Here is a 253814-nt window from a genome sequence, read left to right on the forward strand (position 1 = left end):
TTTTTTAGTTCTTTTGTTAATCAGCTTGGAAATGTCTGACCACTATAGTGCCATTCCAACCTCAGCGGGTGAATGTGAAGATTGTAAAGCCATATTTACACTGTGATATATCTAATACATTGTAAAAGATAAACTAAAAAACAAAAAAACAAAGTGCCTGATCATTTATCATACTTGTGTACAGTACTGTGCAAAAGTAAATGTGAAACAAGTGGCTTAATATAATTGAATGATCTGACAGTAATGGGACAAAGATGTTAAGAGTAATAATTTAAATTGGATCACATTTCTAAGTGAGAGCATTTACCCATGAACTGTTATATCTTTACGTTAGGAGAATTCATTTATCATTGAGAGACGAATCAGTGCCTTGGCAATATGTATTTGTAAATGTATTTTTCTACACCTTTTGTACGTTCTTTGCTCATAACATTCTCCCCTGCCTTTTGCACAGTACTGTTGCTTTCAGCCTTTCCTTTCGTTTTAAACTGAAGCGCACATGAAAGCTGTGCGTATCTCAGGACTGAACCCAGAACTTGGATGCTATGCTTTACTAAAACACACCAATTCAGTAATTACTTGCAGACACTTTTACGGGGCGCTTTGTCCTGTGTCAAACCTGTGTATTGTACATTTTACATGTGTTATTGTGGACATGTGAGGAGGTATTAAAGATTGTTCTTTTTGTATTTCTATTATGCTTTTCTCATGACTTCTCCCAAAGAGGTGTTGCTTGACCATTTCTGGTGTTGTTGTTTTTGTGAGAAGAGGCAGAGTTTTAAATGATAAAACCACAGTGGAGATGTCACAATGGCCTTTATGCTCAGTTTCACCACAGCAATCTTTACATACAAACTGTGCTTTTATTTTGAATTTACTGCACTGTAAAATAGTGTGCGTAAAATTAATCAAATTAAGTTCTTTAAACTTTTTTTTTTTTTTTTTCATTTGTAGCTTTGGCATCAATTATTTTTGATCGGGTGATGTTAATGGACCAAACATAAGGAAACATAATTTTACTAACTAAACGGATTCTGTCATTTATTTATAAAAGGGTTTAAGAATAGTTTAAACGTTTGGTGTGAGACAATCCGACCTCCTCTTTTTCACATGGTTGTTAGTCATGGGAATTCATTCACTCGCTCATCCACACATCGCAGGAAAGCGCTTGATAAAGACCAAACATTTTATTTCAATTCGAAAAACACAAAAGTAAACGATAATAGAGAGATAGAAAGAGACAGTATACAGAGAGATCCGCTTGTCTGTCTGTCTCTAGGTGCTGTTAATGCATGTTCTGGGAATAAGGCGACTGTTGAAGGAGAGGAGCAGGAAGTGCCCTCTTGACCAGTGTGTGTCCGTGGGCGGATGCGCAGTGTGTTTGTGCTCACAGTCAGATACCAGAGCAGGAGCAGAGTGGAGGCCCAGCGGGGTGGACCTCAGCTATTGTCTCACCATAAAAAAAAAGAAAAGAAAAACCTGTTGAAAAAAAGTGTCCATTCACAAAACAACCCATATCTCGTCTTTTTTCCTTCCCTTCTGTCCACTGTGGGATTACACCTCTGTTCAGGATCACAGTCCTCTGACACGGCGAGGAAACTATTGAGACATTCTGTGACACACTGAGGATGTTCGGGATTTCGCTACTCTTTGTTTGAACAGTATCTACAAGCTTTTTGTAATGACTATGCATAATTGTCCGGTGATTGCAGGCCACAGTGAAGCCATTTGGGAGTATTTTTTACTTTTAGCTCCCATGTCACGAAATATAATAGAGCAAGCCCCAAAACTACCTTGTGTAAAACCATTATTCTACTACATAAAAATCAGTGTATTGAATTTTAATACTAGTCCTCTTGAAGTATCCCAGTGTTCCTCTCCTCTCAGTTCAGTAGTTCAGCGTTGCCTCACGCAGCTCTCCTCACCTCAGCCTGTCCCTCTCCATTTCACTGCCTCCCTCTGTCAGGATCCACTTACACTCGGCTGCTTTTCAGGCTGAAAAAGGCAAGTTGTCTCGAGTGTTTGTGAGGAGACCATTGCTTTCCTTTAACGTCTGAACACAAGAGCCAATAATCAACCAAAAGACAACGTTGACGACATATACGTTTGGTGCTAATCGGAAAAAGCAAAAACGTGTAGTAGCAAAACTGAGCCAAACCTTGCATGCATCGTTCTCATCTTACTTTTGCCATCTTTGGATTATTGAGGAGAAATTATATATTTTAAACTTCACTGTAAAAAAAAAGAATAAGAAGAAAAATCCAATGAATAGACAACAACACAGACATGGTTAAAATTAGCATAGCTCTCACACACACACACACACACACACACACACACACACACACACACACACACATCCATGGGATTGTTACTGGGAAGTCTTAATCAGAATGTGAGTTGAAAGCTTGCAGAGCACAGTAAGATGTCGACGCAGCAGCTCGAGGCCCCGGCGCGAGGCAGACGAGCAAAACTTACAAGCTTCTACTTTTGGGTTTTCGAATCAGATCCTGTGGTAGAATTGATTGTGATGCTCATGATGTAAGGATTACTGTGACGAGGGATGGAGAGCGTTGCCGTCTCTTTGTGGTTCGAGAGTTCAGAAAGTTTACAGAAGGACAGACAGACGGACAGACAGACAGTGGCAGAGGATGAAGAGAAGAAAAAAAAAAATAAAGGATTTGAAATGGAAAGTAAATGCCTTTTTGACCAAACTCCTAAATAAATGTGGTGATTCTGTGGTTTACAAGGCCTTGCTTCAGAGTGCCATAAACAAATAATAAAGCAATACAATGAAGCCAAACAGTACTTTTTACACTTTTCTATCCATTTTTGCTTTGGTGAAATGAATGTATTTATTGCATGTCAAAATTGTTTCATAGTTCATTTGTACATTTCTTGTAATTGTGACTTTTTTTTTTTTTTTTTTTTTAAATATCAACTTCACTTAATGACAATGCCTTAATAGAATCATGTTGATAAGGCTTTTATGTTTTAAAAGCTAATGTGAAATGTTTTTGTTTGTTTCTATATTCAAAATCAACTTGGCAATAAAAGTAAATTTCATACCATACTGAGTGAGTATGTTGACTAACCAAAAGTTACTCTGCACGTCGCAGAAGTAGTGAAACTTCCCACGTGACTGTGATTAGCGCTGGGGCTATGACTGTTAAAACACTTGACGCTTTTATTGTGCATGATATGAGGTTCACATTAAAACAAAATGCTGAAACAAAACACCAGGAGGAAAGCCGTTTCACTGCAACGCCAACCGCAAATTTCACTTTCCGATAATACGTCCAAGCTCCCATAGGCCGGACATGAGAGTGGCTCATTGACGAGGGAGAATTTCAAATGAATCTCATACATCACATACAGTCCACATGCAACAGGGAGCGAATCCATTACTCTTGTCAGCAGCAGCCAACGCAGCCAGGCCGAATTCACGCACTGCCCCTGAACGCACCTTATTCACAGCAACAAAAAAATCACCCTGATGTCCAGATGTTTCATACACAAACCAGGAGACAAATTCTGCATTGGACATATTAGCATTTCTCCTACAGATGTCTATGCTCATATGCATTCATTATGTGCTGCAATGTGCTACATTTTCGACAATACTTGGCACGATCCGCTTCAGGTTGATGAAGACCTTAAAGGGATATTTCAGGATTTTTGACATAGGGCCTCATTTCCTAGTTATCCAGAGTGTTGTTGATTTCTGTACTACTTTTTTTTTTTTTTTTATTCATGCAGTCCTTATATTAGAAGAGTTTAGTGGTGCTAGGCTAGTGCTAGGCTAGTGCATGTCTATGGTAACTAGTAGCCTGCGTTAAAAACAGTCTGACCCGAGCACAGTGCACCTGAGGCAAATCACTTACAACACCAGACTACCGCTATGTCTGAGTTGACTGAATAATGTTTGAAATATAACCATTTTGCATTTAAAATAACTTATATTTGAGCAGCATCAGTTTCCTGGTGGTAAGCTACACAGTGGCGGAGTGATCTGCTAGGTTACCGGATCTACAGTAGTTTGTTTACCTTACAGCCGGCATTACGACACGTGGAATTCATAAAGGAGCTTTCTAAAAATCAGATATGGCAACATTTGGAGGACTACCCGATGATTTTGAAAAGGTTTTTAATGCAGGCTACTAGTTACCATTGACATGCGCTAGCCTAGCACTAGCCTAGCACCACTAAACTCTTCAAATATAAGGACTGCATGAATAAAAAATCTCAAACAACAACACTCCGGGTAACTAGGAAATGAGGCCCTATGTCAAAAATCCTGAAATATCACTTAAAAAAAGCGCTGTTTAAAATGGAAATGAAAACCACAGTCGGCTCTGACATGTTGCATAGATTTGAATGGCACAAATTCTTATTGACAACATTAAAATAAACAATTTTCAAGAACATCATTAAATCTTTTGACGTGTTGGTGCCATTCAGTTCAACAGAAACGCCGCTTACGTTTAACCTAAGTAAGTATTTCACTAAAAGTTTCAGCTGTCATACTTTCTGTCCCCATTGATTCGGTTGCCATGGAGATCAGCAGGCCGCTGTAGGAGTGAGTCATTCCCGGATGCTACCTGCAGGTACAATGAGGACAACAGTGACGGCAGAGACATCACTTCTCGAACTGCAGCAAAGTGAAAGAAACGTGAGGCTGTACATGGCCTCACGAGGAGTTGACTGCTGTTTTTATTGCTTTAGCTGGCTTACCGTAGCATTAGTTATGTTTAGATAATACACAATTAAGATGGCTGGACAAAAAAAAGCAATAGATTGTGGAAATTAAGTAACATTTACAAAGGAAACAATGCTGGATTCTCAAAATATGTCAACCAGTCTGGAAAAAAGGCATAAATTGGCATTATTAAATTTCATGCTTTTCTCAAGGGAAGGCTTCAGTCCTGCATTTCAGCCTGATAACATCATTAACCAAAACAGAAAATGCAGTCTGTTTATTTCATGCTTTAGCATCTGTTATTGAATCTCCTTCAGAGGCAGCGGTGGGACATTTGTCCTGGCAGGCCCTGGTGCCCCTCTGCCCTCACAGATCACATGGCAAAGGCCTTCGGTGTTTGGTGTCCGGAGTTGACTGACATCATGCCAATATTAAAGAAAACGCTCTATTACCTGCCAGGAATTCATTTTAAAGCGACAACCCATTTCATCCACGTGTTCAAAGGCCTTCCAGAAGAAAGCAGTAATTAACACAAGAGCGCTATTTGCATTGTTTGTGTCATGAAGAGAACAAACTATTCATTCATCAACTGCGGAGAAACTGAAAGGTCACCAGCTTGGACTTTTAGGGAAGTCTGTCGTACGTGATTCATCCATTTCCAGACGAGTGTGTTGCGTACGAGGTGTTTAATTTCCTGTTTCGGCCTTGGCTTTATAACACCGGTCAGCTGTTCGAAGATGCAGAAAGGTGCAGTTATCTGTCAGTCACACTTCCACTGGTCAACAAGAACACGAGACAATTTCGAAAGTTAGGGCGCAAACAGCGAAGGAATCTCTGGAGTCGTGGAGTCATTCTGAAATACATTTGTGGAGTTCAAAGAGGAGGGAAAGGCATGTTTGATGTGGTCTGTCTTAACTAGAGATGTGCTCATCATTCTGTGCCATTTCTGCAAGCGGGGGTGGGTCAAGTGCCTTGCCCAGGGACAAAAACAACAGTGTGCAATGCTTTTGAGCTCATTAAGCTTCATCTTATTAGCAACTGGGAGCGTGTTTGTTATCATTTCGGACCAAAGGCAGGAAACAAACTGCTTCTCTTGACAGTAAAGATGGAGGTCCAGCTTGGGAGTGTCTACAAGGGCCATTGATGATCACTGCCTTATTAGCGTTAAGAGTGAGCAAAGGGATGAACTTGCCTTTAATTTCACCTCTCTGTGTCATGTTCTTATCCTCCTTTCCTCTCCCCTTGGCCGATCCCACCCCTGCTACATTTCATGGCTCGGACTCCCACCGAATGGAAAACAGCTGGACCAGGGCCTGCCCAAAGCACATTATGCCCAAGTTTTCAATGAATTCCCATCTCCCCTCACCCCACCACCACCACCACCACCACCCTCCTCTCCCCCTTCGCTCCTCTGTCCAGTGCTCCGCTCCCCTGCTCCCTGTCCTCGTTTAAGGTGGGGCCGTGCAGCTGAAACAAAAGAAAAACATCTTGTATGAGAACATGCTCCTCACCCACATATGGTACTCTCCTTTCTTTTCTGTGAATTTCTTTCCCAACCCAACTCCCTGGTGATCGGCCGCTGTTATGGCTGGTTCTGCACTTGACAGCTCTGAAAAACGCAGAGATATAAAGCAGCTGACTTATGCACACAGGTATTCGTACAGTTAAGTAATGTGTCGGGCTTATTTCGTCGCGATACTCAAGTGTAGGCAGACAGCGGGGTCAGCAGAGGTCAGCCGCGCAAGAAGACAAAAACATTTTGAAAGGCACAAGTTGGACTTGTGAGAGCCAAGGCAGTGAGAGGAGAGGTGCTTTCTCATAAAAGGCTCTCGAGCTGCAGTAATGACAGCTCACAGTGATAAGAAACATAGATATGAGCCTGAAGTGCGGGTCCAAAGAGGTAAAGAGAACAGTTCTGGGCAAGCTCTTATGAAAAACATATATATCTGTCTGTGTAAATTATTACATAGTTTGTGTTTTTTGGGGGATTTTCTTTGTGCCATTAAACCAAACTAAAGCAGTGGGTGTCTTTGCGTCCTTGAGCAAGACACTTCACCTCAACTATACTATGCAAATGCAAGAATGGGGTGTGAATGAACGATTGGTGAACACTGGATGTTGGTGCAGATTGATGGAAACTTACCAACAAGTGTGAAAAGTGAATAAATAATACCATAAACAGTTGTGCTCAAAGGTTTACACACCCTGGCAGAATTTCATCATCGGCCGTCCCGTTGGCCTTGTTGACAACAAAAATGTGCACCATACCTACTGTGGGGAGAGCTCAAATGTGCTGGTCATGCAAGACATCCCAGAAACTTATGGGAACTGGAGGCTTTTTGCCAAGAAGAATGGGCCGTTTTACCATTAGAAATAATAAAGAACCTCATCCACAAGTACCGCAAAAGACTCCAAGCTGTCATTGACGTTCAAGGAGGCAATACACAATATTAAGAACTGGGGTAAGTATTTTGATCAGGAACATTTTGGTACTTTCTTTTTTTCATAGGATTTAAAAAGAATAAACTTGTTTCACCATAAACGGCTTCACACAACCACTAACTATGAGTGAAAAAAAAACTTTCTGTCATCTTTCATATTCTTCATCAGAAATTGTGACAGGATATGTAAACCTTTGAGCACAACTGTATATGAAGAATATCCAGACAGTGTTACATAAACCCAATGCATTATTATTTTTGTAAGAAGAAGCAGAGCCAAGGCAGTGACCCTATCTCACAATAATAATCATTTTGTGCAAGGAAACTAGGCAATAGTCATCATCCTTCAGCGCGAGTGAAATCACATTTTGGAACAGTCTTCTGCATTTTATAGTTGGTTTGGTGCAGAGGAAGTGTTGCTCTGAAGCGATGGTGTGATAACCTGGTGTGCTCTGTGGGTATCACATACGTGTGGTTGTGTGTGTGTGTACGTGCAAGTGCGTGTGTGCCAGTGCAATTTCCTGCAGCCAATTGACTAACATGTGGGCACCTGCCCTGACTAATCCGCCCATCCTGTTCCTCTGGGCTTACATAATGCACAGTTTAGACTCTTCTACTGCATTTATAATATTAGGCGGACTCCGAAATGTTAATTTGTCTATTGATATTCATAATTGAAAAGCGTTAGTTTATAATGCGTTGATATTGTGCCCGCCAAGTCTGTTTGACCGCAGTTCAAAAATGTATACTTTGAGGGACATTCAAACAAAAAAAACATACAGAAACACACATACAGCTTCATTGTATGCTTTGTCTAGGTTTTTTTTTTTGCCCTTTTGTGAGAAGTTAGCATTGTAGTAGGGTTAGTAATTACCAGGAGCAGCTATTTCTGTACATAAAATAATAGAGATATTAAAAGCAGCGGGTTTAGCTAGTTCATGAATTAGTCATTCACTGATGCTGGAAGCACCACACAATAAAATGAGAAGGGACTTTACATCATAAATTTCAGCTCAGACGAGGAGTGCAGAGGCCATGCAAGCCTGGACAGAGCCGCTTGGCCACACATTCACACCACAACCCCAAGACTACAGGTAATAATGAGATCTTTATCTGTGAGGGGAAACTGGAAGGCAGACTTTATAGCGCTCAAGGCCTGCAGGGAGAAGTCTGACAAACTAATGAGCTGGCATCCAAACAACTGCAGTTCAGAAGGTGATCTACTAAAGTGTGAGCGAGGAGATGACTTTGGAGTTAACGAGAATGACTTAATCTCAGGTGCTGGGACTGGGTTATTTGCTATGAAAGGCAAAATGTGAGAAGGCGCCAAAACTACTGATGCTACTGTGTTTGGTAAAGCCCCCCCTCGCGCCCCCCCTCCCTTCTCTCTTCTTCTAGGTGAATATGTTGACAAAAGGAAGTCAGTGAACTATTGAGTACAGGGTGTCCGTTGTCTTTAGAGTGTGGAGTTACCCACTTAAAAGCAAGCCATTAGTAAGTTTGACAGGGGTAATACATTTCAGTGTACTTCATCACTTTCACTTTGGGTGTGTGTGCGGTTGGAAAAAATTCTGAAAATTAGTCATCAGTCAGTGGAGAGGAGGGTCATTCGATGTGTGAAAGGTAGCGGTTGCTGAACAGATAAGGAACCCTAATAATCTGATCACAGTTCATCCAGTAAACTGTCCCTGATTAGAGATAATGAAAGATCAAAGCCTATATAGGTTTTTTTTTTTTTTCATTTCAAGATTATATAGCAAATATTTGCCCTTCAGTTTACCGATGTAAACACTGCTGATGTAATTATTTCTCCTGCTTGCTCTTGGTCTGTGTTTTCTACTGTGACATTAGAGGATGTTATATTACTAAAAAGAATGAAACACTCTTCCTGTCCTTTAGACGTTATACACACAACTTTGCTTTATAAAGTCACTGATATTTGCTGCCCCTCATGTTGTTAAACTGATCAATGTTTCTCTTATGTCTGGGTCTGTTCCAAACTTTTTTAAACAGGCAGCGATAAGTCCCATCCTAAATAAACCCAACTTGCGCCCAGCTGAGCTTGGCAATTATAGGCCCATATTGAAATTGCCTTTTCACTCCAAAGTTGTGGAAAAGGTGGTAGTAGAACAGCTGACTGCTTTTCTACATATTGATAATGTTTGACAAATTTCAATCGGGTTATTGTAAGATGCACTCTACTGCGACTGCCCTACTAAATGTTTCTAGTGACATCCGGATGACTCTGGTCAGTATTCATTATTGATTCGGCTTGATCTGTCTGCAGCTCTTGATACTGTAGATCATAAACTGTTGCTACAGAGACTCAATACTGACTCGGACTGTCCTGAAGTGGTTGTCGCCCTATTAGACCAATAGAACTTTCCCTGTGTGTATAAATAACATTATGCCTGAAGCTACTCCTTTGCTGCATGGTGTTCCTCAGGGATCCGCCTTGGGGCCAATTTTGCTTTGTTGCACATCAGCCTTCTTGGAAAAATCATTAGCCGCTTAAAAAATGTGTCTTATCATCTCTATGCTGATGATATTCAACTGTACTTTTTGTTTAAGGAGTCAGAGATGCACAGGGATGGATAATAATGGATTGTCTTTCAAGTGTAAAGCTCTGTGAAAACTGCCATCAGCTGAATTCTAAAAAGACTGAGACTTTGATCATTGCTCCAGAGCAGAGTTTGGTTTGACCAGTTTCTATCTCTTGACAGTCATTCAAGGCATTTTTTCCATTTGAGAAACATTGCCAAATTTAGGCCAATTTTATCCAACTCTGATCTTGAATTGGTGATTCATGCTTTTATCTCATCTCGTTTAGATTATTGTAACTCCCATTTTACTTATTTTAACAAAAAATGTAATCATCTTCAAATGGTTCAAAATGCTGCCGCGCGGCTTTTAACAGGATCTAGCAGACGGTCCAACATTACTCCCATTTTATATTCTCTGCACTGGCTCCCCATCAAATTTCAAATTTAATTTCAAATTTTAGTTTTGACTTTTAGGGCGTTTCACGGTCAGTCAGGCTCCCAAATATGTCTGAGCTGCTTTGCTCTTACTCGTTTGTTCGCACCACTAGGTCCTCGGGCCAGAACCTCCTCACTGTCCCAAGGACCCACTTTAAAACTAGAGGAGACTTGTCCTTTGAAGCCGTTGCTCCTAAATTGTGGAATGACCTTCCTCTGTTGCTACCTATAGCCGACTCTGTTGATTTTTTCAAAAAGCAGCAGAAGACGCTGCTCTTCAGACAAGCTGTGATTGTTTCTATGTACATTTTTCTGTAATGTAATGTTTTTGTGATCCTTTGTGAAGTACTTTGTGATCTTATCTGTGAGAGGTGCTATATAAACAAAGTTTCTTCTTCTTCTTCTTCTTCTTCTTCTAGCGCTCAGAAAATGTCACACTCTTTTTTTACCTCCAGTCTTCAATAAATAATCTGGTTTGTGGTGCTAACCAAACATGCAATAAACATGTTGTATTTTTCTACAAAGAGACTACTGAACACGAACAAAGCTGATCACTATGTGGTCCTGATATGGTAGAGCGGGTCGTCCTCCCAGCTGTCACAGGCGCAGACAGTTGTTGTGTATTCTTCACACACTGCCTTTGTGAATGTAGTGAGCGAGAGGTTGTTGGTGGTTGGAGTGGCTTAGATCAGGCTTCTGTCAGTCTCCCCAGGTCAGCTATGGCAGCTTACCACCACTTCTGTATTTGGGTCAAAACGTTCACTGTCTGAATAAGATAATATATAAAGCATTTAAAAGAGGAAGAGGTAGCAGACATAGGATGTTAAATATGGTTGTTAACCCTATATTTGCTATTGCATGAAAGCAGAAGTGCCTTGGCGGAGGCCTTTCTTATGTCTACAGTTTCACTGCTCTTCTGCACATGTGGCCCTGGGAGGTTATTGTCTGTTTGGGGATTTTAGAAGACAACATGTGTGTCATCCATCTGTAGATTAGGAGCCCATTAGTCCCAGTGGTTGGCCGGCTGTTTACAGTAAGAATAAACAGAGTGAGAGAAAGATGAGCTGACGTCTTCGGACTTCATCTTGAGTCTCCTGATAAAGCACTTCATGTCTGGACAGTGCCACATGTGTATATGAGTTTAAGTGCGTGTCTATGTAGACTTTTGTCAGTGTCTCTGGTGCGGGGCGGTGTGTGTTGCTCTCATGCGCTCCACTGGCATCACTCTGGCTTCGTGTGCCAGCTGCAGCGTGTCCAGTCCCGGCTCTGCTCCTCCTTCTCCGCTGGGCTTGTCTTTCATTCCCACGATCACATTCTCAGTCATAAGCACAGTGTCACCATAAGCTGTAAATATAGCTAATGGCTCCAACATTAAGAGTAGCTGTAATGTATGTGGCCACGGCATAAAACTGAATCATGTTTTTGTGTTAAGAACGGACAAGCAAAGTCAAATAGGAGACTTTGTGTCTTATTGGAGATATGCATTCCACCTGGAGAGAAATGATGGGATTTTTTAAATATCTTTATGCAAGCGCTTGCCTAAACATTCATGTTATGTTAGTGTCTGAATGTTTATGGTACAAACTTTCTGCTGTTCAGTGTTTGTATAGTTGTAGATGTAATAGTGTTCATGGGATTATATTGGTGTACCTTTATTGCGTTTTGTTGCCACATCTCAGAACAAATAATGGACTCTAACAGTAAAATTAATAAATATGACTCATGTTACTCACAAGATGGCAAAATATACTGGTTGTTTCGTTCTGTAGGCCTTAAAAAAATGTCAGTTTGATGCTGCTTGAAGAAAGATGAGGTGAATGACCCGATGGTTCAATACTAGCCCCAGCTGTGCTATATTGACACCACTGGGACTGAGTGTGCATCTTCAGCCAAATTCTGCCCCAGTTTATTGGCAGCAGCCCGACTGTCTGTGCTCAAAGTCACGTCGCGAGGAGAGAGACAGCCAGAGGAGAGGGCCTTCCGAGGGAGGCGGAGGCTTCAGGGGGCACAGGGAGCAGGACACAGGAAGTAGAGAAAGATGAAGAACCGGGCGGAAAGACAATGTGATGCACAGAGGGGAGGCGGTGGGGGAGAGGGAAGGCTGAGGAGGAATGCTGGAGGTTCAGGGGAAAGGCAGCGGGGAGAAGGCAGGGTGTGTGCATCTGGCATTAGGGTCCAGGGAAAGATAGCGTGGGTGAAGGCTGGCCGGACATGTGTGTTTGTGTTTGATTGAAGAGGGATGTGAGACCAAGACCACTCACTGGCCCGAGCCCCGCTGGAACACTGCCACGGAGAGATGGACACTGACTCACACACATGCCGCTCGTTCAGTTAAACTAAACATTAGTAACAAGATTAGCTTTTATTTGTTCAGACATGGTTTGCCACCAGAGCAAAATGATTGTTTAGAACCATACAAACATTTTCTCATAGAAATAACATTGCTTTGCTGCGTGTACAGGGCAATGTGCTTGCATCAGTGTTGTGAGTTTGAGTCACTGTCAATTTACTAAATAAATACCACTTAATTTCCTTCGCAACGCAAAACGTTTTCCTTTAGAAATGTATTTCCAAATATCTTCTAGATGTCCAGCTATTCTTGAATTTGAAACAGTACCTTTTACATGCCAATAGGTTAAGTCAAGTGAGATTTTCAGCTTCAACAATCAAAAAGTGCAAATATGCTGTTTCTTTGAAAAGTGATACAGGAACAGAGCATTGTGCGTTTTGACGAGCACTATCAGAGGTCTGTTTTTATCCAGACACTTGAGGAAAAATGACATGCTTCAAGGTCGCAGCCACACATGAAAACAGGATGGACCTCGTTCACCTCCATGACTTGTGTTTGTGTCCCCGATGTAGACAAGTTTGCCCTGAGAGCGTGGCAGCAGGATGGGTCCCTGATAGACACATGCAGTGACGCAGGCTGTCTGTGAATGTCAGAAAACCACTTACATAACTCCATGAATAAATAGGTCAGTCAGAGTTGGTGCGACTGCTGTAAACGTGTCTGCTGACAGGGGCTGACTTCCTGTTCGCTGATGTCAAAGTCATAATGGCATTACTTCAGTGGCAAGCATCGAGTCTAAGAGCCACTTCCTGTCTGCCACAGCGCAGTGTCGGTATCACCGAGACGCCATGTTGGAAAAGCGCTCGATATTCTTAGTGTTCAGCTCTTCCTTATGGGACTCCAGAGGCCAGACGTGCACACACCTATGGGGAGAGGCATTGGCACAGGGAGGAACGAGGAGGGGGATTGAAGGGGGGTGTCCATTGTTTCAACCTGGAAGCCACAAGTGTTGGGAAGGGAGTGGAAATGTCAAACGGAGGCTAAATTTAGAGCACTACTGCACAAATATTCTAAATATTCGTACGTGGTTCAGATCTGCTCACGTATACACTTTGTGACTTCATTCACTTTAAAAGGATTGCATCATTCAGCAACAAGGCTCGAAAAGGATTTACTATAAAATGCACTTGACCCGATCACCATGAAAATCACAATAGGTAGGCCCAGAAACCAGACCTGACTGAATAAAATGATAGTAATGTCGATATTTAAACGCTACTGTACAGACACATTCTTGTTTAGCAGTGAACAAACGGTTAAATCTTTATGTACTCATTTTTTAGATCATTTCCTGCCAATTGTACAGTCCTGACCTACTGCAGGGGACCCACAAACACACCGGTCACACCATACTTCCTCTCAGACTGTGGCACCCCATCTAGAGTGCACGGGTCTTGTTGTTCCCTAAAGGTGAACCCCTCAGTCCCTGCCTTGGTAAGTGTGACTTTTCACCCACCTGTGGTTTCAATTTCGAAGCATATAATGTTGCTATGTTTCTTGGTATCATCTTCATCACAGGAAGGGCATCAAAAATACAAATCATCATGATAACTGGTTTGCTACAGCAATCTCATAAAGGAAGGAAGCCAACATTTTAAGGCCGCACATGCTGTGTAGAAGCATATCGGTGTGTGTGTTTTTTATCGGGTTGACAAAAGTTCCTTTGACTGGAATGAGATGTTTTGTAGTGCAACGTTAGGTCAGAGTAAAGTATGTTGTTAAAATGTATTCACAAATGACTTACAGCATAACAGGCGTAGGTCAAAAAAGGATCAGTGCTACCTTCAGCGTAGTTCTTGTATCCAATGTTTTTTTTGGTTGGTAAAAGTGTGTGGGTAGTTTTCCCTTTGCCCAATCAAAATCTGTGAACACTGTCTGTGTGTGGACACAAGCAGCATCTGGATTACTCTTTAGTGAGCTGATGATGAGACTCGCGCTGTAAGGCGTATCTCTGAGAAAGTACGTGTTTCCGCTCATGACACTATATTGTGATATCAGTAGGAGGTGTGAGGGTGTGGTGGGACCAAAGGGGTCTGGGGTCTGTCTCACACACTGGCAGAGAGGTCATGACTGCGATTGGGAAACATCTGCTGGACACTCAGAAAAACAATCTTGTGATTGTAGAGGAATGTTTTTTTATTTGTGGATTATTATTATTTCGGGGCAGTGCATGTTAAAGCAGAACTAGGTTACTCATGCCCCTAGAGGCCATAAGCGCAACTGCAGGTGTTGTAGCATGTTGCGGTTTTTTTTACTCATTAATTGTCCATGAGAGAAAATACTACGCTGACAGAAAAGACAAAGGGAAAGAGGGATATTGTGCCACAACTCATTGACACAATGGAGATAATTCACTCAAACTTGGCTGTAAATACTGTTTAAGTGGCGCTAGCCCGCAGTTAGCTTTGCCCGTTAGCCTGTTAGCTTCTTCTTCGTGATTCTATTAGTGTGTATTGCACCTCCAACTCAGAGGTAGGGAAGTTGCAACTGTGGTTTTCTGGACAGAGACACCAGGGGGAGATGAAGGACTCCCCATCATCCCATTAACACTTGTATTACCCCCAGAGGAAATACGAAAATGATTTATTAAGGTAAACAAGTTACTTAATTCTTCTTTAGAGCAGTTGGAATCAATTATTTTTTTTGTAGTAGAGTAGAATGATATATCTTTTGCCACCAATATTGTAAATGGGGCATTTATGAAAGAGAAAACCTGACTGTGTGCTCTGTTGTGTGGCTAGATATTCAGTATTTTTTACCAATCGCAAATGCGGAAGTAAGAGTCTAAATTAGTGCACTGTTTTTTTTGGCTGCCCGCTTACTTTTCAACACTCTCTCAGTCTGAGCTGGCACGCGCATCTAATAGCGAGAAATGCCTTTGGGCAGCAGAGATTTTACTCGACTACCTTGAACTTTCAATTGAGATGATGAGATGAGATTGAGTGCGTCTTTATAGGACACACGTGAAGCACACCACGCCAGCTAATTTCCATCAGTCCCCAAACTCTTAGTGGTATAGTAAAACCGAAACCTACACATGCAAATGCCACCATCTCTGACTCAAAGGTTGTGTTTGTTTTGAGTCAGAAAGTGTGTTGACCATTTATTTAACTTAAGACAAATCAATCATTGTATTTCATCATGGGAAAGATAGTGGAGTTCCTTTTTCCAGAGACTAAAATACATCAACATTTTACAAATCATAATAATACAGCTCGCATGAATAATATGACGCATTTATTTAAGACCATATAATTGGTTGGCAAAGACTAACATCGAAGGAAAAGAATTATTGAGACCCACTTCTCATTACAAAAACGTATATATAGGTTTGGCACGTTACACATTACAGTGAAAACAAACTATAAGAGCATGGATAGTGAATTTAAAACCACAGAGGGCCGTAATGTGCTTATGTGAATGTGCATATATTAGTGTGTGTGTGTGTGTTTTGAGGCGGGGTGACAGAGGCGTGTAATCAGAACCAAATGCAGGGGAGTGTGAGCGCATGGTTTGTCTCCCCCATCTCTAATCACAGCCCCCCGGAGTACAGTGCGAGACTCTGGGCTTAGAGCGCTGAGCTGCCCCATAAATCTGCTCTGCCCACTGAGTAACCTGGACACATGCACTCTCCGCTAACCCACCGCGAACCTGCTGAATGTTTCAGAGTCATGGTGTTTTATACAGGAGTTTTATGGACATGTGGTTGTTTATAAAGGCTGAAATATGCAGGTACGGTATCGAGTGTGTAATCATCTGGCCACGAGCGATCACAAGCCAATGTGCTCTTTGTGTCAGTTCCAAGCCTGGATAAAGGAAATGAGCTGAATGCGGAGGGGAATCAACAATTAACATTATGAAAAACTTATATTGTTACGTGCTGTGAGGACGTATTTTTTTTACATGAAACAACTGGTTTGATTTGACTGAAGAAAGAGATACAATCATACACTTGTGTTTTCCAGTGTCCATGTCCTGATTCAACAACAAAAAATGGGGATCTTATCATATGATATCTTATCATATGTGACTAAATGGATGTTTTGTAAGGCTCAACAGGTTTAGGCTTATACCGTAATGCAGTAGTCAGTAGTGCATAACTGGGCTACGTTTTCCCGCATCATTGTGAGGTAGAGGTTGAGGAAAACTTTGATCTGTTTTGAATAAAGCCTATAAGCATATTAAATGGAGGTTGTTCTACTAGTTTACCACTAACTTGTTCTATTTTTGTGTGTGATTCATGATACGGGAGCATACAAAATACTAAAAGTGTATTGCCAATATGACAAATGGAAAGCAGCCCTAGGCATCAGCTGATGTGTGATATGGATAATGCCGTATATCTGATCTGAGTAGGTGGTCCATGATGATGAAGCCAGACTCGATCTACAGAAATAATGGACGCAACACAATCCTCTCGCAGATTTACCACTCGAATTATACATTCCATTCCTATCTCATGTCCTCTCTTTCCATGGCTTCATTCTCACAGTTTCAATAGTTATTCCCTGCAGGAGGTGCTGGCCTCTCCCTGTCCTCCTTCACTCCTGCCTCCTCTCTCTGCATCCCACATCTGGCCCGGCAGCTGCGGCTGGCCCGGGTTCATGGAAGAAGAAGGTGTATAAAGAGGTGGGGGCCATCAAGTACTGCTTTCGGGGCAGGCTATCAATTGCAAAGCCCAGGGCACTGTAAAAGAAAAAAAAAAAAAAAAAAGAGTATAGAATCTCTTTTCGATTTCTTCTCAGTCAATCTATCACAGTGTGTCCCAGTGCAGTATTAAACTCTATTAAAGCAGCAGCGGTGGGACAGGGGAGTAATGGAGAAAGGGTTCTGGGGCCGAACCAGAGGAAGAGGAGCAGAGGTGCAAGGCGAGGGCAAAAATTTCAATATCTGATTTCCACATCTAAATGCATTCATTTATCTCACCCCGGGGGCTCCTTTTGAGTCGGGAGAGAAGAAGCAGAGGAGGATGGAGAGGACGAGGGCACACACTGCATGACATTTTCATTGTGGAATCTGACTTTGTATTGTTTCTGTGGTCAAGCGCACTGCCCAGAGATTCCACATGCCATCGTGGCCACACAGGCGCGGCGCTGCTAAACGCTCACAGATGGCATTACGCACTTGTGCACTTGGTTCTCGTCAAGCTTTGATGACTTTTTTCTGCTATATGCCAGCCCCCAGATGATTTACCATTCAACTGCCTCATTTTTTCTTTTTCTTTTTTGCAAGAACATTCCTCAAGGTCGCACTACCTACAGCTTTTTTGAACGCGCTATGCCAGTTTCTCTTTCCCTAAAGTTCATGACCTTCCCCCCCGGCAGAGTTCAAGTTGGGACGAGAGTAGGCTTTCTGGAAAAGGGGTGAGAGTCAACCATTTACCGCGGGCTCACGTGATCTGCAGCATATGGTAAGTCGCGCTGAGAGTTGAAACGTGGGGGAGAGAAGAAGAAGAAGAAGAAGAAGAAGAGAAAAAAAAGGGGAAACTTCATTTTGAGCTCTTTCCAGTTCATTTTATGGCCCGTTTGAGAAGAGCCAAACAAACAGAGGAGGATATGGATACATGGTTGGAGAGGTACAGAGGCCTAGGGGACAAGAATATTCACAGATAGGAAGTTGAGCAATGGGAGGGAATATAAAGCGCAGTGATTTCTTTTTTTTTTGTATGTGCGCATGGGGTACTCGGGAAGGTGAAGCCGCTGTGCGCAGGAAGCCCCTGATTAGCGCTAACGAGAAGTGCAGATCGTATTAATGCAGCCACACACCTCCCGCCTCTACCCCCCCTCCTCTCTCTCTCTCTCTCTCTCTCTCTCTCTCTCTCTCTCTCTGGCCCGGGTTCGATCCCTGCCTTCCCCTGCTCTTGCCATCTGCGCTTTCTACAGCCTCTGCCAGACGCCGTAAAGACGCAGCGCTGAGACAGACCAGAGCACCGAGGGGGGCAGACAGGGGCGAAGTCACCGACACACCGTACGGCCTGCAAAGGGGTGCATGTATAAGAGCAAACATTTACACACCTAAACAAACATGGTAAAACAAAACAGACTCAGGAAAATGCCCTAATTTGAATCTCAACGACTAACTCCAGGGTTTAGTCCAGGAACTCTGATGAAAACTGACCTAATTGAGATGGAGCATAGTTGGACATGTGGAAGAGGGTGAAAGTAGTGTTAAAGAACCTTTTTGGAAGTGCTATCGTCTTTAATAAGTCATAATTTAAACCAGATGACAGGATAATGAGTGGGCTAATAAGACTCTTTAGAAAAGGTACAACAAATTGAACCTTAGTGATTGGTGGTCTGTGGTCGCCTGCTGTGACATCCTCTTTATTAAATGTTCTCACAGATGGACACTCTGGTTTGGGCGAGGCTGTGATATTGAGACACGGATACCCTCTGCTGTATTCTCCTGACTCCCACCCACACGTAGCATGTGTTTCACATTCAGAGCGGAGATGTGCAAACCAACCACTCAGAGTGACTGGCAGCCTGCTAAATCTCCCCCTCTCTCTTCTTCTCCGCAAAGACGTGAGTTTTGAGGAGAGAGACTTTACATCAACATGACCTCTTGACCGGACGAGTTTGCAGCGATTTATACGAAAACTCAAGAAACACAAGAGTACACAATAGCCCTATAACCTATAAGTTGAAAAGAATATGTTCAAGCACTCTTCCTTAGGCCATCCATCTATTCGCAAATCCATAGTTTACACCACTGCACATCCACATCAACGTTGCCGACCCTAATCCGGTTCATTTGGGTCACCTGCATCCTTAGAAAGAACTACTTTATAAATGTCCATTGCCATGTGTGTACATGTAAACCAGCAGGGGTCCATCCGAGTCTGGAGCCCAGTGAATGGAGGTCAGGGCGAGCGGATGGGCAGCAGACACACACACAAACAAAGCCACATAAAAGAAGCATTTAAGATAAAACAAAAGGAAGCACATGGCATTATGGAGTCCGCTACAAGAAAGTGTCGAAGAATGGACCAACGACTGCGATGAATCCTCCGGGCAGGATGGGTGTGTTTATGTGGGCGGTGTTCGGACAGTATGGGACGGAGGGCGTGGGTGTGTGTGTGTGTGTGTGTGTGTGGTGGGGGTCTGTCTCTGTCTAGTTTACCCAGCTGGAGCACCCTTAGCCCCCAGACAGAGCGCTGATGTCACCTGACGTACCCTCCCCAACTCCCCTATTTCCTGTCCCCGTTGGCGTGATGTCACTGGCCGTCCCGGGATGTCACGTCCACCCCGCTAAACCCTCACCCCCCCATCGGATCGTCCGCGTTCCTCTTCTTGCACTGTCTGTCCCCTGTCTCAACTCGGTTTCAATCGCTCGGGGGTCCCTTTGTGATTTCGGAAACAGTCAATGGAGCACGTAGCAAAACAAGAGACCACCCAACACATGCGCATTCGCACACAAACCAGTGCGTGTTACTTTGGTCATGCAATATTGTTCCAGATGAGCTAAATGTATCGGATTAGCAATTAGGGAGACTTAAAGATTTAAAAAGCTGTAACCTGAACCAGAATCATCAGAGTAGATCCGGTGACCTCAGCCCCTCTGTCTCTGTACAGCTAAGAACACAAATCGTCTGCATATGGGTCCAGAATAGCAGGTGTACAGGAACTTTGCTGGAATATTCCTAAAAAAAGAGAGAAAACTCCCTTGTAAATCAGGCATGTTCATATGAGTTCAGTATCAATAGCGGGAGGAACTAAGTGACAGATTTACAGCCCAAAGTAACCATTAAGAGACTGGTGAGTGTGTTTAACGACCAAATAATGCTGTGTAATGAGACTCTTGCATATAAAGGAGGATATCGTCTGTCACATACTGTAGGTAAGCATTTTTATACCGACATGTTACTGTGTGTTCCAAAACTTGACTGATTAGAGCCGACATTTCATTAGACACAGAGAAAAGACAGGACAAATCAAAATGTAGGATAAACAAAATAAAAAAGAAATCACTCTCGGATAAATTCAAATAATACATCTATTCAGTGAGGTAGGATGATTAAAAGTGCAGTTATCTCCAAGCACAGAGTTCAGTAGTTTAATGGCGACAGGCAGGAATAATTTCCTGCATATGTCTCTCAGAGGAGCTGCGTGGCAATAGCTCCTGTACCACACATGCCTCATCAACATGGACTCCCTGGCTTCATGCACAAATGTTTGAGAACAACAACTTGTGATTAAAACTGAAGACAGAACAGAACCAAATCAACACCTGAAATATTAATATCTAGTTTACACGTTCTCTGTTTGGAAAAGTTGATTGAGGATTTTTCCCAGCTTTAATCGCAGACAGGCTTATAACCCTGAGAGAAAAGTGAAGTGCTTTTTATTGCCATACAGATGCCATCACATTCATTTTACAGTAAAGACAATGAAGCCCACTCTGCGTCTTCCTGTAGCACCCATTCTTGCCTGGCCTGAACCCACCCCTGTTCTCCAGTGGCCAGTGTCCTCAAACAAATAAACTCGCTCATGTACACAGAGCAGTCCCCTCTCTCACACTGTCCCATCAGCCCACGCGCAGTACAAACAACGTGTGAAGTCCAGTACAGGATTGGATATCAGGGGCGCACACAGACACACACGAGCGGGACTTGCTGGTCCTTGTAAAAACACACACATCCTTTCACTTTCTTTGAACCAGGAGGAAATGCTCACACAAACATATAAACAGCAACGCCAGAACAGTTAACGCTCTTCCTAGGGCCGTGGTGGACCAGTTCAGAACGTGATGTATCTCCTGATTTTGAACATAATGAAGTGGTAGGCACGTTTGCTGGGTAGCAGGCCCATTTTTTCCGAAACGTCAAACAATGGAGGGCCGAGCCTCCCCACAGTGACCACATTTTCAAACACTATTGTACACTATATGGACCTGAAGGGAGGGTCTGGGCTGTTCTGTAAATACATTTATAAAGGAATTGACAACATTTCAGTATTTGCGGAGTACTTTGAAGCTGCTTTAAGCTATCATTTAATGTCAGTAGGTGTGGTGAGTCACATGGCTTCCTCCCTCACCCACGAACCTCACTCCCCTTTCACGCTGCCCTGAAGGTGCATTCAAAGAGAGGGGAAATCTTATTCATCTTGTGTGCAACACACATTTATCAGCAGAATAAATGCAACTTTCAGGCAAGTACATTTAAGGAGGATTTTACCTGCATTAGAAGGCCAGTCAGATGGTTTATCCGTTCACTGTCTTTTTTTTTCTTTCATAATGCTAAACTATGACTGTGTTAGCGCATTAACTGTTGCTGCGTCAAACATTTCCTCTCATTTTGCGATCCCTGTGTTTACATGGTGCAGGGTTGTGTAGGGGGAGATGCGGAGCTTGTCTCTGTTTCTGCAGGACAAAGTTAACGCGCTGTTTCGAAGGTGGCGCACTTAGTAGCGATGAAATGTGGAAAAACAACAATTCCCGCCCGGCAAATGGATTAGCTTAGGGCAGCTTTAAAAAGTTATTCAATCACCATTTGGTGTAATTATATTTCTCAACATCATCTTGGGGTTTTGCTCAAAGGACATATTTGGCCTCCTGGCCTGACTGTGGCTCATTGTCAGACCACAATGATCTACTTGAATTTTACACACAACCACCACCAGGGTTTGCAGAGGCTGTTTTGAGAGGATAGAAAGTGTGTAGGGCTGCACAATACTATATTGTCAAATTATCGGAATATTCGGTGTTGCAATATCCATTTAACAAAATCACAGAGGTCTTCCATCTGACTGAGAATTATACATTTTTTGCTAACACAGCCTAAAACAAAAGTATGTTAACTAAAAAATTGTGCAAGTGAGTGTTAGTCATGATTTTGATCTATTTAGCCTTGTTTTGTTCAGTGTGGTTTCTATGTTCCACACTGTGAGCTAAAGACATTTGTGACCTACAAATTTCTTCTTCTGAAACACTGAAAAGGCACCAAGAGCCCGCACACCTGTAGCACAGTGGAGGCGTCACTACAGGGAACAAAAAAAAAGGACAAACGAGGAGGTATCCAGGCAAGACCAATGGCCACTGGTAGCATAGCAAGAAACCAGGGCGGGTTTAAGTAAGGAACATTTTCGAATTCTCGTATAGCCTACTAATCACGGGGCCTGACTTTGATTGACAGGCTGTTCGCATCAGAGCTAACGGCACGGGCGCTTTTTTACAGTCTATGGGCAACTCACAGCTAAGCCACACTTGCCGTCTATCCCTACTAGTGCTCAGGCTAATGTTCGTTCACTGGAGAATAAAACAGATTTACTGCTAAGCTCTTCCCAGAAGATGGTAAAGACTGTTGTGGGGAGGAGGGAGCTGCGCAGGAGGAAGAGGAAAGAGGAGGTGGCTCTGAAACTGGACAAACCAAGGAGGCGCTGCACCGTTTCACTGGAGCACTGAAGGCAGCCTGCCAGGTTTCCTCACCGTGACAAACACGCTGGTCAGGTTGACCAAAAGTGGCGGCGCGGCTCAGTCGCAGCAGCTCAGGACTAACACTTGAACACTATTTCATTGCATGCTTGTGCAATGACAAATAAAGCACTACTTACTTAGTTACTTTGGTCCCATTATAGTTTTTTTCTCGGTATCTTTAGTATCTTTTTATTTTTGATTTATGGTTTAGTAAAATATTGCTATTCAGTATTCTTTTGCAGCATATTCAATACCGTCATCAAACACCTTTTTTTTCCTCATATTGTGCTGCCCAAACAGCTAGGCTACTCCAATAATCCTTCATACTGTACATAATAAAGTGGCCATTAAATGTACCAAAGCATACCTGTATCATTACATTGCGGTATGTCATACGTATGATCCAGCTCAGCTCTACCTAATTGTCTGCTTGTTTTCTCTGGCGGCCCGCTGCTTCCGTTCCCAGGCTGGGAGGTGGGTTTCGGGCCTGAGCGGAGCATACTTTCCAGCTCCGAGGGCGGACCAGAGCCAGCCGCAGTTCCTCATGTAAGCGCCCCGGCAGGAAGCACTCCGAGCTCCACTGCTGCCCAGCACCAGTGACACTCTCCTGGCCCCACCGTCAGCCACGAGCAGGGATGAGTGGAGCAAAAGTGGAAAAGGGAGAGGATTTATGCACAAATCCACAGCTATCCAAATCTTTACTTTGGCACCGGGGTGACATTAAGGCAAAGCTTTCGCACCTCAGAAGTTGATGATAGGTCTAAAACACAGGCATCAGAGTTCATGTGAGTTCTATATATTTAACAGGAGAAACCAACCACAAACATTCACTTTTGTATATGGTTTATATATAGCTTTAGAACAGAAAGACAGATACAGTAGATACACCTGAGCATTCACCTTTTATATGCTGTAAGAACTTCCATCCCGTTTCTTTTATTGAGTGAACATGGCGGTGTGATTAGTACAAATGGCTCTCATTATGTGGTAATACTGTAATTACATGAGCTGTCACAGAGGCACCACACACCCACCAGCCTCGCAGCCACAACCTCTTAACTGGTACTACATTTGTTTTGCTTCAGCTTAGTGGGAAAAAACTTTCATTCGGTTATTCATGTTGACCTGTACTTTCAGGCAAATTAACATAATGAGAGGATACAGTCAAACTACTATGTTACATGTCAAACTATAGAAGAGCTATGAGTAAATCACAACTCATTATGAAAGTGCAACTGAATATTTAAGCTTCATCTCGCTGCAATGAAATGATTGTATTGCTGTAACACCAGCCCGGTTGTTGACTGGTGAAAGTGAGGCCATTGTACAAAAGCAGGTTGCGCTGATTGAAGGTTTGTCTGGTATCCTCCTCTGAGCTAATGTTAGCGAGCGTGAGTGGCCTGGTCCTGATTGAATTACTTTGCAAACTCATGCACCGGGTATGCGGACAGTGGACAGTCTTTTCTGTGTGCCCTCCACTCAGAGCAGGAAGCTGCCAGGCTTTTTCAGATTAGGCCTTTTCCTCTTTTTCAGCATGCACTCTCCACGACCTCGTGTCCCATAACCTTCCTCCCACAAGGTATGGCATAGACACCATGGACTGAAGAGTGTGCCAGCTGGCCTGGGACGCACAAACACACCACTAAATCATCATCTCTCTCTAAGTGACACTTCAATTCAAAAACAATATGGCCTTTCTTGGCACTGAGGAGGAATGCTGAACCGTTCAGCAGACACAACACAGTCACAAATTCATATGTCAATACTTTGTCCATATACTGCTTTGCTCCAGTACCCCGCACCTTTCCCTCCTTCAGACAAATTGAAGCAGTAATTTTTTGCTTCTCACTGACTTTTACGATGTGTAATGTGAAGCACCTGTAGCCACACTGAGGCCAGACCACTGCTGTCTGTGTAGAGCCACACCATGAACACACACAGACAGGTACATGCAGTTCAACAGAGGAGTAAGTGCATGTTTGGCTGAAACTGGTGCAAGTGACTCTACATTGACAAATACAGAGCTGAAGAGCACACTTAAAAACGTCCAAACAACCAACCTGGCCTTTCTGTCTCCATGTGCAATACAGACTTGGTGCTGTGTTCTTCCACGTTGTTATATACATGCACATGGTTGACAGTGACGTGAAGGCAAATATATAATGACTGTCTTTTACACATTTGCCTCTGGGACCAAATAATTTCTATTGAGCCCATGTGAATTTTCAATTGAATCAGGACTAATAGATTTGTACAAATGAGCAATGTTATTTTATTTTGTGTGTGCATTCAAAGTATATGCAAAGAGCGCACATAGCGTGATACAATGTGACACAATGCGACAAAGTATAGCTGGAGAATATATGAGCCAAGTATTGTACTGATTCATATCTGAGACCTCTTAACCCCTACTTCAACTGAGCTTTACCCAAATCTAAAAGCTTCTTGACTGGACCTTACAACTTATAAGTCAGTGTAAGACCTTAAGACCTTCAAAACTTAGTGAAGATTTTGCTTTTTCATTTTTTTTTTCATTTTTTTTTTTGGTAACTTTTTGTTGTTGTTGTTGTTGTTTTTTCATCATTTTTCGTCTCGTTTAGCAGCTATGTTGATTCTTTTTTTCAAGAAGCTTCCAGATTTGGGTAAAGCCGAATTGGAGAAAATGTGCTCGGTTAAAGGCGGGGTTAAAAGGTTAAACACTTTGAAATTTGTGATTGTGATGAGATATTAGAGCATATGATAGTATGTTTCTGCACCATACAGTGCACTCTACCAGATAGTCTTCCCCACCTGATGAGGTCTTTTACACCAGTGATTTCCAACCTGGGGGATGGGAACTCCGACTCTCAGACTGGTCAGAGAGTCAAGTCATAATTGATATTGTTTGAGCAAATAATGTCGTGGTTAAAAATCATCAAAAACGCTCCAATCAGTTTGGGCATTATTTTGTTTATTTTGATGCATTATGCAAGAGGGGGGGATTTAAGGAAAAAAAGGTTGGGGGCACTTTTCTACAGAGTGTGCATTGTCTGTACTATACAAACAAACAAACAAACAAACAAACAAACAAACAAACAAACAAATAAACAAAGCACTACGTTGTGTACATTAATTGTATACGGACAAATCAGCTAAAATGCACTGTAAGGGCATCATCACCAAACTCAAATTAAAGTCAGTCTGACTTCATGCTAAAATCCTTGGTACTTGCTGATAAATTAGGGCTGAGAGATTGCCCTTATCTATAAGTGTGCTAATGTCTTCCATTGGGGCCACATGTTACATGTAGCAACCAGCCTCTCAGCTGCAGCATAAAAACAAGAGGTCATTACTCAGAGCACACGCCTGTGCCCTGCACACTCAGGTCAGCTGCTTTTGATTACCTCCAGCAGTGGACTAACACTGCACACTCTGGCCATGCTGTGTGGATACAAACTGATGCTATAGATGACCTTTTGCACCGAGGCACTCAAGGGCTTGTGAGTCTTAACACACTTAACAAGCTCAAGTTATGACACGGTCACAGCCTTGTCGTCTCCTGCTCCAATATTGTATATAATCTGTTGCTATAAAAGAATGGAACAATAGTAATTCTTTAATTCAACCAAGCTGAGGGATTATGGCTATGGTTTCTTTGCCAATGTGTAGGAGCCATAACAAGTACAAAATGTGGCCTAATTGTGTTCTTTCTATGATACAACAGAATAAGAAACCTGGGCCAGTCAGTGTTTTGTCTGGATCAACAAAATAATACTATATCGCAATGGAAAAGAACACCTTAAAATCTGGTTCCAGGTGGCAATGAGCACCTACAAGGAACTTCAGCACTATCCTAAGCCCAACTCACATAAATCTGCCATGGAGAGCTAAATATATATATAAAATATTCTGTGTTATTTAAATCTAAAAAAATCCCCCCCTCAAAAAAAAAAAACCTTTAACATTTGGTGCTTATTTTGTTCTGTACTGTTTGTAAATGATATTTCAGTGAAATGTTTTCTTTCAGGAATATTAAGTCATTATTAAGATCGATGAGCAGATCATTTTGCCTCACACCTGGTCCGGGACTTCGCTGTGTGGTTTCTCTGGGCTTCTGTAGTCATAGTCTTAGGTTTTAATGGTGTTAATCAAAGCCTTATTTTGATCCAGGTCCAGCACTCTGCGAAAGCGACGTGTTCAGTCAGCAAACCCACAGCTGGAAGGCAAAGATGTGCATTGAAATGGAAATGAAGGATGCATCTCACAGCAGTTCACACAATGGTAATTCCCCAAATCATTTATTCATGTCAATGGAGTCCAAAGGCGGAGGATGCCATGTCTGCTAGAAGTGTGAACGCATTCCTCAGAAGTTTAAAGTTGTAAATATTCCCATCAAGGTGGTGGGATGTTAAAAAATACCGTGGGGGGGAATATTTTAGAATCATTGACTTTTTGGCCTTTTTATTCAGATTGCTTGAAATGTTAGCGAAGGCTTTTTTGTGCTAGGATTTGGCTGCACTTTATTTTTTACAGAGCAACAATAACTAAATAAATAGGATGCAAATATCACGGCAAGTTCCCCCAAGGATGTGATAGATAAGGATCACATTTGTTGTTTCTCTGCCAAGAGAATACTAACCACGTTATTGACAATCTTCAGGTTAAAGTTAGGATAAAAGTTAGGATTAGTCCTAGAGTAATGAAATAAATAAGTACATTTGGTGTTTATTTGCCAGAAACCATGCACATTCTACACTTATTATATGCTACTGCCATGCTATAACTGCAGTACAGTAAAAGTGCTGTCATAGATTATTTAAAGGAACAGGCTACCGTTTTTCCATACTGAGATATGTCCTTACCTGAGCTTAGACAAAGATGTTGTTAACATTTGGCCTCTCCCAATGTGTTCCTATAGCTCCAAACGGGGGTGAAGTTGGAAGCTGCCACGCTCTTCCACGGGCACGCACAAAGACCAGACAGATACGTATCATCTCTTCTGAGCTCAGGTAAGAACATATCTCAGTATGGAAAAACGGTGGCCTGTTCCTTTAACATTATTATCTTTTGGTACTGTTGATCAATAAGAAAAGTTTGTGTAAGCTCTCAGTTGTACAGGAGTTTTTCATTGTGGACAAAAGTTCTTGGCACAGGTCACAGGTGAGTGAAATAAACTTAAACAACTGTGCACAGATACGGCTTAAGAACTGTCTACAATGAGAAAGAGCATAAACAGTCTCATTAGCAAAGTCCGATCCATACAGGTTACAGTTCAAAAGTTATTAGAGTTAAAGTTACCCCAGCGCTGCCTTTCCCTCCCTCATGCACATGCACAACATTTCTGATCAGCCCCACCGCCAGCCTGACAGCAATGCCCACCCATGTCGAGTTCTCAGTGCACATTCATGTGTGGGTGTGCCAGCCAGCAGGCCGGGACGGGGATCAAAATATGTTGGCTGAGGGAGAGAGTTTCCTTAGGCTTCGGAGAGAGATTGCCTTTATGACTGAAGAGTGTGAGCGTAAGTTTCAGCTCAGGCAGACAAGCTGAATGACTGAACGCACGTCTAATCATCCATGGAAAGGTACAGTTAAGTGAGAGGTTTACATCAACGGTTGAGACAAAACATCCAGGGCACGCGTCAATCCTTCATCGAACCCAAAGGGCCATTCACTTTATCTGAAAGACATCTCTGAACAGAAAGTTAACCATGTACCAATGTCCTCATGCATTCAAGCAACATTACCATTTTTAGAGGCTAGAGTAAAAAACATCTATAATTTCATCTTCATTTTGTGCTGCCAAAAGGACATTGAACTTTGTGCCAGTTCTTGTTACATGTTTATGGGCCCAATTACAGTGACATTAAACCAGGTTCAAACATCTGCAATGGGATATTTTAAAGGCAAGTTGTACCGTGTTATTTTTATCCCCCCCCCTCCACCCCTTTATCACCACCTCAAGAGCTCTGTAGTATTTGGTAATGGCTTCAAGGTATAACAATAAAATAAGATGAGTGAGATTTAGTGGACATGCTTCGATTGTTTTGATCATAAACACTTGGATAGAGCCTTCAGCTTATGCAAATTGCGGTGGTATTGTTGGTATATTGTTGGTATTTTCAATAAGAACCATAGTTTCAAGATCCCAGTCAGGGATCCTGGTCCTTGTTCTTCTTCAAACGGACTTTTCTTTGATTTTTATCACTCATTTGCTATCACCGCGGCCCATTTCAGTCCAACTCATGCATTTAGAGACTTATCACAAAGGACTGGCATTAATCAAGGGTAGTTTACTAGAAGGCCATGTCGCTTCCAAAGACGCCATCTTGCCCATGTAGGAGCAGATCGTGAGTGGACAGGTGATGCCAAGATAAAGCGTATAAAAAGGAATACCATGCTAAAATGGAAAATTGACACTGCGAGCTGAGGCTTTTATACTTGTGCCCTCCAGCAAGAGCAAAGGAAGGGAGTTTTGGCGTTTTAACACAAAAAGTTTGGGATTTTGCTGATTTATAGGGAAAGGAAGAGAGAAAGAGAGAGAGAGAGAAAAAAAGAGTGCGGGGCAGGGAGGCGGGGTGGTGGCAGGGGGGCTTAAACATGATGCAAACCATTTGGAGAGGGGAGAGGAGGTTGCCAGCACAGCCTGCTCTGTTTAAAAGTGCAGAGGAAGTGACCGTGTATACAGCATGCCAGCAACCTCCCGTTCCCCACTGTCTTTGTCTATCTGCTCCTTCCTTTCACACACAGCAGAGGATGAGATATAGTACTGCGCCAATGGTTAACTGAAATATGTGGATAACAGCAACAATTTCACTAAAGACGATTTTTGTTTGTGCTCCTGTTATTGGTACCACCCATTGATGTCTATTGAAATCTACTAATACAGCTTATTAAGAGTCATCTTTGACATAAGTTGAGATTTAGGCATCTGCTACAGTCAACACATAATCTTCAGCCTGCTGCTAAAAGAATAGTAGTCACTGATGAAGCTTCATGAGATGAGAGGCGAAACATCAGCAACAGTAAAAGGACCCGGAACAGATGACAGCGTTAGTTTTTGTGATATGCCTGCCCATGACTAGAAGATCTATATGGGGCCAAACTGAGCCTATAACTTCCACAACCTTTCATATAATGGTGAATATTGCCTGTCAAACAAAGGTCAAACTTTGGGCATGAGTGGGTTTGTTTTTTCTTTAGATTGTATTTCTCGGCATCACCAAGAGCCCATCACTGTTATTATCATTACTGCTATTATTACAATCTGTAGGCTGCAGGAGAATGTACCAAAGTTGAGAGAAGAAAAGGGTTCAAGAAAAATGGAGTGAAAAGTGAAAGACAGCAGGAAAAGTAGAAGAAGAAGAAGGAGAAGAGGTCAGGATTTTCCCTCAACATCAACCCATGACTTAATCTGATTGTGTTCTACAGAGACCTGAACAGGAATGGAGATTTGTTGGGACAGAGGCATCAATGTCTGTGGAGGAGGCTGGTGAAAAGGTGAAGGAGAGGAAGGAGGAAGTCATGCCTTGACACAAAAACAATATGAGAAATGTATATAGTATTCAAGTACTGCAATGGCCTTGAATGGGTTGTCAAAATGTACAGAAATGGAACAGTGCTCACACACAGTGGATTTGAATTATGGAGATCTTGTTTGAGAGCAACACTGATCCAAAAGAGGGCAAGATCTTAACCCACCTCAGGCGCCGTTTACAATAGTCTCCAGCAAATCTCAGCAGTCAAAGACACACTGACTGTAATATTAATTCAAACCTTTATTTAACCAGGAAAAGTCTCATTGAGATCAAAAACCTCTTACAAGAGTGCCCTGGGATATGCGCCACAAGTACAGTACACAGAGGAAGACAGTTTTTCTCTTCTCTTTCTCTTTCTTTCTGGTGCTTTCTTAAGTAAGTCATTACAAATCATTTACAGACTGTTATTTGACTAAATATACAGGTACATGTGAGGGGCTGTAATGAGATTGTGAGTTTAGCCAATAAGTGTTCAGACAGGGCTGTGGCGAGACCGTTCTGTGTTCGCTCTCGTTCTCTCCTGTTCACATGAGGCAGAGCGGCTGAGAACGGTCTCCCGCTGAGACATGGAACGACTCCAGAGTCTTCAGTGAAGCCGGGTGTCAGACGATGCAATGTGTGTTGTAGTGTAACAGATACGAGCCTCCGATAACATACCGCCGTTTCGTGGCCATGTAAACTGCGCCTCATTAGCATACTGCATGTGTTCAGAGTATGGTGTGTGTGAAAGAGGAGTGACTAGTGCCTGGGAAAAGATTTACATCATGGGCCTCATGAAGATCCAAAACAGCAACAATTTTCTTTACACGCCAGACCAAAAGATTTGTCGCCACAAAAAAGTCACACGCTCTAATATTTTGTCGGGCCACCTTTAGCTTTGATTACAGACGTGACATTTTAAAAAGCTTCTGCAATTTCAAAACATTTATTTCTTCTATATTCTATCTTGTATTATCTTATATCTTGTATTGATGATAGTAGAGTGTGAGCACTGTGCAAAACCTTCTCCAGGACATCCCAAAGATTCTCAATGTGGTTAAGATCTGGACATGGTGGTCAATCCACCACATGTCTGTCTCATGCTCCCTGAACCACTCTTTCACTATGTGAGCCCGATAAATCCTGACATTGTCATCTAGGAATATGCCTGTGCCAGGTGGCCGTCTAGGGCGCCATCTGCTGGAGGGGGTACCAAATTGCGCTTTATTTTTTGACCCTCATGAGGTCCATGCTCCTGCCATCTACAACATCGCGGATTTTCCGCCATGACTTTGGAACAGAAAGGAATAGAGACTTTGTAAATTTACTTCAGAAGTAGCGGTTCTTCCTACAATACACCTGTTGTTCAATCTTGCCAAGGGTGCCAAATTGTCTAGGGACGGCCCTGTGCCCATGCTATTAGGGAAGAAGAAATCCGTAATGGATGTCTAAGCAAGTCTAAGACAGCTGATCTCATTCTTTGAGCACATAGTGTTGCTGAAACCAGACCTGACCAACTGCATCAACAACAGATCATAACATTTAGTTAAATCCACGTGGCAACTATTTTCTTTTTTTTTTGGTCAGCCAGTGTATAACAATACTTTGGGAGTGACAAATACATTTCACAGCCATGTTTTCATTTTATCCTTACAAAGTTATTGACAAAGTTTCCTGGTAATTTGCAGACTTCATACTGTCTACATTACCGTTAGAGTTCAGGTTATGATTATAATACAGTACACGGATCACAGCAGTTTGCATCATTGCAGAAAATTGATGAAAGCAATTTGAAACTAAACTAAATGTTAAGCACAGACCCATTCAACTTCCATATGCCATTTTCATAACACCGTCTTGCTTCAAAACCTCCAGTATTGAGGTCATCTTCAACAACGGCCGTGTTACCTAGATACCATTATGTTGACAGCTGAGTGAAAGTCAGTGACCCGGCTGCACACATGGTTTTATATTGACACGTGGAAATATAACATCAAATGATTGCGTGATTAATGTGAAAAATGGCTTTCTGCTACCACTACTTTCATGTTGAGATCAAGTCATGGCAGGAGTACAACCTCGGCCTGAATGAATCAAGTAAAAATGAAAAGAAAATTTCCCTTTGGACATCTGTTCGGTGCAAAAGGCATTACATTTAAGTTGTAATAAACATAAATTATCCTTAAACTGAAAGTGGCTGCTTCCCTTTGTCCACATTTGCCATAGTTACAATAATGGTTTCCAATCCAAACGAGACCAGCGCTAATAGCCTTTGCACTCGTGTTTCTCGTTGTACAAAGCCAGCGCAGGCCACCTATTTCGTGGTGCGTGTGTGTGATTGAGAAGTCTAGACCTCACATAACTGGAGCTCTATGGGTGGTGATGTCATGCTACAAAAACACTGCAGACTTAATTGGTTTATGGTCACCTCCAAATTGGCTCCCAGCAGACTTGACAGAGAGGCTAACGTGAGTGGAAAGGTTATTTGGTAGTTCAGTGGCTGGAAAAGGAAACATGAATTGCAGTTATAAAAGTATTACAGTATGACCAATAAAAGTAAATAGAGAGATTATTGAGGAATGAGCACTTACTACAAAGCGGAGGGGAAACTCGAGGCCTGCTTTCCGTATGATTTTTAGACTGACCACAAATATTTTGGTCATTTACAGTAGCCTAGCCATCTACAGTGTGCAAGACTGGAGCATAAAGTGCCGGACCTAAAGACACAATAGCAGGCTATGTAAAGTTGGCAGTGGAGGACAATCTGTTATTATGCTCTCCTATTTTGCTGGTATTCATTGTATAGCATCAGGTTGTCTGTGGAGTCCATACAGTCCCAGTGCCTGGATCAGTCCGCCTTGATAAAAGGTAAGGGCGGGATTAAGAAGACCGATGATACAGCATTATTATCTTGGATTGAATGTCGATAAAAACTATATATTTTGAGGAATGGTAAATTGTTAATTTTACATAGGCTAGCACTTTCTCACCTACTTGAAGTTCTCAAAGCGCTTTTCAAGAAACCATTCACACTCTCTTTCATACGCCAGTGTGCACAGTCCTTCCAGTCAAGTGCTGCTGTTCCCCGCATACTCACTGACGGCTCAAATCTGCATCCAATGCCTAACCCTAATCTTAAAGCAGTACTAAGTGACTTGTTTACCGTAATAAATTATTTTCGTAGTCCCTCTGGGGGGAATACAAGTGTTGATGGTGTCTCTGGCCAGAAAGTCACAATTGCAGCTTTCCTTACAATATCCTTCTCTCCCTTTGTCTTTTCTGTCAGCGTAGTATTTCCTCTCACGGACAATAAATTAGTAAAAAAAAAAAACGCAACATGCTATGACACCTGCAGTGGCGCTTATGGCCTCTAGGGGAGTTATTTAGTACTACATAGGCACCTCAGCCATTTGGAGGCACTGCTGTTCACCGATGCTCCTGCAGTACCAGGCAACATGGGTAGTGGGAGCATCCGGCTGACCCCGTCCCAAGTACACCACGTAAATAAGTAACTCATAAAACAGAGAAAATAAGAGAATACTTGCCAGTGCAGAATTAGATACGATACAAAACAATGAATACTGTACATGCGCTGAAACAGATTCCACCCAAATCTCCTCAATGGGGAGCTTATTGAAAACTGCATATGTGCGAGTGTGGTGTGACTTTGCAAACTCTCACATGTGGTTGGTGTGAAGTGTGTTGCTGGTGGCTCTGCTTCAGGATTGTGTCGAGACTGTCTATAATAAATGTGCCCGGGAAAGAGGGCCCGGAGAGATATATCACAAACAGGAGGGAGGCAGAGTGCACTGGGAGAGGAAAAGGATGGAGAGAGGGGGCGAGTGGAGCGGGAGTGCACTGGGAACAGAGAGAAGATGCAGAGGCAGAGAGAAGGATCGATTGGTGAGGGGAGATGAGGGCTGCTTTCTCCTGGGTCCTGCTATGTTTCCCATTATGTAAGCCCTGGTCACCGGCAGCATGCCAACAGGCAAAATAAAAGAGTCTCTCTGGCTTGGCACGGCCCGTATTTTCCTATCCTCGGTGCGGGGTCAGGGAGGGGTCAGGCAGCTGGATGGGGCGCAGGGGGGATTGTGGGGTCTGGGCTGGCCTCCAAAACCCAAAAGGCCCAGGGTTCAAGTACCAGCTGAAAGCAATCAGTGAAATCTGGGAGTGCCACAGCTGCTGCAGTGCTGTGCTGTTCTGTGGCTCCGCTCTCTCCTTCTCCTGTGAGCCACTCTGTCCCACTTTACCTTCTCCATAGCCTCATCTTTAACTCAGTGCCTAAACATGAAGCCATCCTCTGTGCATGTGGGCGCACGGCTCACAAGCCAAATTGGTATTTGCCTTTGTGCAAAAATGTATCAGTACATTTTAGTGGAGTCCAGAAAAGTCAAAACAGATAAAACAACAGCAACTCTTCAGTTTGCCCAGACCACAGTCAATGGTACACTGCTGTGTCAGGCTGGGTCTGAGTGAGACCGCAGAGCCAAACGTCCTGGTAAAAATGCATGCCTGGTGTTGCTGTATTTTGCATGAATGTGACTGTGTGCATTTTGAAATCCCATTACTTCAATCAACACTGAATATTTTTGTGCTGTCAGTCTGCCATGACATGCCAGCGTTAGTCATTATTTCAGATAGTGCCATAGAGGAAAACAGGCTAAGATCCGAGGTCTATTGAATGCAGATGCTCTGTGTTTTCCTGCTCTGGTTTCAAGTCTAATCCTTCTCTCAGAGGGCATGATAATGCCAACAAATACAATACCACTCTCGCTGATTACTTCCATCCTCTGGAAAGTTTCTCACTGAGTTGAAAGTTTTCATCCAAAATGTATTCACAAGACACGAAAGGTCACAGAACAACTGTATCAGGCAAAAAAATAAAAGGTGCAGCTCTTAGAACAGGTCTAACATTAAGAAGAAGTTATATATTGTGACAGCAATATATACCCCTGAAGAAGAACGTGTTTCTTTATCTCATCAGTGGAAATGAAATGTGGCGTCTTCAACTGCCTTCACTGGCACACCATTGATCTGAAGCAATGAATGAGCTTCGAAAATGAACCCCCAACATAATTAATAACTAGGAAATAGCACAACATTTAGACTTTCCAGGACAAATAATATTAAAATTATCTTTTAAAAACATGTTTTACAAATGTTTGCTGTTTTTTTCCTCACAAATACTTGTTTTGTTTTCCCTCACAAGTGTTGTAATTGCCATCTAATGGGTTTGAATATTTGTGTCTTCACTCACAAAGCATTAAAACTAGTCCAGGGCCATTAGCCTCACAGTGTTCCAGAGATAGTGCAGAGCCTCCAGCAGCCCCATTAAGCTTTACATAATGTTTACGATGCTCCATGGATCTTTGTTATGTCTTACTTAATGTGCACAGTAAATTGTCTGTTGGCCTGCATTGTGTCTCAGAGCTGGCACTACCACTCGACCCACAGAGAAGATGTGCAGAAGAGCCAGACTTGAAGCCATTGTTAATAAGCATAATAGGACAAGCTCTGGGGTTGATCCATTTGTGCTGCCCATCCAGACACCTGGGAAGGAAGAGCAGGGGGGGGAGCAGACTGTGAATATGATTGAGAGTGGTGAAAACAGAGGAAGTTGTACAGACAGTGGGCAGCGAGCAGACACTAAAACTCTGACACTGCCCATTGATCATACTCCACAAAATATGCTCAGATCTGGTCCGAAATTGGGCCAAGACCGATAAGGGCTGTGGGCTTGAGCCGCAGGAGACACCCACTCTTCAGAGTTTTTTGTGCCTGGAGTGACTACTCGCTGAGCGGGGCTGGCTGTCGTCAGGCTGGCCCAGAGCAGGAAGTGTGCTGGGGATAAGGCGGCCATGTGGCAGGATGTTATGGATTTCTAATTAGAGCAATTCATCTGTCAGCAAGGGCACGCTTTCACTGAGGCTTTCTCCGGGCTTGCGCTCCTCGGGACCCCTATACTTCACACTCCCAGCTTCACCCCTTATACACACACACATTCTTCACCCAGGGCAACGACGAACAAGCAGCGAGTCCCCCGAGACCTCGCAACATAACTGCGCCAACAACTGAATGCACCAGAACAAATCATTCAATCAGCACGGCTCACGTCAAGCTAACGGCCCAACACGGCCCCTGGAGAGTGTCCATTCTTCAGCTGCGTGAAACCATGTCGCAGATAAGGACTCGCCCGAGCACAAGAGCTGGACTAAAACCAATTGGCGCTACGAGCCCTGAGGCAGTTACAGGCTGCATAGCTGACAGTCCCTTGACATTAGAGGGGTAATACTAATGTGGATGTTGCGGTGATGAGACAGTAGACACTGGTCCCAGGGGAGCCCACTATTGTGTTACACCAGATATCCTGCTGCTGCTGCTCTTTCGGTCAGGAGCTCGTAATTACACAAATAAGCAAACACAGAAGAGGTGTGTGATACGCCTGACATCTGCCTATGGGTCTGTGTCCAATGGATTGCTTAAACCAACAAAACAAGGCCTGCTCGCACCTGCACGCACTGTTGATTTGCACATAATTTCATCACCCCTACATAAGTCTACCGGACACCGGAGACCTTGTGGTATTTGGTATTTCGCTCTAGATTATCATGGTTTATACATTATCTTAAATCACAGTAAAGTTGAGCTTCAGTTCCAGTTCTTTTAAACCTGAGTTTTAAAGATTGCTTTACTTTTTATTCTGACTTATTGGCACAGAAAAGTCTACCCTATTATCAGAGGGTCGATGGGTTTATTCTTGCACACAGTTATTGTAAGTTTATAGGCAAGACACTATACCCAACTTAAAGCAGTACTAAGTAACTCATGCCCCTAGAGGCCATAAGCGCCACTGCATGTTGCGTTTTACTCATTAATTGTCCATGAGAGTAAATACTACGCTGACAGAAAAGACAAAGGGAGAGAGGGATATTGTACATCCAATTACACAATGGAGATCATTTTTTTGCACTCAAGCTTGGCTGTAAATATTGTTTAAGTGGTGCTAGCCCACTGTTAGCTTTGCCCGATAGCCTGTTAGCTTCTTCTTCGTGTTTCCATTAGTGTGTATTGGTGACTCCGACCCGTAGGCAGCGAAGTTGCAATTGTGGTTTTCTGGCAAGAAACACCGGGGGGAGATGAAAGACCCCCCAATCATCCCATTAACACTTGGGACTACAAAAAGGATTTATTAAGGTAAACAAGTTCCTTATTACTTATTTTACTTATTACTCATCGGTAATTTGCTAACCAACCTCTTAACCCCCACATGAACCAAGCACATTTTCTCCAGTTTGGCCTTACCCAAATCTAAAAGCTTCTTTGAAGGAGTGGGTGAAGCTGAACTGGAGAAAATGCACTCGGTTAAGGCAGGGCCGCGGGGGTTCAGAGGTTAAATGTATACCTTTTACGTTCTTGAGTGAGATTAGTCAAATATTATCACATATCTCCAAAATGGTGAATAGAGAAAACAGTCAAAAATAGGAAACGGGGCAGAGCGTTAGATGTAGATAGGGTAATAAGAAGCATCATAAAGTAGAAGTGCAGAAGGAAAGTGGGTGTGAGAGAGAGTGCACTTCTGTGGGGATGAGCAGGGCAGTGGAGGCGGGGGCCAAGGGGCTCAGGGCTCTACAAGGCCAGGAACAGAGCGCCGCGGCCGGGGGGATGTTTAGATAGGTGCAGGCTGCCACTAGGAAGTCCACGCTCCAGTATAAACAGGGCCGCCACACAGCCTCACTCCCAACTGTGGGAGAAATGTGCCCCGAGACGCAGGCAGTGCCGCTGGTCAGGGCAGTAGAGGAGAGAGAGAGAGAAGCGGCTGGGGGAGAGGGAGGGTGGGCACATGGTCACTTTGACATGCCCTCTGCTTAATATATACACAGCTGAGTCTGGAGCTATTTCCTCCGACTTTCTTCATCGACGTCCGTGCACCACTCCCCAGGCTGTTTGAGCCTTATCAGTTTATCTGTCGACCCCATGTACTCCCCACACACATGTAAGACCTATTCTGTACGCATGACATCATGGAAAAGGTCTTCACTACAGGTCTTACATAACTGTGGTAACTATTAGTAACAATAATGATTGGGAAAACGCATCCTTGGTCATTTGTAAGTTTGCTTACAGTAAGTGCAGTATTAGATATCACCACATGACTCACTATAACGGTATAACTTTGGGAGTCACCTTTAAAGTATCTTGACAAGCTACAACCACCAAATATTTTAACTTATAAGTAAAATATTTGGCAGTTTGACCTGGGATGTAATACAGTATAAAAGTAAAGTTGACTAGAACATTGATCAGAATGGACTATTCAAAACAGTAAAACTAATTTATCAGCAGTATGTTCTGAAATGTGCCCACTTTTGAGTCCTGAACCTCCAGCTGGGAACCACTGGTGTACGTTCTACAGTAAATGAAGGCGTCATGGCGATTTTTACATTCCGTTCATTCAATTTCTTTCACCAAAGTATAATTTTCATCATCACAGACAACTGTAAAATAAGACCCAATTCCTTCTTTTTACATGAGGCCAATCTAAATCAACTACTCCTGGGCTTCTGAACTTACACCTACAGAAACATTTTAGCAGCAGTTTCCTCACTTACTAATAGTAAGTGAAGACGTGTGGTGGAGCTCAGCATGTCTCACACGCAGAAACTGCACACAGTCTGTCAGACACTGGGGTTGAGAAACTATGAGCTGGGTTTTCAGGGGAAATTCCTTTTCACTAAAGCCCATAAAAAACGGAAGTAAGTGCCGAAAACCACATTTTGCGGATGTTTTCTATTTATTAACAAAATTAATCAATTATGAAGAAAAACAAACTTATTTTGGGCTTTTGTCACAATCTGCCTTCTAGAGAGCGCTGATTGTGAGTGGGATGTAATTTTACTGCATGCAAATGAAGGACGCCCCTCCAGACTTAAGTCTATACACTATAATTACATCTTATTGGTACATTCACTACAATTTTGTGATAGTGCTTTTAGTTACATCTTAACTAACTGGATCGATTTATACAAATATCATTTGGAGTGTTTGTAGTAATTTCTTCACAAACTCTATCAAAGTGGCAAATATGGAACATGCTTTAACCTCTTACCCCTCACCTTAACCAAGTGCATTTTCTCCAGTTTGGTTTTATCCAAATCTTTTTTTTGTGTTGCTATTTTGTTGTGGTTTCGCCACCCTTTTATTACATTTTTGGCACTTTTTTGTTGTATTATTGTTACTCTTTCATGGCTTCTTGGTCGCTTTTTTGCCACTTTTTTGTGGCTTTTTAGTTGCATTTTCATTACATTTTTGTTGTGTTTTCATTTCAATTTAACTTTTTTTTTCAGTAAACGTATAGATTGGGGTACACCAAACTGGAGAAAATGAGCTCCTTTAAAGAGGTCAACACAGTTAAAATAACCCAATAAGACGAAGTATGAATTCAAAAGGAGGTACAGTGATAATATAAACTCCAGTCTGGTTCATAAGTGCACAGTGGAGCGTGCGTGCACCTGGACACCTCGGAGCAGGGAGCAGAGAAACGCCAGTGTCCCATGTTTAGTCTGTGACGGTGGCCTTTCACAGTGTGAGAAGACCCACAAGAGCTCAAGTGACAGATTCACTGCACTCAGACATGATCCAATACAATGTTTACTTCGCTGTGTCAGGGACGAGGAGATTACTGTCACAATGTGCAACCCGTCCAGGGAGAGGCACTGGGCTTAACGCTGGGCCGACTGCAGTACGAGAGTGACATGTACCAGCCATTTTTACCATTACATTATATTGCAATATTCAAAAATGATATTAAAGTCTGTAAAAGCTGTTTTGAGGATGGTGGACTTGGCAAACTTGCATGTCCAAATCATCAGATCTGTTTTACGAGAAGTATTTCTTAATCATTGTACAGTATTTTTGTTCTTCTCTGTCATTTTATTCAAAACTGTCTATGCATCATTACTGGAGTGTGTGAGGGAGGCGACAAGGACAGAGTTCTGTGATGCCACACCCAGACATGACACTGCTGCGGGTAAACTCATGACCAGTCCCATCCAGCAGTGGTTCCTGGAAGAGTATCTTGAGATGGCTAGATTGGTAATAAAGCTAACCCTCCCACACATACACCCAACTGCTATCAAATGTTTTTAAAAACAGTCATACACGGGGACGATTTATTTGGGTATAACATAACAGTCCTAACATTTATTTCAGTCTATTGATGAAATATATTTTGGCATATAGGCCCTACATGTTAGAGGCTAATAACAAGACATTTAATGAAGGGGGTTGTAGGTTAGAGGAGAGAATCTTGATGGTGGTGGGAAGGAGGGGATGGAGAACTTGAGGTGATTGACGATTTTTGTGCTGCAGTGGGGATGGAGTAGTGGAGTGACAGCAAAAAAACAGTGCAGTGAAGGAAGAACATTTATCATTTATGACATGAATGGTGATTGGTAGCAACCTGCAGCAGCCAGCAGAGAAGTGACAAGTGAATCTACTGTGTGCCGACCAAATCGACAATAACAACAGGGAAGGAATATATAAATAGTTAAACTACCAGATCAGATTACAGTGATTATTGAAACAGATATTTTGTTACTTTTGTTTTTCTTGCCAATCTTGAACACGAGAAGTCTCTACACAGCCTACTCTCATGCTGCCCCTCGTCGACATTCCTTTACAGTCCTAAGCTTGCAGGAGCCAAAGTTAGCACCGATATCAATCTGGGATTGCACTGGTTTGAACAGACTATAAACCGTTGGACAGGATTTGCTCCTGATTGGATCAAATGCACCTCGTTTTACCCATCACAACCAAGTCTCAAAACAACAAACCACTTCAAAAGCAAATCCATTAAATATTTAGTTTTGAAAAATGTTATGTGATTGCAACTATGTAGCCGCACCATGTGATTATTAAGTTAATTAGTAACAATAAAAGTGCTTATTTTGTCAGTAAATGATGATTTGAATGATGATGAATTCAGCTGTCAGGCAAGGCTAGATAACTCCATCTATGCCCAGTGTCATTTCATCTGTGGAAATATAGACTTGAATCATCAATATTCCCACCATGTGTTTAGAGTTCATATTTAGGTCATGCAAGACCACACATTCCCATGACACCTTTTTGTTTGATTCTTATTATTTCATATTTAACACATTCACTCTATTTTGTGTACTTTAACTTTTATACATCGCATCACTTTGTTTTTAGACTTCTTCCCTTGTACTTATCCCACATCACAATAGTCTCAAATACATTACATAGACCAATAGTATGCACAATATCTGAACTTCCGTAACATCACCCCATATATTCTCAGCTGCTATTGGTTAGCTCTAACCACAGGCCATGCTGCCCACGCAGCAGGTGACAGCTCCAGCCAACACTTCTGTGTCGACGTTTGCTGTCTGCTGTCACTATTTTAGGCTGTACCTCAGTGTTCATGCAACCCGTGATGATGTTTGATGCTTGTCTTCCAAATCAATCACTCCTCTTGACATTTCTTCAATCCATCCATCAATCTTGCCCCAGTTTGTGTACTACATTGTTTATCTCGGGTATTTTCTATTTGAGTGCCGGCACCAGACCGACGCAGTGTGTGAACAAACAGAGCAGCCTTTTTTATGGCCTCATCAAAGCCCTCCCTCACATTTATCCATCCCCAACCCAAAAACTTGTAAACTTTGACAAAGCTTTACAGTACATTGAGGGCAGCTGAAATAACTAATTAGGCAACAATTTAGCTGCCCCAAACTCGAGTGTTTCTGTGGTCACATCCTGCTGTTTTTCATCCAACAGTCCAAAATTGCCTAATGTTCTGGTATTTGTTTGAGAAACTGAATGCATCACTGACAAACATTGACTCATTAAAACACAAGCAGCTTTGAAAATATTTTGTGCATTTTGCAAAGACCAAATGACTGATTTTCATTGTATTTTTGCGACTTTGTTTCACTTTAGCCTCGAGATATGCTAATGACACGTAGTTGTCTCTCTTGCACTTTCGTTGACAGTTTCTCAGGCCTCAGTCAGTGTGCGGCTTGCGTCACCACTTCTGGTCTGGTGTCTTTTGTGGTCGCACTGTGCTGGTTCACTGAGAGTGCACCAAACAGCTCCATGCTCACGTCAAGCCCCTATAGCACGTCAGGAAATCTACTTTGACAAAAGCTGCGTTCACTTATGAAGACGTATCTAGAAATACAATTAGAAAGTTCTATTTCTGTCAGGTGAAGCACGGTGGCCATGTCTAGTGAGTATTTTTAGTAGGGTAACAACTTGCAACTTTGTAGTAAACGTTTTGTGTTGTGGTTGTTTCAATGACCTTTTATAGATTAGACTTCCAGGAACAGGTTATGAGAGTATTGCATAAACTTATCAGTGGTCATGGGTTTAAATGATGTGAAATCAGAACCTTTTTTCTTGTTTTGAGTAGTTCTGATTACTTAAGATTAATTTACTAAAATTACTTTATGTGTGTTTCGCTACATCTACAGGTTCTAAGGTAATCCAGCAAGAAACCAAGGGGACAAGTGTATTGCCAAATAGGTTCAAACAAAACCACTTCAATTGTGAAGTGATTTCTAGGTCAATATAACTGTTGACCCAGAATTTTTTTACTTTAAGGTTTCTAGATAGATCTTAGACAAAAAATGAAATCAGCAGACATGAAGAGAATTCTGCACCAAAAACAAACATTACATTTTTGTGGAATTTACAATCATCATTGCGGCATAGGTGACATCTCTTTAATAATAATAATAATAATACATCAGACTTGTATAGCGCTTTTTTGGACACTCAAAGACGCTTTACATGGGGGATAAAACAAAACAAAAAGGGGGGGTTTAGGGAAAAGCTAGTTTGAACAGGTGGGTTTTGAGTACTGATTTGAAGGTTGGTAGTGAGTCAGAGTTTCTAATGGGCTGTGGGAGTGAGTTCCAGAGAATGGGGGCGGCGATGGCGAAGGCCCGGTCCCCCAAGGTCCGGCGGTTAGTGCGGGTGATGGGAGTGAGGCGGTTGGAGTCAGCTGAGCGGAGGCGGCGGGTGGGTTGGTGTTGTTGCAGGAGCTCGGTGAGGTAGGGCGGGGCCAGGTTATGGAGGGATTTGTAGGTGAGGAGGAGGAGCTTGTACTGAATACGATATTGAACCGGGAGCCAGTGGAGCTGTTGGAGGACGGGGGTGATGTGTTCTCTGGACCGGGTGTGGGTCAGGAGGCGGGCAGCAGAGTTTTGGATGTATTGCAGTTTTTGGAGATGAGTGGTGGGAAGTCTGTAGAGAAGGCTATTGCAGAAGTCGAGTCTGGAAGTGATGAAAGCGTGGATGAGGATTTCAGCTGTAGACTGGGTAAGGGAGGGGCGGAGGCGGGCAATGTTGCGGAGGTGGAAGAAGGATGTTTTAGTGATGTTATTGATGTGTGTTTTGTATGAGAGGGTGGAGTCCATTATGATGCCGAGGTTGGGTACAGAGGGGGAGGGGGTGACATTGTGACCGTCAATGAGGAGGGTAAAGTTCTGGACAGAGGGGAGGAGAGATTTGGGGCCGGTGATGAGGAGTTCTGTTTTATTGCTGTTGAGTTTGAGAAAGTTATTGTCCATCCAGGTTTTGATATCGGAGTTGCAGTCAGTGATGGTGGAGAGGATAACCGGGGTGATGGATTTGGTGGAGATGTAGAGCTGGGTATCGTCGGCGTAGCAGTGAAAGTGGAGTCCATGGTGGCGGATGATCTGACCGAGGGGAAGCATGTAGATGGTGAAGAGAAGGGGGCTGAGCATGGGGCCTTGGGGGACACCGTGGGTGACGGGGGAAGTGTGGGGGAGTAACAGTTGTTGACAGAGACGAAGTTTCAAACGGTGGAGGAGGATGGTATGGTCTATGGTGTCGAATGCAGCGGAGAGGTCGAGGAGCATAACTGAAGCATAACTAAGTAACTCATGCCCCTAGAGGCCATTAGCGCCACTGCAGGTGTTGTAGCATGTTGCGTTTTTTACTCATTAATTGTCCGTGAGAGTAAATACTACCCTGACAGAAAAGACAAAGGGAGAGAGGGATATTGTACATCCAATTACACAATGGAGATATTTTTTTTCACTCAAACTTGGCTGTAAATACTGTTTATGTGGCGCTAGCCTGCAGTTAGCTTAGTCCGTTAGCCTGTTAGCTTCTTTTTCGTGATTCTATTAGTGTGTTTTGTGCCTCCGACACGGCACAGGAAAGTTGCAATTGTGGTTTTCTGGCCAGAGATACCAAGGGGAGATGAAAGACCCCCCAATCATCCCATTAACACTTGTATTACCCCCAGAGGGACTACGGAAAGGAGGCAAACAAGTTACTTAGTTCTTCTTTAAATACATAATTCTGTTTCTACATGAACTACAACTTCAGTAGATTTACATGATATAGTGCTAAACCTACAGTGCATTTATTTCTCACACTCGTATGACTGTAACCCCCAGTAGGATCATTTAAAAACGCATTAAGACCAACGTTTTACATATGACAATACCAACTCACATCCTCCGATTTCCACACCTTTTCTAACGAGAAATGTGGAGAAAGAATCTATTTGTGATGTTACTTTTCCATGACCTTCAATTATGATCACTTAGCACCGTTTGTGTAGGTGCTCAGGTTTAACTGTTAAAACAAGTGCCACTACTGCAGACCCGCTCGCACCTGGGCCATGTCAAGCACCATCTCCACTGACAGTAACAGGGCCATCCACTCATGTAAACTGTCCCGCTGATGGGCTTCTGCACTACCTGAGTGTGTATGCGTCCACACTTAAGATGAAACGAGAGCACACTCAATAAAGGCACACCTCTGTCGCAGTGTAAACAGCTCAGTTCGCTGGGCGCCCGTTCAGAGGAGACACTTGTATGAGCTATAACTCTCACAGCAGCGTGCCTCGGGAGCTCTTGTGTCTGTTCCGAGCAGTAAAGAGCACAGTGACAATACCCAGGGACAAATGGTTTATAATCAGTCACACACAAGGCCCAGCAACACTGCGCCCAACACACGTAACAGGGCGAGGGAGATTTTATCATTTGATCCAGTATGTTGTTGTCATGTCTTAACATTTTATAAGCTACAGAGTTTACAAACATCCAGCACATCATATAGTGTTATGTGAAAAATACAGAATGATTGACTTGAAATAGCCTGGGTGGGCACTTAAATTGGCCAGAAGTAACAAACCAAGTGGGAAGAACTGTTGCGTCAATGAAATATCTGTCCTTACAAGTACTGTCTGCTAGATCAAGATCAAACCCATACTACACCGGGTTGAAAGTCTAAATTGGAGATGACCCTGAGGTGCTACTTGAAGAAGCACAAGTGGTGCACGTACCACAGTTTGAGAAGCACTAATGTACATCAACTCACTATAGTGTCGGACGAGCATTGTACAAACACTAACACTTGAAGTTTGCATCTCAACATCTCGCCTGATTCCCTTTTATACTAACTGTGATATGGTATCAAACTTTCAAGATCCATTATGGAGGGCAAGATGGAGCAATAGTATAGGAATTGTCATGATGAAGTGATAGATTCATTCATTACAGTAACCTGCAAGGAGCAGTCTCCAGATGTGGAGCCAGGCTGATGGTCAGTATCACCTGGCTAGAGGATTCACCAGGGGTCAGCCCTATGTTCCCCTGTCAATAGAAGAGGGGGAACTTAGATGTATTAAGATTAGGCACCAGCCCACTATCCTTAAGGTTAGTTTCAAGGGCATGGTTAAGCTGATATATGTATGACGTTTCACTTGTGATTGGTTGATGTACCAGCTCACCTGAGAAAAAAAAATCGCACCTGGGGAACATAGGTACGCACACCCAATTCACCTATAGTACATGTCTTTAATGGTAGGGGAAACCAGAGCAACCAGAGTAGGAGGAAACCTATGCAGACACAGAGAGAACATGCAAACTCCACACAGAAAGGCCCCATCCAGAGACCGAACCCGGGACCCTCCAGCTGTGAAGGAAAAGAGGCTAGTTGTTATTGTTAGCAACATAACAATTCCTCTCTGAAAGTTGCTTGTAAACGTGTCCCTGTCATGAATTGAAGAAAGCTAGCAATGAGTTTGGACCCCAGCAAACAATTCAAATTGTTCGCACTCCCTCTTTCATTGTTTGTAAACATAAAAAAGAGCCTAAAATCCACAGCCTTCCCATCTCCTCCTCAAATCACCGGACCCCAACGGAGATACATTTTCACAAATAAATAATGTACCGGCTTCAGCGTGGAGTTTTGGATTTCAGAACGAGTTTCCACCATAAAGCATTGCAGGTCTCCATTTTCAGATTCTTGAATGTAAAAAAACAACACTCTTTCCGATGCTGTAGCTGCCGACACCAGTACATGAGGCAGAGGTGCAGGTCCTATTACAAGCAACAGGGTGGAATTTAAACATTTGAAATCCCGGACAGTCATTTTGTTATTGGATGAAAGTCAGATTTGGCATGATTTTGTGATGATCATTAGACAGTCCTGACGTCCAAGTCTTTTACAAACCTATTCCTCCACTGGATGTAAAACTATCAATGGCCTTCTGTTTTAACAATGCCAATTCTGTGCGGGAGACACCTGCAGGCATGGATATTAACTGGATCAGGTTTCAGGCTGTAAGAGGCCTTCTCGACGCTCTCTGACAGCTTTGGCCTAAATTAAAAATCCAGCCTTGATACAAGTGGGCATAAAAGAATGGTTAGACAAATAAGGGCTAATAGGAACTAATGGCAACGAGACAAGATGCCTGAGACAGTAATGTATGACGGAAAAACCCGGGCCACGCATTGCTTTCTGATGTTACAGCCAAAAGTAATTACTGCACTTGTTATGAGTCAAATATTTAAACACAATGTAACTTTTATCTCACTTTGACTGACAAGACTCCACAGCGAACTTGATTTATCAGCAATATCAACATGTCAGAGTCATTCCAATATAGTTTAGCCTTAGCATGTTCAGCTCACACAACTTATTGAGCATGTTTACAAACAATGATTCATCTATTCCAGTTCAGTCTTTGTCTGAGGTAACGCTATCAATAAAAGTCAGGTTCTTATGTTGTGCTGCTTTGGAGGAACCTTTGAAAAGACTTTACACGTGTGCAGAAATACATCTCGGAAGGGGCTGGGGGAGGAGGGGGTGGGGGGGGGGGACGTGAAAGTATACCGTATGTTTTGCAATACTTTCGCCTTTTGTGTCTGGCTGATTGAGAGGGTTGCATTTCATGTGCGTTTATGTGTGTAAACGTTTGATTAAGGGGGGAGCTTTTGCAGGTGGCTGGCTCCGTTGTTCTGCCAAGAAAGAATACCCCGGGGTGGGACAGGGAGAGGTGAACCAGCGGAGAGGCAGAGGAAGAAGGGGAGCGGAGATTTAAGATGGCGGTTATCATAATCGATTAAAAAAAAAGAAAAAAAAAAAAGCTCTCTCTTGCCTTAGCGCCCGGTGTCTTTCTCCCCGGCTGATGGGGCTCGGGTGGGGCTTCCAGAGAAAAGGGCCAGATGACTTCACTGCCATATGGTATCTAACCTCTCAGTCACACTCATTTACAACAATACAGAGCACACTCCTTCTCCAAACACTCCCTTTGTTATGGAGCACTTTTGATAAAGCAATGCCCAGCGCTGTGACCGCTCTGTGGAGGAATCTGACCACAGCACCCGCCCTGATCTAGGCACATGACGAGACTGTGATGAATCCGCCTCATATGATGTTTGATGGGCCTGTGTGCTTTTGCAATACGGTGTGTGAAGTCAGGGCCATTAGATTCACTTAAAATGTCCTGTTTAATTATACTGGGGCCGGAGCACTGTTCTGACCTTCTGACCCCTCACAGGGCTATCGCGGTGCATGGACAAAGTTTTAATTGACATTTGTTGAGAATAGAATAGAATAGAATAGAATAGAATAGAATAGAATAGAATAGAAAAACTTTGTTGTCTACCATGCAGGGATGGCAGAATTTGCCTTTGGCTTGCTCACACATTCAGATACATTTGCAAATATAATAACATACACTAAAGTACATTATAAAATCATGTCATTTTCTTGACAAAGGATTGTGAGAGGTGTCCACTGTTGAACCAAAAAAAGCAAAAGGAATGTTCAGCGTCGGTAGCCAGGGCCAACCAGACCAATCAGAGAAATGCATGGTCTGTCTGAATCAAAACAAACGTTGTTGCTAATACAAGCAAAAAAGCAACCCAAAAAAGGCAGAGAAACTGTGTAAATAACTGATATTTAAGAGATCTCTCCTTCTGTAGCACAATCAAAAACACCCAAATCCCTTTCTAAGCAGTGTGCTGGATCAAACAAAAAGGCAATTACAAAAAACTCCCAAATTTTTAATGCGTACTCACACCAAAAGTCCAAAACGTCATGTCTTGAGATCTCTTCTTCTGCAACAAATAAAGGATTGTGATTGGATTGTCCTAAAATCCGACTGTGGAAATGATTTGCTGTGAGGAGAGTTCTGGCTACAGGTTTGACAGTGTGAAAACTCTCATCATCAATGTACGAATACTCTCAAATTCAATTGTAATTTCCTAAATAAAAAGATCACAACTGTGCCATCAGTCAATGCATTTCGTAAAGTTTTGGTCTTTTGTTAACTTTTTGATAAATAGTTGAAGATACTCTATGGGCGTTGAACTTGTTACTGTACCTTTCAATAGAAAAATGGCATAAACAGAACGCTATTGCTTGCGATTACTGTGAGGAAATGAGTGTGGGCTACTCAAAGCCTTTAATGGCTGATTGATTGTTGCAGAGAAGTCTTCACATTTCCCTGACTGTACCATGCAACTATCTGTTTACACCAAAACAAATCAGACCACATAATTGTGCCGCAGAAAGTATACCTGAATATCACTCTGGCGCATTTCTTATCCAAATCCATGCAATGATCTTCACTTGAGCCAAACCAAAATCTCGCAGTGCGCAGTTAAGGCATCACATACCAATGTAATCACTGGGTAGTTTTTTTTTATTTTTTATATGCTGTCTGTATGCAAGTCAGAGGTTTCTTTATGCACACTGAGAAGAGGTTTTTGCTACAGTGGGAGCCAGAGAGCTGCTTCTGGTGACGGCGGAAAAATATGGAATACATTACGGAAGTGACAGAGGCGAGGATAAAGACGCAAACAAACACATAAATCGGCTGAGGACAGACAGACAATGCACAGACAGACAGGCACCTTCTGGCAGAGCTATCCCGAACGCTTCTGCGATCCGTCGACCTCACAATCACAAGAATATTACCTGTCCTCCCCAAAATTTCTATCTCTATGATATCAAACAAAACGAAAACCCTCTTGTGGCCAAAGTTTCAAAATGAATTCCAAAAGAGAAAGAAATAACAGAACACAGAAGATATTCTAACTTGATTCTGCGATACTTCAAATCTTGTCTCATGCTTTATGACCATTTCATAAAAGCTTCTCCTGTCCCGTGCTATTGACCTAACGGTAAAAGGCTTCTCTATCTGTGGCACATGCTTCAATATTTTACATTTTGACAGTGCTTTGTTGTAGATTGCAGAACAAATACATTCAAATGATAAACTCTTGTCACCACAGCTTATTCTCTTTCCTTTAGATTAGTTTGGGTTTTGTGATGTGAGCAAACCCTTTTCTCAAATGCGTTACTCTCTCCTATCTTGCTGCATCTTGCTCGTCTGGTATTTTGTCTACCCCTAATAAAAACTACAGAGTGCACGGTTGTGGGCGTGGGTCTCTCCGGGTGAGTTATGGGCACCGCAGTCAGGGGACCCCAAAGAGAAGCGAGAGCGCTGCTGGGACGGGGATGAAAGGGGACAGTGCCTGAGGGAGGGGAGCACTGGGAGGCCAGTCTGGAGATCACAGTGCCAAGTGCTGATGCGTTTGTTTTTAAGACTGCTGTTCCGGCAGTGACAGAAAGAGAAAACAAACACGCAGATTGATATATGACGCACATCTGCATTTCTGAAGGACACATTAATTATTAAATATAATCAACCAATTTTATGTTGTCTGTGTGCCAGCCTATTGGTCCCTTCTCTATGAACATCACAGACAAGAATGTTCCTGATCTTTTTGAATTCAAATGCTATCATTAATCTTAACATGTGGTTGAATAGGGGTAAAACCCGCATCTCAATCTGGTCTACCTCACTAAATAATACCTTTTTTATTATTTATGTTGAGCTGAGGTGCAAAGTCAAAACACTGTCAAAATATTCTCGTCACAGTTGGAAACATTTTGCGTGAGCATGGCGTGTCTCCGACTAGACTCCTCTTCACATAAACTCTAAGTGCAGCCGGTGTCGTGAACTCTATGGGATGGCGGGGTTGGTTCCATCTGCTGTGACAAAGCACTAGATGGCCTCCGTTCAAACACTTTTACTGTCACTTCTGGGGTGTGTTTCTAGTCCGTTCTGGAGCCACATACCTGTCTTTATAAGGTAGTTCGTAGCAGCCGTGGCGTGAGACAGCTCCAGGCGTATGAAGACGTCTGGACAGGGCTGTAAGGTAATGTGTAATGTATGGGTGAAGGAGAGAGGAGTGAGGACAGACAGTGACTGGATGCATTTTGGGCCTGACACACACGCACAGAGATCCTGAGACATAAGGCTGCAGCGGGAACAGGTCAACGTGGAGATGGAGGGGAGTGGGAACAAATGTTGATCTCACCTATTCAACAGGGCTTGTGATGTTGAATTGGTCAAACATTTAGGCATACAGTCAGAAAAAAGTGAGGTATACTAAATGTATCTGATATTCATGCTTTCTGAAGTTGTTATTTGAAACTTTTTATGCAAATTTATAACATACATTCCCTTCAAGATTAAATTCATATTGCTAGGGAGCATGCAAGCTTTCGGATATTTGGGAATTGTTGCATTATTATTAAAGGTGCATTATGCAACTTTTAATGAGAAAAAAAAGTTGAAATTTGTGCATCCAGCGGCCGTGTGAGTGGTCAACATGGCGCCTTTGCTTTCCATCACCCCAAGGCGGCACGGTAGTACAGCGGTTAGTGCTTGTGCTTCACAGCTAGAAGGTCCTGGTTCGATTCCCACCAAGGACGGGGCCTTTCTGTGTGGAGTTTGCATGTTCTCCCCGTGTCTGCGTAGGTTTCCTCCGGGTACTCCGGTTTCCCCTACCACTAAAAAACATGTACAATAGGCCAGGATGTATGAGAGTGTGTTTGAGAGTGCGCATGGGGGACGACGGATGAAAATTAGCCTAAGGCTACAATCCGGTGTGGCTTGTTCATTAACTTGCACTGTCCCTACCAAATAAACCATAAATAAATAAATAAAGGTCAATTGTTTGGAAGGTTTTCACTGCTGATGGACCCTCTCACCAGAAAACATACAAAACAGTTGATCCTGAAGTGTTGTAGAGACTACCGTGATGGAAAAATAATGGCGCCATGCTGACCACTCATACAGCCGCTAGGTCACTACAAGGTCAAATATGCATGCATTTTTTCACATAAAAGTTGCATACTGCACCTTTAAAGTGCATATAGACAGGTTTTAATGCTTTTGAGAATATGACTTTTTTAGAAGGATAACATCAGTTGCATAATTATCATTTTATTTCAGTGACGCAGCAATTTTAATGAAGAAATGTTGGGCAATAAAAGTTATTTTATTTGAATTTTTAAGCGGCTGACAGGAAGTGACATAGAAGAAGGTAGAGCTCCATAGCAGACTCATTAAATCATAACGGACTCATTTCCCATTGACCAACATGGTTGCAGGGCAACAGTTTAAAATTGTTTGCCTTCATCTCTGTCACTTCCTGTCGGTGTCCAAAAAGGAAGTGAAACTATAAACATCAGAAAAAATGTAAACCTAAAGAAAACTGGGTACAATCTTCAATGTATCATATGCACTTGAAGTATTCAGTATATTGTGCATAAAGTAAAAAGTGAGTGCAATCAGAGCACAGTAAAGAGAGGAAAAGGAAAACCTCCAGCCAACGTGTGCACTGTACTGTCTTACCTGAGTGTTTCTCATGAATGGACAGAAACTGTCTGCTGATGAAAAAGCCCATTTAAGATGCATGAGTAATAATAAAACCAGGCCAGATTACGAGTACGACAACAGGAGTGGACCTTCAGAAGCCTGGGGACAACAAGCTGAGGAACAAAGACAACAGGGCGGGGGGCAGAAAAGTGTTTTATTTGTCTTTAAAGCACAATTTCTGACACATTTCCTGATGATATATTTGAGATCACATGTAAAATAGTTTAAGACTGATGTCAACTCCAGCAGCATATGAAATCTATTAGTGCGAGCAACAGCAGACGCAGGGTGAGTGGGACCCAGCGAGCATTAGGGAAAGTGCACTAGAGAAAGTCATGCAGCCCAAAAAAATCTCACAGCCCGTCCAAATTCTTCGAGAGGTAAAAAAGTCAGCCAAGACGCAGAAAGTTGAAAAAAAAAAATACATGTGCACATACACACGCACGCTACTGATCTCCACATCCTGCTATGGGTTCAGGGCCAGCTCTGAAATGTGTGCCCAGAGAGCGCTGCCAGCCCCAGGGAGGGAGGGATCCACGCACGGGCATAAAAACAGAGGGAAAGAAAGAAAAGCAGAAATGGTTGGCAGCTGAAGTAGCCTGCCAAGAGAGCTTCCATGTGTAAAATAGCATGACTTCAGGGCATTGTGATCAACAGCTGGAAATGTGGTCCATACCAATCGGGTTAACCTCTTCACCTAGGACTGTTTACCTAAAAACCCACACTTTTCTCTGCGGGTAACTGATGCCTCTTTCCGTTTTTACTTTATGGGTTTGCAGTGGAAGAGATTAATGTCTAAAGCATATGTAATTATATACGTGCCATGTGTGAGGAAGCCCATCACTTAAAGACATAGATCTCGGAAAGCCACAAGGCAATCACTAATTCATGCCCTGGTTAGCTCATATGCATGCAGCGGCGGTTCCGTATTTTGGAAAGAGGAACTTGCGCTGGCCCGATGGTGGTGCCAGTATGTCTGTGGCAGTGTGGCAGCCCCGGTGTTCCGCCACCCTCACCCTCGTTCTTCACCGAGACCCAAACCACAGGCCAGTACCCACAAGAGGCCTGGACGCACATACCCACCACACACACACACATGCACACACACACACACTCTAAGGCATAAGTTCAGAGGTACAGTTCTGGAAAATGAGAATGAGTGAGGTTTCTCTGTTTCACTGTGTTCTCTTCCCCTCTTTTTAATCACGCGGGCCTGAAAGGGCACTCAAAGTTCAGCAGGGACACGGCAGATTGTGGGCGGGGAGAGGCCACAGATGAGCAACACGCTACACGTTACAAATGACACTATTGGATTTGTAAAAACAAAGGCGCGCTCTGAACTGTCACACAAATGTCGTTATGTGTCCATGTTACAAAACAATGTTCAGTTGGTGCATGTACAGTGAGATCTCACAAATTTGGAGTCAATATTATTAAAAATGATTATTGTTTTGGTGTATCTGGTAACAGACGCAATAATACTTCTCAGAGAATGTATGAGGTTTCTGACACCCTCTACTGGCAACAGGATGGATTGTAGAGTATTAAAGCGCAGCTATTAGCAACATAATGCTACTATATAGATGGCTCCAGCTCTGATCCGATCCGAGCAAATCCAGAGAAAGTGCAGAATTTCAAAACAAAGTCAGACTCAGCATAGAGAACTGATTAAATATCAACTTGTTGCATTTTTGGAATACTGCTTTACTTATGTTTTAAGTCAGTATTAGTTTGAACACCAGTCACAATCACACATAAACAGGTGGAACATTTAGCTTAATATTGTAAATATACATATCACTGCTGGATAGAAATTGGGCGGCCCGGTAGCACAGCTCTTACCTCACAACTAGAAGGTCCCGGGTTGGATCCTTGGCTGGTCGGGGCCTTTCTTTGTGGAGTTTGCATTTTCTCCCCATGTTTGCGTAGGTTTCCTCCGGGTGCTCTGGTACCCCTACCACAAAAAACATGCTGGTCAGGTCAGCCCACAGTGGCAGAGTCGGATTGATGCACTTTTATTGTACAGTTGTATAATGACAAATAAAGCACTTCTCTCTGATTAATGTTGCCTTCATCTCTTTCATCTTCTTTACTTTTGCTATTTATCGAAAAACGTATCTAAATTGTTTTTTCACCCGTTATGGTTAACAATTGTTTAAATTTCAAATTGAAACCAACTCTAATTGTCCAGACTTTGACCATACGCAAAATGTCTCCTGGCTCATGTGATGACATCTCGCTGCTGTAGAAAAACAAGAAATCATTAGCAAATATCCTATTATTGCAGCTGTACCGTGTGTTTGCATGCTTTTGTAATGTGCAGAACTGAGCTTACTGTGACAAAGCATCCTATCACTGCAGGGTACGAACTGTTCACTATCCAAAGAGTTCTTGCCAGAGTCGGAGCCACTCGGCCCATGTGCATGCTGCGTGTGTGTATATGAAGTGTTGAAGGTGAAGGTTCCTGTACGTGTTGCCCGGGTTGTGCAACGGCCCAGCGGACTCCCAAAGTGATGAGAAGCCGGTGTTTGAGCCCAAAGCAAGCCCTTATATGGAATGCTGGAACTGTTTTCTCTCCTCTGCGCTGTCTTGCTTCTCTCCAAAAGTGCTACAAGGTCGGAAGAGAAAGAGCACATCCTTCCAAGTCAACATATTTACATATTTTGCTCTTGCGACGTGGGGATTCTCGGTCCAAGTGCTGGCAGGCGAGCCAGTGGTCAAGCGGGACAGCTGAAACTGGACATCTGGGTTTTGGACCTTTCCTACAAACTGAACCCATGCCCTTATCACCCCCATCTTAATGAGACCAAACATTAGAGGCTTGACAGATGAGTACAGCTTGGTGGACTTCAAGAAATCTTATCTCTTCGATCGTTTTATGTGAAATCTGACATAATGTATAGTCCTCATCCATAATGCCCTGATGACTCCATATGGCATATTTTACGGCTCTGTTTAGATTTTATCACATGATCGACTCCGCGGGTCACGTAATGCCTGGTCACATCTTATACATCTTTTGGCAGCCGCCCAAAGAAGCACCCCAGGGACCTCCTTGTCTTCTCCATCACCCCTCAGCCCTCCCCAACACACCTTCGTCTTGTGCTGGTTCTCTCGCCCTCTTCACTTCTCTCTTACCCCCATAGCTCTTGCAAGGAACACAGCTCGATGTTTCTCTTGGCAGAACTCTGAAGGCTGTCCCTGCGTGCCTCAAAAAGCCGGCGTTTTCGCCCCCCTCCCTCCTCTCGCCTCGAAACATTTCTCACATTTTCTGCCTGCACTATGTGAACTGATTTCTAGGGCCTCTTCAACATCACCCAGAGCAGAGGACAAGGGTGGGACAGATGAGTCCTCTTGCTTACATTACATCCTCCCAGTCTCTTCCCCTGTCTCGTGTCCCGCTATAACTCATAGCGGCCAAAAGCCCTTTCCCCGGTGGTTAATCAGGTTCAAGCTCCATGTAAATGGGCCAGCAACGCACACAGGTGTGGATTTCTATATCCTGAGTGGTCGCACATCAGCCATCATTTCCATCTCAAGCCTTTAGTTTCGATGCCTGGACGTCCCTCTCCGCAGATATGTTCAGGAAGAATCCCAAAAGTAAACACTGACCAGCCAATAACCTGCACAAACCATACCTTCATAAGTTAAGGCAAGTCAAGCACCTCAACCGTCTTTTCTCGAACTGAAGTTTCAGGGTGAAGGATTCAAACTCCCTCTACTCATGGGACCCACCTTCAATTTAGCACATTAATCTGTCTCTTTAATCTTTACTTCAACCCTTAAGAGAGGGTGTCATCAATTCTCTATTATAGTTGACCAGGTGGGAAGAGTTTATGGTCGCTAGGTAACGGCACAGCAGATAAATAGTTGGGCAGTTGCAAATGCCTGCGTCTGTGACCGAGGTGGTTTAAAATGATATATTTGACTGCTAATTAATATTTTTAGTATAGCTTCAGTCGATATTGAGTCAGTTTAGTTTCGTTTCTGGCACTGGAACTTGGGAGTTTCTCATAGTAATCCCTTATCCCATGTTACTTTTCAGATCACCAGACTTTGTAACTTCATTAAAACTTCAAAACTGCCCTTCATGTGTCCGACTTTGCTACTTTATAAGTCTGTTGGGTGGATGAAGAATCCAGAAAATCAGTTTATAGCCTACAGTCCTGCAATACTGAATATTGGTCCTTCGAGCCGGATCTTTCACTCCCGAATAGAGTGGGTATTATGCGTTTTACAGGTATTTGGTAATAACGTCAAATACATCTTTATCACCGTCTTACATTTTATTGGTAAGAAAATGCCATATCGTTGTATAACAGCGAAAACAAAACAAAATATCCCTTTTCACTTCCTGATCCTCCACACAAGCTACAATAAGCCCCACCCCTTCCTCTTGCACCCCTTCACTGTGTAGCTGTTTCAATAAAGTGAAGTGAAAAGTGAAGCAATGGCAATGGTTTTTACTTCGCAAGGAAAGAGCAAGAAGCAAGAAATCGGGGTCCATTTCCTGGTTCTTTAAATACAACACTTAACAACAATACTCGTACTGATGCTAAGAATATCCACCGGTGTAGATCCAACGATGACTCAGCTCCAGGTATGTTTTTGATGAGGAAACAACATTACAACATGTAAAAAAAAAAAAAAAAAAGCTCTTTCATTTAATAGTCAATCTTTTATTTTTTAGCACCAGCTGCAGAATAGCTCCACAGACAAAAGCCCATGAACTATATAACACTCAATGAGGAAGTCTACTGTTACAAGATGTGAATGAAATGCAGAACGAGGCGGGGTGAACGCGTGGTCGACTAAACATATGAACACATCCACTCTGGGCTGAACTGGGCCGAAGTCAAACAGCTGCAACTAGATCCACATCTACAGAGGATGAGCCTTTAACCTCTATCCCACACACCGGGCCACTTGGCAGCGCTTTACAAGTTGTATTTATTATTTCATTTATTTCTTCTAAACTTCAATTTAAACTTTATTTCCTCTGTAGGTCCCGACCGGGTTCTGGGCACTTCTACATAAATGAGCATTCTCACAAAACAGGCGCAGGGCGGGCGGGGGGTAGGGGGGTGGTGGGGGGGGGGAGTGAGAGAGAAAGGAGTGCAGGCTGTCTCTTGGGTGCCCTTTTTGCCATCCCATTTCCTTTGCATCTGGTCTGTGTTTGTGCTGCGAGGGGAGCGGGGGAGCATGAGCGGGACGGGCCGTCTGGGGCCGATTAATAACCAGTGATTTATACGAACTTTTATAGAATAATACAATAAAAATGTGTGCGTACGTGTGTGTCAGGGAGAGTGCATGTGTGTGCGCGCGTGTGTGTATGTGTGTATGTATGCAAGCCGTTCTGCACGTGTGTCTTGGTGTATACGTAGTGCACAACGCTTTTCTAATTCGGGGGAATCAAAAACAAATTATCGGGGGAAAAAACACAGACTGCGCACTGGATAAATTGGGCACAGATGGAGGCAGGAAATAAAGCAGGGAGAAGAAGACACTTGGAGGAACACTAAGGAGGACAGCGAGGCAGTGAGAGTGACAGAGAGAGAAAGGGCAGGACGAGGTAAAAGCTTCATGGACCGAGGTGAAGATAGGAGGGATATACTGTATGTCCAGGATGAGCAGGGGAGAGGGTTCACAGGATTCCCCTGCCCGGGTGCAGAGGAAGTGGGTTTAAGAGACTGTTTTGTATGTGTGTGTGGGTGGGTGCTTGTGAGTGCGTTAGGGGGCAATGAGATGAGCAGACTCCTCTTTGGCACAGTGCTGCATTTCCTTGCCAAAGTCAGATCTGCCCTCAAGGATACATCCTCATGCATTCACTATACACACACATGACCTGACTGCTGCGTAAAGAATGTGAAACTTGACATAAAAGTACGGCGTCCTGATGATTTACTTCTGGGCCTTCATGGCATTAATCTGAGGTGTTGATAGTTGGGAAAATGTAAATAAGTGCAATGGATCAGGACATCAGGCTCACCTAACCTGACCCCAGAAACGGCAGAAACCAAATGTTTAAGCTCCACGTGAAAAGTGAAAACATTTAACATCTGCAAGGCTAATGTCACAGTGCTAAATGTGGGTACAAGATACTCTGAAGTACCGTAATTGAAGCAGATGCAAGGTTGCTTAGTCATTTAAAAAAAAAAAAATCAAAGGATTCAAGGCAGAAAATAGTCTGTATATAAGCTACAGTAGAGGCAGTGTTCAGTTCATCTGAAAATTCTATTAAGATCAAACTGATAAATGAAATGAAATTTAGTGGAGTTACTACGACTGAACTATTTGTGTCAATGCAAGTTTGTGTAAACAAGGGTTCAGGTCAAGTAACTCAAATGAACAGAAAAAAAAAAGTATATTATACAATTAGTGGGACAAAATGTGGGGCGCCAGATCGGTTCAGAACGAATGTGATAAAAGGTGTTATGTACACGATAACATAATTATAAAGAGAAAAGGGCACTATCTGACTATAAGAATAGAATGAACTTCTACCCCATAACCCCAGACAAAAGGAAATAAAAAATGGGCTCTCTCACTGTTAGTCTGTGTATCTTCTTTGCTGGGTTATTAAAGACAAGTATTTAAATTAAATCCAATAATTCAATAGAGTCTTATCAAATGATGCATGAGTAAAGTCAACTTAAACTGCATTTGACTTTTGGGTGATGCCATGGGTCATTTTTTTGTCACGGGACGCTCCAGAGTTGGCTAATCTTAAACAGTGAGCGTGTGGGAGTCGGAGGCACTTCCCTGTATGAATGACTTCCTGTGCTGAGGCCTGGACTGTGGCATTTGTCAGCACCCCCCCCCCCCCCTCCTCTCTGCCCCGGGACCATCTCCTCCTCTACTGTCCCAACACTCAGAGAACGTAGTGCCCTGTTGCCCAGAAATGAATCACACTTAGCTCTTCTGGTAAATTCTGTCTTTATTCTAAGCCTCCCACACCCCCATCTGCCAATTCATTAATAAGGCTCTTTTCTTTTTTTAAGTATTGTTAAGTATTCTCGATTGATACGTGCAGTAGGAGCTTACCCCATGTGTACTACTGCTCCTTTAAGATGATGTTTCTGAGTAAAAGAATTCAACCAACCAACTTAAAACCACCACCGTTGCTATGAGACCATTACTGCAACTACAACAATCACATTTACACTGTTCCAACAACGATCACTGCAATATTAAGTATATATGGAAAGGTTTCTGGTCATATGATGCAATGTCAAAAGAGCAATTATAAACTGTAGAAGAGGTCTGGGCTTAGTATGTTGCCTCATATGAGCATGTTTGGGTTTCTGGATCTGGATTCTTGCCCCAAACATATGGTAAAGCCAGTCTCACCAATCAAAAATGGTCATTAACATGTTGAGTAGTCACTAGATGCATGTCCAACGCCACAAGATCAGAAAACTAACCAATGAGAGGATTAAGCTTAACAAGATACAAGACAAATCTGCTTAGAATAGCCACCAGTGAAGGTCCAAAGATCACTCAAAGCGCTCAGAACAACATTGTAACTATGATTAAATATTGCTGTACTGTATCTTTTAATGCTTTCCAAATAAAGTAACTGTTCTTTTCGCTCATACAGGACTATGCACTACTTGGATTTCTACTTCTCCTTACACCATGACCTGGCACACAGCACTTCCCGTCCTCAAGGCCTGCCCACTGCCCCCTTGGGTCCGCTTCTCATTGCCCGTGGGTAAAAAGGCTAAATCCAGGAAAGAGGGGCTGGTGGTTGTTGGCATGTGGGAGGAAAGCTGAGAGGAGCTTCTCTGGAAAGCCCATCAGTGTCTGAATCACTCTCAGCTGTGCGTTACCGAGAACCAAAGCTGGATCTGCACTTACAGCCTTTGCTTATTCGTCTTCCTGTCCAGTTTTGATATCTTCATATTGTCCTGCCAACAACTAAATTTGCCTCTTGGGAAATCATTTATTCAGCCTTGAGTCCGAAAACATATTGATTGTACATATGGACTGCATAAAGTTGGATGCTATAAATCTGGTTACAAACATGTTTTAGGGTCAAAACAGGCTTAAGAGCGTGCTCTAAATGATTTCTGCGAGTTGCCAATGCGAGAAGCTACTTTCTGATGGCTGCAGTTTGATTTATCTGTCTCCGTGCCTACAGTGGTTCACATTGTTTTTTTCACCAGATGCCTTACCAAATGAAACCTACTGCATTTTCCAAGGTTTATGATGGCTGCAGAAACACAAGTCTTGTAGCCCCCCTTGAAATTGATTATATGGTGCTGATGAACTCAAGATATATTTAATGTTAAGCCTAATTGAAAACAGCATAGATTTGCGAATTGAAGTCAACCTTTTTTTCTTGATATTGTCTATATTATAATACTTGTTTTGTTTTTTGTTTTTTACAGCAGGTCCCGGATTGTGTGCATTGTACGTTTACATCGTATACACAGACGCTGGTGGCTAAGTGCCTTGCTCAAGGACACAATGGCATCTCTGTCAGGGTCAGGGAAGGTGCTCAGCCCCTTGGATTAGTAGACAAATGCAATATGAGTTTATATCAAAACAGCACAAACTTCAACTAATGTTCTTCAAACAAGCATCAAAAAGATATTAGCTTGTGATATAGAATCATTTAAAATGTGATAATTGATATTTTGTCACAGTCCTGTGTACTGTACAATACATGCTCTTCCTGCTGCAGAATGTCTTATTCACATGACTGAGGGCAAGTATACCTGTCCAACATACACATACAGTATATGCAGCAGCGGACATATGGCGTACGTGCCGACCAGGCATTGTGTCTATGTGAACAAGAACTTGCGATGACTCTTGGCCTCATCAGTCTGTGAAAGTGAGCGTATACGTGACCGCGCTGAGGCAAGCATGCCCACCGCAACGGCACAAAACGAGACAGAATTGAAGAACAAGAAGAGAGGCGAGCGTCAGAGGTGCAGCAGTGTGCCGTCTGTAGAGTTGTGCGTATGAAAAGACAGTCTTATTTGGAAACACACACTGAGCCGCACACCCACAAGTTTCACTTCTGCCTGGTGTGGCAGCACTGTGAAACACCACTGCACCAGGTCAGGGTTCACACGCAGGTCATGGGCACTTTCATACAGCAGGCGCTTCATGATATTTTTACTCTCCCTTCACTAAAATAGTCCTGAGTATAACAGCTGTGTAAAAGTACAATAGCGTTTTAAGCTTCTGAGACCAAACCACTTATTACATAAGGTTTCATTTCATTTTATGAAAAAAAAGAAGGAATTTGTTATTTAGGATTGAGTGAGACGCACAATTTGAGTTGTACCTAAAACATTTGCACACAGATGCAATAGCACATATGACAACTTTAACCTATTTTATATAGTGCCAACTGCATGTATCTGCACGAAAGGTCACATTAACATTTTGGCATCAACTTTTTTGTCATATTTAATTAAGAAAATATATAAAGGCTGCCAGGGCTAACCATTAACTGTAACCATTAACTGTAACCACTTAATGTTTTCTTTCTAGCCACAATCCCACAAGAGTTTTTAACCCCTTTGCTCCTATGTTTAATAAACCTATTGCCCTTTGGTGATTATACATAGATGAATATGAGTTGAATCATACTTGATTTTATTATTGTGTACAAAATCAGTAGTAGGAAGTCCTATCAAACTCCTTCTGGACACAATGCTAATCTTATTCCAACGTTAGGCTCGTGTTTCCATTTACACATTTCAGTTTCACCTAAAATGTTGCCCTCCCACTGATCCCATCACTGGCTGTTTTCAAAACACACTCCACTAATTTATTGACCTTATTTAAATCATTGAGCAAAACTTTTTTTTTTTTTATCAACCATCAGTGCACATAAACATTCATGCCGCTGCCCCGTGTAAACTCTGCGAATCCCACAGAGCAATTAATCAAAGTTTGACTGCGGTGAGTAAAATAGGGTGAGAAGGCCTTCAGGGCACCCAGGCAGGCACACTCAAAGTCTCTAAATTGCCCGACAGACACTAGTACCAACAGGTGCCAGTGTGTGCTTGTGGCTCATTTTTCAGCATTGTGCAAATCTGCCTGAATCAAAGTGTACTCACAAACGTGCTGACGAGGGTGCTACGACTTGCCTGCTTTGCTTTAAGGGAAATGAGCACATGAGAAACGTTTGTGACGACTCTAAGAATACTGACAGGAACTTGACCCTGGGAACAGAGCTGCACTGTGCCGTATTTGCATACTGTGTAATTAATGCGACGTGCTGCAACGCTAATTACGACTTAGACTTTATGTGGAGCAAAGTATTTTTATGGAGTGCAGCCGATACATGATCATGTTGATTTAATGTTTGTTATATTTTTTTTGGGTTAGGCCATTATCGGGGAGGGTATTTTTTACCCGAGAACAAAGACACTACCTAACTGCGCTTAACCTCCTCACCCCCGCCTAAACCGAGCAGATTTTCTCCCATTTGGATTTAGGCCTACCCAAAGCGACAAAATAGCGACAAAAACTAGACAAAAAAGACACACAAAAATGACACCAAAACAAGACGAAACTGAAGATGAAAACGTGATTAAAAACATGACAAAAAAAACCCCACACAAAAAAGTGTCCACTTTAAAGCAGTTTTGCAGTTCTTAGCTTTCAAATGAGGCACTGGCGGGGGTTAAGAGGCTAACCATCTTAGTAAAGGTTTGCAATGCCAACTCAAACAGCATAGCACAGTTAGCGTACTTTGAAAATGATTGCAAATTACGCCATATTTACGCGATTGCAACATGCGATTAGGGCCTTGGCGGAGGTCTATTCCGTTCGAGTGCCCATACTTTAGATTATTTATTTTGTGTATCCTATGTTGTATTGTGTAAATGATTGTGTTGGAGATTTACACCAGGCGAAGACAGCACACAGCTGCTTGTGCCGTGTGCGCGGGAGCGTCGGCATGGCGAAAGCAGCGCTGCTAAAAGGGGAGAGGTTAGGCTGTTGCTTAAGGGGTGGGCAAGTCTTTTCTCATGGCCCCCGAGCCCTCTCTGGACCGTCTTCAGCTCTTGCGATTGGTCCACCACGAGACACTGTCACTGAGATCAGACACAGAGGAACAAAAAAAAAAAAAAGAAAAAATCACACACTGCACACTTCAACCCAGAATTGAAAAAGGCAGGCCAAAGAATGCAGCGATACGGACTGAGAAAAAGACAGCGGGTGAATTAACTGTGACGCTACCTGTGGTCGATCCTATAGGTGGTGTCAGTCAATGTCACAGATAATGCAACAGTGCGGGTTACGTTGCAGGAAAGCTGTGGGGTTTGGCATGGTGAGAGCCTGCCCTCTACTGGCGACTTTGGGGAATGCAAGTATGAAGGTGAAAGAGCTGGGTGAGGATGATTGGTTTGTGAAGATGTTGTTATCGTTGTTAACCTCTTAAACCCCCCACGGGAACCGAGCGCATTTTCTCCAGTTTGGCATTACCCAAATCTAAAAAAAAAACCGTTCAAAATAGCGGTGAAAACGAGGATGAAAAAGCAACAAAAAAGGTCAGAAAAAAGGGAACAGACATGATAAAAACATGACCAAAAAAAGCGACAAAAACGTGACGAAAACATGCACAGAAAAAAAGAAAAAGGAAAAAAAGCAAGAAAAGTTAAAAACATGAAGAAAAGACAATTAAAAAAGCAACAAAAAAGTGACAAAATGTGGGGGGAAAACGCGGCGACAATGTGACAAAACGGTTAAGATCGCTTTTTGTAGGTCTTAGCTTTCAAATGAGAAAATGTGCTTGGTTAAGGCGGGGGTTAAGGGTTACTACTCAACAATGCAATGACTTACTAAAATTACATTTGTAAATTTGAATTAGTGGGTTGAAACAAATAAAGGTTTGTTTCTTCGCCTTATTAAATTCAGGAGAAATGATATGGATGATTTTAAAATAGAAAGACATTTTTTTTTTTTCATTGAGATGGGTGAAGCGCTATAAATCGACCTATACTGATGCGAGTCCTAGATATTACTTGAGTTTGGGTATTATAGGGGCCAGCAAAGCCTACAAAGGTATTACAATAAAAAAAAAAAACTTATTATGAACACATTTAAAGCCACACCGCATAGAATTTTACTCAATAAATAAAATCCAATCAGCATCTATTTTATGACAGATATTTTCATCATTAGAAAATACCTCATAAATAGACAAACAAACACCTCTCCTAAGACAGGACTGTAACTTTACCGGGAGTGGGTACGTCTCCAGCTCGTCTCCATGGAGATGTCGACAGCAGAATTTGAGATTTAAACAGGTTAGATCCTCATCCAAATCCATTCTTTGATTACCCACTGCAGTACTAGCATTTTTTGTGTCGAGCTGGTCAGTAGGAACATGTTTTGTACTATATTGATGGCAACAGAATAGTCCAAAATGTTACGCAGTGCGTCTTTAAAATATTTTTTTGTTGTTGTAATAAATGTTAAATTGAGAGGTGTTATTTTAAGTGGCACCTCATGCACTGTTTTTTCACTAGCGATGGTTACGCGTTGAGAACAGACTTTAGGGATTACTTTTGTTTAAACTCCGGCGCATTTTAAATGTGAACTGGTGCTGTAGTAGCAGACAGACTGACAAATGACACAAAGCACCCCTGACTTTCTCTGTAGACAGAGACAGCCACCATTACTTTAGTTATATAGACAGACATTAACCTGTAAGTAGCAGTGAACCTGAGTGGCTTCGATTAAAACAATAGTTTACACAGTAGTCTGCATGGAGCTGTGCATGAATCATCTCCAGTATCAACAGTGTTGGAGTGCTTCTGTCGATTATACACAGACAGGAGTGGGTGTGCAGACAGCGGAGCAGGGCCAATACTTAAAACATGAGGGTGTTTATGCCATTGTCAGCTGGTACTATAATCCCTTTGTTAGGTCTGCACTGCCCTGAGAGGTGCACACTTTTAATGCATATGTATTACAAGTGGTTTCAAATGAAAACGTGATTTAATGCTTTACTGCTGACACACAAAATCAAATAACAGCGCAAAACTAGTCTGTGATGTTAGAATAATAGACTAGATTAAATTAGATTTTTTTTTAGATGCTGCAGTTATACTTTAGTTACAACAAAATATATGGTGACAGAAGGTGACAGAAGAAGGTGAAAAATATCAATAGAATTAATATTGTACCAATGTGCAGGCCTGTCACTTTTTTGTTGTTGATAAAATTGTCCTTTTCCAAGTAAATCTCTACAATAACAACAATAATAACAATCATAATAATAATAATAGTTAAAAAAAAATAAAAAAATAATAATAATAATAATAATAATAATAATAATAATAATAATAATAATAATAATAATAATAATAACAACAATAATAATTTCCCAACCCTTCAATTGACATCTGTTGCCTATAAATTGATTCAGACAGCGAAACAAATCATACATTAAGTTTCCATCCCAGTCACTTAAAGAGTCTGTCCTTGCAGCACTTTTTTGCTGCTGACGAGAGGCAGTAACCGTGGCAACAGCTGCTGAGGTGCTGCTTTCTCTGCCCACCGCTACTGCTCTCTCTACCGCCCTCTCTCTCCGGTCGTGAGTCATGAGCCGCTTCCTGTGAAGAACCTGCTGATCCCCAATCACAACCTTACATTCATGAAGCCAGTACAAAAGCGTTCAATACATTTATATCAATGAAATACCAATGGAAACTTGTTTTATCTTGGGTTCAAGCTTTCATACTTTGCACTTCCTTTACAAACTTTTGAGCACCCTAAGTTACTGATTTGCTCTGAATAAGTCACCGTAGATTATCACAAAATGGCACTCCATTTTTAATTTTGCCAAAGATCTCTGCTTCAGCAAGTGCTTCTCAGGTTTAGACATGTCTGAAACCAACACCGAGAGATCTTTTTAGAGATGGTACTTGAGGTCAAAAGCTTTGGGAATCCCTGACCTTTTTAGGCAGGAGCTCTGTATTGTGTCGCCGTCATTTTCTGTGACTAAGTTGCAACAGGGTTCCATAAAACAGGTCAATAAATGAGAAAAAATGTTATGATTAGGATGACCCTTTAAGTCACATCGGGTTTCAATGTTTTCGCGCTTCCACGCGTGCCAAAGCCCATCCTCACACCACACAACGTTGTTGCGTTGAATACTTCCTCTCTCTGGGGCTTTTCCCCAATGTATCCAGATGTGTCCATACGCACAGGTGGAAGGTTTTAGAAATGAGCTAGTGCTGTGATCCAAAGGTTTCCAGCAGATTTTCAATACCACGATAAGGTCTTCTGTTATAAAAGGATAGCCACTCGGGTGAGCCAGGAGTCAATTCATGGCCAATAGCAGCTGGCTTGGCCTGGGCCTACCTTCATCTGTGTGATTTGGCCTCATACACTGACAGAAGATCATAATCACATCCATTCACGATTCAATCAGTGTCCTGGAACACAGAAGGGTGAATGAGAAGTATGCACGTTGGCTTACGCACACGTGAATGAGTCTAACAAACCTTTTTTTTTTTAATGGATGATGGAAAAAGAAGTTGCAAAGGGGAATGGGCCTGCACATGCAATCTGCTTTATAGTCTTTAGTCCAAGGCTACCATATAACCTTCAATAAGAAGCAGAAGGACAGGTCACAACATGCTACTACAGATAAGCAAACATCAGCAGCGCACCGCTACGCCTCCGCCAGCTCAATGACACTTGTGATAAGGGCACAGGAAGTGATGCATTACAAATACGTTTAGTAAGGATTTATACCCCTATTAATTGCTGTGTTGAATAATATCGGGGGAAAAAATCACTTTTAAATTTTCACAGTTTCAGTTTTGGATTATTGTGTTGTAATCAATGCAGATTTGTTTTTGTTGCCAATTGAAATGGAAATTTATATGATTTCCGTATAGGACTCTTACAGCATGAATTAAAACTATTTAAACTATTTAATGAGGTCCGACTTTTATTTGAACCCAGTATATATGCAAGTGTCCTACAGGTGCATCAAAGGACCTTTTCAAACTGATTTTTTGTTCATGGGAGGAGATTTTATTTTTGTTCTGTAAAGATTTTCTGAGAGAAGATTAGTAACGCACACCAAAAGCGGTAACCGCGGTGCAGATGTTGAGGAAAATCATCAAAAACAGCACAAAAAAAAACAGCATCACACACTCATAGCCGATGTCAAAAAGTGGATTTATTCAAGATTACGTTTCGGCATAGCCTTCAGATCATTTCTTTTTTTCTTTTTGGAACCACAGCGCATAGAAACATTTTCTACCATTTATTAACACATGTCTCTCTTAGCACTAACAAACATATTTTAATGTAGTTTTAGTCTTAGTCTTTTGTCAAAGATGTCCTTTGATTTTATAAAGTTAATTCGAGATTTAGTCAAGTGATTTTCTTACATTTTAGTCTAGTTTTAGGCAACTAAAATTGCATGTAAATTTAGTAAATTTATAATATTTATTATAATCATATATAATCAAGGTTCATGGAGCTTCTCCACATGAACAAAGCTCAGAGCTGTTCATTTGGCAGAGAATTTAAATGATTTGAGGCTTTTTCAAACTGTCATTTGAAGTTTGGATGATTCTTTTCATTATATTTAGTCCTATTTTAGGTGACAAAAATATCTGGACATTTAGTCATAATTTTAGTCTTAAACAGCTTTGAATCTAGTTTTAGTCCAATTTTAGTCTGCAAAATATCACTTTGACTGAAATTATGACTATAGGTTATCACTGTTTGCAGTGTGGCTTGATTTACCGTCAGTGTCCTTGACTTCCTGTGGAAAAGTTCACCAGAGTGAGATTGAAGCTGAAGATGGCTCGTGCTAATTTTGTTCTGTTCTCACTTTCAGGTCCACTTATCACACCCCCAATCATTTGTTTTAAAATGATTATTTAATCAGTATTTTTTGTGTGAGTCATGTCGACATCAACACAAATGTAGACAGCAACAGTTAGCTCTTGAGTTTCTGCTGGCGTAGTCACAATACCTGGTACATTATTGTAGCTCTTCATTGACCACTTAAACATAAAGACGAGTTCCACACAAACATTCACATACTTAGTAATCTGTGGTGATATACGGCTGGGTACAGTGTCACGTCTCGATTTAGCTTCTCGCCTTCATACAAAATGAGAGCTGTCAGCCGTGAGTTACACTTGTGGTGCTGTGCTTCATGGGCCATAATGATGCAGAAAACATCCAACAACCACCGATTTGCTTTTGCTTTTAATCTTCGTTTGGCTGTGGCAGAGCTGTGTGACAGTGCACGTCGGAGCGAGGCGTCACAGTGCACTCAAAGGACAGAAACACTTCCACCTCGGACAGTGACACACAGCTAACCACACAGTCACTTCTGCTATACCTCCTGTGCAACTAAAGGTTAATTCTCATGAAGGAACTTCCCCTTTGTCACTGCAACTGTCTGAAGCAACTTCCCAACGTGTTTCACATGGCAACATTCACAATATTACACTATTTAGAAGCTATTAATCTCAAGAAAAATTATATGTTTGAGTATATCCTACTTTATATGCTTGTTGGTTAGAGATTGCCACAATTCCGTAGATTGAAGAAAAGAGGCTCTCACTCACACAATCCTCGAAGTCACTCCACAAAGTAACACAGTTTCCCACAAAAGTCTGATTAATATTTTCCATTTTCATTCAGATGCATCACTTCTGACCAGAGGCAGGGAGTACATGTCTCCCAGTCTCCCTGGCTGAATCACTTCATTTGCACTTGGATTGAAATAGAGAAAAGAAAGGGGCAACAGTGTTTGTAATTAGCACAATATTGTGTTAGCGTTTGGCACAGAATAGTGATTTGGAAGATTTTCATATTGCCCTCTCAGCCACGGACATCTGGTCACTTTCCTGTGCAGGTAATGAGAGTGAGGTGGTCTTGCTGGGGCAACAAGGTGCTTGGATATGCTTGAGCCAAACACCGTCTGCACTAAAGGCTCACGACACAGTCCCAGTAACAGTATAAAACTGTCATCAATAACAAATGCACCATTACTGCTAACTGTGTGATAAGCTGAGCTCCACGGGTGAAGTGAAACCGGCCACTCCAACTTGACCCTGCATCACACCATGAGACAGAGGTCGTGACCCAGGTCAGCTGAGTGTTTGCGGGACTCGAAGGGCAGAAGTAGAGACACTCTTGACAATAGCTGCATGTGTGGCTTCCCCATCGCTCGCCGCTTCCCCCGTCTGCTGGGGAACAGCACAGTGCCCTGCTGCAGTGTTTTATGAGCAGGGCCTGACCAAACTCACCACATTCCCACAAGCATTGCAATGAAGGACGTGACTCTGGCCACGCAGATGCAGCAGCCAGACCACAGGAAGCATGCACCACTTATAAATCCTCATAGACACACACCCTCGGGTATAAAACTTTATATTATGTTGCTTGAATGTATTGTAATTTAGAGCATCGATCTATGAAAGTGAGCCACATTTTAACTTTCACTTTCAGAGACACTGAGATGTTACTTGAGTGAGTGCTGCCCAGTCAAAGATGGAGGAAAGGATGAACCTGGCCCTCAGTTACATCATGAACTTCATCATCCAAATCTTACGGGAGAGAAGCTGGATTCTAGAAGCCTTTTCTAGAGTGTATTTAACTTTGATAATAAACTAAATGCTGCCCTGTTTTAGTATAGCTCAAGGACACAATGCCAAGTACTAAATCTTTCAAATGATGAGAGTTGAAATCACCACAACTGCCCTAAATGTCACAGGCGAACGTCGCAAAGGCCAAGTTCGAGGCAGAAGGCATTCCGTGGGCTGCAAGCTTGTTGGCATATCTAGTGTGAGGTTGACCAAAGATAGATTACAGGCGCCCAGAGTGTGTGGTGACCTGTGATCCAGCCAACAGCAGCGGTTCAGACCGTAAATGTAAATCATTTCATATCTCTGTCATATCTGCTCTTCCCAGGGCAGTTAAGAGCCGCAGTCCTGACCAGCTCGCGAACTACAGGAATGCTTTGGGATTTTCAAACTGAACCTCTTCAAACCTGATGACAGCAAATCAAATATGACGTAAATCTATACAGCCCATCGTGACCAGGGTGCCTATACAAGTGATTATTGATGCTATAAACTATTTGGGCGCCAGAAAGTGTGGATAAATGTCTGTTGCAAGTTCTCAAGTCATGGGTCTGTGATTTATGTTCTGAAATAGATTCATTTCACAGTGGACACGGAGAACGAGTCCAGGTGCATTCACATTTGAGAGAATGGTAATGTTGAAATGTGAGCTGCTGTTGTGCGCAATCATATTTCTCTAAATCATCTTACAGGCCAGAGTCAATGTTCCGACCTTGCCTAAAAGGTAAACGGTAAAGGCAGATTTTGCACATTTTTACACACACAGCACTCCAAGGAGATAGGACATTCAATCAGCTGTACTTTCGAAATAGTTAAGTGTTAAATGTGACCAATCAACTTGACTTTTATAAATTGCGAAGGCCAATTTAGCGTGATTGGTGGATTGTGGGCCCAGATATTCTTTCTTGGCATAAAAGTGATTTACTTTTTTTTGTCATAATAATATCAATATGCGTCAATTGACACAAAGACAATATGTGTCACTGCAGTCCGGCATGTGGAAATTACTGATCTAAACAATGACATGCCACCAGAAATGCTCACCCTCTTTTGAGAGAAAGTTGCAAATTTACATAAAATAAAGAATATTGAAAGTAAATTCTTCCTTGCGGCTGTATATGTTACTCATAAAAAGTACAACCACTACTTTTGAAGTGACTGTCCATTTCCTTTCTTGTACATCCTTCTGCTGAATAATAAAAGAACTATGAGGAGGTTTGGTATTTGGGACAGATAAGAGTCAATAAGGTTTTTTCCACTCAGGATTGATCTTCCAGACAGTGAACAACAAGTTTGTAAAATATCACTATAGCACTTCACAGATACAGCTCACAGAGTGAATACATTTTACCAGCTTATCTAAAAAACAGTGCCTTGTGGGACAGATGTAGATCATTCTAGAGTCAAAGAGAGTATTTGGGAGCTTCAGGAGACTCTGGCCTGAAGGCTGAAGGGTACGCCCTGAGGACAGGGGGCACAGCACGTCAGCATCAAACTGGGGGTTTCACCGTGCCATCAAAGTAGGCACTGCTTTATATATACCGTAGCTTTCCGTATACGCTTGTATAGCAGCATTTTTTTAAGGCATAAACTAAGATTTTTATTGACGTTCCAACCCCCCAAAAAACAAGCATCCAGAGCCGTCTTCAGGGTAAACCTATACTGACATCTGCTGGTGGGCTGCACTCTGGACAACTTTGAAAAGAGGTCACAGGAGAGATCACATACATAAAACTGAAATGAGCTCCTCAAACACAAAAACACAGTCTCTGACACTAAGCAGATCATCTGTTGGACATCACTGACATTTGGGATACTAGAAAACTTCTTTCAACTATCCATACAATGTCATGGTTCATCATATACAGGGCATATATTTTACAAAATCCTTCCTGTACTCAACTCCTTATTTTTCTTTTAATAACTGGCAACACTTCATTGGACAAACAGTTAAGGATAGTAATTTTAGGTGAACGGAGGGCCAGTAATCTTGCTTACGCAAAACTACAAACTCATGTTGTATCAAAAATAGCCACACGGCATCAGTCCCAAAGTATTTGAATGTAAAAGGGTTATTTTTAAGACAAATATCTGCAGATATGGCTGTGAATATTCTTGGACTGGCTCATGGGCCACTTATGTAAAAAGCTGGAGGTGGTATGAGGCAGATTGTGGCTAATTCTTACAATACCCGCATCTTTCTGTGTTTCTCCGTCAAGGTTAGCCAGGGCAGATAGATAATACTGAGATGTGTGAGCCAGCGAGCGCCTGTGTGTGGGAGTGGGAGGGGGGCCGGGTGAGTCATCTGGATGAGTCATGTGCAGCGTGTGTGGACAGAAAAGGACGAAGAAGATACAGCACAATATGGAAGATGTGCAGTTGACTCAGAAAAGAAAGGCTTTATGGCATTCCCGAATCCATCATAAAAACATGATCACTGGCAAATGGAGGCGTGTGGACTGGTGCCGATTCGGGTGGCTCTGTTGGTGGAGTGGCCATCTTATGACCAGAGGGCTGATCCCAGTTCAGGCCATTGTGTTCTGGAGTTGTGTCTTTGGATAAGGCAATGGATTGGTGGAGATTGGAGTTGCCGCTGGCACAGTTTGACAGCCACGCCTCTGTCAGTCAAGTAGCTTGAATTGAAATAGTAGCTTATCACCACTGCGGGTGTGAGTAAATGAACAATGCAGTGTAAAGCATCCGGCCTGCATACATGTCAAAAGCATTGTAATTTTCATTTTATCTAGCAGAGCTTTAGCTTTGGGCAGTTCTCATCATGTAGGCAGAGTAAGATTGTAGCGACTGGATGTTCTGGGACACTCTATAGTAGTGATCACTGATTGTGTGATCCAACACATGAGCAGAGAGTGAGATGGTTCCAAAAAACAGATTCTGTTAAACCAGGGGTCACCAACCCCATGCCCAGGGGCCTCTGGGTGCACTTTGAGGCACCCTAAGTGGCTATGACACTGGCAGTGTCTCTAGTCTACCAGAAATGTACAAAAAGAAGAAGTGAATTGTGAACGAAAACAGTTCAATTTCAGGCATCTGATTTCTTGAAAATACAGTCATTTCTATAACTTGCTATTTGATAAACAGAATGAATACAATACATACGATACAATTAAAGAGTGTCTAAGTCTTTTGGACAAAATTATTTCTGAGCTGGTGCCACCTTAATGCTCTTGAAGTAGTCCAAACAATATCAAGCAGGTAATCAAAATCTACAATAGCTTTTCAGGAATAAATACAGGTGGCTATTTTCAGTGTGGAACATTGTTACAAAAAAACAATGAGATTTCAAAATACATGTGCCATAAAGTTTGATTATTTTTCGTGTCATTTGTGGGTTGACTTAAAATGAACGCTACAAATCATTATAGGCTTGTGTTTGCATGTTTTGTTATTGGCCAAAATGAAGTAAGTTTTTACCCGGACTAGGGACAAGCACAAAGTGTAGGTTCCTTATGACTTCATTCTAGAAGTTACAGGAAGAGAAAAAAATGGCTGTGCGGGCATCACATAAAGTTAGCGTTCTACTGTCCAACTGCGAATACGCTTCCAACAGGAACTCGCTACAAAACAATTTTACTGCAAAATGACTCATGTATCTCAGACAAACAGAAAAAAGTCGCTCAACAACTCACCACTCGATTGTTTTATACATTTTGTAATAACAGGGCAAAAAAATTGATGGAGTCACAGTCAGAGACACTTCCATCAATAAAGCTTATTTGCGATTGATTTTCCCTCCATAAGAGCAACTAAAAACTTAAGGTCTACAAACTACTGTGAGTCAGACAGAAAATGAATCCATTACTCTTTACTCACATACAGTACACGTACAAAAAGGCCTATGACGAACATACTGTTTTGATGAGTGAGAACATTTAGACAAAAATGTTTTTTCTTAATTTTGTATTTTTCACTTAAGTGCCATTATGACTATCTCTTTGTTCACGGCACACTGTGCTCATGGCCTCTTCCCATTCCCACAGTTAACACCATCATACAGCAGTGTCACACACTACAGCTTGGAAAATGTCAGGCCCAAGACATGGCAGAATGAACTGGAGGTGACATGGATGGCACTGGGTAATGGTCAGCCTAATCTACTGCTGGCCCATCCTATTAGCATCAACATGCTCTTGGAATGAAGATTTAGGTTTACAATAGATAGCTTTCTTAATACAACCCTTTACACACCTGCAGCACAGTGGAGGTGTCACAAGTGGCGCTACAGGACACAAAAAGGGACAAACAAGGAGGTATCCCGAAAAGACTTGCAGCAAAGCCACACATGTCTTCTATCCCTATTGTTCTGAATAAGAGGGATTGTATTTTCCGTCTGCTATGCTCCTCCCAGAAGATGGTGAAAGACTGTTGTGGAGCGGAGGGAGCTGCGCAGGAGGAAGAGGAAGGAGAAGGTGGAGGAGCTGACCAGTGCAGGATGCCACGCTCTGAAACAGGGACAAACCAAGGAGGCACCGTTTCAGAGGAGCACTCACTCACTCACTCACTCACTCACTCACTCACTCACTCACTCACTCACTCACTTGATTGGCGAAGGTTTACTTTATTGTCTGTGTACAGAAATTTGTCCTCTGAATTTGGGCCATCCTTCAATACTGCTGTGGCTACCTACCAGTACCCCCAGCTGACCTCAGTATAGTGCCCTGGGTGCCATCTCCAGAAACTTATGCAAGGTTTATGATCAAGAGCTGGAGGATTGTCCTATGGCACACATTTTAGGTCGATGGCGGAAACCAGAGTACCCGGAGGAAACCTACCCAGACCCCACATGTAAACTCCACACAGAGGACCCACATGGTCCTGGAACTCAACCAGAGACCTACACCGAATGTATGTCTGTGAGATCACAGCACTGCAGATTATACAATCTAAGGGCATTGCAACAGCACTAAATACACCGTTACTACTGAACACAACAACTTGCGAGTTTCATGACATTGCGGCTGTATGACTTCATAATACTCTCACCCAGAAGCTGAAGCTGAGGCAGAATTCCAGATGTTCACAAATGAATGTACATAATGCAGTGAATAAGTTACACAATCCAAGTCACACAATACAAAATGCAGGGATACATTTTGCTTTATATGTAAGTTTCCCAGCATGTGCCTGGTGTTGTGTCTTCAAGCCCTCAGCCCTAACCAGTTCCACATTTCAAACCAGACTGGTCAATATTGGCTTTGGTGCAAGCAAAACTGCAGCTGTGTGAGGAGCTGAACAAGGGAATGGCAGCGTGAAAGTGGAACCGGTAATAGAAAAAAGGAGAAAGAACTAGCTAGTGGTAAAGCTGAATACTGATGAGGCAGTGAGAGAAAGATGGGATCAATGTGAGGAAACAGTGCGCAGGTGCATGTACCTACTACTTCATATGCTACAAAATAAAGAAAATAAATCAACGCCTTTTTTGTTTTTGTTTTGTTGCATTTCAAACTTTTGGATAAAACAAAGACATTATGCTGTAAATACTGCTTACATTTCATTTTTTAACACTGAAATTCTAATAATACGGCTAAGGCCTCTGCTACTACACTACTATCATTCTGGTGCACGATACAGAAGATCTGTTATAGAAGTGAGTAGAGGAATGTGGATGAGAGGGCATCAGAGATGAAGAGAAAGAGGGCCTGAGGGAAGAGAGTGCGCAGGGGGCTCAAGAACACAAGGTGCACTGGGAGCTGTAGTCCCAGTGACGTACAACTGTCTTCATTCTTAATTCATGAAAGCCTATGAAAACACTACGGCTGGATCGTCCGTTTGCGTGAGTAAGAATATTGACCAGCCGCCTTTGATTCTATATGACTTATTTATGCTTGGCTCATTAGTTTGCATAGCATATCACATCTTCAGGTTTGTCTTCTGCGCATAGACTTCACAAGGCTAAAACATGTATGGCACACATGTTAGCAAAATGAGGAGCAATGTAATACTACACGCTACATTAAATGAACAAGATGATACATGATGTGGCGTTTCCCTGTGAATATGAGGATTTCTTATGTCAAGTGAAATTCTTGTATCATTATAGAATTCTTGTGAAGGCTCTCAGTCACCCAGGAACCAGAGATTTAAATGTAGAATTGTTACGGCAATATAGAAAAAAGAACGCTCTTTAAAATGGTAAAAGTAATTCATAAAGAGGGGAAAATAAAATATAATTTGTCTAATCACAGGCGTAGTAGTAAGAGTGTTGTATGTTTCACCTCTCATCCAAGAAGCTTTGTCAGCAACACTAAAGATCTCTGGCTAAAGGCTAGCTTGTCATGGCCACTCTTTATTCTAAAACCTTTGATGTTTAATGAGTTTCAGTGACTCAAGAACCTTTATTATACCCAATATTATTATTACTATTTGTTTATTTGTTTATTTATTTTATTATATTTTTTTTGTCACATATATGCAGATTTTGGGGATGACACTTGACTGTGAATGGGTGACTGTTCATTGCTGTAAAGCGCTTTGAGTGCCTAATGTAGGTGGGAAAGCGCCACGTAAGTTCAGACCATTTACCAGTAAGGCAAGTTTAAGTTTATTCTAACAAAATTACAAAATAAATATAGTAAGTACAGCAAGTAGTAGCCCACAGGAAGAAGACCAATTGTCTGTCCAGCTTTTTCCTGCGTCCCATTGGTCCAAACCACTCCCCCCCAAAAAGTTGCCCTTGTGTTTGCTGCCCGTCCAGACAAATGGGCAATAACGACGTGGCCAATACAAAGCCTTCAATTGTCCCCACGCTCCCTACACACTTCCCCAAACAAGCCCCCTGCGTGCTTCCTCTCCCCTCAAGAAACCCTCCTGTTGACTACGTTTGCTCAATGACGTCAGAGTCCACGTACATTCGCCATGTAGGTGATGCTTCTGAATGAATGAGTATCCCCTCCCAACTCCGTTACTAGTACTACGGGATGTCTATAAGAGCAGATCTCCGGGACAGCCCGCCGAATTACAGCAAATAGCGAGTTGATGGTAGGCTTCATTTCGATACTTTGAGAGCATAACAAAGAAACGACATGAAAAAACGGGGGGGAAACAGCTTTAGTTCTGAGCTTAATGGGATATACTGTATTGCTGTAGTTGAATTAGGCTTTTCGATGGCTTTTCCTTTGAAGTTCCAACTGTAAGAAGCGTATTTCATCTGGAATTACTAAACAAGGTAAGCGTGTATATTTACTTCATTTTTTTATTACCCATTTCTGATAACAAAGGCTCCATTATGTGGCCACACAGCAGGCTAATTCATATTTGTCTAAGTTCAACAATGTGTGGTTATTCTTTTTTCTGGTAAAGTAATTTTGCCTTGTGCGTGACATTTCGTGGATGTACGGGAGCATTAGGGGGCTGGAAGTTGCTGCAGTGTGAGTCACTTTGGCGCACATGGGCAGTGACAACTGTGAAAAAAGCGGAGATTGTCTTGTGTGGCTTTGACTACGCTGACTGCATGTTAACCAGCCCGCATCAGCACATAGGGGGCAACATGGTGACAAGGACAACATCCCCTTTACATCATGTGAGCCACATTTAGCCGGGGGTGGCTACAGCTGTCTGCTAACAGTCCTTTCTATTATTAAACCAGGTGATGCGCTTAGTCTCGCACTCTCTTCCAAACCTGAATTACTGACGTGAGCCATCCTCCCTCGCGTTTGGCAGTCTCAAAGGCTCGACGTAGTTTTTCTGCTCCTTTCATGTTGAAATGACTTCGTGACGTATTCTTGAGATGAAGTCAATTTTGCGTCATTCCTGCGCACATGCAGACGCCTCCCAATCAGCCAGCAGATCGCTTTTAAAGTCACAGCACTTACAGCAGTACGTATGCAGCAGCTGCATTGCCATGTGTCTACACGGTGGTGGGGAAGGTGATAGGCGAAGGGGGTGGGAAGGCCCGAGCACCAGCGAAAACTCCCCGAGGTAACTCCTTCTGGGACGCGAGAGTGGAATGACAATGAGCACAGGGCCCGTTTCTATTTATTCAGCTGAGCAGATGACTTCTTAGATCAAGTCAGAGAAAGATAAACCACATGTCGTTCTCTCAAAGACGCCAGGACCGTGGAAGGGACCGATGGATGATGTTTGGCGCTCTCCATGGTGCTGAACACACAAGGGTGAACTGTATAGTGAATCTTGTATCGTGACATATACTTAGAAAATCAACCAACCCATAAAAGTTTCAAGCATAGTCTACAGATAGGAGTTATGAATTTGGCCAAAATGCTTGTATTATAAAGCCACACACTGTTTGACCATTTGACTATGACTAACCATTGAATGTGGCCTATTCACACAAGTAGCACCATGGACAGCACCACCAAAAAGAAAAACCTACTTGGATGATAATTGTGTGACAACCTTAAACTTACCGGATATCCCTTTTACAGGCTTCCTACAATGGCAGAGGTCACACAATGCTTCTTAGGCACAAAGAGCCCAGCGTATAAACACCTTGCCTTGGCCAGTGGTTAAGTGGACTCGGATATCCTGAATGCTGACGTCAGTGCCAGTAGAGCTTGCATAAGCCACCATTCCAGTCCCTTTTACCACTATCTGTCCATTTCCTGTGTCTGAGTCACAGATAATCGGCATGGCAATCAACACAACACAAGCGTGCTCTTACCACACAACCTGAGAGCCGCAAACAGGAGGCCCGAGATGTGTCCGACTACATCTACAGTAGGTGCAAAGTAGAAGAGCTTTATTTATAACATTTTACAGACATAGTCACAAAGCGCTTTACATGAGACAACTCGGTGGTGTTCAGTTTCGCCCAGGGGAGACTGACAGAAACGCTGTCACGACTGCACACATCTGACCAATACCATGCATTCACACACATCATTCATCCTGGCCTATTGTACAGGATGAACTGAGTATTAATAGGATTGATCTAATTTCTTATCCGCACTTTCTTGGCTCACATATTACCCCAATTTCTCTCGCTCCTTCATGTTAGTCAGTGCATCAATACCTTGGCTCTAGACTGCTTACTGCTAAAACTCCTCTAAAGTACAGTAACAGTCTACAGTCATGGCTACTGACGTCTGGCAATCCCTCCCATGTTTGAAAATATCAAAAAGACAATAGCTATTTTTGAACTGTAAGCTTTGATGAGTGGGAAGTTGGTAGTGTAGTGGATGCTCAAGTTTCCTTCCGGAGCCCAGCTCTTTTGCATCATCAACCATCAAACCAGCAACAACGTCAGTGCCCACAGGAGCCAATCATATTTATCCGTTTGTCTCCATGGTGACCGTGGCATTAGATTGTTACTGTAGCAACAGCACCACTGGTAACAGTCTACAGCCATGGTCGCTAGGGGGCAAAGCCTGCATCGAAAGGAGTGGTGAGGAAGCCTCTGATTTGGAAGGAATTTGGAAGGAATTACATTTCCAGCAAAGGACCCTGGGAACTGTAGTGCACTGAATGTACATGTATACAAAGCCTTTAAATACTGAAAAAAATATTCACTCTAACATAGTGTAGCAAATGGATAATCGGTCAGTTTTTAGTCAAATAGTTGATAATGAGGGATATTTAAATCATTTAAGTCATTAATGTCAAACGAAAATGGCAGCATTTACCCCTGGACGTACCCAAGCTCTTAGCGGTGAATGTAAATAAAGATTCTAAAATGACTTTCACAGTAAATTTTAATAATGTTTAGCAGCAAGTTCAAGGTATGGGGTACTTGGAGGATAAATGAAAGAAGTAAGAAGTAATCAATCGATACAATTTTATTTGCATAGCCGTTACAACTGCTAGAAGGTGCAAGGTGAAGGCGCTTTCCAGTAATAGCATCATCAATAGACAACAGTAAATAAAAACACAGACGTACATAAAGTCAGTGGCTACGTATCTTCAACTGTGATTTGAAGACACGTAAGACAAGTAAAAAAAAGAAAAACATAAAAGGTTGGAAGGTTTAGTGCAGTCGATGTGTACAATAGAATAGAACTAAACACTATAGTCATTATTGGGTAGTGTTAGAAACAAAAAATATGGGCCAGGAAATTGTGCAAGTATTCAATTTATCCCAATCAGGTGCATGTTCAGGTCCTGGGTGCAATACTTGAAAACAAGTTGTGTCGCACAGAAAAAAAGGAAATCTAAGGACAAATACAGTTCAAAGACTACAACATGGTGTGTGTGCATAAATTCTTTTATAAATCAGGCTGTTAGAGTTTCTCCTAAAGAACAACCGGTGATCGCAACAAGAACACATTTTGTGCATTGTGGAAAAACCCTTAAAACAATATTTACAAAGGTTTAGATCATTCATTGTTGTGGGTTTTGCTGCTGTGTGTATGACAGTTTTTTTTAACTGTTACTTTGCATTAATAAACCTTTATGAATTCAACAATTTCCTGCGTCTTTTGACACTATACATTTTTTCTCCACGCTTCCTTTATTCACTCCATTAAGCCTCAGTAACATTACTCAGTAAAAGGACTGTGGCCAGATGACAGGCTGATTTCCCACTCAGTATTACTCATATCTTTACACCTCCTTTTCCATTGAATGATGTCGCACTCACACAAATGTTCTTCACAACGCTGCTAAGTGCCCAGTCGCTTACAGGATACATTTAGTGTTAGAATACAAAAACATAAATAATACAGGAGAAAACTATCACAAATAAATAGAGGTCTGTAAATCCCCCTTTTAATGTAACTAAATCAGTAACAATAGTGTTAAAATGTATCTGTAGAGCTCTTGCCCCAGATGATGTCGTATTCTTTTGACCCACTAGATGGAGCCCTGATCCATCCTTTGCTCCCAAGCCATATTTTGCATTTTGCTACAGGCCAGGATGCCATAAGAAAGTTATGAAATTACCAACAACTGTTTTTTAACAATGCTGAGAATAAGATACCAACTAATCTTAATTTTTATTCCTTGCATATGGAACTAGTACTGAACGAGAAACAAACCTTTATCAGATGCCATACTCAAGTCTAACTCTCATATTAACCATTAAACTATCAGCTTAACCTTACTGTGCCTGCAAATATCTAAGAGCAATGTTTGCGGTAGCTTTAGCGAAGCCAGGACTAGGAACCAAAGGCACCAGCTGGCCGAATCACTTCTCTGAACCCCTTTTTCTTTACAATAATATTGTCATTAAAATACAAAATCTACATTTATGCTTCTTGTAATAACTATTTCTCACATTATAGCTGTCAACTCCATGCATTGACCATTTTGTGTGTATAGTAAGTCTACAGTCATGTTCTCCAAAATCTTGTCTTTGCTTCCAATCGAACATTCTCACACAACAAATTGAGTAAGCATATAACAATCATGGGTTTTTCCTTTCTGTATCTGTGAACGTTAGATTCGCACTCTTGAGGCCAGAAATCCACTTAACGTCTCTTCCTTAATGTAGAAAAAAAAAAGCAATTCTTCTTTCTGCTTCTGGAAAAAGAACATAAAGAAAAAGAGGTTTTATGAAGCCTCTCTTTTTACCCGTGCAGCAGATGAATCAAACATCAGCTGGGTGTGTGCCTTGATATATTCCTGACCAGTGGGATCGCTGCCCGCTGTACTGTAGCAAGGGCGGAGCTCTTTAACTCAGCAGCCGCTAGGGGGGACACGTGAGGCACACAAGACAGACACCTGATGAGAGAAATTGCATTATCCAGTCCATGTTGCTAAGGAGATACTGTACAGTCAGGAGGAGGAACAGGGAGAATTTGAATTAGACAGGAACCTGTCAATGTGCTATGTTCACATTACAACCTGATCTAAACTTTACATAGTACTATATTTTTGTCTTGCCAGCACACCAGTAACTTCTAAAAATCAAACACCAACATTTCAGATTGAGAAAAGGAGCAGTATTCTCTTTACTAGTGAAAAATGTATCTTGCCACTTGAACGTTCTATGAAAGTGAATGCCTCTCACTTTTAGACTATCTGCTTGTAAAATGAGAATTTTGGCACAGTCATGTGATGAGGGACAATTCCAGGTGCCGTCTGCATTAATGTGATCACTCTCAGTCGGCTGTAAATGTTTACTGCAGAGGCCAATGAGCATAAGAACGCTTATTTATTTATTTACTTATTGACAGGCTCGGGCATCAATAAATAATGAGGATAGAGAGTAGTCGTGACTAGCACTGCATGCATCAAGAAAACTCACAGCCTTAAGTCTTATAAACAAGCCCTTCACTTCAGCATTGCAGCATCTTTTCCTGAAGATGGAAAAGCGCTTAAGAAGAAGCCAGACGGTAATTTATAATGTAACCATTTTATAATTCAACAAACAATACATTTTAAACATAAATATTTTACATTGGCAATTTAAGCATGTGGTAATGCTTTACCTCCTGAAAGTGAATGCCATGTGTCTTAATATGGCATAAGTTATGAGTGATTATGTGTGTTAGTTCAACAGCTCGTTCAAGGTCATCTTTAGTCTCTGTCAATTACTGAGATCCATGATGTATAAAAGGACGACACATGAGAACAGAAAGTCCTCCTTGTCTGAACACTACAGTGAGCCGTTACTGCATCATGTTAATTCCACATGAACAAGAAAGTATCGCAGTGCAGGCTTTTCAATTGTTTATGTAAAGAACATGTGCATATAAAGTGTACAAAAGGCATTGAAATATTGTGTATAGGAGGAGTTAATTATTATTTGTGGCTGGTAATCCATTTGGATAGAAGAGACGTCCACTCCTCACTGACCTCCTCTGGGAGCTAACTCTAGCAGAGGTAATGTCATCAAAATGTCCAAGGCAGAGCTGGGCTGATGGGTCATTTTCCCTGGCAGCCACAGGGGGCGCACTGAGTCCGGTCACAGGGCTTGCTGGAGGCTGGCTGTGAGCTCTGCAGAAAGAAGGAGGGCATTAACACAGCACAGACAAACTTGCCGAAGACAGATTAGTGAAAATATGGCCACATCAGGGAGTAGCAAATAACAGCATATGCAGCAAAGACTGCGGATAAATTAACTCACTGAACCTCATGATTTTTGTGGGGCGGTCAAGGTCAAAGAAAAACTAATCAGGACTGCCCTGTGGAAGCTGTGCCACTGGGTGTCAGTGCAGCAACAGCTAAGCGAGCTCAAATAGCATGCATTAAACCTGAGAAGCACAAGGTCCTCCTAACAGCCTCCCTTTAGCCTCCGCTGCCATTGTCAGTCATCCTATTATCTCGGGCTGCTCACCGGGGCCTGTTTACGCGTGGGCAGTGCTGGCCTGTTGTCAGAGTGGTTGGGCGTCCATGGCCCCGAGCTCTGATTGGAGTAGAAGTCCATGGGGTAAACTTCCTTCCAGCTCACCTCCTGCAAAGCCACAGCTGCCTGAGCCAGACAGAGAAATACACATAAAACAAAAGAAGAAGCTTGTGCTAATGTGCAGATGGAGGCTTGGGGCTATGTAATGATATGTTGTTTATTTTCTCAGTTACCTCATGCAAAAATAAACTCCATATTGAGCTCTAAGCAGGGACAAAAGCAGACGATATGTTATCCCTATGCAGAGGCACTGCATGACGCAGCAGCTGTTAAAAAGAGCTTGAGCAATGATATGACAGTGCTGTACTGTTAGTGCAGACCGCTCCATATGGGAGAAACAAGTCAGTGAGTATTGATCGCATGAGAGGGGAAATGTGTTTAACAGATTCAACAGATGAGCATAGCATACAGCACTGAAAATATCAATAAATGAAAAAGAAACACAAATGTATAAACAGGAAGTAAAAGCAGGTGATAAATATATACAGAGCAGTGAAGCAACTAATCTCATCTTTATTTCTTCTTTATTTTATGTACATTTCAAAGGGTGGCTGCCCCTGTCATTCCTCTACTGGCTCCTCTCTCACATCTCTCTCATGTTGTGTGGATGCTAGCTCCTCTTGCTAATCCCTGCTCTGACAGGAGAGCCAAGTGTGTCTTATTGACTATAAATATAACATGAGACGCACTGAAAATAAATTCTGCCCCCCCCCCCACACCCACCCTCGACTGGCTTGCTCACTCCAGCCTCCTCTCTCTCCCTCTCCTTGATTCATCTTTTCACTAAATGCCACAGTAAAAAGCACCCGCAAGAGGATGTAAAGAGGTATGTGTTGAATGGACACTTATCACACACGCACAACAAGCGCACATATTTGGAACTGCAAATTATTTAAATGCATCATTTCCACACAGCTGCCAGGGAGTTCCAGCAGACAGCTCAAAAAAACAGTTTTGCACACAATATTAGGGTACATTTTACATGCACCAACAAGTCAAAAATCTAAATTGGGCCACTAGTTGAAAGCCGAGATGTGGTCATGTAGTAAAGCAGGAAAAGCAATTGCACGCATAATCATACAGTGGCAAGGCAAATCGGGTAAACATCGCATCACATTTTGTTTTTGAATTAATAGTTAATGTCAGCTCTGACCAAACAATGTCACACGATGTGGTAAACTGCCAGCCATCATCACAAAGCCTGCATGTAATTCAGAACCAGAAACAAACATTTTGTTATGGAAAGGATCGTTATGACTTGGTGTCCAATCCGTCTCCCTCCCTTTAGTGAAACGAAGATAGAGGAAGAATGAGGAAAAAGCATGGTGCGGTGGCCATTAGATGGTGCTAGTCAGCTTCATGGATGCAAAACGCTATATTTACTTGTTTTCGTAGAAAAGCCAAGTATCCTTATAACAAGAATGGGATGCCTTAAAACTTGAAAATGTGAACTTTGAAGGAGTAACAATGTTTCACCTCGTATGGAGATAACAGGGGTTTCTTGAAGGCCGCTCCCCAGTCAATAGACAGCCTTGGACAAGCAATCTGGACCCACCTGAAGAACAACAAAAAATAAATGAGTTTGAGATTTTATTCATACAAAATTATACTAACATTCAAGGGCGTGTCCAAATGATATTATGATAATATACCAAATTATCTTCAGTGGGGTTGGAGAGAAAAAAAACAAAAAAAACAAACAGACAGACAAAAAAAGGATTCTGTGATAAAACAGTACAAACCTATTGTTATCTCTGGAATCTGTAATTGCTCTGATATTGCTATTAGACCCAAAGCCGGAAAAGTGCATTATGTCGGGCAGGTAACCTCCCTTTCCTATCTGTTCTTGCATCAGTGACTGGACAGGATAAAAAGCCAGGCTCAAAATAGCGGTTGCCCTGGTGAAAATTGTGCATTAGGGGGGGGTTAAAGAAGGTAAACAAGGACGTAAACACTTGTAAAAAGCAAGAAGAAGCATGGGAGGGGAAAGACACGGAGAGGTGTAGCGCGTGTGAATAACGCAGCGCCAGGACAGTCTCCACGGAGGTAGCCTACATAGCAGACGGGGCTGGGCAGGCGGACGGAAGGAGGGAGGGAGGGAGGCAGGGCGGGCGGGCGAGGGGCTTGACGGAAAGAGCCCTATAGAGAGGACACAGATCTACAGATAGAGAAGGTGCAATGGAGAGAAAACAAAGACGGGGGGGGGGGGGGCGAGCAGGGGCAAGATTGACAGAGAAAATAGTGTTTACTCTGGAAAATGCATGAGGGAAGAATGAAGAGAGCCTGGATGTGAACAGCTCGAGGGGAACAAAATGAAGAATTGGAAAATGGAGACAGAGGAGTGACCGGGCCGGTTTCCAGACTCCAGGCGATCAGGGTGAGCCTTCAGAGATCATCCACAGCAGAAAAAACGTACATCCTGGTCTGTCCCTAATCCTAATGATCGAGCCCCATCAGGGATATTGTCAAACATGAAGTGAGCCTGACATGCATTAGAGAGCTGAGAGATAACCCCTAGGCCTGTGTCAACATCAATATTGTGATGTGTGTTGTGAATCTGCAAACGTCACACACTGATAGATTTATTAGAATTACATCAAAAGAAATGCAACCATATTTTAATAAGCTTACATAGGAGTGAAAGCAACATCATCCAATAGCACAGATTTTATATACAGCTCTGAATTATGCCCTCATTGTACCCAGCTCACACAGGTGCAGCATGGGGACCTGGTAAATGTTTGGCTAAATGTCCTCAGATTAAATTGGCCACTTCACTTGTATAATTGAGCCAGCGTTGTGGTACATGGTGTGGATCAGGACCATGGGGGAGGCTGAGGGGATTATGGGATGGGTAAAAGATGAGCAGTGATTAAGGCTCCACAATCCCTCTCTCTCTCTTCAGGGCTACAGCAGAGAGTGGGCTCTGGTGTGGGGGGAGACACGAGGCGTAGCAGGGAGAGTAGAGACGATGCCTCCTGAGAAGCGCAGAGCTGATTGGCACACAGCGCCAGAAGGGACTCTTCTATTGTTAGCACACACAGACTGGCTTGGAGATTGAGAAAAATGTTTCTGTTCTGTGCAATGTGTGGGTGCTCTTACTATATGTCCCAAACTGTCTTTCTAGAAAACATGCACTGAAGCACTGTCGGAAACTACAACCATTGAGATAAGACGATAAAAACACGGTTTGCACTAAAATCTATTTAAGCCACAATAAAGACCACAGCTTAAAAATGAAGGCTGAATTTTCTTAAATCAGTCACACAGAACAACTATGAACAGTATTCAGATCAAACCACTCCATTGCCAAGGCCTCGCAGCAGTCCACTGCAGTGTGTAAGTATAGTATGAAATGCTTGACATTTAGCACAGCTGTGCAATGAAACTGTAGGTCTGGCCTCTGGCCTCACCTACTGTGGTCCATTACACTCTAATGCCCTCGAACAAACCTCTACCTGCAGAGCTTCTCCTCAATTAGTCAATTACGATAACTCACAAAAACAAGAGCAATTAACCTTTAAATATAAAACATAAACAACCAATTTCTCACTTAACACTGGGGGAAAAATGGTAACATAAAACAGCAGGGTGGTGGATGGTATAGACTAGAGGCTACTTGAGATACAAGTGTGTGTGGTGTGCAGATATCAGTACAATAGTTTAAAGCTCGCTTAGGGACAGCCTAATTACACACTTAAGAGAATATGCTAATAGTGTCTCTCTTTATGAGTGAGAGAGACTGAGTGTAATGACAGGAAAAGCCTGCGGTGGGCTCAGTACACTGTCTGCTGCAGCTGAGTGCTAATGTATCTAGTGCTCCACTGTCTGCCTCTCAGTAAGTCTGCTCTTCTTATATCTTTTCTCCATCACAGACCGAGCACAGCTTGAACCATTTACAACCTTGGACGACTTTAGCTCATACTACACAAAGTGTTACAGTTTCTATACAATGCTCTCTGAACCAGGGTTCAAAAACTAAATTCTCCAAATTCAGTATTCATTATTTATGTGTATATTTATCAGGACTGTTTTCAGCCCAAAAATGTATTTGTCAAATTTATCCAATAATGCATTAAATTATTTAATAAAAGAGCAATTTCAGCGCAACATATAAAGAGACATTTATGACAAAGAAACGTTTGAAGTGCAAGTAATCCCAGGCCAACTGATCAAAACATGTGTATCTTCTTGTATGAAAGTGTATATTCTTAGCCAACCAAATCAGCAGTTAGAAATGAGAAATTCACCTGTACTGCTAACTTGCTTTGGTGGATTTAGCTGTGATAACTAAAGTAACACTATGCATCACGACACGCAAAGAGATAAAATAAATGTTACCAAAACGGCGCGCATTGCCAACAACACCTCCTCATCTACCTCTGCAAAACTCCTTTTGCAGTCTCTCAGCCTGTGCGCCACTAATACATCACGCCCAGAGTGAGAGGACAATCTGAGGCTGTGAAGAGCGAGTGTCCCGGCCTGTGCCATCGTGATTGGAGTAGCAGCACATCAGGTGAACCCTAAGCCCCTCTCCATCTTCTCCTTTGTATTTCTAGTTCAAACTCAGATTAAGTACTCAGCTCCCCCACCACAGAGGAACAAAAGACTAGCATAAATAATGAGACTCAATGTTTTGAAATCGAAAGGAGACACAAGCCACAGGTGTGAACAAAACAATATGCATTTGTTTTGTCTATTTGTAAACACTATACACTATTTAAGACATTAGAACAGAAAGAAAGAACAGATTTTAAAGTTCAGATCCATGTTGTGTGCCGTGTCAGATTCAAAATATTAATTTTACTCCGAGCAACAGTGAAATCTTCCCGAGACGTGAGCAGCACACAAAGACGTGACGCTTTACAGAGCTTCTTCTAAACTACTTAGTTCTGTGTCTGGTTTTAGAAAACTGCGGCGAATGTGCTGATGACCCAATTATGCGTGCTCTGCCGCATACAAAATACATCTGAAATCCTTTTGATTTGATTGAACTTCAGCATCGGCCCTGATCATAATAGCTTGACAGGATTCGAGATGAGCTATTGTTTCTGACGGTGACAATAGTCTAATCAGTGAAAAGTTTCAAAAGAAGACAAAGTTGCAGGTTACAATGATAGAATACTTGAATGCGTTTTTTTTTTAAAAGGTATGGCAGAAGGTCATAATTTGCATTAAGTGGTAGGTATAAGAAGGAAGTGACTGTGCTATGGAAATACTAATGTGATTAATGTGAGTCAAACATGAACTTGTGTGCTTCTTTTACAAAGTGGAACAAGTGGTATTTCTGGCAGATTGCTCTGACTCACAGTCTCTGAAATACATTTTGTCTATTATGCATGCACTAAAAGAAGAAAAATGTTCAGCGCGGTGATGTAATTCAGGTTGCCAATAAGTCTCAATCATTTACAAATTTCAACCACTTTATATTTCTTATATTCAAATGGTTTTCGTTGGTACCTGTGCCATAATGGTAAAAGGGGCTGGATGAAAGTTTCATGATATTGAAGCAGTACTAAGTAACATCATGCCCCTATGAGGCCATAAGCACCACTGCAGGGGTCTTAGATACAGATATTTATATTGTTAGTCTGGTGTTATAAGTGATTTGCCTCAGGTGCACTGTGGAGTGCGTCAGACTGTTTTTAATGCAGGCTCACGGATATCGTAGAAATGCGCTAGCCTTGCATTAGCCTAGCGCCACGAAACTCTTCAAACATAACAACTGCATGAATTACAAAAAAAATATCTCCAGGTATCAGCAACACTCTGGATAACTAGGAAATGAGGCCCTATGTCAAAAATCCTGAAATATCCCTTTAACCCCAGAGGGACTACGCAAAGGATTTATTTAGGTAAACAAGTTACTTAGTACTGCTTTAAAAAACTGCCTATCCACCTACTTACGCATCAATATCCGTCATCAGCTCCAACTTGCTGGGAAATATCTCAGACAGGAGCACTCGAGTGAAAGTCTTGTCCAATGACTCAAGTTTGGATTCTAGGTGCTGAGAACAAAAAAAGAACACTTAATTTTGACTAAAAAAACAAACAAAAAAATCATTGTCATAAGATATACTACATAAATCTATTAAGAACAGCTTTTAGTTTGAAAGAACAGAGATTTGTTTTATGAGCAGATCTTAATAGAACAATTAGAAAAGGCTCTTAAATGAGACCCACGAGATAAAGTGGGAATGAAAGATGATTCCACTGATTGCATTGTCTCAAACGTGAAGTAGCAGGCTTCTGTTTTGATGGCCACTATCTTATACTTCATGGCCATGACCAAAGCACTTGTCTGTCTCGTCTTCCCACGAAGAGAAGTGTTACAAACCATTGCACAAACGGCCTCAGGGCATGTCTAAAAGTGTTGAAATGAGGACATGGAAACTCACCTCCAGGACTTTAGGACTGCCCTGTCGACCCAATGAGCCCAAGATCAGGCCCCATCTCTGGGCTGAGCGAGCTTTGTCAATAGCCTGAAGCCTTAACTCGCGCATAGCATTATGGTCATAATACTCCCTAGAGAACACCTTGCTGTAGGGATCGTACCTATAAAAGAAGTAGAGACACACATATTTCAAATTATATAAAAAAAAGTTGCACATTTCATAGCTCGTAGAAAGTTGGTAAAAAATAAAACAAAATGTAATCAGAAAAAACACACTTCCAAGTGTGAAGCTGGAGCACTTTGAAAAAAGGCCTCATCTCATTTTATTTTCAGTGCAAAAAAACGCTTCGCTTGAGATTAAAATGTTGTGTATGAGAGATACCTGTGATTGATTTGCACTCTTATTTCTGTTCTGCAAGATTGCATTGTGTAAAGGACAAAGGAATGCCACTGCAAACAGGAAGTATATACTTGTACATTACATTCTAGTGTAGTGTGTTTTAATAAAGAATCTACCCATTCAATTTTTTAAATTTTACAATTACGATAAAAGCATTTTACAACCATTCTAATAAACAAATGAGGCAAAATTTCAGGACAGCCATGTAGGTATGGAACAAAAGTGTTTGATATTTATAATTTTTTAATTACAGATTGATACAATGGCTCAAATCGTTAAGGTTGACTGTGTGCTCCCAACTCCGGCAAACAATCATTCATTGAGTCCTAGGAGAAACAGGTGAGGTGAGGTGACATGCAAAATCTTTGTATATGTCCATCAAAATGCACTGTCCTGACCAGAAAAAAACAAAATAATGCATCTTGGATTGTCGAGGATATATTTACTATTGTGCATCATTAGCATATCAAACAAACAACTAAACAGTACCTGTAAGCTGGAATGTCGGGATTTGCGATCATAATTGACTCCAGGTGAAATCTTCCATCTCCCAGATACCTGCAGGAAAATGCATAACAAATCTAGGTCACAGTACATAATAGCATTCTGACAGGACATGCACAGTAGGCGATGTTAGATAAACCAATTTCCTCAATCCCACCACCGCCTCAGCCTTTTTTTTTTTTTTTTACCAAAGCCCTAAAATGAGGCAGAAGGGCCTGAGGCTGCAGTGGCGGCTACATGACCCTAATGATTGAAGCCTGCTGTTTACAGACAATGCTGGCCCTTCCAATTAACCCTGGTCTGGGGGATTCTCCAGTGCCAGGTGCAGGCAGAGTTCACACACCACTAGCACGCACGGGGGGCATGTAGGTGTGAGGAAATACATGGTCAGGTAGAACAGCCTCCCACCGCTCCTCCTGTGGGTCACACAGGCAAGATCCCCGCTGTTAGGCTAAGGTCTGTACTCATGGCCCCCTCCTCATTACTGCAGCCTCAGAGGGAATATAAAGACAGGCTGCGCAATTAAGCCTCTAATTGGCCAGCGTTTAGGACACCCAAGGAATATGCTGGGGGGGTGGGATAATATATAGAACTTTGGGACATGTTTAGCACATATTCAGATATTTATATAACCATCAGATATTTATATAACCATATCTTTCAATGACAGAAGCACAACCTTGAGCACGGCTACTGTTCCACAGTTGCTCTTTGCTTAGCAACATCCATGGCCTTCATAAAAAACATGCACTAAACAATGGGCCTTGCTGCACTGCTCTCATGCCTCTAAAATAGACTCCAGGATTTCTACGCAATTATAATGATACAGTCCGCCAAGTAGGCATACATTTGTGATTATGTGAAAGGATGTGTACAATAAAAGCAACTGGTTTGGATATGACAAACCTCCTGTGCTGACATGAATATGAAAACGTGGCTGGAGCATGCTGTTGAGATATATTTGGAGAGTGTGTATTTCCAAGGTTTCACTATTACACACAGGGTGGAGGTGTTGCCAGCCTTCAGTGTACTTGTTCTTGGCTTCTTTTATCGGTGTGATAAACCGCTCACCAACTGACCTACTGTGCATTCTCCTGTCACATACAGTATTCTGTGTTTTGGAGCAGCAAATATATCTTAATTTATATAATCAAATTCAATAGGCAAAACTAAACTCATACAATGCATAGCTGTAATAAATCTTTCGTACGGTTGACTCATAGTTGTCTTCCAGTTTTATATATTTCATAGTGTTGCAAGCTGCAATGAAACTTTTTGCTATACCACATTCAGGACCTTTGGCTGTTTCCGAGTGGGTGTATTGGGGCCTTTTTAGAGACGCAACATGATTAGTTGTCACACTGCGCTCGGTCTGGTGACTGGGATGATATCATCCTGCACTGGGCTCATGCCACATGTGTGACAATGGCTGGGCTAATTATGAGACCAGGTGGGAAGTGACAAGATGAGTCAAGATCTGGTATTTTTGGTTTCAGGTTTTCCTCCCTGATAAATAACAGAGAGAAATGGGGAGCAGTCCTTACATTATGGCGTTGACTTTGTGGTCCAAGCGTGGAGACGTGCAGCCAAGAATTTCTCCTGGTGACAAAGGTCGACACTGGGGAACTAGCACATCATAGTCAGGCTTGAGAGCTGCACTCACCGCCTGCAGCACAAAAAAGCGGAGGACAACAATAAGACATTCCTTCTGCTTCACACCGGCGTGGAGCCCCCACATGTGCCTGTTCAACCAAAATGCAAAAGTAAGGAAGAGCTGCTGCATAAAGATAACTAGGAATTCTGATGATAACAGACTTATCATCAGGACATTAGTGGCACAGTAGATTACACAATACACTTGAAAGAAGTCCAAACTAAAAATATACAAAACAAAATGCAAATTACCAGCTTGTATATATATAAACAAAACAAATATGTTTTAAGAATTAGAATATTACAATATCAATATTAAATAATTCGCTTTCATTAGATGCAGGATGAAATGAACAATATGGAGCTCATTTTAAGTCATTGAGTGGGCAATTATAGTTATCGATCAGCCCCTTCCTCCCACAGTTTGACCTTATGAAGCCTACACAATAAAAATATGATAGAAATATGGAGGCAGGGATGAACTACAAAGCCCAGCTATATGCACTGATATACACACAGATGTACTTCTACACGCCTGCATAAGATATGACCCACTCGGTTCAGTAGTTCAGTTAAAAATAACATGACAGTTTGAGTGGGCCCAGTGTTCGTTCAACACAGTAAATGCTGCAAAACATATACGGAGACGCTGCACAGAGCTGCTGCTTCGGATAGTGCAACACCTGCTCGTGTAGTGAACAAGGGAAGGCATCACACTGCACTGGGACTGTTTGACTGTTTGAGTTCTTTACTAAAAGCATCAAAATAACTCAAGCCCACACTTGAGATAAATGCAGGAGTTCTATATAAAAGAGGACTATGATGAGACTCAAGGCCATATCATAGTGTTACTGTAGGTATGAGAAGTGTAGAGTAGTTTGTATAGTTCTTGTCTTTATGTTTTGTGTCAGGCGACTGAAAACCGCAGACTCTCCATCCATTCCACATCCGACTGACTGAAAGACAGCTTTATCCTTCTTTTTTTTTTTTATTATTTGCTTCATTACCTGCAGCGCGGCCACAAACTGGATGGTGCTGACAAGTGCCAGGGACTGTCCGGGGGTGAAGTTGAATTTGACCGTGTCCAGGAAGTGTGCATTGTCCATCTGGATGTCCACAAACACGTAGAGCATCTTAATTCCTTTTGTCGAGTCTATAGGAACTACAGAGAGACAGAGACAAAAGAAGAGAAGTGAATTATTAATTGTGTTACAGTGTGTCAGGTATGTCCGCAGTGAAGGCATGCACTATTGATGGCAGTATCCTACATTAACACAAAGCACGTGTTTCCAGATACGACTGTAGAGGCACATATAACTTTCATATTTATTTTTCACAGTAGTAAGCCACATTTCTTTATAACTCAAACTCATTCTGTGGAGGTCGTTTCACACGTGGGAAGCGGTGCAGAGACCTCAATTATTTAGGGAAGGAGAAGGACACATGCGATTACTATTAATGCTATTAATTTCACAGACCATTTACTACGCACCGGGCCCTAGGAGAGGTAGCTACCAAGAAATGTGTTGAGTTAGATTTGCAGGGAAAGTAAGCAAGAGTCCATTTGGAGCTGGCTAAGGCACGGATAAGGAAGACAAATTGTCATTTAGCATCATTATTATAATTATCTGTATTTTTGTTGTATTTACTTAGCCAGCAAGAAAAGGCAAGCTTTTTTATTATGATTAGGCAAATGGACCATTACCAAGTGAATATTTTATAAGCACGCGCAGCTGCCTAATGGCCTGGATTAAAACAATGGGGACTAAAAAGACTGGGACAAAAGCTTGAAAAGGAAACGGGTGGAGGTAAAGGAAAAAGTCAGACAAGATAATGTATATTTTAATTTCAGCCGTACTACACGTGTTTAAATGTGCTGACTCATATATTAATTAGAGGTTGACCGGCATATTGGGCCGATATGGGCTATATGCACGCGAGCGTCACGTGACTTCTGAGTGGATCATCAGGAGGCAGCGTCTTGTCTACAGAAATAAGTAGCTCAATATTACATGGCAGGCAGTGAGTTACTGGTCACTCACAGTCACTAGCACCATGTTAAAATGAAGCAAAGAATTCACTAGAGGAAACTCCTGCTGTAAACCGGCAGCAATCTCCCTCTCTCTTGCCTTTTTCTGCAAACTGCATTTGTGGTTACTGTGCTCCACATTGTTTTACTGGATACTTTTGTATCGTCTTTGCCATGGTTTTGTGGGGTTCGGTGGATTGTTTTTACTGCAGAGAGTCCATAAAGGTCCTGAAGAAAGCAGCTTTTTAAAAGTAAACAGCAAGCTTATCAGCTAAACCCATTTGAGACGTACACATTTCTTCTTCTGAAGAGTCACCATGAGCCCCCCACACCTGCACCACAGTGGAGGCGTCACAAGAGGAGCTACAGGAAACAAAAAAGGGCCAAATGAGGAGGTATCCTGGCGAGACTCATAGCCAAGCCACACATGCCTTCTATGGTTCTGGCTAATGGACGTTCACTGCAGAATAAAACAGATTAAGTGCTGAGCTCTTCCCAGAAGATGGTGAAAAACTGTTGGGGATCGGAGGGAGCTTCGAAGAAGGAAGAGGAAGGAGGAGGTGTAGGAGCTGACCAGTGCAGGACACCATGCTCTGAAAAGGTGCAAACCTCCTGGGTTTGACGAGGGAAGTGCTTTTGTCTTGAAGCTAATGGCTAGCAACAAGATTTTGAATGAGCCGCTCGAAAAAAATAATAGGCCTGTCTCTAGTATAAATACTTTTATTTGTTTCATTTTTGTGGTGTTGTTTTTTGATACTAGCTGTTAGCTCTGGGAATAAAAAGTCCTCCTCAATAAACACATGACGTTTCCTGCAGTCAAGAATTTACATCCAACGCAATGTTTTTAACACATAGCCAGTGACTTCCCATCAGTGTCTCACTGTCGGTGATGTTTTCTTGAAGTATTATGTCCGAGATCGCACTCTGAAGTCACGTGTCATTTGCGTACAGATATTTGGGTATTATTCAATATCGGCTGATTTAATGCTGATAAAAGCCGAAATCTCCAGAACCAAAAGTGAGGCTTCAGGGGAAATGAGAAACATTGTGATGAAAATTGGTTATGAGTTTAAGCTTTTATATTTTATGTTGCAGACTTTTGTTTAGTATTCTGGAACCTTAAGAGATAGATACTTTAAAAGGAGCTCCCTCTGAAGCACCAACTGAACAGGAATGTTTTTAATAAATCAGCCCCATGCAACTAATAATGCGGCCCCTACTGTCACAGTTCAACACTGACAAATTTTACAGTTTAGAAGCATCACATACAGGATTATAGACAAGACATTTGGAGAAATCGGTCAAAAATATCGACCTCTATTAATCCTGACCTTCAACTCTAATACCTTATAATACATATTTGAACCTTTTTACTCTTTATATGTAAAATAGTCAAGACTCATCACAATGGCGGAATTACAATTTAATTTGAAGTCAGTGAGGGCAACTGAACTACACACTGCAAGAATTACAAGACACTGGGAAGGCAGGAATGGAGTGGAAAAAGTAATAGGATACCGTGAGTTGGGGAGAAAGAGCATATATGTGAGCTGTCAATTATTGGGCACCATAAGTGAAGAGTAGGTTCATGTCCTCCCTTTAATGCAGTGGAAAGAGGAGGGGTGGGGGGGGGAGATGGGCCTTACCGGACGGACCTAAGAGCTAAACGCATAACATCAGTAGAAAGGAGCGGAGAAGATGAGTTAATCCTGGCTTACACTTGTTTACGGGCTCTTCAAAAAAGCCAAGAAGAGTGGCATTGATCGGCATTAGCAACCAAAGAGCACTTGGATGGTGCAATTAGAGACACAGTCAATGAGATGGGCAGAACTCACTTTCCTTCAAGATAAATGGTTTTATTATCTGTACATTGTCTGACTGTACATGTCACACGGTAGCTGCTCACTGAGGCTATTGTGAATTCATACAAAGGAGATTAAGGCTGAAAAGTTATAAGCATAGAAGTATAGTATTCACGATCAGAATATTTTCTTCATAAAATCTTAGTGTAACTTCTAATATCAGTGACTATGAAAAAATATTGCCATTGATGATTTTCTTCACACAAGAAAGAGCGGCATTAACATGTGTTGATGGAGCATTATAATATTTCTTTTCTTATTATAATGTGTTGACTGGAGCACCCAGTTTGACATTAAAACACCGTTAATATAATTCTGAGCACGGTAGTCTGCAGACAGTGCAATATGATGACAAAAGATGAGAAACAAGCACTATTCCAAAGCAGATGCGAGTCGGAGGAAATGAAAAGAGAAAAATAGAGCAGCAGTCCCTGAATGATCGAGTCAGAGCAGGATCTCTGCCACAGGTGTCTGGTCCATACAAAAGCCAGGGTGCAAACATAGAGCCTCTCTTTTAGCAATGGCATCAATGTGTAATTTAATCAAATGTCTTCCCCCCAAAAAAGTCAAACGTTAAAAACAATTGTTTTGATATACAGTCCCAATCAAAAGTTTAAGACCAGTTGAAAAATAGCAAGAAATCACGTTGGTTGGATCTTAACAAGGTTCCAAATAGAACTTCAATATGCAACAAGAAGGAATGGGAGTGAGACAATAGTCCGTCTTTGCAGCTGATCAAAAGTCCTGCGGCTGGGGATCGTTTTTTGGGGTGTTCCACTTGACTTTTCATTCCATAACCCTCAGGATCTTTTAAGAAATTAAAAATAACTTACTGCATCCCACCTCCCACCTTATGCAGCTCAACATGCCAATGCAGCTTTTGTCTTTGCCATCACGATGCCATGGCAGTGTGAATAAATGACAGAAAATGACACTAAATCCACATTTTTGCACAGATTTGGCCAGGGCTGATTAATTTCCAGTCCTTTCAGGGACTTTTGGGTCAAGAACGGCCCAAATTCAATGTAATAGTTGAGACCCCAATAAGCCCTTGAGCTAAAACAGTAAGCTACAAAACTGAGGACAATAGCCGCATGTTGTGTCTGCTGAATTCAAGCTAACACACTCCCAACTTTAATCCTATCGTTTACAACTTGCTGGAACATTTGTAAAATCACTAAACAATCTTAAAATGTGCGTTCCATTATGGAGGTTCCTTTCATGATTGTGACACAAATAAACTTCACCAAACCAACCAAATGATCACACTGTAGATGTAGGTAATGAAATTGTAACCTCGCCACAGAGTGGCACACATCTTTGCATACATTTGTCTAAAATGTATAAAATCAGAGGCTTGAGGTACTGTGGAGGGTGTTACAATAAACTCTTGTCCTTAAATCGGCAAATATGATGTGAGGAGCATGAGTAATTTTATATCCGAGAGGCCCATTGCTCATTAGGACCATACAAGATTATCTGGGAACCATAACTCAAGAAAGCATGCGCACAGAGCAGTAAAAAAGGCGTCAGACAGATCACATCATGTACATCCCAAAAGTACGGTCTGGTCTGACCGTACTGTAATTGATTAATTCTATGTTGATTGATTGTATTTGTTTTCTTATATTTATCCCCTTAACGCCTATTGGCGTAAATCGGCAACATACCTCTTCTTGCCAGACTGTGGCTAAAATAACGCACGTTTTCCCTTGATACCTGTTTGCGCACATCCATGCCGTACCTAGGAACGTTTTGCAAGCACTAGTTTCTCGTAGGACCGGTCAGAGAAGGAACCACAAGCGGGTCATGGTAGCTATTTAGCGGAAATAGCATTTCTGCAAATCGAGGCAGCAACTTTGATGAAATCTTCAAATGTAAATTGAGTTGTGCTAAAATAAAATTATGCAGCAGCTCCTTGTTTCCATCTTTAGATTATTGATTGGAATGAACTTCGTGTGATGGATTTTTTTTTTGTTATTTGAAGATTTAGGTACGTTGCCAATCGGCAACATCAGGCCATAAAGGAAAACTGCAGTAGCTCCATCTGGTGGCCACAGTGACCGCATTTTAGTAGTATTTAGATGTATTACAGTGCTAAAACGTTTTTTAGAACATGCCATTTTAGTGAAATTCTATAATCATTGTAACAATAACATACAAAGATATAAAAAAAAAAGTTAGCCCTTTTTTTACACAGAACAAAATGAAACCGTTGGTGTTGTTTGCAAAGCGACCACAAGGTGGACCTACTGGACCACAAACAAGAGTTCCACGTCCGAAAATAATGTGCAATTATAATATAATTTGCAAATAAGTAATGGTACATAGAGGTATCTGATGTACAATGTATTATAAAACCTCAGGAAAGGGAGCAAAATCTGATAATTAGTCATAAAAATTGTAGATATTTTGTAGATAAATTGTCTGCACCTTTATAAATTGTTTTTTTTTCACCTCCCTACATCAGGTGATGAAGCAGCAGCAGCAGGGAAGGCACTGATGACAGGAACAGCAGTAATGAAGATGTTACTGAACATCCTGATGCCCTTCCTGTTACCAGTGCTGCTGCTGCAGGACGGCATCAGCTGCTCAAAATCAACACTTTGCAAGAATTTAGTGAAAAGCGTTAGCTCTGTTTACTGTTCTAATATCCTAACCTGAATACACAAGTGTTCAGTGTATCTTACAGTGCATTTACATTTGTAATAATTGTGAATAAATACATTTTGTCATTTTCATACATTTACAACTTTTGCCTGTTGTTGCCGAATTACAACATACCCAAAATTGCACTTATGCCTGTTGTTGCCGATTGGCAACATACCTAAAACTATATCTATACTATGTGCGACATAAAAATTTACAATCTCCACTTAATTTAGCATCAGCTTGAAAGTAAAAACACTGATAATAATTTTTTTTATATAATGGGAAATTAGTTCAGGCGTTAAGGGGTTATGCAACTGTGAAGCACTTTGAATTGCCTTGCGTATGAATTGTGCTCTACAAATAAACTTGCCTTGCCTTACTTTTGGGTCTGGTCTGACCCAAAAGTACAGTCTGGCCATGCTCCAGATGGCCAGTCCAGCCCTGGATATGGCCTTTTAAAGGCATGTTGTCTTAAACTTTTAATCAGCTGCAAAACCCACTATTTCAGCTTATTTGTTGTTTTCAATAAAAGATTTACTCTTTTTTTTTCTCACTCCCATTTCTTCTAGTTGCATGTTTAAGTTCTACTTTGAATCTTCAAACCATGCATAATGGGAATGTTTGCCATTTCTCAACCGGTCTTAAACATTCGATTGGGAGTGTATGTCCACAGTAGTGTTTTGGTATAAGATTCATTTGCATTAAAGCTGCTCTGGACATAATAGTAAGCGTAAAACAGTGAGAAAATAGGCCACAGCACTGATAAGAGCGGATTTAGAACTGCTGTCAGTTTACAGACTAGAGATGAGTAAGTCCTTCAGCAAAATTTCAACAAAAGAGCATGTTAATCACTAGCTTCTTTATATGTTTATTCATCTGTTTCCAGTCACGCTAGACAGTGCAGTTTAGGACAGAGACAGCCCAGCGATAACATAACATGGTACAAATAATACAGGTGTTTTACTGACAGGTCTTTGAGGCCAAACCTGGACATGTGGAAGTGCTTTGGGGACAGCATCAGGCTGTAGTGTAGATGTATGTGTGGGCCTAAGGCTGCATGGCAGAAGTCGCTTTAAGATTCAGTTCTCATTAATCACTGACACTCTAGTACAAGGAAACTGTGTTGTTGTTATTAATGTTTGCTAAGCCTGGTTTTGATTGGTTTTAGTTGTGCCTAACTTTTCTTTACACGAAGAGGCTGCTGTGCAGTTTGTTTTATCAAGACAGTGAGTGTTGGATGGTGTCCGATATAAGCTTTGATACCCATTATAATACAGTATTATATCATGTTCTATGGACTGTCAGCGACTATCTGCCAAAGTAGTGTTTGTCTGTGACCATTAATTGATGGATACTTGGTTAACCTTGGCCAAAATCAAAGTGGATTCACTTTTGTAACCAACGCGAGTCCCATAACACCCGATGGAGGTCAGAGTGGTGAGTAAATCAAAACTTGTGTTAGCCATTTATGAAGCTGTGTTGCACAAGTCAACTCCTTATAACTGCATTGCGAAGTAACTTCACTTACTGTTGTGATATTTATATTTCTACAACTGCTAATGTTGCATGAGCGGAGTTAACTGAATCCAACCGTCTTGTCTTCTGGGTTGGAAAAATACCTCCAGAAAATACTTTTGTCTTACAAAAATGAGTACTCCATAGAGGTAGAGGTACAATATATCATATAAATGCCTATAATTTACTTCGGAATGGCTAAAATAGCATTATACAGATCCTTTAAATCATGGTCTAATATAGCATCGAAAAATGTCTTATAAATTGTTACTTCACTAATTATTAAAACTAAAAAATAAGTAGTACATAACTATGAGTCACACTTAATTAATGAAGAGTTCATAATTAATTAAGTGACAGTTCATGATGTATTATGGCTGAATAATGTGTAGTTATTATAAAGTGTTACCACATTAAGATTCAGCTGGTTATTTCTGGTATTTTGAAAGAGGAAGACTGTTGTGGCAGGGAGGTATCAAAAGTATTGATTTAGCCTTTCCTCCATGTTCAGACAGAGGTGAAGGTCCTAAAGAACGGATTGAGGTTTTCAAAGGACGACTGTAATGCATGTTCTCTATTGATCCACAGGAGAAGTGTTGCAGTCCAGGCTCCAAAGGTCTGCTACGCATTTCCACAGCAGTGGAAGGCAGATGGTCACTGCAAACTAGTGCTATTTTTCCGTTGATCAATAAGTGAATCCTTTGGTCTACTCAGACTTCAACTTTGCAACCTGCTCACCTTATGTACAAACTTGGTGGCACTTTCAAGCATTGAAAGGTGACCTGGACAGATACTCACTGAGGCAGCTGTGGCCGTAATGCACCATAAAGTCAGCTCCCAACGCTCGAGCGGTGAAGTCGTCCACACAGCAGGCGCCGTACGTCACATCCCCCATCACAATAGTGTCCGCCTCTGTGAACCTAAAGAAAAACATAATGGCACTAATCAGCAAGGCCATAGCTCTCTCTTGTTAAAGGTTACCCTAGAGATGTACAGGTGACATCAGGCACTATGTGAGAATGAGGCACTTAAATGAGATCAATCATGAGCCAATGGCTACATACAATAGATTAGGGGCGTAACGGTTCAGCCACTGTATCACGCCGAGCGTTATGGTTCGGTTCACAAGGACCCATTGTTTCAGTGTATCACGGTACAAATCTAAAAAATATATATAAATTTCCAAGAATAATACATTGTTTTTTAAATAAAATAAACAAAATATTTATTATTAGGAAGTATTCATAATCTCAGAATAAAATGGTCAATGCTTTCTGATTTTTCAATGCTGCGTCAAAATACAAAACGAAATAGCAAACAAATTGCTCTAAACAGTAAAACAAAAAAGCAGCACGTGCTCGTTAAATGGTTAAGTTTGGTTTCGCTTTAGACGGCAGTTAAAATTCGCACAGAGCAGCGCATTTGATTTGAGGCTCGTGCTTGGGCTGTTCATTATGCTTGTACTTTTTCGGAAACAAAGCTTTTGAGGCGGATTATGACCAAGATTGGATCATACGTATTTGTCTGCGCCTATGAAAACGCACAGTGCACTGGATCTATCATTCACCACAGCCCGGTCGGGAAAAACCATAACAAAGACACACAGACTTCATGTGTTTTTGGAGGATGTAACTTGGCAGGTCCGAAGTGTCTGCAGCCTTCAGTTAAGCGGTAAGTGTTGATACACGTGCACTCTGTTTTGGATAACACACAAACACATGACACCTGCCACAGAACTTAAATATTAATAAGTACAGACTAAAACTTGCACCGTCACTTTAGCACAATGCATATCGTTGCTTTGTTTACACCCCTGGAATAGATAATAGAAAAATGCCTCAGAATCTTGTTTTTTTTGTTGCTAAAACCAAGCCCAGTTGATTAAAAATCCTTGTTATTAACCACGCCATGTTCCAACAACCTTATTACATGATGGATTTACTAACAGCTTGAGAGCTACGAGAAGACACCATTTTATTGTAGAATAATGACAAATAAAGCTCTTCTTATATGTGGATATAGTATTGTAAAACAGCAAAGTACATAAATTTTTTTAATGTCATCTTCTTGGCATCTTGGTTCCCTTCTCCCATAGGTTTCACAGTAAGCATAAGTAGCTCTTTTCCATTTTTATTTCATAAAAGAGCTTTATGGAAAAACACAGGCTGGATGAAACCCATCTCATAGAAAATTAGCCATCCCAATATGCTTACATAGGTTTACTTAGTAGATCACAGTTTGATTCACCAGCCAAACCTTCTTTATGCTGCTTCCAACTCAACACATGGCATTATGAACCATTCAACAATCACAATCCACTTGCTTCAGGCAGTGCAGTGTATGGGATCTGTCAAGCTATAATAAAATTGCACTGCCATTCTAAAGCTCCTTGACCAGTCAATGCCTGTATTGCAAGAGATGTCTGTCTTTAGCCGCAGATGAGGATTGGTAGATCATCAGTTAATCTCGCTACAGAAGGGACACAAGAAAAGAATTGGAAGAGTTGACGCCAAGTCTGGCAAAGGCACAGCAGTGTAAGCCGATTAGAGCTGGTGTGGTCTTGGCCTGGTCCATGAATGGCCTGGATTTATAAAAACATCTGGAAACAAAACAAAACAAGCACAACGGTCTGTGGCTTTAAGTGATTCAGAATCAGAAATACTTTGACACTCAACTATATGCTTTTTTATATTAATGTATATGTAGGGAAAACATGTAAGTAATAAGTAATTCAGAGTCTATTTTGGCATTGATGCCTGATGAGTCCAAAACAGCACTAAAGAAGGTCGCTTGGTTGTTGCAGCTCAAAAAATAAATAAAAGAAAATCTAAAAAAACATAAAAGGAAAAAGTATTTTATGGAATATTATCTTTTTGTTTTGTACAGGTTCCAAAAACATATTGTTCAGGTATTATAAACCAAGCAAAATTGACATACTGGTATCAGAAATAATTTAAAGATATCTAGGCCCAGTAATTCAGGCTAATTTCTGAACACATCCTGAGTGATGCAGAAATTGAAACTACTCAAAATTACCCCAAAAGACAAAGAGGATGGCATTAGCATGTCGAAATAATGTAAGGGAGGTAAGCTCAAGAGACAAGAGTTTTACAGAAAGCTAAAAACTACAGCTACCAGCAATTTGCAAGAAATGCTTTGTAGAGGAGGCAATTTACACAGTGAAATTATCACAGTGCGTCTGGCAAGTAGAGGTCACATACTGCAGTATGTGTGCATGCGTAGCCTTAAACATGAACAAAAAGTCAATTAAGTTTAATATGATCTCCTCAAGTGGAAACAAATAGATTTTCAGATAAATATCTCGTGAGGCTTTCAACCACTTGCTTATAAACAGGATTCAGATTACATCCCTTATTGTTTGATCGGCTGTATACATTTTTTTTAGTTTTGTAAGGAGACATGAGGTAGAGCTTATGTTTTTTTCTGTCCTTTCTCCTCCGACGGCAGCTCAGGTGAAGTGCAACAGCTGAGCCCAATACATAAAACAGCACAGCTCTGAAATATCCTGCAATGCTGTTTATGTTGGGTTTGGCCTCCACGCTGTGCGCATACAAGAGGGATTAAAAATGTTACTGTTGTGCAAAAGTCAAGTTCAGTCACGTTCGTCAGCACATCAGTTCGCACATCGATTTGGCATCAGTGTCAAATGTCAGAGTCCTTCATTGGCCCAAACCTCTCTCATGGATGTGGGCTTCAAAGCAGCATAAATGAATCATTGAGTATTCCTATTCTGAACAGTCATAAAAATACAAAAGATTTCAAATATTCCTTGACCAGCGCTGTTTGTTTAAAAGTCAGACAAAAGTATGAGCCATAGCACGTGAAATGGCGAAGGGAAAATAATCCCAGCGAAATCCCACCAAAGTTTGCTTTGCTTCGTGAGATCACTTCGGATGGACAAGAGGGAGGGCATCCTTAATAATCTTTTTTTTTCCCGATTTTTTTCCTTAAGTTAAAAACATGGTCATCATCAAGCAAATATTTACTAAAGCTACTACTATTGTTTTCTTATTGTTCTTATTTTTTATTTTTGGAATGCATTGTGCTGAAGTGCTGTGTTGTCTGGTCAAGACTGTTGTCTACTGTATGTTGTGTTGTTTTGTAATTCTGCCTTGGTGTTAGTTGTTAGTCAAATGTATTGTAACTGTTGAAATTGTTATGCATTGTTTGTTTGTCTTTGTTTGGGTTTTGGAATAATAAAATAATAATAAAAATTCCCCCCAAAAATGTCATTCTTTAGTGTAATTATCTAAATCGTAATCGAATTTCAATTAATTTACACACTCCTAATTTCGATGTTGTTAAGTTATATGAATGTGTCTAGGCACAGTTGCCCTGAGGTGAACTGGCAGAAGTGAGGAATCTGCACCCTTGGCCCCACGCACCATTTTCAGCAAAGCTACCAGGAAATCCCACATGGTTCCCCGTCCTGGATACTTCCCAGGTTAGCTTTCGAGATCAAATGAGATCGGGCATTCTCAGGGCAGTACTCAGTTAATGAGGTGTATTTTTCCACAACTGAACATACACTGTCCATATATTGTGATTGTGTCCTAGGGCAAGACACTTAAAAAGAACTTGGCTCCAGTGTCTGTATATTGTCCGGGGGATGGTTCCTACATAAGTGCTTTGAGTACTAAGGTAGCGAAGCGTTATATTGCTGTGACTATTTTACTAATTCATATGAGGATGTATCAGAAGGCTGCATTTGTGAACACGGAAATGTACATGACAAAAAATATATATATATTTCAGAAAGTCACTGAGTCCAATCAAGCATCTACACAACAAGGCAATAAACCACTGGAAGAGTCTAGTTTTCCTCTGCATTATTTCATGCTGATGAATGTGAAGAATGTTATCAGGGAGGCCTATGCGAGACATGAGATGCATCATGCGAACAGGCCATGGGTAATTACTGTGCAATGTAAAGGAACCCACTGGGAGAAGAGCCATCCAAGGGCATGGAGATACAATGTTCCAATGAGTGTGCGTGAAAGCATTTGATTCATCCTGCATCTGAATTTCTGCAGCTGTGCTGCCCCCCGTGTCTCCAGTGCCCCTCCATCATTATTGGTTTGACTCATATCACCCTACACACCACAGCTATTGCAACTGAAACGTCATTAAGATCTAATTAAGATGTTAAACAAGTCTGTGAACTCCAGAACAGCATTTGGTAATTAGGTCTTTAGCACACAACTCAATATGAGTGAGAAATTGCCAAACGATTTACAACTGTGATATAAAACTAATGGGCTTGGTGCTGGCTGCAAATTCAAGACGGCCCTCCTTTAATTTATTGGCATTGATTGCGTATGCGTTTGGTGATATGACCACCTGCGCCATTCACTGCACCATATTGTTTTTCCTATAAGTGTGCCAGGTAACCTAACCATAGGAACAGTCTTTCTCCAACTGTTTGAGAAAAACATGTCTGAAAAGTCTATTCATAGTATTCTTGAGAAATTCTAGGACAAAGGCCACTTATTATTATTTTTTTCCTTACAAAATCTGATCATACTGAACACCAATTTGTTATAGTCTGAGAATAGACCTTTACCAACATCATTTTTGATTTTTATTCAATATCATTTTTGATTTTCAGCAGGAACTTTCTTGATCTGAGACCTGTATCATGTCTTCAAATGCTTTTCAACAGAAAAAGTAATGTGACTGAAATTAAAGGTGAAAACAGAAACCAAATTTCCTAAAAGGGATATCAATCTCAATACTTCCAAAGCATTTCAAAAGACAAAAATGGAGTATACATGCAGACACACAGCTCGAATGTGACGACGATGAAAGCTTTTCATTAATAAAAACTTCAGTCCCCCACAATGGTTGGCCCAATGACAGCTGAGTGAAAATGAAAGAAACTGAAGAAGCAATCAAAAAGTCCCATCACCTGCACCACGGCTTTACTGGAAAATGCTTAGAAAACCTGACACAAAACGACAAACTGGCACCCGCTAAACTCCTCAGTCATCAGGTGTGCTAATCTAATTTGCACATTTGCATGCTCTCTTCTTTTGCTCAATGATGTTTTAATTTCGGCAGGGGCTGTTCTCATAAAAGGAAACGGAATTAAACACAGCCAGATAAATTTGAAAGTGGGAATGTGTTTTTTTTTTTTTTTTTCTCACTACACTTCAATCTATTTGAAGTCTTGTCTTTGGAAAGTTCTCAGGTCAATTTTGTCAAAGCTTCAAATCTCCTGCAAAGGTTACACAGTTAAAACCTAGAATCCAAACCCAATCCAGGGTTAGGCCAAGATTGATAAGGAGAATTGGAATTGGCAGAAGGTGACGGCCGGGGATGGTGCATTACACATTACATATACGCAATAGATAGGATAGAGGTTGAGAGAATGACCCAAGAGAGAGAGATAAATGGAGAAACCTAGTAAAGAGGTTGTTGACATGAACATACAATAAAGATAATAATGTGAATATCCGGTCGTACCTTCAATTCCAATGCGGTACCAATAATAAAAGTCCAAAATAGTTGCTTGAATTAAAAAATAAATAAATAAATACCTGTATGCAACTTAATTTGTGATCCAATAATTATATTAAAATTAAATTAAATAATAAGAAAACTAATACTAAATAAATCGCCACTTGCATTGGCTTGTTCATTTTAGAACTTATTTCAAGATTTCATTATTCGTTTTTTAAAGCCCGTCGGCCCCGCCCTCCTCCCAGCTACAACTCATGGTGCCTGAGATCAGGAGATGGGACTCAGTTTTGGGGAGAGAAGCCTCTGCAACAAATATGACACGTTGTTCCGTTACCAAGGAGATTGTGTGGTCCTCTATTGTTATCATAAACTTGAATTAACAATACATTTCCAAAAGGTCATGGTTGTGTACAAATGCAGGAGTGGACTATTGATTTTTGCAGTAGGCAAATCTGTTATCTACAATGCGCCTTCAGCCTGACAAAGTACTCCCTTCCAAAAATACATTTGGCAGTGGGCAGCAGAGAGATTAAATGATTATGATCATGGATTGTTGTCATAGCGTGTATCTTTTTTTTTTTTTTTCTCAAAGTCACACAATATGTGCACTGCCTTGCCTTTATAAAAGATGATTTAAAACAGTTCACTATCAAACAACATTATCCACTTAGCTACATAAGATGGTAGGCTATAGCAGGTTTAGAAAGAATTGACTGTTGGAATCTACAGGCAGTGCAGCTAATCTTTCATTGGATCTTGAAAAATAATAAAGGAACGTTAATCTGGTTTGACACAGCTCTTATCAGATCTGAGGTGCTAAAGACCAGCATCAGGATAAGAGACCAAAGAGTGTGGAGATAGTGAGTGAGCAGGGCTGCTACACACGACGAAAGTCATGTTATAGCACTGCAGTAAATCTGCTCCACATTGTGAACTCAATATTTCACAAATACTGCAATTATTGGCAACACACCAATTTTTCAACACATATTTTTTAGCAACTAAGAATTTGAGTAAGTAATAATCATAATAATAATAATGCATTGGTTTTATATAGCGCTTATATGGACACAAAGACGCTTTACATTGCATTATTCATTCACTCCATACTTGGTGGTGGTAAGCTTCTATTGTAGCCACAGCTGCCCTGGGGTAGACTGACGGAAGCGAGGCAACCACCAACCACTTACTCACTCACTCCATTCGCCAGGCTTCCTGGTGTTCTCAAACGGTCTCCCATCCAAGTACCGACCAGGCCCTTCCCTGCTTAGCTTGCAAGTTCTGACGGGATCAGGCAGAGCAAAGGTGGTATGGCAACCATTATTAATGACTGATGATTAATAATGGTGATAGCTGAGTAATAAGTTATATAAAATTGGGTAGCATTTTCCAGCACAGTAATAGCATGGTTATATAGTATGTCGTACTCCTTTTTATCCGCTAAGAAAATCGACATGTTTAATTTTGGGTAACGAGACTTGTGTAAATGCTCACTTGACCGTATTTAAACAGGGAAACGTGGAAGAGCTTGGTCGCTTCTAACTTCACTCCTGTTTGGGTCCATAGAGAAGCGGAGGAGCGGCTAAATGCTCACAACATGTTTGATGTGTGTTTGCGTGACTGAGCGCACACGTAAAGACCAGTCAGTTACGCATCAACTCGTCTAAGCTAAGGAAAGAACATATAGCAGTATGCGAAAACGGTGGCCTATTTCTTTAATAGAAAGACTTTAAATTACCAACAAACATGCAAAATAGATTATCCCTTGTTATCTGTAAAAATCTTGCAAGCAAGTTGTAACTGTGCTGTGAAGTAAAGTGCAAATTAAAATTGGTGAAGGGTCAATTTTTGAATCACTTTAGCTTAAAAGGTTACGGTTAGATATACAGTGCATCAAAACAGGCTTTATCTGTCATGTCGGTTCTTGTTCATGGCAAGACACAGCTTTTACTGCTTCTCTGGAGGGATTCAATTGTTCTTTCATGACAGCTGAACCAATTTCCAAGGTGCTCTCTGTCAAAAAGACATTATTTTTACACCATGTCAGCACCTATTAGGACTTCTATTGTGTGTGGACATGATGTACTCCTCCATGTGATGGGATTTAGAATGAGCCGCACGGACTGGGTGTGGTCCAAGTTACTATTGGAATGATATGAAACCTGGACCAATTGCAGGTTTAGGTCTAGTTTTATTTTGAAGTGTTCTTGCAACTTAGCAACACTGACCATGATGGTAGTGAGCGTTCATTAAGCCCCATGACATGGCTGCACAGTATATTGCATAATTATCATTGTCACAACAGGAGGTGGTGCGAAATACAATATTTTCCTACTTTTCTGTAATGGCAGTTGCAACAATGCAAAGTTATCGTTGCCCATCTTATTAAATTGCCAAATCTTTTTTTTTTTTCTGATACACTGTCTAAATGTGTATGCATACCATTCAATATTTTGACATTTTAGTGCAAACTTGTTCAAAATCCCACTTTTATGCCTAAAACTGAAAGGGAAACACCGTCTTTACATGTCCCCCATGCATGGTACACTGAAATGTACAAAAGTTCAGTTTCCGTCATGATATAATTATTTTCTTTCTTCCTATAGTGCTGCCCTACACTCATGAAAACTCAGACCAACTATCCCCATGCAGCCTGTTTAAGATGCATACATATGGTGCATTCATATATTTCACAGAATGGTGCTACAGCTCATCTGTGCTGTGGGAGCTGTGAAGACGGAGCCTGTGAGGGCAGGAGGCGTTGAGGCTCTTTCCTAGTGGCACAGCTGACATTTTCCCAGCGACACTGTAGGTTGCTTTTACATAAATGATTCAATCTGCTGTGTACAAAATCGAGGCACGTGTGGTGATAGATGTGAGAGTGTGAGTGCACACGATACATTTTTTAATTTACAAATAGACAGCATCTGACTGCCAGGCTGCACCACCAGGGAAGTGTGCTGACAGATACATCCAACTCTACATGCAGAAAAGAAACAGGACAGGTACAGCACTGATGGGCTCCATCACATGCTGTGTTGAATCATAATCACAAACTCCTCCGTGATCTTCTGAGATCCAACTGCCTCCACACCAGCTTTCTCACTCACTCATCAGACCTGGCTCTATGCTGTCTTTTGTTCTGCCGGCCATGTTGGCACCTCTCACACACTTGTAAGACTTGTTACTTTGGTAAAACTTTCAGAGAAGTCCTAAATATCAATAAAAAATATAATTCTGGAAATTATATTATTCACACACAAAACTCATAGATACAATAGAGACAATTATCTGCAATCAAATCTAAATTGCTTATTTATAAAATTTTAATCGTTGCAATTAGCAAATTGCCAAGACTGTTGTCAGTAATCTATTGCAGAAACAACAAACTAGTCTGTCTTTATTGTGATTTACATATATGCAACTTAAAAATCCACTACAAACAAGATTCTTGTTTTTGTTTAGCAGTTCACGCAAATGTTAAAGCAAACCCGATTAAAATGAATGTGAATTCATATCTGAATCTGGCTTTAAAACAAAACTTGTGTAACCACAAATGTATTACTTATCAGAAAAATCTATTTTTTATATTTTCCAAATAAACATCCCTATTAAACTGAATTGCTTACATCTTGGTTACTTACGTAAAAAACAAATTATGAAATACTTTGAAATAGAAAACTTGCTCGATACAGACAGTCCTGTACTGCTCAGTCTATACCCACAGCATTGTCTTACACAGAGTGGCAACATAAATACTGGAGTTTATATAGTATCCCTGCAAGCAGGAATGAGACAGCTGGGTTACTGTCAAAGGCAATCAAACATATGGTAAGGTGACAGCATATGCATCACTGCCTGCCCGCCCAAGCCCAAACCCACTCCTTTTTTTTTTTTAAGTCCTGGCAAGCCTCTTTCTGTTCCACTGTCACACAGCAAGTCTCTAAAATCAGATGTGATGACAAGAAGAACAGCAGTAGGTAAAAACAAAACAATAAAAGGAACATAGATGGAAATAGAATACATTGTGAGCTGGTGGTTGCAATGTCATGTATTTTTAAGAGCAGACTTGCGAAAGGGAAGGGTCTCAACCATAAAGTTATAGTAAAACTCTCAATTCCATGTTGCATTTGCTTGTTTAGCCAAATACAAGTGAATTTTCTTTAGAGGTAAGGTTATTTAAACAAATGAAAGTACGAAAGACAATCTTAACAACACTGATGTATAGTATACAGGTGCTCGACATATAATTAGAATATCATGAAAAAGTGCATTTACGTCTGTTGTTTAACTTAAACTGTAGAACTAATATATGATAGACTCATTACATGCAAAGTGAGATATGTAGCCTTTATTTGTTATCATTTTGATTATTATGGCTGAGCTTGAATGTTTTAAAAATGGACTGTAAGTCATAATCATCAAAATTATAACAAACAAAGGATTGACATATGTCACTGTGCATGTAGTGGCCCTCGTTTATCAAACTTGCGTACGGTGAAATCAGAGCGTATGTGGGGTGTACGAAAAATTACCGCCTGTTTTGGCATTTATCAATCTGAGCCGTACACCTGGCGTACAGTACGCTCAAATCCTACACCAAGTCAGGAGGTGGTGCACATGATACACCAATTTTAACTAAACACTAAACAGTGCAGGGAAACAGTTTTTCGCAGCATAATTGCATTGCCGCACCGCATATCATCCACATCGATGATTTAAACATGAAACAAGGCTACAGCGTTATGTTTATGGGCAGACTTGATTCAATGTTGCGCTGCATCGACATGCTCCTCCACGCCACGGGTCGAGCTCAGGCTCAGCCCGACCAGAGACACTAGAACCTGGACTGCGGGCCATAGAGACACTCATGGTGTTTTTTTTACTTATTTTCTTTTTTAACAAAAAAGACCACTGCTGCTGCGCAAACTTTGTGTGGATGGCTGCCCCGCCACACATGCCGCTGCCGTCGGGACACCGGGACTCACCTGGGTCTTCGTGAGGCCCTGCTCCGTGTTCTGGCTGGTTTGAGCGTCAAGTCTGTGGACCATAATTCCGTGGCGCGAGCAACCCGGGTGTCAAATAAATCCTTCGATAGCACCACAGCTTTCTTCGGTCCGGACGGGTTCGTAAGGTCCGGGAGTGGCGCGCGCAGGGTCTGCTGACCGCGCGCTCTCCTCTCCTCAGGGGGAGGCTCGTCCCGTTGTCGGGCTGTCTTCGGTCTGGACGGGTTCATTAGGTTCCGGTTGGCTGTGAGCTCTCCGCGCACCTGTTCTCTCCTTCAGGCCAAAAGACGCGTAGTTCTGCCCCTGGCTCCAGCGCTGAGTCCGCGGAGCTGACAGCTGCTTTTCGCTGGTTCAGTTCATGGTCCAGAGTCTGCTCGGACTGCAGCGTTACATCCACGCTTTCTTCTTTTCACTACACATTTTTTTTTTTTATGTGGTTTAATTTTATACCCTTTTTTATATAGGCTAATTAGGCCTACAGCGTATTTAATAAAGTTTTTTTTTTTATCTACCCATTTCTTTTCAGTGAATGTGATTTCTAATAGATTCTTTAATTTTTCTCACGCACAAAAATATCATATTTGTCCTGGTTGGAGAAATGTTCCTTTTTTGCCGTGTTTCGTATGTGCGTGCCATAAAACCCGTGGGTGAGGCCTCCTGATTATGAATATTTTTGGGCGTGTCATTCAAATGACGCTGGGATTTCTCCGTGGCATTTACCATCAGCTTCTTTTGCGTACGGAGAGATCTGAGCGTAAAGCACAGGTTTATAAATGCCACGCGCACTTTGGCGTATATCGCAAATACACCCACACGTACACCGTTTTTGTACGCAATGTTGATAAATGAGGGCCAATGAGTCTATATCATATATTAGTTTCACATTTTAAGATGAAAAACAGAAGTAAATGCACTTTTTCATGATATTCTAATTATATGACGAGCACCTGCAGTTGTGTGTTTTCATGCCAACACACTGCATGGATGCATCTATAGATAAATAGCATTATTTTACAACAATTTGTACTAAACAGGTCTCCCAGCTGCACCTCACAAACCTCAGTGCGGGGGTCTGTTTGCTGCTGAGAACTTGATTAACATTGAGCAATCACAAAATGTATCAGAAATAGAGCAATTTAAATAGTAGAGCCTAATGTTCACACACAGTCCATCTAGTGCTTTAAATTTCATAGAAAGAGTATGGAAAGATAAAAGGCATTTCTCTGAGTATGAGACAAGAGGCTGAAACAGAGCTCATGAACAAAGAGAGAAAGGGGTATTAAATGCGCCAGAGAAAAGGCAATTAGTGTAATTGTTTCCATCAGAAAAGACAGGCCTGACTTCACTGCCAGTGAGGATTGCTACTTCGTCAGTACAGAGGGAAAAATGATAAAACCTCTTTCTATTTTTGATCATTTAGGTGATAAATGAATGTGTCATCTTCTGGTGTCAAGCACAGCATAAAAGCAAGAGGCGTCTGATGATGTGAATTTCCTGTGTGAAATCAAATATAAAACCATTCACAAAAGTTTACTGCCGCTTTTGCCACTCTATTCTTTGACGTGTCCATCTCAAAATTAGGTTAGCATCGACCAAATACCTAAGAACCAAATCCATCCTAGCGTTTAATGATGAGAGCCATTTGGGTAGAAACACTTACGAGTTGCTGGTCAAATAAGCCCAAGCTTCAAACTGGAAGAAAATTATTTGTTGTGATTTATGACCACAGTTACATAATAACACCTATCTCTGAAATTTATGTTGGTGGATCCGAGCAGTAGCATCAGGAAGTGATAAAGTGCCAGAGTGCAGCAGGGCATAAGAACACAATACAAAAGGCAATTAACAAGAATAATATCTCCCCGCTCTCTCCAAATGTGGACCAGAGCGAACGTGGTTTGACCTTAAAACATCAGAATATCTCCAAATAGTACTTCATACTACAATATAAAATTTGAAACATTTAAAATGATCAAACGTGCATGGTTTATTTAGAGATCTGTAAAGTACAGTAATATTCGAAGCAGCTTTAGGATTTCTATATAATTCCCTGTTTTGTTTACCTTTGTTCACCCAGGAAAATCGAATTGAGATTAAAATCCTCTTTTTCAAGGGAGTCCTGGCCAAGAGGCAGCACAGATACAGTTACAGAATTACAAACAATTTAAATGGTTATTATAAAAAACATTTACAATTTAAAGAGGTCGAGTACTCTCAATCTGGACCAGTGTTGTTTTTGGCAGCCCTTTTAGTTTTAGTCTTAGTCTTTTGGACGAAAACGCTTTTAGGCTTAGTCACATTTTAGTCATTTCAAAATGTGATAGTTTTAGTCACGTTTTAGTCAGACGAAAATTAAAAAGGTTTTTGTCACGTTTTCGTCTGTTTCATTATAAGAAATTATAATTAATTTCAATTGGAAATTGGGATAAATAATAGCTATCTATTGGTTTTCTATAGGTTTTGACAAACAGATTACACCACGATCGGCACTGGCAGAAGTGGTAGGCCTACTGTGAACAGTACTTTTCCCAAAAGCGCCCGCTCTCCTCGTCCTCTGATCATCGCTTCGAGATTTTTTTTATTTATTTTTTACCAACAGTGCTGTCTGCACATACGTAGCCTACATCAACGTGCTTTCTGTGTTCATACGGCACGGTATTGAAAACTGTCCTGAGAAATAATAGTCCCTGTGACATGGATGTCAGACGCTCCGAGGAGGATGTACGCTGGCAGTGACCGCATGCTACGGGGAAAGAGAGAGAGAAAGAGGCGCCGCTGCCGGGCGCATCATGAGCAGCACGGCGCCGCTCCGTGTCACGTTTACCGTGTGTTCTCTCACTCCGCGCACAAACTCTGTTTGTGAACGATCTGACGAAAAACTTTCTCCCATTTTTGTCTCGTCTCGTCTTATTGACGTAAACTCGTAAACGTCTTGTCATGTTCTAGTCCCCAAAGAGCTAATTTTAGCTCGTCATCGTTACGTTAACGTCATTAAAAAAAAGGGGCGGTCAACGAAAAGATATTGTTATCGTCTTCGTTGACGAAAACAACACTGGTCTGGACTTAAAAGCGTTAAATGGAATAAATTCAGTTATTTTCCAGTCTTTTCACAACATGTTTCAGGGAATAAAATGTAGGTTGATTTTGAGCCGGGAAATTTGAACAAAAAAAATTCACTCAGTGTCTATTTTATATTACGGATGGATTGATAAATGTATACATGTTCCTACCTCTCAATAATGTCCGCGATGACACACGCAAACATTTGGAGGCCTTCTGGAAGCTGCAGAGCCACTGGGAAATAGAAAAAGTGAAATGTAAAGCTTATATGGCTGTGGCAGAGTGGCAGCGACAACTTATTTAATAAAAGCTCAACACAAGTATATACATAGCCTTTGCCTCCAGTTCAGAGCACTGCACTGACGGCTAATACTGACATTTCAGGACAATTTCCCTTCAGACTGTTGGTTTATTTTAGAGGGACTCAGATGTAGTCCATTCCAATCATCTAGAGTCTAGCTCCACAGCTCACAACCATTAAACTTAATATTGTCTCTGCCCCATGTCTAAGACTACCACGCTCATAGTCTATGGATGATTATGAGTCATAGGCCACCTTCTCACTGCAGAACAGCACAATAGAGCTCCTGACAATGTCAGATAGTGATGAGATGGAGTATTTAAAAAGGATACGATTACGTATTACCGTCAATATAATGTGACAGTGAAATGAAAATGAAGTCTTGTGTGAGTCTTGTGACTCAAACAGACCTATATCACATGACTCGTATAATACAGAGATGGGTAATAATTATAGAGGAACCTCGAACACTAATTTCATTTAATGGATGCATTGTTGAGAATAACTGGATTGTGGAAATGCAGATTGTTCTTAAAGATGGACAGAACAGTGATAATACAATTTGACAACTCAATTCAAAACTCATTTTGTTAACTTTTTTACAGTAATTGCGATTATGACAAGATTCATTTTAAAGTGCACATAGAAGACATCCAGAAGCAATTCATGTTTTAGAGATGACTGAAATACTGTATAACAACTGTAATACTGTTGCTGTTAAAAAAACACCAGAGGGTTGCCAGGTTTCATGCAGAAAAATACCTAATTTTGTTATTTGCGAAGTATATCTTGCATTATAAATGCAGCAATAGTGATTTCCCAATTGCCACCAGTCAAACAGCAATCTCAATTCCATTATAATTAACCTCGCAGAGATAATCTAACAGACTGTACAACTCAGGCAACTTCAAAGCGATCGCTCTATTGTTTTGACTCTTCCCGTCAAACTGATGAACAAATTGGTATACAAAGAGCAATTCCTGGTTGCATGAAGATAATCAAACACCTATGAAACTCTGAATTACTAATCCCTGTCAGAGAGGAGTGGATATCTAACTTTATTTACTCCTTTATCAAGTATTCTGGTCACAAATCTACATGAATACGCTGAAGATAATATGGAGATTTCAAGACGAGCGGAATGCAGAATAGAAAACCAGGGGTAGTGTTCATAGAAGGCAGGTAAATGGTGTTCTGTGATAGAGCGATAGATGGAGAGTCAGTGGAAGAGCAGCAGTACGGCTTACAGATGAAAGGTTAAGGGATCACTAGCACACTCCATGCAGGCGGTGAGAGACAAGTCATTACTGAGAAAAGGCCAAGTTTATTAGCAGACAAAGGTTTCAGTACACACCTCTGCCACAGCTGACAAAGGCAAAGAGCTTTCTCTATCGGCAGACTACTGAACAAAAGGTGAATCACAAACAGGAGACCGTACTGAAAATATGAGCTAAATGTTGGAGGCCAAGCGAAAAGCAACTTCCGTTCACTGAAAAGAAGCTAATATAAAAGACTTCATATCTTCAACACTCTAACTAGCTAATCAAAAATAAAATATCCTCACAACTTATTACAAGCGTAGCGTATAGTACAAAGATGTTCCTCTGAGAAGCTCCGTAATTCTTGTACTGACTAGAACTCATCACAATAACTTTATAAGAGAAGTTTATATAGGATCTGGATAGGACCTGAGAGCAGAATGGGCTCCACGTCTCTGGGTTGCCAGATACAATGGCTAAAACTTGTTTGCAATAAACATAAAAGAAACTCTATGGCTGTGTCCGAAAGTCCACTTTAGCCGTAACTCCCCATTCACTACATGGTGCCACAGTATATAGTGAGCAGATTATTGACTGTCGCTGTTAGACTCATTGAACTCATTCAGACATAACTCACGACTTTCTCCTTGTTGCAAATCACGTGATCCTCGCGCTCAGGTAAAAACACACTCCGGAAAAAAAGCATTTCTGCATTGAAGACCAACCAAATAGTGGCAATTCAAAAAGGGGACAGGATTATTACAACTCATGGAAATCTAGATTGGAAATAGCAATCGTTACCAGGGCAAATGTGGCGGCCACCTTGCGATTGTCTGATTAGCCAAATTCTAAAAGGTAATGTAAAAAGAGGGATTATTTTCATCAGATACATCAGATACCCAGAGACCCAGAGAAAAGGTGTCATGAGACAGCCGACGTTTATTTTGAATGACGTTTTAGCAGTTTAGGCTAGATCAAAGAAGAGTCAATTTTTATAATCGTCTATAATCGACAGACTTGCACATTTTTGTGGACAGAAACAACTCCACTCGTTTATTCGTTCTTTTAATTTGTGAGATTTAGTCCTAGTAGTTTTTTTGTTTTTTTTGACTGGGCACCCTCTGGAAAAACATAAATCAGTGCCTTTCGACACCATAGATCTAATCATTAGAGATTAGTAGGTCCCATTCAGCTCCATTCATTGTAATGGTCCCGAGACGTCTGTGAAATTTACAGGGCGCTCAATCTCCTCCTGAGCCTTAAAACTGCAAAAAGGTGAGGAGCCCTGGACTTGCAGTAACCTGGCTAACGCCAGACTAAAATCACATGTGATATTTAGTCTGGGGACCACCAATTCATTTTCTCGTAGGAGAAGTGTGGTTTACGATCGCCCATAGCCGTTTATTGGGCGCTAAGAATGTCTATCATGCGTCTGCACGTAGCCATAGCCAATCGTATCATCGCATCAGATGACGTATGATGTCCCGCTATAAACTTTCGAGCTAAAGCTTGATCAAAAAATAGTGTTGCGTCTGCTGCTGTCATTTTGGATCTGTAAAAAAAACTTTTTTTTTTTCATAATTAAACTACAAGCTTCTGTATATCGAAGAGCGCGTCATCGTCTTGCCGTCCTCCTCGTTCTGTGATTGGTTCCCAAATCAATGCGAAAATTTTGGCCATGGTCCCCAGGTTGCTGTGCAGTTCGAAATAATTCGAGCGCACACAGCAGTCTGCCGTTAGCCAGGCAAGACTCGCGGGGCGGGCTGAGCCTCCACAGAGCTCTAGAGCTTGATTGATAGGCTCTGGAGCCAGTCAATGCACTGAAAAGGCTTCCACTTTTTAGTGCTAATGCACAAAAACTAGTGTGGTTTAAAATATGTCACCTAGCCCTGCATTATCACATGGGTCATAGAAATGTTTTAGAAATAATTTACCTCTTTGGAGCCAGGCTTTTAAGTAGTGCTAGGGAAGGTCAAAGTGCTCATTGAAACGCTGTCTACCAAGTGTCTTTTGGAGTCGCCTCTGGCCACCGGGGGGTGGTACTACAGCAATGTCAGCTCACAGCCATGAGAAGCGTGACACACACAGGCCTTTGCTCAGCCCTATCAGATCCCATCAGACCTCGGAAGAGCCTGGTTGGTACTTGGATGGGAGACCGTTTGGGAAATCCAGGAAGCCTGGGGGAACGTAGTGTGTGAGTGAGTGGTTGGTGGTGGTCAGAGGGGCTGATGCCGCAGATTGGCAGCCTCACTTCTGTCAATCTACCCAGGGGCAGCTGTGACTACAGTAGTAGCTTACCACCACCAAGTTCCAATCTGAATAAGCTGAATTGGTTAAAAAATGTGCGAGTCACATTTTTCCCATGTTCCCCATAGGTCCCATTGTGGATGCTCACAATGAGACCTATGGGACGCAACGGACACAACCACGCCACACTGTATCAATCATGACTTACATCTGAAATGGTTGGAATGACCGACTGCACTGACACCACATACATGAGAAGCGTCACAACAAATTATCGATTACTATCTTATGGACCAAGGTCTCCCTGAACTCAGGGAGGGGCTTAAATCAGGCTTATACTCTCTAGTTTGTCCCCAGCTTCAGAAACACGAGAATATGCAGATTATAAACGTTTTTTTTTTCATACTGGCATTTTCAGTTCTTAAGATATAGCCCTCAGACAGCGGTGAAATTGCTAAATTAGTTTTAACAATGAATGAATGAATTAAACTAAACTAAAGAGAATACTTATTCATTATGGCAAGGTTTTGAAAAAAAAAAAATCTCAGTATTTAGATTGCTATTGCTGGAAAATGAGTCGTGTTGACCAAACCCACCTCTTTTAGCATTTGCTTGTCTTACTCTCCACACTGTCTTGTGGATTTCGAAGTTGTAATTTGGAGGCAGGGCCTTGATGGCATCTTGAAGCTCTGGGTCGTGCAGGATTTCTTCAGGGATCTGATTGGCTACTCTCCGTGGTCCCCTCACTGTTTACAAAACGACACAAGTTATACATGACTGTAGAAAATGGCATCATCTATAATAGCTCTAAAAATGTAAAGAAAGCAGTATTACATTTTCAATTGTACAGATATTTCGATTAATGCAAAGAATGCGTAAAATAGCTGCGCAAGCAGAGTCCTTCGTGGAACCATTTTGGCAGGAAAATAACCACATCCAAAAGCGGAAAGTTATTTATATTTAGTTTTAAATGGCGCAATCGAAATAAAACAAATAGGCTACTGGGAACCCAACCGGATACATTAGGTCATGCCTACGCACGTTTGCGCTTTGACGACGTGTAGCCCCCACAAAAGGCTGTTCCGTCTACGACAGTACAAGTATCTAGGTCTATGACGAGTTTTTAGAGTCCGTTATACTTGCCCGGTGCCTTTTTCACAGGAACAATCTGCGTTTCACTCGTGAGGGCTGCCATCTTTCCCGATCCAAACACACATGTGAGAAACTGAAAGGCAAAACTAATCGAGAGTCGAGGCGTTCAGGGGCGAGAGGAGAGCGCCGAAAGAGCATAAGTACGGACAGTACGGACAGTACGGACAGCACATAACAAATAATAAAGCAGGCCGCAAAACAATATTTATTAATATAATAGCCTATAGCATCTGAAATGAAGGAAAGACAGTGCAGACAAAACTATTTGTTTTTATAATTTATGATTATTTCTTTATTTTCAGAATTTATTATATTATTATATATGTTCATATAAAACTAAAAACTATACCTTTTTTCACTCTTTGTCTTAGCCATTCTTTTTTTTCATTGTTTTTTTTTCCCCAGAAGGATTTTTCAATGCCTAATTCCTATTCGGATTATTGCTTTGAACCCCACAAAACCGGGTCAAATTTGGCGAATCACAAGCCTATAAAAAAGAGACAAGAAAGACAAAATCTTAAATCTAATAGCCTAATGTAGACTAAGTAATCTAATAAACTATGTCAACAAAACAAATGCTCGAGTTAATGCATGAAACGTAAAAATCCCTTATTTTGAAACTAGTGGAAACTTGCAATAATGTCCCCTCATAATTGTGTCAGTTACTACAGGAAAAGTTGATCTGTTCTCCTTAAATAGGCGACCCGTCGACTATAAGCCTATAATATGAAGACGACAATCATTCCTAATTGGCCTTTTTATCCAGAAATCTTCTGTGGATGATTTTGCACAGACTTAGGCGTGTTTTGTTTATGCTGTGCGCTATCGTGTTTCCTGCGGTGTGGGCCAGCGTCTGCACGGTGCAGGGAGGCAGCCAGTCAGAGGCTTTGAGCAGGATGCTGCCCGCTGGAGCCACGCAACCAGTACAACACACTTTTCTCCTTCCTTGCGCGCGTCAAGCAGCCACGATCTGATCCATTGGCGTAAAGCCGAGAGGTCTTCTTAGACAACATCAGAGAGAAATGTAACAACTGAGGGCGAAGAGGCGAGCGAGAAAAGGGGGATTTTAAAGAAGACATCAAAGTCTGCATTATTAAGGAGGATTTGAGGAGACTGCGTTCGTAATCCGACATCAGAGGCGGAAGCCAAATAACTTATGTTAATTGGATATTTTAAAGAATACGATACTATTTCAATAGCTCTGGAACCGCTTTGGAGAAGATTGAGGTTGGTCATTTGATGCGAGTGTTTGCGCGTTTTGGAGACACTGATCGTCCGATTCCCCCCAAAAAATTGATTCGGAGCGTTTGGCTGTCAGCCTCCAAATAGGAGTTGGCTGTGCGGGACCAGGGCGCGCTTCACGCTGAGGAGACCCACGCTCACGTTTTTTTTTTTACGATGTTTTAGAAGCTCTGCGACGATTGTTCTACAAACTTTGTTCTCGTATGAGCGTGTGTTTAACGCCTGCCGTCCACAGTGGGGACCAGTGGATGAATAAGTGACAAGCGACAGTGAAAAGGCGTGATCCGCATCTTACACAAACTACACCGAGTTCAAGTCTGGAATGTAGGAGCAGATGAATCTCAGTGGATAGAGGAGGACCAACACTTAACGACTGCAAAATGTTCACACGGGGTAAGTTTTTTCTTTTCTGCCTCTTTTTTAACATAAGTTTCCCCTCATGACTTTCTTTTTTTAATTTGTTTTATCTCGTCAATCATTCCTGAAGCAAATCCACACTCGCTGCGCCCTTCTGGCTGGCTTTGGCACAATCCAGTTTTGCTGTCAATCCCCCTCTTTGATAGTTGGACTGTGGATTAAATCAAACCCATCACGGTGCGTAGTGGGTGGTTTTTAATGAGGCAAGATTCACATTTGTGCGCACATGTTTATAAAGGCTATCCCGTCTGAAGATTTGAGGGGATACATGCCTTCATCTGTGTAGAAGACAACGTGGACATGGCAATATGATATTAATACAGCTGATGCCGCAGTGCAGTTTATGAGTTGTACCCGGGTCACAAGGCTATCTCTTCGCTCGCGCTCCGGCATTATTATTTGCTGCGTGTCACTACATCTCGGAGTGATGGATCAAACTGCAGTCCACAAGGTTATTGTCCGTTGGCTACAAACTATATTAACACCCCAGACCTTTACCCCCCTCGTATCAAACTCGACTTTTAATATCCTAAGTTCCCTAACCCAGCTGGAACAATAGTCACTGAGTTGGAATCAGGCACATTAGGCGTGCCCTTAATTACTTGAACTCGCTAATTGGCTGCAGTGCCATTGACCGTCAATGTAACTGGGTGGCTGATAATCGGGTTGGGGTAAAACGGGGAACTCTCTAATGTCCATTGGCAAGGGTCTCCAAAATCCCAGGGGCCCATCCTTGAACCACTTGGCCTAAATACAGTAGGATTCATATTTCAGAGACTAACGTAAAGAGTCTAACTTAAAGAGGGGGTATTGTGCTTTTTTCAATCACATAGCACCAGTCTATATCACACTACAATGATGATGAAACCTTCTGTTGGTCTGTAAATGTAGTAAATTAGAATAACTGCCTTGTATAAAATTGCTCTCTCAAAATGGCTGTAGCGAATGTCTTGAAATAGGCCTCTGTCTCTTTAAGAACCTCTGACCCTTTCCGACACGCCCCCTCCACACGCTGTCTGTGGCATCAGTGGGGAGGGGGTTCTGCTGAGGAGCAGTGGTTGGTTACTCGGCTGGTGACGAAAGCTCGGAGGCGTCTCCAGGAGGTGGGGGCGTTCCTAGGAGGACTCAGGCAAACCTGTCCCTAAAATGGCTGCCATCAGAGTTTTTACAGATTACTCAAAAATACGTGAATGTGCCAAGGCAACACTTCAGGCATGTTTTTAATGAGGGAATGACATAATGACATGATGTAAAGCTTGAAAAAGTCGATTTTGCATAATACCCCCTCTTTAAAGGAACAGGCCACCGTTTTTGCATTCTGAGATATGTTCTTAATTTAGCATAGACGAATTGATGCGTATACCTGTCTGGTCTTTACAGTCACGCGCAAACACCGAACACGTTGTTAGCATTTGGCCTCTTCTCATGGACTCAAACAGGGGTGAAGCTCTTCCACGTTTTCCCTATTTAAATACCGTTGTGTGAGCAGTTACACAATCCAAGGATAGTTACACAAAATTAAACATGTCGATTTTCTAAGCAGATAAAAAGGGGTACTATATTGTAAGGCATAATAACACCTTTGGAGCACTTCGACGTCCGCGCAGTAAAGTTGAAGTGCACGCGTAAAGACCAGACAGGTACGCATCATCTCGTCTAAGGTAAGAAGAACATATCTCAGTATGCAAAAACGGTGGCCTATTCCTATTCCTATTCCTATTCCACACTGCTTAATGTCTTATCTAGTAAAGAAAATAACATACAAGCATTTAATTAATTACATATGAAAGTTATAGAAATGAACAAAAAAGGTGTCTTTGCCTTAACAGTTCACCTCTCCTAGACCTGCCTGTAACTTAACAGGACATCTCCACCTCGTCTCCATGGAGATGTTGAGTAAAAGCAACCAAATATAGTAGAAATGTCATCTGCACTAAATGTGTTGCTCCAGATAGCCTTGAGACCAGTGGAAAGCAGCAGGTTTTCAGGTTGCCATCAGATTGCTTATTTTTGTCTGGACAGTGGTGCTGAGAAATCCCAAGTTTGGGGAAAGGCCTGTTGTGGAAGGGAGAAGGGTTTCATGGAGCTCATCAACATGCGGGAGACAAGGAAAGGCTGAGGAAATGTTTTGCGATGGTGTCTGTGTTTTTGAGGCCAATATGTGACATATTGAAAAGTGTCAACACAATGTAATACTATTTTCTACTGAGCTCTTAAATTATTCACCGAGCAAAATTGTATATATCTTTTGGATTAGAATGAGGGTTTTGAAGATGTTCAAAGAATGATTGGCCCTATCGCACAATCATAAAGCTAATGTCACGCTGAGGCTTGTTCGCTGTTAGCTCGTTCAATGGTAAATATGCTGTCGGTCTAGTCCTTCACAATATGAAGAATCTTGCAATTACTTCAAGATCATTTTGTACTATTTAGTTAATCCAAAATGTACATAACCCTTTATGATTTAACCTTATGGGTCCCTGGGTCACCCACTGCTCATAGGTCGCCTGATCCTTGACCAAATTGTTTTATTATATATATATATATATTTTTTTTTTTACAATGTACAATGTTATATTTGCCCATTTCGAATTCACAACATGGACGAGATATGCAGAAATGAATGCAGTGATAGCACGTCAATGTTAGTAAGGGTTTGCTTGCTGGCAAATTCTGGATTCAATTTGGCACCTCACATAACACATTGTAGGGAGCCTGGCAGATACATTGGACGCTATATTTGCAAAAAGATCCTCCATTCATAATCAAAACACAATTGTGGAAGCATCTCTTGGCTTGTGTAGATAACTGGCTATAGATGTTCTCTTGCTTTCTCAAATTGGCTTGTCACTTTGGATTCATCAGTTTGTACATATAACTTGTGAGAAATTACGTATCTTAGGGTTTCAATTGTTGTTTTACATGTACTGTATATAAAAAGCATGCAGTTGTGAATATAATGCATTCTTGTTGCTGTTTTCGCATCTTAAAAGTCTTATACTCACCATTCCTCTTCCCTCTAAAGCAGTCAGCCATAGAGCGGGCATGGGCGAAGATCTGTCAGAACAGTCCTGAGATGGAAAGAAAAATTGTATGCTGTTTTATGATGTGCCATAATTGCTGTTATATGCGTTAAAATCCACAACCTTTTTTGTCTTCATTGATATTTTAAAGAGTAAACAAGCATACACAATCTATACAACAGAACCCATCAACAGAGTGCATCAATGCACTCCCCAAACTGAAAATTCTGAATAATACATATAATGAGGCATCAAAGAAAAAAAATGCTTTTAGCTGAGCTTTCCGAAAGGGTAACAAATAATAGCTTTAAAATAACGGTATTCTAGCATAAAAAGATGCGATAAGAATGACCTGCATCAATGGTGGACAATCACTCCTCCTTTGGGAAAATCACATAAAGAGACTGATCAATATCAGAAATGTCAATACTTATTTGCAACACATGCAACATTGTTACAAACTAACAATGTCGGTATTGTGAGCCAGAGATTTTCCGTAAAGAAAATGAAAAATGCAGTGTGATCATAGTTAATGCCGTTTGATGGATGATGTGTTTAAAGTATGTGGATGTTTTCATTTGCCTGAAGCTGAAGCCCCTTGAAGCTGGGATTTCATTCACAAGCTGTGTCATGCTCTGAAAACCAACCATGCGTCGGCTATAATTGAACACTCACCCAATTTGTGCCCAACAGCAAAAACAAGCAAACCCTGTGATAAGCACATGGTACCAAATCACTTAACCTAAGAATGAACTACAGGCTAATGCATCATTCCTCAGTGACATGTATCATACTCAAAAGTATAACAGACAATACTGTGCAAAAGGGAAAAAAAGAACAAAAGGACAATAGAAAGTATCAATTCAAATAGCATAATAATTACAGTTCTTCTAATTCAGGGTAAATACTGTCTCTATCTCTGCCCTATCTGGATCTACACTTTTAAATGTGTTTGACCGATGATCTTCTTACAATGTGCCATGCAGTAGAGCCGATTCAGTTATGTTTTTCTTTTCTTTTTTTATAATAAATCAACAATCTTTTATGACTGAAATCAGACATATGTTCCGATATTTTCAGCCCTCGCTACAGCAGCAGATAGAGAAGAGCCCAGTGTAATCCCTATGCAAGTAAAGCGGAAGATGACAAAAATGCACAACCAGAAACTCCCTGTCCATCTCTAAGACCCTGAGAAAGTTCTCTTTGAAGCAGAATAGATTTCCTTCTTAAATTATCATCTTCTTAATCCTCTTGCGGTGTCAGCCCTCAGCTATCGCTCCCTCTCTACAGCGCATTGTTAGACTTTGCCGCCAAGCATGAGACAGAGGTAGTGCGGACTGACAAGGGGAGATTTGCAAAAGAGGAACTTTGGAAAGGACTGGAAGAAACATAAACCTCAAATCCGTCGGTCTGACTAAGCCTTCTGTAAATAGCGGGAATCTTAAAATGGCTAAAATCTGTTAAAAGTTGCTAAAACATAGAACACCATTTCAGGTCAAGTTTACTTTTGCAAAGTTATTTATTATAGTGCTGTTGTGTTTCCCTGTGGTGGCCATGTGCAGTTCAATTTGAGAAATGGAATAGTCTTCTCTCTGTCACAGCTTCCACTCTACTTTGTCAAGGTTAGGAGAAGCTTTTACCCATTTTGAGATGAGTGCACAAACATATAAAAAAGCCACGTATTTAGTGGTCGATACTCAAAACAAGTGATTTCAGGAAGCCTCTGGCGCTGCATTATATGACACCAAACACAAGATGATAAATAATTAATCAGAGTGGTGCAGTAAAAGCAGGATGAACCAATGCATGTCACGTTTAACTAATCAAGTCTTGATACTTCCCCAGAAGCCATTTTCACACTGTCCCGTCAACCATTTCACAGGGAATGAGGCCACAGGGGCTTGGGGTTCGGCAGTAGAGGCTCTCTCTTATTAATGTGGTCTGAAGGGACTGTGAATGATTGAAATCCTCAGCATGGTCATACACGCACATTCACGATTCAGGGAAATAACACGGACAGGAGGAGAAAAAATAAGATGTCCATCGGCATTTAGAAATCTTCCGACGCGTGCACAAATGCCACCTCCAAGCTTTGTGGTGGAAATGAGATGCAGGGCCACTCATTAGCAGATGATAATGAGGTGAAAGAGACAAACAACCTAAGCCCTGTTGGTTTTTCTAATATTAATAATTAATTTATGATTAAGTGGCTAATTGGAATGTAAAGGTCAATGTCAATGAGAATGCCATTGATCTTGGGTGGTGGAGCCAAATGGGAGGAGACCAGGCAAGGTGAGCAGGGTGGCCACGCTCTCCTGTCTCTGTCCTCTCCTGCCCGTCCTCTCCAGGCAACAGGGTTTTGTCTGCTGAGGACAGCAATTCAACTGCAGCCACACCGGGGCATGTGCCCTTTTGGCTTTGAGACTTAGCAGGTCCTTAAGATGGAGTGGCATATCCGCTCACCGAGTAAAGGTGTTGGAAAAAGAAGCAAAAGCAGCATGTCAGACACCTTTGTAGTCCTAATAAAGTAAGGATTTGACATTTTGCCTTCATCTCAAGGACACACTGGGAACCAAAATAACAAAAATGAAGAATATGCTCCAAGTGGGTTATCCTCGTTCTAGACATCATCTTTCCTTGTGATATGTGCCTTTTGGGGTGCCATAAGTGATTTACGTTTTTGTTTTGGTGTCAGTGATATGCAAGATACTTTTCCTGGTAATTAGGAATAACATTGCTAAATCTTTTCCGTTTTCCTCTTTTGTTTATGTTTCTTGTGCAATTAGATAGTGTCAGAATGAAAACAACCTTAACGTCACATGGATTCTGGCCATAAAATTGTGCTGTAATGATACATTTAAATATGATTTATTACTTATCCTCAAACCTAAAATCATCCTTGTCACAGCTGTGAAACATGACTGTTAAAGTTAGATTCAGATTGAAGTTGTGCTTTTAGAAATGAAGACAGTATGGCCCAGGATGTGCAGAGAGAACAACAGGAATAGGATTTGATGTTGAGGCGTCTGTGTGGTGTCACTTCTCTCAGGTACTGCCTCAGCCCCGCTTTAATGAGGGTCCTCTGTCAGAGGCCCATCTGAGCACACACAGTGTAATATCTCTGTGCGCTGTGTTCTGGCTCGTGTTATCAGAGCCCTGCTGTCTGTCACTGCACTACAACATGCCCTGGGTATCCACAATGTAAGGTAATTATGCAGAGGTGGACTGGTCTCCTGATGCTATCAAATGACTCAAGTACAGTCACCAGCAATATGAATAAAATTCAGTGTACTTACTACAGTTTAAAACACCGGAGTATACCATGATAAATCAGCTACGGCTCTTACTGCACTCTCTATTGCAGGATTCAGCAAAAGAATAATTTTGCTCCATTTATAATCTGAGTTAATTGGTTTAGCTGCTGCTTACTCGTGTATTTCAGGATTTGATAAGCCACATCCAAGTTCACACATTACTTCTGTATTCTTTAAAAGCAGAAATTACTTCATTGTCATAAATATCTTAAGAGGGGAACAGACAGATAGAGGATGGCACCAGCTGCTGTTGCATATAATCGCTTGAGGAAAGACTCAGAAACACTGCGACCAGATAAATGTAGTGGATGTGTCTCATAAGGGGGCATCAGATTACAGAATTAGGCCATGGACTTTTTGCAATCAGACTTTTGTGCACATCTTTCACAATTGTCTTTTCTTTTACATTGATGTTTTGACCACATGATGTCTAATACATAAAAATATTGAATACTGCTTCCACTTTCCACCCTATACTTTCCCATATTCAAGCTACAAAAGCCTACAGATTTCCTTCCTGCCTCATCAAATTGAATTCACTTCCAGAACAGACCTTTTCACACCCTTTTGCTTATGTGTGTGTGGATGAGGCTGGAGTCCTTGACATTTATAGAGATTTTTTTCCCCTCCCTTCACTAACAAGGATTGCTCCTCTGCCTTGGCGCTCACTCAGAGAAACCGTTCACGCCACGAAGACTTTGCATCAGAAAATACTGGGCACCCAACTCCACAATAGAGGTGCAAGGTGGCGTTTTGTGTTCCAAAGATAAGCATGTTAATGAATCTACTTGGTCAAAAGTACAGAGAACGTGCTGAAGTGAAATGGTACGCTTGGCTGGCTAGGATTAGGAGACCTGGGACATGATGCAAGAATCTGGTTGTGCCGTGTGGTGTTTTTGTTTTCTGGGGTGTCCTCGGTTGTTTTGGCTTGTGTTGAATTGAATTGTTTTTTCTGGTATAAAACTATAGTGCATAAGTGTGACATTGAATACTGAAGCTCATTTTCAGCAATACAGTCACTATTCAATGTATTACAGTATATACTGCCATTAAGGCTTTTGTCCCCCGAATCTTTAGTCAACTAATTGATCAATTAATCAATAAATCAATCAATGCAGTCAAATTTCCAGCCATTTACTATCATCAAATTATTAATGTAGAATCTGAATAAAGCCGTAGTATAGAAATAATCTGATGACCTAGTATGTGTAATATCAACTGTATCTTTTTAACACATTAACATTGTTAGTGGAACAGTGGCTCAGGTAGAGCAGGTCATCTTATAACCTGGGTTAATGATTCAAATCCGGTTGCTGCTGGTGCATGTCCATGAGCAAAGCACTTCACCCGTCCTGCCTGTGTGAATGAAGTCCATGGGCCCGATCTTGTGTCTCAAAACGCAGACGATAGCGTGACATGTGATCTTACCACTCCAGACGTTGCGCATTTAAGTGGGTGGAGACACACATTTTCCTCCAACCAATTCGACTCCGCGGCCGGTAGAGAGCTTGGGTGGGAGTGGGGGGTGAACATGTGCATTTGTCTGGCTCTGGCTTAAGAAAGAACAAAAGGCAGCGCAATGTAAATGTAAAAGTGAATGTCAGCGGTGCCATCAGTGCAGTCACCTCCTCTTGTGACGCCACCTCACAAGTGGCGGAGGCGAATGGCGCATGTAGCTCTGACACTCGTAAAAGCACCTCCAGGCACCCCCACAAGATCTGGCCCATTGAGTGAGTGAGTGGTGGTGATAGGCACAAATTGGCAGCCTAGCTTCTGTTAGTCTTTCCCAAGGCAGTTGTGGCTACAATAGTTGCTTACCACCGCCAAGTGTGAGTGAATGAATCATGACTACTGTGTAGTGCTTTTGGAAAGCTTGATTAGCTAAAAAGTGGAATTGGTTTCCATGGTTACTATGAGTAAAATATTCTCCAACCATAACCACCTGTTGCTATTGCTCCCACTACTGCCCTGGCGGCCAGGGGCGACTTCAAAAGACACTTGGTACACAGGATTCTAATGTAGCTTTTGGACCTCATTCAAACTGCTTAAAGCCTGGCTCCAGAGAGTTTTTCTTTTTCTAAAATTTACTATGACCCATTTGACAATGCTGGGGTAGGTTTCATATTTTAACCAGTATAAAATGTGGAAGCCTAAATCTATGATTGACAGGCTCTGGAGCACTGTGGAGGCTTGGAGCCGGTCCGCCCACCCCACGAGGGCGTGGCTTCTCACCTTTTTGCTCTTTTAAGGAACAGGCTTCGTTGGAGGAGACTTGCCTGGCCTGCCAGACTACATGTTTTTTCAAAGATGCTTTTTCAAAGATGCTTTTTCAAAGATATGTAAGGGATTTCCCGGTGGGTGTGATTGACAGACGGGATTAACCAATTAGAGTAATCCTTGATATGACGCAGAAACAAGCAGCAGAAAGCTTTTTAAAAAACCTTCTTTTTCATGAGGAATGCTTTTAATGCTTTTCTTGCTCCAATTTTAAGGATTTTATATTTTCCAAATTATTTAAAACAGACGAAAGAGCAGAAGAAAACAGTTGCCATCTTTAATATTTTGGAAGAGAGCGGTGACCGCTCCCGCCTCTCGGTCTGTGAGTGATCTGATAGTGGTAAAATCTGGAACTTATTGGCTGCGAACAGCTGCATAGACGGTTCTTCTTTTGAACAGAAAGGAGGAGTGTCTGGCTGGCCAGACAAAGAAGAGATTGAGCAGCCATGTTAAATTCACAGACCACTCGGGATCATTACTATGAATGGGGCTGAATGGGACCCGCCGATCTCTATTATTTAGACCTATGATCTAAATAATGACCTTCTCCACCTCTACATACATGCAAAGAATAATGTTCACTCTTACTGCCAAGCACCAGTATATATAACTTTCCTCTGATCCATCTTCATCTCTCTCTGTTAATGAACTTCTGAGGAGCTCACTGAGCAAGCAGCAGGGTTTTTCTTACCTTCCCTTCAGTGGCTCATTGTTTCCCCTTGGAGTCCATGCTTTTACTGGCTGTGGGCTCTCACAGTGGTGTAAATTAGCACCAAGTCACATAGGAGATGAAAGACCTGTTTTCCATATGGCCTGAGCACTTGAGCACACGTGGGGATTGAGATGTGTAAATTAGCTGAATGCCATTTCTTTCCCTCTTCTGTTGTTCTGCTCCTTTTAAATAATTGACAGGCTTGTAAAGACAGGGACAAATCTGCTGAGTTAATGTCCTGGCTAGAGGAGTTTTTTAGCAGCAAACGCTATCAATCCCTTCCCGCATAGAATTGATACCGCTGTGCAAGCTCATAAATCTCATGTAACCCCAGCTCAGCAATATAACAAGTCAGTTTTTCCCACCAGCGTGTTGTAATGCTTATTGTTTTGGATGGAAAAAAAACTATATTACAACAACTATAGGTATTTGCCCTGTAGTATACCTCTAAGCTTCCTGAGAATACTCACCCATTCCTCCAGTGCGTGATACACAGCTTTTTATCATAAATCAATTTGCTTCCTTAACCTCTTAAACTTCCTTGATGAGAGGCAAAACGAGATGACGCCTTTGAAATCTTTGTCACTCCGTCTTGTCTTGCTCTAAGTTTTAATCCTCAACACTAAAACACGCTGGTAGAGTGCTTGAGAAGTTTGAAATGCTCAACATTGTGGCTTTTGTGCAGAAGCAAATGTATAACTCGAAACAATATATCCCTAAGTCATTGGGAGGTTCAGCTCTGCTCAGCAAAATAGAGTCAGTTTTCCCCACCAGCGTGTTGTACTGTTTATTGTTTCAGTGTTTCAGCTGAAAAAGCTATGTGACAGCTGCTATACTAACCCTGTAGATTTTGTTCAATTTCCCCAATACAACACTCTAAGTCAGGTCTCGGCGCTGGAGCTCAGGGACACATTAGACGTTATGAGGGCGAACAATCGAGCTGTCGCAGGGCATCTTGGGATTGTAGTTTTTTGTGCTGAGCTGTCAGGGTGGCACCCATGGCAGTGATCTTATATTGCAAGTTCCAGGCCTAAGCTGTGCCACTGTTCACTGTCAGACTTTGGCATTGTTGTGTGCTCTCTTGCCTCTCGTGGGGATTGAGCTGTGCGAGATTGAGGCCTTGACTGGAAGCACAAAAAGCACGTGGTAGAGACTATATATTAGCTGCACTTTCTGCTTTCATGTATGGCTTCTCCTTTTGTAACTGCAAGGCTGAATGCATTTTGCTCTTGAAAACATCACGGTTGTGAAGAAATTTCCATTTGGTATAAGAACATTCCGGACCTGTGCTATTACTTTGCCTTTAGACTGCGCCGTCACATCTGTCCCTATGTTAGTTTGAAATAATGGTCAAGAAAGGCTTCATTCTAATGCACGAGCGCAAGCCCACAGGATGAAGGCGATTGGAATATAAAACCAGCTGCTAGCACCACTCCTCAGCACTACATTTCTACTCCTCATGACTTGATGGGGCTCCCCAGCCAGCCACACCCTGAACACAAGGCTAGTCATGCAAGTTTATCCTTCAAATGTTGTGAAAAATTGTGACACTTCAAGGAGATCATTCATTTAAACAAAATGCATCAGTTATATACAGTGCTTTTCAGGATACTCAGAGAGGGTTTACAGATAAATTGCATTATTCATTCATTCATTCCTCACTCGGTGATGGCAAGTTGAGTCGGCTTTTGTTCTGACCCGCACCAACCCGACCCGCTGTAATTTAAACCTCTAATCAAACAGGAGCGCGTCACGTGACCCCGAGTTTACAGGAGAATTAGCACTTGATGCTTTGTTTTGCTACTGAGCTGCTGAGGAACCTTTGAAATCACTTATGGACTTATCTAGAGACGGGGAGCAGAAACTATCACGAGGCTTTTCTTCTATCACGTCATGGACAACTCTTTCTGTCAAACTAAATGGAGTTTGGACTAAAGTGGATCAGCCTTTACCTGACACTAAGAAGTTTACCTCAGGTGAGTGTCTTTTATTTTAGTTTTACCTTTGCTTCTTGTTGATGCATTACTTTCATCACATGTGTGTGTCCTTATGTGCTTGGGCACTGCTATTGTGCCACATTTGTAGCAGTGATTAAAGTCATACAGAAGCGATAGGCCAGGTGACATCTAAACAAAACATGCTAATGATACGTTTACCCCATAAAACTAAACATTCAAGTAAACACAGCCGACTTTGTGTGGCATTTATGGATAAGAATGCACTGTATGTTGTAAGCCAACAATGTAAGGACAAAAAAACGACCCACCCGCACCCGAAATTTGCCGCAATCTTGAGGTACCCGACCCACGCATCACTACAAGCTACTATTGTAGCTACAGCTGCCCTCTGGTAGACTGACATAACACCCTCCAACCACCTCACATTCACACATTAGCAATTGTCTCGACCAAAGACATTCACACCTGCGGATGGTTACATGACAACCTTCCAGTTATATGACAACCTATTCTACCACCTGAACTACTGTCTGCCCTTTGTTAAATTCTAAATGTCTAAGTATAGACAGTATGTTGTAGTGTGAACAAAAAGTCTCTTGAAACAGTGGGATCCAGCAATGTTAAGTTAAGATTCGCAAGCCATTACTGCTGTAGAAACATGTCTGAAAGAGCAGATGTGTTACAGAAATAATTGCTCTCGACACACTGTAAACCCGAACAGTCATACGAACTCATAATTTTTTTAGGCACCTGACTCATAAGCAGACAATTCGTTGATTGAATATTAATATTTTGAGTACAAAATGTGATTGATTGAGATTTACGTTGAATACAGATAATGTTAGAAACTTCATTTCAAAACTTTTGCGTTTTGTCCTCCTTCAACGTCATGACGTCACCAAACCATCGTCTGCTTTTGACGCACTGATTTTGAAAAAGAAAGATGGCGGCCCGATGCGGAGATGACTCGCTCTCATCCAGAAAAATTTAAAACATTTACACGTTTCTTTTGCTTATAATTGGCCACGCGATGTTTTTCTTCAGACTATAATACCAGTAAGTTTAAACTAGAGTCAAACGAAGCCGTGTCTGGAGGCTCCGTGCTTTTGAACTAGCATAGCAAGTTTAAGGCTAACATCTCCACGGACGTTACAAGGAGACACCGTCCTCGTCACTGGTCGAGAGGCTGCAGCCCTTCTCATCTCTCCTGGTCTAATTGGGTAAGTAAATTCATTTCACATTATGAAACGTTAAATCTGTGTTGTGAGGTTGTTTAAACCATCGGTAATGAGTCGCTGTTTGTGACGTCCCTTGCCCGGGCGAGCAGCGAAGGCAACGGAACGGCTAGCCACATTCGTGCCCCGCGTTTCTCTTCGTTGTAAAGAACCGCGGAGCACGAATACACTTGCTGAGCTTCGTACACCGCGCCCAGCGGCAGGTTTAACGGAGACGCCGACCCGGTGTAAAGGTTTGAGCCGTGGCCGCTGCGCGTGACAGAGTGTTGAAACATGCGCCGAAACGGGAGTCGGTCTGTCAGAACTGGGTCGCTGCGATATCTCTTCTTCTCATGACTAAGTGTAATGTAATAATAGTTGTATGAAAGTGCATAAATGGTGCAGTGAATGACTGAGAGTAGGAAGCAGGAGATGAGAGAAGCTGTGAAGGGAACAGCTTTGAGGACGAGCTCATTGGTACTTTTCTCCTGGACAGGTGAAAAGCAACAGGGAGGACAATCGATTATTCTGGAGGCAGCCAATTCTTCTAAAAATCCTAAATTCTGCAGTGAGCCAAAACCAATTCTTCTGTTTAGTCCTGGTTTAGTCCTGGTTCAGTCCAGGTTTAGACCAGATTTAGTCCAGGTTTAGACCTCTTTGTTTAGTAGTAAAATTTACAGTAAAAAAAAAGCACTTTCAGGACATAGAAACTACGCTGTAAATTAACAATTACATCAACAATTATTTCTATCATATTGGAATATTATGCTGTCCAATTGCCTTTGTGTGATTTTATGTGAGAACATCAAATGACATGAAATGAGTCAGTGCTGGTCTTTTAAAATGCATGCTAATTTCCCCCATGTCTTGCAGATCGAGGAAGTGCTTGGTTTATCTATATCTGGCTGTGCTGTGGTGGCTGTCAACATTGGCATGAAAAGAGTAAAACCTGGCCAGTGAATCCACATTCATATGAACGCAAGACTGCAAGAGAATGTAGAACATCTGATAGAGGATCTCCTAATGCAATGGCCCTGCAGATCGATCACAGGTAACACATGTTCTTGTTCTTTCTGTTTGGTTATGTATCATACTTGTAATACATGTTCATGTATTTGTAGATGCAGTCGGCTTCTCTCTGCTGCCCAGGAAAAAGTGACCCTGGACCTGCTTTGGCTACAATGGGATGGGGAAATCCTGAGCCTGAGAGAGGAGATGACCTGAAGTAAAGAGGTACTGTGTTGAAAAAGTAACTACTGCTTTGGCGCTTAAAACTATCAAAATACATCACTCGTTATTTAAAGGAATTGGCCACTGTTTTTACATACTGAGATATCTAGCTTTGACAAGTTGATGTGGACCTGTTTGGTCTTTGTGTATGCGCTCAGTCACGCAAATGTCCTTCGACAATATCATTGTGCAGACGTCGTACTCCAGGTGTTATTACGTCTCACAATATAGTGCCCCTTTTTATCCTCTTAGAAAATCGACATGTTTAATTGTGCGTAAACAGACTTGGATCGTGTAAAGGCTCATGTAACTGTATTTAAATTGGGAACAGCTTGGTAGCTTCTGATTTTACCCCAGTTTGGAGCTATACCTTTGCTGGGTTAGGCTAAATGCTAACATTTTCGTGACTGAGTACACGCTCAAAGACCAAACAATTACGCATCATCTCGTCAAGCTAAGGTAAGAACATCTTGCAGTATGTAAAACGGTGGCCTATTCCTTTAACAAAGTAATCGGAGTTCTCTAATGGTACTGTATTATCCCTGTACTAGCCTTTGCTCTTTATGGGGCTGTGTGCACCTGCTCTTTGCTCTTTATCTCTTAAAGGAATAGGCCACCGTTTTTACATACTAAAATATGTTCTTACCTCACTTTAGACGTGTTAATATATCCCCGTCTGGTCTTTGTCCGTGCGCTCTGTCACGCAAACGGAGCACATACGCAGCCTCTCCCACATGTCACATAGCTCCGAAAAAGCTCACGATAGAAGCTACCAAGCTCTTCCACGTGTTCCCTATTTAAATAAAGTTACGTGAAGTGTTTATCTGCGAAGTATATTTACACAGAAATGTAGCATGTCGATTTTATAAGCAAATAAAAAGGGGGACTATATTGTGAGGCGTAATGATACGAGGAGTAAAACGTCCGCGCAGTAACTCCTAAAGGTTATTGACGGAAGTGAGCGGGGGAAGTCTTTAGGAGTTACTACGCGGACGCTGTGCTCCTCGTATCATTACGCCTCACAATATAGTCCCCCTTTTTATTTGCTTATAAAATCGACATGTTACATTTCTGTGTAAATATACTTCGCATGAAAACACTTCACGTAACTTTATTTAAATAGGGAACACGTGGAAGAGCTTGGTAGCTTCTATCGTGAGCTTTTTCGGAGCTATGTGACATGTGGGAGAGGCTGCGTATGTGCTCCGTTTGCGTGACAGAGCGCACGGACAAAGACCAGACGGGGATATATTAACACGTCTAAAGTGAGGTAAGAACATATTTTAGTATGTAAAAACGGTGGCCTATTCCTTTAACTGTATGTCCAACTTAATTCTTAAAGTTATGACCCCATAACTAACTAATGCGAACAATGGTATAACCAGACTCCAGAAATCCATACACAGACAAAATGTCATGATTGGCAAGACCAGTTGGAGAACTTGGTTCCTGCTTCACTTCTCTCCTTTCCTCCTCCTTGTAGGAGGATATGTAGATTTTGAAGTTTTGTAGGTTCAAGAAAAGTATATGCACAGTGCACACTGTTTCTCTTTTTCTTTACAATTTTCATATTTACTTTTTTGTTATTAGGAAGATGACAAAAGGAAGCCTTCGCCTTGTTTGCATCTACCTGAAGGAGGACGATACATATTACTCTGAATGCTGCAATGTAAGTATATTTGTGCTTTGTAAATATTTTGGTGAGCCTTCGTACATCAGCAGAATGAATTTTCTCTGAAAATTCCCTGAAATATGAACTGTTAACTGACACAAGGATCACATGCATTTCAGAGCATGTTTGTGGAGCTATAAAGGCTCAGGATTAAGAGCTGGGCAATTTGGCCAAATATACCAGTTATTTTATTTAAAACACAACACACAGCCTTTTGCAAAGTCATAGTGGATGTTTGTAAAGCTTCTAAATTGGCCGCACTGCACAAATGAAGTGGTGATAGTGTGTGTGATCTGAATTAAGCCATTTTTTATATTGTTTAATGCACACATTAATCAAATGTACATTAAGAGCAGACACACACAGTCTTAACATGCATATTGGAATGCCAGAAGATGAAAATAATCTGGAGGAATCCATACTCAAATTGGGAGCTAAATCTGGAGAATACTTGTGTAGTGTATTTTAAGCTAAGATAATGACAGAACGGTCAGGTCTTTGCATTGTATATATTTTTTGCTGTCCTTTTCTCATCTGCTTCTCTTATTTAGTCCGTTATTTTCTTCCTATTGCTTAATTTCTTGCTCCAGTATTAATGACACAATTTTGTATCTTGCAGCACAATGGTGAACTGAATGTGGCTGATCGTCCCCTTGCTCTTCTCATCGCTTCTCCTGATTTCTTCACACCTGGGAACATCTAAAGGCCCTTTCAACGCTGTAATCTCCAGTCGGGAATGGTCAAGCAGGTTTTGGCTAAAATCAGGACACGTGTGTTTGGTGTGGACAGCACCGTCGGCTACAGACGGCGTTTTTTTTCTTGGAGGTCGGTGAAGCTAGTTTTGTCCGTTTGGATTCGTCAAATTGGCATCTATCTGTCGCCGCACCAGGAGAGGTTTGATTTGCCTTGTGTCACTGGCAATTCACAGAAGAAGCTGCAAGTTGGAAGGAGAGCTTTGTTATTTTTTTTGTTGTTGTTATTGAACTGACAAAATTTGTCTCCCTGTTCTAATTTTGCCATACATGTTTCGCACTGTTTTATCAACTAGCTGGAAATGTATGAACTTCTTCGGGACATAAACAGAAATAAAAAGGTGACTGGACTGAAAATCCAATTCACACGTCAGAGACAACCACCACAGAGCGCACATGCACTCTGCAGCTATCGTTCTTGGTCTTGGGTTCATGTTACTTCAGTGTAGATGTTGTTCTTAGCAGGTGAGGGGGGCAGAAGAGGGGAAACCTCAGCTTTATATGTAGTTGCTGATGGGGGCATTGCAATGAGTGCGAGTGAATGTCCAACCATGTCTGAAGGGTTTTTGTTGTTGATTTGTGATTAATATAGAGATTATGCTTGGCTATTGTCTACAATGTTATTCTTTTGTTTTACTTTGAATTGTTCCTTAATTTGAGGTTCCAGTTATATTTCAATAGAAATGGATCATGCTTCCACTTCTATTGAATACCTAAAGAAACTCATTACCCTGTTAAACTTCATCTTAAAGATCTGCCGAGATGACCACTGCTCTGATCCCATGTCTGCTCTCCTTGATTAATGAACACTTTCCACTTGGTCACCATACCTTGTTTTCTGTTTCGATTAAAATTATGCTAACTGAAAAACATTCACAACAGTTCTAAAGTTGTAAGGGTTTGAGTTATTACAGATTTTTGTATCTTTGGTTTGAGGGCTTCACTTAAAGCCACACTGCGTAGCATTCCATCCAATAAATAGAATAATATATGCATTTATATCATTACAGATAGTGTTATTTTTGAAAAATGTATACAAATATAAATAAAACGTTCCTGGGAGTATGGACGTCTCCAGCTCATCTCCATGGTGATGTTCACAAAAGCATCTAAATATGAGATTTAAATAGGTTAGGTTCTCCCCCAAATCCATTCTTTGATTACAGACTACATATCTGAACCATTTACAGTGTTGAGTTGGTCATTAAGAGCATGTTTTGTATTGCTGACAGTGATCCAAAATGTTTGGCAGTGTGCCTTTAATAAGTTTATTAAGGTTATTTCATGCACTTTTCTCCTGTTACCAATAGTATGCAGAGCTTTGATAGCTATGCAGTTTGCTGAAGTTACATTGTTACAGTTGAAATGGTATGTAAATGCAAGGCAAAACATTAATAAATGTCATTGTATTAATTCTATGGCTTTGAATACTTGGATGTTTTTGTATGTATTTAATGTTCATTATTGGTAGTACTTTTGTCTAAGTGGAGTCTGCTAAACTTATCAATTATAGGTGGAAAAAGACATGCAAAAGTTAATATAATGAGTCTGGTAAACTTTAAGATTTTAAGTGGAAATAGGTGCATAAAGGTAAATTTATTGAGTCTGCTAAACCTTAACATTTGAGGTTGAAATAGTCAAGAAAAAGTTAATGTAATTAGTGTGTTGAACTTTAAAATTTCAAGTTCAAATTGTCAAAAAAGTAATATGGATAAGTCTACTAAACTTATAAAATATACATTGGACGAGTGCACTGAACTTGTAGGTATAGATTTGATATAACTTAAAAAATTTAGTTCGTTAACTCAAAACATTTGTGGAAACTTTATTACGACATAAAATTTGAGTTCAATGAACTTGTTCGGGTTTACAGTGCATCTATAAATCCTTTGTGTACCCCCAAGGATTTTACATATTGTTTGGATGTAACCGTCAGGCTCTACACTGATGTTGTGCCCACAGCCCCACACAGCATCTGTCTGTTGTGTACATTTTCTCAGTTTCATACATCAGTGAGGAGTGGCCCTGGTATGGAGGCACTATTATGGTGATAATAGGGAGAGCTCTGGGCCTGTATAGGTGCAGCTGTACTCACATATATTAGACTCGCTGTCTCTGTTGGAGTCATGCGGCTGTATATGAGCCCTGTTCAGCCTGTCACTTCCCACCAGCAGGTGAACCACTCATATGCACTCATCGACTCCCACACAGCTCTGAAGAAGGAAGTAGTTTCATAATTATGCAAAACTATATGGCCATTTTCATTATTTACAGAACCATAATGCTCCAGTATATAATGTGTATAATGCTAGTATGTTATGTATAGTTTCTTGGTTTTAACTCCTGTTCCTTTCAAGAGTCTCAGCAAGAGCCTCCAGAGCTTATCATTTTTCGTTTTCAGTCATTTGCTGACATGTTTACACCAGATTCTTTTGGATGCAGGTCAACAAAATAACTGCTGTTACAGTCTTATCATGAAGAAAGTTATTGTATATGACCTTGAGTTATTTTTGACTCTAGTGCTTGACCCAGTTGTACATTGTGTCACACTGGACAAGATGCATGTCTGCAGAAACCCTATGTCACAGTGGATCCTTATCCGGTGATCGGGCCTGGAAGGCGTGGCTGAGTAAATCTGTCTCCACACATTTATCTAAGACAAAGTGTAGTTGAAGTTGGCATGGCAGAAAAATGAGAGACGCAGCATATGTCAGAGTAAATAGATAGTTCTGTGGAAAAGCAAGCCAACCTAATCCACTCTTAAGTGCTGCAAACATGAGGGTTATAGAAAATGTCAAGAAAGAGTCAAGTAAGAGTAATACAGCCAGACTGCGGAGGTTGCAAAAAGACTGTACGGAATAACATTGTGAATCATCCAAAACAAAACCCAGCACAGACAGACAGACAGTAAGATTTATGGCTTCAAGTGTATTTTAAAGGGTTTTGTCTTTGCAGCAACAGTAAAACATAATCCACAGCTCAAAAGGAGTCACACCATGTCAGTTTACAGTAAAATTATGTATTCACAATATCTGCATAGTGAGCTCCTACGAAACAAATGATTATTTTCTTCATTCATTTTTGCTTGTTTGTTCATACATTATTATCAGTTTGATTCATATGGGGTTGTCTTATACGGATAAACACAATGTAACATTTGCATTCAAACCCATAATCTCACATTTTTATGTTATATCTTTGACCTCTTCCTCTTCTTTTGCCTATGAAACAGGACAAGTTTTAGTGTTTTTGTAACCCTGAGCCGCTGTGTTTGAACTTCTGTGGTAAACAATGTTCCCTGAAGAATACGTCTAAACATAAAGGTCCTGAACCCCAAGTTCAGGCTGTGAACTGTGGTCTGACAGGGGCGACCTCTGCTCCCAGTGAGCCCTGGGAGTTGTTGCTTACACCTCAATAATAAACAAAACCGTTTTGACGGAGATAGATGATGGCAGGGTTTACCATACGCTGTTTCTGGAGTTCTCCTGTTAAAACAAAATAGGAGTATTTGAGCTAACACTATGGCTTTTATGCTACTTCAGTAACTGTAAACCCGGCTGGCTGTAGAACAAATGTGGTGGTGAAACGAGTAACATGAACACAAACGACTCCAGCCTCCCCACAGCACTTCCTCCCAGGTCTCTCTCACCGGGACAAATGTATGCACAGTCTCCAAATGAATAATTGATGTAAAGTGAGGTAGTTAGCAAGAGTGGCAAAATCACAGAGGCTGGCACAGCATTGATGATGTTGATGTTTATGATGTAGAGAAGAAGAAACCTGCAGTGTCCTGTCCAACAATACGACAAAATCATCAAAAATAATAGACATTGTATTGATTGTACATTTTATTCATGCTGTATTCTGTTTAACCTCTGTGACGTTGAAAGAAAAATGTTACCAATAAGTAGCTGATTGTAAATTTACACCGTTATAAAAATAATAACGTGCATGATTCTTGCTCTCTTACAGTGGATGCTTTCAACAAGTTCCTCTGAAGCTGGTGTGCAGGAGAGTAGCTACCAATGACAAGTAGACAGGACATGGTAAAGGCTGAGAGAATTCCTCTTATATAGAGTGGTATGTATCACATAACCCTAGAGCAGCACCACCATACCGTTGTATAATGTATTGTACAACTGCGGTTTGCTCGTGCCGTTTCCTTGGCCTGCTTGCTGCAGATTTTCTCCTTCCCTATTCATCTTGAATTATTAAAAGTGTTGTGATTCCCAGTATGACTGTGAATCTGGTGCTGCAGCTCTCAACTGCGCAGTCACATTTGGCTTGTTTTCCCCCCCTTCTCTCTCTCTCTCTCATCTTTTTCCTGACGTTTTTTTTTTTCTTCTTTTTTCACTTAGCTCGGAACGTGATTCTGCACCACTCACGACTCAAAATGTAACCTTGAAGAGGCCAAAGGGGAATTTTAAATGATGAATCCTGCAACACACAGAAAAAGAAAACTTGTGTCTATCCTCATCTACAGCGCAGGAATTATTTGCCAAAATCAGTATTCAGGTCAGGGTGCATCAGAGGCACATAAAAAAAAAAAGGGAAGGAGGAGTATTTTTCTTCTCCATCATGCACCAGCAACAAGGCCCAAATTGGCTCAGGAGGCTGGATAGTTTTAGTTTTTTTTCCTCCCTTGGATAAGATTGTGTGTGTTTCTTGTCTGTTTGGAAAAATACCATTATCCAGACAGAGATTATCTGCCTAAACATGATCTCAAAAGTGACACGCAGATTCTCCTGATGTGAACATTGTCTAAAGCCGCCAAACAAACACTGGCAATGTAGAATATCTTTTTTTTTTTCTCCTGCAAAATACAGTCATCCTACAAGTTCAGTGGTCAGCAGATTGTGCTTTCATAGTTGGTTAAGGAACATGCCGAATTCTTATGAGAGTTTGGAGTTCACAAACTCACAAAGACCCATCGTGTGCTGTTTTCGATGATTCATTTGAGCTCACCCCCCTGGAGGTTTGTACCAATCAGAGTGGGTGGGGTTTACATTGTGTGGGTGGGGTTTACATTTACTGACAACAAAAACAAGATCAAAATAGACCTTTTCTGTCACCGTGTTGTTAAAAAGTAGGCGGTCTTTACCTTTCAATGATGGATGGCTGGACGGACTTTGTTTTATTGATAATGATAATAATGGCTTACACTTGTATTGCGCCTTTCAAGCCTGTGTTGCCAAGTTTCTCAAAGCACCACACAACTTTGGCTTGTACATTGTACTGTTCAAAAGCAGAGGAGACTTATTGCAGTAATACACTGTACTGGCCACCACTTTTACGTGCATAAATCCGTTCAATCTTTCACCCACACCTCTCTTGAATACCTGCTCATGTTTATGGCATAATATAAAAAGGTCTCAGATCCCAAACTATTTGAAATATGTATGTGAGCACACAGTAAATCCAGATTGTCTCTTGTTCACATAGCCTGGGCTGATGTACCATTGGCACTCTGCACCGACTGCCCCGAGAAGAGGAGGTTATGAAAACAGTCGCTGATGAAATATTCATACGGTGTTGCCATATATTTGCCTATCCCTGCCTCGCTCTGTCTATGTCACCAGCTCTATCTATCACCATGTTAATCTAGCTCTGTCTTCCTGGATGATGCAAAGAGGACACCCACCAGTCTGAAGCACATGTCTTTGGGCCTACTAAATATGTGGTTGACTAATGTCTGTGATTGATCCCACCATGTCAAGAGATCTCTATTGTCCACTGTGTGGCACTGCTGAATGTACACTCTAATAGGGCAGTGCAGAGACTCCAGCAAAGTCCACAGAGGGAACAATGGAGGAAGCTAAGAGCAGAGGAGATAGGAGTCAGGGAGGAGGGGAGGAGGGATACACATGAATGGAGATGCTCCTTCTATAAGTGAGAGGCCTGGAGGTGAGCGTCTGGTAGCCCTCTCTTGCCACGCTGAGTGAACATGTAGTGCCTAACTCGAGCTAATTGTGTTGAAGCTGTGGCTGCAATGGATAAGGCTGAAATTTCATGTCAGACAAAGGTCAAAGAAATTGGCAAAATGTATTAGAGGGTGAAGCTATTTCTCACTTAACAGTGCACTGACTGTTTCTGTGGGAGCTGAGGAGGATGAGAACGGAGACCTTCAGTTTAAATAAGTCAGTTCTTGGTCAGTTTTAGCTGTATGTAGACATGTTGTTGAAAGAAATGATCTTGACTCATATTCTTGCACCCTCACACACAAACTTTTCCGGTATTTATTTCCGAGTGTAAGTCATTTTTCACACTCCTCTGAAACTCGACCCATACGTTTTTGGTCATATAGTTAGAGCTGTCGAAATCACTTCCGAGCAATATCCTTTAAATCCTATTTGCTGTAAAACTGGAGCTATTTTAGGAGGCGTGTAGAAAAAATCCCATGAGTGAATGAATGTAGGGGCCTTGTGGGGATTATGGTTAGCATTGTAATAGTAATGAGCCAGTTGGCCGATGTGGCGGGACTGTCCTCCCCAAAGAGCCTTTGTGTATTTGTCACAGATCAATGTATGATAATGACTGTGCTACTTTAAAGCAGAGGGAAATGAATAGAGGCTGCAGGTTGGCAGTGGCTGCAAAGACATGGCATAAAAGAGCTGAATATGACCCATTAGTAGAGTACCGGCAGGGACGGTAACTGATGAAATACAGTTCTTTTAGTTGCTTTTTACTACTTCAGTATGGTTTGAGGTAGGTATGGTTTTGTCACTTTACCACTCATAGATATGCTTAAGTGCTCTGATCTATACTATATGGGTTATATTAAATATAAAAAACCTTCCACATTTTTTAATCTATCTCTGGACCCGCTCTGCTCATTCATGATGTCGCCCACACTGTTGCCTGCAGAGGAAGCTCCTGCCTGTCCTGGTTGATTGTCTCAGTCCTCACTGTATTGTCCTTACATAGATATTATTTCAAATTATAAAGGGGAAAATATCAATGTTGACTTACCCAAAAGACTACTCTTTCTTGTTGCATTAAATGTGTTTAGTACATTCCGTTTACCACTACCTTACCTCTATATTGTCAACACAAACAACAAATATAAACAAATAAATATGAGCATTATCAAAACAACCAAAATCAACATCTCATTTCACAGCTTCACATTGACTGTCTTCAATTTCCTTCTGACCAGTTACCTACACATTAATCATTTCCTTTGTTTGTCCTGTTAATATGGTGTTGTGAGAGCAAGAAACGAGTTGGAGCAGCCGCGACCAGTGTATGCTCCATTACCTGAGACTTTCAAGGCTTTTCCCAAAAAGGAAAATGGTGAATAAGATAACTTGATGAAAGCATCTGTTGTTAATAATGTGGGAATCAGTGAGCGATCTTGGATCCTGAATACTATTTAAAATGGATTTGACAGTCATATTTGAAAGTTGCTCCATGATTGTTCCCTGTAAAGATGTGTTACAAAATCATCCAGTTCACCCGTAACAAATGTGAGCGAACTGTGCACTAATCTCTCCTGGTGTTGCTGTAAAGTGAGCTGTCCATGTAAAACTCATCAGTTAATAGAAACTCAAACTGGATTGTCTGAAGAGCAGAGGATCACATAAAACCACAGAGTCTTGTCCCGGGGGGCTGCTCTAGGCTGAATGTGTCCACCACGCGGCACTCTCTGATCAGCTCCGCTTCATAAGCCAGTTTATTTCCAGACACGTGTGGTACTCTAAGAGGATGTTTGGTCCTGAACTCAAAGCAGCAAGTGTCTAAATTCTGTTTGCATTTTTTTTTTTTTGGAGTTCGTCTACCATTCAAGTCCTCCTCGTGAATCACTATTTCAACTGTGCTCCCCTGTCTACACTTACACTGCCTACGTTTCTCTCTTGTTTGTCTCCCACGCCGTCACCCACTGTGCCTTACAGAGTGCAGAAAACACTTGCTTTGACTGCTGTTATAACTGACGGAGATGTCATATTTCTGAGGACTGGCTGCACCTTTGGAATTTGGTGTTTGAGCTTCGTTTTTCTTTAGCTTTTCAGTGTAGTTTTTTATTTAGTCTTTTGTTCACATTTACACCCATTTTAGACAAACTTTAGTCTAGCTTTTTAGTTTTGTCCTGATTTGATGCAGGCCTGATTATAAACACGGATGGTCATTGGTCAAACATTTTATTAAGTGGTACTTGGTGTGAAACAGTGGCATTTTTCTTCATTGAATTTCGTCCACTTTTCTTGTCACTTATAAAGCCCAGCGAGTCTCAAAGGTCTGCAATCAGCCAGACTTTAGAGCATGGTCATGTTTGTTTGAATTGGCTGCGTGCGTGCGTGCGTGTGTGTGAGTGTGTGTGTGTGTGAGTGTGTGTGTGTGTGAGTGTGTGTGTGTGAGCCCAGTGCGACAAACAGCGTCTTGTACATAAACATAAATGAGCACGCGCTGTTTTGACATTTGCTCGGGCTGTTAGTTGTTGTTTTGTTTTTTTTGTTTTTTTCAACATTTGGCTTTCATGCAAATAAAAGCTTCCCAACAGAATAATGAAATAGCACAATCAGAAAGCACTTCACCGTGAGTGTCGTAAACCTAGGCTTAATATGAGGATAATGGCTACTTAAAATTCACACTCATTGATCTCACACAAGAGGCGGCTTTAACGGCAAAGGCCAACATTAGAATAAAACATTTGACAGAGGCTCAATTACTCCTGTACAAACACGCCCACCTCGGCATAGCTGTTAGTTGTATACGATATTGTTGTATTGTTGTTACTGATACACAAAAATTGGTAGCACTTTACAGCACAGTGACAGCTTCAAGCAGAACAAAGTAACTCATGCCCCAAGAGGCCACAAGCGTCACTGCAGGTGTCGTAGCATGTTGCGTTTTTTTACTCATTAATTGTCCGTGAGAGTAAATACTACACTGACAGAAAAGACAAAGGGAGAGAGGGATATTGTACATCCAATTACACAATGGAGATACTTTTTTTCACTCAAACTTGGCTGTAAATACTGTTTAAGTGGTGCTAGCCTGCGGTTAGCTTTGCCTGTTAGCCTGTTAGCTTCTTGTTCATGATTGGTGCTGTGACATGGTAATAACATTGAGAACGCACACCTTATCTTTATCCAATTACACAATGGAGATACTTTTTTTCACTCAAACTTGGCTGTAAATACTGTTTAAGTGGTGCTAGCCCGCAGTTAGCTTTACCCATTAGCCTGTTAGCTTCTTCTTCGTAATTGGTGCTGTGACATGGTAATTACACTGAGAACACCTCTTATCTTCATCTAGCATGATCGGAAATTATCTCACAATGGTGTAAATTCTCAGTCATCCAGGTGGTAATTCAATTCAATAATTTCAAACAAAAATAACTGGATTTACATTTAGTTTTTCACCCAGTTCATCACCTCTAAACGTAAGTCCAGCTTTCGTTTTGACTGTATATGAGATTATAAATTACCACAAAACTTTGTTAGTATTTCCAATGTTTCCATTATTTAAGTAAAGCAAAATAAAGTGTGACCCAAAAACATCATAACGGGACAAGCAGTGATAGACTTCCTGATTTTCCAGAATGAACCCTCTTTCTTCAATCAGAAACACACCACAAAGGAAACGCTTGGTAAGAATTGTACGTTTGTGACATCACTTTATCGGCGTTGAAAAAAAAAAAAAAAAAAAACGCTTCTATTTTTAAAGCTGTCAGAGCGTGCTATTTTTAAGATGTTCCTCTTCACTAAGCACATACAAAGTGAGGTGTTGCCAAAACAAGGTGACGAGAGAGAGCTCGGGCAGACGGGGAAACCAAGCAGAACCGTCCTCCTCAGTCAGCGCACCGCAGACAAAATCCAAAACGTTTTAAGCCAGGCCTTTCTTTTGAGTGCACTGCGATGTTTCGGTGCCCCAGGGAGAAACTTTCTGCTGCCTCTTTGTAAATAATTGAGGGTCAAAGTGTCTCATTGTTCACGTCAGCGGTGGATTGCACTTTCTGAACGAGGTCCTTCTCACATTCTGTAATACCAAGTGACGTAAAAACCCACGTTCACCTTTGGGTATGAGAATTTCATGGTAGATTGTGGTAAAGTTCTTAAAATCCACTGTTATTGTGACATCCTCTAAATCTCCGCAGCGACGGGCCTAAGGTTGGGGGACACCTTGGGGGATTAGCCATCGACAGAGACATACTGTAGCCCATCTATCGGCAGCCAAATACAGAAAAGTGTTGTGAGCGTTTGACTGCCACGCGCGTGTGCTGTGAGATTTGTGAAACTAAAGTGCTCATTCACTGACGAAATGACAGTGGCGGGACAATGTGATAGGAAGCTGTCTGCCCAATGAAGAAATTGGCCATGTTACCATGACGACCACCCTCGAGTGTCACTTGGACTTGAAATATTGTGTCTTCGTAGTTTAGTGTCCAACAAGCGAGTGCCCATTTAGACAGTAAATTTGGTGTCCTCTCAGCTGCTTCTGTTTTGTGATTTGCTGGCGTTTGACAAGATTCTCAAGGAAAAAAGAAAGTGTGTTGAAAATATGAAATCCTTGCCAGCTACGTGTAAGGGTTTTAAATATGTGCTGTATAAACAACACGGTTATTTATCTATTAGGTGAACCTGATTTTGGTAATTAAGTTAGAATGTAGGAAATTAGGCTAGTTCACCTCTGGGCACCAGGAATATCTCCAAACCTTACCAAAATAAATGGAGTATTTACTCATTTAGCCTAAGAGAAAATCTAGATTTTCATTTATTTGTAACCAAAACAAAACTCCAATATAGTCTTTCTGAAGAAGTGACCAGCTTGTACTTTTAAGATCATGGCTCAAGAGTTGTGTACAGAGAGTTTTAAGTAATTGTTTACCGTAGTTATGCAGATTTTGGTGGAATGAAAACACAATTTAGATGATAAGGCTTAATTACTTCCTAAGCAATGACGCCAGGTGTCAATATGTGCAGGTTTTATGTTCTCAGAGATGGGTAAAGGGCAAAGTGGAGGTTGTAGGTGAGCCAGTAGTGGACGGCTTTCTGTGGCGATGGTCTCCCCGGGCTGGGTTTGGTGTTTACCAGACTGACAGGAAGAGTACGAACGATCTTCCAGGCACAGGACGTGCAGCAGTGGCGGCTTTAAGCTTAGGACGGCAACAAAGCCAAAACGGAGGGAATTCAGTCCTTTGGATTTGGACTCGTTGTGGCTGAAGGCTAAAAGAGTCTTGTAGTGGTGGCACAACAACAACTATTGTCTGGAGTTGAGGATTCAGCCCGCAACAAAGTTTTTTTTTTGAGATCTCAAAATACAGCTTAGTAGGGCAAATCTAGCGGCACGGTCTTTTGTTGGGACCAGCCCAAAGATATATCCCCCACTGAACCAGAGTGCACAGAGGCTTAAGAAGTCCAAGAAGAGTGGGTGCAAAGTATGGAGCGTTGTCGCTGTCGTAGATATGCATTGGAATTGTAACACAGTATGCAATGGTCAGTAACAAATGCACAAAGTGAGAAGATCTTTGCAGGTATTTGGAAGCAGTTACACAAGAAACAGGAGTTTACATCAAACACATACAACACGTGATAATAATGAGAAATGTCATTCAAATCTCAGAAAGACGACAAGTTTAATTCTTTATTAAATCATACCGCCTATGCTATGCCCAATCCCGTCAGACCTTGGAAGCTAAGCAGGGACGGGCCTGGTCGGTACTTGGATGGGAGACCGTTTGTTAACACCAGGAAGCCTAGCAAATGTAATGCGTGAGTGAGTGTGTGGTGGTGGTCGGAGGGGCCGATGGCGCAGACTGGTTGCCTCGCTTCCGTCAGTCTACCCCAGGGCAGCTGTGGCTACAATAGAGCTTACCACCACCGAGTATGGAGTGAATGAATAGTGCAATGTAAAGCGTCTTTGAGTGTCTAGAAACGCGCTATATAAAACCAATGCATTATTATTATTATTATTATTATTATTATTAAAATTTCCTGTGGGGAGTAATGTTCTGGAGTTAGTTTAGGTTATTTCACTCAGTTTGATGGAAGTGGAGAGTCTTCAAAGGTCCTGCTCTAGGAGGAAAGTTCACTGTCGTGTGATGGTGCCGTTTGTCCATCTAGATTCCAGATGTTTTTCCATAAGTGTTGAACCCCTTTCAAAATGAACATTTACCAGCAACAGGAAATACCTCGAACTGTCTGCGTTTTGTTGGTTTTACAAAACGAACCGCAGCCAAGGTTCACGGTTCACGTTAGTTATAGCGCCTGAGTAGGAGTAGAATGTCCAAAAAGGAAGATCAGTGTGGTCCTCTCATTCTACAAATGTTATGTTTTCATCCAACCACAGATTCAATAAAGATTCCTCGCATGGTTTTGGCGAGAAGGGATTTGACTGAAGGAGATCAAAACTAAGCTGGTCATACTCAGCACAAACAAACAATGTCAGACAATACATAATTTGCCTGCTACTCTAAATTCAGGGCATGGAGATGTCTATCCAAAGCACAACCAAGCCCCATACATAAATAAAATCTCTCATTCAGCCATCATTTCATTTTCACTCAAACGCTGTCATCAGAAATACATTGTTTGATTTGTGTGTGAAATGATGCATCTCGCCTTCTCTCAAAGGCATCATAGAGAAAAAAGCTGGATTGTGTGTATTTATTGGTTGTCAGTTATGACCGTAACAAGATTTTTTGGTTTTGATTTGTTTTGTGCATTCTTGTCTTTCTGGAGAAGCAAGGAAGTGAGCCTGGTCAGGACTATTGAGCCGAAGAATTAGCATTTTGACCATGTTTTAGCTTAATGAGGATCAACACGAGTTCTGAGTATTCTGAGGCCAAGTCATTTCTATGATCCTTTGTAAATGGAAAAGTCTGTATTTAGGCATCACCACGTCACATCATCTGCCTCCTTCTGACCCTACCTTCCTTCCCTCGCATTAATTGACTCTTTGGTTTTCCTCAAGGCTGCTGCAGAAGTACAAATTCTTTTTCGAAACCACATTTTGAAATAGGACCTTGTAGTCTCCAAAATGAATCTCGTTTGGCAATTATGCGCAAGACAAAAGCTACAAAAATGTGTATTCCGATACGCGTATCCTTTGGAACCTCTACACCAGCGTATATGATGGTTTGCGGCAGCTTCAAAGCAGCAGCAACAGTTGTTACCAAATTCTAAAGAACAATCAAAGTTCACTAAAAAAATGCCCTCGTACTATGCAAAGGGAGCACAATAGAGAATACGGTGCGCGCGGTGATGCATCAGGCTGCATTATCCCCGAGTACTATCAAATTCGCAGGTGTACAAACACTGCCATAATCTATTGAATTGGTTTATCCCGTGTCATGTTCTCACAGCGGCACCTCTCCATCAGCCGCCTCCATTCTGTTTGAACAGCATTGACAAGGACACTGCAGAAAATCCATCTCCCAAATTGGAGGTCACCATATTCAATAGAGAAAATGGTCAATAAAAACGAGAAAAACTTTTGAACAATGTGGAAAGGGCTGTTCATAATGCTTTGTTGAATTTGAATCTTTTGTATAAGGACACTGTGATGGGAACTACTGCCATCTATGTGGTGCCATAACCATTGTTCTGGCATCGTGTAAATGACAGTAGTGGTGTGGTGAAAGTATTTGTAATGGTCATTTCCAGCAGTTGTAGTCTTTGTAATTTGGCAAAAGCAACCATTTTAAATTGCAATTTTGAGTCGATTGCTTATTATTGTCCAGCCCAACAGTTTATTCACATTGCAGTATTAGTCGTCTTATCTAATGAAGCCTGTACTGGCTCTGGTTTTTTATCTTTATCCTGGCTCTTGGCTCATTATCTCTCCGTCATCTCCTCCAGATATCTGCGATCAGTGATACTCTCCCTCCACTCCACAGCAGCACACAAACAAACCAGTTTACCAGCACTCTGTCCTCTCTGACACTCCGCAGATTTCCGCTGATGTATAGTCACGGCAGGACCATTCACTTTCAGAAATATTGCCATTGCACATGAAAGAAGTGTGGGCGATAAGAGAGCCACAACAGGCCGTGTGAAAAGGCCATGCCAGCGGGTGATGCATTACGCCTCTGTATCCCTCAGCCCTCCCTGTGTGTCACTGTGTACTTACCATTATGTGTTACTGCCCCAATCATCAGGCCAAAAGTCTCAGGGCACTCACCAAGCATCTGGGGACTTGGACTTGACTTCAGAAGATTAAAAAGTCTATATTGTGAGGAAGAGTGACTCAGTTAACAGCAACAACGGTTTGTAGAGGGATGTGGACTTACAAAGCATAATGCACCAAATGTTGTACAAATATGACTAAAACTACTAGACTAGCTACCATTGTGTACTGTTTACTTGTGTCCTTGGGCAAGACGCTTAACCGACCTTGGTGTCCGTGTACTCTGTTGTATAAATGTGAGTGTGGATAGTGTAGGTAAATGGAAAAGTGCTTTGAGAGCCCATTAGGGAGAGAAGTGCTATTCATATGGAGATCATGTGCTGTTTCAAAACATAGTGCTCACCTCCCGTACATCCAGTGTGTCACTGAAAGGTCAAATACGCATCAATACCAACTGAATTGTGCACCTTTAACATTTGATATTTTTTGCACCGGGGTGACACTTTTATTCTTTTTTGATATAGACTCGACTCGTGCCTTATGGGTCAATATAGCAATGCTGTTCTTTTTCTTTCCACATTTCTCAGATTTTCTTAGTTGAGCATTGCCCAGCTCCGTGGGGCCCAACCTGTCAGCAGCTCAGAAAGGCAATCATGAGTGACTTGAATAAGGAATGACAGCGCTGCAGCGACAACAAAATCAACTCATAACAAGAGCAGACATCACAGTGCATTATATCAGCACAAGCAGGAGTCAGAGAAATATGAGAGCGCGTAGAAAATAACACAAAATGGTCAATAGACATTTAGTGAGGTCTAACCCGCTGCTAAAAATAAACGCTTTCAGTTAGGACTAGTGGAAGCAATTTCCTGTCACTGAACGCATCGTACACAGCCATAATGAAAATGTATTCAATATATTGTAGTCTTCTGATCATTGCAACGTGGAGAATGTGTTTTGGGTAAGAGGCTCCAAATAACTCAAAATAATATTGCCCGGATGACTACTTTTGCAACTATGAAATACACCTTACATCTTTACAAAGCAGCATCTCACTGGGCCTTGAACCTCACAATTCAAGTTACTGGAAATGGATTTGCTTATCTTCCCTGTTTCTGGATTAACACAAAGGCATCAAATTGTTGCTTCATGGATGCAACCTTTTTAATATTTACTAGAGGTCGACCGATATTGTTTTTTCTAAGGCCGATGCCAATTTTGGGGGGATTTTTATTTGCCAATGCCAATATGCTTGGACGATATTTTTGCCAGATTTTTCCAAATGTCTTGTCTAATCCTGTAAAAACATAAATTCATGGCCACTCCAGCAGAGCCGGATTATATTTGATTAGTTGGTGATTCAATCGTAGTTTCTGTCCCAACTTTGATTAGTTGCTGTTTTAGCATTAGCATCCTGTGGCTAGCATTAGTATACTGTTGCTAGCCGCGGCATTTTGCACGGTTAACTCAGTGATTGAATTCTCCAGGTTCAAAATGACATGCAGCATGTCCATATTGGCGGAGGTTTAGTAAAACTTGTATTTAAAGCAGTACTAAGTATCTCATGCCCCTAGAGGCCATAAGCACCACTGCAGGTGTCGGAGCATGTGTTTTTTTACTTATGAAATATCCGTGAGAGTAAATACTATGCAGAGAGAAAAAACAAAGGGAGACAGGGATATTGTATAATCCAATCACACAATGGAGAATATTTTTTTCACTCAAACTTGGCTGTAAACACACAAGTGGCACTAGCTTTTCCCATTAGCCTCTATCACTTTCGGTCCCGGAGATATCTTCTTTCGGTGTAAGATCGGCCGATAGCCGATATTGTAAAATCCCCAAATATTGGCCCGATATATCGGCCGGCTGATGTATCGGTCGACCTGTAATATTTACCAAAAGCAATGCATGATTATCCATTTTCAGCAGGAAAAAGTGTCGTTTTCATCAGCCTGTGGGGACTCATGAACACTCTTGGGTAGTTGGTAGTAAACAGATGTGCCGACCCCACTCGACAGATGGACCTAACAGCAGAGAGACGGTGGCCAATGTCATTAATAACACTTAAGCACATATCCATGGCACTCTAGCCCACCTGACGAAGGACTATGGCTTTATAATTGCAGCTATTGTTGTCGCTGGTGGTTTGGCCCAAGGCGCACATATATGAGCCTGTACACAAGGCGTGCCAGACAGTGCTTCCCCATCACACACAGTGGGAATCGGTTTAAGGCGTCATTTGCGGCTCTCTTATCATGATAGATACGGTGTTGTGTGTTTGCCTTGAGCGCTGCAGTACAGTGATTAAATCTAAGATAGACACCGCTTTATTCCTGCCGTCATTTCCTTTATTTTCTTGAGCTGCAGCCAATAGTTTATCACACACGGATCCAGCTGTGTATTCCTCCGAGCTCTACGTGGAAGCAAAATCGAATTCCTGACATCTGCCTCCGCCTCTCATCTCTCAAGCTGCTGCTGTGGGCCATTTTATTTCATTTTATTTTATTTTAAGAGAAAAAGAAGCAATTGAATCACAAAGACTGCTGTAATTTAGGTATAATAATGTCCTCAGAAAGCAACGAAAATCTGTCTCTTTAAGGATATATAATACCTGCTAGCCTCGTAGTTTGTAACCAGCGGCACAGGGAGGAAATAAATCAGATGAGGAATCAGGAAGTCTATTTAAACAATATATTTAGCAGTAAAAGGTAAATTTTAGCTGCTTCATTTTGGACACAACACATTGTACTTGCTAATAGCTTGCAGTTATAGCACTTTTACTAATCAGCTACACTCCAGAGTTAGGGAGTACAAATGAAAGACACTTATGGTACACAAGACCTCTAATCGCAGTGCTAGTCAGAAACCTCACCGTTTGTTTTACAGTTAGCCTGTTTTATTTGTAAAAGAAAGAAAATGTAAAGATTTACCCAAAGGAGTGAGGCAATGAATGGCATGAGCAGAGTAAACCAAGCCTCTTTTTTATATGCAGAGATATAATGGAGAAAAGCAATGCTGCATAGTGCCGCCTGTGAATCACTGTGTCCAGGGGGAATTCTGGGATGTTAAAACCAATTGTTCACATTGTTGAACCCACACAGGTTGGTTAAAATAAGAGCGCTCCACTGCAGACTGCCTTTAGGGGCTGGAGCTGCGTGCCAGTGCTGCAAAAGTGGTCCTTTCTTTGCATTTCACAAGCACTTGGTTGGTACCTTCTTGCATGTTGTTTGAAAATGTCAGTCAATATCCTTCTAACCCCTTCAATAGCTGCCTATGTAATCACCAAATCCTACTTTGTTTTCCTTCTGGTGAACAGTCTCAATAAAAGACATAACTTGTTCATGTACATTATGTCTCTGTACTCAATGTGATTATAAAGCCATCGATGTGGGAGGTCCACTTCCTAATCTGATTAAGCGCATTGCTTTTTCCCCTCAAGTCCCCTGTTACTGCATTTCATGGGATATGAACACTCGGATGGGAAGGTAATTGAAAACACCCTGTTGTTTGACAAGCTATGTAATCATTCACAGTCGTTAAGCGGCCCATGAAAGTGCATGTTTTTCCAATTAGGCGCCTGATATTAAAGTCACCTTTAGCAAGCGTATTGGTGTGCAGTACAGTGAAAAGGAAACCGCATAAAGATAGTTGAAAGTCTGACCCTGAAGACCTGATCTCCCTTCAGACCTGCTTCTCTCCTTCGGGCCCCAATTATATACACTGCACACAGCCCTTGAACACAACGCACTAACTAACTCATTCCACGTTTAGCTATAATATATGCTTAATTAAAAGGATCTGTGTGTCAGGCTGAAGATGGTGGCTATGCTATAGAATGTGTTAACAAAAGTGAGTCAGGGCTTTGGCTACAAAGAGATGACTTGTTTACCGTTGTGCCCCCTGTAACAAAACGGGTGTAGATGTTTTTGATATAAAAATGCAGCGATGTCTTATTGCAAGATTGGGCCAAAGTACTGCAGTGGGTGTCTGTGGTCCACAAAAACATAGCATGCTTTATCGAGTAAAAATTTTAAAAAGAAGATGTTTTTGGAGAAGCTTTGTCTAAAAGACGATAGCAAAGTTGTAAAGTTCATTTTCTGACATGTGTGACCCTCAAGGAGCACCGAGTAAAGAAGAGATATCAAAAGCTCTTTGAAACTCCAATGTAATTTAACTGAGTGTATTTTACATGGTCCAATGCAGCAAGCACATGATGAAATACTGTTCATATGCCTGTGGTCACAGTCAGGAGTTTACAGGTCAATCCAGGAAACTCCCTGATTTAAACCTCGCTCCAAAAACAGCTAAATCCAGAACCAACGTGTGCTAAAGGCTAAGTGGTTCAAATAGTTTAACCTGCAGAGTCTCAGCTCATGGGCTACACCTTTAGGCTCCTGTACAGTGCTGTTGTGTGCTCGCCCCCTGATTTCCCTTGTCGGTCGTCCATGCTGCTATTTGTTTCTGTTAAGTACTGACGCTTGAACAGCAATAATGTATTCCTATTTGTTCTAACCTGGAAGACTATTCATGGTTTTTGTTTGTCTTCTGATCCTTGGAAGAACAAGCACATACAGTCTCGATAATGTATGTGTCTTTCAAATGAAAAAATGCACACAACATACAGTGGCAAATGGAGAGGCACAGGGTTGAAAATGTTCAATTCAAATCTTTACATTTTGACTCACTTTAAAAACACACAGTATGTACACTTAATCGCTTTTGAAGGACATTTTTCCAATGATAAAAACTGCAAAGGCTCAAGTGAATGCATTCTTGCCTAATTAAACCAAATTCATGAATTTGTATTTGGTGATAAACTGCCTTGAACTTATTTCTTAAGCTCTTGTTCAGAAAAAGAAACACATTTGGCAGTTTAAACGTGCTTTTTAAACAGGGGTTTTCAGGATAACTCATTTTTACTCCTCAATGCCACAGTAAACTTTCTCAGCACTTAAATTCAGCACCCTCAAATATTCAATTTCCGGTGCCCCTTTAAGGTTAAACATTATTTCAATGTTTTTTAAGACCTGTGAAAATAGTAGTGTGATGTATTTTTACCTTTTTATTTGGTCTTGGATAGTATCTGTCACCGTTATGGGACTAGTGCAGTTATTTTAATGCAAATTCACAAAATGAAATATTTGTCATCCATAATGATACTCCCCCACATCAGAAAAGTGAAATATCGTAGTAATTACTTTGAGACACCTATTGTTTGACATACTTTTTCAGGTTGTTTGGCCATATTAAGTTTTCAATCTGCCTTCTTTTAGTGTAATGGTTTAGTCGTTGATCCACAGTGGAGAAATTGTCCGAGTCTACCATGCTGAAGCTTGGCGATGCAGAAAGCAGTCGCTGAAAACAAAAGGCTGGTGAGGCAAATGATGCAGTGTGCTCTTGCGCACACATCAACAGTGCTGACAGTAATTAATCTGCTTTTGGGGCTACAAACAGCCGCTCGCTCCGACATTAACCTCCGTCAGAGCCGACACTGTGCTAATCTTTGCTGCTCCCAACATCCACACAGCTGCACTTACCAGCAAATACAGGACACACTCTTTGTTACCTGGGCAGCGATGGGAAAAAGAGGCCTGCCATTAGCCCTCTACTCTTCTACCGGTGCGCCCTTGGCATTTTACTGAGAAACGAGAATTCAATGGCTCTTTCTTGCAATGCACTTTTAGTGGAAAGCAGACCAAGAATACGATTTTGCACTGCAGCAAGGATGGTCTTGTGTAACAGAAACGCAAGAGAAAACTAATTCTGTATTATATTTTGATGAGGGATGCTTACCTCTGATCTAGTAACACATGCAGTGTACGAAGGCTATTAACAACAACAATTGAGCATCATTCTCAAAACTTGCCAGCATTATTTTATACAGTATCTCGCCATTTCAACATAATGTCAAAGCGGTGTGTATTGTTCCTCTTGGACGCCTCTTACATAATATGTGTTTGTGGATCTGGAGGGTGGGCTGAGAGATTAACTGTGTGCTGTTAGCGCTGTCTTCCTCTGGTCCATTGTCAAACCTTCTGGGAGAGTGGAGAGGGTAAAAGTGCTTGTGGACTCACATTGGTAAAAATCAATTTTCTTTGAAAGGAGAGAGCACTATGGCCTCTGCATGTCAATAAGACAATAAGGATTGAAGAGTGCAGGGAGACTTGATGGAGCTCAGCATGTCTTTGGGTTACAGAGGGAGGTACACGGGGGTAACCGGGTATCAGCCACTGAGAAACAGCTTTTATCCCACTGCAGTGCCTTCAAATGCACTCAGCCTCACCTCCTTGTCATTACTTTACATACATTCTGAGAAAAAGTCAGCGCGTAAAATGGTTAAAAACTGGGAATTGCATTGGAATCACAAATAGGAGAAAAAGTTGTACTATTTTTACAATACCATTCTGCAGTGCTTAATTTGTAGATTAGTATTTTCAGGAACACTTTTGGTCTGATGTGATGGATTGGGGGAACAGGCCAAAACATTTGCCGGAACACTCTCATTAGACACCATTATATCAGATACATCTTTTGCCGGATCCTCCAAAATATTTCCTGGATCCTTTGCCCTGAAAAAAATTTGATTGGTCTGTCTGTCACAGAATTCATGGGATTACGCTTGTAACTTAGCATAAACTGTACAAGAAACAATAACACATATTATAATTCATGCTAAAGATCCATCTGCTCCCTGCTCCACAAAGCAGGATTCAGAGCTCAAACTATTGTGTGCAAAGTCTTCCTTCAGTCATGAAGCTGCATAATGGAAGGAAATGTCGTGAAGGCCATGCAGGATGTGGGCGTTCAGCACTAACAAAATCCCTCTTGAAGACTGTGTGATTGACAGTAATAACAGTTGTATCATTGCTCTGCCGCTGTTCGACTTGTCAGAAATTGCGCAAAACATTTGCATGTGTCAAGAAAAAGGACGATTCAGTCAAGAATCATAATTATTGTTTAGCATTCCAACGTTTACTCGCTGCGTGATCTGGATGTGAACAAAAAACATTTTTGATCTTTTGACTGTTGTCACTTGTTTTGTCTCAGTCGTGGCATAGGTTTTCAAAAAAGTATAGTCAACTGGACTGGAGACATTTTGTCTGCTCACTTCGACCACCTTGCCAGTGTGACTGTTGATGGTTGGAGGTCACAGATTGACTGCCACATCTCTGTTTATCAGTCCCAGGGCAGCAGGAGCACACCACCGAGCAATACTAATCCAGTGCATTGTTTGCTTTTTTTTCTTTTTCATATATCAAGAAAAATAACAATCAATATGTGTTTGGTTTTTCTCTCTTTTTAGCTCTAATACTAGGCATATACTGTTTGTAGAAGTCAGTACCTGCACCAAATGAGATGAAGTCATAATGCGTCATAATGAACATGAACGCCATAGCTATATTTCAATTTCGGCAAATACACAAAGTGGTTTGGCATGATTCCGCTCTTGTTCCTGAGCTATATGAGGTACACTGACTGTATGGTTTGCAGCTTCAACACGCAATTGTGAGCAGCGAGGTCCAGCATAAGGCATGTGCGATAATAACACAAACACAGATGCAGAGGAACCAACATTTGTCATTTATTTCTTGTCACAGTGTCAGAATCTGGCACCGACAATATCCTTCCCCGACTGTCTAATTAGTCCCTCACAAACAATAACACAAGCTCACAAATATGCTGTACATTTATGCTACATTTAGGTGTAGCAACTGCATGTGGGTGTACAGGGAATTTCTGTTATGCATATTGCCTCTAGTTGTCTGGGTATTGGTTGTATTGTGCCTTTTATTCTTCCTGCTGCTTTCCTCTTCAGCACAATTACGATGTTTCTGTCTTCCTGAATGATTGGCTATTGCCTTAGACAGAGAAGCGCCAATGCAGTTGAATCCGTAATCTGATTTGATAAGACGCATTTGTCAAAGTTAACCGTCTTTGACTTGCCTCATTTATTCCAAAGTATTCTTTAAACTGAGTTGTAGGCAATTATACCCAACCACAATATCTTTCTGTGCTAAATAGCTTTGCACAAACGCTTGTCTTTCCTCTCGGCCCTGCAGCATTGTATTTTATATTGAGTCCAGGCCGACTTTTACCTCTTGACAGTTGGCTAAGTGACTGGTTTGTGTGACTGGGGAGGTACAAGGTGACAGTGGAGGTATAGCAGGGTGAGCAATGGGCAGTGATGCGCGCGGGGGCCATCTGTGAGCCGATGCTGCACTCCTCAGAGGTCGACTTGAGGAGGGACACACACCACATGACTGCCTTTATGCCTTTGGCCCGAGCGACCTGCACTCTCCCTCTATAAAGACAACAGAAAACAGGCCTATTTGTCCCAGTGATCTTATCAGTGTCCACGTGGGCCAGCCATATTTATCTGTAGCGGTGTCCAAAAGCGCTGCAAAGTCAAGATGAGGTCCTTTTGCAAGCGGCTTCATTTCGAACCAAATACGATCGAAGGAGACGCCTCCGATCAGTGGTGATAAATCACTACGGTAAACACCTGGATGACTGAGAATCTCTGCAGGTATGGTTCAGTCCTGATTCAGCTCTTATTTAATTGTGCTTTAAGTTTCCCTCGATGACAAATGCTTTGGCCTGTTTCCACTGCGGTATTGATTTCTTCATGAAGCTAAAAACTATAGAACTGAACCAAAATACAATATACCGTGCATAAAAACCACTATGTACAGGACAATTATTGCTTCTTTGTTTGTGACATCGCTGAATTATGTGTGCGCCGCTTATACCTTGATAAACGACTGTAATAGCCTTGAGCCATTCATCCTCCAATTTGCCTGGCACCATAATCAATACTGATGGAGTTTTGCTGCTCTATCTCATTGTATAATCACACTGTATCTAAATGTACTCGCAGATGCTAATACACAGTGAATGCTGAGGTGGAACTTGATACCGAGGCGGCTCCAAATAACATAGACAATATCTGAGAGGCCGAACTGAAGCGGAGAGTGTTGTGAAAATGCCAAGAGGGCACCAGGACGGGGGCAGCTGCTGGAGATAGGAGGCCACCATCAAAGCACACATCTATGGCGGCCGGTGACACAAACAGAGAGCCGCAAGCTTTCATCTGTGCAGGCCCAGGCGTGGTCTACCACGTGTGTGACCTGCCCCGGCGGAGTCTGCTCGCTGTGCGGCTCGTTCAAGCGGACCGCAAGTTGATAAGAGTGACTGGAAAGCCGAAACGCAAGTTAATAAGGCACTGCAAACAAGAGCCATAATGGACATAACAATGAGTATTATAAATCTCAGCTGCACTCACTGATATTTTTTACCTCTGGCTTCTTTCAGGTATTTTCAAAAGTAGCCTGAATGTCGGCTCTATTGCAATTAAGGCTGGAGGAAATCTGTACGAAAAAGCATATATATAATCCACCAACTCGAAACTTGAAACCGACGTGTGTTTGAAATATATGCAGAAAAAACATATGGTGGCTGATACATTTCTGCATATCATATAGAAAAATGTTTATAGCATGCTTCAAACAAATTCAAGGTCACTGAAGCATCACCATATAAATTACACTTTTCTTTTACTGTTTTGTTGCTGTTGCTGTTGCTGTTTGTTTTTTTGCTACAAGACAAGTGTTGTACTGTTAGACTCACTGTATTGAAGTAATATAATCATCTTCCCACTGAACTGGACTAAAACTTCTCCACTGATTCCTTTATTTATTCCAGGTCACGCAAACATGAATATCTTAGAGAAATATTTGCTTACTTACTAAATTCATGTGCCATATACAACACTTTTATATGTTTTGTCAAGGTTCTTTCTGTGTCCGTGTAAAACAACAAAGTCATACAGATTTTGTTTTGTCTTGTGGTGTGCAGTTCTAGGGCTATTTCACCTCAGTTCTCCACACTGTTTATAAATAAATGAGCACAAATGGACCCATCAGTGGTGTGCTGGCGGCAGATGAGGGAGTTTATCTCACATGGCCTCCCCCTGCTCATTAATGTGGTCCACACCAGCACACATCTGTCCTCCACAGGGGCTCCTCCCATACCTTCATCTGGGCAGCTGTCCCAAGAGCCAACACACAGTCCATTCACATCCCTGTGTCCGTGTACGCATTTCCTTATTCCACGCGCACTGAGTTTAATAAGAGTGCTCTGTTGTTCGCATCACAGCAGATATATTTTTGATGCAACTCAGAGGCGCAGTTAACTTGTCATTTGGGCCCGTAATGCACAAACCTTCACCACATAATTGAAACAGCTTTGGTTAGATGGTATGATTAAAAAAAAAGAAAAAATCCTATACTTTGCTGGTTTCATCTCGCTTTGTGTTGCTTTTTTAATTCAGCTTTCTGCGTTCACTGTCTTGCCTTCAAACGTGGTATTCAATCAGCCGCTATTGTTTGGCAGTTCTGTGGAGTCGTTCCCAGCCACTCATCTTTGTTTCTCTGAACTCAGCTCCTCTCTGCTCCTGGAAGAAAGGGACTCGAAGCTCCGCGGTGTAAATTAAATCCATGTCCAATGTGCTTTTCAAAGAATGGCACAGCGGTTGCCCAATAAGCTCTTCATATTACTCCTGTTTTGAGGGCATCATTGCGAGCGCTGTCTGTAGGAGCCACTGCAGAAGTCCTACCGACACAATAATGCAATGCTATGGTGGTTTAAAGCCATCGTACCCAATTTTGCTCCCGTTCTCAAACAGTGAAATTCAATTTAAACTTTGGCTGTAACCACAACTCATTTCTTCTTGTGCTCATTTTACAGTTTTAAGAATGCAAAGCAGAGTTTACGATGTGTACGCCCGGCTCAAGACAGACACAGGAGCTATAGGACGTCTCTGCTGTCAATCTTGTGTTGCCTAAACATCTGCCAAACTTCTCTTTGAAGCACATTTTAACCTATTGTGTGCTTGTTTTCTCGTGGATAATTTCACAGTTTGCACACAGAAATTGGTTCCCAGTCAGCAGAGTACTTCTCCCAGCTGTCCATGAGATTTCCACTCAGTGCACAGACAAAGCCGGTCTATCTCGAGTGTTTACCGGTCTCCACGGCTCTTGTTTTGCAGCATGTTGTGCAAGGCTACTCAGGACAGGGTCACTGGAGCGATTTCTGGTCGGATACGGCTACTACGGCGGGAGGCAAAGGCAGTGTTAAATTGGTTGAGTCATGTCAAAAGGAGAAACTGTTCGTTTACCAATGTTCACGGAATCGGAGCTGGATTTGGAAATAGAAGCTTCAATTGATTCAGGGGGAAATATCGACAAAAATGTACCACGTATTGCAAGTTGTCCAAATGAATGTGCATAGGGTTTCCTCCACCACAACACGAATACATGTGATTTTCTTTTTTAAATAGATAATAAAAGTTCTTTTGGTTCAAAGGCGTAAGAAGGATGTTTGACGAGATGGTTGGGTAAACATTTCACAGACAAGTCTAGATCTGCCCCTGTGGTCGCAGCAGGGGTGTGTACACAGGCGCATTATAGGAGAATGTTTAAGTGTTGATAGGTCAGAGTGACGACGTTTTAAAGATACAAGTGCCAGAACAATCCGGTCCAAAGCATTGCTTCTCATACGGCGTGAAGACTGATGGCATCCTCGTAAAAGCTCTGTTTCTGCTTGATCCCACCATCAATACACAACAACCTGACACATTCAGGCCACTGCCAGTTTAGCCTTTCATGCCCCTACATTACTGTCAAACCCATATTTCTCCCTGACATAAAGACTTAACCAGAAATATTTCCATTCAGCTGTTTTCTGAAAATCCTCCCTGGAGCTGTCCATGGTGCTGGTTTCCCACAGACCTCACTGTGCTCCTATTTAAGATGGTTGCTTAATCAATGGGTAGAGGTGCAAATTGAACTGCTGGCAGCAAGCTCTAACTTTTCCCCCCCCTGTCTTTCTATTCGCTACTGTTAGCATAATGTCCTCACTTGACAGCAGAGTGAGCATGATCCGCACAGTGGCATAAAATATGGCGACATTTAGTCAATAAGCCGACATTGTTACTCCTGCCTAAGAACACATTTTGCCGTGGCTTTGTCAAGGGGAGAAAATGTTATCACTCACTAAAGCAAGCCCAATGAATAAACATGAGAGGGAAATCAGAGTCACTTATGCAGCTGGGAAGGGTGGAAACAATAGCACTGTTGGGGGCATTTTCTGTACATGTGACAAAAAGCCGAATAGTGACAAATTGTAGGGTGGCAAACGGCTGTCCAAATATGTTTTATGCTTTTCAAAAGATTATGGTGCTGTATAATTGTGTTCCAATCAAGGGTAGCATAAAGTAAGAAATGATTATATTTATGTGGTTTTTGGTTGCTATTTTAATCTCTATTCCCACGAGGAACCTGCCATGTTTCAGGTGCTTCTGAACATGCAGAGCAGCCAGCCATATCTTTGCTCCAGTCATCACAGTCTGCAAATTGTGTTCAATCATTTGGTGCACAAAGAAAAAGTGCATCCTTAAATGTGACTTGAAAGCTGTTTGGTCCAATTAGTGATCTAATTTGACTTTTCAAGCTTGTGTAGAAATGAAGAAGACCTTTTGGAGCTACTATGAAAGGGCTTGAGGTTGGTGAGTAATAGAAAACTATTAGAAATCAAAGTGGTTCATGAATTGCACTAACCTCACTAAGCAAATTCCTATTGGCGTCACTGAATTGAATTGAGATTCTCGGAGACTGCTTAGGAAATTAATCAACTGTAATATTATGATTTAGATTGGTATAAAAATAGTTAAAAGTGTTATTTTAGGACAATAAAAGTTGTTTATGGAGGTTCTGTGTTATAGTGCTGTGTGTCTGAAAGAGTTGGGAGAGACATACTTGGTGTTGGACAAAAGTTTATAGCTTGAATTATAATGGCTGCTAACAACACATTTCTGTCCTTCAGGCAGGATTTTGTGCTGACACAGTGTGTGAAATTTGGACAATCAGTGAAGGCCAAAAACAACAGGAGGCTTGTTGCTAAAATGGAGTGTGGTGTTCTGCAGACAAAAAAAGAGTAACGATGAGGAGAAACAAAGGGGGGCTAAAAATACATCCTCTGCCCCTGAGGGAAGAGAAGGGGATGAGGGGAAAAAAAGATAACAGATGGACAGGGTAGTTCTTGTAAAGATATTAGGGACACGGGCATGCAGTAAGTAAATGTCAGAGAGTGGAGGAGTCTGCGAGATGAGCAGTGGTCCGGGGGGAGCGAGCACTGAATGGCCACTAGGTCTGTAGCTGCAGTCCTCCATCATTTTTACAGAAGCTTCCATTTGTTGTTCGGCAGCCCTGAAGGTCCGACTATTATCCACTGCACAGCCAAGTAACTTTTAAGACCATGTTTTAAGCCACAGAAGCGAGATGGGTTATGAAAGAGGTTGTGAAGCAAGCTCGATCAATGGCAGCAAACCACAAAAAATGGAATACATGAAGATGAAGCTAAAAGGGACTCCGTAAAGATATTTAAAGACAAACATGGCAGATGACAAAAGGAGTGAGTAACTTGAGGTAACTCTTTCGCGAAGTTCACAAATTGAGCGGCTTGGCCTATTTGTCTCCTTGTAAATTGCTGGAATCATAAACACATTTGAACTGGCAGGAGGACGCGTTAGCTCCAATGAATTACGGTCATTACAGCGGAAAGTGCAGGCTGTCTCTCTCCGGGACGTCGCCGGTGTGGACAGAGAAGGGCATAAGCATGTATCAAAGCCCCGGGGGGGGGTACAGACTCTGGGTGGATGGGTTGGTACGGTGCAGCGGGGTGGCACAGCTGACATTTATACTGCCCTGTGGCTGAGGCAATAGGGGCGAAAGATGTGGAAGTGACTAGTGCTAGGGTGATGATGGAGTGACCCTGGTACAAAGCACTGTCTCTCCGGCTGCCTGCCCCCTTGCCACCCGCTGTACCCACGATTGATGAGCGGGGTCCCGCCACGAGACACAGAGCCAGATTACATTCACACCGCTTTGTCTCGTGTGCGGCACCGTGCTTCGAACTACAGCGGGAAGGCCTTTAATTGGTTGCAGTTTTGCCGGGGCTATTTTCCTCGCCGTAGCTGGCTCACATGCTCCATATTGTTGTGATGCGGTGGGTGTGAGAAGTAGGTTGTAAGTCTAGGCAGAGAAATAAAAGGAGGAGAATCTCAGAAAACAGCTGCGGGGTTTGCTGGAGGCTCTTCACTTCTTTTATCTATGAGCGAGGTGTACGTACGCGTGTTTGCAGAGTATTGCGCTAATACTTTGCATGACCTAGATTCACTCAGCCGTCTTTAGCCGATAGGCTCTCATAACTTCTTGCAGGTTTTTACCAATCCTACACCAGCATGGTTTTATTTCACTTTTCATAATTGTTATTTTATGATAGAAGCCCGTGAAGGTATGTCTTTAATGAGCTGTAATTTGACTTGAATGTAACGATTAGGTGTTGGGTGGGAGTAGCTGTGCTTTTTAATATAAGAATGTACCTAAAAATAGGAAGAAATTGCACTTACATTTCTTTATAAAAGCCCTGAAGAATCTGGGTCAGAGCTTTATATTTTAGTTTGCGGCATGTGCTTAGTATCTCTGCAGTTGAAAAATACTGTTGTGGCTGAAATAGATTAAAGATTGATTATGCCCACAAATGATTTGGAGATTACATCTGCTCCTAAGAAATGAGAATGCATTGAGAGGAAAGATTGTAGCTGAGCTGTGCACAGAGATTTTAATAATTCCTGCCTCGGAGTAGCAGGTGCAAGTCAGACACAGGTGCTCATTTTTATTAGCGCCAAATGTTGTCTCCTAGCAACCCAGCTGTGGGAATCGCTGCAGGCCCCGCCCTCTGCCCCTGGGGCTGCTCCAATTGAGATTCTGATTAAGGCTCGGGGCCAGTCTGAGAGGGGATTTCAAATCATCACTGGCCTCTTCAGAGTGAGAGGGAATCTGGCAGCCCAGAAGCATCGACAGACCAAAACCCTGATGACTCAGCGAGGCGTCCTCCCAGCCCCTGTGCAGCCCTGTGGCTCAGATCAGGCCCACGGAGACTGGAGGAGTCAGGACAGGATTATGAACATATGTAAGAATATTCAAATCTGGCACAAGAGGCGAATGTGAAGCTCATGTTCCTGTCAGCATATCTGTTCATTAGCATTATGACGGTAAAGGTACGATATTCAGGGGGTTAAACCGGCAGTGTGACAGTCAGACAACCATTCAATCTATTATTCATTTATTCTAGCCAGTGTTTAAACATTTTAATATGACTTTTAAGAAAGTAAAACAACCAATCCAGCTTCTCTTTGCTAAAGAGTTGTGCTACTCTTCCCTCACACATCCATAGGCGTGGGATTATGTTGAAACAAGTTCTTCCAATTTCTTATTACTGAAAACCATCAATGACGCAGGAGCATATCATATTGGTTAAATGTGTCTAAAGATTTATATTTGTAATTGTTTACTAATGCTTTGCGCTTTGTGAAGTCAAATCTTAATTTGAGATTGTAAATTGTCCGCGAGTTTGTCCTCAGAAGAGTAAATTGGTTGTGTGCAATGGTCCTTCCCTTCATTTTTCCCTCTACCTCATTAGTACTAAGAGACACATTGATCAAAAGGACTTGGCGATGACGCAGAGCCAGACTTAGGTGCGGATCCCAAATGGGGTAAAGAGGCAGCGATAACTGTGGAGAAATGGGAAGTGAATGCCGTGATACACGGTGAAGCAGATCAGAGCGAACATTAGCGAGCCAATCCAGGCCAATGATGGTCAGATAGTGAGTGAAGGAAGGAGGAGCTAGGAGAGGAAAGGAAGTGGATAATAAGCTGACCCACTTTGCTGTAGACTGTAGGCAGAGCGGCAATAAATATCACACACAGCAGGCCAGAGGGGCGAACAGCTGCTTGGTGGCAAAACTGTCCAGCCCCACAGCCCCCACCCAGACACTCGTAACTTCAACCACTTCAGCCCCTCTCATATCACACAACACTACTGCGATAGGCTCTCTGTGTCTGTATTTGTGGCTAATCCAAACAAGCCCTAGGCAGCTCTGAATCGTAGATAGCTTAATAAGCACCAGCGCCATGTGACGGACTACATGTTCACAGTACGAGAAATATTACTGTTGACAGGATTCACTGTACTGAAGGTATCAGTGTAAATATACAGGAATACCTACATGAACGGATTGTATAACAGATGCCCTACATCAGTGTTTCCCAACCAGAGGTACAGGGACCCCTGGGGGTACTTGGAATAATTTCAGATTTACACAAAGGTGGGATTGACTGGTATTTCAATATTTTTGTTAAAGGTGCATTATGGAACTTTTTATGTGGGGAAAAAAAGTAGATATGTGTGCGTATTTTACCTTGTAAAGACCCAGCGGCTGTATGAGTGGTCAGCATGGCGCCTTTACTTTCCATCACAGTGGTCTCTAGGACGCTTCAGGATCAATTATTTGGAAGGTTTTCACTGTTGACTCCCACCAGAAAACCTACAAAAGAATTGACCCTGGAGCGTTGTAGGGACCACTGTGATGGAAAGTAAAGGCGCCATGCTGACCACTCATACAGCTACTGGGTCACTACTGGGTCACTCATACAGCTAGTAGGTCAAATCGGCAAAAATAGCTACTTTTTCGATGCTTTTAAGTAGGAAGTTTGAATTTGAGCTTTCTTTTTTTGCTTTATTTATATCCACTCATCACATGTGGCTGCATTCTCTCTTTGTTACTCACTACTACTACTATCGCTACCATTAGTTCTGCAGTTTCTATCCACAATGTGCAATGACAGCAAATAGAGCAGTACTATCATGAAAAAGCCTGTTGGATATTTATTTTTAACTCCCACTGAATGTTTTGAGTGGTCCATCCCTCGAAGCGGTCTGTAAAAAAATATCAATATGAAAACAACGTCCCTATGTGGATTTGATTTATTATGTAAAACAACATCAATGAATTCATTCATTAGATTCCCCCGCTGCACTCCTACCAGGTGTAATGAATGAAGGCGCATTTGTAAACATCTGCTGCACCTACTTGAGACTTGACCTGGGGACAAACAGGCAACTGGGCAGGACATGGCGCATTAACAATTACTAGTTGAAATGATTTGTGGCACCATGGCACATTCCTGACTGCTCAAAGCTAACCTATTTTACTTAGTTGTGCGTATTTGTGCGGTGCTATGCTGTATAATTTGTCGGCGTCGCTCTTCACAATCCATACCACACACTTTTGCTTGATTTGTCTTCAGACGAAAACCTCATGTATCAAACTGTCCTAACCCAAAATACACCACCACAAAAAAAAAAGCTACTCTTGACACAAGTGTATCGCGTAAAAAAAAAAGAAAAAAAGTTGGACGACTGCATTGTAAATTCACACCAAAAAACAAAACAAACAATGAACCAATCTGAGCGGCGGCAGAAGCAGCAGTAGCATGGTACTTTGACTTTGTAGTGACATCCTTCAGTACATAGGGAGCGCCTGTGTTTGCCGTAGCTCCTGTACTGAATTTGTCATCAAACACAAAGACGAGCCGTGGTGTACTTTGGAGACACGTTCAAAGACCTAAACCCATGTGTGCGCGTGTGTGTGAGTGTGTGTGTGTGTGTATGATGTGTGGCACAGGCCTCTGAATTCTCTCGTCCTTGGAAGGGGCTTTAGTCCAGTGCTGGCGATCAATCAATAGGCTGTGTTATGTGAAAGGGTCATGTAGACGCCGCCCCGCTCTCTTCATCACAGTGGAAGGGTGGCCTTTTCAGATTGCACCCCGCAAGTAAAAGCAACTCACTCCCACGTCTATTTCGGACTACAATAATGCTCAGGCCGGTGTTTTATCGTTTCGAATTGCATCTGCCATGAACCCAAACGCCTTCACTGGGATTTTAAGCTGCATTTTGGCACGCTGCGGGCCGACGTACCAGCGTGTTTTAGTGGCAGGAGAAAATGAGGCGTCGGTTCTCAATCGGTGCTGACCTACTTTCAAGCCACGATCAAAAATAAAAGTGTTTGCCCACTGGTGGAGGTATTATGTAAACTTCACACAGAAGGCTTGTTAATTAAGTTGTAACGCAAGTCCTGCTCAGTTTCTGAATAAATTGACGTAATGATTTTTACTTATTTTTTATTTTCATATTGTACAGCAGTCGTTTGACAAGACAACATACTGAGCTTGAAATCCAAATAGGGACATTAAAAGAGCTTTGAAAGCTGGATCCTGGGATGTCCTTTATTGGGGTATTTTTCTGAAAACAGCCTCAGACACAGCTCAGTGATGAATGAACGGACCGATTGAGTCACATTGGCGTTAAATTGATTGTGTAATTTGCTTGAACCTTCCTTCAAAAGTGCTTCAGTGGTTGCGCTTCTAAAGCATTTTGTCCATCAAAATATCCAACTCTTTTCTGCAAATACTGGAACATCATTTGTTAATCCTGCTAATATAGATCCTTTTTAGCTACATATCCTGACTTTATTTGAAAAAACTAGTCAAAGTAGTATTTGGCATTTGTCTATGCCTACAATCATTGGCTTCAAAACATCAGAATGATTTTTTTTCATCTGAAATGTAAATGATGCGTTGTTGATAGATAAATAAATAAAGTCTTTTTATAGTACTTCATTTATTTTGTGCAGCTGCAGGAGAAGATTAAAAAGAGTCCGCCATGTCTTTTTGCCCTCAGAAGTTGTTTTGGACAGTATAAATCACCCACCGCGCTCCGAGCTTTGTGATGGATGGCAAAACATGCAAAAAGAAAGAACATATTTTTTGCACCTTTATGTCAAATCTGAGACCTTGCATGGAGCGCGTTTTGTCCATAAATTCTGATCAGTAATGGAAACAGATATCTGCGGGGCTCGGGCGCAACATGCTTTGTGACCCGGAGTCCTCGCGAGGGCTGTTAAGCTGGTAATAAATGGATGTTTGCATGACACTTCTGGTTTAGCTGTAGTTAAAAAACAGCGATATCAGTCAAGCTCAAAGTGTCAAGAGACGTGGATTTGGAGCATGATAAATGACGCCAGGCCACCTGGGCTGCAGCGTGGATTTTTCCGCATTAGGAGAACTATACAGTACAATTCTTCGACATGCTAGACGGCAAGGGGGCTCAAAGGACTAAGTTGAAGGATGCGTCAGATGCAGGTGCACGAAGCCCGTCTCATTTGTGACCACTGGAATGCTTTTTGATACTCACCGAATTATACATGGACCAGCATTTGATTCACAATGTCTCTAATTATGCGTTATAGTACAGTGTGTAAGGAACAGAGTGTGAGGCCAAACAAAATGATACAGAAATGGGAGCTGCTGTTCTTTAGTTGGCTGAGCCTCTACAAACATGTCCAATGCCTCGGGGCTGCTGGATCAAGTTTGTTTTTTCCTATTTTTCACTGAAAGCGGCGAGCGCTTCCAGTCACTGCGGATTCAGGTGGAGTGTGGGAGGAGTGTTTGGGAGAAGGTCAGCCCGATGATGAAACTCAAGCGCTCCTTATTTGAATACTTTTGTGAATAATAGATGACTTGGCTGTAGCTACTCGACGTGAGCGATATGCAGATCCGTAAAAAAAAAAATGAAACGAAAACGCGATAGATAATGTTACGCCCCGTGCACATTTGAAAATGCAAATGAGAGCGGCCCCAGGTGACACCAGGAAGCGCTCTCCTTTATACCGCTGGATCCGTAGCACAGCCAATCCCGCCCTCGCAGAGCGCCGACAGGCACAAATGTCTGCCCGATAGTGCGCTATGCAAGTTCGCTTTCCAGGGGAGCAAGTTGAGAAGGGAGTGAGGGAGATTTTGGGACGGTGGAATGTGAATGATTCTAAGGGGAGACTGAAGGTTGTTCATGGGCGTTAAAACGACTCCAGTCCCTGCCTTGTGACCTGTGCACTGACTTCTTTCACTTGAGGTTATAACCCACAGCAGCACTAAAGTCGGGTAGCGCCTAATAGCAAATGTCTGTAGTTGCACCACAAAGGTCCCTGGTGGAAATACGCGCTCAGCTTTTATACATGAAGCTGCCTGCAAGATTAGTTTCTTGGGCGTAAATAAATATGCAGAAAAGTTTGGAGCCTGACTGTGTAAAGGCAGTAGCAGTGAATAGGAACCAGAAAGTCTGACCTTGTCTTGTGTGCTCGTGTTAACATGCTACTGTGCATGTGTTTTTTTTAAAAGGTGTAATGAGAAGTAGCTGAAATCTGAATGTAAGTTTCACAAATGTCTTCCAAGGTTAAGCGAGACAATTGTGTTCCGTATACAGTTTTATTCCAATGTCCTTTTGCACCTGAAATAACTCGTTTCCAAAACCAAGCCTCTCATCTTTCTACGCCACAATGATAATACTTCTTTTCTCCCACATAAACATCTCCACAGAAATCCGTGATAGAAACATCTCCTCTTTATGGCTCTATTAATAGCGAGTGACATCTGTGCCCCCTGTATCCATGCCAGACAATAGATGCTCCAGAGATGAGACGGTGAAGTTATATGGTCATGGGGGGGGGGGATGAAAAAGTAATCCAAAGTGGAAAAGCAGTGTATCTAAATGTAAATATTTCTATACCACCTTGTGCAGTCATCCATAAATTCATGTATTCAAGGTCACACCAGCCGCGGAGTGTGACTGAAACAGGGATTCGGACTGCAGGAAGAGAGATTTGACTAATTCCTGTTTCTATGTTGGGCTTAAATACCTTTTACATATCTCCGCTGTGGGAGCGCTTTACTGACAGAGCCAAACGACAACCCCCGTTCACCACGTTTTTTTAATCTATTGTTTGTTTTGGGGGGTTTTTGCACTAAAAATACAAATCCACGATATTTGTGTAGGTTTTCAATTGTCCAGGAATCCATTTATTATCCATTGCCTACAGTGGATTTGTTATAGTAGAGGTTTTTGACAAGTATCATCAACTGGACTTGTTTGAGTGAAATCATATTTGAAAGTATCTGTTTTAACAAATGCACTATAGGCATCTTCTGTTGTTCTCACACCTTTCTTATTATTGCCATCAAATAAAAAAAACTGCACCAATAAAATATGCATTTAAACCTCCTGCTAGCTAAGTTTTAGTGGTGTTTGTCTTCTTATGGCGTTTGCTTTTTTAACCCATAGACTGCAGGGTGAAGAGCGGGGAGTGACTTTTAGCAAAATGATCGGAGCCAGGATTTGAACCCGCTGAGCAAATAACCGCGCTCTGCCTTAAAGGGATATTTCAGGATTTTTGACATAGGGCCTCATTTCCTAGTTATCCAGAGTGTTGTTGATTTCTGGAGATTTTTTTTGGGGGGGGTTTATTTCATGCAGTCCTTATATTTGAAGACTTTCGTGATGTTAGGCTAGTGCTAGGCTAGTGCATGTCTATGGTAACTAGTAGCCTGCATTAAAAACAGTCTGACCCAAGCACAGTGCACCTGAGGCAAATCACTTATAACACCAGACTATCGATATAAATATTTGTGTTGACTGAATATTTTTTTTTAAATATAACCATTTTGCATTTAAAATAACTTATATTTGAGCAGCATCAGCTTCCTGGTTGTAAGCTACGCAGCGGCAGAGTGATCTGCTAGGTTACCGGATCTACAGTAGTTTGTTTACTAGCGGCCGGCATTACTACATGTGGAATTGACAAAGGAGCTTTCTACAAATCAAATCAGATGGCAACTTTTGAAGGACTACCCAATGATTTTGAAGAGGTTTTTAATGCAGGCTACTAGTTACCATTGACATGCGCTAGCCTAGCACAGCATAGCACCACTAAACTCTTCAAATATAAGGACTGCATGAGTAAAAAATAAAAAAAAATCACTCTGGACTAGCAAATAAGGCCCTTCCTAAATGAATTCAATAACCTAAAACACGCAAGTTAAACAATCAACTTAGTTCTATAGCCTAACAAAAAGTACCTCCATGTACTGGATGCTTTTCTTACCATATTTGTTCCAGCATTATTGTGTACTATCTCCAATTGGGATGCTCATTGGGGAAAGTGACGCATAAAGCCTATATAAGCTGTAGTTTCTCCTATTGTACAAGTGTAAAAAAATAATAATGAGATTTGTCAGGCTGCATATCAGTAAAATCCTTTTCTACCGTTTCTGTCCCAGCAGTTTCATGGTGTGTTTGTTCCTGGTCTATTATTGAGTCGTCAGTGTACAGTGGGGAAATTCACTCAAACAAAAAATCAATTTCGACCATCTTGGCTTCATATGAAAAATATGTCCTTTCACTGTGTTTGACAGTCATTTGTATGAGAGCCCATATTTTATGTTCCCACACAACACTTGAACCACAGCAGCTCCTAAAATGTAAAATAGAGTGTTAAGTATTACATTAACCACCTAAATGTCCAGGGAATAGACTAATGATTTTTATGACTGTTAATATTGAAATGAAATGTGACTGTTTCCCAAACTTCACAAGCCCTACAAAGATTTCTGCCACGCTGACTATCTTAAGTGCCCTATGGGTCCATAGCTCCATCAGCATTCCCAGCAGGAACAGTGTGAATTAAAGCCAGAGTCAGGAATGTCTCCCCAGCCTGTGAGCAGAATCCTCCAGCACTCATCAAGGCCTCCACGCACTAATTATCCACTCTTCAGACTGCTCGCCACAGCGCTTTTTGTCTTTCCCGTATTTTCTACCCCTAAATACCAAATCGTTGCCTCGCTTCTCACTGGGAGCCGGTGGGGAGCATGACTTTGTCTTTGTCCCCCACCATCAAATAGGACTTTTCCTTCCGGTGCTTCTTTGTAGAGAAATGGCAAAAGTCTGAGCCTGTATTTGCACTCATAATGGGGGAGTGGCCTCTTTGGAGCTGGGGTGCGCTCTGCGGATGTCAGGGATACAGACACTGCAGTTCAACCTTTCTTTACACAAAAAGCCCTATTAACAGGGAAAATACAGTGCAATATAAATATAGTACAACATACAAAAACAAGGTGAATACTTTATGTTGGAAAATGTATATTATTTGGTAGTTTCAAACTATTCTCAAGTATTTGTAACACCCTACTAGCCACTGCCCTCTGAAATCCACATTGAAGTATATTGCATTTGACATAGGTTTAATCGGACAAACATCCCCATTTTTATTTGCCTTGCACATGCCACAAAATCACTAAACTATCCCTATTGATACGTCTGTGTGTATTAATTACAAAATGATTCAGTTGGGCCTTTTTGAGTGATGTCATTAGTAGATATTATTTTGCTCCCATCCCTCGCTGACCTCTGTTTCTCTTGGCACTCTCTGCGTATGCCCATATGTCGAGGCAGCCGCCAAAAGCTAATGCCAGGGAGACTGAATTAATGAAGCGTTAAAGTGTGGCCAGAGCAGGAGACTGCCTTGTGTCCTGCCGGGTGCCATATCCATACAGCTCAACAAATGCCTTTATATTTCATACCTCAGTACCAGCGCCACATGCTTATCTGGCAACCCCGGCTTTTCAATCCATTTGAATTCCTGCCTTTTGCCTTTTGTTTAGCACAGTGCTCACAAATTCATTTACACACAATGGCGCGTTATCATGTTTGGAGGATGACTTGCCATTGTCATTCAGCCGGAGACGGAGCACGTACTTAGCAAGCTTGTAACATTAATTTAGTTTTCTCTTTTTTCCCCCCCATAATGCCATTCCCTCTCCAGTCAGTTGTGTAATATGACAGCACGGTATCATGGCTTTTGAGCTGACACTGTGTCACAAGTAATAAAAGTATTACACTCAGATTAGGGACGAGAGCAGTTTGTTTGCACAGAAAAGCCTCATGTTGACTTGTTAGAGCAGCTCATGTGTGAGATATTGTTTGAATCCTTTATAAACATTTTTAGTAATCCTCATGCTTTCCATTTGTATTCCTACATTGGTTTGGTTTATGTTTCATTTAATTACTCTCTTGGACAAATACAAGTGTTTTGTCACGTTGCTAGCTGGTGGCAAAAAGTAGTAAATTGTCTCATATTTTCTTTAAATAAGAAATTTCAATGTCAGACTTCTTGGCTGTTGTTTAATTTATAATTTCACTGAAATGTGAATTTACATTAGAAATGGGAAAATATAGACATACACTACGGTCAAAAGTTTGGGTTCACTTAAAGGGACTATACGGAGTTTAAAAATGTTAAAAGTAAGTATTTTCCTCCCACTACATGTTCCAACAATGTTCTAATGTGTAGAATGAGCCCAGACCCATTCGCCACAACTGCCTCTAAAATCCTGCACTGTCACTGTGGTGTTAATTTGGGTCCAAAGTGCTGTCATGCATGGGCTTAATATAGAACCTACAGTTACGCCTATGACCTGAGGTGGCTGTAGTGAGTGTAAAAATGACAAACTTGTATCTAGATTCTAGCCCATTTAAAGCAGTACTAAGTAACTCATGCCCCTAGTATAGAGGCCATAAGCGCCACTGAAGGTGTTGTAGCATGTTACGATTTTTTATTCAGTAATTGTCCATTAGAGTAAATACTAGGCTGACATAAAAGACAAAGGGAGAGAGGGATATTGTACATCCAATTACACAAGGGAGAATATTTTTTTGGCTGTATATACTGTTTAAGTAGTAGCCAGCAGTTAGCTTTAGCCTGTTAGCTTCTTCTTTGTGATTCCATTATGATTCCATGTGTATTGGGCCTCTGCCACAGCAGAAAAGCTGCAATTGTGGTTTTCTGGCCAGAGACACCAGGGGGTGTATTACTCCCAGATAGACTATGAAAAGGATTTATTAAGTTGTGAATGCCTATTCTTGCTGGAAATGGGTGATTTTTAATAAAATACCTACATACTTTAGGTGTGCAGAGGCACATTTTTAACATCCATCGCTCCAGTGTTCTAATGGCGTTAGCTCATCATGTTAGAGGGTCATTTTCATTTATTTGACCTTTGTTTGACCAAGAAAGTCCCACTGAGATTAAGAATCTCTTTTTCAGGGGAGTCTTGGCCCCAGAAGGGAACTTATTGTACATATTTTTAGTGTTAGGGGAAACCGGAATACCTGGAGGAAACCTATGAAGATCACAGGGAGAACATGCAAAACCCTTGAGCAATTATGCTAGCACTGCTGAAAACTGTTTAATAAGCATTAATTTACAACATGTCTCAAAGTTTGCAAACTTGTAAAGGGTCTATTGCCATTGTTGTTTTTTTTCTTTATTAACATCGCAAATTAACAATTTAACCGTAGTGTAATGCAGCGAGGAACAGGTATTCAGATTCAGGCTGGCCTTGTTTCAGTCCAAACCTGGATTGAGAGCTGTTGGCACTCTCCATTAACCTTCAGATCCGCCTCACTGTCACAAACCACTGTCACTTTAGACATGCTACCCTCTTCTACAGGTGAGCAGGTGGCTAGAAACCTCCAATTCACCACTCACTCCCTTCTGTACAGCGAAACATCTGCAACACTTTGCCTACAGTTGTGTGAGTCTGCCGGCTCCGGGTCTATTTCTTCCGATGTGAACCCGTACTCATCCTGTGTGCCCTCCACATCTCCCAAAGTGTTGTGATCAGCCAGAAACCATCGCCTGTGGCCTTGTGTGGCCCTGCGTTAGCTGTGAAATACTGATATTACTGGTATTGGCGTGGCAAATTGAACTCTCTGCCTCTGGGCCTTCATCATAAACCAGCCTTGGCGAGTACATTGTCTGCGTGACTGTTACACTGATCCTCCCAGGTTTTACATCAAATGCACCCGTGTTCTCCGCACTTATGAACAAGACACCGAGACATTTCCCACTCCCCCGTTTCTCTCAGCAGCCTAAACCTCACAATTACAAGGTCCCTTATCTTCAAATTCGGTGCTCTCTCACTTTTAATTGGTGTAACTTGGAGCCACTGATCTACTGTGTGAGCTCACCTGCTCTAATATGGTGGTGCTTCTTCTGAGATTTCCCCACAGAGGAGGCACCAGTGAGGTGGATACCGATGTTGCCTATAATTGAAATTAACAATCCCGTACACATGAACCCTCCCAATCACAACCTAATTGCTTCGCTCATTAAAAAAACATGTGTTGCGTCTTTGTGTTATGTGCCAGGTTCCACATTAGGCTGGATTATTGGCTTGGGCCGGTACATCATTCTCCTACTGTAGAGCCATTTGGTGTGCCGTGTGCTTGGTGCCAGGCTATAGGCTTTTAATATAGCCTTCATTAGAGAGGTCTCGCAGCACTGAATGTCACTCGCCGTCTTTCCAATTGGTTTCTGTGGTCGAGCAGCAAGTGTAAATTTAATTACACTTCTGAAAAATGGGTTTAGATGGATAATCCACTGCGGCCAATAATTGTTGCGTTTTTGGAACTACAACAAGTGTTAGCAACCATTCAGAGAAACACAGTCCAATAAAGTCCATTCGGGAGAATTTCTATGAATAATCTGCTCCATTCACCCCAATTTAATTGTCCTTTTTCATATAACCCAATTACATACTAACAGTCACCTTAATTGGATTTTACGGAAATTGTGCATTCTGTCAAAGTTAAAGTCTGTTTTGGTCATTTTCAGTGTTTCTACATGGTGCATCTTGCAAGGCCCACTGTGTTCTTCAGGTGGAACTTATTATCTATAGTTAAAGCAGTACCAAGTAACCTGTTTACCTTAATAAATCCTTTTCGTAGTCCCTCTTTCATCTCCCCCTTGTGTCTATGGTCAGAAAACCACACTTGCAACTTTGCTGCCTGCGGGTCGGAGCCAGCAATATACACATCATGAAGAAGAAGCTTAAAGGCTAACGGGCAAAGCTAACTTTTATTACACTTTTATCACACTTACAACTTTAGACTTGTTACTATTATGCTATAAATTAGTGGTGAGCAGGGGTGTAGAGTAAAGTAAAAAAGGGAAGTGCACCTCATGCATCGCTTTTGAAACACTGTCTAAAAGACAAATGGCTCACGTGGTTGATCTTCATTGATGTCTACTTTAAGTGGCTTTTCTCAATCACACACATAAAGCTCTTTCTGAAATCAAGATTAATATTTAATGGAAGCTTTCATTGCCCTGCTCCAGAAGCAGCCTGTAGAGCTGCTTCTGCTCTGCTTTCATTGGTACACGAGACAGCCTGTGGCCCAGTTTCTCCCTGTGTGTTTGCGCTTCATAATTTGTACTTTTCTTTGTGCATGTCTCGAGTTTGGTAATTAATCACTTTTGAAATCCTTCTCTAAGCTTTTACAAATGCCTTATGCTCACTCTACAGCAGAATGGCTATGAAGATGGCAAAACATATTAACAAAGCAACTATGAGAATACAAAGTGAGATTAATGTCCCCTCATCTATCCTGAATGAATCACTATCCTCGTCTTGATATTATTAGTAGGAGTGCTGAAGGGCCACAAGTCCATGTTTCAACCAAAGCTTAACTTTATTGTCCGATCATCAAACATGAAATCTTTGCCAAACAATTCAAAGTTTGGAGCTCGAGAAACGCCATCTGATTCCCTTTATCATTTGTATTTAACATTATTGAAACTAGCTGGTTTGTTGGCTATTCTTCCAAGGTTCCTCAAAGGTTATGTATGATTGTATTATTTTGATGAACTGACTTAATTGCAAAATGGTACTTATAATAATAATAATTCATATAGTAATTCCCCCATTTCTGCTTTCTTGCTTTGACCTTGACCTTGCACTGTGACCGTGTAGACATTCCCCATCTCAGTTTGCCGTTCTTCTTTGTACATCTGCTCCTCCCAGCATCCAGTCATTGGGATTCCGCTCACAGCAGCCCCTCTAATTAGAGTGGGCTAGTCACCAGGAACCACAAGCATCCCTTCCTACTCTGCATGTCCTTGCTATGCTCCCTGCGCCTCCAGTCTTCTTCCACTCCTGCCATCTCCATTTTCAACCACTACTAATTGATCTGCTCGAAGCCACTACGATTATTGACTTTGTGACAGTGTTCCAAATCATTAGTTATTCTCTCACCTGCAGAGGTCGGCACAGCGGCCAAAATATTGACTCAAATAAGTGTAGCATTACTTTAAAAATCACTTTGCTCCGATAGAGACAAAAAGTAGTCTCCTAAATGATTTCTTGAGTAAGAGTAGGAAAATAACTTCATGATTAAATGGGATTTCTGGTTCAGTTGTGAGGTATGAAATTGTGACAGCTTACTGCTCCTTAAAGCAGAACTAAGTAACTCATACCCCTATAGGCCATAAGCGCCACTGCAAGTGTCGTAGCATGTTGTGTTTTTTTACTCATTAATTGTCCGTGAGAGCAGATACTACACTGACAGAAAGGACAAAGGGAGAGAGGGATATTGTACATCCAATTACACAATGGAGATCATTTTTTTCACTCAAACTTGGCTGTAAATATTGTTTAAGTGGCGCTAGCCCGCAGTTAGCTTTGCCCCTTAGCCTGTTAGCTTCTTCTTCATGATTCCATTAGTGTGTATTGCACCTCCGGGTCAAAGCAAGGTGTGCATGTTTGGTTTTCTGGCCAGAGATACCAGGGGGAGATGATCAATCATCCCATATGCATTACCCCCAGAAGGACAATGAAAAGGATTTATTAAGGTAAGCAAGTTACTTAGTACTGCTTTAAGGGGTTGTCCCAGGGGCATCAAAGGATGGATCAAATGCAGAGGACAAATTTCCCTAACCTTAATTTGTTTCCTCAATTGTATAGAAGGTACAGAGACGATGTCACAGCATTCAACAGAATCCAAATGAGTGTCAGTGTTGAGTTATTAAGTTGATTATTGTTTGTTTTGAAACGCAACTCAGAACGTTGATGGTTCTGTTGTTCACGCTCTCTTAAAACAACTGTGAAAGTATGTTTTTAGATTAGATTTAAGATTGAAGATTAGAGTAGATTTAAGTGATTACTACAAACCTCTGCCTCTACTATAGCCTCTCATCTGAATGGTAATTTGTTTGGAGATGGACCTGGTTGTTGACATTTTTAATTATTTCGAGTTCTATTAGAATCTTCATAACGCAGTTGTCAACGCATTGCTCACATGTTCAAAATAAAATAACGAACGAACGCTGAACCAATCAGGATGAATTATGCATGATCTATTGACATTGCTGCAAATTATCAGTGCAGACCTCCAAGTCCGGTAAAGAAGACATGTTTATGTTATATGCACCGTTCGGCACCTGAAGGACCAGCTGTTCATTTATGGATCTGTGTTTGATCATCAATATCGCACTGAATTTAAAGTAGCTTGACTACAACTCAACAACTCAACAAGCACAGGGACTGAGGGAAATTGACCAAACACGCTTTTCTCTGACATTATCATTAGGTAAGAAAAAGGAACAGGCGTGTCCAGAGAAAGTTAGAAAGAGCTCCTTCTTCACAGCTTTCAGTGAACAGTTCAGACGCTCAGGGGTGCATTTGATTCTCCGCAGGTGCAGCGCTGACCTTTTTTTTCATTTGTTTATTTCTTTCTTACAACAGAAATAAGGAAAAATCAGGCTGTAAGCATAGAATTAAGACATTACATTACAGATGTCGAGCACTTCCGTTTCGCTCTGACGACACAACTGAGCAAGTCAGTCGTTTTCCAGCAGAGGGCAGAGCAGCTGCTCAGAGAGCAGGAAATAACATAACAACATGGTTAAAAGCTCCAAAAAGTCAATTGTGCATGATATAGCCCCTTTAAGAATAATCAAGTGGAAGGCACAGTTTAGTCCTAAGTGGATGTCATTTATTGTACCCCGTGAGGAAGTTTGTCCTCTGCATTTGACCCATCTTTGTTCATTGCAAAGTTAATACAGTATACAATCACTTTCTTCCACCGCCCCAAATTACCTATCAGTCCTTGCTCTGCCGGCCCACCCGGTTTGTAATGGAACAAACCACTGTTTACACGGAACATGAGGGAGTGCACGCACTCACTCACTCACTCACTCACTCGCTCGCTCGCTCACTCACTCACTCGCTCACTCACTCACACACGTTTGACTGGCCTCATCAGCTGCTCTGGTTCTGGTTCAAAGAGTGCCACCTGCTGTTTTCTATCAGACCCAGAAAACAGGAAAAATATTTTTATCCTGTGACATTCTTTCACCCTATCATAAGGTTACAGCGGATTAATGCTCATCTATCTATCTATCTATCTATCTATCTATCTATCTATCTATCTATCTATGCTTTGTCATAACTCCGTAACAACATAATAAAGCCTTGTCTTGAAATGGCCGTGTCAAAGTTGAAACATTTTCTGCCACAATTCGGGAGGTTCTTTCTGACACTAAACAATGTGTTTTTTTGGTAAATCTTACATTGCTCGTTATCCCGTCCGTCTGTGATATTATTGTGTTTTACCAGTAACAAATTGCCAGAGCTGGCGGAAGCAGACTAAAATCTGCACTAAACGTACACGGAGAAACAAGCGCTGTCAGACTCATTGAGATGCTGGAAATGCTTTGAGGCTAAATGGAGGCACAACAGCAAACCAGGCAAACACTTATCAATGAATGGATTTCTAACAGCAGATGGGTCTCTCTGCTAGCGGGGGAATTAGCATGGGGAGATTGTTGACATTGAGCTCCCTCACTGGCTTCCCTTATACATGTCGCTGACGCTTTCACATAAACACTCAGTGGTGACCCAACATGGCGACGCACAGGCCCGCAGAGTCTGGATGTGACCTTTGACCAGTGTGGTTGCAAGCACTCTGTTCACACCAACCGCTCGGTGTTTTTTACCGGGAGAGTGCTCACCGGGCGCCAAGGACCATTTCAGACAAATGATAGTCGTTTGGAGCCCATCTCTCCCCCGCACAAGGCCTTTTAGAGGGAAAAGCAGAGAGCTGAACGAGGTACAAATGCGTTTTTTTTTTTTTTTTACTCTTTAAAACATCTGAGGGCCAGGACGGATTGGTCGTGCTTTTGTGACAACGTTTTGTAATGATCCTACAGTTTAATGGTGCAGGCAGCAGAGTGTTACTGTCAGTCTGCCCACTGCTGAAATATTATTCATGCATTTTCTATCAGACTGCATTTTACATGTGTATTTAGTGCACATTTATGGCGTCAGAGGTACTGTAAACATCAAGAGGTATTGTAAACGTAGGTTGTAAATGCATAAAGAGAAAACTGCAAATGCAACTCTAAAATCATAATCGAAAAAGTATCATACATAGAAAAAAATATTGTTTCATTTACACTTCATCTTTTCTTTCTTCACAAGTTATGTTTACAATTCACAAGCTACGGTTACGATACATATGAAGCTTCTGCGCAAATTCAACCTGGAAGACACACCAGCTGCATTCATTCATCGCCTCATCACCGGCAGCTCTTTCCAATCATCCAATCACAGACCCAGCTCAAGCCGCACCCTCACGTCAGCCAATCACCGCAGTGCTCGTCCCTACTCCAGCCACTCATCGCTCAGGATCCCCTACTTGAGCCCCCCGGTCAATCACTCAGCGTTCCCAGCCGTGCTACAACCCTCCTCCACCCCTTTCTCCGCCCCCCCGGCCTCTCCTCAGCTCTGCTCGTCATCGACTGATCTCCCCGGGTCTCCTCTTCTACCACCACCAGTGTCCAGGCTCCAGGGAAGGTTCTGGCAATCTTAGTATCGACGTTTGTGAACGTTAAAGCCTGTTTTTTTTTATTATTATTTTTATTTTGTCATCTTATGGAAGGTGGTTGGAATCCCAGAAATCTTTGTGCTTTTGACAACACAATCCTAAACTCTATTCAATAATAATGTGCTGTTATTTGAGATTCAGCACAAGATCATTTTAAGAGATTTAAAGTGCAGACAGTGTGAATGTTTTCTATTCAATATTCAGCTCAACCAACTCTTAAGCGAGTAATTTAGAATGAACAAGAATGAAGGATATTCTTCTTTTTTTTTTTTTACACAGCTCAGACTTCACCCACTCCTCCTATTGGTCAGTCTTGCATGAGTGACATGGAAAAGTAACCAATCACAGTGAAGGGTGAGCTTTCAGATGCAGCAGATTTATTGATTCATTTTGGCCAGTCGTCCACTTTAAACCCTTTCCCTGTGAAGGAGTATGAGAGAAAAAACTTCTCGTAGTTTTCCCAGTGTAATAAATTAAGTCTGAGAGTGACTTTACTTTGGATGATGATTGGAGCAAATTGGCGTAGCATTTACATTTTACTGCCTTGCGGCTAAGTGGCAAATATCTACAGTGTTGAAAAACGAGCTAATAAACGCTGTCCCTTCTGTACAGCAAATTCCATTCCAATCAGACAAATCATCGACTCTCGTAAACAAACACATGAAGTGAATTAGCCGTCTGACGGGCCCCAGTCAAGTACATCCGCCACACATAATTAATGGTTTAACAGTGGATTCCAATGTGTCTTCGTGCACAATCACTACAAAGGTTAATTGAAGCTGCCTGAATATGCAAACGTGTGAGAGCACTCCGGGATGGCATGCCTTTTATTGAAAAAATCTACATATTGAAGTAGAAATCATTATTACCTACGGACCTAATGGACATTTTGCCCACACACAAGGACTGTGCAATCTCATGATGTGGAGACCAAAATAGAATCTCGTTGGCGGCTCCATCAAACACACACACAGACAATGTTTAAAGTACAACAATATATACATCTCGTACTTTAATTAAATACAAATTTTGTAATAGCCATTGAATTAATTTTGTGCCATTTTAGCTTTGTTTGGGTCTGGATTTGGTAGTGTTTAAGCCAATATTCTTTTTACTGAGTGAAATGTCTGCGTGAGGCATGTGCTTTTTTGTTGTGTGAAAACCTTTCATGTCAATAAAGAAACTTTCTGTTTGTGTCTGACTGTTAACAAGGGAAAAGTAACAGCATCCTCTTCTTTGTAAAAGTGCTGAAGTTATGGACAGTAGACTCCAGTCTCCAGTCTGTGCCCCTGAAGCCTTAGCAACTCCAGTGTGTGTCTGCCTCACTGGGTAACTGTGAATGACAATTGATGCTCATTACTTTCTCCTGACAGTAATATTGCGGGGTTACACCTACTCCATTTCTCTGACAGGATCACATTTGTTCGTGTGCAGAGTGACCAGCTTTGAAAGAAAAACAAGACAGACAGTCCTAATGTGTCTCTGACATTGACTGGCAGCCGGCCTCTGTGTGGGTATGTGCCAGGAGATAGATAAAAGGATTTTTCTACAGAGAGAGCAAGAGCAAGCCTTAAGTTTACCCAGTGTTTATAGTCTATTAGTGGCTGAACCTTTACATTCACCTCTCACTTTGAAAGCAGGGAATGGCGGGCCGGTGTGTCTGGCCTGCAAATTCTATTCTGAAAGTAAAATCATTTGCCATTCGGCTTAAGCTCTTGCACTTAAACAGTTGTGTCAAAAAAGGGGGGCTTTCAAAGTCAGAATGAAAAAGGAAAACACAAACTTAAAGGCCTGTTTGATAGAGTTAAGTGAGGATCCTATGCTTTTATTAAGTATTTAAAGGGGAGGTATTCTGCAAAATCAACTTTCTAAAGCTTTTTACCATGTTGGAACATTACATACAAAACATTCTTGGAGCTGAGTTTCGAGCCGCTAGCATGAAGGTGACAGCTCCCAAAAAGCATCTCCTTTTCCTGAGGTCCTTAGTGAAAACACTTATCAATATTGCATTTTCTAACCAACAAAGTGTAAGATAGTGATGTCTTTGACATTATTGCTAAATACTTGGGAAAATAATATACCCTCTTTAGGACCTCACATTCTTACACTTTGGGGGTGTGAGCGGAGGTCAGCAGAGACTTACCTGGATATAATGGAGGAGCCATGTGTGAAAAAACCAAAGCTTGTGTCACATCATTTTTAACTGTTCAACTCAAACGTGTGAATGAGTCAAAACACAAGGTTTTTGATGAGGGACATTGTGTCAAGTGGTAGAAAGAACTCTAAAAGGTCCATTTTACACCATATACATTTTTCTGATGAATCTGAGCAGTTTGTGCACAAACAAACATTGATTTATAGAGAAAGCATTAAGAAAATAAGTGCCAACAAGAGTCGGCAGAAGTAAAATACTTATTGATGTCAACCCTTCCCCACTCTCACTTTAACCGCTTTTGATTTTTTAATCTCAGCTATTTTGCTGATTAAGAAGGCGGCCTGAAATAACGTGAAACATGGTTTCTGCTTCGGTTTTACGATCGTCGATTTCTCTGCAGTTAAATCTAGGAACAACATTAGCCTGATGCTGTTTAAAAATATTGTTGGTGTTGGTATATGTGGCGCAGAGCCAAAGCAGCAAAGTGCTTGATTAGCTGTGCCAGTTTTGTAATTGTCTGACATCTAAAGGCAAGGCCACCAAAATAATGGGAATGCATGCAACATTACACAGAGCTGAGTGGGAGAGGAGCGGATGATGTGGGTCAGTCTTTATAGCAGACTTGATTGAGTAGTGGGCCAACCATCCATGCAGTGGCAGCGCTCGCTTTAATGAATTTCAATCTGCCACCCTTTGCCACCAACCACCTTTGAAGTGTAGCCCAAATGGCTGAAGGAAGCGTAAAATCACAAGGCTGCCAGATCTGCCGGTGATTTTGATGAATTTGCCCATCAAGAAGTCGTCATGCCGTTTGGCACATCTCTCTTTTGCATCTGACCTTCTGCTGTTAAATAATAAAAACTGCTTCATGGCTTCAAGGTGTGCTAATAATGGCCTTCGAGGGGGCTGCTGAGTCGAGTAAAACATCTTCAGAGGAAATTGCAATCAAAACCTTCCTTTACTCCATGATAAGCCACTTAAAAACGTTTTTTGATACACCCTGACTCTTAAAGCAGAGGCTTGATGGACATAAATTGATATGCTGATTTACTCGCACAATACTTTCAAAAGTAAAGCATTGTGCACTGACAGTGTGAGCTTTGTTTATCTTGTTGTTTTTTCACTTCAATAAATATCACCCAGAGCACACAGCAGAAACACAGTTTGTGTTGAATTTTGTATTTTATAACATTTTTGGCAGGAAACATTTTTGAATATTAAAAGCTCTGGCAAAATGCTATGAGGAAATTTGTATGGTGCTTAATAAATAAATAAATAATTATATATATATTATATATATATATATATATATATATATATATATATATATATATATATATATATATATATATATATATATATATATATATTGGTGTAAAAAAAAAAAAAACAGCGAGCACTGGATCCTGTGGTTGGATGCAGGCCACTCGAGCGGGGACGGGCAGTGCATGGATGACTGCAGAAGTGCTGTTTAGTGTGGGCCTGAGAAGAGGGATTAGTCCTCCTCTACTTAAGCACTGGCCACTGGTTCTGGCTCTGCCGCTGGAGCCTGTCTTCACTCAGATAAGACAGACAGGGCGGAAATGGCTTTGAAATCAGCTCACCACAACAACAACAACAACAACAACAACAACAACAACAACAACAACATGGTCAATAATGTGCACAGACATCAACATTATGACCAATCGGCTCAATAAAGTTACCCAGTCAGAATTAGATTTAACTTTTTAGCTCGTCTGTGAGATTGGACCACCTTGGCCAACTCTCTTTAGCTCACTGTCACTTCTTCTGCATTTGACTTTTTTCTTTTTCCGTTTTTTATACTAACCGGCTTTGACCAGGAACAACAGTCGAGGGCTGCCGTTTTTCAAACCATCCTTACAACATCTTTTTTTGTGGTCAGTCATTTCTGTTGTCATTTTTGGGTCCCACCGGCCGCTTTAGGGCCTGCAATACTTGCTTTATGCTACGTATCAAAATGTGCAGAGAATGTTTTCTCCATCCTACCAATTAACTTGCATAGGATGAAGTAATAATTTATGAGTCATTCTGTGCTCAAAATGTCATGAAGCGCACATGTGGGAAAATACTCCAAACCCCATTATTCTATATTCAATGTAGTTTACAGTTCAATTGGCTGCTAAGTACACAGGGAAAATTGCAAAACAAAAAGCAGAAAGCATGAACTGTATAATATATTCTTGTGGGTGGCATTATGGGGGGGGGGCTCATAAATACAGGAGAGACGTGCAGAGAGGGTAGGACTGGCTTCCTACTGAGCAGGTGATGCAACTGGATTCAAGCTTTCGAACTGTTAATGGCTTATAGCTACCCCAACGGTGACAAGTCACTCTCTACCCCCCACCCCGTCTTGTCTCGTTCTCTCTCTCTCTCCTGTCAGGGTGAGACAGGAGCGGAGCTGAAGGATTGAAATGTAAAAGAGGCAGCGGATCAGAGAAAACCTGAAAATGAGAAGCGCAAAGGCCAAGAGTTGTGAGAGATGAGTTGAGCAGGTAGAATGATCGAGCTATCAGCACGTGCAGCTGAGGAGGATTCCTGGTTGTGTCCCATAGGAGATCATCCATTATTATTAAAAAAGGAGCATCATTGCATCATTCGGTGAGCCCCGCTAGACATCGAGTGGGCTCCTTCTGGGAATAGTGGAAAAGTAGCACTTGTCAATTGTGTAAATAGCTGGAGGTTGTGTTGGGCTGCAGGGATCATGTTTTGACTTGAGCAGAGCTTCTCAAACTTTTCATGACCAGGGACCTCTTACCAAACAAATCATTTCAAAATTTGTTTTTAAAATGATTGTCTGTGAATTTCATCTTTGTGGACTCAGAGACCGAATGATGCTGAGATTGAGAGAACTTTATGCAACGTTATGTGCATGTTTTGAAATCCATGAACTGAAACAGACAATTATTAACTTCACCTGCAAGTGTAACATGTGGAGAAAGTGACCATATGTCTGTCAGTATTTTTCTATTGCAGGGGGAAAAGAAACAGCATGAGTATGTTTTATGTACCTCTGCATTCAACATCATTGTAATAGTGTTAAACTATAGTGACCTGCGGTGAGATGAATTGAACTGATCAGAGCTCCTGTCACACATGTTACACTTTGTGTTCATGCTGCTACACAGTTTAGAATAAACCCTGTGCATTATTCACTGCCCTAATTATAAGCGTGACTCATTAAAGTAGTCCCAGTGTATTTGTGCATCTATTCAAAGAAGCCAATGAATCATACATCGCCCGCTGTGACTGCTCAGAACCACATGGGCTCCTCTAAATACTTTGTGTTTAGGGATGTCTTTGAACCAGCAGCTATTGTATGTTTCATTACATATACATATCTGAAGCAACCATACAAGTGCAGGGCTGCCCATGACAAATACCTCCTCAGGGACTGTCTAGTATACTGTATCTGATCCTATTTTGAAGTAATTGGGCCCATAGAGAGTTGCTATTTTCAGGCATATTAAATTTCAAGAAAATTGCTTTATCTGGACCAAATACACAAGAATAGCATATGCAGCCACCTCTGTGGGCACTGAAGGTTGGACTTTTGCAGCACTTTGTCTCCTGTTCAGATTAGCTCCTCTGGAAATAGCCCGCATCACTTATCTCTGTCAGTCGGCTCCTGGCTCTGATGCACGTTTTCTCACAGTAAATAGATTGGCCTCTCTCTGCACAACTGCATTGTCACAAAAGCAACATAACATAATGGTGAAACGGAGCAAATTGCTCACTTTGATAGATGACGAAGATGCGATGGATGTCAAGTAGCACATCTGTACCAGGCAAGCACCCAGAACTCAAAGTAAATTGCTGCCTGCGAGGTAGAAAAATCCATCAAGGAACTGGGAGATATTGTGTGGGAATTGTTCAAGGTAATATAAAACCTTTTCCTGTGCAATTGCTCTAAACTTTTAGTGGAGGCAGTTACTCATAATGAATCAAGCTCTGTAGTGAATGTCCTGGTCTAGGAATATTCACTGGTGTATGTATAGAGAAAATACATCTTCAAAAGTAGTAGTAGTAGTAGTAGTAGTAGTAGTAGTAGTAGTAGTAGTAGTAGTAGTAGTAGTAGTAGTAGTAGTAGTAGTAGTAGTAGTATCCTAGTGCAACATTTTCTTTGTTTCACCCAAGTCTGTGGTACCGGAGTGCAAAGAATCCATTTGTCTTGCTTTTGCTTGTTTTTGAACATATTAGTTAATCCTATGTGGCCTATAAATCCTATATTCATGTGTATGATTTAACCTCTTAATCCCCACCTGAACCAAGCACAGTTTCTCCAGTTTGGCTTTACCCAAATCTAGAAGCTTCTTGAAAAAAGCATCAAAATAGCAAATGCAATAAATGAAAGACGATAAAAAAGAGACAAAAACGTGATCAAAAAAACAACAACAAAAAAACAGAAAAGTCAAACAAGAGCAGCAGACAAGTGATAAAAAAGTGGCAAAAACGTAACAAAGGAGAAACAAAAAAAGTGACAAAAGAGACAAAAACATGAAAAAAGGCAACAAAAAAGAGACAAAAATGCAACAAACAAGTGACAAAAAAGTAACAAAAGAGCAACAAAAAACACTGAAGAAGTGACAAAAATGTGTGGCGAAAACAACAGAGAAGCCACAAAAGAGTAACAGAAAAGTGACGAAAAATCAACAAAAGAGAAACAAAAAAAGCGACCACAGAGCAACAAAAAGTGATGAAAATGTGGCAAAAATGTGACAAAAAACCCAACAAAAAAGCGATGGAAAAAAAAATCCCAAAAGTCACGACAACACGGCAACAATGCGAGGAGAAATATCCATTTAGATGAGTTTTGTAGGCGCTACACTGGCCTATAGGCTGTCAGCTCCTGTCGGGAAGCTTTTAGATTTGGGTAAAGCTGAACAATAGAAAAAGGTCTCGGGGTGAGGTGGGGGTTAAGAGGTTGGGAAGGGATTTGAGCAACATGAGGAATAGCATTGTGGTCCTACTTTGCCATTTCACACAGGCCTCATCTCCTGTGCTCTCTGCTCACAGTTGTGGTATCGATCCTGTACATTGGACTTCCTGACCCCTTTTAGCGGTGTCAGTCAGGCTGCGCTCCCGCCCAAACAGCCCCTCAAGCGCTGATTGAATGTCAGCATTAGGTTGTGTGGCGCTGCGGTTTCACTTGACTCCAGCGACCCGCGTATCACAGATGTAGTATTTGCGGTGTTTGATTTGTGTCCGACCCGCGCTCCCTCACATACGCGACGGTGGCCTGGCAGAGCTGGAAGCATGACTTTGCATTTTTAAAAAAACAGCGCTTCGTTTTGTTGTTGTCCGACATTCACCTTGAGTTAGAAGACAAAAAAAGCGCAGGAGTCTGGACGGGTTGATTCTGTTGTGCGACGCCTTTTGTAATGTGATTTATTTGGCTTGTCAGCAAATAAAAGTGTCACCGCTTCATCAAGTGGGCCCAGAGTCCTGTTTGTTCTATTGGATTAATGTGCAGGAGACTTTTCCCTCTGCTCAGGAGCGAAAGGCTGCTATTTCAGAGTTGTTATGCCCCCTAGCATATTGATTTATAATTTTATATCTTGAAAACTACTTACATGTTGTGTCTGGTCTTTTGACCAGAAGAAAGTTTCTGAGCCGTGCATGTTAATAAAAACAAATTAGCTGAGGTGGCTTTTTCCTCAGCTATTTTGTTGTTGAACTTCTATTTTTACTTCACTTCATTTGAAAGAGAAATGAATTACTTTCCACTCACTATATTCCTATAAAAGCTTTGGAATAAAAAAGTAAATAGTTGGCCATGTTGTTTAAAACCTTGTGATGCACACTCCATGAGCTGGTTTGTACTTTCTACTTCAAAGCAGTACTAAGTAACTTGTTTACCTTAATAAATCCTTTTTATAGTCCCTCTGAGGGGGATACAAGTGTTAATGGGATGATTGGGGGTCTTTCATCTCCCCCTGATACCTCTGGCCAGAAAAGCACATTTGCAACTTCGCTGTCTACACGTCGGAGGCCCCAATACACACTAATGGAATCACGAAGAAGAAGCTAACAGGCTAACTGCGGGGCTAGCGCCACTTTATCAGTGTTTACAGCCAAGTTTGAGTGAAAAAAAAATATCTCCATTGAGTTGTGGCGCAATGCACAATATCCCTCTCTCGCTTTGTCTGTTCTGTCAGTGTAGTATTTACTCTCACGGACAATTAATGAGTAAAAAATTGCAACATGCTACGACACCTGCAGTGACGTTTATGGCCTCTAGGGGTGAGTTACTTGGTACTGCTTTAATTACTTGAGCAAAGAAATCTGTATGTGCATTTTCATTCAATTTGACTGAGCAGCTTTTGCTTGTATTGCGTAATTGGCCGGAGTGGACGTATCTTTACTTTTACTCAGTAATGAAATAAAAGTATAGTTTACACCACTGACTGGAAAATTACTGTATGTGGATGCCAAGGATATTTTTTCAAATATAAAATCAAGCATTGTATTTGCCAGTAACTATAATATGCTTCTGAATTCCAGGATTGATTGATTTTAAGAATTGTAACTTTATTGTTTTTGCATTTGTTGTGACTTTGGGTTTTTGATTGTCCCCATGCTCTGTTTGGCAAAAGGCAGTTTAGTTGCACGTCCTCAGGGAGTGGTTGAATAGTGAGACCTTTCGGGTTTAATTCTGTTTGGATGAGCAGTGTTATTAGCCTGTCTCAGTGGCAGTGTCAGCACGGCCCAAGAATGCAACGGATCAGAGGGGAGATTGATAAGAGGCGATTAAACCAAGACTCTCATAGCCCACACGCTGCATCTTCAGTGTAATGTGACAGTGATAGGGATTGTCTTTGTAAAGCTATGATTAAAGATGACCAGTACTTTGTGAGAGGCTACTTTGAGTTTTGCATCTCTTCTAAAAGGAATGAAGACATTTTTGGGGGAATGTTAGGGACAGGATATTGCTAGAAGCTATTCCAGAACTACTCTTTCCACTACAGAGTCGAAGAATATTTAATGAGGTGGTACTTGGTACGAAAAGTCTGGCAACCACTGGGGCATAGAAGTTGTTATCTAGACTTTTAAGGGGAAAATCAGAATAGTGGGCTGCCATCAGTTTTGAACTGATGCTCAAGTTCAAACAAAACTACTATTGTGCGAATAGGACTGTATATAAAGCATGAACAGTGAGCACTGCAGCCATTTTACAAGTTGCCTTTTCCCACTAAGCAAAAAATAAAGACAAATCCAAGAAACCTATATTTTATACTGTCAATTGGTGTTTGCATACAGTTTTTTAAAGCTGATTCAGTTTTTCAGAATCAAGATTTATTGCGGTTAAAGCAAAAGTAAATAATTAAAGTAAGATGTAAGATGCATCAATATTATAATTAGTAATTACATTGTGTTATTTTCTTTAGCTTTTGGGGGGCAGATATTTCCTCCATCATGGTTATATCCATCAATGCAAGTTTACTTTGTGCAAGTGTTGGGCAAGACACTTTGGGGGGTGGTTAATATCATTATTACTTTGCATATGCCCTGTCAGTATGGGCTATTGCTACCAGACAGATAAAGTCCCCTAAGGCTTTGTATCAAGGGCATCGTAAAAAAACGTTTCTATATTGTGCTTTTGAGTGAGTTTGTTCATGTTTGTGTGATTCAGTCCCGTCGTCTGTCTGAGCAGACCTTGAGAAGAACACTGTGGACAGTTTAAGGTGCCCTTGTTGTAACGCTGGACACTATCAGTGCCCGGGACAACTGTTTGCGCCAGACTTTTTAAAAAGCCAATCTGGCACTGGGAGAGCAACAGTGAGGAAAAATCTGACAGAACATGTTTAAATGCAAAGCTCTTTACACTTTATCCTGCTCATCTTTGTAGTTGGAGTTCATGCCTGGCTGTGTAGGTCAAATCTCAAAGACACAGACAACATGCAGAAGTTTATGAGCACTTTTCACACGGCACAAGTCACCCGAAGCGTTTCACAAACTAGAGATGGGGATTTGTTTTTTTGCTTTTTTTTGGTAGAGTTTTAAAAAGTTTGTTCCCAAAAATCCCAAATAAGACGGATCGTCGGCGTGGTGTTATACGGCTGAGTTACTTCATCTGTTTGAGACTTCAATCCCATTATTTCGCCATGTTTATATTTTGATTTACCTTCACAAGGACAGCTGCGTCACTGCTCAGATGCTGCTCAAAACGCAATTAACTTTATTAGCCGGCTTTTCCACGGGGAGAAGCTGATAAAGCCAACCGTTTCAACAGCCACAGTGGGTTTACGCAGAGCTGCACACTGCATTTCACATGTACAGTGACTGCAGGAAGGGGGCATGCGAGCATTGTGTGAGAGACGAGAGGTGCTGCAGTGTAGGTGTGGTGATGGAGCTGAAGGCCATGTTCTATTTTCTCTGATCAAAGAAAGCGCGGAAACACAAAGAACGTCTTACAGTGTACTTTCATATTTATGCGTGTCCGGCTTGCTTTTCACGGGAGCATTCGTCTACATTCTATAGCAACTTTGCCCCAGGGTTTGACCGTTTACCCATGCCGTTGCCCCCTCTCCCTTCCCCAGACAAATGCATTCGGTTCCCCAATGAGCGCTGTGCAGAACCAATGAGCTGATGCCCTTGAGTACTTGTATCTGCATGGATCTCTTGTTCGGTATTGATCTTTATTTAGCAGCAAATAGCCCCACGGCTCCAGAGATGTATGGCAACAGCTGTGGAAAACGGCGCATTCGTCACCGTTGGATGATTTATAGCAAAAACTAATTTTGCCTTGTGTCTGCAAAGTTCTTCGGGGCTGGATTGCAAGAGAGATGTTGAGCGCTTTGACTTTTACAGTGATGAATTAAAGCGATGCGATAACCTTATGGCGCGTCATCAGAAGGCAGTCACGCGTGCAAAATGGATGTATCTGAGTGTAAACAAAGTGTAATGGAATATTATTGAAAGGACGTGTTTTTACCGATCCGTTTTTTCAATGGTGTTGAAAATGGGACATAGACTGAGCGTGCACCTTGAGGAGAGCCAAGGCCTGATGAATGTTTTAAGAGGCAGCACTTGAAGAACTGGGGTTGCGGGCCATCCGCATTGGGCTGAATTGGACCAGACAGTCGCCAGGGAGACTCCCATCTCAGAAGGCAGAGTAACACAGAAAGCAGAGGCTCTGCTCGCAACACTCTGAGCAAAATCAAGGCCATTATTAATTATGACTCCTTCTGCTGGAAGAAGAACTAAGGAAATATTTTCAGACTTTGTTAAAAGCTGCTGGCTCGAGTTGTTTATAGTTTCAAGGATTATGCAACCGACATTGTGAGAGCTGTCTGGAAAAAGGTAAAGGCACATGGTTTTGTCCATTAATTGTTGTATTCACTGTGTCATTGTACACTTCACGGTTTAGTGCTCTCCTCTTGGGGCGTGCAATGACTCTCCTGTGTGAAGTCTGCATGTCCTTTCCATGTTCTGGTCATCCTTCCTCACAAAGGCCCCCGAGCTCAAAATAGTGTACAATAAGGTATCAGATATACATATACAATACATTCCATGAGACTTTGCCTTTGCAAGTTTGTCATTTTATACTCACTACTGCCACCTCAGGTCTTATGTGTAACTGCAGCTTCTATATTAAGCTCGTGCATGACGGCACTTTGGACCCGAATGAACATCTTTTTGAGTGACAGTGCAGGCATTTTAGAGGCAGTTGTGGTGAACAGGTCTGGGCTCATTCTACGAATTAGGACATTGCTGGAACATGTAGGGGGATGAAAATACATAATTTGAACATTTTTAAACTCTGTATAGTCCCTTTAAATTTTTTTTTTTTTCTCATTTCTTTTCGCAATAATGTGTATGCACTCCAAGATGAATAGAGCTTGTGATTGAGCAGAAGATGAGAACACTTGGCCATGTCCTCGAATCTATTGCTTTTTTTCTCTCTTGGTAAAATCACTTCGCTGTGCACAATCCCCTAAATTGTCACAGAGGTATGTCTCACGCAGCACATCCGTTACAACATCTCCGTAATTTCCGATGAGACTAAATCATCTTCTAACTAACACGAAACACAAACATTTTCACAATGTTGCATTCGCAGTTCCTACACTGCCTCTGGATTGTAACGTCACTTTTTGAATGCCTTTCCTCCTCATTCCTCGGCGCTTGATCCCACCTTAAGCCCTGCCTCCATTTCACCGAGATGATTAAATATTTAAACTACAACCCTGCTCCTTTTTATTTGCCTCTGAAAACACTTCCTACAGCTCTTTTTTTTTTTCCTTCTTCTTCTTCTTCTCGGGCCAATTGTGACTAGGGAGTTGTTGGATCAGAATAAGAAGTGGGCTGGTTGCATCAACACAATTATAATTCATAGCCCGCATTGTAACCATATGGAATGATGTTGCCCTTCACATGCCCTTTACTCACTTCTTCTACTTCTTCTTCTTAGCTTTATTTAGTGGAAACAAAGCACCTGCATATTCAGCACCAGCTGGTTAGTCAGACATCTATCTTTAGTGGTTTACTTACACGAAGGTTGTGGATTTAAGGATGCTGGGACATTGTGTGTTACACTACTACACACAATTGGTACAGGGGATCTTCACTGATTAGACTCATACAAAGATCTGTGCCAATCCTTCTTGCATCTCTTGAATCTGGCTTTGCTCTGGCATGACCCTGGTGATGTCATTATAGTAAAACACAATAAGGATCATGTTGTATCTTCCCATGCTGTAAAGTTGGTCTCATTTTATCAACAGTGAACACAAGTTCATTGAAATGTTTTTCACGATTGTTGTGTGAAATTTCCTCTTTTGGCCCCCTGCAGCAAAGCCATAACCTAAGTGCTGCTGAGCCATTGAAGCATGCAAATCTCCACTGAGCACAAATGTACAATTCAATGGAGAAGGGTACTGCATCGGAGAATGAAAAACACATCTCTGTGATGGTCAGCTGGCTGAAACTGATGAGTTACGTGTCTTTTTGCCCTTGTTGCAGATGTCAAACTAGTTGCCGGGAGACTGTCGTATTTAAGACTTCAAGCGGACGCACAAGTAAAGCGCAGCCACCTGTGGATACTGAATCACTCATCGTCGTGAACTATAGGTCACCTCTATCCATACCAATTACTCTCCTCTATTAGATTTCAATTTGATTTGATGAGTGCATTCCAAGAAGAGGGGGGGGGGGGGGAGGGGAGGTAGAGGGCGCCACTCTCCAGACACCAATTTAAAAAAGAGCACAGCCAAACAATCAATTCACCAACCCATCGTGAAAGCAAACTGAATTACTTGCGAGGTAAGCCCGGTGGTGGTGGTGGTGTTAGGGATCAGCACTGAGAGCCCTGTTCACACCTGCCATATCAAAGGCTTGCGGAGCAGAGAGCTGCTGAAAGGTGTCGAGGGATCTGTCGTGATTATACCAGGAGCAGACGTATGCATGCACTGTGCAAGCTAGTCTAGTGTTTTTGATGTTATATTGGGTACAGGAAGTATTCATATACCTCTATTTATTCTGAACTTTGAACATGTTGGAAAATGTACGCTCAGGCTTATATAGAGGCTGTACCTTTCTGCAATGCATATCAAAAACAGCACAACCATGAGAGGAAAAGAACAATTTATGGGTTTAAAGTGTCCATTTGAACTGTTTTATTCAATCTTGCCTCCTAATCCTCCTTACGGTATCCACGATCGTGTTATGAATCGTAGCAGACATCTCGCTCCAGCATCTGTGGCCTCAATTATAGATGCTCCCATTGAATTCACGCTGGTATTTACTTGGCGTATTTGTGTTTTGTTTTCTATAGTAGATGTCATTAGATGGTGCGGGCTGGGGGCTGTTATTTCAGGAAAAAACAGGTATGATCGTATTACCAAAATTGTTCAGCAGATGAGTATATCTGTCAAGCCAAACTTCAAAGTGCCTAATCGCGCCCCACACCTCCTTTTGCACTGCGAGAAAGCCGGCTACCCATCGCGTTATGTAAATCATGTATGATCGGCCGCTGCCAGCCATAAATCTTCATTAGTAGTCTGGGACGTGAAGCTTTATACATGGTTTGTTATGTGGAGCGATGGGCCTGAAGTCACTAATCTGCACCTCACGTCCCGCTAAAGACTGTTATTGATAGATTTTACCCTAATATAAACAAAAGTTCAACCCCAGACTACCACTCATTCTTCTTCCCAACACTCATTAGCTGCTGTTCTGGAGGAGGGAAAAATAGCGGGCGAAAAAAAAAAATTCCCACTTTTCACATTTCTCATTATGTAGCTCACTGGGCTTGTAAAAAAAAACAGGATGTATTTGCACATAGCCCTGAAGAACAACAACCCTGGGTCCAGTTATTGATTCACTTTGAGCGCGCAGTTGTCGTATTAAAATTATAAACATATATTTTAATTTAGCGTTGGGGAATGCAGCCTGTGAGCGAGGGTGAAATCCACCGCTGCATTTTTCAGAGGTGGAGGCACACTGTAAAAAATGTGTCGACTGTGTGTTTAAAAATAGGCACAGTGAATCATCCCATTGACACCGTTGTCCCACCAAACTGGATAGAGCTCGCATCGACTGGAAGACATTTTGAAATGCCAACCGATCTCCCCCCCTCCATCTTCCCGAGCACTTTCTCAATGCATATACCACTGGAAGTCCATTATCCGGTGATAGAGCACGGGAATGAGTCGCCTATCACAGAAATTATTTCAAGGCATCCATAATTCAAGAACTGACAATCTATTATGTCAGCACATTCCCTGCCGTACTGTATATCAGCGGGGCACGATTCTTCTAAGTTTCACTCTGTCTCACTTGAAACGGTTGTGAAAGTGAGGACACTGCAGAAATGGCACGGGCTGAATGATGTTTATCTCAAACGTGCGTTTCAGTAATCTGAAAGGCCATCTCTGAGTGGAACTGTGTGGGAGAGATAGTACAGCGCTTATATATCTCTCATCGTTCTTTATCACCATTACACAAATACTGCCCCGTGAACTACTGTTCATCACTCCACCTGGACACTGCGCCGCTCAGGGCCAATCGAGCCATATTACTTTAGCTCAAGCTTTATATAAGTGTCAGCAAGAAGGCCAACGTGTGTGCAAATAATACAAATCGTATTTGTGCAGTGGCTGAATATGGAAGATTGTAATTGGGTTACAAATTGGAACAAAAATATAAACAATATCAGTCATAGTAATGGCAGTGGTGTCATTATCCCACTATTCTAATGTTTTGAAACCGAGAACCCGGTCATTTAGTTGAACTAAATGTTTTCTCCAATGATGTCCTTCTTTCAAACTAAGCGTTATTTAACCGCACATAAAATTATGTGAAGATTAAGGGATTAACAAGGACTTTATAAACACTAATAAAGAGCTAATAATCAATTAGGATCTCGGTCCCTTAGGTCCTTACCTAAAACCCACAGTGACCAACCCCGGTGTGAACCCGGATTAAGCTCTGAACTTCAATGCAGAGATTAGTTCTGTTGTTACGTCTAGTTTTTATCAGGCAACTATCCTACGCCAAACCAATTGTTTCCCACCATCATTTTGAGATTTTAATTCATGCTTTCATTACAAATTGGACAATTGCAATGCACTTTATGTCTGGCTTTATCAGTCGTCTCTCGCCCACTTGCAACGTGTCCAAAATGCTGCTGCTCGGCTTTTCACTGGTACTAAAAAACATGAGCGCATTACGCCAAATTTGAAAGTTTTTGCACTGGCTCGAGTTTAAAATCCTTTCATTTGTTTTTAAATGCCTCCATGGTCTTGCCTCTCAGTATCAGTGTGACCTTCTGCAGCCCTACTCTCCCACTCGCACCCTCAGATCAGCAGATCAAGCTTTACTGGCGGTCCCTAAGACCAAGAGGGAAATGAGAGGCGATCGCTCTTTTTCAGTTGTTGGTCCAACTCTGCCCCTTAAACAAATTGAGTCTCTTTGCTTTTCACAGTCTGAGAGCTTGACTTCTGAATCTATTGTTTGCTGTCTTTTATATGTTGTGTAATTTTTCTCTGTTGTGTTCAGCACTTTGTTTTTTGTTTTTTGTTTTTTTAAGTGCTCTACAATAAAGGACTTTTAAGGTATCGGAGTGCCTCTGATTTGTTCCTCTTTTTGTGATTTGACATTTTCTTGATCCTGAAGAGCACCTGACCACTTTCATTTTTATTTTACCCACTGAAGCGATCACTTGGTTCCTCTTTAAATACAGCTGTATTGGAATTAACCAGTGCACTGTTAAGCGCTTTTCTTTCTGTTGATATGCACACTAAAAAATAATGTGTTGCCTCAGAGGGACAGATATTTAAATGGATTCTTTAAAAGCCCCTTATTTTGTGAGGCCCAAATTCTTTCTATGTTCACCACCACAAAATATGCAGGAATTGAAAATAATGTTGGTTCTCTTGACTCAAGGGTATGTTGTCATGAAGGTAAAGATGTAAAAAAGAGAGGCGGGAGGCTTTCTATAAATGTATATGCAGCTTCTCCTTCCTTCATTATTCAGTGCCTTCGGTGACGCCATGTTCTAGGCAGGACGTGCTGTTACAGAGGCCGGGCCAGGGTTGGGTTTCAGCCGCTCCTGAGTGCTTTTACTGTACAGCCCGGTGATGTGCGCAGTTCCAGCTCATTAACAATTCCTGTTCTTGCCTGCTCCATTAGGCGGAGGTCTGAGCAGGCTGCATGTCGGCTTAGGCCTTTAATGATGGTGTAGAAGACACTCCCAGTACGGAAGGAATGAGGTGATGCTAAAGATGGAAACGAAGGCAGGAAATAGTATGGTTGAAATAATTGCATCTTATCTTTATGCTTAATGACTCCAGACCAGGTTGAGGCACATTTATCAGAAAGAATGGTTTGGAGAGAGATGAGGGAGCCAGTCTCGAGTCAAGATAAAGATGGATCTGTTGTGCAAAATCAATACCATCATTCGAGGGGTTGATTTGATTTTGGGAAATGGAAAGTTAAAAAGTAGTAGTAGTAGAAGTAGTAGTAGTAGTTAAGCAGTAGCCATAGTAATAGTAGTAGTAGTTGACATCAGAGGAGAGGGAGAGTAGCAGCATGGTCTTTTTAGTTCAGTTTTTACCTGAAATCTATTCAATTTAGTCCTATTTATTTCTATTTCTATTTATCTTGATTATTGACAATATCTATTTTCTTGATTGTTTTTTACTTTCTGGCATTTATACTTTTATTAATGTTTTTAGATTGTTTCTTTTATTTTTAGAATGCCCAGTGTTTCCTCTGAAGGAGCTCTTTGCCCGGGGAGTGGTGGTTGGCTGTGGCTGCCGGGGTGCTGTCCAGTGGGTGCCCGGGTGGAGGTTGGGTGTCTCTGCCACGCCTCCTCTGCGTGCCTTGTGTCGGGGCCCTTGTGTCCATGCCTTGGCGGCTGCAGACGACTCCTCTGATGAGGTTTCCTCACCTTGTTCATGTGTACCCATCTTTATGTACATCATTTTTGTTTTATTGGGGGGTATAGTCGACCGGGGATCCACGGATTCAAGTGGGTCCGGTACCTCAAATATAAGGCAAACTTCGGGTGCGGGTGAGTTGTGTAGAAAGCTCACTTTTCTTCCCTTACATTCTTGGCTTATAACATAAAGTTCATTCTTATCCATAAATGCCACTCAAAGTAGGCTCTGTTTTGTTGACTGTCCAGTTTTACTGGGTAAACCTATCATTAGCATGTTTTGTGTTCTTATTGTGCCAAGTTTAGATGTAGCAAGTCGCTCTTCTATGACTTTGATCACTGCTCCAAATGTGGCACAGTGGCTGTGCCCAAGCACTTGTGATGAAAATAATGCAGTAGCAAGAAGCAAGGCACAGCTGGAATAACAAGGTGACAGCAACCTAAGGAGTGCAGCTTCTCTTAGCATCAGGTCGTAAGGCTGCTCCACTTTTGTTTCAAATCCCCTTTATTTTGACAGAAAGAGTTGTCCATGACGTGGTAAAAGTAAAGTCCCATGAGAGTTTCTGCTCCTCGTTTTTTGATCAGTCCATACGTGATTTCAAAAGTTCCATAGCGGCTCAGTTACAAAACAACAAGCACCATTTCTCCATTTCTCCGATATAAACTCGTGGTTACGTGATGTGTTCCCGTTTGATTGACAGCGTCATTCGGCATCTTCGGATCGGGTTTGATTTTCATCGCGCCACGTTGGAGTGGGTCAGAAAAAAAGCTGCATCAGTGGGAGATGTTAAATGTTGATTGATAACAATGAAACTGTAACCGTTTCGTGGCAATAACACTTCCACTCGAGTGCAAATATTGATGACTTGCTCAACCTCTGTCAGGCGTTTCATGTTTGTGTGAAAACTGTGATGTTCCTCACCAAAGACATGCTGCTTCTGGTCTCGGTACAAGGTTATGAGAACACTTAGACACACGGGGCTCTTCAATGACAGCCTTATGAATTTTTTATATGTTTATCCGTTTTAACTCCTTGGCTGGTTTATAATTGAAGCGCTGCAGCTTACATTAACCCCCACAGACAGGGCAGTCATGGGACGGAGCTACCTCTCTCTCTCTCTTCTACATCATCTCCTGGTCTTATGCTTGCGTCTGTTTACCTGCTCTGTCTCTATCTATCTTATCATCTTGCTCCCGTGCAGTGTCCTTCTCCCAGCCACCCCCACCTTCGATCTTGAGTGTGCGCATATATATCTAAGTTGTCACATAGTCCCCTTGCATTTTCGCTGTGGCTCTTTGGGCCCATCCATCAAGCCTGGCTCAGTGTCAGTCTAGCTGCCTGTCTTTGTGTCTCTGCTGTGTATACTTCCTCCATTGCCAAGAGACCTCCTCGTGGGTGATCCTTTTTGAGTTTGACACAGCTTTGGCCATGGAGCACTGACAGAGACTTTAGAAAGCCTGTCTGGAACAAGGCCGTGATGGGATATTGAGAGGGCCAAGCTGAGAGCCCCTCTGTCCCTGGAGACAGCCCACGCCACTGGCTCTTATAGACACAAGGGCTGGTCTGGATGAAAGCGTCCAGGCTGGAGAAATGGCTTTGGGTCGAGTTACTGGTGGGATTTGAGCCTTGAAAATGCAATTCATACTTTTTATTCTTAACTCGTTCCATATGTTTTGTATTAGGAATTTACCAAGATGTAAGTTTGAGGTAAGATAAAGATATTTTATTATTCTTAGGATATGTTTTTTTCATTTCAGTGAAAGTATTAAGTTCTGAAGTAACGTGTAATAGTCCATACTTAGCATTTACAGCATATTGTGAAGCCAAATGGGCTAAAGACATTTGTAGGGCTAAAAAACAACTATTCCATTAATCGACAACTAATCAATTATTAAAATAGCTTACAACTATTTAAGTGTCGATTAATCGTTTTCTAGTAAACACAGCCTCAATTAGAGCAAAAATGACATGAACATTTTGTATTTTTCATGAAAACCTAGTTTGTTGTAAAAGTTAGGGTCTGTAGTGTTTCATACATTGGAAATTTCATAAATATCAATCGGTGTCTCCTCCGATCAGAAGCAGAATTAGCGGCAAGAATCTCCAACAAACATTCACTTTAAGTTTACACCATCAACATGTCCTCAAGTGATGCCAATTTAGCGCTATGTGATAAAAAAAATATGAAAAAATACAGTTTTCATACACCATTCGCCAAGCGATTCATCGATTCATCGTGAAAATAATCGGCAGATTAATCGATTACCAAATAATCGTTAGTTGCAGCCCTAGACCTTTGAGATCTACTCATTTCTTTTCTGAACATTGAAGAAACACCAAGAGCCCCCTTCACCTGCAGCATAGTGGAAGCAGCACAAGAGGGACAAACGAGGAGATATCCGGGCAAGACTCACATCTAAGCCGCACATGCCTTCTGTCGCTACTATTGTTCTTGCTAATGGACGTTCACTGGAGAATAAAACAGATTATCTGCTAAGCTCTTCTCAGAAGATGGTGAAAGACTGTTGTGGAGCGGAGGGAGCTGCGCAGGAGCAAGAGGAACGAGGAGGTAGAGGAGCTGACCAGTGCAGGACACCATGCTCTGAAACAGGGACAAACTCAGAAGGAGCTGCACAGTTTCAGAGGATCAGAGGAGACCGAAGGCAGCGAGCCAGGTTTCCTCCAGGTGCTACGGTTTCCCCGACCTCCAAAAACATGCTGGCCAGGTTGCCCCAATGACAAATAAATCACTTACTTACTTACAAATGAGTGCCAATGCTAGCTATAACATTTGCATTGCCCCAAAAAAACAGAGGGTTCTGTTTAGAAAGAAAATGAGTCTGAGGGCAGACTCACAGATGCAGTATCCATCACATCCTCACAAACATATTAACAGTGTGATGCTAAAAAAAGAAAAGATCACATTACAAGTGCTAAATGCTGTGCAGATTCTGCCTGGAAGCCGCGTGCATACATGTCAGCGCTACGAGCTGAGACAGCGTAAAGAAGAGCCAGGCTATAATAGTTTGTGCTGTTTGTGTGCACTCTGAGTCAAGCTGCCGGCTGCCTGCCACACGACTGTGCTCACGGCCCATTCCACGTGGCTCTGGGAACAGTGCCGGCTCCAGCGCAGACGGGCCTATTGATTCTTATGTCACAGGCCATTCTATAGTGGTCCCCTCGTCCTGGCAGCAGTTTTACTCACTGTTCACTGCCAGGAGATGACATTTAAACTATGCCACGTCTGCTTGGACCAAACTTGACAACATGACTAATCAATTCACCAGTGATATTTTACTCTTGGCTTATTAAGTCGTCTGAAATGCTAGCTTTACTGCCAGCGTCCCAGATACTGTATTCACCCAAGCCAAACAATGCTTTCTATGCCATTTAACCCTCTGATGAATTGCAACACATTGTTTTGGTTTCGCTTCCAGGCCTTAAATGCAAGGTTGAGGCTGAGGAGTAAATCCAGCCCAGACAGGCGTGAAAGTCTCTTGATTTACTGAACTAGTTACATCCTTTTACAGTGGACATAAAGGTCAGTGTGGTAATGCATGCCTGGAGCCTGGAGGACCGGCGGAGCCCAAAGTTTTACGGCTGGTCCTTGGAGAGGATGAGCTACAGTGGCCATTAGCTGCCAACATGGCCGTCTCCCCTCAGCAGATTGGCTAAGCGCAGCACCTCATTTAGATCCTATTTGCAAAGGAATCAGTCATTATTGTCATGTATTACCCACTCTGATACACGCCACGGCTCAAAGGCACATTCAAATTGGCTTAACTTATATGTATTTCAATGGCCTTAAATAGCAAATGGCAAGGTGCAGTGGGGGAGAATGAATGATTCTGATTACCATGGGAGCCTGTAATTTCATGAAAAGGGGATAACAACAGTTTGTTGGCACACACTCGCGTAATGAATAGTGTGTAACTTGTGTGTACTGCATTTATATATAAGCCTAAGCAACACCAGAATATGCTTTTTAGTGACATTTATCCTGTGCAAAATTCTAAAAACATATAACATTTACACCTAAAGATGAATATACAGATATATAAGTTGTACTTAGTTTCACTATGGCAACGTGAAAACAGGCAGCAACCTCCCTCTCTCATTTTTTGCCTTTTTCTGCGAACCACATTTGTGGTTTCTGTGTTACACATTGTTTTACCAGATGCTTTTGTATGTTTTGCCGTGTTTTTGTGGGGTCCATAATGGTCCTGAAGAAAGCAGCTTTTTAAAAGTACACAAATAGCTAGTTTATCAGTTTAACCCATTGAGACACACAAATTTCTTCTTCTGAAACACTGAAGAGGCACCAAGAGTCCACCACACTGCAGCACAGGTTAGTGGTGGACAGTGGAGGCGTCACAAGAGGCACCATTTCAGAGGACCAGAGGAGACTGAAGGCAGCCAGTCTCCTCTGGCTGCCTTCAGTCTCCTCTGTACCATAGCACCCAGGTTTCCTCCAGGTGCTACGGTTTCCCCGATCTCCAAAAACATGCTGGTCAGTTTGACCCACAGTGGCGGCGCGGCTCAGTCGCAGCATCTCAGGACTAACACCTGAACACTATTTTGTACGCTTGTACAATGACAAATAAAGCACTTACTTACTTTTCTCATTGTCCAAATTCTTTGTACCCCATTAAGTGCTTGAGTAAGCCTACTCTGGTTGTGAAACATGGCAATTTCAATCAAACTTTATGTTCAACAAAGGTGATGTCAATCTAACTGTGCATAATTCATGTTGCACCTTATTTGCTTGATCGTTTATTGACAAGTATTTTTTTGTTTGTTTCATAAGATATCCACTGTGTCATGTCATGTGTGGGTTTCCGCTGAGACGCTGTGCTCATTTCACACTTTCCTGCTGGTGCTAATGCCTGTTAGGAGGACGAGGGTGCATTTTCGGCTTTCTTTTTTTCCTTTTTTTTCAGCGTCAGGTACGAAAACACCCGTGCTGTGACATTTTCACTCATATCACCAAGATGGCAGGGACAGTAGAATGGGTAAACAAGTGCATTTTAATGTCGAATAGTAATAGTGTGCGGGGTCCAATGGGAACGCCGCCTATAAGGTTAAGGTGAGGGAGAATCTCACCTAGATGGGGACAAGGAAATAAGACAGGGGGAGTAGGCGTTAAATTGGACAGAGTGGGGCTGCTTGCCGTTACCCCCAGAGAGGACAGGTGTGGACGTCGATTAAGACTGAGTTTCACCGGCAGCCATCTGGAAACAAGGCGCGCATCACCCACAAGGGACGGGACATTTGCACAGAGCCATTCAAACACACACACAGAGAGAAGGGCTACAGTGGAAGAATGGTTATGAGGGGCTGTCTGGCTAAAACAAACAGAAGAGGCACTGCAGTTGATTTGGAGGCTACAGGGGCCATTGAAGTGATATATGAACAGCGTAGACCTGAGAATAAAGGTGTGCTACCCATTTTATAGACTAAAGTCCAAGGGAAACCCCAAGACAAAGTATATTCTTAAGGCAATGCAAACCCATTACATTGTTTGCTTTTTTCATTATACATCTGATTCAAAAATACCTCTATGGATGTGGTATCTTAGATTTTCGTGTCTCCCAAATAGAGGAATGTTACAAATTGAGCGTTACCATAGAAACTCACCAATTTAGGATGTTAACAGAACCTCTTCAACCCCGCCTTAACCAAGCACATTTTTTCCACTTTAACCAAATCAAGACATACATGAGGATGAAAAAAGCAGCAAAAACAGTTCCAAAAAAGGGATGAAAAAGCAACAAAAACACAACAAAAAAGAAATCAGTTTTGTAGGTTTTAGCTTTCAAATGAGGCATTGCATTGGCCTGTAGGCTTATAGACCTTATAGATCTGGGTAAAGCTGAACTAGAGAAAATGTGCTTGGCTAAGGATGGGAATTAAGAGGATAAAATAGTAGAGAAAAGACTGTTATGTCCAACACCCCATAGTGTCCAAATGCTGCTGTATTTTACACTCTAAATTACCCATTATTTTATATATCTTAGAGAATGTGATGCACCAGGAATCCCCAGAGGTCTTAACGATTTTGACGACGCGAGCCCAAGCTCTATAACACAACCGGTCTCATCTCTCCCAGCCATATTGCGACAATGTACTGTATGCTGTTCTCCCTCTCTTGCAATTTAGTAAATGCTTAAATAACAAGCCGCAATCCATACACTGCACTTACAGAAAATACTATATATTCCAGGCGATTGTTTTGGATAAACTACCTCGATAAGTCTCTTCCAAATTACTTTCTGCAGCCAAAATGGTCCTGCTCTCTTTCCTCAGCTTTAGTGTAATGAGCAAACAGAGAGTGGTACTGTCAACGGAACCAGCCCGTTTAACATTTCAGCTCTGCCTTATTGGATTTTCTCTTTCTTTTTCTCATATCAAAATGAAGACAAATTCCTTATAACCTTTGGCATAAGAGCAAAGTCAAAGTTAATCACACATTGTGTTGAAACATGAGAGACACTCAAAAACAGGGCATAAATAATAACTAAGATCTTGACGAGTAACGTATGTAATCCACCAGTGTCCCTCGACCTTTTCTGTGCAGCCTGCATCCTAATGCGTCTTCAATCAGAATATAGATTACATATGGGGAATCTCATTAACCCACTTAATACAGTCCGCCTTTGGAAACAACTCGAGCGTAATCCAGGGTGTTATTTGTGATTTAAGGAAGTAGGTCGAGGGACATCAAAGTGCATTCTGGGGGATTTGTGTGCATAAAAGTGATGTGATTTCCATAATTTCTGGAGCTGGGAAGACTAACTTCAAATTATGGAGTTTCAGTCTCGTGGGTCATGATAATAAAATAGAAAATACAGAATGTACAGAATATCACAAATTAAATTATGAGGTAGCGCTTTATAATAAGGCTCCTTGACATGATTTCATGCATGACTTTATGAATTAAATCATTATGAATTCATGTGAGTTCATGAATTAACATGGTTAATTCAGGCAGTGAACTTATTAATGATAATGATAAATTCATCATGATCATTATGAATTCTTGTGCGGGAGAAACAACTAAACTGAAGCGTTGCAGCTTTGATAACTTGTTTTAACATACTAACAAGCACATGTGCTCACTGTCGTTGGGTCTCTGGGCAAGACACTTCATCCACCTTGCCTGTGAGAATGTAGTGTAAGAGTGAAAATGTGGTGGGGGTCGGAAGAGCCGATGGTGGCAGCCTCACTTCTGTCAGTCTACCCCAGGGCTGCTGTAGCTACAACAGTAGTTTACTACCACTGAGTATGGAGTGAATGAATAATATAATGTAAGGCGTCTTTGAGTGTCCAGAAAAGCGCTCTATAAATCCAGTGCTTTATTATTATTAATTATTATTATCGTGTTGGTTGAGCACGCAGCTGTAAGCCTTTAGTCATCTTTAAAAGTATCTACAAAAATGTTTTTTCTTTTAAATAAATGAGTTAAAAAAGTCTAGAATATTGATTTAAGCTCTCTTCTGTGTGTAATTGCTCAACAAAAACAAAGTTATCAAAGCTGAAACGCTTCATTTTAAGGGGCACATTCATAATGAAGTCATGAAAACAAAGAATTCATCAAGATCATGATGAATTTATCATTATCATTAATGAGTTCATTGCCAGAACTGACTCCATGACGTGCATTAAAACTATCTAATGCACGGCTCCTCGTTGTTTAATCCTCACTTATTATAAAGCATTACCAATTATGATAGTCAATGTCATGGTTTCTGTTTGTGTGTGATTTATTACAAAGCACATTCTCATGTTTTGTGTCCTAAATGCTCAAGCTGTTGTAGCATATGGAGCATTGATCCTCTTCAAAATATGAGTGCTAAACGTTTGTGGCATCTATTACTCACAGATTTAGTTTTATGGCGATCTTAAAAATTTGTACGAACAGTATTCCCACCAGTGAAAGGGCACATGTCGGTGCTGGTCCTATGCAATATTCAAAAGTTGGGCACAATCTAGTGAAGCTTTTATGAGCATAAAAATGTGTCATCAAAACAGGTCAAACTCTGGGAGGGCCATTTTATTTTGTGTAACAAGTTACATTTGGACTTTTTTTCATTCTGTCAGCTGTGTATAGAAAACTGTTTGTGTCCTCATCTTCCTGCGTTGTGTCATTTTTCATTTAATCTGACCCCTCTGACTTTATCAACTAAAGGTTATTATGCCCTTACAGAAACTGGGGTTGCAGCCTTGGCTTATTTTTAAAACCTCTGTATCAGGTGTGCTGCTGCTGGTATTACTGCATGCCCAACTAACAAAGCCTTTAAACAATATTGTATTCTGCCGATATCCAATCCAATTACTCCTCAGTGCTCCTACTACTACTTGCTACTACTTCCTGCTGTTACTACAACTACACAGTGAAAGCATTGTGCTGCTTTAACTGCATCTGTTGCTGTTGCCAAATATGGTCTCGGAACGTGCTGAAATGAATCAGGTTGCTTTCCACCACTTATGTCTGATGTGGCTATAATGACTGAGCAAAAACTATCAATTATAAACCACAGGAGGCGCGGTGCCATCTGTCAAAAAGCATTTCCGTCTGCACTGAAGTATCTCAATCAAGTCATCATGCTCCCATCAACCCACAAGCGTCTGGTTTCATCGGAAGAAAGCTCTAACTGTCGTGGAAATGGCGCCATCTTAACTAACTGTGAAGATACAGTCCTCTAAAAGCTTCGCCGCTCTCACCTCAATTAGCGCGACCAAATCCATCTTGTGTCCAGGTCCCAGTGAGCATGTCAATCTCAGAGTCAGGACCTGTCAGTGCCCTGCTTTTAGCCTGACAGCCAGGATCCACGCGTCTGCACATGAGACCTTAAAAACATAAGTGCAGAGGAGCGGAGCCCAGTGCCTCTCAATGGTCTACTACTACATTATGAGATGAGCAGGGCATTTATGCACAGCTGTAAATTGTGTCAATTGCACGAGGAGCCAGAGCGCTGATGTGTTTGAGAAAGTCGTAGTAAAAGTCAATACCCTTAGAGCAGTGTATGGATGTTTAAGTAAACAAACTCTGAAAGCAATACAGCCCCTGCTAAATATGAATTATTTTAACAAGATGCCGTATATAAGTACAAAGCAGGGATCAACTGACAGAAGGATTAAAACATGTGTTTGTTCAGTCTCGAGGTGCAGAGGAGCCTGATACCGCCTGGAATAGGAATAAAAAACTAGCCCAACATGAGACAATTCACCTTCCAAGGAGAAAGTAGAAAGATCACCATGTATCATTTTGAGAGTAATACATTATAGCTTTATATCTAATGGTTCCAGGAGACATGGAAGTGAAATATACACGCTTTTACAGAGTGATTTTCATTGAGCCACATTTGTGGGAGAACAAACTGGAAGCCTGCTCTAAACGATATTGTCCCATTAATCAAAGTGACAGCTCCTGTGCCCATCACATGTGGGAATTGTGTTATTTGACATAAGGAGGTAGAATACTAGAACACACTCGGACTGAGCAGCAGAGGTGCAACTGACCTCATGTTCCTGCCATCTATTATAAGGAACTGCTGGTTGAGGCCAAAAGCCGCAAATATTCAGAGCAATGCATTGTAATTTCATGCCAGCATTGCTTTATTTTTTCAGACAATAGACAGAGCTTTTGAAATATGAAAGAGATTCCTGTGTCAGCGTGGCTTTGTGAGGAGTTGCAGGGGATCCGTGTTTCGCATTTTTGTGCAAGCCTTCCTTTGTTTTGGCTTTGTTTTGTTTACTTTAAATGATTGAAGTGTTTTGTTTTTCACCTTAAAAATGCACTACCAGGCGTCGGTCAGGATCAGGTCAAACCCCTCGACAACGTTAATTAAGGTGACGATTTTAGGAGGGTCCCCCCAAATCAGAAGCAGCATAACATTTATTCACAAATTACCTTGGCAATTCTGCAGACTGGAAAAGTGTTATGCATGGACTCGAATGTGTCATCTTTGAGGTCCGCACGCTGCATATTTGACGCCCCGGCAGCAGCAGAGAGGACAGGGACAGATTGCTATTTAGAAACAAGGAATTAAAAGACGCAAAGTTGCTTGAGGTGAGGCAGTGTGAATCTGGGCCATTCTTCACACAGCATTAATCTATAGAGGACGAACAGTGTAGGGCAAAGAGTCAGGTACTCTTTATCCACCTGGGATTGAAGACTCGGGGATAAGAGGAAAGAAATCCCCTATAAGATGTATTTCTCAAATATAGAAGCAGGGATGAAAAGTTACTGGAAACGCTGTTAGAAGCATTCTCTTACCTAAATGTAGGAAGGATATTTTCTAATATGCTTTGCTTGTCTGTCTGTTTGTTTGTTTGATTGGACCCTGTGGCAAAGTATTAGTAGGAATAGTATTTCAATTTGCAGTAATATTTAGTTGGAGACTTGGAGAAAGTAAGGTTTGAGTAAGTAAGTGCCTCGACAGTGTAAAATCAACAATCCTTCACTCTTGTCGTGTTCTTTGACTTGTTCTGCCCATCGCTTGTTGATTTTAGCACATCTCGGAGAGCTATTGTACGGACCTATTTTTCTGTGTGCCTTGGGGTCCGGCTAATGCTCCATAAGATTTCACGGTTGTTTTTCTTCTGTTTTATAGAGCGCCACGTCGCACCCAAAGCAAAAAGAAAAAAAATCAAATATTGACCGGGCTGAGTGACAAACCACCTGCTCCCAGAGTAATATAAAAAAGCTATGCGCGGGGCAGTTTCTAATAAAATAGTCTGATTACTGTAGTAGAAACATGCACACGTCCCCACTCACACACCACCACCACACAAGAGCCACTAGAGGCCCCTTATGGAATACCTCTGTCAGGGATAATCAGCCGTCTGCCGCCTGCCAATCTGCTTGAAAATTGTTGTACAAAAATGGTTCAAATCAGCCTTTTATGTCCAGTATACATCCTTATTCTCTTATAGGTTTTCCATTATAACTTTGCTGCTTGAATGGTCTGAGGAATCAAAAAACGACATGCATGTTTCAGTCCATTATTAGAGCACAAGCTACATAATTCAATCTGAAGCACTGCTCGTGAATGCAAGTCCATCCCTTACATAAAAGGGTGTAAAATTTTGTTTTTAATCATTTTATCTAAGGCAGTGCCACAGACGCGTTGTAACAGCACAGTCACGGTGGCTGAGTTGAGTGGTCATCACTTTTGGCTTACAAGAAAGAACAGACTTTTCTCCAATCCGACTGCACTTATGAAACATATTAATCTCGTAGCCCCCACCTGAACCGAGTACATTTTCTCCAGTTGGGCTTTACCCAAATCAAAAAGCTTCTTGATAAAAACTGTCAAACAGAGACGAAAACAAGGATGCAAACACAACAAAAATGTGACAAAAAAAAGCGACAATGATACAACAAAAAGGGACCGAAATATGGCAAAAACTACAACAAAAAAGCAAAGAAGAAAAACGATGAAAAAGCAACACACACACGACAAAAGTGCAATGAGACAAAAAAGTTAGGATCAGTTTTGTTTACACCAGTTGAGCTGCTTGTAGATTTGGGTAAAGCCAAAGTGCTGAACACAAGTGAAAAACACACAATACAAATACATAAATGAAAAAAGAAGAAATAATAGTTTGGGGTAGAGAAACGCTTCCTGTGGGACTCCCTAAGGTATAATGGTTTCATCAAATTTATGCAAGCGCAGTAATGTATTCGTAATCCTGTCTGCCACATTTCCATATTTACTAAATTCACACCGTGTGCACATCTTGCCCGGGTGAAAGCCAATATTTTGAACCCTCCTTAATGCTTGGAGAGCATTCAATTCATATTTCATATTTTCCCTGAGGGCACGCTGTCCGGAGTACTTCACCTATAGGAGATCCTGACAGATGTGTCCAGTAGCTCAAGGTGACATGGATGGCCCGTGTTCGTATCGCACTCACTCGCTGACCTTGGCTCTTGTATAATTGGACAAACCTATCTGTCCACTATTACTGGTGCCAGCAAGTTTCTCCTGCTCCCTCCCACAGCCTGCGCTCTGTCTCATTATCTCCATATCCCCGCCATGTATTACACTTCATTTATCTAAAAACATTATTAAACAAAAAACAAAAAAACACCCACAGAGCAGCCAGCATTTAGATCACCATTTACAAAATAAGTAGAAAGCGTATTAGTGGGAGAAGAGAGCCAGTGGAGGTGGATGATTGTTATTTTGCCTGAACTGTTTAGACTCTGTTGAGTGGAGAGGACAGGTATGGTGAATATATGAGCCAGAGTAATTAAGGCGCCTGTAGGAGGGAAGTGAATCAAGTAAACTGTGTTGTGTCACTGAAAAGCAGCTCTATGAAGTTTGTTACTGAAGATGAACCGAACTGTCTCCACAAGATAACCAAAGCATGTGATCATCCATCCATCCATCCATTTTCTTCCGCTTTATCCGGGGCCGGGTCGCGGGGGCAGCAGTCTCAGCAGAGATGCCCAAACTTCCCGATCCACACACACGTCCTCCAGCTGTTCTGGGGGGACCCCGAGGCGACACCAGGCCAGCTCGGAGACATAGTCCCACCACCGTGTCCTGGGCCTTCCACGAGGCCTTGTCCCACTAGGACATGCCTGGAACACCTCCCGCGGGAGGCGACCAGGAGGCATCCGAAACAGATGCCCGAGCCACCTCAGCTGGCGCCTTTCGACGTGAAGGAGCAGCGACTCTACTCCGAGCTCCTCCCGGGTAACTGAGCTCCTCACCCGATCTCGGAGGGTGCGCCCAGCCACCCTGCGAAGGAAACTCATTTCGGCCGCTTGTATTCGCGATCTTGTCCTTTCGGTCATGACCCAAATCTCATGACCATAGGTGAGGGTGGGAACGTAGATCGATCGGTAAATCGAGAGCTTTGCCCTCCGACTCAGCTCCCTCTTCACCACGACAGACCGATACAGCGACCGCATCACTGCTGACGCCGCACCGATCCGTCTATCGATCTCACGCTCCATCCGTCCCCCACTCGTGAACAAGACTAGAGATACTTGAACTCCTCCACTTGAGGCAAGGACTCCCCACCGACCTGAAGAGGGGAGGCCACCTTTTTCCGCTGGATCCGAGGTTCAACTATCGGCCGGATCCTCCTCTCCAGCACCCCGGAATAGACCTTACCGGGGAGGCTAAGGAGGGTGATTCCTCTGTAATTGGAACACACCCTCCGATCCCCCTTTTTAAAGAGAGGGACCACCACCCCGGTCTGCCAATCCAGGGGCACTGTCCCCGACCGCCACGCGATGTTGCAGAGACGTGTCAGCCAAGACAGTCCTACAACATCCAGAGACTTAAGGTACTCAGGGCGAATCTCATCCACCCCCGGAGCCTTGCCACCAAGGAGCTTTCTCACCACCTTGGTGACTTCAGCCCCGGTGATGGGCGAGCCCACCTCCGAGTCCTCAGCCTCTGCTTCCTCATTGGAAGAGGTGACGACGGGATTGAGGAGGTCCTCGAAGTACTCCTTCCACCGCCCGACGACATCCCCAGTCGAGGTCAGCAGCCCCCCACCCGCACTGTACACAGTGTTGGTGATCAATAGTATCAAAATCCAGCTCAATCCAGTCCAACTGAGCTCTGTCCCCCATCCAACTAAACGAGTAAACATTTTCTGTCTCCAAATCTCGCAGCACAGGCGATGACTAAAACATTTCTCTCTTAACAAAAATGCGTCTCTATGGGGGAAACTGCCCATTCATAATCCTGTTTAGAAGTCATGTCAAAATGCACCTGCAGAGCCAGCGCCGAATCCTTATTCAAGACACTTATCAGCCCATAGATCTGCCTTTGCCTTTGGAGCGTTGGGATTACAAGCTTAATCTATAATTATCTTCTTCTTAAATCACTCGCAATCTAATTATGGGAACATACACCGCAGGCTGGCTTCCTTTCAATGCTCGGAGTCAGATCTCAACAAATCAATTTGGAGAGACGCGCTCATACACAAACATTTGTCGAAAATCACACACACGCGATTACGAAATTTAGATTAGTAAAAGGTTCCAGAGCCACAAGTTTGATCATTATCACATATTGCTTGTGTTGAAGCAGCACTAAAGATGCAAGTGGCCTTAGTTCACCTTTTGAACAAAGCCCAAGATTATTGCAGTGCCCTTGAATGAAACACTTAACTCCAAACACAAATATTAGGTAAACGGCCTCAGCTGCAGTTGTTCTAGTGTCTATAAAACCAGGTAATGCCCCTGCAAACTGCCTTGCCATTACCCCAAAGTTAAGCTGTTTCAAAGCAATAACATCATGGCCAAATGACCCCTGCGGGAAAGTAAATACACAGTTGTATATAAAGTGTCTGGACACTTTTGGATACTATCGACGTACACACAAAAACTTATATAAAACAACTTTTCCCTTCTGGACAATTTCCTTTGTCTGTCAGCGTAGTGTATTTTTCTGTAGCTGCCAATTTCCTGTAAAGACCATCAAAAAAAATTCACTCTCAATCATCCGTCACAATACAGTTTTTATCAATAGGAATTCCTCAGCAAACATTGACCACTGAGAATAGTTTAAATACAAGATACAGTCTGTGGAAAGAAAAGATAATGCGCCCTTGAGCTTATTTCCTATTGACCGAAGTACAGGTCATTGTGTCTAACCAATATTTGACCAAAACAGCCCTGTGCATTGCTCCTATTTGTACTCATGTGGGAATTGTTTGTCGCTCTGAGAAGTGGCTATTGAGCGAGTGAGAATAGTGTTATCAAGAAGTAATCTTGGTTCAATATTGCGGGGATCTAGGCCACACAAAAGCCAGGTGGTAAATCGCTCTCTGTAGAAACTGCAGCACTGATCGCCAATGGATGTGACTTTGGACACTAGCTTGTGTCCTTCGGTAGAAACATTTGAATCTTGTATGATTTGTAAAGAAAATCTAGAAATGTTGAAACTAGGGGTGCACCGATCCGATATTGGCATCGGATATCGGAGCCAATACTTGGAAAAAATACGATATCAGGCATCGGCTACAGATATCCGACACTGAACCGATACCAGTTTTGGCTCTCAACGCCTTAAAACATGAATATGGGCATGCTGTCATTTTAAAGGGGGAGAGGAGAATTGTATCCAAGAGTTTATCAATAGATGTAACTGATAATTGCTCTGTAACATCATTACAATAAAATATGACTTAATGATCTTAAAATGGAGAAAAGTCAATTAAATTTTTCACTCAGAGAAAGCCACTTTAAAGAAAGTTTCTTAGTGTCGTAAATATCGGACATCGGCAGACACTCAAACCCCAATATCGGTATCGTTATTGGCAGCAAAAAAGCTGGATCGGTGGATCTCTAGTTGAAACGGATCATAATTTGGGTTCACAAATCTGATTGTATTGCAAAAATCTGCTCAACTGATAACCATTCACCGAAAAAGAATTAGTTTTTGTTTCATGTGTGTCCGCCCTGTGACTGCAGAGATATTAACAATAAACCTGCGCACAGCGTCTGACTCCGTAAAGGCAAATGACTCATTTCATTCATCGTCGCTGCCCTCCACCCTGATGGTGTGAACGAAACCGTATAATACAATACCTGCAAACCTTATAAGTAACAATGTCCACTTTATTAAATGAACATCAGTATGTCAGGAGGCAAATTGCCAGGTTTTCACCCGGTTGCATTGTGCGAAGCCATTTATTATCTTTTGCAATTCGCCGGGTGACTTTGAATCACTGAGAGCCTTTTACAGTTTCAGTGACCAATTTGGGAATAATATCCTCTCTAAACTCCGGTCCAATGTCACTGAGAATGGGCTCTTAATATTCCCAAACAGTCCATTACATTTCTGTCCGTCTTCATTCCTTTCCCAGTGCTCGCCAAGGTCAATGCGTTCACATAATCTGCTGCAGTGCTGAAGGCGAACGCAGAAGTCAACGCTGACCAGGGCCCAAATGAAAGGAAAGTCAAATGAACTGAAAGCAATTGTAGCTCTGACATAAAGACTGTTTATTTTCCCTCAACTTGGTTTGTGTTCAGGTAATAATAAAAGCACAAGCATGTTTTGTAACGAGAGTCTTGACATGAATTAGTGGCTGTATCAGAAGTGTTTTGGGGTCTTTTTGTGATTCAACAATGCACAATGAAAACATGTTCTGCTGTTGGGAGCCTGTGTCCGTTTTGGTCTGGTATTCCTGATTTACTTTTCACTCTCCTTTAACACGTTTCTGCTGAGTTGGGAGCAAAGGGAGGCATGGGTTCGTGGCGATGCTGCATGTTCGCTCATGTCCTGGCGCGGTTGTCAAAGAGTGCGGTAAAAGTGCAGCCGTGAAATCACTCTCTTTTCTTTCTTTTTTTTCTCGAGGCCTTTGTGGGTTCACACGAGACCCGGTGCTGTGAAATGTGAGGCGAGAGCTGCAGTGAATTTACGCGAGTGTGTTAACCAGCACAATGGCACCTAATGCAAGGCATCGATTTCACTTTGCAGAGTCGCTGAAAGTGTTGAATGTGAAAGATGTACTAACCTGTCTGTTGAAGACACACACCGACACCGGAGCTTTGCAGTGACAGTTGCTCCGGCTAATTTGATGGAAATGCAAAGGCAGATCGGATGTTTTTACCCGATTGGCTCGTCATTGGATTGTGTATAATCTTGGGTGGCGATTGTGGCTCAGATGGTGAAGCTTCAAACAGACGTACAGACTGTCATTGGCAGCTTTGGCTACAATCATAGTGGAGTGTCACCATAAATTATCAAGTAAATAAAGAATGAAGTGCAAAACGTATCAAAATACGATATAGTGTTCAATTGAGACCCCACACTGCACTAGCTCTACAATGCAAATTAAGTTCAAATTAATTTCGTCATATTTCTCGAAAAGATCCTCATCAAACACTTTGTTGTGATGAAATTAGCCCAATTGTTTGAGAGTCTCCTTTGAGAATTGTATTATCATCTTAATATTTTAGCCCAAAGCCACATAACAGACAGGACAAATAGTTACTTGTTTATGTTGGCGGCAAAAGAACAATGCACTGCACGACCGGGGCTACGTGGCCTGTTAGCGTAACAGCATAAGACCTAAATATAAATGCATCTTGTCATTACGCTCCCTCGGTTCACCCGGAAGCTGGCACCAGTGGCGAACATGAAACATTATGCAAATGCCGTGCTCTGTTTGTCCGCTTAATCAAACAAAGGCTGCGGTGTGGCTTTCTGTTTGTGTTGCGCCGCTGCATTGATCACGTTGAATCATAAGAGCTAATGACATTGAAGCCAGGTAATGGAGTATTTCCTGAGCCTCGGAACGCCCTCGCTCCGCTTTGGCACGAGCTGGTGCTGAAGGAAGGGGAGAGCGCGGCTGTCACTCTGAGCAGCCGGCAGTCAGTCAGGGAGAACAGGCCTCTGCCAGTCACAGCCAGCCCCACTCCCCCTGTGTCCCAACAGTAATGAAGCCGGGACGCACTTCCTCCACTACAGGAGCTTATTAAAGAGACATCATTAGGAGTTTGTTCAAAACTAACAACACGAGAGCCAGGACAGGGAAGTCTGATCACAGCCGGGAAGGCAAAATCCATTTCCTGCTCTGAACATGATAGATGGTGTGCAGTTGTAGGTATTTTGTTCAATCTCTCAAAGGGGGAGGGGGGGGTTTGTTTTAGCTAATTCATCAGCATCAAGGTCTATTCGTTGACACAATAACAAGACATTCTTCTATGCTGGAGCTTTTGTGGAGCGTTTCTGTCCATCAATGCCCCCTTTTTCTTTTTTTCGGCGCCGTGAACTTAAAAGACTTTCACACAGCGCTGCAGATCAAATGGCTCGTTCTGCCGCAGCTGTAACACTAGCCCCATCCAAGTGCACAATACTAAACAGCCTCTTCTGATCCTCCGCGTTTTGCCAACACTGACAATCACTATAATTATATCACCTCTCAAATAAGTGAAGGGCTGGGAATCATTTAACGAAGCAAGCTAAAATTAACCACGACGCATGTAAACACAGCCAAAGATGAGCAAACATGCAATTAGTGGTAATTACAGAGTGGGATTCCACCACAGCAAAGTCAATCAAGCTTAGGCACTGACGGGGGAGCGCGCGCATCGCACCAGAGTCGAAACCGCACGCGATGTTTCAAGCAAAAAAAAAACAAAAAAAACTCTGGCAGGGAATTTCGGGGCGGCTGATATCCGCTTTGCTTGTTTTGATTTCATTTCAAGTCCCTGAGTCGCCATGAAATATTTATTGATCATATGACAAATCTGACCGTGGAGGCTGTCGTGTTGATTTGACAAAATGACACCAAATGGAGCTCCCAGGAAGCTGCTGTTAGAACTGCCATGGTCCTACGAATTTGTGTCTTTAGCTCAGGGAGTCTGTGTCATGGGGGGGGGGGGATTATGCTGCGTCGCGGTTTCTAAATGTGCCCAGACTGCAGAAAGGGGGGTGGGGAGTTCCTTTAAGTCGACTGGAGTCTCCTGGAAAACATTAAAATGCCACACTTATATTGTGCTTATTATGGGCATGCTATATAAATAATGCACAGAATGTCACCAGTCTAGGTCAATGACGCTCGCCCGCTGCACTTTAATTGGTTGTTGGAAAATATGACAAACCAATACACTCAGGGTTGAAATAAGTACTCATTACCCATAAAAACCTGTACCAAACCATGCGTAATATTGCAACAGATGGTACGTTTTTACAATGGTTATGAGTTCATTACCTCAATGTCAAGTGGTGTGATCCGTCCATGAAAGCTTAAAAAGTTTCATTTTGCAGCTTTGTCATAGGAAAACATGAGGCTAGTGAGCAAGATGTGATCTCAGTCTGTCACTAGTCTTTAAACATGAAAGTGTGTTTGTGTTGGTTATCTTGAAAGCTACAATGCTTTTCAATGTTTCATTATCACATTAATTGTACTTGGGAAACTTTTTTTCTGTATCTTATGCCTCATTCATTATCAACAATTACTGAAGGATAATGGGTTTTTTTGCGTCTTTTTTCTTTTCTTTTTTTTACAAAAGACTATTTCTTTCATTTCTTTCTAAGATTCAAAATATGTTTTTTGTCAATTCATATGAATGGAAATGTTCTTTTCTCTCAAGTCCTTGGTTTGGGGCAGGGGTGGTGGGTGAGGGGTGGAGGGCAGAGGGAGGGAAGGGAAGGGAGGGAGTTCAGCTTATTTGTGCTGTAGCAACCAAGTACATTTCTGTAGTGCTATCTCTTGACCCCCAGGCATCAAATCTTGGAATCAAAAGATCGTTTTGACCTTGACTTTATTTTTGGTGGAATGAAACTGATACCTTTAAACTGTAGCCAGCTCTGTGAAGTACATGCTTTTCCTGACAGAAAGGCATTTGATAGATGAATAAACTGGAGTGATGAAATAACTTTAGAGAAAGTTTGAGATAAACAATCAGAGTCTTTAATGCCTCTGAGTCTGAGTCTCTCTACCCAGATGCCGGTGTTTTGTAAAAGTGGACAAGCCCAGTCTCAGCAGTGGAGGCGTGAATTCAGACAGACAGACTTAGAGAAGGGACAGATGGAACATCGTCATCGCGAGCAAGGCCGGACAGCTGTAGCTCAGGCACATCTCCATCTACTCTCCACTTTAACTCATGCAGCCAGCAGCGGACCCAGCAGTTTGGGATTAATGGCTCCAACTAAAAGAGCAAACTTGTCAGGGAGAAGTCAGCTTTAAATATTTTAGCAGTGGGATTGAGCAGATGTTTTTAAAACTCTGTTTGCAAGGTTTCCTGCAGGTTGCCCTCTGCCCCTTCAGCATATCAATAACATTCTGTCCTGTGGAGTATGCATGTCCTCTCTGACGCAGCTCATTACACTGTTGTTTAAAAAGCTGCCATTGTTCATGGCCGTGCTTTATTTCAGCACCCTGGAGAGCTCCACTGCTCAGCCTCAGACAACACCGCTCCCAAAAGGCGTCTGTGTTAATAGCAGAGAATGACACTTCCTATGAGGATCATTATCATGTTTATATCATGCATATGATTTGCGTAAGTAATTAGAAAGATGTAAGAATAAAAAAAGGATTAGGTATGTCCTAGTCTGTGCTGCCGCTGCACCATCCCTGTGTCTGGTTAAGGTTAGAGCGAACGGGTTTGGGCTCGTAGTTAACATATATTGAGTTCTAAACATATATTCAAGTTCTGAGCAATAAAGTTCCCTTTTTCATTACGTTACAGCTGACCATTTTCCCCTGTGGTCTGCAGCCAGATCCTTCTGAAATGTTTTGTAATAACCATAAACTAAAGTAAAAATCACTATTCATTATTTTCTGCTTGAGATAGAGACATCTTAAGCTTTGTGCTCTCAGTTCTCATATACAAAAACATCAACCTATTACATTGTTGCAATGGCAAATTGCCTCTGGACTCCTGTGGTCATTGTCCATATCTGGTTCTTGATTTTACAATCAAGCGCAGTTCAATATATCACCTGAATGCAGTGATTTGCTTTTAAACCTTTAATGTGCGAAGACTAATCTCACTCCATCTCTTTTAGAAAAATAAACTACTTTCATTTTGGGGTTTGGCATTTCTAACTGGAGCAATTTTCAGAAGAAATTCCCATCGAACTTTAATGCACATCAGCCGCCGAGATTGTCCCAGACTTTAAAGGGAGTTATTTTTCTTCTAAACTGAAAAGCAGTCCTCCTCAGCCTCCTTTTGCTGCCACTAATATCAAGATAAATACAGCCTTTTATGTAACTCTGCTGCGGTTTGTATGTAAAATGGCACTGGTGCGTCAACGTGTTAAGTTAGGCCTTTCTGTCACATTAGCTGAAGCACAAAGTGGCAGCTGTGAAGATATCCGACAGTTGGCTCAAGAAAAACATGACACTGCATATAAATGTGATTTTAAATGCAGCTAAAACTAGAAAACTTCACCCAAATGAACAAATTAACTATTGATGTTCAATGCCAAGGCTAAATTATGGAAAGTGCCTGTGCTCATAACATTGTCATATAAGGATAATTAAATGGTACTCTTGTATATATAACGAGACACTGCATGCCTTATATCCATATTTTTAAATAAATGAAAGAAAACGCACTACACATTTCTCATGCATGCAAAAATTGATAAATGTTGGAGCGGGAGCAGCACAAGATGGATGTGTTTGTGTGTGATCTCACAAATACCGCAAGAATTGAGCTTGCAGGCGAGGGTATAACTTTTCTTGCTTGAGCCAGAGCCAGCAAAGTAAAATCTTAAAATATAAAGTGCGCATTAGTCTAACTCCTTTTTTAACACAGAGATCTTCCCATGAGGACGTTGTGGAGAAATACTCTCGCGTGCACCACCAACACTCAATTGTTTGACACAGTAGTGCTTCAAAAGTGTGCAAAACTATGTCTGCTCGGTAAGAATATGAGAATGAACTATACGGCTGCTGTGAGGGGAATACAGTACCCGGCTCAGTTCATCACCAGGTCTTTGTATATGAAGCGGGGACTTGGGGATGTGGGGATTCAGGTGTTCGCACTTTATTATCTAAGAAGTGCTGCTGGAAGAGGAGCGCTCACTGGCACCTACTCTGTGATTTAAGCTTGGCACGTACAGTATACCTGATCTGCTTAGAAGGAGCTGCAGGGATTTACACTATACGTCTACGCTGGAATCTTTGGCTGATTTGTTACAACAAGCTTTCAGGATTAACTCATCCAGCTATAGTATTATTGCAAGGATAAGGTGCTATATATGATTAAACATTGAGGAAGCATGTTGGTTATTATTGTTATAGTATGTTTGAATGCTTAAACTGTGCACATCGGGTTGTTTTTTTTTTTTTTAGCACTTTTGTTCGACCATTTCCACTGTTGTTTATTCATTTTTTTGTAGCCTGTTTTGTGCGCAACAACAAGACAAGCTTCGAACCCCCCACCCACCCCCTTTACATTCATACCACAACCACAATCATCCACACATTCATAGTGTTTTGACAGAACACAAGCTATAAACAGAAAGGAAGCACAAAGCAAACGAAAATTAACAACATAAGAAAATGAAATATAAATCAATAAATGCTGTTGGAGGCAGGCAAAATCTTGCCCTGTAGCAAGAATGAAGCGCTCCCACACATGATCCTGGCCCTGCCTCCAGCAGCGAGGAGGGAGAGGGGGAGGGAGAGCGCTGTTTACCTGTAAGGTGACTGAGGCGCTCTCCTTCGTCCTCCAGGAACGCTTCTTTCTCATGCTTTTTTTTTAATGAGGCTCTGGAAGGGGGGTATATTTCCCATTTAAGAAAAAAAAAATGCGATAAAGAAGCAACAAAAACTCATACATCAGTTTTGTAGGCTTTCAAATGAGGTGTTACACGGGCTATAGTCTGTTCTGCAAGCTCCAGTCAAGCCACTTTTAGATTTAGGTAAAGCGGAACTGGAGATATGAACGCAGAAACTGTCTTTTGGTCTCTGTGTATAGAGATATATTGCGTTCCACGTTGGTTTTGTTTGATAGTTGTTTGTTCATTGTTTCTTATCAGTCTGTTATCAAGCAAAAAGTATGTAAACACCATGAAAAATGATTCGGAGTCAGATAGCTGTGATTGCATTGTTCCCTCCTTGGTTCGAAGATATGAGGGCTTTATCTTTACCTTTGGGAGAGAGGCTTAATTCCTTATCTGGTCTCAACTGTTGCGCTTGTAGTCTACACCCTTCACAGATAAGGTCTCATCATGATCCCTGTCTGAAATGTATTAATAAGGTTTCGCCGCTACTTGCCAGTCGTGGTGAAGAATACGATCACCTCCACCAGTGCACGTTTCACTGATTGGATTACTTCACCGTGAAACGTAACAGTGCGTTTAGTGGAATTATCTAATATTAGGAGCACTTCGTTACCACTAGACAAAATGAGCATATAGTGTAGATAAATCAGCCGCACTTCCTCCATGTGCAAAGCGTGTGCACATCCCCCCCCCCCACCCTCATCTACCTACGCTTTCCCCTCCCCAGTGCAGCAAAGTGTGCCTTTTTAGACTCGGGGAAAATTACCCATAAAGAATTGCAGACGTTCATTTCCACAGGGGGGGGGGGGCAGCCTCAGCAGAGCTAAGCTGAGAACATCAAGTGTTGGCTGATTTGCTTCATAACTTTGTATGGCGCCGTTTTCACAGCCCTGAGAGGTTTTCTAATGACGAAGCTCCATCTCTTTTATGTTCGATCATCTCGGCCGTTCCATCTTGTTCAACATCTGTCGGCAGCAGAGGATGGTTCCCGTATTCCCATGCACAATAGTCTGTTTTTTTGGCTGGCTTTTTTTTTTTTTTTACGGCAAAATGCTCTGGTGGAAAGATGTTTCTGATCAACAAAGGAGAGGCACGGCGGTGAGGAAGACCATCCAAAAAAAAAAAACGGAACAAGCCACTTTTACAACTTGTCAACGCAAAGTCACGAAATTTGCCGTGCCACCAAGATCAAATTAAACAAAATGTGAAAAGGCTTTACTGCATCACACACAACACCAAACATTCTCTGTAGCAACTTTTTTCTCTCCTCCTCCTCCTCCTCCTCCTCTCTGATCTGAACTGGCACATTCTCTTTCAAAATTCCAGTTCATTGCAGCGGACCCAGTAATTAAAACTTGTGATGACATGCCAGTCGAAATTACTTTATTTGTAGTAGGTGCCCGGGCATTACCAGCGGATCTTATTGCTGTCCAAAGCGCTGTGTGTGAAATTGCACATGCAAATTACACGCGGCACAATTTGAAACACACTAACTCCGGCACCCCTGGTCATTTGCATATGAATAATGTTCTCGAGATGAGTTCGAAATTACCACTACACTGATTGAAAAAAAAAAAGAATATCTATTTGTGTTAAAAGATGTGGGTGGCTGGGAACTATACCAGAAGATCCATATGCGCCTGAGGCCTGATACAAATGGCCAGTCGCAGGGTTACCACATATGTACACTCATTCACGAGAGATCTATGTGAGTTTATACATCTCACAGTTTTGTTTGAACAATGACTAGGATGAGCACATAGGAAAAAATGTATCACCAAGATGTTCTTTAAGCGAATGGATCACAATATTAGTTGAAACCTGGTCATATGGGAGGATATTAACTTGCTACTTGCCGTCATCAGGGTCAGGGATTAGGGTCATGATTAGGGTTAAGGACGGCAAATGTGATCTAAGTTGTGTTTTATTCATACAGATCATACACATGTTTCTAGAAACTGAAAGGTCTTGGCTTTCAAATGATGTATCACGCTGGCATATGGCTGTAAGCTCTCCTGTCAATACGCTTTGAGATTTGGATATGCATAATTACAAACTCTAAACCTATGATGGAAGATTACAGGATAAGGTCAGTTTATGGGCACGGTGGCGCGGCGGTGCTGGCGCTCGTGCTTCACAGCTCGAAGATCCCGGGTTCGATTCCCACCTGGATGGGGCCTTTCTGTGTGGGGTTTGCATGTTCTAACCGTGTCGGTTTCCTCCGGGTACTCCGGCTTCCCCTACCACCAAGCACATGTGCAACAGGTGACCATCAGCCTGGCTCCACATCTGGAGATGGTTGGGACCTTCTGTCTGACCCATCCTCCGGAACAGAAGGTGTGAGTAATAAATGGTTGCCAACCAAAGAAGAAGAAAAAGAAGATACTGGTTTCTAGCACAGTTTTGCTTTATGTGTATTTATTATTAGTAACTATGCACTTTTCCTGATAGGTCACAACTAGCAGGAAATGGGAGTGGATGGGAAAGAGAGTCTGTGTTTGAGCATAAAACTGCATAAAAGTCCTGAATCGTATTACAATCTCTTCATTTGTTTAGCTTTTCACTGGATGTTTTGCTGAATGATAGGGAAACAACTGTTGCTTCTAAGCCTCTAATGCTATTTTCTGAAATGACCTCTCTGTTACGGCATGAAGGGAAGCAATGCCCTGTTTGTGCACATTGTTAATTTCGTATCTTTGAACTTTTATTGTTTAGTTAATACATTAAATTGTCAACCACAGCCCCCAGACGTGACAACATCGCAAATGTTATACCTGCCATATACCCACTCATTTAGTCACAAAATGTCTATATTTTACACTTCAGAACGCAAGCTGGATAGTTTTACAACGCGTTTGTCTGTTCTTTATTTTCCACCCGCCACACTTAACTGCTTTCAGCGATAATGAGCTGAACAGAAAGAATCACTTCGGCAAACTTTGACTTGTTTGAGTTTGGTCTTTACCCATTAACTGCTCTCATGGCTGACTGGGGCCCCGTTTAACCTCCGCCGCCTCAGTAGGGACAGGGCTGGGGAGGGGAGGGGGGTGATGGGGGAGTGGGAGCGCATCGGTGTGGCGGCCGGGGGGGTGGGGGGTTGGGGGTGAGGGTGGGATAAGGGGTGACACGACAAGCCGCTGTCTGAGCTGCTGAGGGCACAGAGCTGTGAAGATAATAGCCCCAATGGGGAGATATGCAAGGTGGGCCGCTTTACGAGGCTGGGGCAGTCTGCTGTGAAGGAGTCCTGAAGCGCTCGCATAAACCATCATCTCCAACTTATTCACTCTCACCCCCCCTCCCCTCTGACTGTACACAATCATGGGCGGCTAATAATTTAACTTTACTGGTGACAAGATGGCTGTAGGGTCTGTCGGATTTATTTAAAACAGAATCAAATAATTGTAGTCATTTCCCTGTATGAGAGCTGCAGAAAGGATGCATTACTTGTGAGGTACTTCACTGATAATTGCACTCAAGGAAATTGAGTCCGTCGGATTTCAAAAAATGAAACTGATTACTAGATGAGATTTCCGTTGCCGCATGTAAGGCACCAGCTATTATCCTTTTAACTCAATTATTTCTATTTCTATGTGTTTGAGCGCTCTCCAGTCTTGCGTCACACTTGGCACAGCGCTCACTGGGCCTTCTCACAGATCGGGTTTGTGTACAGTCCACTGGTCCCACAGGCTGCAGAGCTGGCTCCTGGCGGAAACTAAATCTGCCTCCTCGAGCCGTCAGATTTGCACCAAATGGCACCAAGGTCTCGCTCACGGATTCACGTCGGCTCAGAGACATTGTGGACGGTTTAAAGACGGACCACAGAGGGGACGGCTTTCAAAACAGTCATAATGCTGTGGTTAATGAATGAAAAAGAAATCTTAATATCTTAAAAAGTGATGGAGGTGATTGTAGACCTCACAAACAATATTAACAACATTTGTAGATGTTTTGTATTTGGATATATCAAATTCCCGACCTGAAGTGAAAAACATCTTTATTCTCAGAATCCTGAGTCACCGGTGTCTCTCTCTCTCCTTCCTATCTTTCTGAAACACCATCCTCGTGATTTCTTGTGTAAACAGAGCCCTCACTGCCTGGTTCCTCACTGCGTCCTTGACTTCTCTTGTTTTGAAGGAGGAGGGGAGTGGCTGCAGGAGTCATGTTTCATCATCCAGCCATCCTGACATCTCCTTTTGTCTGCTCTGGTGACGTTTACCGGCAGACTACTGGAGCTCTTCCACTCTTGCCGTATATGACTTTAGTAACTCGGTCAAGGTTTTATGTCAATGCCCCACCTAAAAAACAAAAAACAATTAAATTAAACTAACTGTATTCACTGTTTTGCAGTATGTGTTTATTGAATATCAGATTGGGCTTGACGATATATCGATATCGCATTTATCGATTATAGTTCAAATTTGCGCTGTAATACTTATTTTATAGACTATTATTATGTAAGATAATATTTTATTATTTATTTTAGTGAGTTTTCAATAAAACTAAAAAACTATTCGTATTTGGCTTTGACTTTGACTTTTCATTTCATCGGGATGTAAATGGTATAGCGATATTCAACCTAAATATATAGGGATATGACTTTTGATCCATAATATCCAGCCCTATATCAGATCAGCGTTCAAATAAAAAAAAAATAATAATAATAATAATATAGACTCACAGTTTACTTTACTTTGCAAACTGACCTTTATTTTCATTCAAAATTTGTATTATATAGGGCAGGGGTCTAGAATTAAATTTCCCCGGGGGCCAAAATATATCGAGAGTATATTGCCGGGGTCCATAAACTAAAGCTCCAGTAAAATATGTTTTGATTGTGAATATTTTCAATAAATTAATAACAATGATCCGGACTGTAGCTTCATAAAAATGCCTTAAACTTGTATTGCACTTAACAAGTCTGTGTCACAAGTTTCTGCTAGTCATTGTTTATTCACTTCACACTCATGGTGGTTACTAATGTGGCCACAACCGCCCTGAGGCAGACTGCCCATTTACCATATGGCTATAATGTGTTGTTTATATCCTGATTGTTTATCAGTGCTCTCTGCTGGACACATGTGGAATTATTTCCTTTCTTTATTTACACTGCCCCCTAGTGGCTGGAGTGAGCATTCTGGTTATTTCTTTAAAAAATCATAACTCCACACAGTACTTTTTTCTTTTGACAAACTCGAGACTGCTATTTGTGCACTATAAGTCAGGGGCCGGATTTGGCCCGCGGGCCGCCTGTTGGAGACCCCTGATAGAGGGTAATATCATTCTTTTGAACTCATCTTGGGACCCCCACGCCACTTTAGTTGCACTTTAACCCAACATGTCTGTGTAGGCTCTCAGTCATAGAGGAGTTGTCCATCTTCAATTAAGCATCTTGAGTCATCTTCTGTACTCTGTAGTTAAAGGGACTAGATGAAGTTAGCCATTTTATACTCACTACTGCCACCTCAGGTCATACGTTTAAGTGCAGCTTCTGTATTAAGCTCGTGCATGACAGCACTTAGGACCCAAATTAACACCTTTTTGAGTGACAGTGCAGGATTTCAGAGGCAGTTGTGGTGAACAGGACTCGGCTCATTCTAAATCTTAGGACATTGTTGGAACATGTAGGGGGAGGAAAATACTTAATCTTAACATTTTTAAGCTCTGTATAGTCCCTTTAAAGTGTCGAACGTTTCGCCTCTCATCCAAAACTGCTTCGTCAGCAACACTAAAAGTAAAGCTCAGCCCACAGTCTAGATATAGACCACAGGGAGGAGTTTAGCTTGGCTTAGTCCCTCCGCTCTGTTAATGGCTACTCTCACCTTCTAAGTCTTTGTAGTTCTAAGTCCTAACGACCCAACTCACACCTGAGTTTAATTCAACATGTTAAACCTATCTGAATTATGAACATGTCAGGTAATTCAACAGTTATGTTTGCCTGGTGTCTTGCTAGAAGAACCTTATAAGTGCCATCTGAAATAGATTTAACTTTTTAATCCAATCATGTAGCTTTGCCACTTCCATGGCGAGTGTGGGCACAGCATCTCTCAGGCCTGATGTAGTCACTTGAGAGAGGTTTTCCAGTTGAGAGTTGACTTTTATGAAGATTTTGGCGCTACTGCTTGCAGTTGACCCAAAGGTAAAACTCAGACCGAGCTAAGTGTTGAGTCATTGCAGTCAGTCACTAGAATTTTTCCCATTACATGACTGCAGCTGACATGGTTATAGACTGGAGAAAAGTCCTTTAAAGTTATTTGCCACAAGTCTCACATCAGCTCCCATGTACAAAACAAACATGCCTGGCAAACAAGCTCCATTATGTGGTTTTATTTTTCCACAAGGTTTGGCGACTTGCACATTGTGAAGGTGATGTTTTGGTGTGGTTGCTGCTCTTTTTCGGTGAATGCCTAAATCCCATAAGCTGCCATTGTATCTTAAACAGCCAGACGTGGGTTTTTCTTTAATCGCAACGAGACAGTGGCTCTGTTGTTTGCAGGGAGGCCTCGTGCTTTGTACTTCTGGAGAAACAACAGAATCAATTAAACGTCGAGGGGGGACGCAGCTTAAGGGAAGGCGCGAGTGAAGAATGGGAGAGGGACAGGTTGTAAAGAGGCGCAGACACAAGCCACAGAGTCTGGAGGTATTTATAGCAGTGGTAGCCTGCTGCTGCTCCACCGCTGCTGCTCAAATGAATTAAAGAGATTTCAATGGACGCTATTTTCGCCCCTGCCGCCGACTAAATACGTAGGTTCAAGTCAGACAAAGACGGCTGGGATTCAACTTTCACGCTGCAGGAAAAAGTAATTACACTGTCCTGCAAAAATGTTTTCTCACCCTGTAAAGGTTGCAGTCGACGCCGTTTGTGGAGGGGAGACATGAGGCCACGTAGCGTTCTTGAATGGATATTAGGCTTGGATCAATGTACAGGCTCTGAGGGTGTGAAAAGGTGCGCCTAATGAAAGGGATTAGTCTTTCGAGTTCAAGGTTGTTCATGCTCCTTTCTTCTGCTCATTTGTGCTACGTTGCTTTCTGTATTTCACTGTCCCTGAAGGAAAACGCTGCAAAGGTTGAGTTGTGGCAAAACAAACGTTGTCATGGTCAGATCACGTGTGCGTAGAGAGAGTTGGTTAATGTAAAGATAACACACACACTCAAGCAAAACACAAGTACTTCATTATTTGGCTCTTTGTTGTGACATTTTTCTCGCTGCATTAACGCTGCAATTTTAGCTGCAGTAGTTAGCCTTAAAGATCATCAATCAAATGGTCAGATAAGGGCTCTTGTATTCGTTCCCTTTATTGTGCTCCATCATAAGTAAACTTTATTTAGACTGGTAGTTTCTTTCACACATACGCTTATGAGAAAGAGCCAGCCTTTTTACAAGATCGCTGCTTTCAAAACAGGTCTTCACCCACAATGTTTGTCTTTGAGGTCAGATAGGTTCATGTGTGAGACCTCGAGGGAACACCCTTACGGCTGGGGAACCACAGTTCAAATGAAGGGCACTTTAGAGGGTTTTATAGATTCTCAAAATGTGTAACTGCTTGAGGTTCTCTTGCTCCCTCTCTCCCTTTGTGATCACACATATGTACTTAGTTCCAGCAGCTTGTGAATGATTAATAGCGGACTCTGCAGCACATGCCTGCAGTGCCTCGGCAAGCACGGCCTTCGCTGTATGTTTTTTTGCCGTGCATATTGTGTTCTCCCCAGAGGCCCTTTGAGCTCTGTCTTCTCCTTGCCACGTCCTCCTCGTTTCCTGGTCAGTCCGCTGTCTCTGAAGTTGATGAGCTACAAGGCACGGCTGCGGTTCCCACGCACGCCTTTTTCTGCTTGAGATCACATTTTCCCTGCATCTTTGAAGCCATTAGCCGAGACCCGCTTACAAACCAGTATATGTATAAGTACCAAAGACTCACCTGCAATGAATAATTGATCTGAGGCTGAATGCAGTAGGCGGCACCTGCGCACAGGGGGGCAAAGGCACCTTGTTTGTTTTAAGAGGAATCGTGTGAGAACAGCTGGTTGACGGTAAAATGCAGGTGTATGCAGCTTTACTGACCTGATGGCTCCAGAACATAAGAGTCATGCATCATTCAACCTGTATTCAATGATTTATCAAGAAGCTTTTAGTAGCATGCACCACAGCCTGGGTCTGTCCACTGATTTTTTTTTATTGTCATCTTTATGTCTTTATTATCTTCAGAACAAGTCCAGGAGTTTTCCATAGTAGTAGTGGTTTTCAACATTGTTAATTGACTCTGTGCATAACTTCAAATCATAACAACGCAGCACCATGAAGTGAGTTCCTGTTTCAATCCAGCACGCGAAAATAAAAGCACACAGCTCGTCTCATTGATTAGTTCAGCGGGTACTTGCAACATTATAAGAATATAATTAAATACACACATTTTAAGTGTTTTGTCTGTTAACAGTTATAGGCAGAAAGAAAGTTGAACCAATGAACTGCTGAACTAATGAATAAGATGGTGCTTTTATTTTGGTGTGCTTGATCGAAACAGGAAGTCAGTTCTTGGGCGGCATTGTTATGATTTGAAGTTATGCACAGAGTCAAACAGGATTATTCGACAGGATTATTTGAGTGAAGGAGGATTTCTGCTTCTTCATCCGTGATCACGTTGGATTTCAAACACTGCTCTGAAGGGGAGGAGTCAACATGTTGCAGACTTATATACTGTAGGTTACTCTATTATTATACTGATTGGAAAGGTATAACACATAATAGCGCTAAAGATTCTCTGTCTGTGACAGCTTTGAACATGTGTTGATTTCTTAACTCACCATAAAACGCTGTTTGTTTGGCACATTGCAAGACGCTGAAAACAGTGTGTGTTATTGAACAGCACCAGAGCTGCACTGATTCAATCCCTCAGTCAGATTCTTCATGTGGCTGCCTCATGCTGATGCAAGGCCCACAAAACCAAACAGCAGTATGGGGGTAACCATTGTATATGTTGAGGACAATTTCACTGCCTTTACTTAATGTTTTTGTCCCTGTGTGTGTCTGCGCTTTGAACAGTCTGAGCGGCTGCTTTTTATTCTTGGAGTCTGTTGGCTGTCACCACATCCGCCCCACTCTCTGTCACTCCTGCACAGACGCATAATGACAGGCTGGGTTGCACTCTGTCATTGAAATACATGTATATGACTTAACAAGATGCTGCAACTGGACAGACCAGACAGACTGACAGCAGTCCGGTCCGCTGCCCAGAGCAATGGACCTTACCCCTTACCCCGTCTGCATGGAGGAAACATCCCCCAGATGTCAGGGGAGCCAGCAGCATTTGGGCAAGTTTTGTTTTAGTATAGATGCTTGATTTTGAACTCTTCAAAAGGAAAAACTAGTCAAAGTGAATTTCAAAGCATTTATGTGCAGAAATATATCAAAGAGATGGGTCATTTCAATCAGAAATGTTCTTGAAAGGGTTGTAGCAAAAAATGTAATGGTGGACACCATCGTAATATAAAGTCCTTGAACTGTGTATGTACACAAAAGGCATCTCAAGTAAAGGACCAATCCACAGTTCACAGATTCAATTCATAAATTGTATTTATTTCTATTTATTTATTCATTTATTTGACAGGGACGATGCAATTCAACATAGTACAAAGCACGCTTGTAACTGATGCGATGCAAAAAGAGTTTATAACTAGTGCTAATTTTCAACTCCAGTCCCTGATTGGGCCTTTCTTACACTACATTAAGATTTTCCATTTCATCCTAAAAATATACCTCTATATACACACCGTATAAATCATTTACATACACAAACTCAGTGTTTTTTACATGCGTTCATTTCTGTTTCGAGAAGTGAATTTTAAACTCAGATGTGGTTCAAGTTCAGTGGGCAGTGACTTTTGTACATAAAGGTAGACAGACGTATTGTACGGTTGTTCTTGATGAAGCCTCTGGTAACTCTGTTGCTGTTTAGTCTCTGTATAAATGAACTGAGCAGCTCAGGTGCTAGATTATTGATACATTTCAATGTTAGTTTAAGGAAGCATATATATCGCTAAAGCTTTCAAAGCTTAACAATTTATACTTCTGGAGAATATTGCAGTGATGGTAGCGAATTGGCTTCTTGTCATAATCTTTATAGTTTGATTGTATAATGTATTTAGTGGCTGAGGGGGCGGCCTGGGTTCTGAAGTCTGCCCACATAACTCAAATATTGATTTGATTTTCAGATTATTTGGTAATGTTACTGCTAATCATCTGATAAGAGGCAGCTGTAATAAAAAATATTCATGGAAGATCATTATCAGTTGCTTTACCTATGGAAATGGCCCAGTGAATGCTCTGTATCTTTTTAATGGGACTCTGATATGAGCTACATGAGGATAACCCAGGATGATTCATACTAGTGTGGCAGGGCCATTAGTTTGGTGAACTCAATGTGGTGCAGCAGCGCCATAGGGAACGTAATATATTTGAATCATTTGGCTTTGTGCGATGGTGATAAATGGAGCACTGATACTGTTGCTCCCTGTAGTGATTTGGCCATTGTTCCTCCATCAGAGCATTTGTTCTATTTGTGCATATGAGCCATATGGCTACCATCAGAGCTCAGCAGAATGCTGGGAAGAGTAAACAAGCCGATGAGATGATGTGAGTAGAATCAAGAGTCATAACTAGAAATTCACGGCTATTGATTAAAAAAAACTGTCCTGCTGCCAACCAACACTCACCTCAACAATAAAACAGCGATCTAATGGTTCTAAGCTGAACCACTTCACCATTTCAACATTCAAGTCATAAAATGAAACCAAGGTGTTTTTGTTCATCTATTATTTACATGGTCATGTGTATAGGCCAGCCACACAGGTGGAGCATCTCAAAGCCTTCTACTAAACATGTGGATGTATGTCTCTCAAGGGTTTGGGATAAAGGGCATAAAGGTGCTTTTTTGACTTACATGGGCATTTTTTAATACATAAGAGCCAGTTAATAGATAACTTGCTCATCATATGCAAAACAGTGCACAAAGTTTGTTCTTATTTTGAATGGACTGTCAGGCTCGGAGATGAGGAGCTGTCTTTCAAGCGCACGCCTCACACAGTTTGTTCTCTATCCTCCATATGGAGCAGTGCAGTGCAGGTATTTTTAGATCTTGAGAAACGCTAGCAGCTTCGCACTCACATTTTCTCAACTTCCTTCTTGTTTGATTCTTTTCAAGGCTTTTAGTCACTTGTCTCTTCTCTTTGCTATTTCAAACTGTACAGGTTATATACAGGGGCGACAGTGGCGCAGATGGTAGAGTGGGTCGTCTCATGATCGGAAGGTCGGGGGTTCGAATCCCACCTCCTGAAATGGCACATTGTCGTTGTGTCCTTGGGCAAGACACTTCACCCACATTGCCCCCAGTGTCTGCGTACATTGGTGTGTGAATGAGAGTATGAATGGGTGAGTGGATCCTTGCTGTAAAGCGCTTTGAGTGCCTAATGTAGGTGGAAAAGCGCTATATAAGTTGAGACCATTTACCATTTATATATATTGCACTTATAGCTAGGGCGTCCTTTCACCTGTATCTCAGTGAAATAACAAATAGAAAAAAATATATAACATGTATTACAAACTTTCATAGCATACATTACAATGAGCTACGGATTGGAGAATAAAGCAAAAATGCAAAACTATTTCTTCAAAAGTATCCTGTTTTCACCTGTGAAACATTGAATTACTTTGTGCATGAACTGTGCTCTACAAATACTTGCCTGGTCTTGTCAAAGTGCCGTTTTTTTTTTAAGTTTCAAAATCTATATTGTGTGCCAAAAAAGAGGAGGAAAGTATCACATTGCAGCGATACAGACGTGCAGGAATTCCAGCGATGCTCTGCACTATCCCTCTCCCATTTGGTGAGGAGCGGCTCTTATGTGGCAGTATCACCCAGCCGAACCAGAGAATCAGACAAAATCTATAACACTCTGCGCCAAGTTGTTAGAAAGAGGTGAAAGCCCACCTCAGCAGAAATCACTGGTGGATGGACAGAGATACTGGCAGCTCGGTGAGTTCGCACTTTTGGCAGTGACGTTCGGTGAACATTTATATTGGGCAACGCAGGTGTTTGTAAAATTTGCAGAGGCTGAGTCATACAATATTAGTTTGAGTATTATTTTTTAATGGTTTCATTTGATTCGTCATATTTCCGTCTATAGTGGTGAAAAGTGCTCACTACTGCCTGAACACTAGCATAAGCACATTCCAAGTGTGAATGGAGTGGTTTATTGTCATGTTGACGCAGAAATAAGCACATATCTGCACTCAGTCAGGCATTGAAGAGCGTGCAGGAAATTGAGTTTGTGCATCGTAACTACGGACTGGAGTCTGGCAGCAGCGCAGATGAACCATTTCCCTCCCATTAGCACACATGTGTTATTCATGAGGGCAAACCCACTGTGAACTTTGTTTCATTCAAATTCTACACAGACTTCTCTCATTGTCTGGGGACCCCGAGTCAGTCAGGTTTTATCCACTTATTAATGTATTATCGTTTTATAGTCTCGAGAAAAGATGACATTATGATTAGGATTAGAAGCAAAATGTAGGGTTTGCTGATTTTAATTTGGCAATTTTAAGCAGTAGTTGGGAAACTCTGGGAAAGTATTGGAATGAAAACATTGATGGGAGTTAATTTACCGTCCAAACCAGAAATAGCTGCAGCTAACTTTCCAAAAAAGCACATTATTTCTTATTCAGAGCTCCTCCTTTGTTCTGCCAAACTCCAACAGGCCACACTGGCGTATATGTGCAAGCTCATGTCCAAAGCTATTTATAAGATACAGTTTGAGCTGAATGGCCTTTTGTGTGAGCGCACAATAGAGTTATGACACATTAATTTCTAATGTTTTTATTCCATTTTTCTTCCATTGCGCCTTTGGCTGTGCTGTGGCTCCATTCACAAGAGTGTAAACAAAAGTGATTCCGCTCAAACCGGCGCCTTCTGCTAATCTCAAACTACATGAATATGCCTCACATGTGTTGTGAATACAAACCACTGATAACGACTGACAGCAACGGAGATGGAATCAGCGTGTGGAGGTTCAATTTCACAGCTGTTTGACAGAGAACACATGCCCTATATAGCATAGGATAAGAAGTGGGTGGAGCTGACACATTGTTGGCATATACATGGCAAAGAATGAGTCATCTCAGCATGAGCCTCAGCATTTTCAGCTCCCCAGTTAAAATATTTATCTAAACACGCGTTGTTTCTTTGAGCAACACTCTCAAACCCAACAACTCCGATAAACTAAGAGGAAAATGTTTTTTTGGTGGTTAGTAAATTCATTTATTTAGAATGAGAATAAAATGAAATCGCCAATCGCTAGTTATCATATTAGTTCATGCTGTACGGTCTTTGTAGTACAGCCAAAACTCTCAGGCACTGTATGGTTTATCTTGCATATCAGTATGATGCACAACAGAGGATATTTTTTTCCTCTTCATGTGGAAGCATAGAGCCCAATAGCCGAAGAACGCCCTTCTCTTTGGTCCTCATGGCGGGGAGCTGACATTGCTGCAATACCACCCCCTGGTGGCCAAGGGCGCCTCCAAAAGAAAAACTTTGTATAAAGGATTCCAATGGACACTTTGCACCTCCTTAGTGATTTTCTTTTTCTGAAAAATGCTGTGACCCATGTGACAGTTTTGCCCTTTTTACGGAACACGCCAGGAGGAGCAAGATGCACCATGATAATTTCTCAGGCTCATTACTGTGAATGGGGCTGAACGGCTGACCGTCTGTCTCTTGTGTATTATATCAATGATATAGTCACACTTGTCTTGAATTCATGTCTCCAGGTCACGCACGGATGGTAAAGAAAGCTGAATAAGCCATCCAGACTCTTGCATATTTTTCTCCTGTCCTCTTGGACACCATTGTTTTTTCTCTAACACTGGCCGCTGCACTGCGGTAACCCACAGCTTCGGACAGGTTGCCCTGAGGCACTGATTGACGGATGGGTCTAATATAAAGGAATAGAATTTCCCTGCAGGCAATAAAGTTTACAAATACAAATGCAAATGTCTTTTCGATTTGGTACTCAATTTTTTATTCCCCAGCACAACAGAACAAACAAGTAGTAAGATTAACCTTTTTTCCAGTAAAGTGCTGGGTTTTCTAAAGTATTGAGAAAGCTTTAACTTTGTATTACTCATCCTAGGAGGTGCGTCGGTGTGTGTCCAACATCATTAGCATGTTCCTCTATTGTCTCACTGCGAAGAATCAGTGTTCCCATTCTCCACCTTTCCTTTGTATCCTTGTATTCATGTCTATGATTGTCTTTGCTACGGGGCTTATGTTCTACCAAAGACATGCCTTAGTAAAAGTGTTAATGCCTTAAGACCTTAAAAACTGTAATTACTTCAGAGCCGGTGCGAGATACAATTCGTGAATAATACACTATCTATCTGGTAAGGCGTAAAAAGGCGGTATTGGATTCATATCAGATAAAACTTGAAAGCATAATATTAAATTTGTTCCCCTTCTTGGAGGTCACCCCAATCTGAACTGACACCAAGTGAAACATCTAAGGCAGGATGTGGCTGTTGCTGCTGCGTAAATGCAAATTATCCTAAAATGGCAACTCTAAAGCACTTTGTCATCTTTTCCATCTTTTGTTTTATAAATACAAAAACATCTTTATTTCCCCGAGGCTCTGAAAAATGGTGCAGCTCCTTTATTCAGTCAAGGGATTGCCATTTCTGATCTGTCTAGGTAACAAAAGCCAGCAGAGATAAAGATTGAAATAAATTGCTTTGCTCTGTGCCCCGTGCTTTTAGCTATTACAGTGTGGCAAACCTGAAGTAGACGGTAATGCGCTAAAACGCCCGTATCCTCATGCGGCTGTTAAAAATAAAAGCCTAATTTAAAAGCGTGCAAGGCTGTTTTTCTCATGTCACTTTGTAGTTCAACCTTTCCCTGCTCCTTCCTCAAATCGCCCCCTTACTGTGGTTAACCGTGAACAATCCTATCGTTTACTGGACACATTGCTGTGCAGCAGGATACGTTTCTATTGTCGCCGCAGTGTCGAGCCTTAACAAATAGGATTAGATTTGTGCCCGGGAAAGCGCACTCCAGTTCACACTCCAAACCGCACCTAGACACAGAGAATTACTGCTAAAGGTCAGTCAAGTCAGACACCGAATGTCACAGCTTAGCTCCTGTTCGGGCCAAAAAATGCCTGCAGTGAGTGATTCGTAACCCCTAAATTCCTGCAGGATTACAGAGGGAGTAAAAAGCTACAGAGGCGTATTGATTGCAGGCAGTGAATCAGACCCCCAGTATGCTGTGAATAATAATAAAAGAGTCAGAGGGGGCAGGAGTTTGTCAGATGGATCTTCCACCATGTTTGAGATGTGCACATTTCTGATGAGTCTGTAGATAAGTCGCATCCTCCCGCCGCCTGCGTCTGGGGAACGCCTGTCACAAACCCGAAGCTCACCAGAGTTTAAATAAGAATTCCACAGCCCATTTAACTACGCAAATAGGCGATCACTGCTTGAGCTCAACAGCACAGTCATGCCAGCGGATTCACGAAGGAGGATTGGACTGTTAATAGCAAATCTCCCCAAGGTGCTGGGATATTGTAAATTATAATTTTTGTGGGAAAGCTGCGTATGCCTTGCATAAATAAGTGTTGCACAAAGGATTCCATCAGCTTCATAGAAACATCTTGTGACTTCCTGAAGCAGGTGTTATTGTTTGCTCAATTCAATAATTACGTGGGTGTGATATTTGTGCGAATCCTGACTGCAAATATTGACACAAAATATGCACATATTTTAGCAAACAGAAGTATGAAAGCAGTACAAACTTGAAGTTTACTGAGACAGAAGCTACTTTGTTAAAGGCTCCGTAGCTTTACAAAAAATGAAACAGGGGGGTGTTGTTATCTGTGGACTAAACTCATTTCTAACTTTTCTAATGCATTTGTGACCTCCTAACTCTTCGCAGGTTTATAAGCACATATAGTTTCACATTGTGTCCACGTAAACAATAACTAGATAAGTTTATGATCAATAAAGGCTTTATAATTAGATTCCTTGCATAAAAAGACAACTAGAGAGCAGGTATTGGGGCTTTAATCTATTTTAATATTTATATAAAACATAGAAATATTATTCGTCTCGACATATGTTTCTAACTGTTTTTATCTAAACATCTACATGTATTTCCATATCTTTTGTTATTTTAGACTGCACGGTGTAAAACAGGGACAAATCAAAATGGAGTTAGATAAAAAGAATACAAAACTCTCCAACTGTGTCTGTGGAAAAAAGGCCTGCCTGTTTTTTTTCTGCTGGACATAAAAACTTGAAAATGAAAACTAGTGCCGCTGTAGTTTTGACTCACCTCTGTCTTTTATGCTTTCAGGCTGTGGGCTGGAGTTCCTGCTGGTGCTCTGTGGATTGGACTTCTCCTGGTCCTGCCCCCGACACTGCATCTGCTACACCACGCCCAGCACCGTCTCCTGCCAGGCCCACAACTTCCTGACGGTCCCTGAAGGCATCCCGCCGGAGAGTGAGCGCATCTTCTTACAAAACAATAAGATCCACCGATTGCTACAAGGTCACTTCAGCACCAATACAGTCACTCTATGGATTTACTCCAACAACATCACATACATCGAGCCCTCCACGTTCCACGGCTTCACCCTGCTAGAGGAGCTGGACCTGGGGGACAACAGGCACCTGCGCTCCCTGGCCGAGGACACCTTCCATGGGTTGAGCCGGCTCAACGCATTGCACTTGTATCGCTGTGGGCTCAGCTCTCTCCCCAACAACATTTTCCAAGGTCTCCGAAACCTGCAGTATCTCTATTTGCAGGTATGCTATTCTGAATCTTTTCAAAAGCAACAGTGGTTCTGTTAATTGGTAGCTTTAAATGTGTGTAAATGCAGCAAAATGTGATAAGGTGCACCTCACCAGCTTTTTCAGTTCCAAATGTATGCTATAGAAGTTATACATTTTCAACTATGGGACCACAACATAAGGGTAATGAAAAACTGAGATGCTGTTTCTCTTTTTAAATTTTAAGTTGCTCTCTATGTGTTTATATTAAAATAGGAGAACTAACAGAGCATGCAACTGCACCACATGTATCAAATTTAGTATTGCCCCTTTGTGAGTACAAGTGACAAAGCTGCATTATCAGTACTTTTATTGTTAGCCTCTAGTTATAGCATAAGTCATATTTTTTAAGGTGATGGCTGGGTGGATTAAGCTGGAACAAACCTTCTAACTGACAGAGACATACTGTACCTGAAGGTGCACCATTGTTTGGAGTTTAGAATGAAATTCCACTTGGAGGCTGACATATACCGTAATATACCGACATATACCGTATTTTCCGGACTAGAAATCACACTTTTTTTTTGGCTCGGGGTCCGACTTATGGTGAAAGTCAGATATCGTGCAACATATGATATAGACTCATTACATGCTAAGTGACATATGTCACCCTGTGTGAATCATTGTTTGTTATAATTTGGATGATTATGGCTTACAGTCCATTTTCAAAATATTCTAATTTTCTGAGTTTTTACAAGCTCAGCCATAAAAATCTAAATTATAACTGAAAAAGCCTACATATATCTCACTTTGCATGTAATGAGTCTATCATATATTAGTATCACAGTTTAAGTTGAATAACAGAAGTAAATGCACTGTTTAACGACATTCTAATTTTCTGAGTTTCACCCGTATATCAAAATATGCGGTATAATCGGTTTGCGGTTTGTTATTTTCACACTGACAGCCGCTAGAGGCCGCTACCAGTATCTGCTCCTTCTGTAGATTTAACTGAAGATTTAAAAAACGGTAATTGAGCTGCAGAAAGAAAGTTTGGAATGAGCGAGCAACTTGTAAGGGACTGGCGAAAAGTGGAGGTTACTCTTACTGCAATGAAGAAAACAAAAAAAGCTGATGGCGAGCTAAAAGCTAGATGGCCACAGCGAGAGGAACGAGTTCACAAATGAGAGCTTGAACACCGTGATGCCGAGAGAGGCTTGACAACGGTGCTGTTACGCCTCCATGCCCAGGTAGTTGCCAAAGCTGGTGCAACTTATATTCCGCAGCGACTTATAGTCCGGAAAATACAGTACTCAGATGTATATCACCTTTATTCTTAAGTTTTGCCTAAACTTGTGTGCTTATTGACACAATTTACATTTATTACATTGAGCACACCATAATAATATTTCTTCTAATGATGAAACTAAATGCACCATGTGCTGTGTTTTCCATTTCAGGACAACCATTTAAAGTTCCTCCCTGATGATGCGTTCATGGACCTCCACAACCTGAGCCATCTGTTCCTCCATGGGAATCGCCTGTGGAGCCTCAGCGAGAACACCTTCAGGGGCCTGCGGGCTCTGGACCGTCTGCTCCTGCACCAAAACCAGATCGAGTGGGTTGACCGCCTGGCATTCCACGACTTAAAACGCCTCACCACCCTCTACCTGTTCAACAACTCCCTGGTGCAGCTCTCCGGACAGTGCTTGGACATGCTGCCCTCCCTGGAATACCTGCGGCTAAACGACAACCCCTGGTCATGTGACTGCAAGGCCGTGTCGCTATGGGAATGGTTAAAGAGGTTTCGGGGCTCTACGTCTACGGTGGGTTGCCAGGCGCCGATGGACATGATTGGGAAAGACATGAAGGAGCTTCGCAAAGACGATTTCCCCAACTGTTCCCCATCGGAGTCAAGAGCCCAGACACATAATCTGTCTGGAACCGTCAACCCATCCATGAATCGCGGAGTGGTGGGCGGATCGGGGAACAACCACGCGCATTCGCCCAGGCCGGGCCGCACACGGAATTGTACAAAACCTCGGATTCGCGCGGGCAAGGGGAAGGGAGACAATGAGGTGCACCACTCCAAGGAAGTCATGTCAGACAAGGATGACTCATCGGATTTAACGGAGGGTGGAAAACACGACCACACGTTACCAGACGGAACGGTCACGCGGAGGAAGCAAAAGTGCACCCCTCGGACCACTGTGCGGCCTCCTAGCGGGGTCCTGCAAGCCAACAATAGGGCGACCTTATCCCAGTCGATACTATACATCTACGCCCTTTTGGTTGCTTTGGTAACAACAAGCACCGACTTTGTTCGCTGACCTTCAAAGGGTTTGGGGACTAGGAGAACACACACACACAGCCTCAGAGCCAGCTCCTGCTCCTGCAAACAAGCCTGTGTAACTTCTCTGTGCGTGCGTGTGTGTGTGTCTGTGTGTGTAAAATGTCCTGTAGGGGGCGATCTACAAGCAGAAGATTCACAGCACAAAATGTAAGGGGACAAGGAATGGTCCAGAAGAAGCTTGCACTGCCACGAAAGCCAGAATGATACAACACCCATTGCCATTTTTGTCTTCTCACTTTATGCATTTATGAAAAGGGAAAATTAAGTGTGAGTGAAGCGAAGCAGGGAAACCAACAGCAAACACCTCGCTCCAAGGGGTTCAATATCAGCTGCCTTTTTGTTTGTTTGTTGGTTTCTTTTAACCTCACTAGTCTTGTCCTTGTGTATTTGACACTATCAATCCCAACTGGAAGGTCTTTTCAAGAAAATGTGGCAATGCAACAATCCTTTTGGGTTTGACATAAGAATGTGTAAGGAAAAAGGAAATAGGAAAAATCTGTTTTCTTTTTTTTTGTGCCAACTGTAACGGCCACATTTTTTTAGATATTCGCGTCAGATTGAGTTCATTTCATGTGCTCCATTTCTCATCAAATGCATCTTAATAATAAGCTGCTAATTGTTCCGCCATGACAGCACTCTGCGACACTTCATTTGCTTTGAAAAACAAAAATGCCTCTGGGAAGTCAAGCTGTGAACATTACAGAGTCTGTCTATATCGTGTGTCAGATGTTGTTTGATTTTTTTTTACTCAAGATACAAAAAGGACCTAAAGATGGATGCTACATACCCCCAAAGCAGGGTGCAACGGGAGCCTTAGATGACTGAGGGTCAAACTATCTGGGCAAATTACTGGGTGCTTTTCACAGTGAGGTTGTGCTGGACAGACCCCACTGTAAATTTTGGGAGGAGAATAAAAAACCCAAAAGAACAATGTGTCAAAAGACTTGTGTGATCAATAAAAGATTACAGATTTGACTGGAGCCGTTGGACTCCTGCTGTGACTACAGAGAATACACCTCTTTATAAAAATGATGCGATTTTCCACGGATATTTGAGACAATCGCGTCGTTGTATTGAGGGAGCACAATGCAGACGCTACGACAGAGCCGTCTGTTGTGTCTGGAGCAGTTGTGCCTCCCTTAAACTTCTGAAATGAGATGGGAACTCTGCTAAAAAATGACTTTGTGCAGTGGATATAAATCATTTACTGTATACCTATGAGAAAAACAATATTGATGATAACAGGGTTTAATGGCTCCTTCTGTCCCTACAGGAGCTCATGAGTTTGAACTATCTGGTGATTTGTTAATTTCCATATTTTTCATAATATATTTTTAGAGCCATCTTTTGTTGATGCACAGTCCACATAACACATGACTTTCTCGTTTGATCGATTGTATGCATTTGGATCCTTCCTTTGTCATCAATGAGTTGTTTCTGTAAGTTATCATCAAAAACATGATGAAAATGTTTATAAAGATATTAAAATCTATATCTTCTTATGTCGACTGCTCCTTTTTGAGTTGGTATTATTTAAACTAGGTGGGTAGCCTTTGTTTAGCCTTTGCTCTAGTATTTACTTATTGGCAAGGCAAGGCAAGGCAAGTTTATTTGTAGAGCACAATTCATACACAAGGCAATTCAAAGTGCTTCACAGTTGAAAACAAATAGAATCAATAAAAACATCAACATAAAATTAATCAATTACAGTAAAAGGCGAGAGTGCAGATAAAATACTTTCAGTCATATGCATTGGTAAAAAGAACTGTTTTCAGCCTGGATTTGAACATTGTCAGAGTTGAGGCCTGTCTCACATCCTCATGAAGACTGTTCCAGATTTTAGCTGCATGAAACTGAAACGCAGCCTCACCGTTGATTTGCTTGTTTGTTGTTGACCTGTTTTAGTGTCAGGAGAAACCCTACACACTCGCATGGATAAATGTGAAACTCCATGTGGCGAGGCCTGGTGGGTCAAAACCTGGACCCATAACTAAGGTTTGTGCTAGTCGGCTCAGGAGGGACGGTGTGCTGTGATTGGTCATTTGAACTGAAGATGTAGCCGCCTCACAATCCCGATGGGATCTTCTGATTGGATAGCTATAGAGTGGCTATTAACCATATGTAGCTGTTTAAAGTGGAAATGACATGTTAGACAAAATTATGATATGATATAACTATTCACTTTGTTATTGGACACACGCAGGAAATGCCAAGCATAGAGGTAAAACTTTAAAAACAGTTAAAATAAAATTTTAACTGTTGCTGTGACAAGGATATTTTACCAATGAGAAATTGCCGCTTTGCTGAAATACTGTATAATGATTGATACTTACCATCCATCAAACAATCAAAGAACTAAAACCTGTCATTTGCACTTTAACATTCTATGTGATTTGCAGGGTTTTGATAGATCTGAAATTATCCTTAACCTTATCCCTAACCCTGTTCCTCGCGCGCTTTGGCCACGGCCAGTGGTCGGCCCCAACGTACGCCTGGTCACCCTGGATTGGCTCTGGCCTGGGTAAGGCAAGGCAAGGTAACTTTATAACATTAAATAACTTTATACCGCGCATTTTGTACAGCAACTCAATGCGCCTTGTAGTGGGGGGGACGCTCGCCTAACAGGGTAGACCAGACACAGGGGTGCGTAGGGCCTGCCAGTGGAAACATGTGGGCGGCACAATGGCACTTGTGCTTCACAGCTTGAAGGTCTGTGTTCGATCCCTGGCCGGCGGGGGCCTTTCTGTGTGAAGTTTGCATGTTCTCCCTGTGCCTTCGCTGGTTTCTTCCGGAAGCCACATTTGGTTATGGTGTGAATGCATAATGACAACAGTGTGGCGATTTTTTTTTTACCTTAATTCAATCGAATCAAAGGAAATGCAAAGGCCATAACAATAACATTAAAAAGAAAAGAAATGGACAAAAAAAAATCTGATATGGTTTTGCCTCACCTATCTTTCATTCAGATGAAAGTTATAAACCAAAACCTAAAACTGCACTTATAGAGTCATGACAGAAGTTCAAGTGGATAAAATGAGCCAGGCTATTAGTAGCAATAATTCACTGCTTAATCACAATAATATTTTTGCCTCACAAGCCTAGGAAGTTACAACAGTAACAGCCCCTCTCCTCCTCTGTAAATCACTGTGACTAGAGCAATTATAGGACCAGGCAGGAGATGTCCTGTGCTGAAGAGAAAACATGAGCTGTGTAAGAAAAGCCTTGTATATCACACTTATTACAATTTTGTCTCATTAAATAACTTGCGTGCAGTTGCATTAGTTGAGAAGATGTTCCTGTAGGCTCCAGCTGGTTCATTTTTTAAACACTTTTATTCCTGTGAATGTAAATTGAACTGCAATTCTGCAATGAACAGGTAGAGAGTTTATCATTCTATCAAGATAGTAAAATGAGAACACTCATTTTTCAATTGCTGCACTGATGGATTGTAATTACACGACATGATTATGGCCCTAGACCAGGGGCAGGTTAGTTTAGTGGGGGGTCAAATTTCTGACTCGTGAAAAGTCCAGGGGCCTAATCTCCAAATCATCCCAAAGTTAAGCCCTGTGTGAATCATATCTGTCATAGTATGGGGGTTGGGGCATCCTCTTGGAAACTTTGAAGTAATTGGCAGTATTTTTGCCAATGTAACAGGTATTTGATCCCTGATTTTGGGGGCAGAGGTTCTATGCTGCATAGGGTAGGATTTTGCCCCCGGGCCTGACGTTGCCTCTCCCTGCCCCAGACGAACACCGTTATTTCTAGTGATCACCCCAGATCTCCTGTATTGTGTAAGAAGCCTGTGCAATGCATTGTATTTATTCAAATGTATTTAAATTAGGCCAATACATAGCTGAAGACCATTACTCATTCTCCCAACTGAGGAGCACCTTCCTGACCACCATAAGGGAAGGTGAAATGATAAACTGTTCTTCAAAAAATCTTTGAAAATCGTTCAAAAGATATTAATGAAAGTGTCAAACAGAGTCTTTAGATATTGCTGGCTATTATGATTATTAATGGGCCCTGAGAACAAATTCCATTTCCTTCCTCTAAATCCCACTCGCTGCAGGGATAGAAATTGATCCACTAGTAAGTGTTCAATTTAATTTTTTTCCCAGCCTCTCTTAAATGATGAATGAGGGCAGACGGACTGGTTAATGCCTGAATTGGGTTGTGGCGTGATTATATTGAAAATGATTGCAACTCCAGCGCTTATCCATGCATAGTGAGAGCCCTCGGAAACACTTGGAACACCTAAACAATTTTGAGCAGTACTTTAGGTAAATATCCTCTGCGATTTGGGCCAAAGCCAGTCCCGATGATCAGCCACTTCAGACAGGGAAGAGTGATTTGATCTTTTGGCATGAGCTGAATAAGACGTCAGATCATCAAGTCGAGACGGCGTTTTTACCGGCGTCAATTTGTAACTATTTGCGAGACGTGATGGGCCGCGGATTTCCTAATAAGGGAGTTCATGTGCACACACAAAACATTAGTCACCCACGCTCGTTATGAGGGAGGGAAATGGGGTGCCGAGGGGGAATGATTCATCATTAAAAAATACATTTAAAAAAGGAATAGGTGCACAAGCGCGGAGCAGTGTCTGATTATATGCAGTTCCAAGAAATTCGCATTATAGACGTTTCAAAGAAGTCCAATCATTTCATCATGTGAGCTTTAATTAATTATGGTAATTACATGAAAACAGGAGGCGCACACTTTTCCGTCCAACGTGATTGATCTTAATCCTGACCCAGTAAAAAGTTGGTGTTGTAACATTATGGAACAAGGCTGCGACACTGCATTAGTATTTCCATTCTATTACTCCCGTCACTACTTTGCTGTGAAGTAAAGTGCACCTAAAATCTCGCTATGAAGGATTTTATTTTTATTTGTTTGCCATAACAGCAAACTGTTTCAAACTCATCTGGACTGGACAAAGTTTTGAGCAGACAGGAAGTTTCTTTTGTCTGTTACCCTGTTACTTGCCGTCCCCCCATCAGTGGCTTAGGGTTAGGGTTAGGGTTAGGTTTAGGTTTAGGCTTAGGCTTAGGTTTAGGCTTAGGCTTAGGTTTAGGCTTAGGCTTAGGTTTAGGCTTAGGTTTAGGTTTAATAATAATAATAATGCATTGGTTTTATATAGCGCTTTTCTGGACACTCAAAGACGCTCTACATTGCACCATTCGTTCACTCCATACTCTGTGGTGGTAAGCTACTATTGTAACCACAGCTGCCCTGGGGTAGACTGACGGAAGCGAGGCAACCAGTCTGCGCCATGGGCCCCTCCGACCACCACCAACCACTCACTCACTCACTACATTCGCTAGGCTTCCTGGTGTTACCAAACGGTCTCCCATCCAAGTACCGACCAGGCCCTTCCCTGCTTAGCTTTCAAGGTCTGACGGGATTGGGCATAGCAAAGGCGGTATGACCAGGTTTAGGGCTAGGGTCTGGCATATAGGCTACGAGCTCTCCTGTAGCTGCTAAGTAACTGCTAACTCTAACTCTACCCATAAGCTGGCAGAAAACAGGTAAATCTCTTAACCCCCGCCTGAACCAAGCACATGTCTAATCAAAGTAGCGACAAAAATGTTACTAAAACGTGACAAAAAAGTGATGAAAAAGCAACAAAACATGACAAAAACACAACTGAGACATATAATAGCGAAAAAACTGACAGCAAAAAAACGCAATAAAACATGACAAAAATGCGCCAGAAGCTGTGCATGCGGACCAGGTCGTCGAGGCACCTGCCTCTGACTGCCACCCAGTCCTCTCCGCACCCGACCCCTACGGATCCCTCTGCGGGTGGTGGGTCCACAGGAGGGCGGGCCCACGTCGTCCCTTCGGGCTGGGCCCGGCCGGGCCCCGTGGGCAGAGACCCGGCCACCAGACGCTCGCGTTCGGGCCCCAACCCCAGGTCTGGCTCCAGGGTGGGGCCCCGGCTGCGCCATGCCGGGCGACGTCACGGTCCTTGAATGTCGTACGTCCATGAGGGTCTTCTGAACTGCTCTTCGTCTGACCCGTCACCTCGGACCTGTTTGCCATGGGAGACCCTACCAGGGGCATAAAGCCCCAGACAACATAGCTCCTCGGATCATTCGGGCACTCAAACAACCCCACCACGTTAAGGTAGCAGTTCATGGGGTTGCTAGTGGGACAAGGCCTCGTGGAAGGCCCAGGACACGGTGGTGGGACTATGTCTCCGAGCTGGCCTGGTGTCGCCTCGGGGGCCCCCCAGAACAGCTGGAGGAGGTGTGTGTGGATCGGGAAGTTTGGGCATCTCTGCTGAGACTGCTGCCCCCGCGACCCGGCCCCGGATAAAGCGGAAGAAAATGGATGGATGGATGGATGGAAAAATGCGCCAAAAAAGCGGCAACAACACGGCAACAATGCATGGGTAAATCTTAGATGAGTTATGTAGGTCTTTGTAGGTTTTACTATTTTCAGTTTATATTTTGCCAAAAGTAACTCAGAAGTAATTCAAAGTAGTTTAACTCAGCTACATTTTTGAAACAGTAATTAGTGTAGTACAAACATATTACATTATTAAAGCTGTAATCACTAATACAGAATATATTACAATTTTAAAGCAACTTGCCCAACGCTGGTCGAGAAGCTTTTAGATTGAGGTAAAACCGAACTGGAGATACTGTGCTCGGTTAAGGCGGGGGCTAAGAGGTTAAACATCTGGAGCAAAAATGGCAACATCAATTGTCATTCGCCTCAAAGAAAAACTGTTGTATTTTCACCACCTTTTGAGTCACACACTCATTTAGACGCACATCAAAGACCAGGCCTTAAATATCACACCAAGAGACTGCATCATCTCCCAGTCAACGTCAGCATACATTGGCCAAGCTCTGTGTATGTATCCTAGGCAGTGTGTGTTGCCCAAAATGCTTAATTAAATAAAAAAGATAGAACGGGAAAGTTGTCATGCAATAGAAACAAACGGGAGAAACTGAGCTCATAGTGCATCAGTAATGGAGAGAGCACGGAGGGAGGGGAGCTGGCTGAGATTCACAGGGGAAGACACACAGCCAAACACTGCGGTACTGGCACACGAGGAATACATACGCACAAAGAACTAATCTAAATTGATGTGCGCTACTTTCGAACTCGCCGGGAGTCCACACCCCATAAACAAGATCACGTATGTTGATATAAACAATGTCGTACACCGGATCCACAAAGGCCTTGTAACAGACAGGGCTCCCGATATAGCATTGTGCATGTGAAATCTCACATCACTTATTCATGCAGCGGTGGAGGCAGCTTGTTGGTTCAACCCAAGACGTGACAGTGTGCGGATGCATCGTTCACTGACAGAAATACCCCTCCACAAAAGGGTAGGGGGGGGGGCAGCCTCGACTATCTGCAACTCTCCTGGCTTTTAATTGCCTTGATGTCACTGTTGTGTGGCTTTAATTAAAACCAGGCAATTAGAAAATTTAAAAAAAGAAAGCCAGAGGAGGGGTGCGAGCAGGGAAAGTCAACCAGAGCGCTAAAAAAGACATAACAAAAACTAAAAAGCGTCAACATCAGCATACCTATGTGAATTACGCAATCCCTGTCATTCGCCGAGTCCCTCTCTCCCGACTCAATCATGGAAGCAAATGTCTCCGCTTTCCCCTCTCAAAAACAGTCCCCCTCCTCTTCTTTTCTTTTCTATTTTTTTTTCTTTTGCTTTGTCTATTTATTTTAGCTCCAAGTCCCCCCTGAGCGTTGGTGTGCGCTAGTTTTTTGAGGCAGCAGTGGTGGTGTGCATACAGAGGAGAGAGGAGTGAACAGCCCTGGGCCATGCCGCCACCTGCACAGATTAGGCGCTCCTAATCCTCTCCTGGCCGACCTCAAGTCACATCAAAGTGGGAGACAAAGTTGGCAAGGATACAAGCTTCAAAACAATGCATATAGTTGTCATTTGATGAGTGAGTAGATAGGGATAATGTGTCTGTGTGGGTCCCTTTAGACACAGGGTCCTAAAACAGTTACTTTATGTAATACTGAAATCACACTGCTTTTCTATTGGTGAAAATTCTACACGGCTTTGCCTAAAATAATACATGAAAAATAGAAATGCATTGGGGGGGAATGCCATTTTCTCAAATAATCTATTTATATGTCTGAATGTGTGTGCCTTCACATAACTGACAGACTTTTGTGGCATTTTAATTAACATTTGGACAGCTTGTGAGGAACATTATGGCGGTGAAAAAACAGATGTCATGTTTGTGCTGTGGGCAAACTGATAGCACTTGCGCAGTTTTGTGACTTCAGCTCATGCTATATCCTCTAGTTTTAATTTGATAACTCTCTGATCCTCTACGCTGTGACTTTTTGGAACTCTTACCACTGGGCATGAGCTAAATGAAATATGCTGATGTCGGGATGATTTTGTCAGTTATCTTGGGGCTAGCCAGTAACGATCCCCCTCAAAGCTTCTCTATCTCCTCAACCGCAGTCACTCCAGCAGTGTTTCCAGCAGTAAAAAGGCATTATGAATATGTATGATTGTGACACTGCACTGGGTATGGTGCAACTTGCAAGTACATTGTGGGGTCATGTGTGTGAGCGGCACACTGTGAGAGCTAAGTCCTATGAAGCCTTAACCAATGACGTATCTGTACCACAGACAGTGCCGGAAACTGAACCCCACACCTCACATAAGGCAACATGCTCACTTCTGTAGTAATTGTAGGGTATGAGGGTTGATTAATCAATTAATTGGTTTATTAATTAATTCATAGGTTGTAGATTAGCCTTAAAATTTAACGGGGCAACAGTTCGAAAAGCGAACAAAATAAAAGTAAGAATAGGAGGCTAAACTACAGATTTATCTGAAGGAAGTAAGGTCTTGGACGTACACATGGACTCTTAGTCTGAAATAATAAACACAGACATAACCAAAGCAAACTGTGGTTTATGGAGGTTTAATGATCAAAATCAATTAACAGACGGCATTAAATATTAAAGTGCAAACAGGATAACCTAGAAGGCTAACAGGATGAATAATCAGATAAAATGTTCTAAAATTGTATCTGAAAGTCAGTAAGGTGGTTTGCGGAGCAGTTATGTGAGTCTTATTGAGCTAGGTCTATGAGCTGCGCTTACGACCGTGAGAAAGGTTTTCCACGCCAACTGTGGTCCGGCGTTCCAAAGTCCTGGTGTCGGCCTTCTGGTCGTGGTCTCTGGGTGGCTATCTCAAGCTCATGCAGGCGAGGCTGGGGTCTCTCTCCAGCTCCTCTGGGCCTTGGCGTTTGGATTGACCCAAAATGGTTTCGCTGAAAGCTCAGCGATCAAAAATGTTCTTAAAAGAAGTAACTGGTAGTTACAAATCACGTCAAATGACGGGCTCAAACTCAGAGTTCTTGTGGTCCATCTGAGACAAAGAGAGGTCAGAGTTCAGCGGGGGATGTCTGCCATGGGCTTCCCTTCCTGCCGTCTCTCCTTCTCCTTCCACCTCCAACTCTCACAAGAAGCGTTTTTTCACAAGAAGCGGAAGATTCTCTCTCTCCAGCTTCTTTTATACCGGGCCGGCCCCTTTGTCTCCGCGGGACTCTTTGACCAATGACCGATATGACCGGGACCCAAGTCACGGTGGGAAGAAGGCGAGGATTCAGGAAATACATTTCTATTGCAATAAACACATTAAGGCAAGGCAAGGCAAGGCAAGGCAAGGCAAGGCAAGGCAAGTTTATTTGTAGAGCACAATTCATACACAAGGCAATTCAAAGTGCTTCACAGTTGAAAACAAATAGAATCAATAAAAACATCAACATAAAATTTATCAATTACAGTAAAAGGCGAGAGTGCAGATAAAATACTTTCAGTCATATGCATTGGTAAAAAGAACTGTTTTCAGCCTGGATTTGAACATTGTCAGAGTTGAGGCCTGTCTCACATCCTCGTGAAGACTGTTCCAGATTTTAGCTGCATGAAACTGAAATGCAGCCTCACCGTGTTTATTATTGACTCTGGGAACCACCAGGAGGCCCCTCCCTGAAGTTCTCAGGGCCCGAGATGGTTCATACGGCTCTAACATGTCAGAGATGTACTTTGGAGCTAAACCATGAAAAGACTTGTACACGAGCAGAGCTGTTTTAAAGTCTATTCTCTGAGTGACAGGAAGCCAGTGCAGAGACCGGAGCACTGGACTAATATGGTCATATTTCCTGGTTCTTGTCAGGACTCGAGCAGCAGCGTTCTGGATGTACTGTAGCTGTCTGATAGCTCGTTTAGAGAGGCCAGTGAGTAGGCCGTTACAGTAGTCTAACCTGCTGGAGACAAATGCATGGATAAGTCTCTCTAAGTCTGGTTTTGACACTATTCCTCTGATCTTAGCAATGTTTTTCAGATGGTAAAAAGCTGCTGATGTTATTGCTTTGATGTGGCTGTTTAAGTTCAGGTCTGAGTCCATGATCACTCCTAGATTTCTAACCTGATTTTTTGGTTTTAGAGAGAGAGACTCAAGGTGACTGATAACACTGTGTCTTTGTGCCTGTGGGCCAAAAACAATGATCTCAGTTTTGTCTGAGTTTAGTTGGAGAAAGTTGTTTTGCATCCACAAACTGATCTGTTTGATGCAGTGACAGAGTGTATCTACAGGCCCATGTTCACCAGCCGTCAGTGACACGTAGATTTGAGTGTCATCTGCATAGTTGTGGTATGACACATCGTTGCTGTTTATTAGCTGACCCAATGGAAGCATGTACAAGTTGAATAAGAGGGGTCCCAAGATTGACCCCTGGGGGACTCCACAGGTCATGGCAATTTTGTCTGAGACACAGTTGCCAATTTCAACAAAGTACGTCCTGTCCTCGAGATAGGACTTAAACCAGTTTAGAGCAGTACCAGAGATTCCCACCCAGTTTTCTAGCCTGTGAAGTAAGATCCCGTGGTCCACTGTGTCAAAGGCAGCGCTCAGGTCCAGCAGAACTAAAACTGAGACTGAGACCTTACCTGCGTTGGTGTTCATGCGGATATCATTTGTCACCTTGATCAGAGCTGTCTCAGTGCTGTGGTGGGGCCTAAAGCCTGACTGGAAAGTATCAAACACATTGTTAGACAGGAGAAAGTAAGTGAGCTGCTGATATACTACTTTCTCTAGGACTTTTCCTAAGAATGGCAGGTTTGATATGGGCCGGTAGTTGTTCATTACCTTGGCATCAAGGCTGCTCTTTTTTAGAAGAGGCTTAATGACTGCTGTTTTCAAGGCCTTTGGAAATGCTCCAGTCTGGAGTGAGATGTTAACTAACTGAGCAAGTTGTGGTAACAAGCTGGTCAGCACAGACTTCAGAAATCTAGTGGGTAATTCATCAAGGCAGCATGTACATGAACTCAGACCAGAGATAACCTCTTCGATTGTTTTGTCAGTAACAGGTGTGAAATGTGTCAGCTCAAGGTGTTTATCTGGTGGCAGAGTTTCTTTTTGTGTTGTGGAATTTATGGCATTTTTAATGCTTTGGACTTTGTCATAGAAAAATATTGCAAACTCATTACACTTAGATGTCGAGATTAGTTCTAGGGGCAGTGAAACTGGAGGGTTAGTTTATCTGTTTACTGTGGAAAACAGAACACGAGAATTGTTTCTGCAGTTTGAGATGATTGTAGAGAAGTACTTCTCCCTTGCTCCACGCAAAATCTGGTTGAACACACAAAGCACTTCTTTGTAAACCTCAAAATGAACCT

At 41.9% G+C, this 253814-nt stretch overlaps 3 protein-coding genes across 5 annotated transcripts in view; 2 read left to right on the forward strand and 1 right to left on the reverse strand.

The window, feature by feature from the left end:
- Positions 1–1648, forward strand: part of hic1 (hypermethylated in cancer 1) — a 9592-nt gene extending 7944 nt beyond the window's left edge. For all 3 annotated transcript variants that reach the window (XM_079569309.1, XM_079569308.1, XM_079569307.1), the window contains exon 2: positions 1–1648. This exon is cut by the window's left edge and continues 3849 nt beyond it. The gene's annotated coding sequence lies outside the window, so the exon portion shown is untranslated.
- An 81352-nt stretch (positions 1649–83000) lies between these two features.
- On the reverse strand, positions 83001–119852 carry dph1 (diphthamide biosynthesis 1). Its single transcript, XM_079557243.1, has 11 exons — positions 119770–119852; positions 119227–119372; positions 114994–115057; positions 101073–101194; positions 93224–93378; positions 92108–92229; positions 90549–90617; positions 89664–89820; positions 89173–89273; positions 84742–84820; positions 83001–83331 (listed from the first exon to the last, which is right to left on the reverse strand). The coding sequence occupies exons 1-11, from the start codon at positions 119823–119825 to the stop codon at positions 83179–83181; spliced, it is 1224 nt and encodes a 407-aa protein (XP_079413369.1). The 5' UTR covers positions 119826–119852; the 3' UTR covers positions 83001–83178.
- A 789-nt stretch (positions 119853–120641) lies between these two features.
- On the forward strand, positions 120642–243550 carry rtn4rl1b (reticulon 4 receptor-like 1b). Its single transcript, XM_079557145.1, has 3 exons — positions 120642–121417; positions 239349–239800; positions 241225–243550. The coding sequence occupies exons 1-3, from the start codon at positions 121405–121407 to the stop codon at positions 242092–242094; spliced, it is 1335 nt and encodes a 444-aa protein (XP_079413271.1). The 5' UTR covers positions 120642–121404; the 3' UTR covers positions 242095–243550.
- The last annotated feature ends 10264 nt before the right edge of the window (positions 243551–253814 follow it).

Source organism: Gobius niger (genome assembly GCF_951799975.1).
Source record: "Gobius niger genome assembly, chromosome: 1".
Classification (NCBI taxonomy): Eukaryota; Metazoa; Chordata; class Actinopteri; order Gobiiformes; family Gobiidae; genus Gobius; species Gobius niger.

Coding starts and splice junctions, on each gene's coding strand:
- rtn4rl1b (XM_079557145.1), top strand. Junction 239,801..241,224: donor TGCAGTATCTCTATTTGCAG/GTATGCTATTCT, acceptor TTTCCATTTCAG/GACAACCATTTAAAGTTCCT.
- dph1 (XM_079557243.1), bottom strand. CDS start 119,825: ATGGCAGCCCTCACGAGTGAAACGCAGATTGTTCCTGTGAAAAAGGCA. Junction 119,373..119,769: donor GTGAAAAAGGCACCGGGCAA/GTATAACGGACT, acceptor GTAAACAGTGAG/GGGACCACGGAGAGTAGCCA. Junction 115,058..119,226: donor ACAAGCAAATGCTAAAAGAG/GTGGGTTTGGTC, acceptor TCTATTTCCCAG/TGGCTCTGCAGCTTCCAGAA.